This window comes from Phyllostomus discolor, chromosome 5 (genome assembly GCF_004126475.2).
Source record: "Phyllostomus discolor isolate MPI-MPIP mPhyDis1 chromosome 5, mPhyDis1.pri.v3, whole genome shotgun sequence".
Lineage (NCBI taxonomy): Eukaryota > Metazoa > Chordata > Mammalia > Chiroptera > Phyllostomidae > Phyllostomus > Phyllostomus discolor.
Window position 1 is genome coordinate 71,225,356 of NC_040907.2, and position 258,509 is coordinate 71,483,864.

At 38.6% G+C, this 258,509-nt stretch overlaps 3 protein-coding genes, 2 long non-coding RNA genes, 2 other non-coding genes and 2 pseudogenes across 9 annotated transcripts; 4 read left to right on the plus strand and 5 right to left on the minus strand.

Moving 5' to 3' along the window:
* Positions 1-4,791: 4,791 nt before the first annotated feature.
* LOC118500687 lies at positions 4,792-32,431 on the minus strand. The gene is made up of 3 exons (XR_004903263.1): positions 31,980-32,431; positions 6,909-7,086; positions 4,792-5,523 (listed from the first exon to the last, which is right to left on the minus strand). It is a non-coding gene; the product is annotated as an uncharacterized LOC118500687 (long non-coding RNA).
* Positions 32,432-32,458: 27 nt separating this feature from the next.
* On the plus strand, positions 32,459-56,047 carry RPL5 (ribosomal protein L5). Of its 3 annotated transcripts, none has more exons than XM_036026431.1 (8): positions 32,459-32,593; positions 33,254-33,323; positions 33,406-33,521; positions 34,643-34,777; positions 36,042-36,244; positions 37,359-37,536; positions 40,705-40,824; positions 56,036-56,047. In XM_036026431.1, exons 1-7 carry the CDS (start codon positions 32,591-32,593, stop codon positions 40,804-40,806), a joined length of 807 nt encoding a protein of 268 aa, XP_035882324.1. In that variant the 5' UTR covers positions 32,459-32,590; the 3' UTR covers positions 40,807-40,824; positions 56,036-56,047. The 3 variants fall into 3 exon arrangements, with proteins under 3 accessions (XP_035882324.1, XP_028367220.1, XP_035882323.1); XM_028511419.2 differs by lacking the exon at positions 56,036-56,047 and adding an exon at positions 41,254-41,420 and having other exon boundaries at positions 40,705-40,793; XM_036026430.1 differs by lacking the exon at positions 56,036-56,047 and adding an exon at positions 41,254-41,420 and having other exon boundaries at positions 40,708-40,793.
* Positions 37,190-37,285, plus strand: LOC114498280. Its single transcript, XR_003684717.1, has one exon. It is a non-coding gene; the product is annotated as a small nucleolar RNA SNORD21 (small nucleolar RNA).
* On the plus strand, positions 40,872-41,004 carry LOC114498285. The gene has a single exon (XR_003684722.1). It is a non-coding gene; the product is annotated as a small nucleolar RNA SNORA66 (small nucleolar RNA).
* Positions 41,222-165,275, minus strand: DIPK1A (divergent protein kinase domain 1A). Its single transcript, XM_028511416.2, has 5 exons — positions 165,127-165,275; positions 72,270-72,404; positions 52,535-52,642; positions 44,794-44,970; positions 41,222-43,604 (listed from the first exon to the last, which is right to left on the minus strand). Exons 1-5 carry the CDS (start codon positions 165,178-165,180, stop codon positions 42,792-42,794), a joined length of 1,287 nt encoding a protein of 428 aa, XP_028367217.1. The 5' UTR covers positions 165,181-165,275; the 3' UTR covers positions 41,222-42,791.
* On the minus strand, positions 111,090-112,552 carry LOC118500688. Its single transcript, XR_004903264.1, has 2 exons — positions 111,501-112,552; positions 111,090-111,419 (listed from the first exon to the last, which is right to left on the minus strand). It is a non-coding gene; the product is annotated as an uncharacterized LOC118500688 (long non-coding RNA).
* Positions 165,276-170,919: 5,644 nt separating the features above from the next.
* LOC114496223 lies at positions 170,920-172,328 on the minus strand (annotated as a pseudogene).
* A 74,009-nt stretch (positions 172,329-246,337) lies between these two features.
* Positions 246,338-246,695, minus strand: LOC114497880 (60S ribosomal protein L37-like). Its single transcript, XM_036025072.1, has one exon. The coding sequence runs from the start codon at positions 246,674-246,676 to the stop codon at positions 246,383-246,385; it is 294 nt and encodes a 97-aa protein (XP_035880965.1). The 5' UTR covers positions 246,677-246,695; the 3' UTR covers positions 246,338-246,382.
* Positions 246,696-247,613: 918 nt separating this feature from the next.
* Positions 247,614-248,684, plus strand: LOC114496221 (annotated as a pseudogene).
* The last annotated feature ends 9,825 nt before the right edge of the window (positions 248,685-258,509 follow it).

The following is a 258,509-nucleotide window of genomic DNA, read 5'->3' on the forward strand; positions in this document are numbered from 1 at the left end:
CTTCCGGTTGCACATTAGTTGAGGGACTCCCACTTCCTGTGGAAATTCCAGTTGGGTTTAGTTAACTGTTAAGCAGATCCTACTTTTTTTAGAACCTCTCTTGCCCTATCTCCGTCCTTCCACTCTCTCTATTAAATTTTCTAAAACTCTTGTGTTGATCTCTGTCAAGTATACCCTATGTATCAGCCAGGGTTCACCAGAGAAACAGAACAAACAGGATATAAACACAGGCATGCGCACGCACACACTCACAGGCTGGAAACTCAGCCAGGAGATGATGTTGCAGTCTTAAATTTGAAACGTGTAGGATAGACTGGCAAACTAAAAACTCAAGCAGGAATTTATGCTGCATATTTGAAGCAGAATTTCTTCTCCAGGAAACCTCAGTTTTTGCTCTTAAGTCCAGCAACTGATTAGATAAGGCCTACTCACATTATAGAGGGTAATGTTTTCTTAAGGCCAACTGATCCTATATGTTAACGACATCTACAAAATACCTTCATAGCAACACCTACATGAGTATTTGATTACATAATTGGACACCATAGCCTAGCCAAGCCGACACATAAGACAAATCATCATACTCCCACATGAAAATTATTACAAAAATAGCTATATTTTATTGAGCATTTACTATGTGCCAAGAATAATACTAAGTATTCTTCATATGAAATATATTACTTAATACAACCCCATAAGTATTATTAGTCCTAGTTTACAGATGAAGAAACTGAGGTTTAGAGCAATTAAACAATTTGCTTAAATTCACACAATGAGTAAGTCATTGAGTCAGGACTCGAATCTAAGCCTATCTAACTCCAGACAAGTCCGTGTTCCAGGAAATCCCTTTGGTCTCTAACATATCTCCCATGCTTGCTTAGTCCCCATGTCTTAGTGATCACAGAATGACCTCAAAGCTGACAGTCAGAGGTTTGAGAGTGGCTGGCACAGTCACTGTGATCATCAGTTCTAGCTCCCAGTTTTCAAAACCACATGCATTTCCACAGAATTCCAACAGTGTGTTAAGAAACATAAGAATGAGAGGTGCGTAGGCAAGCCTATTCACTCACTCTGGTTTAGAAAATTGGGAATATAAACCATACACTCTCCATGTTAGACAGACATCTAACATCACTCAGATTCATAATCTGCCACAGTTATCAGTATTTTGCAGATGGACTCTCTTAACTAATAACATTTCAATTATGGAATCCTTCCAATTTGTCTTTGGGATGCATCTCTTCTCAGTTTTCTAATTATTTCTTTCTTTTTATGATTATCAGAAGTCCATTGCTCCCATATTTTCTCCTTCATAATCTCATTCAAAACTCTTCCTCTTAGGAAAAGAATGTTTGAAATTATTCACTCCAACATTATCTTTCCCAGTAATATCAATATTTACATTTGAGTGAAATCTTCACATAAATGACTAGATTTGTAATCATGGAACATTAGCCAACAGGTAAGGAGACATGTAGTAGCTCTGGAGCCTTCTAGCTGTGTGTTTCTGAACCACCCCTTGTTGTCACTGGCCTGCCTTGTTTGTGTCTAGCCCTATTCAGGAGAAACTCCCTTTGTGCTCAGGCCCTAACACTTTCCCCGTATCAATTTCTAGAGATAAACCTGAAAACCGAGAAGATCATGGAACAATGTAAGTAAGAATTAGGCTTGTATATATTTCTGCCAATACTGAGAATAAGAATTAACATTGGGCATTTCTTTAATCCTCACAGTAACCCTGGGGGGGCAGGTGTGATTATTCCTGCCATTTCACAGATAAAGAATAGTTAGTGAGTGGTCGAGTCATACTGACATCTAGAACCTAGTCACTGTAAAACCCAGGCCTTAACAAGTACAGCTAAACCTCCATCCCAGAGAGACAGAGTACAAGGAAACGATGTGTGAAAGCTTGTTGCTTAGTGATCAAATCAGCTCTGGGGAGATTTAGCAAAGTTGACTCTTGGGTACATCAAAATCCCAGTCTTAGGTTCCAATTTCTAACAGTTACCTACTTTAAAAAATGAGACACACTTCTGCAAAATCTGGGGTTGGGAGAGGGAGTTTAAAAAAAAACCCCAACCAGTAGATTCTTTAAGGGAATATAAAAAGTCAATTCATATGATAAGGGTTTTAAATTTTCAAATTATGAAGTTAGGCAATCAATAGTTACCTTCCTTTCAAAGCTTGAAGATTTGTGTTAGGCAGTGCTTTAGCTTTCCAAAGGAACTCTTCTTTGAGGACTATTTCAGATGTCAGCTGGGGAACCCCCTTTTCCCACAGGGAACTCATTCCCCAGTTTCTGAGATCTGGACTCTGTTTTTTTTCCTCTTTCACTGATACCTTCCCAGAGCTCAGCGCCTCATGAGTTTTCACAAGAAGTTCAGTTCTACTACCGTCTTGTGAGTTTTAGCAGACTTCACTGAAGGTCCAGGCAGGCATGAAGAGGGCCACATCAGTGACTTCACCCTCCTGTCTTCCCTCCCCCGTTTCTCTCACCCACCCTACCTCCTTTTCAGAAGCAAAGCAAATTCTTCACTTGGCTTTTTGCCAAGCAATTTAGTGAGCTTGATGCTTGAACCCTTCACACCAACACTTCATCCAAGTATTTTCTCCAGCAAATACTGTGCCCTCCCTGAGAGTAATTCTGGTAGGGGGGCGGGGCGGGGGGGAGTATCTACACTATGGCTGAGAAAAGTCTTACTTGGTTCTGGGAAAAAGGAGTTATTGTATGATTTTTTTAAACAACTCTGTCAAGTAATGGTGTCAGCAAAATTTTAAAAGTCTCTTATGTAGAAAGTCATGTTAATTTTATACTTTTGCTGGATGAAAAATTACTGTAATTTGAGTGGTTTTAAAACAAAAAGTCATCTCAAAATAATTTTTTTTGACCTGGGCCTTTACCTATGATTGGGATGACACCATGTTTTAATAATTACTTAGTGATTAAACCACCAAAGAAATCACACACAGTGAACTAAAGGCAAACATTTCAGTTTAGTAGAGAAGTTAGAACTGCACCTATTTGTGCTCATACTAATGCTGACCAGACCCCGTTATTTCACTGTAAACATTCCATCTACACAAGTGAGACTTGAACTTGGGCAAGGTTCAAAGGCTGTCAGTTGTACCTACTCAAAAACTGAAGACAGGACTGCAAGCATCAGCCAAACTGAGAAGCCAATGTTGTGGGTCACGGCAGATAACCAACAGGTGAGGCTGTAGCGTTCCCAATAGCAGAAGCACAGGACAGGCAGATTTCCGAGAGGGAAAGTAGCGTGAGGGAACAAACAGGTCTTGAAACTGCATTTACATAGCACTTTACAGAAATTGAGTAAATACTAATTGTCTGTATCAATGACTGCAGTGCTAATGAAGACTGTGAGGGTACTCAATTCCATTCTCCCTCTTTGATGCTATGCTGTGGCCCTGAGGCCTCAAATGATCTGGAGTATTTCCCATTCGTTGGTTTTGAACTTGAAGCCATCCCAGGATTGATCCAGTCTCATAAGGTCTTCAGAATATACAAATTTACTACTACTGAACCTCAGTACCAGTTATTAATGGCAGCAGACATTAATGGATTAAAGAGAAGGGGAAAAATTAGGAGACTGTGGGATAAGGAGATACAATCAATCCCATTCTGAAGGGAAGGTGTCCATCTGTGTATCACGGAAAAGTGAACTACAAAGGACAGTTGTGCCACACTATAGGTTGTCCCATATTTTAGGGTCAAACTCAGAAGTGCACACAGATTCAGCTATATAACATCCATGAATGCCTGTGCTTACTTCCTAATTTTAGGATAAAAACACTGAATTGTGAAGTCCCTCACTGACGCCTGCTGACTCTGTCATTAACCACGTTCTGTTCCCGAGGCATTTTCCCCACCCTCAGAAGCACACACACAGTGCACAGACACACACTCAAACTGACCTGCTCCTGCGCCTCCGTGACTGGCAACAAGTGACTCTTTACAGACTCCCCCAGCCTTTCACCTGTATCCTCCTCTCCTATTTCCCAATTTTTGGGACAGTAGCCAGTAGCTGCGCCCTTCTTCTGGTACATCTGGATGGAGAGGAGGAGGTCGTTTGTTCAGTTCTCCATTTGCCTTATGCCTCTTGAAATACAGCTTTATCTCCCGGCAGCTTTCTGGCTGTACCCCTCCTCCTGTGCACACAGGCACTGCCAGCGATGCCAAACATGCATGATAAAGCATGAACTCATGTATGTCAAAAATACTGCACAAACATTAAAAGGTGAACAATAACCACGAGGGAAATAGTTAATGTTATTACTACATAAAGAACATTTCCGAGTCAATAAGCGAAGAGACTACTGACAAGCCAATAGAAAACTGACAGGCCCTGTCTGAATAGCTCAGTTGGTGAGGCGTGGTCAGAGCATGTAGGGCTTCATAGAATGTGACGAGGACTTTGGCCATTTGAGAGTTTTGAGGACAGAAGGACGTGATCTGACATATTTTTAAAAGATCAGTCTGGCCGTGGGGGTTTGATTCTTGGTCAGGACACATACAAGAATCAACCAATGAATGGATAAATAAGTGGAACAACAAATCAATGTGTGTGTGTGTCTCAAATCAATAAATAAAAAATAAAATGAAATGAAAATAATTTTTTAAAAAGAGAAATTGATGGATTATAAACAGGTAGTTCTCAAAGTTTGCTCAGGTGGTATTAGCAAAGGCCAGCATTTTAACCCATGTCTATCTAACTCCACAAAAGGAGGAAAATTTGAAAAAGAAGTAAATTAAGAATTAGAACATTTGGGGTATGTGGTCAGAATGCATTTATTGGCTTTCATACTGGTATTTTAAAAATATAATTGTTTTATGATAGAGGGGAAAAAAGCAAAATAAGTCCTGGTTAAAATCCCTTTTGAAAAGCAGTTATGGAAGCTGGAGAAGAGGTGCAGGAGGCAGTGCCAGAGGTAAGGTCCAGAGAGAAACGGATTGTTTTTTTTTCTGAGAGCCTCTAGGCATACCTTTTTAACATGATCCAGGAAAAGTTCAATTATTATGTAGCACAGTTTCATACATACCACTGTATTTGTTGTTATAATTATTGTACAGTTTCTCAAGGATTGGTTTAAATCAGTATAGCAGATTGTATTTTTAAAAGGTGCCTTCAACAACATCTCTCATTCATGTGCTTCTAGAAACATGCCACCCTCCCATTCAGAGGTGAAATCCATGTCTCCCCTCCCTGTGGGTGAGCCTTTGTGACTGCCGTGACCAGTAGAGTGCTGTAGAAATCACAGGTGCCATAATGCATGACTACCTTACTCACCTGAAACACTTGGTCTTAGAACCTCACCACCATTCTGCAGAGAAGAAGCACAAGATATCACAGAGGGAGGCCACAAGCTCCTGCACAACAGCAAGCTTCAACTCACCAGCCATGTGAATGAGCCATCTTAAATGTGGCCCCAGTTCAGCTGCTTTAGCTGATCCAGACAGAGCAGAGATTAGCCATTCAAATGGAGCCCTACACAGATTGCAGATTCCTGAGCAAAACAAATGAGTGCTATTATTTTAAGCCTCCATGTTTTGAGGTAGATTGTGATATACCAATTGATAAATGAAATGATTAGAATAAATCATCAGAGATTATAGGTGTGCCTATCATAATACTGCACTCATTTCATTTACTCATTCAATTTATTTTATACCAAGATCTGTTCTTTGTGCTGGGGATACCACAACGATTGCAAAAGATGATGTCCCCACCCTGCCTTCACGGGGTGCTTGAAGAAGGGAGGGGCGACAGACTATAAACAAATTAACAAATAAATTTATAATTGCTGGGTGGTAGTAAACACTGTGGATAAAAAGCAGGATATGCAGTGTTCCCTTTTTGATGGAGTGTTTAGGAAGAGGTCTTTCTGAAAAGAAGGTATTTTGAATAGAGACGTGAAAGAAGTAAGGCAGCACATCAAATGATCATCAAGGGGATGAGCTGTGAAGACAAAGGGGAGGGTTAGTGCAAAGGCTCTGAGACAGGAGAGGCTTAGAGACCAGTACTTTAGAATACAATGGGGAAAGGATAGAATAGAAGAGATGAGTCAGAGAAACATGGGTGGGGGTGGTCGGAGCATGTAGGGCATTATAGAATGGAGTGAGGACTTTGGCCATTGGAGGGTTTTTAGGACAGAAGGATATGATCTAACGTATATTTTTAAAAGATCAGTCTGGTTGTGTGGAAAATAGATTGTAAGGGGACAAGAGTCAAAGCAGACAGAACTGTTAAGAGTTTAATGCAAGGATCCAAGTAACAGAAGATAGTAGCTTGGACCAAGGCATGAAAAGTGGTCAGATACTTTGTGTATATATATATGGTATATATATCTCCTTTAAATATATATATTGTGTACATATATATAGTGTGTGTATATATACACAGATGTTTTGTGTATATATACACACACATACATATAGTATGTATATACACACACAGAAATATTTTACATATATATACACATATAAATAGTGTGTGTGTGTGTGTGTGTATATATATATATATACATGGATATTTTGTGTGTGTATACACATATAAATATATATATACTATATATGCTTAAAGGATAGCCACTAGGATATGGACATGGAACTTGATGAAAAGAGAAGCATGAAGTACAACTCCAAGGTTTTCAGAGTTATTTGCTTCATAGCAAGTACATTTTATGTACATATGTGTCCTGTTTCCTCTGTTAGAGATCCAGAGTCACTCTGTATATTCAAACACTCATATAACAGGTATGATGTCAGTACCAAGTGCCATTCAAGACACTGTGCCTTTAAGCAGAGACTCTCCAAGATGCTGACCCCACACAGAAATGCAGGAATGATTCAGCCTTGTGACCAGCACTTCAAAGTTGTCTTTAATTACAACTTTTTTATTTGCAATATTCCTTTGAAGAAGTTGACCCAGGAGACAGGGAGAAGCCAGAAGTTGGCTTTACTGTCACGTACCAAGGGGAGAATCAGCCACAATAATTTATGTTGTTTCTCCCAAAAACTTGATGGGTTTTCAGATGTGTATCTCAGGTCCTCCCTATATGCTGAAAGTACTGAAGTGGAAGACATATACTATTAGTGTCATTTAATAAGTGAAACCGCAAAAGGATTTATGGAGTTTATATTTTAAGCAAACAAAAACAAAATACAACCACAGTCACTTTTGATGATTCCAGGGAAGATGGAGAAACATAATTTTAATTCCCAGGTAGTTTTCTTACCACCTAACACATTCTCAGCCAGCTACTTCTTTCCCTTTATGTATTTCAGAACCCCCTCAATGCTGTAGCAAGAAGAGATTTTTTAGGCAAGCAGGGTGGATGATGGTTGCCTTTAAAGCAGAACTGACTTATGAAGTTTAGCAATTCCCTAGACCTTTTTAACGTTTTCTTAATGACTCAATATAAACCTAGTCTCCAGAAAACCATGTAAATATTACTGCATCATTTCAATATTTTCATATATGAACTAGCCATCTGATAAAGGGATGCTGAACTTCCCAGATTTGTCCTAAGACTGCCTTCTTTAGGTTTCAAAGGCTTCCCTCCTATTTCTAGTAATACAGGCTTCATCTGGCAAACAAGACTATGCCCCTTACTTCCACGGATTGGATTTTGTAAGCCTTCATTTTTTGGAAGTTTGTAATGCTTCAGGTTCAGCCTGATGACTTAGGAGATAACAATCCGTTTTCCAACAGCAGTTTCACCTTTATTTCTAAACAAAGTTAATGGTAGCTTAGACAGCCAAAGAATATTTACATCTCAGGCAACCAAAAATAAATAATGGAATATCCAAAGACAAACATGCACACATGAAATGTTTACCGAGTATGAGGTCTCTGCTTTAGCATGGCGAAGGTAGGCCGAGACCTGAAAATTGCACTGACGACAGCCACCTGTGTTCCCCTGCGATCAGTTGTGGCATCCCTCTCTTCACTTGTGAATCAGGGATAGTAATATTATCAGCTAGGGTAGCTTTGAGATTAAATGAGATAATGTAATAAATGCTTAGCATAGACTCTGACATATGGTAAATTCTGAATATTCCCTGTCTCTAATAGAGAGAAATCCTGAAGCCCATTCTCCTTTCCCCACTTACTACCTCCTTGGTCAAGTCTGTGAGATGAGTGCAACAGAGCAGTCCAACAGGAAAGGGGCTTGAATCCTGTGATCTTTGGTAGGCATGAAGTTTCCAGGAAGGACCTCCCTTTGACCCAGGCCAGAAGTGTCCTTGCTCTGACACTGCACTTCATAAAACCCTGCATATCACAAACACACCAAAAAGTAAATTTATTAAAGATGCATGGCTACTGCTACCTCCGTCACTTAGGACCTGGCATTCAGATTTGACCAGAAACCCAAAGCATCCTCCCTGGTAATCAACACCTTTCAGGCCCCAGGGAAATGCTACTCTACATTTCTTGTGCTGTGTTGTTGAAACAAAAGGCAATTGTGTCTAAATGTCATGAAGGTTGTGGTTTTGTGCTGCTGGTGGGTATTTGAAATGGACACTGCTTTGGAGTGCAGGAGGATGGAGAAATGGTATTTTTTTTAGATAAGAAAAAAACACAAATTAACTTGTCAAATTCTTTCTCATAATACGTGAATGTAAAAGATTCTTGAATAATGAAGTTTTATGTCTGAGAAGGGCCAAACTTCCATTTTCTCGCCTATCTTTATGTTCCAGTTCCTTGTTCCAGAGGTATCCATCATGTTAAAACAGATTTGATTTAGACAAGATATGAGAGGCTGCAGAAGAACAAAGTGAAACAACAGGAGGTATTCAAATAAAGAGCACAACAAAATTTGGCAGAAAAAATGAACTCTGAATTTGTGCTATCGAGTTATTTGATATGTGGTATTGCTCACTTTTAATAATGTTAGTACAAGTCTTCAAAATCCAAACAGGTCTAAATTATTAGAGGATTAAAATTTTGAACAAAATTATTTTCTGAATAAAATGAAGCCACGTGAGAAATAGTCAACAAATGTGATGGGTTTTTTTAAAGAATTTATTTATTTATTTTTAGAGAGGGAAGGGAGGGAGAAAGAGAGAGAGAGAGAAACATCAATGTGCAGTTGCTGGGGGTTATGGCCTGCAACCCAGGCATGTGCCCTGACTGGGAATCGCACCTGCAATGCTTTGGTTCGCAGCCCGCACTCAATCCACTGAGCTACTCCAGCCAGGGCCAAATGTGACATTTTAATTAAATATAAGAATATTAGAACAAGGAAATAAAAAAAGTTTGCATGATTGTGAAAAAGAAAATTCACATATAAATAACCCTAAAACTAGGACATCAGCATCATGGTGAAATAAGAAGACCTCTTCGCCTCTCCCCTTAAAGTTACAACAAGTTGAACAGCTATAATTCAACAAGAATTCCCTGCTCAGCAAACATATCTAAGAGATCTGTGCGTTGAGACAGCTGAGGTGGGTGCATCAGAACAAACAAGGGAGGCAGGAAGCAGGGAAGGGCAGAGATGGAGCGGCAGGCAGATGCAAGCCTGTGCTCATTGAGGCCCCAGCCCAAGCAGTGGGGCGTCAGGTTGCCAACCCCCACTCAGCATCCTGAAGAGGGGCAGAGGGCCAGCATTTGTACCTGAGAGTGGCCGTACATACTGAAGCTGAGCCCAGTGACAGGTAGGGTAGGGGCTGCAGTGGAGCAGTTGCCCTAACAAGGGGACAAAACAAAGTTGCTCACATGCAAACCCACCCCTGACATGCTCCTGTGGCCCACCCACCTGGCTACAACTGATGGAATAGCAGTGGAGGTGTCAGATTACAGTCTTCACTCCACAGTCTAGACAAGAAGGCCAGAGGGGCAGAAGCAACATTCCAGCCTGAGTGGCTCCTAACCACTGTAGCTAAACCCAGTGGAAAAAAACAAAGTAGCAAATATACAAAAGCGCCTGTTCCTCCCTCCCCTCACAGCCTATCACAACCAGAGTTCCAATACAGGCAACAGGGACAGCTCAGATAGTACAGTGCAGCTGGCAGCCCCTGGTTGCAGGATAGCAGTGAACTTACAGGCCCAGAGCCCCAACACCCGCCACATCCCCCAGAGGGGTGATGCCCTGAGAGGAGAAGACCCCATCACAGAGGGGATGCTCACCCCCTCAGGGAATATGGGGCATTTTCCACCACAAGGACCCTGCCCCACAGAGATCCCAGAACTCCTAGTAGTGTAAGAGAAAAGAATTTGTACTATACCACCATCTACTGGAAACCAGAAGAAAGGCCTCTAGTAATCAACCTGTTAATGAGTGGTTAAAAGCAAACACCAAGATTTCAATTTCCCAAATGCTTAGGCAGAGAAATAATCCACTGGGTACCATGAATACCACTGTAACAAGGTAGCTCAGAGGCAAAATAACAAGTCTCCAGAAAATAAACTCAAGGGCATAGAAGACTGTGACTTACATGACAGAGAATTACAGATTGCAGTTTTGAAAAAAAAAAGAAAAGATGCAAGAAAACTCAGAAAGGCAATTCAATGACCTCACGAACAAAATCAATGAACAAAAGAGGTACTTTACAAAACAGACTGAAACTGTAAAAAACAACCAAACAGAAATTCTGGAGCAGAAGAACTCAAACTGAGATGAAGAATGAACTAGAGAACTTAGGAAATAAAGCAGACCAGATGGAAGAAAGAATTAGTGATCTTCAAGATAGAAATCTAGAAATGACTAGATAGAAGAAGAAAGAGAACTGAAAGGAGAGAGAAAGAGATAGTGTGGCAGGAAAAGAAAACTCCAAAAGTTTCTTATGCTCAGTAACTGTAACACTTGCAAAATTTCACACAGGACTGTAGAAGCTGACAAGTCGTAACCAAAGCAACGGCCAGTACACAGACTCCCATGATAAGCTCTTGTGCTCTGTAGCTTCTGCAAATTCCTCCTGCGTTTTCCCTTTGTCTCCCATATAAGGTAGCTGGACCTAACTTCCGCATTCAGCTTCTGTAACCTTGCTTCCCCACGTAGGTAGGAAGCCCGGGACTATTTAAACCCCGGGAGAGTGAGGATTGGTGCTCAGAGGATTTGGATGTTAACCACCCCCTCTGGGCCCCCAGGTAATAAAGTTTGTGCTTCGTTATCTCTCCGCGTGTGGATGGATTTTCCACAACAATAGTAGAGATACAGATAGAGATAGATAGATAGATAGATAACGAAAACTATCTGGCGCCATTAGAAGAAACAGTTTAAGAATAATGGGTATACCAGAAGGAGAAGCAAGGAGAAGAGAACAGAGAGCTTATTCAAACAAATAATTGAGGAGTACTCCCTAAACCTATGGAAACAACTGGACTCTCAAATACAAGAAGCAAACTCACCTAATTATGTCATGGCAAAAAGACCTTCTCCAAGGCACATATTAAAACTGTCAAAAGTGAATGACAAAGAAAGAACTCCAAAGGCATCCCATAGGTGGGGAAAAAACTATAATCTACAAAATACAACCCCACTGGATTGTCATTAGATTTTTAAGCAGAAACCATATAAGCTAGGAGAGAAGAGAAGCAAATATTAGAAATATTGAAAGAAAAATCACCAGCTAAAAATAATATATGTAGCAAAGTTATCCCTTAGAAAAAAAGGAAAAACAAAAATTCTTCTGGACAAAGAAGAGCTGAGGTAATTTACCAGCACCAGACCTGCATTACAAGAAATACTGAAAGGAGCTGTTCTACCTGAACTGAAAAGACAAGAACATACAAAACTATTAAGATGACAAACAGACAGACAGACAGAAGCAGGAGACTGCAACTCTTTTTCAGAAGAGAGTATTAAACATAAATGTAATGTCAAAGAAAAAGACTATAGCATCTGCAATTTGGAAATGAACACACAGCATGAAAAGGGGTAATCTAGGACAACAAAAACATAAAAGGGGGAGTGGAAAAGAACTAAACTTGCACAGGTCAATGAAGAAAAGACACAGTCAGAAGAGAGGGGACTATTGTACATATGAAACATTTTTGTATAAACTTAACAGTAACCACACACACACACACAAATCTATAACTAAGACACATAAAATAAAAAAGAGAAACAGAGAAAAAATCATAGAATACCACCAAACTAAAATAGTAGATAGAAATACAAAGGAAAATAAACAATGAAGATACAGACCAATTGGAAAAGAAAAGATGGCTGTAGTGAGTATTAATAAAACAATAATCCCCCTAAATGTAAATAGACTGAACTCACCAATTAAAAGGCACAGACTAGCAGGATGGGTTAAAAAACAAGGCCAGGACTTCTGGCCAAGATGGAGGTGTAGGTAGATACACGTTGCCTCCTTGCACAACCAAAAGAAGGGCAACAGCAAATTAAAAAACAAACAAACAAACAAACAAAAACAGAACTGCCAAAAAATCAAACTGTATGGAAGTCTGACAACCAAGGAGTTAAAGAAGAAACATTCATCCAGACTGGTAGGAGGGGCAGAAATGAAAAGCCTGGCAAGAGAGGACACACAGCAAGGTGGTGACTGGCAGTTCCACATTTGCATGTGGATAAACAGGGAGGAACAACTGGGGAGCAAGACAGACTGCACAACCCAGGGTTCCACTGCAGGGAAATAAAGCCTCAAACCTGTGGCTATAAAAACCTGTAGGGGTTGCAGCAGTGGGAGAAACCTTCAACCTTACAACTGAGTCCATTAGAGACCCACAGAGTGCTAGAACGTACACAAACCCACCCACCCAGGAATCAGCACCAGAAGGGCCCAATTTGATTGTGGGTAGCAGGGGAAGTGAATGAAAGCAGCAGGAGAGCCAAGCAAATGGCATTGTTTCCTGTCTAACCCCTCCCCCACACACAGCACCAAATGCATAGCCACAGGTTGCCCCACCCTGGTGAATACCTAAGGCTCCACCCCTTACAACGTAACAGGTGTGCCTATACAAAGAAATGTTGGCCAAATAAAAGAACAGATAAAAACTCCAAGAACAGAACTAAATGATAGAGATAGCCAACCTATCAGATGCAGAGTTCAAAACACCAGTAATCAGGATGCTCACAGAAATTGTTGAGTATAGTCGCAAAATAGAGGAAAAAGTAAAGGCTATGCAAAGTGAAATAAAGAAAAATATACAGGGAACCAACAGTAAAGGGAAGGAAACTGGGACTCAGATATTTGGAGCAGAAGGAAAAAATAAACATTCAACCAGAACAGAATGAAGAAACAATAATTCAAAAAAGGGAGGAGAGGCTTAGGAACCTTCAGGACAACTTTAAACGTTCCAATATCTGAATCATAGGGGTGCCAAAAGGAGAAGAGGAAGGGCAAGAAATTGAAAACTTATTAGAAAACATAATGAAGGAGAACTTTCCCAATCTGACAAAGGAAGAAGACTTCCAGGAAGTCTAGGAAGCTCAGAGTCCCAAAGAAGTTGGATCCAAGGAAGCACACACCAATAAGGCACATCATCATTACTCAAGATCAAAGATAAGGAGAGAATCTTAAAGCAGCAAAAGAAAAGGAGACAGTTACCTATAAGACTGTCAGCTGATTTCTCAAAAGCAACCTTGCAGGCAGAAAGGGGCTGGAAAGAAGTATTCAAAGTCATGAAAAGCAAGGACCTACATCCAAGATTACTCTCCCCAGGAAAGTTATCATTTAGAATGGAAGGGCAAATAGAGTGCTTCCCCAGTGAGGTAAAGTTAAAGGAGTTCATCATCACCAAGCCCTTATGATATAGAATGTTAAAGGGACTTACCTAAGAAAAAGAAGATCAAAACTATAAACAGTAAAATAACAACAAACTCATAATTATTAACAACTGAACCTAAAAAAAAACAAACAAACTTAGCAAACAAGTAGAACAGGAACAGGATTCCAGAAATGGAGATCAGATGGAGGGTTACCAGTAGGGAGGGGGTGGGAAGAGAATGGGGGAAAAAGTACAGAGAATAAGAAGCAGAAATGGTAGGTACAAAATAGACAGGGGGAGGTTAAGAATAGTATAGGAAATAGTGAAGCTAAGGAACTTACATATATGACCCATGGACATGAACTAAAGTGAGTAATGCTGGTGTGAGGGGGTGCAGGGTCGAGGAGAATAAAGGGAAGAAAAAAAATGGAACAACTGTAATAGTATAATCAATAAAACGTACTTAAAAGAAACAAGACTGAACAATATGTTGCCTTCAGGTGACTCAACCCAGCTATAAACACAAACACAGACTCAAAGTAGAGGGGTAGAAGATGATACTCAAAGGAAATGACATCCAGAAAAAAGCAGGTGCAGCCATACTTATATCAGATAAAATAGATATCAAATGAAAATGTAACAAAATAGATATCAGATGAAAAATGTAACAAAAGACAAAGATGGACAAGACATAACATACCAATATATACGCACCCAACCAGGGAGCACCAAAATATGTAAAAGAATTACTGAGAGACCTAAAAGGAGAAACTGACAAAAACACCATCACAGTAGAGAATATATATATCCCATTAACAGCAATGAATATATCATCCAAACAGAAATATCAATAAGGAAATATTGGCCTTAAATAACACATTTAATCAAATGGCCATAATATTTACAGAGCTTTCCATTCCCAAAATATACATTCTTAAGTGCAAGTGGTACATTCTCAAGGACATACTATATGTTGATGCATAAAACAAGTCTAAGTAAATCTAAGAAGACTGAAATCATACCAAACATATTCTCTAACCACAACTGTATGAAACTATAAATTACAAGAAGAAGAAATCTGGAAAAACCACAAACATGTGTAAATGTGCTACTGAACAAATATTGTGTCAGAAGAAATAAAAGAGATTGAAAGATCCATAGACACAAATGAAAATGACAATATGATACATGAAAAATTTAGGATGCAGCAAAAGCAGTACTAAGAGGCAAATTTATAGCATTACAGGCCTACATCAAGAAACAAGAAAAATCTCAAATGGTCTAACATTTCACCTTAAAGAACTAGAAAAAAACAAAAAAAATAAAAATAAAAAATAAAAAATAAATTAAAAAAAAAGAACTAGAAAAAACCCAAAAAACCCAAAGTCAGTACAAGGAAAGAAATAATAAAAATCAGAGCAGAATTAAATTAAATAGAAAACAAAAACACAATAGAAGAATTAAGGAAACAAAGAGTTGGCTCTTTAAAAAAAATAAATAAAATTGACAAACCTTTGGCTAGAATCACTAAGGCAAAAAAGAGAAAGGAGTAAATAAAATCAGAAATGAAAGAAGAGAAATTACAATGGACAACACAAATACAAATGATTATACAAGAATACTAAGAAAGGTTATATGCAACCAAATTCAATACCCTAGAAGAAGTGGACAAATTTTTTGAGTGCATGTGTGTGTGTGTGTGTGTGTGTGTCCTTCTTAGACTGAGTCATGAAGACTGGAAAACCTAAATAGACCAATCAACAATAAAAAATTTGAAACCCATCAAAAACCACCTCCCCCAAAAAACAAAAGCCCAAGACCAGATGGCTTCACTGGTAAATTCTACCAAATATTCAAAGATTTAATACTTATCCCTCTCAAACTCTTCCTAAAAAATTTAAGAAAAGAGAATACTTCCTAAATCATTTATGAGGCCAGCATTACCCTAATACAAAAACCTGCAAGGACAACACAAAAAAGTTAAATTACAGACCAATATCTCTGATTAACAAAGATGCAAAAAATCCTAAACAAATTACTAACAAATAAAATACAACAATACATTAAAAAGATAATACATCACGATCAAGTGGGGTTCAATCAAGGGACAGAAGGATGGTACAACATATACAAATTAACCAATGTGACATACCACATTAACAAAATAAAAGATAAAATTGTACGATCATATCAGCAGATGCAGAAAAAACACCTGACAAGATACAACATCAATTTATGATTAAAACACTCAAAATAATGTGTATAGAAGAAAAGTACCTCAACATAATAAAGGCTACATATCATAAACCCTCAGTTAACATCATACTCAATGGTGAAAAACTGAAAGCATTTTCTCTAAGATCAGGGACAAGAGAAGGACGCCCAGTCTCACCACTGTTATTCAACACAGTCCTGGAAGTCCTAGCCACAGTGATTAGGCAAGAGAAAGAAATAAAAGGCATCTAAATTGGGAATGAAGTAAAACTGTCACTATTTGCAGGTAACATGACTGACATAATTCTATATATATTTAAAAACCCCCTAAAGACTATACCAGGCAGCTTTACCTGAGCCTCATGCTGTTGGACAAGTCCATTGTTGCATTTTTTCCTTTCTTAAAATAATAAAGCATAGAAGATGGAGGTGTAGGTAAACACAGCTCACCTCCTCACACAACCACAGCAAAAATTACAACAAAATTACAAAACAACTATTGCCCAGAACTGTCAGAAAACCAATCTACATGGAAATCCAACAACCAAGAAATAAGAGTAGTCACACTCATTCAGATGGGTAGGAGGGGTGAAGACATGGAGATGCAGAGATGTGAAACAGGCTGGTCCCACACCCAAATGCGATGGGTAAAAATTGGGGAGGAACCTCTGGAATGAGGGATCCCAGTCCCGCACCAGACCTACCCATCCCAGGTTTCTAGTGCCAGGAAGATAAGCCCACATTAACTTCTGTCTGTAAAAACCAATGGGGCCCTGGCTGGAGTGGCTCAGTGGATTGGGCATCAGCCTATAAATCAAAAGGTTGTTGGTTCAATTCCCAGTCAGCACACATGTCTAGGTGGCAGGCCAGGTCTCCAACTGGGGGGCATTCAAGAGGCAACTAGTTGATATTTCTCTTACAAATCAATGTCTCTAGCTTTCTCCCTCCCTCCCCTCTCTCTAAAAATAAATAAATAAAATATTTTTTAAAAAAATACCAGTGAGGGTTGGGGTGGTGAAAGAAACTTCAGGAATCTCAGGCATCTCCTCTTAAAGGGCCTGAAACAAACTCATAAGGGTGCCAGAGGAGAAGACAGACTCACTCCCTCTGGGCTCCAGCACCAGGGCAGCAGCTTAAGGGCACCAGTCATGTATGGGGAGAAACTGAAGTGTCTGGCATCAGGGCGAGTGTCAGGGTGTAGCTTCCTCCTAGACAAAACTCCAGAGTCCAGGCAGCAGCCATTGTTTCTATTTTAAGTCCTCCTCCACATAGAATCACAGAGCTGTGGCACCTGGATAAAGATTCCGTCAACCTGGTTCACAAGGGTTGTCCAACCCGAGCCATTACCTAAGGTTCTGTCCCATCCAACTTGCGGTGCACTTTTCAACTTTAGGCCATGTTACTGAGACAGAGGGTCAAAGCAGCTCTACCTAATACACAGAAACAAACACAAGGAGGCTGCCAACATAAGGAGACAGATAAACATGGCCCAAATGAAAGAACAGAACCAAACTCCAGAAAAAGAGCCAAACAAAATGGAAATAAGTAACCTATCAGATGCAGAGTTCAGAACACTGGTTTTGAGGATGCTCAAGGAACTCAATGGGTACTTCATCAGCATAAAAAAGACCCAGGCAGAAATGAAAGTTACACTAAGTGAAATAAAGAAAAATTTACAGGGAATCAACAGTGGAATGGATGAAGCTGAGACAATGATTTGGAACATGAAGAAGAAAAAAAACATTCTATTTTCTTGCTACATTCAGAGCAGCAAGAAGAAAAAGGGATAAAAAAAATCAAATATAGGACAAGGAGCCTCTGGGACAACTTCAAACATACCAACAATCGAATCATAAGGGTGCCAGAAGGAGAAGACAGAGAGTGAGAAATTGAAAACATTTAAAAAAATATTGAAAGAAAAGTTCCCTAATTTGGTGAAGGAAAGAGACATACATGCCCAGGAAGCACAGAGAGTCTCAAACAAGATGAATGCAAAGAGGATGACTCCAAGACACATTATCATTAAAATGCCACAAGTTAAAGAGAAAGAATCTTAAAAGGAGCAAGCGAGAAAAAGATAGTTACATGCAAAGGAGTTCCCATAAGACTGTCAGCTGATTTTTCAAAAGAAAACTTTGCAGGCAAGAAAGGACTGACAAGAAGTATTCAAAGTAATGAAAAGCAAGGACCTACAACCTAGATTACTCTATCCAGCAAAGCTATCATTTAGAATGGAAGAGCAGATAAAGTGCTTCCCAGACAAGGTAAAGCTAAAAGAGTTTATCATCACCAAGTGTTATTATATGAAATGTTAAAGTTACTTATTTAAGAAAAATAAGATAAAAACTATGAACATTAAAATGGCAGTAATTTCTCAACTATCAACAATTGAATCTAAAAAACAAACTGGGAAATAAGCAGAACAGAAACAGAATCATAGATATGGAGATCATTTGGAGTGTTATCATCTGGGAGAGGGAAGGGGAAAAATGGAAGGAAAAGGTGCAGGGATTAAGAAGTACAATTGGTAGATACAGAATAGGCAGGGTGGGGAGAGGCTAAGATGGCAGCTTTACTACAGGCAGCGTTTTTCTCGGCTTCTGTGAAGCGGAGAGAAACTCACGGATCGGTGGAGAAACAGAGCAAGTGGACTAGGTTACCGAATCACTTTTGAAAGCAGGACATCAAAAATTATTACAATCACTGGAAAACCAGACAGTAAGAAGTCTGCTACAAGATGGAGGGGGCCTACGGATCAGCGCGGGGTCTAGGGGTGTGCAGACCCCAGGCCCGCCCGGGGTGCTCCGGGGTCTGCCCCAGGGCGCCCGGGAGAGAGAAGCCGCTGCTCCCTCCCCGGAATACTGGGGGTGAGCAACTCCAGGGGAGAACGTTGCTAAAAGGAACAGATTGGACAGTGGACTGGGAAAAAAGAGCCCAGGGACGGTGAACACCCGCCCAGAGGCCTGGGAGGAGTGAGGGACACTAGCCGACAGGACCCGGGGCAGCCTGAAAGGGCGCCTGTAACCCTAGCCCGGTGGAAGTGCAAACTGGTGGAGAGCACAGAGCCGGGCTGCGCTCAGGGCCGCGCTCTCTCCGCTCCACTCGCGCCCCATAGGGAGGCCTGAATCTCGCGCTGCGATCCCGGGAGGAACGTGGCACTTGGTGCGTTTCTACAGTAGTGGTTCAGAGATTTCCAGCCAGCCCGACCGGGGAGCAGGGAAAGGTGCCCACACCCGGACGCAGTGCGGTTTGGCGGGGAACAGGGAGCTGGAAACGGCGCGCGCCCCAACAGGATGACTGACTCTCGCGCGCTCTGATGCCGGAAGGGACTCGGCGAGGCGCTTAGGGCGATCCTAGACCCCAATCTCAAAAGTTTGGGGGAGGGGAGCGCCCTTTTACGATCCCCAGGGAGGGCGCAGTGAATCCAAAAACGTTGCGGGTGCCTCCTGGGATCATAGAACTGGAAACCTGCAGGACCTCGGAGTCGGGAAGAACGTGGGAGTGAGATCCAGAGAGCTGGTGTGTGCGGCAGCGCCCAGGCTTCCTGACAAACCAGCTGAGGTCTGGCTGGGAGAGAGAGAAGGATTTCAAAGGTCCCTTAGCCAGTTGAAGCCAGCAAGATCAGAAAAACTGGTCTGGCCAGTTAGAAACAAGAGGTTTTTTTGTTTATGTTTTTGTGTTTGTTTTTGTTTGTTTCTTTGTCTGGTTTTTTTTTTTTTTTTTGGCTTTGTTAGGTTTCTCTGGCTGGTGTTGGTTGATTGATTTTATCTTGTGTTTTACGTGACATTTTATTTTTCAATTTCTATTATTTTTATCTCGCAATCCCTTATGTTTCTCTTCCATTCATCCTAATATTATTCTTTCCACTCCAAATTTATCTCTCTTGCACTCCATCTCCTGCTTTTCTTTCCTTTTTTTTTAAATCTGGCAAGTTACAGTAAACTTGTATTATCCTTTTCTCACTCTTCCAACATTTTTTATTTCAATAATATTTTGGTATTCTTTTTCTTTCTATATAATCTTCTTTGCTTGGCTGGTTATACTGTCATTTGATAGGTTCCCCCTGGTATCTCAGTCACATGGTGTTGAGAAGTTACTATCCTTCATCTGTGTTCCTTTAATACACCTCTCAAGGTTCTATACTCTTTATTCTTGTTATCTAGACCTCATCGATTCTGCCACAAGACTGTCACTTTACTATTACTACTAGTAAGACCTAGTCTATACAATTGTAATTGCTTCTCAATACCCCTACCTGATCTCAGCCCACTTTGCAATTTTCGGAACTATACTATTGTGGGGGTTGTCTCTATTCTTTTACTCACGACTCATATATACTAATCTTTAGTCCAATCCTACCATAGAATCTGACCTCCCACAGCCTCACAGCTTTCTAGATCCAACTAACAATCCTCCCGTCCCCAGTAAGAGTCTTACCTTCTTTCCATCCTTTCTAAAACGTGGATAGTGGGGTGGAGGAACACGGTTAACACTACAAGGAACCATAGGATAACCCATCTCTTCTCTACTGGCTGCTAAAGTAAATATCATAGTATACTGTCTTGCTGTTTTAAACCATTTTGCCTTACTCCTCCAACTGATCACAAAAAAGAATAGGGGGAAGCTGTGAGCACCAGGATACGTGAAGGAGATTGCACCACTGAATCTCACAAATATTCCACCGCAGAAGTTCACACCATAATTAAAGGGAATTAGAACAGATCAAATTAACAAACAAGAAGAAAAAAGAAGAAACCCATGAACAATGAGGAAGCAAAGAAACAACCCCCAATTGAAGGGAAAGGAGGAAGCCTCAGGAAAAATGCTAAATGAAATAGAGGCAACTCAACTATCAGATAGTGAGTTCAAAACAATGATTACCAGAAAGTTCAATGAACTCACAATGAGCTTTCAGAAATTAGAGGGAAACTACATCAATCTCACTGAAAACTATATAAACATGAAAAAGGAAATAGAAACTCTCAACAAAGGTCAAGAGGAAATGAAGAATACAATTTCTGAACTGAAGAACACAGTAGAAGGAGTGAAAAGCAGGCTTGATGAAGCAGAAGATCGGATTAGCGAGCTGGAGGACAAAGTAGAAAACAGCATCCAGAAAGAGCAAGAAAAGGAAAAGAGGCTCAGAAAGATGAAGAGGGATTAAGAGAAATGCAAGACAATATGAAACGTAATAATATCCGTATAATAGGGATACCAGAAGGAGAAGAAGAAAAACAAGGGATCGAAAACCTAGTTGAACAAGTAATGAAGGAGAACTTCCCTAATTTGATGAGAGAAAAAGTCACACAAATCCAGGAAACACAGAGAGTCCCAATCAAGAGGAACCCAAAGAGACCCACCCCAAGGCACATCATAATTAAAATGACAAAATTTCAAGACAAAGAGAGAATCTTAAAGGCAGCAAGGGAGAAAAAGGAAGTAACATACAAGGGAGCCCCAATAAGACTAACAGCTGACTTCTCAATGGAAACACTTCAAGCCAGAAGAGAATGGCAAGAAATACTCCAGGTAATGAGAACCAGAGGGCTGCAACCAAGGCTACTATATCCAGCAAGGCTCTCGATCAAGATAGAAGGCCAAATAAGAAGCTTCCCAGACAAAAGAAGTCTAAAAGAATACACCTCAACCAAACCAGCTCTGCAAGAGATTCTAAAAGGACTGCTTTAAGGAAGGGAGGGAAAAGAGAGAGAGAGAGAGAGGAACACACATACATAAAAGACAATGAATAAGTACCTATCAATAATAACCTTAAACGTAAATGGATTAAATGCGCCAATCAAAAGACATAGAATAGCTGATTGATAAGAAAAAATGACCCACATATCTGCTGTCTACAAGAGACCCACCTCAGGATAAAAGACCTACACAGGCTGAAAGTGAAGGGCTGGAAACAAATCTTCCAAGCAAATGGACAGGAAAAAAAAGCTGGGGTAGCAATACTCATATCAGACAAAATAGATTTCCAAAAAAAGTCCATAAAGAGAGACCCAGAAGGTCACTTCATAATACTCAAGGGAAGAATACATCAAAAAGACATAAATATTGTAAATATATATGCACCCAGCATAGGAGCACCCAAATACATAAAGAAAATCTTAGAGGACTTCAAGAAAGAAATGGACAGTAACACAATTATAGTGGGAGATTTTAACACCCCACTATCAAAAATGGACAGATCTTCTAAACAAAATATCAACAAAGATATTGTGGCATTGAACAATACCCTTGATGAAATGGACTTTACTGATATATACAGAGCCCTCCATCCAAAAGAAGCTAAATATACATTCTTTTCAAATGTACACAGATACATTTGATAGACCACATGATAGGTCACAAAACAAGCCTCAAGAATTTCAAGAAAATTGAAATCATACCAAGCATTTTCTCAGACCACAAGGGACTGAAGCTAGAAACCAATCCCAAGGAAAAAAACCCAAAAACACTCAAAATCATGGAGATTAAATAGCATGCTATTAAACAATGAATGGGTCAAGAATGATATTAGGGAAGAAATCAAAAGGTTTCTGGAAACAAATGAAAACGAACTCACAACAACCCAAAACTTATGGGACACAGCCAAGGCAGTCCTGAGAGGGAAGTTCATAGCGATACAGGCCCACCTAAAAAGGTTAGAAACATTCCAAACAAACAACCTAACCCTACGTCTACAAGAACTTGAGGAACAAAAACAAAGGCAGCCCAGAGCAAGCAGAAGGAAGGAAATAACCAAGATCAGAGCAGAATTAAATGACATAGAGACTAAAAGCACAATTCTAAGGATCAATGAATCCAAGAGCTGGTTCTTTGAAAAGATAAACAAAATTGACAAGCCTTTAAGCAGACTCATCAAGAAAAAAAGAGAGAAGACCCAAATAAACACAATCAGAAATGAAAGAGGAGAGATTACAACAGATACCACAGAAATACAAAGGATTGTTAGAAATTACTACAAAGAACTGTATGCCAAGAAATTTGAAAACCTAGGTGAAATGGACAACTTTCTAGAAAAATATAATCTTCCAAAACTCAATGAAAAAGAAGCAGAAAGCCTGAACAGACCAATAACAACAAAAGAAATTGAAGCAATAATCAAAAAACTCCCAACACACAAAAGCCCAGGACCAGATGGTTTCACAGGAGAATTCTACAAAGCATTTAAGGAAGAGCTAACCCCTATCCTTCACAGACTATTCCAAAAAATCCAAAAAGATGGGAGTCTCCCAAACTCTTTTTATGAGGCCAACATCATCCTAATTCCAAAACCAGATAAAGACACAACAAAGAAAGAAAACTTCAGGCCAATATCACTGATGAACATTGACACTAAAATCCTCAACAAAATACTGGCAAACCGCATCCAACAACACATTAAAAAGATCATACACCATGACCAAGTGGGATTCATTCCAGGGATGCAAGGATGGTTCAATATTCGCAAGTCAGTAAATGTAATACATCACATAAACAAAAGCAAAGACAAAAACCACATGATCATATCAATTGATGCAGAAAAAGCATTTGACAAGATACAGCACCCATTCATGATAAAAACACTCAGCAAAGTGGGAATAGAGGGAGCATTCCTCAACATAATAAAGGCTATATATGAGAGACCTACAGCCAACATCATACTCAATGGGCAAAAATTAAAATCTTTTCCACTAAGATCAGGAACAAGACAAGGCTGTCCACTTTCAACACTTCTGTTCAATATAGTACTGGAAGTTTTAGCCACAGCAATCAGACAAGAAAAAGAAATAAAAGGCATTCAAATTGGAAAGGAGGAAACAAAACTGTCACTGTTTGCAGATGACATGATAGTATACATAGAAAATCCTATAGACTCTACCAAAAAACTGCTTGACCTAATAAATGAATTTGGCAAAACAGCGGGGTACAAAGTCAATATCCAGAAATCAAAGGCATTTCTGTACACCAACAATGAAACAGCAGAAACAGAGATCAAGGAAAAAATCTCATTCGAAATAGCAAAAAGAAAAATAAAATATCTAGGAATAAACCTAACCAAAGAGGTAAAAGACCTGTATTCAGAAAACTACACAACACTGAAGAAAGAAATCAAGGAAGACACAAACAAATGGAAACATATACCATGTTCATGGATTGGAAGAATTAATATCATTAAAATGTCCATACTACCCAAAGCAATTTACACATTCAATGCAATTCCCATTAAAGTACCAATGGCATATTTCACAGACATAGAACAAACACTTCAAAAATTTATATGGAATTATAAGCGACCCCGAATAGCTGCTGCAATTTTGAGAAAGAAGAGTAAAGTAGGAGGGGTCACAATACCCGACACTAAACTATACTACAAGGCCACTGTAATCAAAACAGCCTGGTACTGGCATAAAAACAGGCACATAGACCAATGGAACAGAACAGAGAGCCCAGAAATAACCCCAAGTCTCTATGGTCAATTAATATTTGACAAAGGAGGCAGCAACATTAAATGGGATAAAAATAGCCTCTTCAATAAATGGTGTTGGGAGAACTGGACAGCCACGTGCAAAAAAATGAAACTTGAGCACCAACTTACACCATATACAAAAATAAATTCAAGGTGGATAAAAGACTTAAATATAAAACGTGACACCATTCAAGTCCTAGAGGAGAACGTAGGTAGGAAAATCTCAGACATTTCACGAAGAAACTTTTTTACTGACGTGTCCCCTAGAGCAAGGGACATAAAGGAAAGAATAAACAAATGGGACCTCATCAAAATTAAAAGCTTCTGCACAGCTAAAGAAAACAGTATCAAAATTAAAAGAGAACCAACTGTATGGGAAAACATATTTGCCAATGATACCTCAGACAAGGGTTTAATCTCCAAAATATATAAAGAACTTACACGACTCCACTCTAAGAAGACAAGGAATCCAATTAAAAAGTGGGCAAAGGACTTGAACAGACACTTCTCCAAGGAGGACATACAGAAAATCCAAAGACACATGAAACGATGTTCAATATCGCTAGCTATCAGAGAGATGCAAATTAAAACCACAATGAGATACCACTTCACACCAGACAGAATGGCCATCATAAACAAAGCAACAAACAACAAGTGTTGGAGAGGTTGTGGAGAAAAGGGGACCCTAGTGCACTGCTGGTGGGACTGCAGACTGGTACAACCACTATGGAAAGCAGTATGGAACTTCCTCAGGAAAATAAAAATGGATCTGCCTTTTGACCCAGCAATTCCACTGCTGGGACTCTATCCTAAGAATACTAAAACACCAATTCAAAAGAACCTATGCATCCCAATGTTCATAGCAGCACAATTTACAATAGCTAGATGCTGGAAGCAACCAAGATGCCCATCAGTAAATGAATGGATCAAAAAACTATGGTACATTGACACAATGGAAATCTATGCAGCAGAAAGAAAGAAGGAGCTCCTACCCTTTGCAACAGCGTGGATGGAGCTGGAAAACATTATGCTTAGCGAAACAAGCCAGGCAATGGAAGACAAATACCATATGATCTCACCTTTAACAAGAACCTAAATAACAAAACAAAGAAGCAAGCAAAATATAACCAAAGACACTGAAATAGAGGATAGGCTCACTGTGACAGGAGGGGAGAGAAGAGGGAATTTAAGGGGTCAGTGGGAAGGGCTCACAGGAACAAACTTAAAGGGCACATGGTCATAAACTAAGGGGAGGGTGGTAATGGGAGGGAAGTGGGGAGGGTGGGAGGGGGAAAAGGATTGGGATTAAAAAGGAGAAAACTGTATTTGAACAATGATTAAAATAAAAAAAAAAGAATAGGCAGGGGGATGTTAAGAACAGTATAGGGAATGGAGTAGCTGAAGATCTTATACACATGCATGGACATGAACTAAGGAGGGGGGATTGCCTGAGGGAGTGGAGTTGCTGCATGGAGGGTGGAATGGGGGAAAAATTGGGACAACTGTAATAGCATAATTGATACAATATATTTAAAGAGAAAAAATAAAGCATAATACACTGGGAAAAAACCCTAAGGACTACACCACAATATTATTAAAAACAATAAACCAATACGTTATAGCTGTAGGATACAAAATCAGCATGCAAAATCCATTGCATTCCTGCATACTAACAATGAAATATCAGAAAAAGGAATGAAGAAAACAATCCCATATGCAATCAAAATAAAAAGAATAAACTACCTAGTGAGAAACTTAACAAGAAAAGTGAAGGACCTATACACTGAAAACTATAATACATACTTAAGAAAAACTGAAGAAGAAGAAGAAAAAAGGAAAGACAGTCTGTAATCAAGGATGGAAGAATCAACATTTAAAATGGCCATATTACCTAAAGTAATATACAGATTTAATGCAATCCCCATCAAAATCCTAATAGCATTTTTCAAAGAATAGTACAAAAAAATCCTCAAACTTTTGTGAAATCATAAAAGACCCCAAAGAGCCAGAGTAATCCTGAGAAAAAAACAACCAAGTAAAAAGTATCACACTGCCTAACTTCAAATTATACCACTGAGCTACAATAATCAAAACAGTATGGTATTGGGAAAAAAGTAGACACACTGAGCAATGGAACATAATTGAAAACTCGGAAATATACTCACATGTGTACAAGGAACTAATTTTTTACAAAGGAGCCAAAAACATGCAATGGAAAAGGAAAGTCTCTTCCATAAATGGTGGTGAGACTATTGGAAAGACACAAGCAAAAGAATAAAACTAGACTATTCTCTGATACCATACACAAAAATTAACTCAAAGTGTTTTAAAGACTTGAACATAATACCCTAAACTTAAAATACATACAAGAAAACATAAGCACTAAACTTATGGACCTTGGTCTCAGAGAGATTTTTTATGAACTTGGCCCCAAAGACAAGGGAAATAAAAGCACAAATAAATCAGTGGGACTGTATCAAACTAAAAAGCTTCTGCACAGAAAAAGAAACCATCGACAACAAAAAAAGGCAACCACCCAATGGAAGAAAGGTATTTGCAAAGGTTATCTCTGTTATCCTCCAATATCTGTAATATCCAAAACATATGAAGAACTCATAATTCAACAACAAAACCAAAAACAATTTAATTAAAAATGGGCACAGGACCTAAACAGACATTTTCTCAAGAAGACATACAGATGTCCTGGCCGGTAGCTCAGTTGGTTAGAGTGTTGTCCCAATATACCAAGGTTGTGGGCTCCATCCCCTGCCAGGGCACATACAAGAAGCATCCAATGAATGCATAATAAGTGTAATAACAAATTAGTATCTCTCTTTTCTCTCTCTCTCTCTCTCTCCCTTCCTGCTCCCCCTTGCTTTCTCTCGCTGAAGTTAATAAAATTTTCTTAAAAAAGAAGGCATGCAGATGGCCAACACATATAGGAAAAGATGCTCAAATTCATTAGCAATAAAGGAAGTGCAAGTCAAAACCACAATAAGATACCACCTCACATCTGTTAGAAGGGCTATTCTCAATGAGACAAGAAATAAATGTTGGAGAGGATGTGGTCAAAGGGGAACCCTTATACACTGCTGGTGGGAATGTAAACTGGTATAGCCACTATGGAAAACAGTATGGACGTTCCTCAAAAAATTACAAACAGAGCTACAAGGTGACCCAGCATTCCCTCTTCTGGGTAACTACCTGAAAAAAATGGAAAATGTTTTTTCATAAGAATATATGTATCCCTATGTTCAGTGCAGCACTATTCACGGTGGCCAGGACGCGGAAACAACTGAAGTGTCCTCCCATAGGTGACTGGATGAAGATGTGGTACAGCCCCGGTCAGGTAACTCAGTTGGTTAGAGCATCGCCCTGATACATCAAGGCTGCAGATTCAATCCTCAGTCAGGGCACATATAAGAATCAATCAATGAATGCAAAAATTTCTCTCCCTCTTCTCTCTCTTTAAAATCAATAAATAAACTTTTTTTAAAAAAGAAGTGGTACATATATAAATGGAATGCTACTCAGCCATCAGGAAAGATGAAACACTTGCCCTGACCAGTGTGGCTCAGTTAGTTGGGTGTCGCACTGCAAAGGGAAGGGTTGCTGGTTCAGTCTCCACTTAGGGCACATGCAAGAGGCAACCTATGGATGATTCTCACATTGATGTTTCTCTCCCTCTCTTTCTCCCTTCCTTCCCCTCTCTCTAAAAGTAAATAAATAAAATCTTTTAAAAAGAGGAAAAGATGAAACACTGCCTTGTGTGACAACATGGATGGATCTTGAGAGTACCATGCTAAGTGAAATACATTAGATGGAAAAACACAAGAACTATATGATTCACTGATAAGTGGGAAATAAACAGAAAGTAACAAATGGAGAACAAACTAATTCATAGACACAGACAACAGTATGCTGGCTACCAGAGGGGGAGGTAGGGGGAAGCGGATGTAGAGGGTGTGTAGGTAGGTCAAATATATGGTGGTGGAAGAAGACCAGATTTTGAAACTGTATGCCTGAAACTTACATAACCAACACCCATTAATAACCAGTGTTACCTCAATAAATTTAATTTAAATAAGTAAATAAATAAACCTAAAATTAATTTCCATAGAGATTGTTTCCTGACCCTGACAGACCATTGCATAGTCTGATAGAAAAGACATTTGAACAAATTGAGCAACATACTGCTCTTTTTGTTTATGTACCATACCCCAGCATTTAACTATTGGAAGAGTAACAAAACCTGCATGGATAGAGATATTATTGTAAGAGAGAAAGAAAATCTCAATGCAACTGACAGTGATTTATATGACAATATCAAATATCTAGTAATAGTGTCTATGAAAACAGTAATTTATTATATGACACTGTCACATTTTTTAAATTTGATATGGAAAAATTATAGTTCATTTCCAAATGTAAGTATTGCTTTGTGAATTTGATTTAAAATTCCAGTTCTCCTTGTTTCAGCACAGCAAAATTTCTCCTAAATGAAATTAATAAAAATTATTTAAGAATTACAATGACCAAAAAGTTTGTTCAATTTGACATTACTATCTGTAGAACATAAATGATGTGGTAGCTTTGTGATAACGTAGAAGTTTTGCTGAAATGAAGATATGAACAAAAACCTTTATGAAAGAAATATATTATAATTTATGAATTGTGTATGCTTTTATCTCATTGGTTGTTCAGACATCAGTAGCCTACGAACAACACTGAGACATACTCAATCATAATTTCATGGGGTTGTCCTTGATATTCAACTCTTGGGCCCATAAAAACCATAGCTTTACACTTTTTGAAAAAAGAAACAAAGATTATTCTTTCACTTAAGGCTATTTTTTTCCCAGATAAAAGGTACAGGTTTAAAATATTTTAAATGTTTCTAAAGGATTAAATTCAATAAAGGGGATTCAGCCATAAAGCAGTCCACCCCATTTGCTACCCTTCGTGAATAATCATAAACTAATGTAAAGCAAAAAGCAACTGCAAAGAAAAACCATTTTGAAATAACAAGATGCTTTTAGAGAATAATCATGAAAGTCAGTGGTTTCAATACAGAACCTGCTGATTAGAGCTATAAGCAGGTTCCTCACAATCATAATATATGGGAACTTCATAGAAATCTTTTCATATTTTGCTGTTAAATAATCACTACCAGAACTAAAAGTCGCTGATTTATATTCTATTTATAATACATTTGACATATTTAATAAAACTGAGTTTACTTTCATTTCAAATAATAAAAGAAATATTTCCCATTCCACCAGGAATCAATGTTTTATTTTTTTACTTTGAAATAATTTCAAAATTACAAATTATTTGTAAGAACAGTACAAAAAATTTCCATATACCCTTCTCCCAGATTCCCCACTGTTAACATTTTAACACAATTGCCTCATTTTTTTCTTTTTACACACACATATGTATCTATATACATATATATGGGATTTTTGTAGTCATTTGCTGAGAGTAAATCACAGAATTAATGCCCATTACTCTAAAAGAGCTCAGAGTACATTTCTTAAAGAGCACTCTCATATACAACCATAGCGTATCTATGAAAATAAAATTTACATTGATTGATTACTACCATCTAATCCACAGACTCCATTCAGACTTCACTGACTGTCCTGAGAATGTCCTCTGTACAAAAGAAATAAAAAGCCTTCCTTTTTCTCATTTTCCTCTCTTGTCTAGGATGCATCTGGGATCACACATTGTATACAGTTGTCATGTTGCTTTGGTCTCTTTCGATCTGGGATATTCCTTTTGTCTTTCCTTATCTATCATGATTTTGTCATTTTTTGAAGAGTACTGAACAGTTACTTTATATAATGTTCCTCAATTTGAGTTTGTATGCAGATTCATCATGTATCAGATTAGAGTTAAATCATGTAACTAGATTAGCTTATATAAATTTGGCACAAAATGTTTCTGTGTTCTTCTCAGTATATAGTATCAGCAGGAACACGAAGTTCACTTGCTCCATTACTAGTGATTTTTAACTTTTTCCTTGAACAAGGTTAGTTGGCCGAGGCTGCCAGATGAGTTTCCCCTGGCTCCCGGTGTCACCACCTGCACAGGCTGAGCCAACCATGCTAGCAGCAAACCCCCAGCTACAACCACAGCAAATAGATATACATATTCCAAATGTTTTTGTTATAAATATTTATTAGGTAGGAAGAAGCAGGTTAAGAAACATAAAACATTTAATTCAACAATGGGCTAGCTTGCTTCAGAACTTCTAAATATTCAGATGAAGGGTATGTAGGTCTTCCCATGTACTATTGCCCTAAAACATGCAAAAGTTAGGGGCAGGCCCATTTCCATATAGCCTTTCCTCCCTGATGCCTGCCCTTCAGTGTAAGCAGGGCCTGACCAAGGCACCTGTCATAGGCTAATAATTAGATGAACCACGAAAATAAAGGCCTTTCAATATTATATAAATACAAATTGCATGTCTCTTTCTTTGTATTTGTAAAAGCCCCTCAACAAAGATAGAACCATACTTGCCTTTGAGGAGTGTTTTAACATTTCTCCTTGACGGCTCTGTTTCCATTGGCCAGAGGGGACTCAATGTACATTTTTCTGGTTTTATGGTGAGTTACAAATTGAAACCAGAGTAAACTAGCATCATAATTCTGACTTGTTCTAGTAGCAGTTTTTTGGAACCACTTAACCTTGTCATCTGGTTTGGCAGATCCTCCTCCCAGCTCTGACAGAGAGCAGTTGACACACTGATTCTTTCCTGCTAAATTAAAATTGTGCATACCCAGCTCACAAGAGCGGGCTTAAATCTTTGGAGGATGAGGTATAGAGTTAATATTCATCGTGAGGATGCCATTATTTTAAATTGCTGTTCTGGTAAGTAATTTGTCTTCTTTTCCTACTATGTAGGTAATCCATTATTGGGCAAAATAGGATTAGTTTTCTACTTTCCTGAGACCTGTTGATTTGAGTAAGACTTAAGCCAAATTTAAAAGGCAGGTTTCCACTCCCCAAGCCAGTGAGGTTGATTCAAAAGAGGTGACATATATTCATAGGTCTGCATTTTAACTAATACCCAAATAATTCCCATGCAGTAGTCCAAATACCACCTTTAAAATAATGTTAGATAAGGGAATACTTTCTCCTGAGGTGCTTTCTTTGTTTGTTTAGTAAGTTGGTTCGTTGGTTGGTTCTCTTCAGTCTCCATGTGGAGAATATGACTTATTAAAATTAGTTTTATTTATTTATTTATTTTTAGAGAGTGGGGAAGGGAGGAGGGAGAAAGAGAGGGAAAGAAACATCAATGTGTGGTTGTCTCTTGCACGCCCCCAAATGGGGACCTGGCCCGCAACCCAGACATGTGCCCTGACTGGGAATTGAACTGACGACCCTTTAGTTCGCAGCCCGCGCTCAACCACTGAGCTAGTGGCCAGGACTATTCGTTTTAAAAGAATGAATTAAAAAAAAGACATAAGCAGAAAAAAAGTTAAGCTGACTAGATATGAAGGAGATATGAAGGATGGAGGGAGGGGAAAGGAATGAGGAGGTCAAGAGTCAGAGAAGGTGATGGAGGTAAAGAGGCAGGAAGGAGAAAGCAGTTCTCTTACCATTTTACAGAATGTCAGCACCGCGCTAGGTGCTGGATATTCAAAGGTTTACAGTTCAGGGCGGACCGAAGCAGGTAGGAAGGCGTTGTAGGAAGGCCGAAGAAGGGCCCCTAACCCAGGCTTGGAGCGCTACGGCAAGGCTTCCTGGGAGGACTCTGTTGCAGACCAGGATGAGAGTAGTTCAGGAGGCAGAGTCCCGGAGGGGGCAAAGAGCTCCAGGGCAAATTCTTTCTATTTAGTTTTTAAACTTTTTTCCTGCTTACAAAAGTAACACACATTATGAAACAATTTCTTAGCCCACAAAAATGAAAGCCTCCTACAGGTAATCGTCCCTATTACTGCTTACCGTCCGTCGCAGTGGGATCATCCTCAGCCAGGAGCATTAAGGATTTGCGGCAAAAAGGCGAAGGCCCGCGTGGGTCCTCCTACCAGCAGGGGGCGGCATGCCGCACGTGTGACGGCAAGAGGATCTCTCTTCTACACGTCGCTAGCGTGATCGCGGGCGCTACATACTGCGCCTGCGCACGGGCTGCGGCCTTTTCCCCCTACCGGAGCACAGCTGGCCTTGTGGGTCTGTGGCAAGCTTCGGACCTGGGTCTTTGATCCGCAGGATGGTAAGTGGGTATCCCGATCTCAGGACTACAGGTGAACGAGGGTTCCCTCACGTTGCCCTAATGCCAACCTACGCTCGGTCTCGCGCGTCCCAGGGGTCGGATGGCATTAGATTGCAGGCTCTGCCCTGGTTGGGCTGCCGCTCCCAGCGTGGCCTTAATGGCTGCCGCCCGGCGCGCAAGCTTGACGGGAAAGGGATTGGGGAAGAGAAAAAGCTGAGGCACGGATTGAGGGTGGGAGTGCGGTGAATTGGGTAGACAAGCTGAGGGAGTAGTGCCAGCTCATCCGAGGGGGGCCCGACAGGCGGCCGCGCTGGGGAGATTGCATTAGTCGGTCTCACACTAGCTGGAGGATGCCCACTGGAGCCGGGCTGCGGCTCCTCGTAGCCCGGCTCCATGCCTGACTGCTTCGTGACTTTTCCGGGAGAGCGGCGGGTGCTTCAGAAAGCCTGTATCGTTGGTCTGAGGAAGTCGCCTATCAGTCTTGACAGATAGAAAGTAGAAAAAGTGATTCTTGACCTTAGATGGTTTGAGATAAGCTGCACTTTACAAAAGTGACAGTTGTCTAGATTTGCTTCTGAAATTCAAGTGTTAGTTTGTTACATCTCAGATGTCAAAAGTATCATAGCCTAAGACATTTAATGATGTTCTTTTTTCTTAAAGGGGTTTGTAAAAGTTGTCAAAAATAAGGCCTACTTCAAGAGATACCAAGTGAAATTTAGAAGACGACGAGGTATGGTTGGGTTTTCATGTTCACAATATTAAAGGAATCTGCTTCGCAATGGAGTAGACTTTTTTTTCTTTTTTTTTTCCAGAGGGTAAAACTGATTACTATGCCCGGAAACGCTTGGTAATTCAGGATAAAAATAAGTACAACACACCCAAATACAGGATGATAGTCCGTGTAACCAACAGAGATATCATCTGTCAGGTAAGTTGCATTCTAGACACAAGCCATGATGGTAAAACCTCCCACCCCCTAACTCAGGGGGCTAGAGAAGTTGTACTTGGGAAATAAAAAGCGGGTGTGTGGATTAGAAGGTCCACCAAGTGTGAGGCCTGGCATGCCAAAAACATTGAGTTAGTTTATTTTTCCTTTTGTGGATCTTAAATTGGAGCCTGAGAAATTGGTTCTTTAAAAAATTACTCTGAAGATCAGCCGTTTTTTGACAATCCTGACCTAGTTTAGCCCCATTTATTTTTTAATTGGGGGAAAAGAGGATTAAAGAAATTTATGGTATTGCCACCATTTTGTGAGGGCGGATAAATTTGATACCAAGTAGAAGGTTCCTGCCCCATCCAACTCCAGGACAGTGATGGGATTTGCTATGGACTGCATCCTGGCGCTTGCAGTCTGGCCTGAGACACCTCATATCCACCATGGGTCATTGCAAAGATGAAATCTCAAGATTGTTCTTATTCCTGCTTACTGTTTGAAGTAGGTTTTAACTGTCATGTATGAAGTTGTCTTACATATCAAAGATCTCCAAAAAGTGGCAGCATGCTCCTAGAAGATCATTTTCTGGAATTTTACCAGGGAAAAGTTTTTTACTTGAGATTTTCTGGGTCTTTGCATGCAGGAGGCAGGCGTGCCAGTTTTCCAGGCAAGGAAATTTGTGGTTGAGAAGGCAGTGTCTTCCTCTGCACCTAGGTACAGACGACTAAACACTAGATGTCTGAAACATTTTTGAGCTTAAAATATGCTTAGTTCAAAAGATGTTTGAAATAATTGGGGATTCTTTTACCTTTTTAAATTGCCTCTAATTCCCAGCTAAGTCTTTTCGGTATTTAGAAGTAAGGAACTACAGTATAATTTATTTCAGAAGCATTTTTATATTCAGTGTCCCTTTGGTGATTTTGGCCTGACATACTGTGACATATTTACAGACTCATAAATGTACCTGCCATAGTGGATCAAACCATAAACTTCTTGGAGTTGAGTGGGTTTAACAAAGATAGATTTTAAGTGGTGATCTTTGTCAAGTTCTTTGAAAACAAAGTCACTTTCGACAGTGAAAGCGCATTACTAACCTGGTTTTTCTCTTATTATAGATTGCTTATGCTCGTATAGAAGGAGATATGATAGTTTGTGCAGCTTATGCTCATGAACTCCCAAAGTATGGTGTGAAGGTCGGCCTGACAAATTATGCTGCAGCATACTGTACTGGCCTGCTGTTGGCCCGAAGGGTATGTACAGGATTACTTTAATTGATGTATTTTGGAATTAGCTCATTGTTTGAAGTTGTCTGATAGATGTTGACACATGGATAAGATAACTTCAGCTGATGGGTCAAGAGAGTTCTTGATAGTGTGGCGTACAAGGGCATCATTAGGAAAGATGATTTTAAAAATACAGGGTTTGAGACAGCAGTGCATTTTCTGATAATTTGGGTAAGCAGTTTTCCTGTTTACTGCCCTGTTAGTTATATCTAGACCAGTAGAATTTTCTGCAGTGATATCTGTAATCTGTGCTGATAATGGTAGCTGCAGTCACATGTGGTTGTTGAGCACTTGGAGTGTGTCTAGTGCTACTGATGAACGGAATTCTTAACTTTGAATAGTCACTTGTGGCTCCTTAGTGGCTACCTTATTGGACAGATGTACTTAGAAATGATCTTGTGACCATAAGCATACATTAAAAATGTAGACTGCTCCAGATTTCAGAATCTGTTTTAATGAGATGTCCAAGTGATTTATATGCATGTTAAAATTTAAGAAGCCATGTCATAAACTTGGGGGGAAGGGGTTGTTTCAATCATCTTTGCCTCTGGGTGGCAGCATTTTCTGTAATATGCATAAAAGATGAAAGTGTGACTTTGCCTTATTTTTTTCTCAGTTACTGACCGTGTTTTGCAGTGGAATTATTAAGCATACGTCATTGTTGGGGACCTACATCTTCATTGGTTATGTGTTTGAGTGGGAGTGGAGAATATTGTCATTCTATAAGAGTGACTTGATGCAAAGGCTCTGCTTGTGAAACCATAGCTAGGTGATGTGTACTGAGAGGAGTTGCCCATATTAACATAGTGTAGTTAGAGATAGAGCCACAAATGATATTTTCATCCCAAGATCCCACTCAGAACTACATGTGATAACATTTAATATTTGGTTGTTGAATTAGTGCCAAAGACGACTGAGTAATAAAATTCTTAAATAAGATTACTTGGTGTTATGTAAGAATCAAATTTATGTGCCTCTTAATTGCTGCATAAATCAAATATGAACATGTGTCAGATTAAGAAGCTGTTGAATAATGTCGATACAGCTGGTGAAATTGAATGAAGTTTCTTTCTGTAGCATTTAAAATGGATATTTAAAAGTAGATTGGGATTAAAGGATAAGTAACTTGGAATTGTTTTTTTTGTTAGAGGTCATTCAAGTTGTGACTTGATGTTATTAGAGCTATTTGAATATATTCGGGCAGGTATTATACTGGCTTCTTTGTTAACAGCTTCTCAATAGGTTTGGCATGGACAAAATATATGAAGGCCAAGTGGAGGTGACTGGAGATGAATACAATGTGGAAAGCATCGATGGTCAGCCAGGTGCCTTCACCTGCTATTTGGATGCAGGGCTTGCCAGAACTACTACTGGAAATAAAGTGTTTGGGGCCCTGAAGGGAGCTGTGGATGGAGGCTTGTCTATTCCCCACAGGTAATGCAGCATTCAAGGCCTCATTGCCTGGACTGCAGTACTTCGCTGTTTCTAACTAGTTGGATTGTGGAGATTACTGAATTAGTTAAAAGTAATAATAGCTATCACTGTGTGCCTACTGTATGCTAGACATTGCAAAAGGAACCTGGCAGGGCAGAAAGGAATTTGTAATGTAATTTTCAAGTGAAGAGACTGGGATTGAGAGGTAAGTGAATTGTCCAAGGTTTTGGAGCCAGTAAGTGGAAGAGCCAGGGTTGGAACCACTATCTTTTAGGTGTAGCTTGGCTTTGGTTAGAAATGAGCAACTTGATTTCACCACCACTTCCTTTTCCCTTTCAATGCATTTTCTTTTTTTCATTCAGAAAGAAAATGGCTTTACTGAGTAATGGAAAAAAGTGGACTCTAGAAAAAGTTTGAGGAAAAAGGCTTAAAACAGATTTCTAAACTTTCAACTGGAAATAAGATTGTAGGCCGTGCTTAGAAGCTAAGTAGGTTTTAATTTGGTTGTTCCTTTAGTTTGAAATAATGATTTTTGTTATTGTGTAGATACATCTTAAAGTGATTTATCAGCTTTTTACGAATAATTTTAGTGGTTGGTGATTTAACCAAAAAAATTCTATCTATATATGTACTTATATTTATACGTTTATAAGCCTATAAAATGTAACCTAACTGGAACATGCTCTTATAATGTGGGGGAGGGGTTTTCATTTGTTTTTGAGGATCTGCAGCCCTTTTGGAGAGGCATCTATGTGACTTTGAATAAATCACTCTTATGTGTTCTGAGACACCACTGAGAAATTGTAGGATTTGGGGGGAGCAGTTTTGAAACTCTTTTTCTATGATAATAAGAACTAACATCATAGTAGTGAAAACCTTGGTTCATTTAATGGTTTTAAAGGTACTTGAGGCATGATTTTCTACTCTGGAATTCAGAGAATAGCTGCTGAATGATGATATCCCACCAACTGAGCAGTCAGTAGTTGGTCCTTTGGTTGCATATGATGCAATTAATTGTTTCAAGACGGGACTGATGGCAGCTACTGAAATGAATTCCTGTTAGTGAAGAGATTTCAATTAGTATATACTAAAATGTGAAAACCTTTTATTTTAGTACCAAACGATTCCCTGGTTATGATTCAGAAAGCAAGGAATTCAATGCGGAAGTGCACCGGAAACACATCATGGGTCAGAATGTGGCAGATTACATGCGCTACCTAATGGAAGAAGACGAAGATGCTTACAAGAAACAATTCTCTCAATACATAAAGAACAATGTGACTCCAGACATGGTAAAAATTTTATATGAAACTGGGTTTACTGTTTGTTTTTTGGTGGATACATTATATAGTTTTATTTTAGGTTCAGTTAAAAGTTGAATGTGGGTATGCGCATAGGTATAGACAGACTCATAAGCTGCCCTTGGCTTAAAATGAAATGGCACAAACCCAGGGTAGATTAAAGGATGAGGTAATAAAATGAGCTAGACTTGCCAGCATGCTTTCAGGAATCTTTTAGATGCTGAATGATGGCAGGTTTTAAGCATCCAAATCCAAAGCTTTTGGTGGCTTTTATGTATTTGGCTGTTCTGTATTTCGAGATTTAATTCCTGCTGTCATAGTTAATTTAATCTACTCTGTCTGCTTTGAGGTGCTAGTTATTAAACTTCATTTTGATACCATGGGGAAGAAAGGTTCTTCATAGCCAACAAGTGCTATGTTCTGGACTTGCTGAATGTCTCAGGCATATACACAGAAAAGGAGATGTAAGGATTCTAACATTAGTTCTGCATGATGCTGAAGAGGTAAAGGGAAACAATATTTGTAAAAGTGACTTTAATATTGGAAAGTTGGTCACCCCTAAAATTGAGTCTCCAGGGCTACCTCTGTGAACAGTTTGTAGTAATTGATGGTGGCACCAGTTTCGAAATTGTAGTGAAAAGTGTAGGAAAATCACACTGATTACTGTAAAGCTATTACAAGTATAAGTGGATGGGTTATGTATTAAGTGTTTTCTGTTAGTGCATGGTTTCTATTTTTGGCATAGCTTTGGTTATGAAGTTATTTTTAAAATAGTTATTGTGAAAAGATTTCTTTGTAATTTGTATGTTTTGTACAGTACATAGTATAGGGCAGGATAAACACCATAGGTTGAGTTTTGAACTAGGAAAAAGGTAGTTTTATATTGCTTATATAGAAGCATCTACTACACAGGAGTATATTCCCTTAGGTTACTGCTGATAACTGTCCTCATTCACCCTGCTAAAAAGGTCTTTTTGACTGATTCTACTTGACCTAACAAAATTTTTCTTCCTAAATGACTTCTTGCTCTGCTCATGGCATATATGCTCAGGACATTCTAAACTCTCACTCTGTGTTTTCAGGTGTCTATTTCCTAATGCTTTCCTGTATAGATTCTGTGCTTTGGCCAGAACACTCTTAGGTTAATGTACTTTGCAGCTAGCTCCTTAATTTTATCTATGGAAGCATCTCTCCTTATGCATGTACACTGAAGTCCTATGCAGACACCTGGTATGTTTCCAACAGGAAGTGTTTTTTACCTAAATTCTTGGTATTATCTACATAACTGATTGTGTTTCTTGCTTGTCTGATCTCTTGGAAGGAATGAACTGGGTTTAGATTAATTTTTTAATGTCTACATGTGATCAGATGGGTTTGTTAAATACAGTGGAGAGCTGTAATAGGGTGCTAAAAGAGGTGCAGAAATTAACTTTCAAAAGGAATTTAGGTAGTTCAGGTCACATGTAGCGAAAATTTTTGTTTTTTTTCCCTAAGCTTTACACAAACGCATGTAGTAATCTCCACATTGAATAATTTTAAAGACCTGGATTACCTGGCTCATTTTTTAGGGGGCTGCAATTCTTACTAGTTTTAATAATGAACACACAGTCATTTTATAGCCATTCTTCATGATGGTCTTGCACAGGATCAAGTCTTTTACAGTTGTCTCTTGAACAGTGTGGGGATTAGAGGCACCAATCCCCTTGTGTGTGCACACACAGTCAGAAGTCCATATAAAACCTTTGACTCCCCCAAAACTTTACTGCAGCTGTCCCCTGTGATCGAAAATAAGTTTTTCGATCCACAGATGGGAAACTCGGATATTGAGAGCCAACTGTATATTGATTGGAAAAAATCTGTATATAAGTGGACCTGCATATTTCAAACCTGTGGTGTTTAAGAGTTGAGGGCAGTAGTTGAAACAATGTAGAGTTGTAACACTGTTTTGTTTTTTGTTTTGATATGTTTTAGAACAAAATTTTCTTTTAAGATAACTAATTGTATGGCCTTTCAGGGTATTCTAGAGACATTTTGACCTTTCTGGTTCCAGAAGCCTAATATTACTGCCAGAAACTAGTGACTCCTAGTAGTCGTTGATATAAGAGGTCCCTGGTATATGATACTAGAAATAGCTTTGAAAGAACTATCAGATATTAATGGAAAATGTAAATCTGGGGAATGTGAGAGGACAAAAAAACTTGGCAATTGCTAATTGGCTTCTTTTTCTCTTTTCTTTTTTTTTTAAGATTTTATTTTCAGAGAGGGGGGAAGGAAGAGAGAAAGGGAAGGTGGAGAAAAAGGGAGAGAAACAATGTGCAAGAGAAACAGCAGTTGGTTGCCTCTCACATGCCCCCAACCCAGGGACCTGGCCCGCAACCTAGGCATGTGCCCTGAGCCTCAAACTGGTGACTTCTTGGTTCATAGGCTGGCGCTCAGTCCACTGAGCCACACCAGCCAGGGCTCATACACTCTTTTTTTAAAAATTGATTTATTTGAGAGAGAACATTGATTTGTTGTTCCACTTACTTATGCATTCATTGGTTGATTCTTTTTTGTGCCCCAACCAGGGATTGAACCTGCAACCTTGGCATATCGGCATGACGCTCTAACCAATTGAGCTACCCAGCCAGGGCAGCCCCATACACTCAAATCTTTTTATTTTTAATTGGAGTGACATTGGTTAATAAAATTATGTGTGTTTGAGGTATATAATTCTACAATACATCATCTGTGTATTTACCATCCCAACACTCAATCTTAACATCTTAAAGACTGTTTTTGGCATATATCCTCCCTTAAATGAAAGAATGTAGGTCAGGCAGCATTTTAAATGAGCATAAAATGTATTTCTACAGAAATCAATTTGCTCTAAGCTTGAAGGACTTAAAAAATACAGCTAAGTCCTCAGAAATGCATTCAAATTTCTCTTCAAGAAAATAATATGAATAATGTCAACTTACATTTCTTATGGTAAAAATTGGGAATTTTTTTAGGAAAAGAAATTTAGAAATTTAAGCAGATACCAGCACTGACCTAGTTGAGTGCCTTTTAAGAATCTGGCTTAGACAAAATTGAGCAAGTAATAGATTACAGTCTGTCAAGTTATTGTTTAGGGCATATGAAATGAAACCAAGTACTGTTTGCTTTGCTTTGTTTCAGATGGAGGACATGTATAAGAAGGCTCATGCTGCTATACGAGAGAATCCAGTCTATGAGAAGAAGCCTAAGAAAGAAGTTAAAAAGAAGAGGTATGCATCTTAACTGTTTTTTTTCAAGAGAGTTAGCAGGGTTCTCCGCCTTGTTTCATCTAACTCAGACTGAGTCAAGTGCAAACTCGATCACTAACTCTGCATGATGTTGCAGAAGTGAAGGGAACCAGGTTTGCTAAAGTAATCGTGGTGATAGAAATGTATTGGCCTCAGAAGCTACTGAGGTGGTCCATTCTATCCTAGAACAGTGTAACTACCAGTTACTGCTAATACTGAATAATTCTAAACATTGTACTAAGATGTTTATTTGATTTTTGGCACTGATAAAAGGACAGTATCACAAAAGTTGGGGTTTGGGAAAGTTAGCTTAAAATCATAAATAAGTACATGTATTAGAAATCTTACTACAAAGTTTCTTTTTTCAATCCAAGTCAGATATTTTCTATCCTCATTAGTTGTGGTTTTTAAACATAACACTCCTGTCTCTTTTGTTTTATAGGTGGAATCGTCCCAAAATGTCTCTTGCACAGAAGAAAGATCGAGTAGCTCAGAAGAAAGCAAGCTTCCTGAGAGCTCAGGAACGAGCTGCTGAGAGCTAATAAACCAAACCACAATTTCCTGTGCAAAGTTTTGAAATAATGATAATAAACTTATTAAACAAGCACCTATTTCGATGTTACGCTCTTGTCAGTAAAACTGTGGGAAATACCCTGAAATTGACAGACCTTTTCTTCAAGAAACAAGTATAACTTTTTCCAGAAAAAGATGTCTTGCATATTGACTCAAAAGTTCACACAGGCTTCTTGGGCTTCTGCTCTCCCTGAAATGAGTTATCCCTCACATTACATGGTGTACAGCTCTCCCTTAAAAGTCTGGCAAACAACATACCAATCTTCCACTAAGAAATATTTCATTTATCATAACCAGATGATTAGTGGGAAGAGTAGTTACCTTTAAATTAAAACTGGTGCTGGTCCATGCCTTTAATTTTTGAGAGCTGTCCAATGAAGGTCACAAAACTAAGATACTTTGATCAGGTGAAATTGTTGAGCAGAAAATAACTGGGTCTTTTCTCTAAAAGGTGTTTTGTTTTATGGAGATGTGGAAAGACACATCCCAGATCTCAACAAACATGAAAATCAGGAGAGGGACTCAAGTCTTCGTACAGCTAGTTTACATGAGAATCGCTGGATAAATTTACATGCCTCTAAAAATAGCCCTTTGTCCAATGGGAAACACTGGTGGTAAATACCAAATTTAAAAAGTTCTGACTTAGAGTATTAATGTGTCACCTCTCTGTAACTCAAAAATTCAAGATACTTGTGTCTGGCCTTAAGATGATCATTTTTGAAGGACTCAATTGGCAGGGTGATAACGGGATGAACCATTTGAATCTAAGGTGGAAAGCTCATCCGTTTTCCAAAAGTAGCAATTACATGTTGCTAAGAACACTTGATTCTGAATTTTTAGAGGCTCAGGAAGAACTTCAACATTCTGAAGCCACATGGTGTGGTGTCTTGAGTTGAAATGTGTTTTAAGTCTAATATAACAAAGCATACTATTAACATGTTTATAAATGAGTCATTTTAATTTACCTGTTTTGCAGATTTCTGTTAATGTGCAAACTTTACCATGCTAAGACATTAGTAAATTTATGTATAAATTTTAAACAGCAGCTTCAATGCAAACAATGTTTCCAGCAGTGGTATTTTGGCTAACATAAATCTACAAAATACTCTCACTGTTGATGTTTATGGAATGAGGCTTCACAGCATTATTTTCAGTCAAAATATTACACAGTGAATGTACTGAGAAATGTACCAGGGCTTCTGAAAGAGCAGGAACAATCTTTTTGGGCCTATTGATCTATACCTCCTGCCATTACTCCAGCAATTGACATTTTAAGATGATGGCTTCTTAGGACCAGGGGAAAGGAATTTTGTGTGACTGGCAAGGATTTGAATCAGAAGCCATTTTTTTAAATGCTTAAAATTTTCTAAGTTAAATTTCCCACAATGGTCATAATGTGAAAATGAACTAAGAGTCATTTGTGTAGGAAATTTTCTTCCACAGTAAAGTTTTTAGGTTATTTAGTATCAAGGAATGTTCCATTTCCATTTGATTTGCTGTGACTTTGAGAGCAATACAAGAATAAAGTTGCTTTTCTAATTCTTCACGAATCTCACTTGGAGCACCACGCAGTAGGTAGTCTTTGAGTAACTGACAGGCCTTTGCCAGGTTTGGTTGTATCACTTCAGAAGTGCACTTCATTGTACTCTGATCACAGCTAGTTCGACAGTCCGTGCCGTAGACACAGTCCAGGTCAGACTCACAGTGACGATCCTTTATAAGCTCTTTCAGGTTTGTCTCTGGCACAATTTTTCTCATGTCCACCATTTTCAAATCATACTTATCGTTATATCCTAGGTTTTTGGCACTAGTATCACACATGAGGAAGTTTCCATAGGGACCATGGAAAACGTCTTCCACAAATTCTAGTAGTCCGATGGCTATTTTAGCTTTTCTGGGCCACGATGGTGTGAACAACTGATCCATGCTTCTTCTGAACCCAGATGGAATGAAAAGTTCGATGACCCATGGAAGGCTTATTCCATAAAGAGAGGTATATTCAACACTTTCCATTACATAGAGATCACCACAGAATCCCATTAATTTGGGGGTATGTTCTTTATCTTGAAGTATCACCATGAGAAGAAACTCATTTAATTGAAGAAGTGCCCATGCTGACTTTGCTTCTCCCAAGGAAACCTGGCCATCTTTGTCTCCATCAGCCACTGTCAAGATGAGATTAACCAGTTCAGAGAGATTTCCCTGGTCACCCAATTTTGCCTGTAAAGATAAGATTTTAGCTAATTAAACAGAAGGAATGAAAAATATACTGATTTCCTTTACGGTGATTGTCATACTAAGTAATAATCTTGCTACTGAATCCCCTAAAGGAACTTTAAATATCTTCAAGTATTTAGGAAGCTTGCTAAATTAGAACTATGCTTTTTTTTTTTCTCCTCACCTGAGGATGTTTGTTGACTTGTGGGGGACTATGGGAGGGGTGGGGAGGGGGAAAGGGGGGAGGAGAGAGAGAAGTATCTATTGGGTGCCTCCTGCACGGCTATACCCCAACTTGGGATCAAACATGCAATCTAGGTGTGTGCCCTGACCATGGATTGAACCTGCAACCTTTTGGTGTATGGGACAATGCTACAACCAGCTGAACACCTGGCCAGGGCAGAACTATATTTTATGTAATTGCAGTAAAACTTGGCTAAGTCTGCTTGCTAAGAAGTGGCCACCCTAACTCACATAGCCCTCTCATTAACTGCATAAATACAGTTAACCAAGACACTATGTGATTATTTTGTCTTATTCATACATTTACTTGCAAAATTGCAGTGTAATATGCTCATATTCAGTTATAAGAAGGGTCAACTGAAAGTTATTTTCTATTTTGTAGTTATCATATTAACATAATTATTTTAAGTTACATTGTTCCAATACTGAAGGTTAAAAAGCATTTCCCTGTGAAGGTTCTCTGGGATAAAACAGTCTGAAAATGTAAACTGTCCAGAGAAAAGAAAGATTATAAGTGAAAATATAAGAGCAGTAACAATGAGAAAAGGGGATTCTTTCTAAAACTGTAATTATCTTCATCTTTTAATATTTCTAGTTAATTTCTGCATGAGTTTTTCTTTAAATTTTTAAAAATAATTTGCAAATCAGGGTGTACTAATTTTATTTCACCTTTAAAAAAATTGTATCAGTTACAATATCAAACTATAAAGCAGCCTATCTATTTAATGAACTCCACTCTCATACCTGGACATTTTTAGTTATTTTAATGTTAAACATCTTCCACACATTTTTTTTCTTTGTTGAATTATTTCTCTCAAGACAGAGTCCCTGATAGAGGTAAAAAAAAAAAAAAAATAGCAACATTTTTGTGGTTTAAAACAAGGTCCTGTCAATTCATCCAGAAGAGTGTACCACTTCACACTGACAACATGTGAATGGATATACTTACTTTAAAGAGACTGTAGACCATTTCTTTGAATTTCTGTACAGTAGTTCCCCTCGTTGGTTTATCAAATAACACTATTTCTTTTCTTGGTTCCAATTCAGTTCCAAAATCAAGATGAAGTGCTTGTTCCATCTGACATTTCACAACCCCTGGTAGATTATCCCAAATCCCTAAATACATCTATGTGAAAGAGAATGGCAGGTTATACTTTAGGCGTAGTAGAAAACTCTACCTCAGTATTTTTAGTGTCCTCCTCTTCTGAAAACACACATAAACAAACAAGCAACAGAGCACTGAGATTGTGACTTTCTTTTTAATAGCAAGCTGAAAACCATACTCTAAAGCTTTTTTCCTTAATTTTTTAAATTACAGAAGTAATATATGCCTAAATATATATATATATATATATATATTTTTTTTTTTTTTACTATAACCATCAATTTTATTTTCCATTTTTGTTATTGTGGTAAAACTACAAAACCATACAATTTGGTATTTTAACCATTTGTAGTGTACAGTTCAGTGGTATGACATCAATGAAGTTTTGCTACCATCACTACCATCCTTTCCAGAAGTTTTTTCATCTTGTAAAACAGAAACTCTATACCCATTAAACAACAACTTCTTGTTAGCCTTTTTCTTCCAGCCCCTGGCATCGCCATTCTACTTTCTGTCTTTATGATTTTGACTACTCATATAAACAGAATCACACAGAATTTGTCTTTTTGTGGCTGCCTTATTTCACTTAGCATTATGTACTCAAGGTTCATCCATGCTATAGCATGTGTTGGAATTTCCTTCCATTTCAAAGTTGAATATTCCATTGTAAATATAATATTTTGCATTTCCATTCATCTGCCAATGGACACTTGGGATGCTTCCATGTTTTAGCTAATGTGAATAACATTGGCATAAACATGGGTGTCAAATATTTCTTCAGGACCCTGCTTTTAATTCTTTTAGGTATATACCCAGAAATGGAACTGCTGGATCATAATGTCATTCTATTTATTTTTTCCCCAGGAACTGCCATACTGTTTTCTGCAATGGCTGCATCATTTTACATTCCCTCCAACAGTGCACAAGGGTTCCAGTTTCTCTACATCCTCGCCACACTTGTTATTTTCTGTTGACAACAGTCCTTTCCCTACTGAATGGTCTCAGCGCCTTTGTCAAAAATCATTTGGTCATATATGAGAGGGCTTTTTCTCTATTCTATTCCATTGGTTTATACGTCAGTCTTGATTCCAATAACACTCTGTTTTAGTTACTGTAGCTTTACAGTAAGATTTGAAATTACGAGTGTGAGTCCTCCAGCTTTGTACTTCTTCTCAATATTGTTTTGGCTATTCAGGGTCCCTTGAGATGCCATATGAATTTTAGGACAAGTTTTTCTATTTCTGCAAATATTGTCATTGGGATTTTGATAGGGACTGCATTACTTTGGAAATCACTTTGGGTAATATTAACAACTTAATATTCAGTATTCCAACTCATGAACATGGGATGTGTTCCATTTGTTTGTCACTAACTTCTTTCAGAGGTTTTCATTGTACAAGATTTTCACTTCCCTGGTTAAGTTAATCGCTGAGTATTCTTTTGGATGCTATGTAAATAGAATGATTTTCTTAATTCCTTTTTTGGATTGTTCATTGTTAGTATATAGAAATGCAACTGAGTTTTGTGTGTTGACTTTGTTTCATGCTACTTTGCAGAATTCACTTATTAGCTCTAACAACTTTTTTGTGTGGAATATTTAGGTTTTTCTACATCAGATCATATCATCTGTCAACAGAGATCATTTTATTTCTTGCTTTCCAATTTGGATGCCTTGTATTGGGTTGGCCAAAAAGTCTGCATGTTTTTTTCCATAAAATAAAAGATATATTCTTTTCATTTTCACCAATAACTTTACTGATTTGGATATTTTAAGTATGTCAGCTATCTCCTGCATGGTATAACTTTGACTGTTCTCAGTTAACTCTCAATTTGATTGCTGTCAACTTCAGCTGGTCTACCTGACCATGGAGCATCATCCAGTGAGAAATCTCTAGCACAAAACCTTGCAAACCACTTTTGACACATTCTATCAGTCACAGCCCCTTCCCCATACACTGCACAAATCTTTTTATGCATTTCAGTTGCATTGTTACCTCTCTTAATATAATAAAGCATAATATGCTGAAAATGTATATTTTCTTCCATCTTCAATATTAAAATGACTACACAAAAATTCACCAATTTAGATTATTTTTTAATGCATGTTGCTTTGGCAGCTGTCAAAATACAATCTAGCAAAATGGTTTCAAATGAAGTTAAAAACAACTAAGTGTAACTAGAGCCAGCTTACAGAAAAAAAAACGAACAAACTTTTTGGCCAACCCATTATTTCTTTTTCTTATCTAGTTGAGCCAGCTAGTAGCTAGAACTTGTAGTATTTTGTTGAATAGAAGTGGCAAAAGTGGGTACCCTAATCTTGTTCCTGATCCTAGAGGAAAAGCTTTCATTCCTTCACCATTGAGTATGATGTTAGGTACGGGTGGATTTTTCATATATGGATTTTACTATGTTAAGGTAGTTCAATTGCCTTTTATTCCTAATTTGTTGATTGTTTTGATCATGAAAGGGTGCTGAATTTTGTTAAATACTTGTTCTATATCAATTAAGATGATCCTTCTTGCCCTGGTTGGTGTGGCTCAGAGGACTGAGTGTTGGCCTTTGAACCAAAAGGTTGCATGGTCAATTTCCAGTCAGAGCACATGCCTGGGTTGCAGGCCAGGTTCCCAGCTAGAGTATGCAAGAGGCAGCCAATTGATGTCACACATTGATCTTTCTCTCCCTCTCTTTCCCCTTCCCTTTCCCTCTAAGAAGTAAATAAATAATTTTTTTTAAAAAAAGATGATCCTTCTCTTTTTCCTTTATTCTATTAAGGTGGTGTATTACATTGATCGATTTTCCTATGTTGAACCATCCTCAAATTCCAAGAATAAACCCCATTTGATCAGGGTGTATGATCCTTTTTAATACACAGCTAAATTTAGTTTCTATTATTTTGCTGAGGATTTCTGCATCACTGTTTGGCAGGGATACTGATATGTTTTCTTGTACTGTCTTTATATGGCTTTGGTATCAGTAATGCTGAGCTTATATGATGAGTTAGAAAGTATTCCTTCCTCTTCGATTTTTAAAATGTTATTTACTAATTTATTCTTAGTGGGGGGACAGGAGGGAGAACAAGAGGGAGAGAAACACTGATGTGAGAAGAAATATCAATCAGTTGCCTCTCTTATGCGCCCTGACTGGAGACCAAACCTGCATGTGCCCTGAGCGAAACCAAACCAGGCCTTTTGCTTTGTGGGGTGATGCCCAACCGAGCCACACCGATCAGGGCATCTTTAATTTTTTTGGAAAAGTGTGAGGTGGATTGGTGTTAGTTCTTTACGTGCCTGGTAGAATTCACCACTGAAGCCAGCAGGTCCAGATTCTTGTTAGAAGAACTTTGCTTACTGATTCAGTATCCTAGTAGGTATATAGTTCTATTCAGATTTTCTATTTCTTGGTAAGCTTTGTGTTTCTAGAAATTTGCCCATTTCATCTAGGTGATCCAATTTGTTGGTGTACAATTGTTCATAGAACTATAGAATCAGTAGTAGCATCCCTCCTTCATTTCTGATTTTAGCAATTTGAGTCTTCTCTTTTTTTCTTAGACCATCTAGCTAAAAGTTTGTTGATATTTTATTTTTAAGTATATTTTATTGATTATGCTAATACAATTGCCCCATTCTTTTTTATCCCCTTTCTCCCCCTCCACCCAGTACCTCCATTCTCTTTAGTATTCCCCACCCCCTTTGTTCATGTCCATGGGTCATACATATAAGTTCTTTGGCTTCTCCATTTCCTATACGATCCTTAAGCTCCCCCTGTCTATTTTGTACTGACCATTTATGCTATTTATTCCCTGTACCTTTTCCGCCATTCTCTCCATTCCCCCTCCCCACCAATATCCCTCCATGTGATCTCTATTTTTGGGATTCTGTTCCTGTGCTAGTTGTTTGCTTAGTTTTTGTTTTTTTTAGGTTCAGTTGTTGACAGTTGTGAGTTTGTTGTCATTTTACTGTTCATAGTTTTGATCATCATCTTTTTCTTAGGTAAGTCCCTTTAACATTTCACATTATAAGGGCTTGGTGATGATGAACTCCTTCAACTTGACTTTATCTGGCAAGCACTTTATCTTCTCTTCCATTCTAAATGATAGCTTTGCTGGATAGAGTGACCTTGGATGTAGGTCCTTGCCTTTCATGACTTGGAATACTTCTTTCCAGCACCTTCTTGCCTGCAAGGTTTCTTTTGAAAAGTCAGCTGACAGTCTTATGGGCACTCCTTTGTAGGTAACTGTCTCCTTTTCTCTTGCTGCTTTTAAGATTCTCTCCTTTCTTTAATCTTGAGTAATTTATAATTATGGTGTGTCTTGGTGTGTTCCTCTTTGGATCCAACTTGTTTGGGACTCTCTGAGCTTGCTGGACTTGTATATCTATTTCCTTTGCCAGATAGGGGAAGTTTCTTTTCATTATTTTTTCAAATAAGTTTTCAATTTCTTGCTCTTCTCTTCGCCTTCTGGCACCCTTATGATTTGGATGTTGGAATGTTTAAAGTTGTCCTGGAGGTTCCTAAGCCTCTCCTCCTTTTTTTCAATTCTTGTTTCTTCATTCTATTCTAGTTGAATGTCTATTTTTTCCTTTTGTTCCAAATTGTTGATTTAAGTCCTGGTTTCCTTCCCTTCAATGTTGGTCCCCTGTATATTTTTATTTCACTTTGTATAGCCTGCAGTTCTTCCTTTATTTTGAGGCCATACTCAGTTATTCTGTGAGCATCCTGATTACCAGTGTTTGGAACTCTGCATCTGACAGGTTGGCTATCTCTCCATCACTCAGTTCTAATTTTGGAGATTTGATCTGTTCTTTCATTTGGACTGTATTTCTTTGTCTTGGTGTATCTATTTATGTTCAAAGGGGTGGAGCCTTAGGTATTTGCCAGGGTGGAACAACCCACGTCACTGCATTGTGGTGCTGTATGTGGGGGAAGGGTCAGAGAGGGAACAATGCCACTTGCTCAGCTCTCATTCCACTTTCAAGAGACTGGCAGTTTCAACCACCACCACAACCCCCACAAGTTATTACAGCCAAAAGTTCTGAGGTTTTGTTTTCCTAGTGCTGGTACTCTGGGTTGTACAGTGTATCTTGTTCCCCAGTTGTTCCTCCCATTTTATCCACACATGAATGTGGGACCACCTGGTCTGCCAGCTGTCATCTCACCTGCCTGGTCCACCAGCTACCACCTTGCTGTTTGTCCTCTCCACCCTGACTGCCTGTCTCTGCCCCTCCTACCAGTTTGGATGAATGTTTCTTCTTTAACTCCTTGGTTGTTGGATTTCCATATAGTTCTATTTTCTGGCAGTTCTAGTTGTTTTTTTGTTTGTGAATTGGTTGTTTCCTTATTTGGTTGTGTGAGGAGGTAAAGCATATCCACCTATGCTTCTATCTTGGCTGAAACTATATCTGGTGATATTTTTAAAAAAACAAACTTTTGGTTTCATTGACTTTCTCCATTGTTTTTCTAGTCTTTATTTCTTTTACCTCTACTATAATCTGTATTATTTCTTTTGTTAGCTTTAGAGTTTAGTTGTTCTTTTCTATTCCGTAGGTTATAAAACAAAGTTGTTTATTTGAGACCTTTCTTGTTTCTTAATGTAAGCATTTACAGCTATAAATACAAATTTTAAAAAGTAAAATTATACAAAAGGATGAAAGGCAAAGTCCTGCTATATCCATTTTCCTAATCCCATTGCCCAGAACTGGTTGCTATCAACTATTTTGCTATTTATCAAACTAACATTATATGGTGCTTACTATGTACTCTGGTCTACTAATTTATTTGATTATTTTACTCCTTGTAACAATGCTATAAAGTAGATACTATTATTATTCTCAAATTCCTGATGGAAAACTGAAGCAGGGAGAGGTGAAGGTAACACTTAGCATGTTGAAGGTAACACAATAGTGGCAAAGCCAGTGTTTGAGCCCAGGCAGTGCCTTCTTGCTTATATATAAAAAACAAGTAGTATTATATTAGTTAGTAATAATATTAATCTAAAAAAAGCAGATTATATCACTGCCCTGCTTCTAATCAAACCCTCTAATACAATTTGAATCAAGTCCAAAAGTCCTTTCCATTTGATGTTAGGCTTCATATGAGCTAGCCTGGCCTTATTCTTTAATCTGATCTTCTACTGAGTATTCCTGAGTCCCTATATTCCAGCTACAGCGGTCTTCTTTCTGTTCCTTGAACCTATCAATCTTATTTCTGTTTCATGACCATGACCTGCTTCATTTGCTCTTGGTTCTGTTTGGAACGAATGCACAGATCTTCACACAGTCAGCTCCTTCACACACCCCGAGTCCCAGCTCAGGTGTTACCATGGACAGGCCTTCCCTAACCACCTATCTAGACTGGGTCCTTCTTCCATCCCAGGTCACTCTCTAACACATTATCCTGTTTCATTTTCTTTACAGCTTTTAGCACTGTCTGAAAATGACCCTATTTATTATCTCTTCTTTCACAAGACACATAAGGCACAGGAGGCCAGAGGCTTTATCTGTCTTGTTCTCCGTGGTCTCTCACAACGCCTTCAGCAGTTCCTATCATGTAGTAGTTATTCACGTGTTAGATTTTGTTTCAGAAATCCTCTTAAACAGTGTTAACATTGTAACTTCAAATATATTTTAAATTTCTATAGTTATAAGAGTAATTATAGAAATTTACATTGGAAATTTAGAAATAATATAAAGAAAAAAGATGCCCTTAAAAATTATGTAATATTCCACTGCCCAAGGATAATTGGTGTTGGTTTGTTACAGTTTCTTCCAGCCCAATAGTATTCTACTGTTCTAATTCATGTTTGATGATAAGTGAGGCAGAACATTTTTTTAAGTTTTTAAAGATTTTTTCATTTTATTTATTTACTTTTAGAGAGGCAGGAAGGAAGAAAGAGGGGGAGAGAAACATCAATGTGTGAAAGATTCAGGGGCCTCTTGCACACACCAACCTGTGACCCAACTGGGACCTGGCCTGCAACGCAGGCATGTGCCTTGACTGTGAATCTAACTGGTAACCTCTTGGGTCACAGGCTGGTGCTCAATCCACTGAGCCACACCAGCCAGGACAGAACATTTTTTCATTATGTTTATCAGTTATTTATAGTTCTTCTTTTGTGACCTAGCTCATCCTGTCTTTTTCCCATGCCTGGAGTTTAATTTTTCATTAATATTATCTTAATAAGGTCTCCCCTGATCACCTCCGCCAAAGCACATCTCCACCATCTGTGCACTGTCCATCAATTTGCCTTGTGTACATCCTTATAAAACATATCATATTTTGTAATTATCTTGCTCATATATTTATCTATAAATGGTTTATATCCCCCGTGCCTCTGGGATAATGTAAGATACATAAGGGAAGCAATCCTATCTATCTTAATCACCATTGTATTCCTAGTAACCGAAACAGTGCCTGGAGTATGGGACAGGGGACTAATAAACATCTGTGGGATGAGTGAATCAAAGCACACAAAATTGAAATATATAAGATGTCCTGAAGCTCTGGTTCAAGAATTCTTTTAATAACCCTTTAATTTAAGTTACATTAGAGTGTACCATCAATCTGGAATGTTTATTCATAATGTCCATACCTGATTGTTGGGCTTGGTAGACAAGCATTTTCCAAAGTAAAGAGTTTCTGTAACACAAAGGCTGTTACATGCAGGCCCATCAATAACGCCAGTCTTGTACTTGTCACACTAAAAACAGGACATAAAGTAATTAATAAAAAAATGTTCACAAGAAGAAACACAATAAAGACACCATAAAGAGACATCTATATTCTCTAAGAGAAGGTTCCACAATAAAAAGGACTCTGGCTTTGGATATGGGCGGGCTTGAATTTTAATCCAAGCCTGCTCCTCACTAGCTATGTGATGGTGAGAGCTCTTGTTGCAAAAGGTATGTGCAGAATTCTCAAACTTCTTTCCATTTAACATGGTCTGAGGTGGTATGGTATCCATTCTCCAAGAATAGGAACACTCTACTTTTTAAAAATGGCTCTGGTTTTAAAATAAATTAAAAAATAAAGTTTAAATTATCAAAAGGCTTTAAAATAGAAAAATAAAATTACCTCTGTCATCCTTGAGAAGATCCAAAAACAAGAAATAATCTGGGGGTGGTAAACTCACGATACAGTGTACAAATGATGTGTGCCGTGCAATTGTGCACCTGAACCTGTACGATTTTGTTAACCAGTGTCACCCCAATAAATTCAGTGAAAAGGAAAAAAGGAATAAAGTATAAAAAAAGAAATTCCAGCTCTATCTTTGATAAAATGAGGTACTAATGGAACCCTAAGACACAATACATGAGAATGGCCTGCCAAGTTCAGTGAAAATTACACCTGCGTCCAGAAGCACACTAAGATTAAATACCTGCCATGACCTCAATTCTCAAAGTTGGCAAAACACTGCATAGGTGGTACATCTGAAGAGAAGAACCATCAGCCTAATTTGCAATGAAGGTTTAAGGGGCACAGCTGTGGGAACTTCCAAGGACTCTATTTGGCATCATGAAGTCTCAGGGCAAGGCAGTGATAAAAATCCTTAAAATGTTACCCATGTTGGAGGTAGTAGTCTGTTAATGAACTACGGGTTACGAAACACTCTATCATGAGCGTCTCTGTAGTTGCTAGGGAGATACACAAGCTGAACCAATCTGTGTGTCTGTCTTTCTGTTTCACCTGTGTTCTTTTGCACACACACAACACAACACACATGTAAACTCTGGACACAGAAGCTTCACTACAAGTTCAATTCATGGTCCCAGCTGCTTCTAAAAATTCTCAGTAATGAGTAAATAATCAAAAGAAAATAAGCATGAGATCTGTACAGCACATTTACAAGAAAATAGAAGAATGGAATAGAAAAAGCAAGTGTCTCATAAATACTTTCCAGGAAAATGCTGCCTCATAACAGAGCAAACATGGCTATGAATTTGAAGGACTTAATGAAACAGTTTCAGACCTCAACAGAAAATAAGTGCTCAGTAACAGCAATGATTGTTTTACATAGCCAAACTTTCCTCCAAGTAAAAGGCATCAAAAGTTTTTGAAATGTAAGGACCAGAAAACACAACACCCAATAATGTCTCTTGAACTATTAGAGAATGAATTTCAGGCAACCAAGATTTGAATGGAGAAACTAAACATGGACACCAGTTGAAAGGGAGGACTGGGATGAAAATCACCCAGGAATCTATTTCTTGACAAATATTAATAGGGTGTCTGATGGTTAATGGATGTTACTATGTGTCAGGCACTGTCCCAGTGCTATACTCTTATTATCATGAAAACAACCGTCATAGCCATAGAATCTATTGTTATATCCACTGTAAAATAAAAAAACAAGTATCTGTTAAATAATTCACTCGAGGTCACAGAGTTACAAAATGACACCAAGATTCCACCCTAGGCAGTCTGGTTCCAGAGCTCATTCTCTTAAGCAATACTGTATATTGTTTAGAATGTTATTATTATAAACTGTACTAGTAAAAGTAATAAAATTAACAAGAATCAAGAAGGGACATGTAAGAAGATGGCATGTGGCAAAAGGATGTTCATTTCCTTATCTTTACCATCCAAGGTCAAAAAATAACATTTACATTTAGTAAATTAAATTATAGAGACAGAAATACATTCAAAAGTATAAAAATGATCACCAGAAGAACTAATAATAATAATACATTGATTACAATTAGGTGGAATAAAGAAGATGGGATGATGTATAATAATTTTATCATTGATTGTAATAGGGAGTAAACAGATATGGTCTAAAGAAATAAAGTACATTTTTATAAGTATAATACGGCCTGGCCTGGTAGTTCCATTGGCTGGAGCATTGTCCTGATACACCAGGGTTGCAGGTTCTATCTCTGGTCAGGGCGCGTACAAGAATCAACCAATGAATGCATACATAAGTGGAACAACAAATTGATGTGTCTGCCCATCTGTCTCTTTCTCTCTTCCTCTCTCTCATCAATATAAAAAGTTATAGTATAAAACTAACCACTGGAAGAGCTAAAAACAGAATACAAACCTTCCTAAATTATCAGAAGGAACATGCATAAAACAACTTAAAGAAATAGACAACCTATAGAAAAAGATAGAAACCAATCTTTAAAAATATAAAGTAGGTCATAAAATGTGATACAGAACTAAGTCATATCTATAAACGTCAATGGGATAAGTTCACCTAAATAAAAATATTCTGAAAAAACAGTATCAAAAAAGTTGAAAATAAAAAATGGTACAGATATATCAGCTCAAAATGGAGATTGGAAGATGAAGATGAGAGGAATTCTCTCAACTACAGGAATATAGCCTTTTATTTTTATTTTACATTGGTTAATTCCTTAATTCTGCTTTCTTTAGATTTTTTCTTATATTTTCAATTTGTAATTCATCCATCTGTTTTGTTGTCATTTACTAATGTAATTAAGACTTCACATTCTTCTCTAAATAGTTCTTCAATTTTATGTTAGCTTTAGTTTCTGATGTATTTTGTTTTATTTTAATTGATTTTAGAGAGAGAGGAAAAGAGAGAGAGAAACATTGCTTTATTGTTCCACTCATTTATGCATTCATTGATTGATTCTTATTTGTGCTCTGACTGGAGATCGAACCTACAACCATGGTGTCTCAGAATGAAGCTCTAACCCACTGAGTTACCTGGCCAGGGCTCTGATGTATTTTTTAAAATGTTATTATTGTTATTTCTTAGATACTTACTTTTTTGATTTTGTACTTTCTCTTTGACGGAATAATTAAAATAATATTTAGAAATTTTCAGACAGATTTTTATCAATCTCAAGTTATGTTGTATTGCGATTGGAAAATATTGTTTCTCCCATTTCCACTAAGTGTAATATATAAAGTTCGTGTCTAATACTTTCCACAGTTTGCTACAAGAATAAAATAGCCTTGCTAGAGATGGAGAGCCCTGTCCATGTGAAGAGTTAAGTGCCGGCACCTAGGAACTGCTGCCCTTCAGTTATCATTAGCAGAGGAGTCCCTACAAGAGCGCTTGACCATGCCTGCCTTCTCCTTCAGACCTGGTTGTAACCACGAATATTAGGTTTCATCTTCATAGGATAGGAAGAGCGGAGCTGCAGAGCGATAGTTCCTAGACTCAAGTTTCAGGGAGACCAGAGAGAGATGCTCAATACTTTTTTCCCAGGTCAGTTTCTGGGGATTTTTAGGAAAATCATCTTTTTGGCATCTTTGCTTGGCAGCAAAGGGCCATCGATTTTATTGGCATGTTTCTTTACTGAGGCAAAAGGTGGTAGGAGTTCTGAGGCCTTATGCAGGAGCTGGTAGGGTTTCCAAGAAATTAAGACTGCATAAACCACATCCCCTGACCACAAAGAAATGAGAAATCAACAAGAAAAATCATGTAAAGATAAATACAGATATGGTTGGAAACTAAAAAACACATTTCTTATCTGTTGTAAGGGGCGGGGGAGGTTAGGGGTGGAGGAATTGAGCACAAAGGAAAAAAGGACTCATGGACATGGACAACAGTGTAGTGATTGCTGGGGGGAGCGGGGTATAAGGGGACTAAATGGTACTGGAAAAAATACAATAATAAAAAAATTAAAAGCACATTGCTAACTAATTTGTGGACTAATGGAGAAATCACAATGGAAATGCAAAATATCTAGAACTGAACATCAACAACGGTATACATAAAACTTGTGGGATGCAGCTAATGCAGTTCTTAGAGGGAAATTTTCCTTTAAACACAATGATGAAAAAAACAGGAGACAGTATAAGTAGTTAGCACTCAAATAAAGAGGCTTAATAACCAAATGATCAATAACATCAAATGCTAGTTCTTCAAAAACTTTAATAAAAGAGATAAACCTTCAGTACGACTGATCATGAGAAAAAGAGAAGGCACAAATAAAGATGACTAGAAAAGAAAGGGTTGTAACCATGAATAATGTTAACAATTCTATGGCAATGCATTTGAAATAAGCATTTTATCCTGAAAAATATAAGTAATAAAAACGATGCAAGAAGAAATAGAAAATCTGAGTACGACTTACAAACATTTTTTTAAAAACCAAATCAGTAGCCCTGGCTGGATGGTTCAGTTGATAGGAGCATCGTCCCACACACCAAAAGATTGCTGGTTCAATTCCCAGTCAGGACACATGCCTGGGTTGCATGTTCAATCCCTGGTTGGGGTGTGTTAGGGAAGCAACCAATGTATGTTTCTTTCTCACATCAATGTCTCTCTCTCTCTGTCTCTCAAATCAATGAGCATATCTTCAGGTGAGGATCAAAAAAATTGAATCAATAACCAAAAATATTAGGTCACAGTACAGTCTAGGAGGACCTCAGAGTGTGATACAGAATTTCTGGAAGAGTGAAAAATAGGTAACAAAAATAGGGACATCTATAACAGTGTCAACAATAAAAATAAAGAAAAAATAAAGTAAAACAACAACAATAAAAAGGCAACAACATAAATCTCCATCAAGCAAATGAATGAATAAATTGTGGTATAGTTGCACAATAAAATACTATTCAGTAATTAAAAGAATTTGGCCTATACATATCAAATGGAAAAATGTTGAAAACTTAATTTCAAATGGAAAAAGGTGCAGAATATATGCAGTTTAGTATCATTTATTAAAGTTTAGGAACATATACAGCAATGCTATGTATTATTTATACTCCCATACACAGAGTGAAATTATAAAAACATGATTTCAAGATGGTGATTACTCCTGGGGAGAAGGAAGGAGACTAGCAGAGAAGACAGAGTTTACCTGTACCATGATGATTTTTAAAAAAATTTTTTTTAATGTTTGAAATTCAAATAACTTTTATTTAAACTGAAAACACAATTCTTTTTCTTTTATTTTTTATTTTATTGATTATGCTATAACAGTTGTCCCATTTCCCCCCTTCACTGCCCTCCACCCTGCACACCCCCTCCCACCCACACTCCTCCCCTTAAGTTCATGTCCATGTGTCATAACTTCTTTAGCTTCTACATTTCCTATACTATTCCTGCCCTCTCCCTGTCTATTTTCTACCTGCCATCTACGCTACTTATTTTCTGTACCTCTTCCCCCTCTTTCCTCCTCCCACTCCCCTGTTGCTAACCCTCCACATGATCTCCATTTCTGTGGTTCTGCTCCTGCTCTAGTTGTTTGCTTAGTTTGCTTTTGCTTTTGTTTTAGGTATGGCTGTTAACAATTGTGAGTTTGCTGTCATTTTACTATACATGATTTTTATCTTCTTTTTCTTAGATAAGTCCCTTTAACATTTCATATAATAAGGGCTTGGTGATGATGAACTCCTTTAACTTGACCTTATCTGGGAAGCACTTTATCTGCCTTTCCATTCTAAATGAAAGCTTTGCTGGATAGAGCAATCTTGGATGTAGGTCCTTGCCTTTCATGACTTGGAACACTTCTCTCCAGCCCCTTCTTGCCTGTAATATTTCTTTTGAGAAATCAGCTGACAGTCTGATGGGAACTCCTTTGTAGGTGACTGTCTCCGTATCTCTTGCTGCTTCTAGAATTCTCTCCTTCATTTTAATCTTGGCTAATGGAATTATGATGAGCCTTGGTGTGTTCCTCCTTGGGTCCAACTTCTTTGGGACTCTCTGAGCTTCCTGGATTTCCTGGAAGTCTATTTCCTTTGCCAGATTGGGGAAGTTCTCCTTTATTATTTTGTTCAAATAACTTTTCCACTTGTTGGAACGTTTAAAAATGTCCTGGAGGTTCCTAAGCCTCTCCTCACTTTCTTTTGAATTATTTCTTCATTCTTTTCTGTTTGGTTTTTTTTTCTTCCTTCTGGTCCACTCTATTGATTTGAGTACCAGTTTTCTTCCCATCACTATTGGTTCCCTGTGCATTTTCCTTCATTTCGCTTAGCATAGCTTTCATTTTTTCATCTAATTTGCAACCAAATTCAACCAATTCTGTGAGCATCCTGATCACCAGTGCTTTGAAGTACTGTGAATCTGATAGGCTGGCTATTGCTTCATTGCTTAAAAGTATTTGCTTCGGGGCTTTGATCTGTTCTTCCATTTGAGCCACTTTTTTTTTTTGGTCTTGTCCCACCTGTTACATATGAGGGGCGGAGCCTTAGGTGTCCACCAGGGTGGGTCAACCAGTCACTGGGTTATGACGCTGTATGTGGGGGCGGGGTCCCAGAGGGAACAACAGCGCTTGCTCCGCTCTCTCTCAGATTTCAGTCCCTTCTGTCACTTCCCAGAAGCAAACTGGGCCCTTCTGGTGCTGATTCCCAGCTACGTGGGCTTGTGTACATTCTAGGTCCCTATGGGTCTCTCCAACGAACTCTCCTGTGAGGCTGGGAGTCTCTCCCTCTGCCTCAACCCCCACAGGTGTTTTTCAATTGGTGTTTTGAGGCTTTATTTCCCGGCGCTGCGACACTGGGTTGCCAGGTCTGTCTTGCTCCCCAGCTTTGCCTGGTTTGTCTGCGAATGAATGTGGGACCACTTGGTCAGCCAGCTGCCCTGTGTGCCTCACTGGGTCTGCCTGCTGCCACCCCACTCCCGGGGTCGTCAGCCACAGCCCTGCACACCAGGGTCCACAAGACACCACTTTTTTTTTTTTTTTTGCTGCTATCCCTCTCTGCCCAGCGCCCAACTCCACCCCTCTACCGGACTGGATGAATGTATCCAACTCCTTGGTTGTCAGACTTCCATACAGTTCAATTTCCTGTCAGTTCTGGGTTTTTTGTTTCTAAATTTTTGTTGTCCTTAATTTGGTTGTGCGAGGAGGCACAGTGTGTCTACCTACACCATCTTGGCCAGAAGTCAATTTTTTTCTTTTTAAAATAGGCAAAGATTGTGAAAGGTTAAGAAATAGTAGGTACCTGGTACTTGTTATGTTGTTTTCTACATGTTAACATTGTTCTAAGAGCTTTTCATGTATATCTCTTTAATCTTTGCAGCCTCTCTATGAAAGAGGTATTACCATTATCTCCATTTTACTGAAAAACGAACTGAGGCAGAAGAGGTTAAGAAAAGGTTAAGAAGCCAAACTGGTTTAGTGGTGCTGCTGAAATCTGACTAACCCAGATATCTGCCTGCAGAGCTCATGCTTTTAACCACGGAGGTAAAAGAACCAGAATTATGTGTCTTGGAGAGAAAAGTGTAGAGCAGGTTCAACACTCGCTGGATCAGATACCCGTCCCCAGTGCTCCTGTAACAGGGTGCAGCCAAGAGGGGGGCCCCAAATAGGAATTTGGAATGGGGTCCAGAACTCAGGGTGTCCAGGAAATATTAGGATGTCCTCACCCCCCCAACAGGTGTGGGCTGGGGGAAGGGACACGTGGAGCAGGGCCATTGAGAGCTGTTTTGCATAGCAACTGCTTTGCAGCTAACCTCTGGTGTGGTCATTTAACATATCTATAACCTTTAACTGGTTACATAGATATGTTAAATAGCTGTGGCCATGCTCTGAGCCAGGGAAATGGAAGTAACTTCCCCACCTAGACGTAACTGGGGGGCAGATCCCCCGAGTTACAGCACTTGCATGTAAGCTTGGAGAAGACTGGCTCCATGATATGGGGCCACACCTGCCCAGACTCACGATGGATACCCAGTAGAGCTGGAAGGATGTGAGAGTGCTGGCAAATGTAGCCAGTTGTGGGAGGAGTAGGAAATGGGGCTGCAGAGGAAGATTGGTGTGGGGATTTAAACGGAGACGCAGCAGCCATTGTGCTGAGAGGACCACACGGCTCTGGACATGTGAGAGAACCACAAGGCTTTGCCAGAGTGGGGACTCCCACGGCCATTGTGCAGAGAGGACCACAGCCAGTGCAGAAGGAGAGAACCACTCGGGCTTCAGCAGAGTGGGGACTCCCTCAGCCCTGTGAGAGAGAATCACCATGCAGCTTTAGCAGAGTGGCGACCCCCCTCTTTGCAGCCATTTTGAGGGGAGAACCACGTGACTTTGCCAGAGTGGGGACTCCCGCAGCCATTGTGCACAGAGGAGCACTTGGCTGTGGCAATAGAAAGGAGAACCACATGACTTTGCCAGAGTGGGGACCCCTGCAGCTTTAGGAGGGGGAACCACTTCCCGGCTTGAGCAGAGATCCCAGCAACACGGCAGATGGTGCTGAGAACCAAGGGAGGCCTACCGGCTGAGACAGGTTACTGGGAAGAACCAGGGGCTGCCTGAGCCAAGGACTTCTATTTCCTTTCCTGAGATATGGTACCCCAGACTGGGCAAAGGAGGCAAGGAAGGACTATGTGTGTTTGTGGGTGTTTTAAGGGACTTTGGGATTTTGATGAAGTCATTAGGTCACTACTAAGTCTGTATAGCATTAAATAAACATTTCCTTTCCTTTTCACAAATCTCTGGCATTGAGAGATGTCTTTCCTATAAGGCGGCGGACATAACGAAACTGGGGGGTTTCTTTCGGTAATAGTATATTGCCCTCGGCTCCCCTTGGCCCCTTGTGTTTTATAACACTCCTACTAAGGGGTTCTGGCCACACTCCTTCCCTCTGTACAAGCAACTCCAAGTAGGGTCAGGACTTTCATCTTTGTTTCCTTAGGACTTCACTCAAATGTCTGACATATAGTCAAATGCATATAAAAAGCACTCTTGCTGAATAGATGAAATGCATTCTGGGTGTCTATCCAGAAATGAGGCACTTTATTATGAACAATTTCTGGGATAGGACTAATATAGCTAACCCCTTCAACTGTCCCAGTGTTTGGCTCCTGAATCCTGAGGAACCCTTTAACCATAAATCTTGCCCAGGTCAAGAATTAAATGTGACCCTTCCCATAATACCCATCTTCCAACAAATAACTATAAGGCTGTGTATTTCCTTCCTGAGCCTATATTCTTCCTCCCTTCTTTCTTTACTGTCCCAAATCTAATATCATTTATAGTATGTTATCTTCCCTGGTAAAAAGTAAGATGATTTGAAGGCAGAGACACTATCATATTCATCTTTGAACTTCCCCCTCCCCTCTAGCAAATAACACAGAATTTACTAAATGTTTACTAAATAACAGGCCCTGGCTGGTGTGGTTCAGTGGATTGAGTGCTGGCCTGAGAACCAAATGGTTGGTTAGATTTCCAGTCAGGGCACAAGCCCGGGTTCCCAGCCAGGTCACCAGTAGGGGGCTCGAGAGAGGCAACCACGTATTGATGTTTCCCCCCCCCCCCCCCAACTCTCTAAAAATAAATAAATGAAATCTTAAAAAAAAAGAACATACCGATTTTTATTTTATGAGCCCAGCTGTGCAACTCTGCTACAGAACAGTAATTTTTATTTTAAAACCTCATTGAGGATAAATGAATAAGTTTCTGTAAAAGAAAAGTTTCTGTAAAATTATACCTTGTCAGTAAGCTGTTAAGCAGTGAAGATAAATCTGGCATTCAGCTAAAAGAATCACATTCTTGTTTTGAGTAAAGGCCTTAAGCCAACCCTGCATCAAAGAGACAGTCACAAAAAACAGGCTCTTCAACTTGTGGCTTCCATCACAAACCAAAAGCCAATCTCCCTCATGCTTGTACAAAAAGAACCGTTAGCCACACACTTATTTTGTTTTTCAGTCAAGGCCATACACAACTATAATCACTGTCAGTAATCTGATCTTCTAACTAAAAACACACAGATTATAAAGAATGTTCACTTTTACAATAGAAAACTCAGCAGAAAACGTCAAAGGTTTTTCCTTCCCTGAGTTATTCTTATTACTATAATGATTTTACTATACACCCTCCTTTGCTTGCACATAGCAAAGTACCAGAAGATGGCGCTCTTTGGCTAAATTTTACAAAACCCACCTAAAATGAAAGAGTAATTTCATAAACAATGACAATTGTGTCACAGGGGCAATGACAATGAACAGATACACAGTACTAGGTTTTAAATAATTTTCTAAGATTAGTGTTCTTAGAAAATTAAAAATTAAAAATGTATTTGAGATCATCTTATCAATGTCTCCTTACTTAGGAAAAAACAGCAGAATTGGGTTCTTAATGCCTGAAAATTCCCCAAGTGTCTAGTCAGCATCCTCTCCCTACATCACCCTTTTAAAATCTTCACTGTTCTCTGCACTATCACTGTATCTTCAACTTCTCATTTTTTCTCCTCTCTCCTGACTTTTTTCTCGGCCATTAACAGTGCTCATTGCATTCTCTCTTTTCATCTCCCACCACATACACACACACACACACACACACACACACACACACCCTCTCCACTCTTTCCTTGCCTCCTGTTACAATGTCTCTAATTTACTTTAAAATACCTCAGCATACACAGTGTGGTGCTGGTGGTGCTGATGGTGCGTGTGCAGGTGAATTTACAGTCCAAGTGTTTCTAATATCCTAATCAGGCTTGTAGAGGTGCTCAGCTAAAGTTTTAATGAGGTAATAAAGAAACCCATGCTCCATATCTTGATCAAGATTAATCCGTTTCTTAGATCTGTTATTAGCAAATTAAGTTTTTATTGGTGAAATATGTGGCCTGTTAAATAGCGTGGCAAATGTCAGAAATGACTATTGGTGCAATGGAAGGTATTGAAGATATGTAAATTGGTTAAAATATGAAATATTCCCTACCTTTCCCGAAGAGGGTATAAGAGCCAGCTGAAGCTATAACCTTTATCTCTAGGGAGGTACCCAGTGCTAATCATTCTACAGCAGAGGTTCTCAGACTTCAGGGAACTTCAGGTCCTTGGGAGGTCTTGTTCAAACACAGACAGCTGAACATCACTCTCAGTGTTTCTGCTTCATTAGGTTTTATGAGGAGCTGAAAATCTGCACCTGCGGCAAGTTGCCAGATGATACCAATGCTGCTGGTCAAAGAGACAACCTTCTGAGAACTACTGGCTCAGAATTTCTAGTTCCCTGATGCTAGTTATAAGGGTAATAATAAGCCTGGAGCATCATTGCTTCTGCCTTGAGTAAATCTTTCATGCAAGTTGACAGAACTGCTAAAATGACCGAGTTAGAACTTAGGAGTTTACAGATTGATGACACAATGTTTTGTGATTACTTGTAAATAAATATGTGCTGAATAAATGCCTGTGTGTGTAGCAGAAATAATTTTCATTATAGCCTAGTAATATGGTTGTGTGGGAGTATTAATACTCGCCTCTATCAAACATTTCATGGAGCAGACCTATGGAGCATGCATGACCAAACTGCATTAGGTTAACTTAAAATAATTTCCCCGCCAAAAGGTAGAAGCAACCCAAGGGTCCATCAATGGATGAATGAACAAACAAAATGTGGCATAAACAAAACATACAATGGAATATTGTTCAGCTTTAAAAAGGAAGGAAATTCTGAAACATGCTACAATATGGATGAAACTTCAGGGTGTTAGGCTAAGTGAAATAAGCTAGTCACACAGAAAAATTACTGTATGGTTCCACTTCTGAGGTCTCTAAGGTAGTTAATCTCATAGAAACAGAAAGGAGAAGGGTGGATGTTAGGTCCTGGGCGTAGGAGGAATGGGAAGTTGTTTAAGGGGAATGGAGTTTCAGTTCTGCAAGATGAAAAAGATATGGAGACTGGTTACACACAATGTGGATATACTTAGCACTACTGAACTGTACACTTAAGAATGATTAAGATTCACTATAGAAGACAGTATGGACATTCCTCAAGAAATTAAAAATAGAACTACCATATGACCCAACAATTCCATTTGTGGGTATTTATCCAAAGAAATGTAAAACACTAACTTGAAAAGATATATGCACTCCCATGTTCGGTGCAGCATTATTTACAATGGCCAAGATGCAGATTTTTGTTTTGTTTTGTTTGTTTGCTTGTTTTTACTAAATCTAGCCACAGCACTTCCAGTCTCAGTCATGTGCTTCTCGTTATTTTTCCATATCCTCTACTAGTCTATAAGCATCTTCGGGGCCAGGATGTGTCTTATCTCTACACCTTCAGATTCTAGCACAGTGCTAGTAGGCACAGAACTAAAATGACATGGTGTTTTATTACTGGCTCGTTCCTTCTGAGCTGGCTTTCACCCCAAGTCTCTTTATGGCTTCCCAGGGATGATGGCGAAGGCTCACAATGACACCACTTGTCTGGGATCACAGTGACCATCACATGACGTGAGCGCAACACAGCGCACGCAGGCCGCCCGGGCTGCTACTGTAATCAGAGCACTAGGACTACCCTTCGAATAACACTTATGTTTGTTAAGATCTGAAATAAACTTGTTCAGTAAATATTTTTCTATAAATTCACAAAGAAAAGATTGGTAACCTAACTCAAGTTGGCACAAAGGAAGACTATGCTTTTCTTCAAAGGAAAAATTAAGCTTGTACTTTAAAAACAGTGTGTACCAAGTAGATTGGTTCTATATATTTTAAAAATATAAGATAATGGAACAAAATGAACCTCTGGAGTCAAATAATAATTAATCCTAAGCAAATACAAAGTTAAATGAAACTGTTCAGCTATCTAACTGAAAACACGGTTATAATAAATACATTAAATTTAGTATATGTTAAGCTAGTTATTTTAAGCAACAGACCATCATCTCTAGAAATTAAATCTTAAAACAGACTATAATAAAATTTAGAGACTCTTTTATCTTATAATGCTTCAATTTTAAAGCACATGCTCTTAAAATAGTCACAAAGGTTCACCAGAATGGCACTGTGATTTCTCACTAGCATCCAGTTAGAACCTCACTCTGATCATAGAGGAACATGCCAGAAATATCAATATTAAACAATGTTGTCCTGAAAATGTATAGAAGAAAAAGTTTACTCCCTCCCTCACCTTTTTGTTTCTTTTTTAAAGAACCCAGCAAACTACAGAGTCAAATTGTGCAAAATTTCTTTATGATTAGGCTCTAAATAGGACTTGCTTAAATAACGAGTGAATCAGTGATTTCTATGATCAGAGAAAATGTGCGATACAATGAGTTAGTTATATTGTATAACATTATCTTTAGGTTGGCGAGCGAGCAGAAGAAAGAGAAGCAAAACTGAGAAGAAAAAAAAAATCCTCCCAACACATCTAATTAGGGTTAGTCAGTGTCAGAGAGCTGCCTTCACACACTTTCCACAGACCAACCTTGGCCTCCCAGAGTGTACCACCCCCACTCCATTTCCCTTCTGGGAAGCTTTAAAAGCCTATTATGCACTTCACTGGAAACTAGTTCTAAGTAACGAATATGACAGTGGGAAGTTTCATACTTTTAGGGAGTAGGGGGGAGAAAACTGTACTTGAACAATGATTAAAATAAAAAAAATTAAAAAAAAACAACTGAAAATAAGAAATTTAAATTCAAATTGTAAATCAATGTACAATGTACAAAATTAATTCCAGTTTTGGCTTCTAGCCGCCTAGAAACTTAGATAAATTAAGAATCCTATTAACCTTATAATATCTTTTTTTTAATTTTAAATTTTTTTAATTAAAAAAAATTTAAATTAACCTTATAATATCTTTTAACAACAATTATCCAGTGATTAGAGAAAACATCTTAGGGAAATTATAGTAATACTCTATAGTGATTTCCAATGTTGAAATGATAATAGACTTGATCACTAAAAAAGACTAATACACAGAGTTCATAATTTATATGAAGTACATACTTGATTTGTTCAACATTTTAAGTTTGTTTTTTAAATTTACGATAAAAGGACAAAAGAGGAAAATATATTAATTTACAGGCAGCCAAACGGTCCAACGACCTAGGCTGTAGTTCAGTGGCTACTAATACATGGTTCTGGGAATTCTCAGATCTAATGTTAATCAGCACTTTTCTCTTTGGGATAAAAGTGCTAAGGAAGCTGGGTTTATAAGTAAAAGGAGAAAGATGCTCCTCAGTGCCTTTCCAAATCCCTTCTATCTTATAAGGCCCTGCAGAAGTTCTATCTCCTCTATGGAGCCTTTCTCTTCTATTCTACCCACAGTGATCTCTCTACTCACTGAAGCCTTCTTCCTGTGATTTTTTGTAGTTCAACTATTTATAGTACTAAATGAATAATTTTAACCTGATGTGATGGTCTTTGGATGTGTCAGCTTGGCTACCATGAAGTCCCCAGTTAATAAAGCAAACGATAATCTAGGTGTTGCTGTAAAGGTTTGTAGAGGTGATTAAAGTCCTTAATTAACTGACTTTAAGAGATTATCCTAGATAGACTGTGTGGGCCTGATTCACTTAGTTGAAAGGTCTTAAGAGAACGGCTGAGGCTCCCCTGATGAAGACATTCTATCTGTGGCTAGCAGCTTCGGCCCATGCCCAGAAGTTCCAGACTGTCCTTCTTGACAGCCTACCCTATAGACTTTGGACTTGACTAGCCAGCCCTCACAATCGAGTAAGCCAATTCCTTGTAATAAGTCTCTCTTTTTTAAAAAAATTGAGATATAATTGACACATAACATTGTATTAGTTTCAGGTGTATAACATAATAATTTGATACTTGTATACACAAATAACTAATTTATGCTCCTTGACTTACAATGGCATTACATCCCAATAAGCCCAATGTAAATTGAAAGTATCATTCAATCAAAAATGTATTTAATACACCTAATCATAGCTTAGCCTTGCCTACCTTAAACGTGCTCAGAACACTTACATTAGCCTAGAGTTGGGGAAAATTAACTAACAAAAAGCCAACAAAGTGTCGAATATCGCATACTTTATGACATGCATTATTTTCACAATCATAATGTTGAAAAATCATAAGTTGAACCATCATAAGTTGGAGGCCACCTATTTTATGAAGTAATCACCACAAGAACTCTAGTTAACATCCATCACCATACAGAGTTACATTTGTTTTCCTTGTGATAACTTTTAAATCTAGCCTTCTGGAAACTTTCAAATATACAACACAGTATTATTAACCTTTTAATACATGAATTCATTTTATCCTTAAAACCATTTGATGAGGCATACAGCACTATTAACCCTCATTTTACAGAAGCTAAATAACACGCCCAAGCTCATACAGCTAAGGAACAGCAAAGGTAGAACTCAAACCTGAAGCTCTTTTATTCCAATGCTTATGCTCTTAACCACTGCAATGGATATGACTCCTCACACACATGTGGGAGGAGAGGGGAAAGAGACAGAGAAGAAGGAAGCTGTGTACGACAAGACAGACTATGATTTTTAAGCACAGTGTAAACTATGTATCACACTCTACTGATCACCTGTCATCCCTAACTCTTAAACAATGATCTCAGCTTGGAGGCAAAGTTCCGAATGGGGCAGTCACAGTAATCCTCTGGTGACTTTAATGTCAATTTAATTGATATGAAATGGAAGAACACAATTCTAGTATAATTTAACACTTATTTGCCTTGAAACTCGAAATGATGAAAACATTTTCTAAGCCTAAAGTACATCTTTCCCCTAAGGCTGGCTTTAAAAAAAAATTGTAGTTTTTCCACATTTGGGAATTATGTTCTTAAAACTTATGAAAACTGGTAGTAAGATCAGTAGTACTAAGACAGTACTAATATTGCATAAGAATTATTTGATTAGAACTAAGAAGTAAGCAGAAAAAATATTTTAAATTACATATTAAAGCTTCAAAGAGCTAACAAGATATTACTTAATTAAGACCTGGGAGAGGATAAGATTCCTCTGAATGAATGAACTTAGAATTTGTGGCTGCAATTGCCTTCAGATGTATGACCTGAAATACACAGCCTTATGGCAGATAAAAATCTAGTTCAGTCCCTGCCCAGGGTGGGATCTTGGTACAGTATGCTTTGGGCTGAGACCCTGAAAGGCTGAACCCCAGGGGTACGGGTGAAGCTAAAAGAACCTCAGAGAAGTAAGCTGACTCACAGCCTCTTTTTTCCTTGGGGATTTTGCTGATGCTGGGCATGAGCTGAGGTCTGAGAACCAGAACTGTAAGCTAGCAGAGAGCTGCTGTGAGGATAAGAAACCAGCAAGCCTTTATAGGAAACTAAGGGAGCCTCAAACATACAGCCAGTTATCCTGTTGGGATATGTGCCAAATCCTGAGGCTTTACAGAATGGGAGGCTAAAAATCTCATCAGAAAGCCTTTGAAAAACGGAGCAGACGTTTTGGCAGTCTCACAAGATACAGAGTAGAGTTATGAACCTGCCAGGGGGAGAAACCCCAATAAATTCCCAGGCTCTCAGTTAAAATCCCTAGAGGGCTATGTTCTTGGAATGAAGATGAGCCAAAAATAGCTTGAGCTTTACTAGAGGTGCAACCCAGCCTCCAGTCCAAACTGTCCATGATTGGGTTAAGATGATCGACTACCATTCTAACTGCCTACTCGAGGGAAGGGAAACTATCTGGAGTCATTATGTAAAACAGGCTGGGCATGCCACAACACAAAGTGACAGGACCAGAAAGGAGATAAACATGGACAACAGAAACAGATCCAGATATTGGAGTCACCCAGAAAGGATTTTAAAATAACTATGTTCATGTTTAAGTAAACAAGAACAAGGTAGAGAAAAATAAATAAAACAATGGATACTTTCAATAGAGAATTGAAATGTATTTGATAGAATTAGGAATACAATATGGCAGTTCCTCAAAAAGTGAAATACAGAATTACCATCTGATTCAGCAGCTCCACTTCTAGGTACAGACCCAAAGGAACTGAAAGCAGGGGCTCAGATACTTGCACACTCATGTCCACAGCAGCATTATTTACAATAGCCAGAAGGTAGAGACTAGCTGTGGTTGACACTTGAACAATACAAATTTAACCTGCACAAAAGTCCACTTATATGTGTTTTTTTTAAAAAATGCTTTCATTGTCATGGTCGGATAGTTCAGTTGGTTAGAGCGTTGTCCCGTGCAGCTCATGGCTGCAGGTTCCATTCCCAGGCAGGGCACATACCTAGGTACTGGGTCCTTTCCCCAGTTGGGGCGCATACAGGATGCAACCAGTCATGTTTCTCTCTCACATCAATGTTTCTCTCTCCCTCTCTCTCTAAAATCAATAAACATATCTTCAGGTGAAGAGTAAAAAAAATATCTCATTTTATACGTTAAAAATATTTTTTTTCCTGCTTGCTTTATAGTTCCAATCAAACAATTCCTATGTAATGTTAGTATGTACTATCTTAGTGCTACTAGTTTTGGTAAGTATTAAAAACATAATTCCCAAATGCAGAGACTACATATTTTTTGTCAGTCTTAGAGAAAAGATATGTTTTGGGCTCAGAAAACTCTTTCAATATTTTCAAGTTTTATTAATATAAGCATTAAATTAGATAGAATTACATTCTACTTCAATTTCTTATCAATTGAAGGAAAATAATGAAGTACTATAATTCAATCATAACAGAATATGTACCAACATATGCTTGCATTTTGACAGTTATTGTATTAATGTAAGATAAAAACATATCTGTTTCATTTGGCTTAATTTGTTAGAACAGTAGTTCTCACATCACCAGATGATATTAATATTTCTTCCTGGGAGGGTTGTGGTGAGGATGGATTCTTTTCCTAATCAAGTACACTTGCTTTCTTTGGAGATGCACAATGCACAACACTGCATTAAAGACCCTGAGAAGTCCTCAGTAAAGTCAGCTGTTTACCTTTGTTTAATCTGCTGTTTTCAAATATATCTGGCCATGGAAATTTTTTTATCTGTGAAATACCTTTTAATGTGCTCCCAGGCTCCTAGTTTGGGAAAGGTGTTCTAGAAGAAGGGAAATAAACATTTCCAATTATTTTGATTATTTATGTTTTTATAGTTGATGGTAAAACTTCTGCTTCTTTCTTGTTCATTCAAGGTGAGTTTTGTAGGGGTTTTTGTTAGCTTTATTAAACTTCAGCTTTCTTTGTCAGTCTTTTCTGACATAGGGTACGAGAGAGAGTATGAGCTTTATATAGAGACAGAATTAGGATCAAATTCTGGTTCCACCATCACAGGCAAATTCTTCTCTCTCTGAGTCACATTTCTGTATTTATAAAATGGGCTTGGGAGGAGGGGCTTTCATAGTATTATGTTAACTATTAGTGGCCATGTAAAGTACCCAGTACATTGCCTGGCCCCGGAGGTTCCCCCTATCTTAAAATTCCTGAAGGATCTAAAATGACCAATTGGAATGGACATAAGATTGATATCTTTGAACCCTGATCTGGACTCTTCTTTGCTAATTAATCCCCCTGTTTCTTATACTTCTTATATTATTTAGCAATTCATCCCTTGCCTAGTTATGAGGCTGTAATACTCCTGTAGGATAATTTTTTTAAAATCCTGACTGATAGAGTACCTAGAGTTAAACTGATTTTTATTTTCTTAGAATTTCTGAAAGCTCAGGTCTCCCTATATTATATTCCTATGACACTTGTTACTGTAATATTTACTTTACCTTACTGTAATTATTCATTTTCTTCCCTCATATAAGTTTGTTAAGGTCAAGATGTCTGGTCCCTTGCTATATGCACACACCTAGCACCACTGGCTTGGGTTAAGAGTAATCACTCAATAATCATAGAATCTTTAATAAGTTATAATAATTGGAATCCCAACAATCATTGTTAGCAAAAATGTAATCTCAGAAGAAATGTTTAAATAGTGTTCACATCAGAATATATTAGCAGGAAACAAGGTGTTAAATTTACTTATCCTCAAACATTTAAAATACAGGGTCCAGCAGAAGCAAGGCCTCCTTGAGTGTGGTTGGTAGGGTAATAATATGAGTGTATAATTTATAGTTTTAATTTGAACATTTCACCTAAAATGTCATATGGTGTGCTTGAGTGTGACATTGTTATGTTACAGAATTACATGCTTATGCTTTTGTAATAAAAGATTTTGTAATAAAAAAGGGGCATTATTGGTACCAGACCCTCTATAAGTGCTATGAAACCAACAATTACTACTAGAAATCTTAGACTGATAGAGTGATCTTCCTAAAACATAGCCAAACATTAGGAGAGAAATTAAATTATAAAAAATGTATGTGCTTTTCAGATAAATTTCTGGTATTTGAGAATGACTCCATCTATTCAAAAGATGTGTTCTGGAAGATTTCCTGTACATAACACTTTCATACTCTACACATTAAAAATCCCATCTGATTAAACTAAATTTAAAATATATTTGAAAAATAAAAATCCCTCTTTGTAATGAAAATGTTCTCACACTAGTCTGTATTATATATTTAGATTTCTGACTATTAGATTTTTTTCAAAGTGAGGAATAGTGCTACTTAGTTGTTCATATCAAAATGTTGAGAAGCACAACTCTAAGGTCAAATTAATTTTTACTATTTAAAATTATTACACACACATAAGTAGTAACTATAATGTTATCAATATGACTTATTAATCTAGGTTTTCCCATATACCAGAAAATATAAAATACTTACTATAATTTTTTTACAGTCCTTTCCTCTGCATAGTTCTGTATAGGTGGAGTACTGCACATAAATAATCCAGCTTCCAACAAAAACTGCCAACCAGGAAAAGAAAAGATATTTCATCCGCACATGTGAGAAGCGAGCCTGTGAGTACAAAAGCACATAATCATTCATTCAGCACCAAATCAACATCCACTGTCCTAGAACACGACTTTCCGCCCCTTCTTGAAGAACTCAATATATATTCTAGGCTTTCATATGGCAATTCTCCTAGAACAAAGTGTACTTTCACTGAGTTCAAACAGTACTGGTCTTAGAAAAGGAAGCTCCTTGGTCCTGCCAAGGAAAAGGGGAACAAAATACCCTTTAAAATGTATAACCTTTCAAATACCACCAGCATTGAAAGCTACTTATTAAGCACAAGCACGTGCACCATGCCACTCCAGACACCCTGTAAGGGTCAGGTAGAGAGATACAATTTCTATTTACTACAAACTTACAGAAGACTGTTTCAACAAGAATCTTGAAGTTCTTTATGGACAATTATGCTAAAAATAACTGTTTTTAAAAAGTAAAAATTAAGAATTTGGCTAGGTGCCACATGCCTCACAGTGAGGTACAACCAGAATAAGAAATCAAACTCCTACTTCACTATTGTATTCACTAATGCCTTATGTTCCTTTCGTTCAACCAACCAAATGATTCACCTGATAGATATTCTGCAAAGCTGAGAATGTTAAACAACTATTAAAGGAGAAATTATTGGAGAAGAAGAGGTTAAGCTATATAAGGAATACTTTACTCCTTGCAAGTCAGCTTGTAAAGCTGCAAAATAGGACCCTCTTTGCATTGTTTTGCTCCCAGTGCTCTATTATACAACTGTAACGGGGGACAATTGGTACCTTTTCTCCATCAACCTGTCAACAAAAGATTGCTGCCACCAATCTAAAGCCAACAGGTGTCCCCATCTGGGGTACAGTAAAAGGAGAAAATTTATTCAGGTGAATAGTTTGCAAACCAGGGAAACATAGCAACCAGTGGAAATCAAAAGTACATGCCCCCTCTCTGAAAAGGGACAGCTGGCTTATATAGAGAATGTGCCTGCCCTGGTCCTGGATTAGTCCATTTTTATGCAAAAGAGAAATCCAAATTTGCAGTTTCATTGGTTCAAATAGCACTGCTCTGACTGCTTGGAATCCCAAGACCAGATTGGTTCTAATGGAGCTGCTGTGATTACTCAGTAAAGATGCAAATGAGGATATAGCTGTGTAGCTCCAATTGGATGGGGCAAGTCTCAGCTCATTAGTCAAAATATGATTCCAGGAAGTCCTTTATGAGGTACAGCTCAGTAGCAAAAAGTCAGTGCAGAGAAGCTGGCAACTCAGTCTGAGGCTTTTCCCTGAATATGCAGTGTGCATAAGAGGCCTCTACAAACAATGGCTGCTAGACTCCAATTACAAATTTGAGTCCCATTAACCACAGGTGTCCTTTTTGACAGGTATTCCTTTTTGGAGTTAACAAACCACCTACCAAACAGTTTAATCTTCAAAAGTGCTAGTCAAGACAATTTAACATTTCTTTTTGAGTCTGGAGAGCCAATGGTCTGATTTTATAAACAGTAGAATTTAGGACTATGGGAAAAACTGGGCAGGAAAAAATTAAAGATATGTAAACAAACAATGAAAAGCTAGTTTTGCTTTTAAAATCACAAGCCAGTTTCTTAGGCAGGGCAACAATAGGATCCTGTGAGTACTGTGAACATACAGTGAGAGCAGAAAGAGACGAAAAAGACATAAAAGTGCACCTGCAGAAGACAATGAGTGCAAAGGAAAGAAGACTCAGGATGTACTGAATTCTGTTAGCCTTACTTACGGTTTAGATATCAGTCTTTGTAAAGCTAACAGATGGTGAATCCCATTACCAAAAGCATAAGGACAACAAATTCGGTTAAATAATAGGTCTTTACGCTTTATTATTTTATTTTATTAGAATAAGTTTATTAGTTTATATAAAAATGCCTTTAATGGAGGGTATTTTTCTATAGTCTAAATGAATCCAGTGAAAAGAAAATTCAGACAATTCCAAATTCAATCACATAAGCAACAATGAGGGTATATACCAAGGGGTTTGTTTGAAAGACATTTGAAATTACTTGGCCCTGAAATAAGCCAGTCAGAGAAAAACAAGTACCATATGATTTCAGTCATATGGGGAATCTAATGAACAAAATGAACTAACAAGCAAAACAGTGACAGACTCAGAGATAGAGAGCAGGTTGACAGCTGTTGGGTAGGAGGGGTGGAGAGACTGAGCAAAAAATAAAAGAGGGCCAGAGAGAGAAACTCACGGACACAGAAAACAGAGTAGTGACTGCTGGGGTTGGGGGGAAGGTTGAGGAAGGAAGACAGAAGAGCTATAGGGGGAATAAATGGTGATCGAAGGAGACTTGGGGTGGTGAATGCACAACACAGCACACAGATGATGTGTTGTAGAACTGTGTACCTGAAACCTGTATAATTTTATTAACCAGTGTCACCCCAATAAATTCAATAGAAAAGAAAAAAGACAGCCCTATAAGAGGTCTGGTCAGCAGATAGAAATGGATATGTAATAGTATTATGAGGCTTAAATATGATTAAATGACATAATACCTAAAGAATATAAGTACATTCCTAGGCACATAGAAAAATACTCAATAAATGTTAGCTAAATCAATATGCAAGGCACTAAGCAAAAAGCCAATAATGCAGCCATTATTCTTTTTTGCACCTGCCAAGAAGAAAACTGAATCTGAATCTGATCAAGCCTTTAGCCCCAACTACCAGTTTACAGGAAATACAGGAGACAGAGGAACCTAAGTGACACTTAAGTAAGTGACACTATTAGGATACAATCAGCAAACTCTAGGCTGTGGGAAACACAGCAACACACACACACAGTTTCTTCAAGAAATAAATTATAAGGAGGAAAAAATAGAGGACAGGGGAAAGCTAATGATTAAAAATATTTAAGAAATAGATAAAATAATTACAATACATGAATTTTTTTTAAATATGCGGATCTTTTTTGAGTCCTGATTCAAGTAAAAATATATGGGAGGGTGATATTTATGAGACAATTGAAAACTTAAAGACGGATATGATACCTGATGATATTAAGGAATTATTATTTTATTCAATAGGTATGCTAAGGATCTGTGGCAATGTTTTTTGTTGGTTTGTTTGTTTTAAAGATTTTATTTATTTATATTTGGAGAGAGGAGGAAAGAGGGAGAAAGAGAGGGAGAGAAACATGGATGTGTGGTTGCCTCTCACGCCCCCTACTAGGGACCTGGACTGCAACCCAGCCATGTGCCTTGATTGGGAATCGAACCAGCTACCCTTTGGTTCACAGGCCAGCACTCAATCCAGTGAGCCAACCAGCCAAAGTGGGTCTGTGGCAATGTTTATAGAAAAGAGCCCTAATCTTTTAAAGATAGATATTGAAATATTTATCAAAGAATTGTTATCTGGAATTTGCTTCCAAATAATATGGGAAAAGTATGGGGAATATGGTTAAAACAAGATTGTCTGTGAGTTGATAATTGTTCAAACTCGGTGATGGGTACATCCCTTCTTTTGTATATTTTTTTCTCTCCTGTTTTAAAAATCTTTATATTGTACAATAAGACAAACTGTCACACTAAGACACCCCCTTCCCACACATTCATTCAGCAACTATTTACTGATTGTCTACTATGTGCCAAGTACTGCCTCAGGCACTTTCAACACATCTCCAGTTAGGGACAAACACATAATAAATCTACCGCACAAGTACCACTAAAACAGTTAAAAGTGTAATGTGAAGGATCATAGCATGACATAATTTTACTTTTAAAGGTCCATTTTATATTAAGTTAATATTTTACATGATTTTCCCCTGGTTTTATAGTATTTTTCTTTGATATGTGTGTGTGTATATATATAAATATATATAAATAAATATATTTATTTTTGATTATTGTTCAAGTACAGTTTTCTCCATTTTATCCCATCATTCCCCCCAACCCCAGCCAATCCCCACTCCCCACCCTTGATCCTACCCCTCTTTGGCTTTATCCAAGTGTCCTTTGTACATGTTCCTGAAAACCCTTCCCCCTTTTCCCCCATTATCCCCTTCCACCTCCCCTCTGGTTTCTGTCAGTATGTTCTTAATTTCAGTGTCTCTGGTTATATTTTGCTTGCTTGTTTGTTTTGTTGATTAGGTTCCACTTATAGGTGAGATCATTTGGTATTTGTCCCTCACCACCTGGCTTATTTCACTTAGCATGATGCTCTCCAGTTCCATCCATGCTGTCAGCAAAGGGTAGGAGCTCCTTCTTTCTTTCTGCTATGTAGTATTCCATTGTATAAATGTACCATAGTTTTTTGATCCATTCATTTACTGATGGGCACTTAAGTTGCTTCCAACACTTGGCTATTGTAAATTGTGCTGCTATAAACATTGGGGTGCACAGGTTCTTTTGAACTGGTGTTTTGGGGTGCTTAGGGTATAATCCCAGCAGTGGAATTGCTGGGTCAAAAGGCAGATCCACTTTTAGTTTTCTGAGGAAATTCCATACTGTTTCCCACAGTGACTGCACCAGTCTGCATTCCCAGTAACACTGCACTAGGGTCCCCTTTTCTCCACATCCTCTCCAACACTTGTTTGCTGATTTGTTTATGATGGCCATTCTTACCAGTGTGAAGTGGTATCTCACTGTGGTTTTACTTTGCATTTCTCTGATGGCTAATGATGCTGAGCATCTTTTCATATGTCTCTGGATCCTCTGTATGTCCTCCCTGGAAAAGTATCTGCTCAAGTCCTTTGCCCATCTTTTAATTGGGTTGTTTGTCTGCCTAGAGTGGAGTTGTATGAGTTCTCTATATGTTTTGGAGATTAAACCCTTGTCTGAGGTATCATTGGCAAATATGCTTTCCTATACAGTTGGTCCTCTTTTCATTTTAATGCTGTTTTCTTTAGCTGTACAGAAGCTTTTTATTTTTATGAGATCCCATTTGTTTATTATTTCCTTTATGTCCCTTTCTCTAGGGGACATATTGGTGAAAATACTGCTGTGTGGGATATCTGAGATTTTTCTGCCTGCCTATGTTCTCCTTTTATTACATGATTTTTTTCTGAGACAAGGTTTTAAAACAAGATTAACCTCAACTCACTTAATAAAAGAATCGGGGACAACTTGACGCTATATTCTTTTCTCCTCTTCTTGCTTTGCTCTACAGCAGGAATAAGTCGCGGAGTAAAGAAAACAACACACTCTCTCCTGGTGAGTAGGGTTCTCAGCTGGTGTTAAAATTTGGTACTAACTTACCTTCCTCTGGATACCCGTCTAAAAAAAGTCTAGTGATGTCAACTGTGCTTCAGAGTCTCCATCAATAATTTTTATTTAGGTTTTTGTACAAATGTTCAATGAAACAACCATAAAATACTTTGTAACGCATAGTAAGTTTAATAGATATTGGAAGCTAAGACTTTTGTTTGAGGGAGTAATATCTCCCTCAAGCATACCCAATTTAATAAATCAAAATCATTTTGCTTTTCTATATAACTCATATAGCTACATTTAAAATTTTTTCTCTGGCATATGTTTAAACTGAAAAACATCCTGTGAATTGGCTTGCACAGTGAGTGCTCGTCATGATGCAGAATGCCAAAAATTTTGGAGAGGAAGTTAGATTGATGACATTCCCAGCAGGGCAACAGAGATCACCTGTTGTAGACATAATGACAAAAGGAGTGAAACACATTTTCAGTCCTGCATGCTATGGAAAATCACTGTGACTCTGCTGTAACATAAAACAGTACAATTGTAGAAGGGTGCAGCCAGAGGGTCCCCAAAAGAAAGATTTGTAATGGGGTCCAGAACTCATGATGTCCAGGAAATATTAGAAAGATATACAGGATGTCCTCACCCTCTACCACAGGTGTGAGCTGGGGGAAGGGACACATGGAGCAGGGCCATTGAGAGCTGTTTTGCATAGCAACTAACCTTTGCAGCTAACCTCTGGCATGGTCATCTAACACATCTATAACCTTTAACTGGTTGCACAGATATGTTAAATAGCTGTGGCCTTGTTCTGAGCCAGGGGGATGGAAGGAACTTCCCCCTAAGATGTAACTGGGATGCAACTCCCCCTAGTTACAGCACCTGCGTGAGAGCTTGGAGATGATTGGCTCCATGACATGGAGCCACCCCTGCGCAGACTCATGATGGAGCCCAGTAAAGCTGGAAGGATATTTAAACCCAGACTTGGTGGCCACTGAGGAGAGAACCATGCAGTTTTGGCTGAGTGAGACTCCTGCAGCCATGTAAGGAGAGGGACCATGCGACTGTAGCAGTGAGGAGAACCATGTGCTTTGGCCAGAGTAGGGGGACCTCCCCGCCCCCGAAACCATGAGAAGAATCACCACGCAGCTTTAGCAGAGAACCACCACACAGCTTTAGCTGGAGATCCCGGCAACACAGCCAATGGTGCTGAGAACCAAGGAAGGCCTACCAGCTGAGCACGGATTACTGGGAAGAACCGGGAGCTGCCTGAGCCATGGACTTCTATTTCTTTCCCTGAGATATGGTACCCCAGACTGGACAAAGGAGGGAAGGAAGGACTGTGTGTGTTTGTGAATATTTTAAGGAACTTTGGGATTTTGACAAAGACATTAAGTCATTACTCTTAAGTCTGTATAACTTGAATAAATAATTCCTTTCCTTTTCACCAATCTCTAACATGGAGAGCTATAATTCTCTGGCGAAGGGAAAGGTGAACCTAGTACAGGGAGACCCCAGGAGAAGGAGTGGTAGCTTTAAAGTAATACAACTACTTGTACATACGCAGTAAAAGCCCACCAAAACTAGCTAGGAAGGACCGCCCTATAAGAATAGAGTCCCTCCAGCCCATAAGGTTAATCTCTGCTTGGAGTTGGCCTGCTCCCATGTTCTCTGCTATAACCTCTGGGTGTTTGGTTCAATTCTTTGTCCCAATCACTAAGAACCTGGTTACCTGTGCCCACCTGTGACACAAGGGCCTTCATGTGTGCTCTAACATCTATAGATCCTGCTGCATCATATTTAAAATAGTGATTGACGAAAAACAGCCATAACTGACATGTGTAGCTATTAACTAATTTTATTGCCCTGTCTGGCACTCACTAAAATGTTTCCAGTTTTTATTTATGTTGACCTATTGAACTATCCAAAATACTGCCTAGCAACATTTCTATTCCACTGATTTTGTGCCTAGCTACTGCTGACACACTGCTGTATTCCAAATTATGATCCTGAAGAGCATGATAAGAACTTTAGTAACTATACTATGACCGTGATTCTCAAGTGGAGTCTGTTTTGCCTCCTAGGGAGCTCTTGGCAATGTCTGGAGATAATGTTTGTTTCACAGCTGGGGAGTGCTACTGGAATCCTGCAGGTATAGGACAGAGATGCTGCTCAACATCCTACAATGCACAGAAAAGTCACCCCCTCAACAACAACAACAACAACACAAAAATTACCTGGCCCAAATGTCAATAGTGCTCAGGTTGAGAAATCCTGTATTATGGTTACATGATACAATGAAAACAAAAAATATGGGGTTGAAAGATTCAAATGTACATGATACTATAATTTTATTTTAAATTTGCCTTTAAAAGATAATACTGCTAATTATAAAAATATAACCTGTCTGGAAATAACAGAAGTTCTTTATAACTACAGTAATTAGTAGTAATATCTTATTATAAATAAAGAAAAATCACTGGAGGTGGAAAAGATATAAATGATAAAACCATAATGGGGTACAGAGAGAGGGCCCCCTGAAAGTTTAAGATACATTGCATAACAATGGCAAGTTAATAGCCATGCCTTCCTGAAGGGAAGAGGGCTGCCGTTTAGGGCAAACTGTGGAATTGTGTACGTAACTGTGAGACCCTGAATTCAGGAACTTGTGACATGGCCAGGATATAGCACCTCCACAACAGGCAGGGGACAAATGCCCACTTTGGAAGTTGCTGGGAACTTTTGCCCTGAGTAAAGATGGCAGCCAAAATGAGGTAAAAGACACTGGGGAACTGGCAAAAAGGGCAGACACTTACACACCACAGGAAGGGCCCAATATGAGATTATGCAGTAAGTTCCTAGGAGCATTTAAATGAGGGTGGTCTGAAAGGGGGTCAGCCACAAGGTTATGGAGGGTCAGCTGTGTAGGTGGTGGTGCTCTGATGTGGTCTGTAGCTGTCCACTGGATATGCAGGCTCTGGGGTATTCTGGGTAGTGAAGACCAAGGTCAGCCCCCACCTGTGTTTTGCTCAGGGCCACCCTGCATGAACTATAAGGCAATCTGAGATGGCTGATACTTGTGCTGGGCTTGGAGATTCCCAGACAAGCCAAGCTATGAATCTAGGCTGGTTGCTGCTAGTGCAGGATCTAGGGCTCACTGAAGCCAGCTGCTGCTTGTTTGATAGAATTTAGGAAGTTGTGAAGCATGAGCCAAGACCAGCTGTTCATATGGAAAAGCAGCTCAGGTTGGCCTGTAAATTGGGAGGGGCAGAGTCTCTGGGAACCTTCAGGCCAGAGCAAACAATGTTAGCTAGGTTGATGGAGTCTCAGAAATGGCACCAGTCTGCCAGTTCTTTGGTTTTGTGGAGGGAAGGATCAGAAAGGGAGAACGGCCTGCCTCTCTGTCTGGGAGAAAGCTGTCCCCCAGCTCTCGCCTTGATGCCAGACACTTCACTTTCTCCTTGTGTGCCACTGGTGCCTTTCAAAGTGGCACTCTGGTGCTAGAGCTCAGAAGGAGTGAGTCTGATTAAGTCTGTGTGTGAGTTCTTTAAGAGGAACTACTTGGGACTTCAACAGTTTCTTTCACTGACTCAATCCTGGCTCATTTTTTCAGCCAGAATTTATGGGGACTTAATCTTCCCGACACTGGAACGCTGGGCTGGGGGGCCTGGTGTGGGGATAGGACTCCTTTTTCTTGAGATAGCTCTCCCAAATTTTTAGTCACCACATGTGGAAGTAGGACCAGCTTGTTCCTCGTCTCTGCCCCTCCTACCAGTCTGGATGGATGTGGTTTCTTTAATTTCATTCAACTTTATTTCTGATGGTTCTGAGTGATGGCTGTTCTCTATTTTAATTGTAATTTTGATGTGGTTGTGTGACTGTGACTGTGTGGTTGTGTGAACTATGCTGCCATCTTTGTCTTTTCTCCTGTTGTATTCTTCTAAAAAAACTTTTTATTTATTGGTTTTTGAGAGAGAAACATCAATTTGTTGTTCCACTTATTAGTGCATTCATTGGTTGATTCTTGTATGTGCCCTGACCCAGGATTGAACCCCCAACCTTAGCATATGGGGGACGATGGTTTAACCAACCGAGCTACCCAGCCAGATCCCCAAACTGTTGTATTTTTAAATTAAAGTTTTTCCCTCTAGGGCTACTGGAAATCTATGGCAGGGGCCCAACCAACAGGAATAGAATCCCCACTCTGACTCTCAGGTCATACAAATAGTAGCTTCTTTTGGATCACACTTCCTGAGCAACCAGTCTTTTCAATGATATAAAGGCAGAATGCTGTTACAAAGAGGTAAACAACATCTCCCACCTCTTCTCTAGCTACCCCAGTATTTGAACATACACATCTGCTTCTCTCTTGTATCAGAATGACTTTTCCTCAAAGTCTTACAAATGAATACAGGGAAAGGAAGCTTCCCAACCCAGCCTCCTTCATTAACCTCTCAGAACAGTAACTAAAATTAATTTCTTTTTTATAATCCTTTTACAACGATCAAGTTTATTCTAAGTTATAATCAGTTAGCCTCTGGATACTCCAAGATTCTAAAGTGTGTTGAAAATTACATTATATTAATTAGGTTGTATAACCTTGTAAGTAGCTATTCCAAATATATTTTGCCCTAAAATATGCTTTAGAATCTGGGGTTTAAAAGGACCATGTTTTTAATCTCCAAATTTAGGTAAAAATGTAGCTAAACTTTTATTTTAGCAAGTGAATTGTTAGTGAATTTAAGCACCAACTAGGATTCCCATGTAAGATTTGCATGTGGCTATTGTATGATTTAGTAAGTTTTAGACCCAATGTGGGGCCACTGGCCAATTAAAAGGAGAAAATGGATACCTAACTTGCCCATTCTTGGTGCCAGAATATTAACTGAAATAATAAGATGATGTGACTCTTAATCAGAAACATACCTATAACCACATCTCAAGTAGTTCTTTTATTTAGGACTTTGTGTGTTTAAGCTAAAGATCAGTCGGCTGTTACTGAGCTTATGATAATAGAATTAGAACTATATGCAGTCAACTTTAAACATATATACAACAACACACTATCAATGGATTTTAATTCCAAGTTCCATTTCTTCCCCAATAAGGAAGAAGGAAGAACCTTTAATCAGAATGACCAAGAAAATTGTCTCTGTTCTGGCTGGGTCCTCCACATTGCTTTTCTCCTCATCCCTAGACCCTGCTTTGCTGATCCTGTCCTACAGTGTTAGCTAGTCTCCAAAGATGACCCCTCAGTGAACCATGCCTCCTGGTACTCATGCCCTGATGTAGTGCCCCTAACTTTCAATCTGAGGTAGCCCTGTGTAAACAAAAGGGTGTGGCAGAAATGATGCAGCTTCCAGCTTGGTCAGTGGGAAGTCAACAGCCCTGTAAGAAGGCTGACTACCCTGAGCACATACTCGGAAGAAGTACGGCTAGCCACATGAAGCTGTTCCAGGCATTCTGGCTGAGAGGCTGAACATGTGAGTGAAGAAGCCATCTTCAGGTCCAACCCAGCCAGCCCTTCATTACATAACTCCAGCCCTAGTCACAAATGCACGCAAAACCTGAAGTAACTGGCCAGCTGAGTGCAGTCAACCCTCAAAACCATGAAAGACATAAATTATTGTTGCAAGCCATTAAGTTTTAGGATAGTTTGTTATATAGCAGTAGAAAATCGGAACACTTAGTTTTCTTAACCCCGTATTTTTACACTGGGATGTTGAAGAATCCAGTGACAGAGTTATTTTCATTTGCTGTTGAGAATGCTAATGTTCCTTTTATGTAGCATGCTAATAGAGGCTACACCTGCCTTCCAGATGCTCTGTAAAATGCTAGCTGTCTGCTTGTTCATTAAAAGCCTTCTGTGTACCTTTTCTTTTAACCCTGGGATGACTTTGATCTGTTTTCTAGGCCTTGTAGCTCTCTTAAACATGTGCCTGGGCCGTGTTGTCTAAAATAGTAGCAAAGAGAGGATTACAGACTTCAACTTTTGGGGAAAAAAATCATTTTATTGGCTAAGAACTAAAGTTGCATACATACCCCCAGGGAATTCTATGACATTTCCCATGTTATGTCTTTACACTTCCTTCCTGAACAACCAACTCAGGGCCAAAGCTGTCTAATCATTCTAAGCCTCATGTCATATCAGCATATGGTTAAACTGTATGTTCTTATTGTCTCTCCCAAACTTCCTGAGTTCATGAGTTCCAGAAACAATGGATGAAATCTGAGACACACAGCGTCTCTCATAGAGTCAGGCATAGACTGTGGCTCTACATGATGTGTTTTTTCCTATAACTTGAAGAGAAATGTATCCATTTTAAAATTTATATATTGATTGTATATAAAATGAAGTAAATTGCTTAATAAAAAAATCAAACAGTGGAATACTCCACAACAAAGAAAATGAACAAACTGTGGCTCTATGTGTCAGTGTGGATAAATCTCAACATAATGCTGAAAGATGCTAGTCAGTAAAATGTATGTTGTATGCCTCTGTTCTGTCAAGTTCAACAGAGCAATGAACATCAAACATTTTAGACAGACATGATCAGGGCTTAAACTACCTCATATTAATAGCACATAAATGATTGTCATAGATGTTTGGAGCATGTTAAAATTAACCCTTTATTGAGGGGTATATGGGGGTCAGTGAAGGTACTAGAAAAACTTTATTTCTTAATCCAAGCTGTACTTATATGGTCACTTGCTTTCTAATTATAATTTAAATTATGCTTATATATTTTAAGTAAGTCTATATGAATATTTCACAGTAAAAAAAATTTAAAGCAATTAGGAGACTTGCAGATCCTAGAGGTATATTTTTAAATAGATATTTTCACCTATATACAAATGTCACTTTTTCTTATTAAAAAAGTAGTACATAGTCATTATAGAATATCTGTATCACAGAGATGAAAAATAGAAATCATCCACAATTACACCATCCTTGACATTTTGAGATAGCTAAATCTCAAAACTGATAGTTTATTTCCTTGCTGTTTCTACTGTTGGCAAATTTTTTTTTAAAGCAAAACTGGGAATATACCATACATGTTGTTTTGAAAGCTGATTTTTTCATTTATTATACATATATACACACAATATATGTATTGAGCATTTTTGCATACTTTGACACCACATGGAAATAGTAGTTACTCTTGAAACTAGCCACAGGCTTAAGGATCACCCCACAAAACTAATTCCCCAGGTGTTCTTGCATTTTTGATGCTGTCAATCTATAAGCATAAGAAATATGAATTGGGATTCTGAGAAAATGGGAAAATGATCTGCTCCATGTTATGATTTTAATTGTACAGTTTCAATAAAATCAAAACAAAGAATATGCTCATGCAAATAAAACCTTTAGAATTTAGATCAGAGATAACTAGGATTCTTCCTAAAAATGTGAAAATTTACCTGTTAAAAAGATGAAGAATGCTAAAAATCTGACTAGTAGACCAATAATGCACTCTGACAAGGAATTCTTCTCTAAAGTTTTGTGATAAAAAAGCATTTTCATGCTTAAGACAAACTGAGGAGTGTGTTCATTTTTATACCATTTACTTTCTTAAAAATTTTTTTATCCTTACCTAAGGACATTTTTTTTTCATTGCTTTTAGAGAAAGAAGAAGGAAGAGGGGAATAGGGGTGGGAAGGGACAGGGAAAGAGAGAAAGAGAGAAAGAAACAGTGATGTGAGAAGAAACCATTGATTGATTGCCTCCCATACAAGCCTAGACGGGATCGTATGAACCCAGGGCAGGGAATCAGAACTGCAACCCTTCAGTTACAGGACGATGCTCCCACCAACTGACCAGGGCAGTGCCAGTGGCCAGGGCATCATTATTTTTAACTTATATAAATTAAGGTTTTCTTCGTTTGGAATGATATACAAGTTCTTTTCTCATTTTTCTTTGATAGTCATAGTTGTCTTTTTATATTTGTGAAAATTATCAGTAGGACAGTTTAAATTTGGTACATTTAGATACTCTTCTTAATGGTTTTCCAATAGCTCCCTAAATGGTAGTTAGGCACTCTTTAATGAACATAGCACCCATTCCAAATAAGGTTTATCTGCATGTGTCATTATAGCAGTATATATTTACCCTATTAAGTGGTTTCTTCATATTTCTGGTTATTTTCCACAGCTAGCACAGTTTTCAAAATTACTATTTAGACATTATTGCTACACATATCTAAAATTTATCTAAAGAAATGGGTAAAGTCATATTTGGGGCTATATGTCAATAACTTTAACTCTAGTTTTTCTGCATCCAGATTACTTCTAAACATGTTGTAAAAGTCAGTAGAAAAAAAGGACAATAATTATATAATTTTATAAGATAAATAACCTGGGAATATAATATACAGCATAGTTAACAATACTGTTTTGAATATCTGAAAGTTGCTAAGACAATAGATCTTAAAAGTTCTCATTACAAGAAAAATATTTATACTATGTGGGTAGATGGATGTTAACTAAACTTATTGCAGTAATAATCTCAAAATATATACATATATCAAATCCTGTAATATTCCTAAAACTAATAAAATGTTATATATCAAGTATATCTCAATTAAAAAACAAAAAAGAATTATGTAAAAAAATAAATGATGCAGTGTGATGTATTTCTTTCCTATTTTTCCCATGTATGTAAATATATAAAATACATTATCTTTTAAGAAAAATACCTGGGGTTATATAAATACCATTTATCTCTTCCACTTAACATACTATAAATATGTTCCTAAGCTAATAAATGGTCTTGATATTTAAAAGTATATATTTAAATGGATGTATAACATTTAACAGTATCGGTGTGCCATAATTCATTTAATCCTGTGTCTATTGTTGGACATTTTTATTATTTCTAATATTGTGCTATAATAATACTACAAAAACCCACTATTAATGAGAGCCAATATTTATAGTACTGCTTGGTACCAATTGTTCTTAACTCTTTCCATATATTAATTTACTTAATCTTCATTTTAAAAATCTATGATCTGGTGCAGTAAATGGGTTAGAGCTGGGAAACTATAAGCCATGCACTAAATCCAGACTGCCACCTGGTTTTGCACATACAGTTTTACTGGAACATAACCACCCTGTTTATTGATATATTGTCTAAAGGTGCTTTCATGCTATAATTGCAGAGTGGAGTGGCTACAACAGAGATTGGATAGTGGGCAAAACCAAAAATATGTTGTGACTTGGATTACAAATATTCATTCCTACCCTCTGTCCAATTTTCCCTGCCTACTGACGTTCGGGTTGGCCATGTGACTTGCTTTGGCCAATGTGTTATTAGATGCAATGCAAAGACAAGTGTGTGACTGGACTTCCAGCCAAGATGGAGGCATGTATAGATACATTTTGCCTCCTCACACAACCAAAAGAAGTACAACAACAAACTTAAAAACAAAAAAATAACCAAAAATGCCAGAAAATCAAACTGTATGGAAGTCCAACAACCAAGGAGTTAAAGAAAAAACATTCATTCAGACTGGTAGGAGGGGCAGAGACAGGCAGCCAGGGAAGAGAAGACAGTTCCACATTTGTGTGGGGGTAAACTGGGAGAACAACTGGGGAGTGAAACAAACTGCAAAACACAGGGTTTCAGCCTGGGGAAATAAAGCCTCAAAACCTCTGGCAGTAAAACCTGGTGGGGGCTGCACTGGCAGGCAAAAAATCCCAGCCTCACAGGAGAGTTTAGTGGAGAGACCTACAGGGTCCTAGAATGTACACAAACCCACCCATCCAGGAATCAGCAGCAGAAGGGCCCAATTTGCTTGTGGGTAGTAGGGGAAGTGAAGGAAAGCCAGCTGAGATCTGAGTAGACAGTATTGCTCCCTCTTGGACCCCTCCCCCACATACAGTACCACAATGCAGTGACATGGGTTGCCCTGCCCTGGAGAACATCTAAAGCTCTGCTCCTTACCATGTAACAGTTGTGTGTGCGCGCACACACACACACACACACACGGCCCTAATAAAAGACCGGGTCAAAGCTCCAAAAACAGAACTAAATGATGAAGAGATAGCCAACCTATCAGATGCGGAGTTCAAAATACTGGTAATCAGGATGGTCACAGAAATGGTTGAGTGTAATTGCAAAATGGAGGAAAAAGTGAAGGCTATGCAAAGTGAAATGAAGAGAAATGTACAGGGAACCAACAGTGAAGGGAAGGAAACTGGGACTCAAATCAACAATTTGGAGCAGAAGGAAGAAATAAACATTCAACCAGAACAGAATTAAGAAACAAGAATTAAAAAAAAATAGGAGGAGAACCTTAGGAACTTCTAGGACAACTTTAAACGTCCCAACACCCGATTCTTGGGGGTGCCAGAAGGAGAACAGCAAGAAATCAAAAACTTGTTTGAAAAAACAATGAAGGAGAACTTTCCCAATCTGGCCAAGGGAATAGATTTCCAGGAAGTCCAGGAAGCTTAGAGTCCCAAAGAAGTTGGATTCAAGGAAGCACACACCAAGGCACATCATAATCACATTAGCCAAGATTAGAGAGAAAAAGAGAATCTTAAAAGCAGCAAGAGGAAAAGAGACAGTTACCTACAAAGGAGTTCCCATAGGACTGTTAGCTGATTTCTCAAAAGAAACCTTGCAGGCAAGAAGGGGCTGGAAAGAAGTATTCCAAGTCACGAAAGGCAAGGACCTACATCCAAGAGTGCTCTATCCAGCAAAGCTTTCATTTAGAATGGAAGGGCAGATAAAGTGCTTGCCAGATAAAGTCAAGTTGAAGGAGTTCATCATCACCAAGCCCTTATAATATGAAATGTTAAAGGGACTTACCTAATAAAAAGATGATGATCAAAACTATGAACAGTAAAATGACACCAAACTCACAACTATCAACAACTGAACCTTAAGAAACAAAAGCAAACTAAGCAAACAACTAGCACAGGAACAGAATCCCAGAAATGGAGATCACATGGAGGGTTATCAGCAGGAATGGTGGGAATAAGAAGCATAAATGGTTAGTACCAAATAGACAAGGGGGGGGGTTAAGAATAGTATAGAAAATGGAGAAGCCAAAGAACTTATATGTATGACCCATGGACATGAACTAAGGATGGAGGGAATGCAAATGAGAGAGGAGGTTCAGGGCAGAGGGAAGTAAAGGGGGTGGGGAATGGGACAACTGTAATGGGTAATCAATTTTATATATATTGCAATTGGAGTTCTTGCACTTTAGACACTGCTTGGGGAAGAATAGATCCCTGGTAGTACACTGATCCCAGGAGAATAAATGACACTGTAGCCCACCTGAACCAAACCCATGGCCTGGAGCCAAGCTTACCCTAGAAAAGCGGAATCCAAACTGACCTATGGATGTATGACTAAGAAGTAAATGTTCATTGTATGTCACTGAGTTTGGGGGCAACTTGTTAAACAGCATTGCTGTGATGGCTAATAGGTACTAGAGGGGATTACTATTATCTCCGTATAAGAAGTCTATGAGTAGGAAACTATTCATTAGTTTGCAGATAGAGAAACTGAAAAACATGCAAAAGTTAAGCAAATCTACACTAGCAGTAAGCATAAGAACCAGGATTTGAATTGAAGCAACCTGGCTTCAAAGTCTGCACTTGCTCTACTCAACTGCCTATTGCAATAAATATGTAAATATTTGCCTGAGTATTTGATTATTTCTTCAAGACAGATTTTAGTCAGTGAAATTTCTAGGTCAAAAGGTACACAGTTTTAAAAGATATATGATACATAATGTTACACTACTTTCCAAAAAGATTGCAACAATTAACATTCACTGGTTTTTCAAATGCACTTTTTTTTTTTACTCTCCCCAGCATCCAATTCTATAATCAATTACAGTTTTAGTTTCATTTCTTTGACAGTGGTCTTGGCTTTTCTTCATACTCTTTGAATTTTTAGCACTAGATTTGGCAAAAGCCCTAGCATACCTAGACCAGTGAAGAACTGAATAGAGCAGGTGAATAATAACCTCAGGATTTCTAAAATGCAGACTTTGATGGATATAGCTAGAAATTTATTTCTAAGTGATTACAGGATGTAGGAGAGCTAGTCAAATTTTAAAGTACTCCCAACACAGGGATGCCCTCTCTCAAATTCAGAGATCTTAAGAGCTGCTGTGTTTGATTACTTTAGGCCTGACCTAGAATAACTAGAAGCACTGAGGAATCTAAGCTTCAGGTTATGTGGGTTTAAGGAATAAGAAATAATGGCCTTATACTGCCCATGTCCATCTCTTAGAGATCAGAGAGGTTTCAGAAGCACTCCTTATTGGAAAAAACATCACCAATGTCTATCTATCCTCTTTTCAGTCTAATGGTTAAATGTTGGTAGTTGCAGCAGTTTTAAATTATTATTTTAGAATAGACTAAAAGTCTGTTTGGAATGGTATGATCCTAATGTGAAAATATTACAAATCATGCAAACCAAATGGCCATCTCTAATTTTGGAAGATAGGTGTTTATCTACATTGTCTTCCTAGTTCTCTTTTAAATTCTAAAGAAAGCTAAAAACAAAACAAAGCCTACAGAAAATGCTTCAGAGGCCAATGACAGCTATTTTGATCACAGCAATTTTTATATAGCAAAAAAAAGGAGCTGATGGAAAGAAAATGCACTGAACTGAGAAGGTCTCTAAATGAAAATGTTTTTGCTGACACTGTGGGGAGAGAGGCACCTACCAAACTGGCAGTTATTTACTGCAACCCAAGTACTTAGAGAAATAATAGGCTTCATCTTGCTGTAGGAGAAAATGCTGAAAAGTAATTACCTACAAATCCTCATGAAAATATTCTAACAGAATTACCTATGGTATTTGATATCATGGCTGCCTTATAACTTACGTTTGAAGTGACTGCTGCTACTGATCTTTTAAATGTAGTAGTACCCCGTACCATTATCTGTGTTCTTGCTTTCTGCTGTTTCACTTCTCTATGGCCAACCATGGTAGGAAACATTAAATGGAAAATTTCTAAAATAAACAACTCACAAGTTTTTAATTGCAACCCATTCTGAGTAGTATGGTATTGTAAACCTTGCACCACCCCACTCTGTCCACATGGGACATGAATCTTGTCCAGCACCTCATGCTGTCCATGCCACCAGCACGTTAGTGATTTGGTGGCCATCTTGGTGATCAGATCAACTGGCATGGCATTGCAGTGCTTGTTGTCAAGTAACCCTTACTTTACTTAAAAATGACCCCAAAGTTTAAGAGTAGTGATGCTGGCAATTTAGATTATGCCAAACAGAAGCTGTAAAGTCCTTCCTTTAGGTAAAAAAGTGAAAGTTCTTGACTTAAGAAAAGAAAAAAATCATACACTTAGGTTGCTACGATCAAGCATTCTTAGGAATCTATCCACGAAATTGCGAAGGAAAATGAAATTTGTGCTAGTTTTGCTGTCATAACTCAAAGTGCAAAAGCTAAGGCCACAGTGCATGGTAAGTGTTTAGTTAACATGGAAAAAAGCATTACATTTGTGAGTGGAAGATATGAACAAAAATGTGGTCCAACTGACAGCAACCTGCTTCTCCAGAAAGCACTGAGCCCATACAAAGATTTCAGCAACGGATCCCCTGAAATGAGTGACACCAAGACATTTAGTACAAGTAAGGGATGGTTACACAGACTCATGAATATGTTTAGACTGAAAAATATAACAATTACTGGAGGGAGAGACAACATTCATATAACTTTTATTAGTGTATTATTATAATTGTTCTATTTTATTATTAGTGGTTGTTAATCTCTCACTGGGCCTAATATATAAATTAAACTTTACTATAGTTTGAATGCATGGGGAAAAATAGAATACACAGGATTGGGTACTATCCAAATTTCAGGCGTCTTTGGGGGGTCTTGGAAATTATCCCCTGCTGACAAGGGGGAACTACTCTGTGCCACACATACCCGTAAGGAGAACAGAGTGTCACTGTATTTTACAGTCATGCCCAAATAACGACATCTAGGTCAGTGATGGACCTATATATACAATGGCGGTTCCATAAAATGATAATGGAGCTGAAGAATTCCTATCACCTAGTGATGTCATAGTTGCCCTAACTTTGTAGCACAAAGTATATCACTCATATAATTGTGGTGATGCTAGTGCAAACAAACCTATCATGTCAGTCATAAAAAATATAGCACACACAATTATATGCAGTACATACTATTTGACAATGATGGCAAGTGTGACTATATTACTGGCTTATGTATTTATTATACTTACACTTTTTACCATTTTTGAGTGCTCTCTCTACTTATTGAAAAAAGAGTTTTCTGTAAAACTGTGTGCCACGTTATGCCAGCAGTAGCCTCATACATCTCATGTCTACTGCATCTCTTGATTACATCCTTTTCTCATGTTTGATTTAACTTCATATTGTTTTGTATAGTACCATGCTGTATAGGATCGCACTGTAGGAGCAGGAGGCTATACCATACAGCCTAGGTGCACAGTAGGCTACACCATGTAGGTCTGTGTAAGTGTACTTTAGGATGTTTGCACAATGACCAAATAGCCTAACAATGCCTTTTCAGAACGTACCCCATCATTAAGTGGCACATGGCTATATACCAAACACTAAAATAATCTGACACTACTTTAAGAATTTATTTTCTCTTACACCACCTACTAATTCCTAAAATTTCTAGTTATTAATAAATGGATTATCACAACACATTGTCTACTAAATATTTAAATCAGAGATTAGATCTTAGGTGAGTAATTAGCAACTGCATAGGAGCACAGGTTGTTTAGAGATAGAAGAACCCTTGCAGACTACAGCTGAAATCTGCAACTTTGTAACTGAGGCCTCAAACGGTCTGGGATTTGTCACATATACCCCAGTTAGTACCTTCTGTGATCTTGGACAAGTTACTAAACTCTCTTGAGCTTTAGTATCTTTATCTATAAAATGCAGATGTGGAAATTAAACAAAATCATGGACAAAAGAAAAATATATCTAAAAGTTCCTACTCATGGGAGTATAATAATGTGTACAATGTTAATAGTGACACATATCAGGCATGTACTCTCAAAAAAATTTCCCCATAGATGCACAATGACAAAAAAGTGCAAAGATCAGTGAAATAGTATGTGGGAACTGGTACTGCTCTTTTCCCCAAAGAAGTGTCGGGTCTAGCACTCTTGCTCTATTCACTATATTATGGGTCTCTATCCAGAATCTTATTACCCCAAAGCAGCCCACCTGTGAAGATAAAGAGCTGAGTTACCTGCATGGAACCTAAATTACCTCTTATCCTCAACTATGGTCCCTCCGGTAGAGGTTTGGGAGTCACAAGGAAGGCTCAGAGGAGTCACAGCAAAAGTACTGTAATAGAAACCATGGGAGTAGATGCTATCACTACAGAAAAAAATGCAGAGGGAGAAAAAGCTTTAGGACTGAGCGCTGGGAATCTTCACTATTTAACAGCTGGTTGAAAAAAGGAAGAACTGGTATAGGAGAGCATGGAGGAGAAAACAGAAAAAAAAAACATAAAAATGTAGTAATGAGGAACTCATGGAAAGAGGATTTCAAGAAGTAAAAAGGGGTCAATGATCATCAAATGCTGCTAAGAGGTGACAAAGTGGGTTGACCTGTTGACCTTGACAAGAACAATGTCATGGGAAACAAACCAGACTGGAGTAGGCTGAAGAGTAGGAGGTGTGAAAATAAAGACAACCAAGTAAACATCTTAAGATAAGTTTGACTAGGAAGAGGAGGAAAGACATAGGGGTATTTTTGTTTTGTTTTGTTTTGTTTTGTTTTGTTTTTTAACTAAGAAACTAGCACATATTCCAGTGTGGACAGGAAATCTGTAGAGGTCGGTTGAAGAGAGTAGGGTGTTGACAGATTAACAGCACAAGGTTCCTGAGAAGGTTAGAGGGAAGGGGATCCAGAGTAGAGATGAAGAGACAGTGACTCCACTGTACCTATAGGGAAAAAAAGAAAGGATGCGTGCACATGTGTGTATCTGAGAGTGGGGAGTTGGGATCATTTCTATCAGATGACTTCTGTTTTCTCTGTCTTTGAGAGTAAAGGGAGAGAGAAACCTGCAGAAAATCACTGTAACCTAGAATATCGTTTTTCCAGTTAATTTTAAATGATAAAACATTTCAACTTCACAGAAAAATACCTGTATAGAGATAATATTAAAAAGTAGCTCTGTATTCACCACTAAATGTAAAGTTATCAACAGTTTGCCATACTGATTTAAAAGTTTTCTAAGAAGAAATAAAATGTTGCAAACAGACCTAAACCCTCTCTCCTTATATTCCTCATTGTCCCCTCAAAGGAAATCATTATATACAAGTCTGTATCTATCATTCCCTTGTATATTTTTCTATTTTTACTACATAAGTAGCAAGTTATGTATAGTACAAAGGGTTTCCCAAAAAATGGAATTTATTTATAAAAAATTGTGCATTTATTCTTACATGTTTAAACTTCAGTCACCTTCAAAGTACTCCCTATTTGATACAATACACCTACAGACATTTTTTCCCTTGCTCAAAACAGTTTTTGAACTCATCGATTTTGATGCCTTTTCGTGCTTCTGCCATTTGTTGTTTCACCTCTTCCTCATTGGCAAAATGTTTCTGTTTGAGGACTTTTTTCAACCAGGGAAATAACAACAAAAAAGGTCGCTTGGGTTGAGATTGGGTGAATAGCGAGGATGGGGCACGAGGGTCATGCCATTTTTGGTCAAAAACTGCTGAATGCTCAGCATGGTCTGGGCAGGTGTGCTTGTAAATCACCCATCATGAAATGGGCAAACACGTTAAGTTAAAAAAATTCACTTAAGCCAAACAGAGCCTCTCACAACAACACCAGCTGGTACACTGATACAGGTGAATTCCTAGAACACTTACCTAGTGGGGAAGACTGCACTACAAAGGACCTGACCTCCAGAAGATAATTCTGGGGGTTTCTGGGGTCCTCCCTCATACATGGTGCTATGTGATTTATACTGTGAGCTACAATGATAAAATAAAAGCTGCATACTAAAGTGAGCTGTCCAAGAAAACACACACATTAAAAGCAAAAAGAGCTAAGCACTGCTGGTTCTCTGACTGCACTCCCAGTCAGATCTGGGGTAAAGAACGAGCTCAGATTTGCAGAAGTTTCACTGGTAAGATGTGTTGTTCTGCTATGACTTCTCTTGAAAGGAAGGGGAAGGATTGATCCCTCCTTGCCTGAAGCTGAGAGTGAACTTTCACAGAACAACTGGCTAGCTCAAAGCATATATATATATATATATATATATATATATATCCATCCATATCCCCAGGAGTTTAGGAAGAGAAGAAACCCTAAGTGAAAATATGCTAATTATTTGCTCTAGGTGGCAGAGCACAGAAAGGTACCTCAGATTTCAACAAGCTGCAAACTAAGCACCCTCAAAAAGTACAATAGGATAATTTCTTTTTCTTTAAATATATTTTATTGATTATACTATTACAGTTGTCCCAATTTTTCTTCCCTTTAGTCCCATCTGCCCTAACCCTGCCTTCTAACAGCATTCCTCCCCACCCTTATTTCACACCCACAGGTCGAACATGTAAATTCTTTGGCTTCTCCATTTCCCATACTATTCTTAACCTCCCCTGTCTATTTTGTACCAGCCATTTATACTTCTTATTCTGTGTACCTTTACCCCCATTCTCCCCGCTTCCCTCTCCACCTTCCCGCTGATAACCCTCCCTGTGACCTTCATTTCTGGTATTCTGTTCTAGCTGTTTGCTTAGTTTGCTTTTGTTTCTTAAGGTTCAGTTGTTGATAGTTGTGAGTTCATTTTACTGTTCATAGTTTTGATCATTACCTCTTCCTTAGGTAAGTCCCTTTAACATTATAAAAAGAGCTTGGTGGTGATGAACTCCTTCAACTTGACTTTATCTGGCAAGCACTTATCTGCCCTTCCATTCTAAATGAAAGCTTTGCTGGATAGAGCACTCTTGGATGTAGGTCCTTGCCTTTCGTGACTTGGAATACTTCTTTCCAGCCCCTTCTTGCCTGCAAGGTTTCTTTTGAGAAATCAGCTAACAGTCCTATGGGAACTCCTTTGTAGGTAACTGTCTCTTTTCCTCTTGCTGCTTTTAAGATTCTCTTTTTCTCTCTAATCTTGGCTAATGTGATTATGATGTGCCTTGGTGTGTGCTTCCTTGGATCCAACTTCTTTGGGACTCTAAGCTTCCTGGACTTCCTGGAAATCTATTCCCTTGGCCAGATTGGGAAAGTTCTCCTTCATTGTTTTTTCAAACAAGTTTTTGATTTCTTGCTGTTCTCCTTCTGGCACCCCCAAGAATCGGGTGTTGGGACGTTTAAAGTTGTCCTAGAAGTTCCTAAGGTTCTCCTCCTATTTTTTTTAAATTCTTGTTTCTTAATTCTGTTCTGGTTGAACGTTTATTTCTTCCTTCTGCTCCAAATTGTTGATTTGAGTCCCAGTTTCCTTCCCTTCACTGTTGGTTCCCTGTACATTTCTCTTCATTTCACTTTGCATAGCCTTCACTTTTTCCCCCATTTTGCAATTACACTCAACCATTTCTGTGACCATCCTGATTACCAGTATTTTGAACTCCGCATCTGATAGGTTGGCTATCTCTTCATCATTTAGTTCTGTTTTTGGAGCTTTGACCCGGTCTTTCATTAGGGCCGTGTGTGTGTGTGTGTGTGTGCGCGCGCGCACAACTGTTACATGGTAAGGAGCAGAGCTTTAGATAGATGTTCTCCAGGGCAGGGCAACCCATGTCACTGCATTGTGGTACTGTATGTGGGGGAGGGGTCCAAGAGGGAGCAATACTGTCTACTCAGATCTCAGCTGGCTTTCCTTCACTTCCCCTACTACCCACAAGCAAATTGGGCCCTTCTGCTGCTGATTCCTGGATGGGTGGGTTTGTGTACATTCTAGGACCCTGTAGGTCTCTCCACTAAACTCTCCTGTGAGGCTGGGATTTTTTGCCTGCCAGTGCAGCCCCCACCAGGTTTTACTGCCAGAGGTTTTGAGGCTTTATTTCCCCAGGCTGAAACCCTGTGTTTTGCAGTTTGTTTCACTCCCCAGTTGTTCTCCCAGTTTACCCCCACACAAATGTGGAACTGTCTTCTCTTCCCTGGCTGCCTGTCTCTGCCCCTCCTACCAGTCTGAATGAATGTTTTTTCTTTAACTCCTTGGTTGTTGGACTTCCATACAGTTTGATTTTCTGGCATTTTTGGTTATTTTTTGTTTTTAAGTTTGTTGTTGTCCTTTTTGTTTGTGAGGATGCAAAGTGTACCTACACCTCCGTCTTGGCTAGAAGTCGGATAATTTCTGTGCATATTTTGTTCAATAACAACCATCATTTTAACTGACTTGACTTCTAGGATTAGGGGAAAAAAATAAGACCAGGTCATACTTTAGTTGAAACCTCATTTACAAAAAATAAGTAAATAATCAGTACATTAGATTCAGAGCTTATAAAGCACTTCAGTCTTTTTGCTTGCGAGTGCTTATCCTAGCAAAGCCTTTTTGCTCATCCTAGCAAAGCATTCCCTTTACACAATCTACATAACTGAAACAGGAATCTTTGCCTTCTTTGTACAAAAAAAAAAATCATGAGTGGTCAGGCAGGCCAAATAGTAAGAAATGGGGCAGTACTCCTTCAACCTGAATAAGAGCCAAAGCCAAGCTCCTTTTTGTTCAAAGTTTTTGTTGATTCGGAGCAAGTACATACTTGGTTTGGTCAAACATTCTTTATTCAACATGTGGGTGTTTGAAAAATTTTATCAGTGCTTTACTCTTAAAATTCTCACCTTACCACAAATCCTGTATGCCACAAAGGAATTTAAAGGGCTCTTGATTTTTTACCATAAAAATTATTTAATATTTCTTGAAGTATAAATCATTGATCTTTTGAATCAGAATCAGCTGATACAATTTTTTAACAGCAGGTTCCCTGGACCAACCTCCAGACCTGCTGAATCAGAATCATTATGGGATGGAGCCTGGGAATATGCAATTTTAAAGTCCCTCATATTATTCATATTAAATTCAGGGAGAAAGAGCTATATATAAATAATAACCGTTCATAAAACCACTGTCTAGTTATATAAAATAAGATTATTTTGAACAACTAGTTCCTGACAATAGGACCAGGACTGGAATACATCATTCAAGGTACCTATCACTCTATTAGTTCATTAAATAATAAATGATTTAATAATAAATAACAAAAACTGCCCTGGCCAGATAGCTCAATTGGTTAGAGCACCATCCCCATATACCAAGGTTGCAAATTTGATCCCCGGTCAGGACACATGCAAGATTCAGCCAACGGATGCATAAATAAGTGGGACAACAAATTGATGTTTCTTTTTCTCTCTTTCTCAAATCAATGAATAAATAAATTTAAAAGTGGATAACACAAAGTATTATTAACAAAAGGAATGCGCTATAGCTCTTTAAAATATTAACCACCACTAATTTAGTTTTTAATATATTTTATTGATTATGCTATTACAGTTATCACAATTTTTGCCCCCTGGCCTCCCTCCACTAGTATCCCCATCCCCTCTAGCAATCCACCACCTCAGTTCACGTCCATGGGTCAGGCACATAGGTTCTTTGGCTTCTCCATTTTCTATACTGTTCTTAATATCCCCCTGGCTGTTTATTATCTACCAATTTGAGCTTCTTAATCACCGAACCTTTTCCCCTATTCTCCCCTTTCCCCCTTCCAACTGAAAAGCCTCCAAATCATCTCCATGCCTATGATTCTGTTCCTGTTCTAGTTGTTTGCTTAGTTTGTTATTTAAATTCAATTATTGATAGCTGTGAATTTATTGCCATTTTACTGTTCATGATTTTTATATATTTTTTACCTATATAATTCCCTTTAGCATTTCATATAATAATGCCTTGGTGATGATGAACTCCTTTAGCTTACCTTGTCTGGGAAGCACTTTATCTCCCCTTCCATTCTAAATGATAGCTTTGCTGGATAGAGTAATCTTGGTTGTAGGTCCTTGCCTTTCATGACTTTGAATACTTCTTCCCAGTCCCTGCTAGCCTGAAAAGATTCTTTTGAGAAATCTGCTGATAGTCTTATGGGAACTCTTTTGTGCATAACTCTCTGCTTTTCTCTTGCTGCTTTTAAGATTTTCTCTTTACCTTTAACCTTTGGCATTTTAATTATGATGTGTCTTGGTGTGGTCCTCTTTGGGTCCATTTTGTTTGAGACTCTCTGTTCTTAGGGACATTTTCTTTCATTATTTTTTCAAGTAAGTTTTCAATTTCTTGCTCTTCCTCTTCTCTTTCTGGTACCCCTATGACTTTGATGTTGGTATGTTTAAAGTTGTCCCAGAATTTCCTATGCCAATGTCATTTTTTAATTCTTTTTTCTTCCTGCTGTTCTTTCTGATTGAATACTTCTGCCTTCCTTGTGCTCCAAATAGTCGAGTTGATTCTCAACTTCATCCTCTGCACTGTTGGCTCCCTGTAGATTTCTCTTTACTTCACATAGTGTAACCTTCATTTCTTCCCCTATATTTTTGCCCTACTCAAAGAATTCTTTGATCATCCTGATCACCAGTGTTTTAAATTCTGCATCTGATAGGTTGCTTATCTCCACTTCATTTAGTTATTTCTCTGGGGTTTTGTTCTGTTCTTTCATTTGGGCCCTATTTGTCTCCACAATTTGGCAGCCTTCCTGTGTGTGTGTTTTTTTCCCCTGTATATTAGTTAGGGCTGCTTTGATTCCCTGTCTTAGAAATGGCACCTGTATATTGTGTGGCGCAGAGCCTTAAGTAATCACCAGGGTGAAGCAACCCGCCACATCTTTGTGGCTTTGTGTGGGGGGAGGTTTCAGAGATGGCACCATGCCCCTGCCTGGCTTCTAGAAGTTTGCCCAGCACTCACTCAGGTTTCAGTCACTTCATCCACTTTCCATATGTGATTAGTGCCATTTCAGCTTTTGCCCTGGTGCTGAATCTCAGAGTGGGTTTGCATATGTTCTGAGTCTGTGCAGGATCTTTAAGCGGACTCTCCTGAAAATCTGGCAATTTCTTCTGCTGGCCCCACCCCCACCGGATTTTACAGCCAGAAGTTATAAGGAGTTATCTTACTAGAACTGGAACCCTGGGCTGGGTGATCTGGCCTGGGGCTAGGATTGCTCATTCCCAAGGTATCCCTCCAGAATTTTATCCACCAAACTTGAGTGTGGGAACACCCATTCCACTGCTACACTCCAACTGCATCTCTGCGCCTCTCCACCCACCACTGCTACTCCACCCCTCCTAACCATCTGAATAAATGTGGCTTCTTTAAATCCTCGGTTGTCAGACTTCCATACAGCCTGATTTTCTGACAATTCTGGTTATTATTTGTTTTGAGATATAGTTGTAATTCTCTCAGTGGTTGCACAAGGAGACAATGCATATCTACCCACACCTCCATCTTGACTGGAAGTCTCCAAACCTTGTTTTATTGCACCTTGTAATTTTTTTCAAATTGAAGGTTTGTGGCAACCCTGCAATGGAGAAGACTTTTGGCACCATTTTTCCAACAGCATTTGCTCACTTTATGTCTCAGCATCACATTTTGGTAATTCTTGTAATAATTCAAATTTTATCATTTTATTATATTTACTACTGTAATCATTTTAGGGTGCTGTGAACCATGCTCATATAAGAGGTAAACTTAATCAGTGAGTATGGTGTGTATTCTGTTTGCTCCACCAGCTACACCACCTGCCCTCAGGCCTCCTTATTCCCTGAAACACAGTAAATTGAGATTAGGCCAATTAATAACCCTAAAATGGCCTCTAAGTGTTCAATGAGAAGAAGTTGCACGGTTTTCACTTTAAATCAAAGCTAGAAATTATTAAACTTAGTGAAGAGGACATGTTGAAAGCCAACATAGGCCAAAGGCTAAGCTTCTTGTGCCAAACAATTAGCAAAGTTATGAATGCAAAGGAAAAGTTGTTGAAAAAAATAAAAAGTGCTACTCCAGTGACCATACAAATGATAAGAAAGTAAAACAGCCTTATTACTGACATGGAGCAAGTATTAGTAGTCTGGATAGAAGATCAAACCAGCCACACATTCTTTTAAGCCAAAGCCTAATCCAGAGCACGGCTCTAACTCTCTTAAATTCTATGAAGGCTGAGAGAGGTGTGCAAATTGCAGAAGAAATGTCTGAAGCTAAGCACAGGTTGGTTTGTGAGGTTTAAGGAAAGAAGTCATCTCCAAACACAGAAGTCCAAGGTAAAGCAGCAGGTGCTGATATAGAAGCTGTAGCAAGTTATCCTGAAGATCTAGCTAAGATAATTAATGAAGGTGGCTACACAAAATGATAGGTTTTCCATACAGACAAAACAGCCTTAGTCTTTTAATTTTGATTTTTTTTTTAGTACAGAGTAAAATTCAATACTGACTCAACATAATACTGTGGTTTACACAATTTATTACAGAGCTACTCATTTTGTATGTGAAATAGGGTTACAGGTGGATGGGGATATTGATCACCTCAACTTCAGGTCAGTCACCTCCAGTTGATAGTAGCCCCGTCTGCCCTAGTGCTTTACAAATTATTGTTCTTTTATACCATGACATGGAACAAAAAAGTGTGTGGAGGGTGGGGGCGGAGGGATACAGGTCTGTTAATTTGTCTCCTTAGTTGGAAAATATTTCTGCTTTGATATTACTACAAGATGACTCTGAGTTAATAAATAAAAGAAAAATATCCAATTTATTCTCCCTATTATCAGTCCCTTTTATATCTACTAGGGTGAAAACGGGGTACTTTACATGTTCCATGATACATTTTTCGGAAAATGCAATTTTAATTTTTTTTTAATTTTATTAATAATGCTATTAGAGTTGCCCCAATTTCTCCACCTTTGCTGCCCTCCACCCAGCACCCCCACACCATTTTTCATGTCCATGAGTCATGTTTATAAATTCTTTTGCTGCTCTATTTCCTATACTGTACTTTACAGTCCCGTGGCTATTCCTTAACTACCCATTTGTATTTCTTAATCCCCTTACCACTTCACTCATTCCCCCACACTGCCCTCCCACCTGACAACCACCAAAACCCTCTCTGTATCCATGATTGTGTCTGTTCTTGTCTGCTTAGTTTGTTTTTCACATTCATTTGTTGATATGTATTCATTGCCATTTTATTGTTCATAATTTGGCCTTTTTCTTAAATAAGTCCCTTTAACATTTCATATAATAGTGGTTTGGTGATAATGAACTCCTTTAGTTTTTTCTTGTTGGGAAGCACTTTATCTGCCCTTCCATTCTAAAGGATATCTTTTCTGGGTAAAGCAATTTTGGTTGTAGGTGCCTGCTTTTCATGATTCTGAATATTTCTTGCCAATCCCCTTCAAGCCTGCAAAGTTTCTTTTGAGAATTCAGCTGACAGTCTTATGGGAACTCCCCTTTTCTCTTGCTGTTTTTAAGATTCTATCTTTATCTTTGATCTTTGGCATTTTTATTATGATTTATCTTGGAGTGGGCCTCTTTGCATCCTTCTTGTTTGGGACTCTCTGTGCTTCCTATTCTTGTATGTCTATTTCCTTCACCAAATTAGGGAAGTTTTCTTTCATTATTTTTTCAAATAGATTTCCAACTTCTTGTTCTTCTTCCTCTTCTGGCACCCCTATGATGCAAATGTTGGAATGTTTAAAGTTGTCTCAAAGTCTGCTTACACTGTCCTCATTTTTTTGTATTCTTTTTTCTTCTTGTTGTTCTGATTGGTTGGTTTTTTACTTCCTTCTTTCCTTGATATGATTCTCAGCTTCATCCACTCTATTGTTGTTTCCCTGTAAATTGTTCTTTATTTCAATTAGAAAATCCCTTGTTTCTGACTGGATCTTTTTTATGCTGTTGAGGTCCTCACAAAGTTCTTTGAGCATTCTTATAAACAGTGTTTTGAACTCTGTACCTGAAAGATTGCTTATCTCCATTTTGTTTAGTTCTTTTTCTAGAGTTTTGACCTGTTCATTCATTTGGGCCTTTCTTTGCTCACTTGGGCAGCCTCCCTGTGTTTATTTCTACATGTTAGGTAGAGCTGCTATGACACCCTATCTTGGTAGTGTGGCCTAAAGTAGTAGGTGTCCTGTAGGGTTCAGTGTCACAGCCTGCCCATCACCCAAGGTGTATATTCAAGGTGTGTCCTTCATGTGGGCTGAGTATACCCTCCTCCTATAATTGAGACTTGACTGCTGTTGGCAGGTCAATGGATAGGATTTACCCAGGACAGTGAATCTGAGCAATTCCGTGTGTGGGTTCTTTTTTTTTTTTTTTTAAGATTTTATTTATTTATTTTCAGAGAGGGAAGGGAGGGAGAAAGAGAGAGAGAGAAACATCAATGTGCGGTTGCTGGGGGCTGTGGCATGCAACCTAGGTATGTGCCCTGACTGGGAATCAAACCTGTGATGCTTTGGTTCACAGTCCGTGCTCAATCCACTGAGCTACACCAGCCAGGGCTTGTGTGCAGGTTCTTTAAGAGGAACTGATTGAGACTCCAAAAATTTCTTCCACTGACTCAATTCCTGCTGATTTTAGTAGCTGGAATTTATGGGGACTTATCTTCCTGACATTGGAACCCTGGGCTGAGGGACTGGTGTAGGGCTAGGATTCCTTGCTCCTGAGATATCCCTTCCAAATTTTTAGCCACTTCATGTGGATATAGGATCATCCCATTCCATGTCTCCACCCCTCCTACCAGTCTGTATAAATGTGGTTTCTTTAATTCTGTAGTAAAATTTCCATTCAACTTGATTTCTGATGGTTCTGCAGATGGTTGTTCTATAGTTTAGTTGTAATTTTGATGTGGTTGTGCAAGGAGGCAAGCTGTGTCTGCCTACGCCATCATCTTGACAGGAATTCTCATGATATGCATTTTGCAAGTGAATTAAATAATCTCTAAAATTTCTTCTGGTTCCATGAGCCAAAACGAAACTCCTTTACTGAGCTGACACATAAGAGCAACATAATGTAATAATACTGTATATAAACTATGATATGACCAGAATCCTCAGCCACATCTCTGACTCATAGCTCCTACTCTGTCTGTTTTTCATTTTGCCCCACTCTGGCAGTCTCCTCAGGTATACAACTATCTTTCTCCTCCTACCAGGACCTCCTTCCCATTTTGTCAGACTCAGAAAATAAATCAATATTGTAATTCTTGAAAAAAAATAAGATAATTAGTAGTAGTTTTTTATTCCAATGCATACACAAATGGAATGTCTCATTATATAAAACCAAGGCATTCAAGCAAAACGTATGACTTTTGAAATCAAAGAAAATCAATGAAATGATTATTAGAATATGAAGAGACTACAATGTACACAAATATTCCATTCTACAATTTCTTTCTCTTATTTGTCTCTCTCTAACTTCCAATCTGGGAATGAAAGGATAAAATAAAAAGTGGAAACAAAAAGCAATGGAGAGCCCCTGGCTGGCATAGCTAAGTGGATTGAGAGCAGGCTGTGAACCAAAGTGTCACAGGTTCGATTCCCAGTCAGGGTACATGCCTGGGTTACAGGCCATGACTCCCAGCAACTGCACATTAATGTTTCTCTCTTTCTCTCTATCTCCCTCCCTTCCCTCTCTAAATAAATAAATAAAATCTTTAAAAAAAAAGCAATGGAGAAGAATAGAAGCAGCTACCTAAAACAGGGCCTGGTATGTACTACATGATCAGTAAGTATCTGTCAAATAACTGGATTAATAAGCATGAAGGAGAAAAAATATATTTCTTTAATCCTCACCAAGGATATGCCTTAGAAAGAGAGGAAGGGGTAAGAGACAGAGAAACAAACATCAATGTGAGAGAGAAATATCAATCATTTGCCCTGCAACCCCCAGAACATGTACTGACTGGGAATTGAACCCACAACCCTGGTATGTGCCCTGTCCAGAATCAAACCTATAACCCTTCAGTGCACAGTATGATGCTCCAACCAAATGAGCCACAGCAAGAAAATATTTTTAAAATGTGACAATGAGAAAAACTATGAAAAGCATTGAATAATGGCTAGAACTAGGTCTTTGTATGGTCAACATTTTAAAAAATTAAATGTACTGGTTAATAAAATGACATAGGTTTCAAGTGTACAATTCTATGATACATCATCTGTATATTGCATTGTGTGCCCACCAGCTAGAGTCAAATCTTCTTCCATCACCATGTATTTGACCCCTTTTACCCTTTTCTACTCCATCTCCCACCCTGTGATAGCCACTATACTGTTGTCTGTGTCTATGAGTTTAATTATTAATCATATATGAAGCTCTTTTATATTAACTTCCCCTTAAAACAGGGATTGGAAGTAAGGGAGGCAGTAAGGGAGTGAGGGAAGAGGAATAGGGCAAAGGAGGTGAGGACTCGAAATAAAGATCACACATTAAGAATGTGAGCACACGCCCCCACACACCCCACTGCACTTCAAACCTTGGTGATCTTGGTGTTCAAGGCTCAGGTCTCTATCTTTCTTTCTCATGCTCCTTTGTTCTGAAAGCCTGCTGTGACATAACAGGCACTGCTGCATCTAACTCTACCACCTCTATTCAAGGCAGCAGGTTAGCTGGTACCCAGGAGGATGAAATGGCATGCCCTGAATATATGAGTACATGTGTTCGCTTAATAGTTACAGGCTTCAAAACCATGTCAAAGTAATTTATTGAAAGGAAGAAATTCACACACACATTTATGATCTCTCTCCCTAAAATATAATTAAGAAAAATATAATATATAGTTATATAAATGTCATTTTGGCTCAAATAAACTCTTATAAAAATTCAAAACAAAAAAGGTAAAATACAGCCTAGTAAAAGAAACATAACAGTAATTTCATTTTACATACAATGTATCCCAGGGCAATTTCCAGTTTTCTCTAATAACAGTGAGGACAATATGAGTAAGAATAATGGCATCTATTCAATGTTTACTAGGTGCCAAGCACTGTATTAAGATCATCAAGGAACTCTCACACATTGCTAGTGGGAGTGTAAAATGGTACAGAAACTTTAGAAACAGTATGGTGGATCCTCAAAATGTTAAGCATAGACTTATCATATAACCCAGAAATTCCACTCTTACATATACAGCCCCCCAAAACCTGTAAACACATGTCCACCTAAAAACTGTTTACACATGTTTATATAACTGTGCTACTTAAAATAGCCCCAAAATTTTGGTGAGGACAACCCAAAAGTCCATCAACTAATGAATGGATAAACAAAGAGTGACATACTACACAATGGAATATTATTCAATCATTCAAAGAAATGAAGTACTGATACATGCTAGAACATGATGAATCTCAAAATCATTACATTAAATGAAAGCAAACAAACACCAGTGTCCACATGTAGATTCCATGTATGACTCTACTTATATGAAATGTCTAGGATAGGTAGATCCATAGAAACAGAAAGTAGATTAGTGGTTGCTAACAGGCTGGTAGGAGAGAGGAATGGGGAGTGGCTGCTAATGGGCACTGTTTTTTAATGTTCTTTTTTTTAATATATTTTATTGATTATGCTATTACAGTTGTCCCATTTCCCCCCTGCACTCCCCTCCACCCTGTACACCCTCTCCCACCCACTTCCCCCCCTTTAGTTCATATCCGTGTGTCATAAGTCCTTTAGCTTCTACATTTCCTATACTGTTCTTGCCCTCCATTTTCTACCTACAATCTATGCTACTTATTCTCTGTACCTTTTCCCCCTCTCTCCTCCTCTCACTCCCCTGTTGCTAACCCTCCATGTGATCTCCATTTCTGTGGTTCTGTTCCTGTTCTGGTTGTTTGCTTAGTTCCTTTTGGTTTTGCTTTAGGTGTGGTTGTTAATAATTTTGAGTTTGCTGTCCTTTTACTATACATGTTTTTTTTAATCTTCTTTTCTTAGATAAGTCCCTTTAACGTTTCATAAAATAAGGGCTTGGTGATGATGAACTCCTTTAACTTGACCTTATCTGAGAAGCACTTGATCTGCCCTTCCATTCTAAATGAAAGCTTTGCTGGATAGAGTAATCTAGGATATAGGTCCTTGTCTTTCATGACTTGGAATACTTCTTTCCAGCCCCTTCTTGCCTGTAAGGTCTCTTCTGAGAAAAAAGCTGACAGTCTGATGGGAACTCCTTTGTAGGTTATTGTCCCCTTATCTCTTGATGCTTCTAGGATTCTCTCCTTCATTTTTACCTTGGCTAATGGAATTATGATGTGCCTTGGTGTGTTTCTTCTTAGGTCCTCTCTGAGCTTCCTGGATTTCCTGGAAATCTATTTCCTTTGCCAGAATGGGGAAGTTCTCCTTTATTGTTTGTTCAAACACATTTTCAATCTGATGCTCTTCCTCTTCTGGTACTCCTATAATTCGGATGTTGGGACATTTAAAGATGTCCTGGAGGTTCCTAAGCTTCTCCTTGGTTTTTTGAATTCTTATTTCTCCATTCTTTCCTGTTTGGTTGTTTCTTTCTTCTGTCTGGTCCACTCTATTGTTTTGAGTCCCATTTTCCTTCCCATCACCATTGGTTCCCTATGCATTTTCCTTCATTTCTTTTATGGTAACCTGCATTTTTTCATCTAATCTGTGACCAAACTCAACCAATTCTGTGAGGTTCCTTAATCACCAGTGTTTTGAACTGTGCATCTGATAGGTTAGCTATTTCTTGGTTGCTCCAAAGGATAAGTCCTGGGGCACTGATTTGTTCTTCTATTTGAGCCATGTCTCTCTCTCTCTCTCTCTCTCTCTCTTTTTTTTTGGTCTGGTCGCTTCTGTTACAGTAAGGGGTGGAGCCTTAGGTGTTCACCATGGCTAGGCACTCCAGTCGCTAAGACGTTGTATATGAGGGCAGGGTCGAGAGGGAACAATGGCCGTAGCTCCGTTCTCTGTGGGACCTCAGTCCCTTCCCTGGGATCCTGGGTTGCACGCTCTGCCCTGCTCTGCAATCGCCCCCTCACTGGGTCTGCCAGCTGCCGCTTGTGTACTTAGGGTCCACCCGCTGCAATCTTACATGCCCCAGATGCCTTACATGCTCCCAGTTGCCTTATGTGCCCAATTCTCCTTGTTCTCCGGGTCGCGACCCGTGCCCAGCTGCTCATCTCCACCCCTCCTACCAGTCTGAATGAACGAGTCTATTTCAACTTTTTGGCTGTCCGACTTCCATTCAGATAAATTCTCTGTCAGTTCTGGGTGTTATTCTGCCTCTAAATTGTTGTTGTTCCAATCTTGGTTGTGCGTGGAGGTACGGTATGCCTCCATCTTGGCCGGAAGTCTAATGTTCTAAAAAGAGATAATAGTTATGGCGATACAAATCTATCACCATATATTAGTTTTAAATAAATTAAAAACTACTGATCATGTGCTTATAAGAGTGAGTTTTATAGTATGTGAATTTTATCTCAATAAAGTGGTTATTAAAAAGTTATCAGACTTAATCCATTTTTGTAATATGAATAAATAAATTATCTACAACCACTTTCTAATTTTGCTTAAAGATTTTTCAGAACCGAATCTACAATCTCCCCCATGGAAGCCATTCTAATATCACATGCCCTGAGAATGTTCCTTTTTACAACTTTCTAAGAAAGTATAGGTTTCCCTACGTACCCCAATGTTCATAAGAATGTTATTTATAATAGCCAAGTGCTGAAAACAGCCTAAGTGCCCATCCATATATGAGTGGATTAAAAAATTGTGGTACATTCACACAATGGAATACTACCCAGCAGAAAGAAAGAAGGAACTCCTACCCTTCACCACAGTGAATAGAACTAGAAAGTATTATGCTAAGTAAAATAATCCAGGCAATGGAAGACAAATACCATATGATCTCCCCTATAAGTAGAACCTAATCAACAAAACAAACAAGTGAGCAAAATAGAACCAGAGACATGGAAATAAAGAACAGACAGACAGTGACCAGAGGGAAAGGGGAAGAGGGTTAACATGGGAGAGAAGGGGAAGAGTCAAGTCAAGGGACATGTATAAAGGATCCATGGACAAGGACAATGGTGGGCAGGGGAGTGGGCGTGGAGGGGGGGGGAGGATTGAATGTGGGAGGAGCATGAGCAGGGCAGGAGAAAGTAATGGGGGAAAAATGGGGACAATTGTAGTTGAACAACAATTTAAAAAATTTTAAATAGAAAGTATATGTTTCCTTCTTTCCAGGGGAATAATTCTTCTGATCAATGAATGACAAGGAACAGGCCTCAGATCCCAGGTCCTTCCTTTTTTTTTTTTTTTTTTTGGCTGCAGGAGTCCCAGAACAATAATCTGAATTAACTGACAATCTGAAACTCTTTAAATTTTTCCAATTTTATTTACTAAAAAGACATTCAATAAAAATTCACTGATAATTTCACTATACCAGGACAATAGCTATTTTTATTATCCACTTTTCCTTCTAGTTGTCCACATGTAATTCATACTACACACAGTTGTATTCGGTGTATATATAATTTTGTATTATTTTTCTTATTATAGTGTAAACATGCTATGTTATTAACAGTTTTTATTACAATCATTTTCAGTGTTTCTGTAATACTCTATCCAGTTGATGAATTATTATTTTCCTAACTTTTCCCATAAGAAACTCCTCTTTCCCCAATGTTTCTTTGTGTAGACAAGCTGTATATAGATTCTTGTCTTTTCCTTGTTTTGAATTACTTCCTTAGGTTGTTCTTCAGAAGTGTAGTTGCTGGGTCATTCATATAGTATAACATTTTTATGGCTCTTGCTTTCTAACTAGTATGAGATTGTCAACACAATTTTGCACTGTGCGGTGTGTGGGTGTGTATAGATGTAGATAGCTTAATTTAACATACCTAAAATGGTACTGAAGGCTCTATTATTGAATTTAATTTTTCAAAGTTAAACCATTTTTACTTTTTAATTATGAAAATAGCAAATACTCACCATCAAATTTAAATTTTTATGAATTATACAAATAGAAAGTTAAAGATTCCTACATTCTTTTTTTGGATTATTAGTTTTTATTATTTTTTAATCATTTTTTAATTAATGTTGGAATACAGTTGTCTCCATTTTCCCACCACCACTTTCCCCCACCCCACCCTCAATCCTACCCCCCTTTGACTTTGTCCATGGGTCCTTTATACATGTTTCTTGAAGACCTTGTCCCTTCTTTCCCCCATTATTTCCCTCCTCACTCCCCTCTGGTTACTGTCAGTTTGTTCTTAGCTTCAATGTCTCTGGTTATATTTTGCTTGCTTGTTTGTTTTGTTGATCACATTCTTCTTTTGGAAAATTAAACCACATCGCCTCCTAAATTTGAGTTTATCGAAATGTGAAGTGTGATTTAATGATCAAAGACTCTAGTTTGGTACACAGAGAAACCCTATGGTGTGACCAAAGTCTACTCTAGCTCCATGAGAGGAAACAATATCCAAGTAGAGGGCTGTGGTGTTGTGAAGACTAATGGGACAAGGAGAAGATCTTGGCTTAATACTTTCTGCAAGGAAAAAGGCAGAGGCTGTGGTTTATTTCTGAGAGTAAAGAGATGAAAGAAGAGGCTAAAATAATCCCAGTGTAGTTTGAACTGAGATTGGCTTGGCAGAAATACAAGGACCCATTCTATATAAACAATGAACAAACTCTAACACAAACTGAATACCTAAAAGTATTAACAAATAAAATTAATGAAAAATAAGTTTTAACTAAAGACTTTAACACTGGTTCATGTCCTTAGTAGCATATAAGAAAACAGACTTATTATAAAGGAAAAATAAAATTAGCTCCTGCTTGTATTATAAAGCTCAAAGATGATTATTTCTTGGGATAGCTAGGTCATTTCTTTACTATAGACTATAAATCATTAAAAATTTCTAATTTACAAGTATATTCCTCCATTTTGCATTTTCCAAGCTCAGCTCTGATGAAAATTGTATTTTTTCATCCAAAAATCAGGTTGTCTCTTTATAACACTACACTTCTCTAACCACTCTTATAACCCAGTGTCAAGATTGTACTTATCCACTATCTTTTCGATTTTAATTTGCACTCTAGTCTCTAGAAACTGCTTGTGTGAATATGCCCATCCTTGATAAAACAATAAACTCCAGAGAGCATCCTCCATTCATTCTTATCCACCCATCCAATGAACACTAAAATGGAGCTAGATGACCACAGAACCCTCCTTAATTCTACAATAGAAAAGGATGGAAAATTGCAATGCATGGCTTCATGCTTGGATTATTAACACCACCAGCTATGTTAAATATCACCATTCTCTTAATTAAGAAGTTGTCCAGAGAGGAAACATCTTAGCATTCAAAATATTACCTACTACCCTAGCTTCATCTCCTACCCCACCCTATTGAACTTTATGCTGCACAGATACCAAAGTATTGTTGTTTCTGGAACACACAGTGCTATTTCACATCTCTAGGCCTTCACACATGCTTTTTCTCCTCTTGGGAGGACCTTTCACCCACCTGAGCATCTGGAGTATCTTTTCATCCTTTATTATGTCACTCATAAGTCACCTCCTCCAGGATCACCCATGTCCACCTTAAGAATGCTATTATGCTGTCTTCTGTGCTATCTCTATGTCTGGAACAAAGTTCTATTGCTGGACTGAGTGTACTATTTGTAATTAAACCCTTTGCATGTTTTGATTCCATCAGACACAATTCCAGGCTCAGTAAAAATTATCCAGATGACAAAGAATTGAGAAATGGGGAAAGGGAAACCCAAGAAAGTTTCTGTGAATCTCCTGTGCAGGGACCATGTCTTATTCATCTCCATAGCTCCAGGGGGTAGGAAAGGATTTTGGACACACAATGTTCATCAAATATTTTATAAATTGACTTGACATGAATCTTAAATGAAAAAGAAGTAAACCACCTTGGCACAAAATTCTGATAGAACAGCTATTGATCAAAACCATGTATTATTTGAACCAAATTAATTGTGGTGCATGCAAGCACATTAGGGGCTCAGCTGGAGAGGCTATGGAACCTTAGTGCCAGAACTAAGCTAGACACTCAGAATTCAAAGATGAGACATAATTCTCCCCCTGGAAAGGCTCATGGTTTTGATGATGAATCAGTTCAGGAAAAGATAATTATCATACAGCATGATAAAAATTATATCTAGAACATGTTCAGAATACCACAGGACAAAGAAAAGATATACATTACCTAGCTGGTAATGGGTGGGGGTATGGGTGGGAATTTAGGAAAGACTTCCCAGAGGAGATGGTCCCTGGGTTCAACCTTAGATGTAAGACATGTCTTAATCTGGTTGGTTGGTCCACAAAGGGGATTACTTGCTCTATGGCTCAAATATTCTCTTAGGAAAGTTTCTAAGGGAAAGTGAATCCTAGTACCTAAGCTATAGTGCAGACAATGGGTCAGTGTTGGAGAGGCAGGCAATACTGTGTCTTGAACTGGACTAGCTGAAGAAACAAATAGAAGAATTGGGTCTCTGAGGACATTAAGCATCAGTGCATAAGAATGGCAGACGACTTTACCATAGTAGCAGAGTATAATAAGAATAAAGAAAGTGTGGGATGTGTGGTGGGAGAGAGGAAAACGTTGATAAAACACAGGCTTGGGGAAATGGCTACCCACAAAGTAGTCCAGAGAACTATATTCCAGGGCAGATTTGAGATATCCTTTGGTACTCTCTGAACTAGCTGGGAAAGAGCTTGGAGGAAGCCAGAGTTCCACAACTGGGGGGCTATTATAGAGCCAGAGAAATATTTACTTGCTATTATGGAGATTTTATTATTTTTAAAAAATACAAGGTTGCTTTGTCCCCTGTTGCATTAAAAATGTATGAGAACACTATTCCAGCCCACAGGAGTTTACAGTTGTGTTCAGAAAGCAATGGTGGTTGAAGATGAAAAAGTTATGAAAGATTCCCAGAAAATGAAGAAATGAAAGTAGAATGCAGACTTCCAGCCGAGATGGAAGTATAGGTAGACACACTGGGCCCCCTTGTACAACCAAAGAAAAAGCAACCAAAACTGCCAGAAAATTGAACTGTAAGGAAGTCCAACAACCAGGAGTTAAAGAAGAAACATTCATCCAGACCGGCAGGAGGGGTGGAGTCAGGCAGCTGGGATGGAGAGGACTCCTGGCAAGGTGGAGGCTGGAAGACGTGGGCAGGCAAGATGGAGGCAGCTGGCAGACCCAGCAAGGCAGTGGCTGGCAGAGCTGACAGTCCCACATTTGAGTGCAGATAAACTGGGAGGAACAACTGGGGAGTGAGACAAAGGGAATGCAACCTAGGGTTCCAGAGCAGGGGAATAAAGCCTCAAAACCTCTGACTGAAAAAGCCTATGGGGTTGTGGTGGTGGAAGAAACTTCCAGTCTCACAGGAGAGTTCCTTGGAGAGACGCACAGGGTCCTAGAACATACACCAACCCACCCACCCAGGAATCAGCACCAGAAGGGCCCAATTTGCTTGTGGGTAGTGGGGGGAGTAACTGAAAACCCACAGAGAGCAGAGCAAGCAACATTGTTCCCTCTCGGACCCCTCCCCCACATACAGCACCACAATGCAGTGACCTGGGTTGCCCTGCCCTGGAGAATACCTAAGGCTCTGCCCCTTGCTACATAACAGGTGATGAGACAAAAAAAAAAAAAAAAATGGCCCAAATGAAAGAACAGATCAAAGCTCCAGAAAAAATGCAACTAAGCAACAGAAGAGATAGCCAACCTATCAGATACACAGTTCAAAACATTCGTGATCAGGATGCTCACAGAAGTGGTTGAGTATGGTCACAAAATAGAGGAAAAAGTGAAGGCTATGAAAAGTGAAATAAAGGAAAACATACAGGCAACCAACAATAAAGGGAGGAAACTGGGACTCAAATCAACAATTTGGAGCAGAAGGAAGAAAGAAACATCCAACCACAACAGAATGAAGAAACAAGAATTCAAAAAAAGAGGAACGGCTTAGGAACCTCCAGGACAACTTTAAACATTCCAACAACCAAATCATAGGGGTACAGAAGCAGAAGAGGAAGAGCAAGAAATCAAAAACTTATATGAAAAAACAGTAAAGGAGAACTTTCCCAATCTGGCCAAGGAAACAGACTTCCAGAAAGTCCAGGAAGCTCAGAGTCCCAAAAAAGTTGGACCCAAGGAAGTACACACCAAGGCACATCATAATTTCACTACCCAAGATTAAAGAGAAGGAGAGAATCTTAAAAGCAGCAAGACAAAAGGAGAGAGTTACCTACAAAGGAGTTTCCATCAGACTGTCAGCTAATTTCTCAAAAGCAATCTTGCAGGCAAAAAGGGGCTGGAAAAAAGTATTCCAAATCATGAAAGGCAAGGACCTATATCCAAGATTACTCTATCCAGCAAAGCTATCATTTAGAATGCAAGGGCAGATAAAGTGCTCCCCAGATAAGGTAAAGTTAAAGGAATTCATCATCACCAAGCCCTTATTATATGAAATGTTAAAGGGCTTTATCTAAGAAAAAGAAGATCAATAATATGAACACTAAAATGATAACAAAGTTACAACTATCAACAACTGAACCTAAAAAAAAAAAAAAAGCAAATAGTACAAAAACAGAACCACAGAAATGGAGATCACATGGAAGGTTATCAGCAAGAAGGGGTAGAGAGGAAAGGGAAAAAGGTACAGGGAATAAGCATAAATGGTAGGTACAAAATATACAGTAGAATTAAGAATAATATAAAAATGTAGAAGCCAAAGAGCTTATATGTACAACTCATGGACATGAACTGAGGAGGGGAATATGGGTGGGAGTGGGGTACAGAGCAGACAGGAATAAAGGAGTGAAGATGAGACAACTGTAATAGTGTAAAATAAAAAGTAATCAGAGTTATTAAAAAACTTGAAGTAAAATAAGGTGGTATATACAGGCTTATTATTGAATAATTAGAGAGAAGAGATTTTAAAAAGAAACAAAAAGACAACTTGCCATATTCTAAGTGCCCCTGAGGAAAGCAGGAGAGTGGAAACTCAGGAACCAGACTTAGATGAGACAGTGGCTGTGGAGCAAAGTCTTGGGCAGGATGTTTCAGGAGTAAAAGCAGTCTGGAAAAGATCAATTCCTCAGGGCTACGGAGTAGCTAAGAACTGGATCCAAGTAAAAGGGCTATAAGATTCTGGTGATTGAATCAGTCAGGGGAGGTGTCTGGAAAGATTTCCTGAGTTCAGAGCAACATATACAGAGAATTCTCCAAGGAATCCTCAAGCAAGAGGTGAGTTGTTAATAGTCCCCAGCTGTTAACACACAGGAACGCTCCCAACAAAAACGCTCAGACTTAATCACCTTGTGCTCCTCTGCCCATTGCTGGAAGGCAGAGAATAAGCATGTGGAACTGTCCAGAGCTGGGAAAGTAGAAGATTTCTGGTTTCTCTCTTCAGATATTTGAGGAAGAGTGATCAGGTGGGCTACTAATTGATAAAGGTGGGGCCCATTAGGTGCAGATGTGGCTAATAATTCAATCTGGTCTCTACTTTGAAGTATGGAACCAGGGTAGTCACTAAAAAGTGCAAGCAAGTCATCTACAGGAGGTACAAGACAAGAGACCAGGAGTTTTTTCCTCAGCCTCTTACCTCTCCAAATCACCTGGTAATCCATCACATTTGAAGTTCATCAGAATGTGGTCTTATTGTTTACCTCTAGTTGGAGGACATTGCACAAGGGTATTAAGACCTCACATTTGTCTTATGGTCTGCTTTTACAATTTAAGAATTTTGAAATTAAAAGAGTTAATGCTTTAAATGTTCCTTTTTACATTATTTTAGCTAATAATATACTTCAGCGATATTTGTATTCTCTCATTTCACTGTTTAATGAAACCATCTTTTTTGGCTTGCTCTTGTTCCACTCCTTCATATGCCTTTTTTGCTTAATAATAGCATTTTTATCCCTTTTTCCCATTTTTATTGAAAATGATACATGCTCATTTCAAAAGATTAAGAATATAAGAAAGTAAAAGACTTAAAAAATCATATACTCTAGCCCTGGGCCGTGTGGCTCTTAGTTGGAGCACTGTGCCATAAACCCAAAGATCACGGGGTCGATTCCTGGTCAGGGCACATTGCCTTGGTTGTGAGTTCATTCCCTGATTGAGACATGTACAAGAGGCCACCAAGTGATGTTTTTCTTTCACATTGATATTTCTCTCCCTTTCTCTCCTTTCCCTTCTCTCTAAAATCAATAAGCATGTCCTCAGGTGAGGATAAAAAAAATCATATAGACCCATAGAAAACATTTATTTATTTAATTAGTATCTCCTTTCAGTCTTTTTTTTTCTGAGAAGCTATTCTTTCCTTTTTCAAAAAACATTGAGTTGTAATCTTATTTAACTGAACTTCTAAATCTTGTGCCTGAGGAACAGGATTTTCCAAATGAGTTGTCTGTGCCCGATTACCCAGTTTTGTCCTAGGAGAATAACAACTCATAAGAAAATTATTTGCTTTTAAATTTAATCCCCAGATGCCACGTATAACTCATTCCCATTCTTGCAGATTCATCAGTTTGATCAGTCCCATCAGTTCAGTTTGCTAAAATGAGGATTCTGCTAAGAACTTGTGATGGCCTTCTATTTAATGGTAGCCCTTCAGGAAGTCTTTCAGGTCTTTCATAATATACAGGTTTCCCAAGCTATCCAAAAGTAGAGCATTCCTATGAAACCTTTTGTAAGACAAAATGGCATAAAGTGAAGAAGCAATTCATTACCTTAGGAGACATCTTGCCAACAGATGCACAAAATAAACAGAGCACAGATGCTCACAGACACAGTTTAAAGATATGGCAGCTTGATGTTGAGATGATTAGTACCCAGGGAAGGAAGGAGCTGATCTGTTTTTCTTTGCAAGACAATTGGCTGGGATTATGATTGGCACTGTATTACAAAAATAGATTAATCTAAAAGAAGTTATGTGTTAACAAAATAGAAGGCTCTAATCCATAAACATTATATACCTCCATGTATTTACATCTAATTTTTCTCTGTGGTATTCTGTACTTTTCAGTGCAGAGAGCTGTCTATGCATGTATTTATTCTTTTTTGTTGATGCTATTGAAATATAATTGGTTTTTAAATCTCATGTAAACATGCAATTAATATTTTTATTGGTCTTGTATTTAAGATTTTGCTAAACTAAATTCACTGACTATAAGAAATTTTTGTTGATTCCTTAGAACTTTCTATATAAATAATCTGCATATAGGAACAATTTTTACTTCTTCCTTTACAACCTTTATTCCTTTGACGTTTCCTTACCTTATTATGTTGGCAAGGGCATTCAGGAAAATGTTGAGTAGAAGTGGTGAGACTGAGCATCTTTGCCTTGTTACTGGTCTTAAGAGCAGTGGTTTACTATTAAAATGATGTTAGCTACAGGTATTTTGTAAATGCCTTTCATTACATTGAGGAAGTACCTTTCTAATTCCAAGATCCATACATCAATTATGGATGCTGAATTTTGTTAAATTATTTTTCTGCATCCATTAAGATAATCATGTTTTCCTTATTTTATTAACATGATAGATTATATTTATTTTCAAATACAAAACCAATCTTACATTCCTGGGATAAAACCCACTTAATCATGCTGTATTAATCCTTTTATAGTATAGTGTTGGGTTCAATTTGTTAATATTTTTCTAAAGAGCTCTATGCCTGCTATAGCCAGCATGGCTCAGATGGCTGGGTGTTGTCTTACAAACCAAAAGGTTGCGGATTTGATTCCTGGTCACAGCACATGCCTCCGTTGCAGGTTTGGTCCCCAGTTGGGGTGCGTGCAAGAGGCAACTGATCGATGCTTTCCTCCAGCATTGATATTTATCTCTTTTTTTTCTCCCTCCCTTCCCTCCGTTCTGGAATCAATAAAAGGGGAAAAAAGAGTTTTATGTCTATGTTCACAATAAATGCTTTTAATTTTATTGTTTTGTAATGTCTTTACTATGTTTTGGTATTAGAATTATACTAGCCTCATAAAATTAGTTGGGAAGTGTTTCTTTATATTCTGAAAGCATTTATAAAATTGTTATAGTTCTTTCCTAATTACCAGTGATAATCTCTGGGTCCTGAGTTTTCTTTATGGGAATTATTTAAAATTATAAATTCAGTTTCTTTGACACACACAAGACAATGCAGATTTTTAATTTCATTCTGTGCAAGTTTTGGCAAGTTGTATTTTTCCAAGAATTTTTCTATTTCACTAAGTTGTCAATTTTATTGGTGTAAGTTGTTCTTAGAATCCCCTTTTCAAGTCCCATATAACTTTTAAAAGTTTATGGATCTATAATGATGCTCCCTCTTTTGTTTCCAATATTGATAACTTGTGTTTTCCTAGGGGTTTTACAATTTTACTGAACTTCTGAAACAACCCATTCTGGTTTTGTTAATTGTCTCTGCTATTTTCTATTTAACTGATGTATGCTGCTTTTTTCCTTCTTGGATTTACCTTGCTTATATTTTTCTAGCTTTGGGAAACTTACACAATAAATTTTAACTCGTCTTCCTTTCTCATATAAACAATTAAAGCTTTAAACTTCCCTCTAAGCAAAGTTTTCACTGTATCTCACAAATGCTGACATGTTTATTTTTCATTATCATCCAGTTGAAAATACTTTCCAATTTTCTTTGTGATTTTCTTTTGATCCATGGGTTTTTCAGAAATATATGGTTTAACTGCTAACTCTTTGGGAATTTTCCAAATATTTTTGTTACTGATTCTAGTTTAAATTAATCGTGATCAGAGATCATCTCTGATTTCACTCTTTTGAAATTTAAGATATGTTTCATGGCCCTGTATATCTTCGTAAAAGTTCCAGACCACCTGAAAAGATTCTATATTCTGTAATTGTTGGGTTCTATAAATATTAATTATGTCAAGGTGGTTCAGATCTTTATCTGTAGATTTCTGACCTACTTTTTCTGTTAATTACTCTGAAATTGGTGTGAAAATCTCCAACTGATTGTGGATGAGTCCTTTTTCCTTGAATTTTGTCTTATATGTCAAGTATTTTGAAGCTACATTTTAGGCACATGCACATTTGTAATTATGTCTTTTCATATATTGAGTCTTCATCATTATAAAATGTCCCAATTTATTTCAGTAACACAACCTGTTTTTAAGTAAATTTTGTTCATTACTAAAATATCAATCCTAACGTGGTATATCTTTTCATTATTTTCCATTCTTTTACTTTCAACATTAATGTCTTTGTTTTAAAAGTAGATGCCTGTAGACAACTTAGAATCTGGTCATGCTTTTCATCCTGTTTGACAATGTATGCCTTATAGTTACAGTGGTTAGTCTAACATTTACATTAGATTTGCCTGGATTTAGACTTGCCATTTTGCTTTTTGTTTTCTATTTGTGTCATCTGTTTGTTTCCTTGTCCCTCCTTTGGGGTTAATAACTAAAAAAAAAGTTTTTAGTATTTTATTTTTATTTCCCCACTGACATTTTTAAAACAGCTTTACTAAAATACAATTCACATACCATACAATTTACCCAGTTAAAGTGAATTGTTTGAAAAAAAACAATTCAATTTTTTTTCAAATATATATATATATATATTCAGAGTTGTACAACCATCACCAAAAGCTAATTTTAGAACAGTTTCATCCCCCTTAAAAGAAACCTCATACCCATTAGGTATCCTTCCCCAGTTCCCTTCATCCACCCAACCCTAATCAACTTCCCCTCTATATAGATTTGCCTATTTTGGACACTTCGTATAAGTGGAATCATACAATATACGGACTTTTCTCACTAGCTTATTTTGCGTGGTATAATGTTCTAATTCAAGGTTTATCCCTGTTGTAGCATGTGTTGGTACTTTGTTTTTTTTTGCTGAACAATATTCCACTGTATGCATACACCACATTTTATTTTTCCATTAATCAGTTGATGGACATGAGTTGTTTCTAGTTTTTGATATTATGAATAATGCTATCATACACATTCTTGTGCATATCTTTTTGTATGGCTGTATATTTTCATTTCCTGGAGGTATATATTGTACTTGAGAGCAGAACTGCTGGGTCATATGTAGCTCTATGTTACACTTGTTGAAGAACTACCAAATTTTTTTCCAAAATAGCTATACCATTTTAGATTCCCACCAACAATGTATGTGAGTTCTTATTTCTCTATATCCTGACCAACACTGGATAGTGTCCACCTTTTCCATTATAGCCATCCTAGTGGGGTGTAAAGTGGTATCTCACTGTGGTCCCACTGACTTTTTAGCTGTAACTTGGCATTTTCTTTTACTGGTTGCTTTAAAGATTAAATATTTAGTTTTAACTTAACACTATATAGAGTTAACATTGTACTACTAAACATTAAACATTATAATCTTATAAAACCACAGTTCTATTTTTCCCAATCATTCATGGTATTGGTATAAACTCCAAAATATAGTGTTATAATTTTTTTAACCACTACTATTTATTTTAAAGAAATTAAGAGAATGAAATAAATAATATATAGTCTTTTATAGTTATGCACATTTTTACCATTTCTATTGATTTTCATTCAGTTCTGAAAATATAAGTAACCCTCTAGTATCATTTTCTGTGAGCCTGAAAAACTTCTTTCAGCATTTCTTAGAGTACAGGTCTGCCAAAAATCAGTTGTAATTTTGTTGGTTCCTTGTATGTAAAGTGTCATTTTTCTCTGGGTGCATTAGTTTGACTAAAATGCACCTGATGTCATTATCTTTGTAATTTATTCTTCTTGGGGTTTGTTGTGTTTCCTAGACCTGTAAGCTCATATTTTTGCCAAATTTACTATTGTTTCTCAATATTTTTGGCCTATTTCTCTTTCTTTTCCTTTACAGACTCCAATTACATGTATGTTGGACTGCCTGATACTGCTGTAGAGGTCTCTCTGGGTCTGTCTAGTTTTTGTGAATCTTTTTTCTTTCTTGCTTTTCCATTTGTAATATATTCCTTTGATCTGTCTCTAAGTTAATTGAGTTTCCTTGACACCCAAATCTGCAATTAAGCCCATCCAGTTTATTCTTCATTTGAGTTACTGTACTTTTCTGTTCTCTAGTTTTCACTAAAAAAAAAAAAATTCTCTTTCTCTGCTGAAATTTCTCATTTGTTTGATCATAACATGCAGATTTTTCTTTGTAGTCCTTAAGCATATTTATAATGACTTTTTTAAAGTCCTTGTCTTCTAGTTTGAACATATGGATCTTCCTGGAGATGGTTTTTTAAAATTGATTTCTTTTTTCTTGAGTATGATCTTTTCTCTTTACAGGTCTAGTGAGTTTTTAGTAGATAAAATCCTCTCCCCTATCATTGCTAATTTACTTGTCACAGAAATGCAATGGAAGAGGGTGTTCTTACTGTACAGAAGTTCACTGAGATGGTATTGAGTTTGGGGCTGGGCAAATGTTTTTATGGCCTCCTTAAACCAGCTTTTGTGATGTTACTGTTGGTGAATCAATTAGAATAAAGTAATTTTCTTCAAAAAATTAAATAATATTAAAAACTCACTGCCAAGCCCAAGTCACCTAGATTTTTTCCTATGTTATTTTTTAGAAGTTTTATAGTTTTGTATTTTACACTTAGGTCTATGATCCATTTTGAGTTCATTTTTGTGGCAGATATAAGGTCAGTGTCTAAATTCACTTTTTTGGACCCTGGTCAGGTAGCTAAGTTGGAGCATCATCCAGATGCATCAAGATTGTGGGTTTGATCCCTGGTCAGGGCACATACCAATGAATATATACATAAGTGGTACAACAAATCAATGTTTCTCTCTCCTGCCCCCTTCTCTCTAAAAATAAAATTTAAAAATTAAAATAAATAAATAAATTTACATTTTTCATATGTATTCCAGTTGTTCTACAACCATCTGTTGAAAAGACTACCCTTTCTCCATTGGAATGCCTCTGCTCCTTTGTCTAGGGTCAGCTGAAAGAGACATATTCTTGAGCACAGTTTTTCAAACTAGAGGTAAAGAAAACAACTTAGTAGACCAAAATGAAAATTTAAAAAGATGAAATAGCCTAGACTACAGAATATCAGAATTCAGTAAAAATAAAGTAGAAAAGGTTAAGTATTGCTACTGAAACTTTTGTTTCGTGTGTGTGTGTGTGTGTGTTGGGTAATGGTCTAAAAAACATATTTCTTACTACATATTGTGGATAGAAAAATTTGAAACTCATTGCTCTAGAAAATGTATTAGAGAACAAAGGACACAGCCATTAGACTGCTGTAATAATTCTGCCATATTTAGAAGTTTTCAGTGTTATATTTCCAAAAGGTATATCTAATGTCATTTTTCTACTTAAAACACTTCAAGATCATTCTGAAAGCAATGGAGAATAATATGTAGTGATATAAGAATAAATGTAGCAAGACCATTTAGAAGACTTTTGTAATGAACTAGGCGAATTATAAAAATAAGGCAGTGGCTTTGGGAACAGAAAGGAGATGGTTCCAAGCCCTGGAGAATGGATATGTAGGGAGAACAGAACAGGATATATTGTAAAAAAGAATGGTAGTGATATACCAATCCAGAAAACACAGGAAGTAGACCAGTTTTACAGTAAAGGAAGGCAAATATGGTTTTGGTTATAATGAATCTGGAATAGTGATAGGCTTTACAAGTGGTAAAGTCCAGGAAGCAGTTAATTATGTAGCTTGAAACTCAGCAAGTAAGTAGTAGTTGAAATATGAATATGAATAAAGTCACCTAGGGTAAGTAAATACAGTAAGAAAATAAAAGATAAATAATTACTCCTGGGAACCATGAACATATAACTGGTGAACAAAAAGTGGCACTCACACACACAAAAAAACTAAGAAATACTTAGAAAGGTAGGAAGAGAACCAAGAGAGTAGAATCATATAAGCTAACAGACACAAAACAAGATCACAGATTTAAACCCAAACAGATTAATAACAACATGAAATATAAATGAACAAAATGAGCCTGTTAAAAAACAAAGATTAATAGCCTGTTAAAAGACAAATATTTTTAAACTAGATAAAAACAAAATCTAAAAATGTGCTATTTGTTAAGAATTACATGTATTTAAGAATACAAAAAGCTTGAAAGTAAAAAAATAGAAAAAATTATACTAAGCAAACACAGACTGAAAGAGACACGGTGTAGCTATAGCTGGTACTATACCTGATAATATAGCTGTATTAGTACCAGCCAAAATAGACTTCAAGGGATACTTCCTAACAATAAAATGTGAAACTATCATAAAGAAACAGCGTTTTTGGATTAATAGGCTCTTAATATATAACCTCAAGATGCATAAAGCAAAAATGACAGGACTACAGGAGAAGAGACAGTCCACAATAATTGTGGGAGATTTTAACACCACTCTCAATAATTGATAGAATAAGTAGACCAAAACATCAGTAAAATTGGAAAAGATCTGAATATCACAATAACATATTTAGGAAACTTTACCTAATATAGAACATTTCACCTAATACTGCTAAACACATTTTATTTTCAAGCATACATGAAACTTTCTCTTTTTTTAATGCTGATATATAAAGAGAGTCTTAACAAAATGCAAAGGGGTTAAATCATACAAACAGGTAAGCAAGTAAAGCATTAACAGGGAAATCTATAGCCTTAAAGGCATAGGTCAGAAAAGAGTTTATAAATTACTGAGTTAAAAGGTCTGAAGACACCTCACCAAAAAAGATATATAAATGGCAAATAAGCATATGAAAAGATTCTCCACATCATATGGCATTAGGGAACAGCAAATCAGAATGAGATACCACTACGCACTTATTAGAATGGCTAAAATGCTAAACATTGGCAATACCAAATACTGGTGGAAAAATGGAACGACAAGAACTCTCATAATGCTGGCAGGAATGCAAAATTGTACAGACACTTTGGAAAAGTTTGGTAGTTTCTTACAAATGAAACATACCCTTATTATACAACCCAACAATCGTGCTCCTTAGTGTTTAACCAAATGAACTAAAAACTTAATGTCTACACAAAAACCTGCACATGGATGTTTATAGCAACTTTATTCACAGTTGCCAAAACTTGGAAGCAAATGAAATATCCTTCAGTAGGTGAACAGATCAACGGTGATATATCCAGACAATGGAATAGTATTTGGTCTTAAAAAGAAATTTGCTAGGACTTCCGGCAAGATGGAGGAATAGGTGGACGCACCATATCTCCTCGTACAACCAAGATTAGAAAAATAATAATTTACAACAATAATTTACTATCAGAATAACACCCAGATCCGGCAGAGGATTTATCTGAATGAAAGTCGGGAAGCCAAGAAGTAGAAGTAGACGCGTTCATCCGGACTGGTAGGAGAAGACGAGCCGGGCAGACAGGCGCTGGGCTGGCTCGGGTTGGCAGCGCGCAGAGGTCAGGGGAAGGTTTGGCGCGAAATCGGCGCGACAGCCATCCGGGGGCGCAAGAACACAGCGGTGATCCCTGAGTACGCAAGCTGCGGCTGGCAGACTCAGAGGGGTAGCGATTGTGGACCAGGGCAGAGCTCGCGGCCCAGAAGCCCAGACAAGGGTCTGAGTCCAGGGGAACGGAACTACCACCATTGTTTTCTCCCGCCCCGCCCCGCCCCCACAGATACCGTCACAATCTAGCGACTGGGGTGCCCAGCCCCATGGAGCACCTAAGGCTCCGCCCCCCACCTTAACGAGAGCAACCAGGCTGAAAAAAAAATTTAAAAAAAGGAGAGACAGGGGAAAAAAATATGTTTTCAACAGAGCAGATCAGTCCCCCAGGACTCATCCTTTTGAGCCACCAAGAATTAGCCAATCTATCAGATGCACAGTTCAAAACACTGGTGATCAGAAAGCTCACGGAACTGGTTGATTTTGGACGACATTTAGATGAAAGGATGCAGGTTACCATAAAAGAGATGCAGGAAGATATGAGGAGGAGAGCCAATAGTGAAAGGAAGGAATATGAGTCTCAAAACAATACAGTGGACCAGAAGGAAGATAGAATCAACCAAGCAGGAAAGCATGATAAAATAAGAATTCAAAAAATTGAGGAAAAGATTAAGAGCATCCAAGACACCTTTAAACGTTCCAATATCCGAATTATAGGGGTACCAGAAGGGGAAGGGGAAAAGCAACAGATTGAGCACGTATTTGAACAAATAATAAAGGAGAACTTCCCCAATCTGGCAAAGGGAACAGTCTTCCAAGAAATCCAAGGAGCGCAGAGAGCCCCAAAGAAGTTGGACCCAAGAAGAAACACACCAAGGCACATCATAATTACATTAGCCAAGGTAAAAATGAAGGAGAGAATCCTAGAAGCAGCAAGAGGTAAGGGGACAGTCACCTACAAAGGCATTCCCATCAGACTGTCAGCTGATTTCTCAAAAGAGACCTTACAGGCAAGAAGGGGCTGGAAAGAAATATTCCAAGTCATGAAAGACAAGGACCTACATCCCAGATTGCTCTATCCAGCAAAGCTCTCATTTAGAATGGAAGGGCAGATAAAGTGCTTCTCAGATAAGGTCAAGTTAAAGGAGTTCATCATCACCAAGCCCTTATTTTATGAAATGCTAAAGGGACTTATCTAAGAAAAGAAGATAAAGAAAAGACATGTATAGTAAAAGGACAGCAAACTCACAAATATTAACAACCACACCTAAAGCAAAACCAAAATAAACTAAGTAAACAACTAGAACAGGAAGAGAACCACAGAAATGGAGGGCACATGGAGGGTTAGCAGCAGGGGGGTGGGAGGAGGAGAGAGGGGGAAAAGGTATAGAGAATAAGTAGCATAGAATGTAGGTTGAAAATAGATAGGGGGAGGGCAAGAATAGTACGGGAAATGTAGAAACTAAAGAACTCATAAGTATGACACATGGACATAAACTAAAGGGGGGAAATGTGGATGGGAGGGGGGTACAGGGGGGAGGGGAGAAAAGGGGGGAAATGGGACAACTGTAATAGCATAATCAATAAAATATATTAAAAAAAAAAAGAAATTTGCTACTGAGTGATGAAAAGCCATGGAGAAACCTTAAATAAATATTAAGTGAAAGAAGCCAATCTGAAAAGGCTACATTCCATTTCAACTATATGACACTCTGGAAAAACGTAAGACAATGGAGAGAGTAAAAAGAACAGTGGGTACCAAGGGCTGGGGGTGGAGCAACGAATAGGTGGAGCACAGGATTTTTAGAGCAGTGAAACTACTTTATATGATACTATAATGGTCGATATATATCACTATGCAGTTATCAAAACCTACAGAGTGTACAATATCAAGAACAAACCCTAATGGAAACTGGACTTCGGGTGATGATGATGTGTCAGCGTGGCTTCATCAGCTGTAACAAATAGACCACTGTGGTACAAGATGTTGACAGCAGGAGAGGCTGTATGCATACAGGGTATATGGGAACTCTCTGTACTTTCTGATCAACTTTGTTGTGAATCTAAAACTGCTCTAAAAATGAAGTCTATTTTTTAAAAATCAAAGAGCTAAACACCATCCAAGAAGTTATAAAAAGAACAGGAAAACAGATAAACAAAATGGGGTAAAAACCAAGGAAGTAGAAGGAAAGGAATAATAAAGACAGAAACTAATAAAATAGACAGTGATCTAAAATGAAGATCAACAAAATGGAAATTTTGTCCCTTAAGAAAAAGTTCCAGGAAGAAATACAGAATATAAATAGTTTCTATACCTAGAAACTAAGGAAATAAAAAGTGTCAAGAAAGCGGGCATGGTCGACAGTACTCAATGCCATAAAAAAAGTACAATTAAGGTTGAAAACTGCCTGATGAATGTGGCAATGAGATCACTAAAAACCTTAGCAAGAACAGTTTTAGTGGAATGGAATGAGGTAGAAAGTTTCTAAATGGGAAAATAATTCTGGGCAAGTTAAAATTAACACTGATATTATACATCTGCAAGAAGCTGGATTTTATTTTTAACTTTGCACAGTGTCTTGCACATAGATGCTGAAAACAATACTCGCTGAATTAATTTGGCTGGGTGGAGAAGAAACGACCACATGTAGAGGGCTTTAGATGTAGTATTGAGAATTGAATTAAGACATTTTAAGATTTCTAAACAGATATATAGCATGAGAAATCTAAAACAACTATAGCAAGATATTTAATAGTACATATCAGAAGTTTTCAATACATGTAAACACACATATAACTCACACAGTTCAAATTCATTTCCAGAGTCAGCATATACTGGGGAAGGTTCCTCACTTTCCTCTTTCATTTCATTTTGGCTCACTTCCACCCTCAAAACATCTTGAAACATAGAGAGTATGGAAACAAATGAACATGAGCTCTCTCCGAGAGCATTTATAATGAAATAGCTCAGCATTCTTTTTCTTTTTCAGTAAACCATGCACTGTACCACAAAATTAAACAGACATCTCTAGGGATACATATTTGCCAAGAGTCTTTCTGGCAAAAATAAAATCTGGCCCTTCTCCAGACTTCTATACATGGACAATAGTGGCTGTTCTACAGATGGAGATTGATCACTGTCTGGCTGGCCTGTGGTTACTCAGTAGTGTCAAGATAAAGAGTATTAGGCACAGATCATTTTCATGACCAAAGACTTCTGACAACAAACTTGCTCTGCCTAACTTCTCGCATTATGTAATGACAATAATTACTGAAGAGAGTACAATTCTGGCCCTATTTCCTTATTCTACAGGCAAGCAAACCAAAGTCCCAAAAGGGTAGGCCTTCGTGTGACATCACACAACTAGCTGGTGACAGTACAGAACACAGGTCTCAAGGCTCCCAGTTCAATAATCTTTCAACTTCCCTATTGAGCAGTACTGCCTGCCTAAATAATATCAAAAACACTATGCTGCTTGTAGCTTAAACTTTTATTATATAAGTCATATCAAAACTTGAAAGTCATAGATAGGCTTTTTCTCAGTCCATTTGCTAGACATGGCAACATATTTTTATTTTATAACTTTGTACATAACAGCTTTTAAAAGGACTGTGTATTTTTTAATTGATTTTAGAAAAAGAAAGAAAGGAGAAAAGGAGAGAGAAAGAGAGATACTGATTTGTTGTTACACTTATCAATGCATTCATTGGCTGATTCTTATATATGCCTTTCCCAGGGATCGAACCCACAACCTTGGCATATCAGGGTGATATCTTAACCAACTGACCTACCCAGCCAGGACAGGACTGTTTATTTTAAGTTCCAGAGTCATCAAAGTAAAACAAGGTTAGAACTGGATTAAAAACTATTAAAACAAAATTAGGAAATTCCAATCTTTAAACTTGGTAAGATTCTTTAAAAATGTATGGCCTAATATATTTACAAGTGGCAGGGCACCAGAGTCAGGATTATAAGACCAGGAATTAAATCTTAGCTCTGTTACTGACTAGCTGTGATTTGAGCCCGTTTCCTCCTTACCTATAAAACAAGCAGGTTGGCTCTGACTGGCATGGCTCAGTGGGTTGTGCATTGTCCAGCAAACCGAAAAGTTTACCAGTTTGATTCCTGATCAGGGCACATGCCTAAGTTGCAGGTCAGGCCAGGTCCCAGGCTGGGGACATACCATGGGCAACCAATTGATATTTCTCTACATTTCTTTTTCCCTCCCTTACCCTCTCTCTAAAATAAATAAATAAAACCTTGGGGGGGAAAAACAGATTGGATCAGAATCACTAAATCTAATTCCACTGTTTATAATACAATTCTAGATAATTGGAGGAAATTATCTTACTATCTTGTAACTTATTCAAATAATAGAGCAAATATATAAATACATCATTCCATACTAGATTAACCAAACAAGTTAAAACACAGATAATATCATCTCTACTATTAAAAAAAAAAACACAGTAGATTTGGTACTAGAGTCAGAACACTACTGTCAGAAAACTGTCGTGCAGAGTTGAAGTGATGGTGATTTAGATCATGTCTTTCTGCATTCATTTAACTAAATAGTAGTAATTTTTTAAAAACCCAAGTCTAGTTTTTCTTCAGGGACAACCAGTGAAAGAGAACATAGAAGCAGCTCAGAGTGGCTGTTTCAGTCCAGTTCTACAAGAACTACCACAGTAAGTACCACACATGTCTGTCAGATATCAAGAACCTTGATCTATTACCTTATTTAATACTGTTATGTATAACCCTGGATGAGTTAACTTTGAGCCTTTTCATGAATAGGTCATTTGGAGCTTTTTAATAAAAAATCTACCATTAGTAGAAACAACTTTAACCTTCACTTTTCTACTGGAGATAATTATTAATTCATACATACTACAGATGTTCATCATACGCAATTCACTGAAGACTACTCTAGGGAAAATTACACACACAGTCCCTTCACCCACCAACCACTAGGAGCTTACAACTGAATAGGATAATACAAATCTGATGACCTCTGAGTTACATTTCTGGAATTAAATTCTTAACAGTTCTTATGTCCACTTTATTACATAATTGTATTTAGGTTCTATGTCCATTTGCTAACAGACATAAAACACAAAGTTCATTTGTAGAGTGCTAGAGAAAGAGATAAAGGCATCATAAAGAGCTAATCCAATTGATGGATGTACAATAAAAAGAAGATAATAGGAAAATACGATATTGTCAAGCACTATGAGCCAAAACCCCTCCAAGCTCCAGCTCATTCGTCAGACCTAAAATATTTAGTTTTGATTAAACACTGAAGCTTTATATCCATTTGAAAGAATAAATCATATTTTGGGGCTGCCTGTATCTCTGGTTCAATTTGCCTACAGCAATCTTGTAAAGATGACTGGATCAGAGAAATACGACTGCTAGGTTATCAGTTTTGTCAAATTATGTATAAAGCTAATTAACTGATCTGAGCTTTTTTCCTCTGTTAAACTGGAAAAGTATCTGTCTTGACAACTGTGCAATGCTAGTTACCATAAGGATCAAAATGAAATAATGTAAATAAAATACTATGTAAACTTTTCTATAAATGTAAGGCAATATTATTAAGCTTATTTTTTACAACCTCTCATATAATGTTCAAAACTAGATATCCTCAGATCTACATCCTTCTCCAGTCACTCCAACTTCCTCATAGAACATTTACTGGTAACTAACCCACCATGAATAATTTACAAGTATTACTGTGCAGCTACTGCATGTCACACTTCTACCTAATTCTAGCAGACACGACTTTCAGCTAATGGGGATCTCAAAAGAAATTCCTACCTGCTTTATTGTGCTGGAAACCAAATGAACCAGGAAAGGGAAAATGGTCTTAAAATGCTCTTTCATTCTCCTTTGGGTTAGGATTAGAACTCATTCTAGCAGTAAATGACCCAACTATTACCAAAGTATTCATACTCCTCAAAAAAATCTCAACATCCAATTTTGACTATCCAATTGGGAAAAAAAGAATCTTAACCTCTAATTATAACATATACAAAAATCAGTTTCTGGTGGGCTACAATTCTAAATGTGAAAGATAAGGTAATAAAGCTTTCAGAGAAAAACATAAAATATCTTTGTCATTGACCTTTGAGTATCTTAAGTATTTGTATCCTCTTATACTGGATATAAAAACTCTGACCATATAGAAAAAAATGATAAATCTAATTACATTAAGAGTTTCTGTTCATCAAGAAACAATATCAATAAAGATGACAATCTACCAAAGTGGAAGAAGATCTAACAATACTGTATCTGAAAAATGACATACAGACATTAAATTGATCATAGGGAGGATAATCAATAAGAAAACATAGAACGCCCAATAGAATTATAAACAAAAAGACTTGAACTTTATGAGTTCCCAAAAGAGGCTATCCAAATGGCAAATAAGCCTGAAAAGATGTCTAATTTCATTAGTTATCAGGGAAATGCAAATTAAAACTACAATGTGAGCCCTGGCTGGCGTAGCTTAGTGGATTGAGCGCAGGCTGTGAACCAAAGTGTCGCAGGTTCGATTCCCAGCCAGGGTATATGCCTGGGTTGCAGGCCATAACCCCAAGCAACTGTACACTGATGTTTCTCTCTCTATCTATCTATCTATCTATCTCCCTCCCTCCCTTCCCTCTCTAAAAATAAATAAATAAAATCTTAAAAAAAACTACAATGTGGTATCATTCTATAACTCTCAGAACATCTTAAATGAAAAAGATATACAATACCAAGTGTCAGTGAGAATATGAAGCAACTAGAATTCTCATAGATTGTGAGTGGTATAAACTCGTACAATTTTTTGGAAAAATGACTGTAATTGTTTGTTTATTAAAACTGAATATTAGACATATCTATGACCCAGCAATTCCAGTCCAACACAAATGCTTATATATGTTCACCAAAAAACAGGTACTAGAATGTCCACAGCTTGCATGTATGTAATAGCTGAAAGCTGGAAGTAACTCAAACACCCATTAACAGAATAGATGAACAAGCTGGGGTATGCTCACACAATAGCATACTACGCAGATTGATTCAAAGAATTAACATCATTGAAATGTCCATACACCCAAAGCAATTTATAGACTCAATGAAATCCCTACTAAAACACCAATGACATATTTCACAGCTATAGAACAAATATTTCAAAAACTTTTTTTAATATATTTTATTCATTATACTATTACAGTTGTCCCATTTCCCCCCTTCACTCCCCTCCACCCTGTACACCCTCTCCCACCCACATCCCCCCCTTTAGTTCATATCCATGTGTCATACTTATAAGTTCTTTAGCTTCTACACTTCCCATACTATTCTTACCCTCCCCCTATTTTCAGCCTACAATCTATGCTACTTATTCTCTGTACCTTTTCCCCCTCTCTCCTCCTCCCACTCCCCTGTTGCTAACCCTCCATGTGATCTCCATTTCTGTGGTTCTGTTCCTGTTCTAGTTGTTTGCTTAGTTTATTTTGGTTTTGCTTTAGGTGTGGTTGTTAATATTTGTGAGTTTGCTGTCCTTTTACTATACATGTTTTTTTAAACCTCTTTTCTTAGATAAGTCCCTTTAACATTTCATAAAATAAGGGCTTGGTGATGATAAACTCCTTTAACTTAACCTTATCTGAGAAGCACTTGATATGCCCTTCCATTCTAAATGAAAGCTTTGCTGGATAGAGCAATCTGGGTTGCAGGTCCTTGCCTTTCATGACTTGGAATACTTCTTTCCAGCCCCTTCTTGCCTGCAAGGTCTGTTTTGAGAAATCAGCTGACAGTCTGATGGGAACTCCTTTGCAGGTGACTGTCCCCTTATCTCTTGCTGCTTCTAGGATTCTCTCCTTCGTTTTTACCTTGGCTAATGTAATTATGATGTGCCTTGGTGTGTTTCTTCTTAGGTCCAACTTCTTTGGGACTCTCTGAGCTTCCTGGATTTCCTGGAAGTCTATTTCCTTTGCCAGAATGGGGAAGTTCTCCTTTATTGTTTGTTCAAATACGTTTTCAATCTGATGCTCTTCCTCTTCCCCTTCTGGTACCCCTATAATTCGGATGTTGGGACATTTAAAGATGTCCTGAAGGTTCCTAAGCTTCTCCTCGTTTTTTTTTAAATTCTTATTTCTCCATTCTTTCCTGTTTGGTTAGTTGTTTCTTCCTTCTGGTCCACTCTATTGTTTTGAGTTCCAGTTTCCTTCCCATCACTATTGGTTCCCTATGCATTTTCCTTCATTTCTTTTATGGTAACCTGCATTTGTTCATCTAATTTGCACCCAAAATCAGCCAATTCTGTGAGCCTCCTGATCACCAGTGTTTTGAACTGTGCATCTGACAGATTGGCTATATCTCGGTTGCTTAAAAGGATGAGTCCTGGGGCATTGATTTATTCTTCTGTTTGAGCTATCTCTCTCTCTCTCTCTCTCTCTCTCTTTTTTTTTTTTTTTTTTGTTTTTTGGTCTGGTTGCTCCTGTTATGGTGAGGGGCAGAGCCTTGGGTGTTCACCAGGGCTGGGCACCCCAGTGGCTAGATTGTGACATTGTATATGGGGGCGGGGGTGGGAGGGAACAATGGCAGTAGCTCCATTCTCTGTGGGACCTCAGTCCCTTCCCTGGGATCCTGGGGTGCGCACTCTACCCTGCTCCACAATCACTGCTTCACTGGGTCTTCCAACTGCTGCTTGCATACTCAGGGTCCACCCACTGCGATCTTGCATGCCCCAGATGCCTTACACACCCCCAGTTGCCTTATGCACCCAACTCCCTCTGCTCTCCATGCCGCAACCCACGCCTGGCTGCTCATCTCTGCCCCTCCTACTGGTCTGGATGAACGGGTCTACTTCAACTTCTTGGCTGTCTGACTTCAATTCAGATAAATTCTGCCAGTTCTGGGTGTTATTCTACCTCTAAATTGTTGTTGTTCCAATCTTGGATGTGCATGGAGGTACGGTGCGTCCACCTATGCCTCCATCCTGGCCGGAAGTTCCTCAAAAATTTATATGGAACCATAAAAGACCCTGGATAGCCACAACAATCTTGTGAAAGAAGAACAAAGTAGGAAGGATCACCATGCCTGACATCAAACTATATTGCAAGGCCACGGTAATCAAAACAGTCTGATACTGGCATAAGAACAGACACATAGATCAATGGAACAGAATAGACAGCCCAGAAACAAGCCATTTCTGTATGGTCAATTAATATTTGACAAAGTAAGCAGGAGCATAAAATGGAGTAAAAATAGCCTCTTCAACAAATGGTGTTGGGACATCTGGATAAATATATACAAAAAAAAATGAAACTTGACCACCAATGTACACCATACACAAAAATAAACTCAAGATGTATAAAAGACTTAAATATAAGTTGTGATACTATAAGAGTCCTAGAGGAGAACATAGGCAGGAAAATCTCAGATATTCCACACAGCAATATTTTCACCAATATGTCCCCTAGAGCAAGGGACATAAAGGAAAGAATTAAAAAATGGGACTTCATCAAAATAAAAAGCTTCTCCACAGCTAAAGAAAACATTAGCAACATGAAAAGGGAACCAACCACATGGGAAAATATATTTCTCAATGATATCTCAGAAAAGGGTTTGATCTCCAAAATATATAAAGAACTCACATGACTCCACATCAGGAAGACAAACAACCCAATTAAAAAATGGGCAAAGGACTTGAACAGACACTTCTCCAAGGAGGACATACCAAAGGCCCAGAGGCATATAAAGGATGCTTAATATCACTAGCCATCAGAGAGATGTAAATTAAAATCACAATGAGATACCACTTCACACAGGTCAAAATGGCTACCATAAATCAATAAACAACAAGTGCTGGCGAGGCTGTGGACAAAAGGGAACCCTAGTACCTTGTTAGTGGGACTGCAGACTGGTGCAGCCACTGTGGAAAACAGTATAGAATTTCCTCAAAAAACTAAAAATGGAATTGCCTTTTGATCTTGCAATTTCACTGCTGGAATTATACCCTAAGAATCCTGAAACTCTAATTCAAAAGAACCTATGCACTCCAATATTCATAGCAGTACAATTTATAATAGCGAAGTGCTAGAAGCAGCCCAAGTGCCCATCAGTAAATGAGTGGATAAAAAAAAAAAATGTGGTACATTTGCACAATGGAATACTACATAGCAGAAAGAAAGAAGGAGCTCCTACCCTTCACAACAGCATAGATGGAACTGGAGAGCATTATGCTCAGTGAAGTAATCCAGGTGGTGAAAGACAAATACCATATAATCTCACCTATAAGTGGAACCTAATTAACAAAGCAAGCAAGCAAGCAAAATATAACCAGAGACACTGAAATTAAGAACAAACTGACAGTAATGAGAGGGGGGAAAGAAGGGAAACAGTCATCAATGAACATGTATAAAGAACCCATGGACAAAGCCAAAGGGGGGTAGGATTGATGGTGGGAGGTGGGGGTGTGTGGGGCAGGGGAAAGTGGTGATGGGAAAATGGAAGCAACTGTATTCAAACATTAATAAAAAATACTATACAGAAATGAGAATAAATACATATAACTACACATGTCAATATGGATGACTCTTATAAATATAATGCTAAGCAAAAGAAGCCAGACCCAAAAGATAAGAGTCCATTCATTAAAAAAAAAAAAAGCAGACAAAACTAATGTATTCCACTAGAAGTCGGTATAGGTAGTATACCATTGCAGGTAACCATTATACTGATAGGAAGAGAACATGAAAGGGGCTTCTGGAATGCTAGAAAGGCTGTCAACAAAAGTTGCTGCCACCAATCCAATCAATACCAACTGGTGTCCCCAATCTGGAGTGCAGTAAAGAAAAACTTTAACTCAAGATAAAACAGTTTGCAAACCAGGATAATGCAGTCTCCACAGGAAACCAAAAATGCATTCCACCAATGGGGAGCCTGGCTTATGTAGAGGAAGCTTGTGTCCTGGCCACTAATTGGTCCACTTTATTGCAAATGAGAACTCCAAGTTTATAGTTTGATTTGTCCTAATTCTTCTATCCATATTGGTCAGAACCTCGGGTTCTGATTGGTCTTAATGGAGCTGCTCTGACTGGTGGGTAAAGACGTGAGTGAGGGTATAGCTTCACAGCTCTTATGGGATGGGGACATCTCAGTTCCTTTGGTATAAATATATTACCAGAGATTCTTTGTAAGGATCCAGCAGAAATGCAGTGCAGGAGGCTTGGAAGCTCAATCTGTGCCTTTTCCCTGATATGCAGTGTGCACAAAAGGCCCCTGTAAGCAATGGCTGTTAGACTCTGGTTGTGAATTTGGGCCCTGCTAACCACAGGAGTCCTTCTTGGCAGTTATTTTCTTTCTCAAGTATTAATAGGTTCTTTTTTTTTTATCATATACATACTTTTCTCTATGCATTTTACACTTCAATGAAAAGTTCAGAAGCAGTACTTTTTCCTACTATCTAATATTACCATTTGGGCCTTTCACATAAAAAAATCAGCCTGCCTTAAATAAACAGCATGGTGTACTTTAAAGGCTCATAAAACTGATTTTAAACTAATGGCAGATTAATCTTTACCAAATTTACGGCTTCACAGAATTACAGATCTACTAACATTTTAATGGTAGAAACTTGCTCCTTTCTCATTTAAAAAAAAACTGAAAGGGCATTAGGAAAAAAAATGATTTGCATCCTCCTCCCCTTACCACTGTTATTATGAGCACACTATATACATTATTTCATCTAATCCTAATTCCATGAACTAAATATTTTTACTATTTTCATAACTTTACAATTAAGAGGATGTAGGTACAGCCAGGATCTAATCCTGGCATGTCCAACTCCAAGCTCATTTTCTTTCTTTCTTTTTTTTTTTTTTTTTTCGAAGCTCTTAAGGAAGATTTTATTTGTGTGTTGGGTCCAAAATATTTTTTTAATATATTTTATTGATTATGCTATTACAGTTGTCCCATTTCCCCCCTTTTCTCCCCTCCCCCCTGTACCCCCCTCCAGCCCACTTTTCCCCCCTTTAGTTCATGTCCATGTGTCATACTTGTGAGTTCTTTAGTTTCTACATTTCCCGTACTATTCTTGCCCTCCCCCTATCTATTTTCAACCTACATTCTGTGCTACTTATTCTCTATACCTTTTCCCCCTCTCTCTTCCTCCCACCCCCCTGCTGCTAACCCTCCATGTGCCCTCCATTTCTGTGGTTCTGTTCCTGTTCTAATTGTTTACTTAGTTTCTATTGGTTTTGCTTTAGGTGTGGTTGTTAATATTTGTGAGTTTGCTGTCCTTTTACTATACATGTCTTTTCTTTATCTTCTTTTCTTAGATAAGTCCCTTTAGCATTTCATAAAATAAGGGCTTGGTGATGATGAACTCCTTTAACTTGACCTTATCTGAGAAGCACTTTATCTGCCCTTCCATTCTAAATGAGAGCTTTGCTGGATAGAGCAATCTGGGATGTAGGTCCTTGTCTTTCATGACTTGGAATATTTCTTTCCAGCCCCTTCTTGCCTGTAAGGTCTCTTTTGAGAAATCAGCTGACAGTCTGATGGGAACGCCTTTGTAGGTGACTGTCCCCTTACCTCTTGCTGCTTCTAGGATTCTCTCCTTCGTTTTTACCTTGGCTAATGTAATTATGATGTGCCTTGGTGTGTTTCTTCTTGGGTCCAACTTCTTTGGGGCTCTCTGAGCTTCTTGGATTTCTTGGAAGACTGTTCCCTTTGCCAGATCAGGGAAGTTCTCCTTTATTATTTGTTCAAATACGTGCTCAATCTGTTGCTTTTCCCCTTCCCCTTCTGGTACCCCTATAATTCGGATATTGGAACATTTAAAGGTGTCTTGGATGCTCTTAATCTTTTACTCAATTTTTTGAATTCTTATTTCATCTTGCTTTCCTGCTTGGTTGATTCTATCTTCCTTCTGGTCCACTGTATTGTTTTGAGACTCATATTCCTTCCTTTCACTATTGGCTCTCCTCCTCGTATCTTCCTGCATCTCTTTTATGGTAACCTGCATCCTTTCATCTAGATTTCGTCCAAAATCTACCAGTTCCGTGAGCTTTCTGATCACCAGTGTTTTGAACTGCGCATCTGATAGATTGGCTAATTCTTGGTCGCTCAAAAGGATGAGTCCTGGGGGACTGATCTGCTCTGTTGAAAACATATTTTTTTCTCCTGGCTCTCCTTTTTTTTTTTTGGTCTGGTTGCTCTTGTTATGGTGGGGGGCGGAGCCTTAGGTGCTCACCAGTCGCTAGATTGTGACGTTATATGTGGGGGCGGGATGGGAGCGGGGACGGGAGAAAACAATGGCGATAGTTCCGTTCTCCTGGACTCAGACCCTTGTCTGGGCTTCCGGGCCGCGAGTTCTGCCCTGGTCCACAATCGCTACCCCTCTGAGTCTGCCAGCCGCAGCTTGCGTACTCAGGGATCACCGCTGCCTTCTTGCGCCCCCGGATGGCTTTTGCGCTGAGTTCGCGCCAAACTTTCCCCCGACCTCCGCGCGCCAACCCGAGCCAGCCCTGCGCCCACCCGGCTCGTCTTCTCCTACCAGTCCGGATGAACGCGTCTACTTCAGCTTCTTGGCTGCCCGACTTCCATTCAGATAAATCCTCTGCCGGATCTGGGTGTTATTCTGATAGTAAATTATTGTTGTAAATTATTGTTTTTCTAATCTTGGTTGTATGAGGAGGTACGGTGCGTCCACCTACTCCTCCATCTTGCTGGAAGTCCCCCCAAGCTCATTTTCTTAACCACCATTTCGTACTGCCGCATTGTCATGCCAGGGCTTTACAGCATGAGGTGATGACAATCTCCTTTGGCTTTTGCCTAATCACATTAGAAGGCCAAATATGAACAGAACATTTTTCCCCCAACCATTTTTATGAAGACTCATAGCAATATTAGACTGTTAGAGGGCGAACACTGGATATTAACAAGTAAAGACAGAAAGCCCCTGCCAGGCACAGGCCTACAATAAAAATGTTTGACAGCTTTTAACAACTGGCTAAATGGGAAATTAATTAGAGGTCCCAAGAGACAGGTCTCACATGAGAAAATAATTCAGAGTGAATGTCTTAGGCTATAATGGAAGAAACAGATCAAGCAATTTTGTCAAAAGTGAAAATCAGTGAGAAGATTCTTTTTTCTTTTTAAGTTTTTTATTTATTGATTGACTTTAGAAGTACAGGAAGAGAGAGAGGGGAAAAGAGAAACATCAGTTTGTTGTTCCACTTATTTATACATTCACTAGTTGATTCTTGTATGTTCCCTGACCGGGGTTGAACCTACAACCTTGGCATATAAGATGCTGCTCTAAGTGAACTACCTGGCCAGGGCAGTGAAAAGGTCCTTGATTGTGCAGAGCTGTCTGCTAGCAACTAGAAGGATGCTCCCAACAGTTACTTTTAAGTTTAAGATTTTCCAAACTAGAATGAGAAAAAGTGTGTCTTTCCTAAGGTACCACATCTGCAACTTGCGAAAGTATCTGCTAAGTGATACTTTCCTGAATACAGAAATACCTGACTAAAGGTAAGAAACTGAGCAACAATTAATAGTCTTGTTGATTGTATTTTTTCTACCAACCAAACTTTACTAAAGCTTTACTAGTATACATATTAAATAAGCAACATTTATTAGTATAATTTTCAGGAATAATATTCTCTAGCAGGGGTGTCCAAACTTTTAGTGTCTCTGGGCCACACTGGAAGAAGAGTTGTCTTGGGCCACACATTAAACACACTATGACACATAATCACACAAAAAAATCTCGCCCTGGCTGGTGTAGCTCAGTGGATTGAGCGCGGGCTGTGAATCAAAGTGTCGCAGGTTCGATTCCCAGCCAGGGTACATGCCTGGGTTGCAGGCCATAACCCCCGGCAACCGCACATTGATGTTTCTCTCTCTCTCTATCTCCCTGCCTTGCCTCTCTAAAAATAAATAATAATTTTTTTAAAAAATCTCACAAATTCCAGCCAAGATGGAGGCATAGGTAGCTACACTTAAAAGCAGCAAGAGAAAAGGAGATAGTTACCTACAAAAGAGTTCCTATAATACTGTCAGCTGATTTCTAATCTTACAGGCAAGAAGGGGCTGGAAAGAAGTATTCAAAGTCATGAAGGGCAAGGACCTACATCCAAGATTGCTCTATCCAGCAAAGCTTTCATTTAGAATGAAAGGGTAGGTAAAGTGCTTCTCAGATAAGGTCAAGTTAAAGTAGTTCATCATCACCAAGCCCTTATTATATGAAATGTTAAGGAACTTATCTAAGAAAAAGATAAAAAATATGAACAGTAAAATAACAACAAACTCACAACTCTCAACAACCAAAACAAGAACAAAAACTAAGCAAACAACTAGAACAGGACAGAAACACAGAATGGAGATCACATGGAGGGTTATCAGCAGGGAGGGAAAGTGGGAAGAAAGGAGGAAAAGGTAGAGAGAATAAGAAGCATAAATGGTAAGTACACAATAGACAGAGGGAGGTAAAGAATAGTATGGAAAAGGGAGAAGCCAAACAACTTATATATATGACATATGAACATGAACTAAAGTGGGGGAAATGATGGTTGGAGGGGGATACAGGGTGGAGGGGAGTAAAAGTAAGAAAAAAATGGGACAACTGTAATAGCATAATCAACAAAATATATTTTTTTAAAAAGAGGGGATATATTATTTTTAATTAATAATTTTTTCACTGTCTCAGGATAAAGTATCCTGTATGATTTTCTTAAAAAAAAAAATCTCACAACGTTTTCAGTAAATTTACGATTTTGTGTTGGTCCACATTCACAGCCATTGTGGGTTGCATGTGGCCTACAGGCTGCAGGTTAGACATCCCTACAACAAGACTTAAAGAAATGCAGACAGCTATGCACAATCAAAAATCTCACTGGCCCTGGCTGATGTAGCTCTGTGGGTTGGGTGTCACCCTGCGAACCAAAAGGTCACCGGTTCCATTCCTAGTCAGGGCTGCAGGCTGGGTTCCCAGCTTGGGGGTGTGACTTCTGGGTGCAGCAATAAACACATTGGCATTTATCTCCCTCTCTTTCTCCCTCCCTTCCCCTCTTTCTAAAAATAAGTAAATAAAATCTTTTTAAAAAATCTCACTGATCTTCACTTCTGACAAAATTGCTTAATAAAGCCAATTGAATATTTAAAAAAATAAGTAACTGTCAGTTTGTATCAAAAGTCCACTTGAGAGTTAAAAATCACACCTTGACCTGAGGACAATTCCATCCTCCTTCATTTATAGAGAATTTCTAAGTTTACTTCTGAACCATTCAACAAAAATGTCATTAAAACTTAAATGCCATTCTTTATTAATACACAAAAAACATACTTGCTTATATTATACAACTATATACTTAATGAGTATGTTAAGTTTTTCATACAAAGTCATAATCAAAACATTAACTAGGATACTCCCCACTTCCATCTCCCCCAACACCAGCAGGTAAAGCAGTCTCCTGGTAGTGCTATAATCCCCACAGCTTCCTATGGAGGCAGCCCAGTGTTTGAATCTAAGCCATACCCAGCAGCATGGATGGAGAGCATCCCATCTAGACAAATATTTACTATTTGCCTCTTCAAATGATTTATAGCTACAGGGGAGAAAACTCACACAGTGCTCTCTTTAGTAAATATAGATAGCATCCATTTATATCTCTATCATGTTATTCTCTCTGGGCCCTTTCCTCAAATAAAAATATAAACTGCTTTCATATTCAAAGTTCTACAACAAATATTAGAAGAATTTTTTTCATAGGGGTATCATATGCCCCTATTTACTTCTTGAAAGTGAAAGTTTTTTTTTAAGAAACCGTCAAACTGTTTTCCAAAGCAGCTCTATCATTTTACATTCCTACCAGTAATGTATGAATGAATGATCCAGTTTTTCTGTGTCCTCACCAGCATTTAGCGTTGTCACTTTTTTTTTTATTTAAGCCAATCTGATGGTATGTCATTGTGGTTTTAATTTCCATTTCCCTAGTGGCTAATGAGGTTGAATATCTTTTCAGGTGCTTATCTGCCATATTATATCCTCTTTGGTGAAATGTCTGTGCATGTCTTTTTCTCATTTTCTAATTGGGTTGTCTGGTTTTTTACAATTGAGTTTTGAAAGTTCTTTATATATTCTAGATACTAGTGCTCTTTCAGATATGTGACTTGCAGATATTTTCTGCCAGTCTGTAGCTTGTCTTTTCATCCCCTTAAAGATTTTTTACAGAGCAGATTTTAATTTTGATAAAATCAAATTTATCAATTTTTCCTTCTAGGAATCAAGATTTTGGTGTCAAATTCAAAATATTTTTGCCTAGTGCTAGACCTTGAAGATTTTCTCCTTTTTTTCCTACAAGTTTTATAGTTTTATGTTTCTATGTCTATGATCCACCTTGAGTTAATTAGTGTATAAGATTTAAGCCAAGTTTCTTTTTTTGCCAACAGATATACAATTGTTCAGCATCACTAAATAAAAAGGCTACCCCTCCTCCATCTGAATTACTCTCAGAGTCTTTGTCAAAAATTACTTACTCCTGTTTTTGTGGCTCTATTTCTGGGTTCCCTATTCTGTTCCATTGATCTACATGTCTATGTTTCTGCCAATACCACATTATCTTGCTTAAGGAAGCTATACAGTATGGCTTTAACATCAAGAAATGTGATTCCTCCCATACAAATTATTTTTAATATAATACATTTTATGTTTGAAAGTCTTTTTATTGGCTACTCTACATTTTCCTCAATAAAAATGTTTATAAATTGAAAATAAATTTCTCTTTATTTTCTGTAATAAAGGGCTCCAGATGTTAAAATAATTTCTTCTGTTGTGAGTCTCCTTATAATAATTATTACCACCCAATCAATTAAAATATAAATATACTGTAAATTTTTATTTTAAAAACTCTTTTTTTAATTTTTAATAAATTATTTATTTATTTTTAGAGAGAGGGAAATGGGTGGAGAAAGAGAGGGAGAGAAACATCAATGTGTAGTTGCCTCTCAAACTTCCCATACTGGGGACCTGGCCCACAACCCAGGCATGTGCTCTGACTGAGAATCGAACCAGCAACCCTTTGGTTCATAGGCCAGTGCTCAATCCACTGAGCCATTCCAGCTAGGACTTAAAAATTCTTAAACATAAGAAAAACCTTTATTAAATATATGAGGGATATTTTTCTACTTCAATTAGTTTGTGTTTTCATACAGTGACTATTATTTATTGCCAGAATGAAACAGAAGGACACAGAGTTCAGCATCAATTCTACCCTTACTTTTTGTTTTCATAAGTTTAAGTAGTAAGAAGCCTTCTTTAAATAAATGAGAAGATGAGAATAGAAGTCTTGTTAGAGCAATTATTTCTTAATTCTTTGAAATCTTTGAAGCTATGTGATAAAAATAACAGTAATCTACCAAAAACATAGTTAATAATCTATTAGTCAATAAGCAAACAACTCAATTAGGTACTCTTTCAGGTTTTTGAGAGCAAAAAATTGGAAACTACTTGAATTGCAAAAAAAAAAAAATGTTATTCAGTCATTCCCTGAGATAGTGTTACTTAGTCATTCACTATCTTAACACAGACACCAAGATTTTCAATTGCCCTTTGTTTAGCACCTGGCAGTTTTTAAATCCAGGGACCTCTGTAAGATCCAAGATGGATGTGCAATATGCCTGTCTTTTACTATAGTGGAAGAAGGACAACTGTGAAAGAGAAGGTGAAAAAGCAGATCCTGCTGCACATTTTCAGACCGAATGTTAAAAAAAGTACATGGGGTATTTAAAGACCTACAAATTGGTTCCCTTAAACTATTCATGCCCCCGGCCTTGTTGGAAAGTGTACGCAACTTAAAGATAAAAGTGAATGTGCATCTGTACATCCGTACATCAGCACAGGGACTACACAGAGTCTGGCAGAAGTAAGCCTTCCTTAGTGTGGCTGGTAGGGTAATAATATGGGTGCAATAATTTATAGTTTTAATTTGAACATTCCACCTAAAATGTCATATGGTGTGTTTGAGTGTGATATTGTTATATTATAGAACTACATATTTATGATTTTGTAAAAAAAGATTTTGTAATAAAAAGGCATTATTTGTACCAGACCCTGTGTATATAAAAGTGAATAGGAAATACTTTTTGATGAGGAAAAGTACAATAGCAAAATGACAAGCACCAAAATAGCAACACAATGTATAAAAAGAAGAACTCCACCTGAAAGCTAAGAATAAGACTGAAGCAAATTAAGTCATTGCTTAAAGCATAATAATTAAGGCCTTTAAATTCACCAACCATTCTGCTATCACAGACTAAAAAGGCTTGTTTATCCCTTCTCTGTCTTAGGGGAATAAATTATCTCGTGAGTCTTTCTATTTCACCAAAGTGCTATTTAAAAGCTGATGAAATGTTTAAGCAATTCATTACATTAATATAAAAGCCTTTTATAGGACAGAAGTATGATCAAAACCAAAGTGTGGGTAGCACTGAATAAAGTGGAAAGGATATGCTCTCTGATGGTAATGTCAAGTCCCCAGTTTTTGCCTGGCTGGCTCCTGCTTATTAGATCTCAGGTAACTATCCCCTCCACGGCAGGGTTCTGCAACCAAATGGCCAACATAGATGTCCTAACACTCATTATCACATCACCTATTTTAATTATTTGTATTGTGCACACAGCTACCTGATATTTTCATGTTTTTTAAAAATTCATTTATTATCAGTGCACCTCCTCCCAAACAACAAGTGCTATGCTATGTGCAAGTGCTATGAAAGCATCTACCACATAACTGCTACAAGTTCAGTATTTCACTGGTACACAGCAGATAATAACCTATAGAAATGAGACACAAAATCGATGCTTATTTAAGACTTTAATTTTTAAATGAATAGTTTTTACTTTTTTTACTAAATTAAAACTGTTGCTATTATACAAGATTTTCTGTATAAAATTGTGCCATTATTATCTTTATGCCTCTGAAATTAATTACTCTAATTCTCTTGTCTCATTTTATTGAAATAATTTATTAATTATGCAACATTTAAACAGATACTGAAGCCATAAAACAGGTTAGGTAGGTAAATATCCAGCAGACAGACAGTTTAAATTCACAACAAGACTTTCAGTTCGAAATGGCAGATTGAAGATATACATGTTTACTAACAGCTTGTAAAACCACACTCAACTAAGAGAGGCAAAATAAGCAATACGTCTAATAGCAAAAGGAAAGGGAAAGTAGGGGGTTCACTAGTGAATCAAAGTTTCAACAAATTTCTAGAATTAAAAAATTGGATGAGCCCTGGCTGGTGTGGTTCAGTGGATTGAGTGCTGGCCTACGAACCAAAGGGTCACTGGTTTGATTCCCAGTCAGAGCACATACCTGGGTTGCAGGCCAGGTTCCTGGTGGGGGGTGCATGAGAGGCAACCACACATTGATATTTCTCTCCCTCTCATTCTCCCTCCCTTTTCCTTTCTCTAAAAATAAATAAATAAAATCTTTTTTAAAAATCAGATGAAATTGTATTGATGGATGAGACAGGCAGAGAAAGCCATAGCCCAGAATGCTCCACAAAGCAACCTGAAAGGAGCTGGAAACCAAACTGCTTTTGGAATGCTGGAAGGAATCTAGAGAGCCAATCTGCCTTGGAACACCTGATGGCTCTGGGCTCTGGCCCAGCAGGTAAAAGGGAGGGCAGAAGTGAGAAGGAGGCTGAAGACAGTGGGGATAATTGAAGGTCTGTACCTGGTACTGTGCTGGTTAGCACTGCCATCTGCTCCCCCCACCCCCACAGAGATCACAGGCAGCCTGGCATTAATTTTCAGCCGAAACAACCAGATAGCTGAAGGAACAAACGACCTGGGGAAAGTCAAGGCTTCTAGTGGGAGTACTGTCTTCCCAACGTAAAGCACTCTGCTGACATAAGGACCCCCAAAGCCTGCACACAGGCTCACCCTAGAGCAAGCCGGCCAGCCTAGGTATCCTGTGTACACAAAAAGCTCAGTGAGCCATCCACTCAGTGATAGATTTAAGGGGGGGAAAGACCAACTTTTAAAATAGCAAAGGAAATCCATACCAGTTCCTCAGAGTTTCTTTCTAAAATATAAATAGACAACCAAGGATTACCAGGCACACAGGGAAATCAGCAGCATGAAAAAGAAGAGCTAAAGAAAACATATAGAAAATGGAGCCCTGAGAGAAGCAAATGTAATTAAGGGACATAAAGAAAACATTTTAAAAACTACCAGAATCCAAAGATTCAAGGGAGCAATGCATTCACAGAAAATGGAAACAGGAATCTACACACACAAAGAAGAACAAATTGAAAATTCTTATAATTTAAAGAGTGATTAGAAAATGAAAGAAAATCAACAGCTGATCTGGAAAACAAAATTGAGCAACTCAGAATGAGAGTACATGGATGAAAAGGTAGAAATGACAGAGAAACTGTAAGAGAAAATCAGCTAATCCAAGAGGTACATACTTACATCTGACTAGTAAGAGCCTGAAAAAGAAGAAGAAACTATTAAATAAATAATAGAATTCAAGAGGGGCAAAGAAGGGAGGCAAGTGTTAAGACTGAAATGGTTCAGTGAATATTCAAAAAAAACCTAACTGAAAAGAACCTCATCTATACATATCCTCATAGAATTCCAAAATATGTATATAAAAAGGACACTCTAAATAGGAAAAATAAGTCACTCACAAATGACTGGTAGTCAAACTGGCTTCTTACCAGCAACAGATGTTAGAAAACAAGGGAACCATGCCTTCACATTTTCTTGGGAAAATTATTTTCAACCCAGTATTCTACACTCAACCTAACTACAAACAAGTAGAATAAAGACCATTTTAGACATGACTAAGAAAGTTTATTTCCCGTACATTTTTCCTAAAGAACTCATTTCAGGATATGCTCCAGTAAAATGATGGCATAAATCAGGAGAGTGAAAGACAGGATCCTGAGAACAGTAATTCCAATCCAAGAGAAGAGAGGAGGAAAATCCTTGGAAAGCAGCTGTCCAGTAGCCTAGAAAAGCATTTGCTCACAAAGGGGGATTCCAACGAATAGAAAATATAACTGAGAGTGTGGAAAAAGTGAGGCCATAACAAAGGCATATTATGCTCCCCCCAAAATAAATAAAAGAACAAAGGCAATTAGAAACTCCCTGAAAATTAAAGAAAAAAACAGACAAATGGCACAAAAAAGCTGCATTTCAAATATGAAGCGAGCTTACATGCATCCTGATTATAAGTAATGAATGGATATAAGAAAAGAGAATCTAGTTGTTATTGATCTTATAATCTTGACAGCCCAGGAGCTGTGACCTTGGCTCTGGAGAGGAGAAAATGTAATCCTAGCACACAAACTGGCTCTGCACTAAGTGTTTATAGAATTATATTTCAGGGGGTACTAAAAATAGAGATGTTCTTCATCTTAGACTAGACCTAACTTTGCTATGTTTGTTCTCAAGACACAAATTTCAGGACCCTAAGAGAAGGCTAGGCCAAAAGTGCTTCACTCTCCTTTTATTTTCTGTAAACATGGCACCAAATGATAGCCAATTCCTACCCTCGATGTTCTCCTTGAGAGCCATTTTCATTATTCAAATTGTCCAGCAACCCAGAACTAGCTCAGTTCACTTGGATTTGGGGGGCAATGACAGAAGAAATACCTGCTCCCTACAGCTGAGCCTAACCAGGTAAGCATTCCAGAAAAAGTGTATTTATTGACTGCTCATGGAAGAAATCGTGGCCCATCATGATCTCAAATCGTAACTCTGTTACTTCATTACAGATCCTGTAGGCTAGGCTTTAAATGATTATTTTTCAGTTGGAATATTAAAAAGCAAGCAAGCATGAATTATAAGCAAAAAGGAACTTTTTTATAGGGGATGTGCAAGCATCACATGTTCTCTTCCCTACTGGAAGAAATACGGTTTAGATTCTGGGAAGGAATCAATCCTTGTAGTATTCTGCGTAATAACAGGAGGCATTTGTACTAGTCTATTAATTCTACCTGCTTTCCTGACATAGGGAAAATACCTTCATGCTGCAATCAGTGGGTCTCAGGTTCATAAGGGACATTTTCCTTTAGGAGAATTAACAAGTAAATGATAATAACAGTACTATTTATAGTTCCCACCTTTTAGATTCAATTTATATGGATCCTTTGTTGTGGCAACAGGACAAAATGTAAAAGTTGACACAAAGTGGGAAAAACAGACAGAAATAGGAGCACATTCCCCTTCTTAAAAAATGGGGACTCAACAAAGATTGTCCAAAGTGGATGAAATGAGGAATAGAGTTGTCATTATCTGAAGTTAACTCAGTTAAGCACAAGAATAAATAACACTAATAATACAATCATCAAACACTAAAAGAAAATATGACTATAGTATAAGAAAGTTAAATACTCATTTTTAAAAGTGGAAAGTCAATAGCTATTATCGAAAGTTGATAAATCAAGAACTAGAGGTAAAGTCTACTATTGAGAGCAGTGGCCCCAATCTTTTTGATTGTGCAACCCCCGTAGGAAAGTATTTTAGAGTACAAATCCTTAACATCTATAAATTTACTTACTTACATTCTATACAAACTTATAACTATACTAATCTGTTATACATATATTCTAACTTACACAAAAACAGAGATTAAAAGTATATAGGAATAATTTTCAATAGATTTTAAGGGGAGAATCCTTAATATAATAATAAGCCAAAAACAAAAAACAAAACAGAAAATCACCAGCTATTCTGAAAAACTAAACATTTTAAGATATAGGCTGTCACTGTCGCAGCCGTTGCAGCTGCAGTCACCAGCCCACCCACTCCCAGCACTTGACTCCAAATCCTGGTCCCAGAGCCGATTTTATTCCAGGTTTCTTCCTCCTCTACCATCCTCCCTCCCCCATGCCTGGCCCTCAGTAGGTGCCCAGAAAGCCTGCTTACCGTTCTTATTGGACCAGTAGTTGTAGGCCACTCAGTGATGTGCGGTGGCCATAACCTCTCTCCGCTCCCCACCATAGCATTTACTCGGGTGGCTGCCACAGGAAGCTTGACAGCAGGGCTGAAGCACTTCCAGGATCACAGAATACTGAACATTGAAGAGACTTAAGATCATCTAATTCACAGCATACAAGAAGGGGTGGGAGTTGTGACTGCTAGTCAGCCAGCTGGAGGGGAGAACACACCAACGAATAAGGCAACAAGCAAAGCCGAATTATAAGAGAGCCCACACAAACTGAATAAAGGGCAACCCTAGAACATCCAGATCAGGAGACCAAAGAGACTCCACCACTGAGTACCACAGAACTCCTACCAGAGAAGTCCACCCCACAAAGGCAGGTAAAGCAGAGTAGTCTGAGATGGAGAAACAAACAAAAAGGATCACCTAAAATGGGGAGAAAAAGACAGAACCCCCAATCAAAAGGAATTGAGGTTCCCCCAGAAAAGAGCTAAATCAAATTGAGGCAAGCAATCTATCAGACATACAATTCAAAGAAATGGATATAAGGATGCTCAAGGAACTCAGTGACAACCACAAGGAACTAAGTGGGAACTACAGCAGCATGAAAAAGGAAATGGAAACTATAAACAAGAACGAGGAAGAAATGAAGAATACAATATCTGAAATGAAAAATACACTAGAAGGAATTAAAAGCAGGCTGGCTGAAGCAGAGGACCAAATCAGTGAGCTGGAAGACAAAATACAAAGAAATACCTACACAGAGCAACAAAATGAAAAAAGAAAAAGAATAAGGATAGCTTAAGGGAACTTCAGGATGTGAAACATAACAACATTCACATCATAGGGTTACCAGAAGGAGAAGAAAAGGAGCAAAGAATAGAAAACCTGTTTGAAAAAACAACAGAAAACTGCCCTAACTTGGTGGGAGGAAAAGTCACACAACTTCAGGAAGCACAGAGGGTCCAAAAATAAAGATCAACCCAAAGAGGCCCACTCCACCACTCCAAAACAAATCATAATTAAAACGCTAAATTTTAAAGACAAAGAGAGAATCTTAAAGGCAGCAAGAGAGAAACAGGAAGTAATATGCAAAGGCACTCCAACAAGGCTACCAGATGATTTCTCAACAGAAACACTACAAGGCAGAAGAGAATGTCAAGAAATATTCCAAATAATGAAAAGCAAAGGCCTGTAACCAAGACTATTCTACTCAGCAAGGTTCTCAATTAAAATGGAAGGTAAAATAAGAAGTTTCCCAGACAAAAGTAGACTGGAATACACCTCCACCCAACCAGCATTGCAAGATATGCTAAAGGGACTGCTTTAAGAAGAAGAAGAAAAAGAGTGACAGAGAGAGAGAGAGAGAGAGAGAGAGAGAGGAACACAGGTACGAAGGGGCAAAATGAGTAAGTACCTACCAATGATAACCTTCAATGTTAATGGATTGAATGCTCCAATCAAAAGACACAGGGTAGCTGAATGGATAAAGAAACATGACCAGCACATAAGTGGCCTATAAGAAACCCACCTCAGAAAAAAAGACCTATACAGACTGAAAGTAAAGAGTTGGGAAAAAATATTCTAGGAAAATGGGCATGAAAAAAAGTGAGCGTAGCAATACTTATATCAGACAAAATAGACTTCAAAACAAAAGCCATAAAAAGAGACCCAAGAGGACACTTCATAATACTCAAGGGAAGAATTTATCAAGATATAAACATTAGAAACATATATGTACCCAACATAGGAGCACCCAAATATATAATAAAAATCTTTGAGGACTTCAAGAAATATATAGATAGCAACACACTTACACTGGGAGATTTTAACACCCTACTATCAAAAATGGATTCATCTTCCAAACAATTATCAACAAGGATATTGCAGCATTGAACAATGTCCTAGATCGAATGGACTTAACTGATATATATATATAGAACCTTTCATCCCAATGAAGCAAAATATACATTCTTTATAAATGCACACGAAACATTTTCAAAGACAGACCACACGATAGGACACAAAACAAGCCTCAACAAATTCAAGAAAACTGAAATCATATCAAGTATTTTCTCAGACCACAAGGGCCTGAAACTAGAAATCAACCTCAAGGAAAAAACACAAAAACACTCATGGAGACTAAAAAGCATGCCATTAAACAACAAATGGGTTAATAATCAGATCAAGGAAGAAAACAAAAAGTTTCTGAAACAAATGAAAATGAACACACAACAGTCCAAAACTTATGGGACACAGTGAAGGCAGTCCAGAGAGGAAGTTCATAATGATACAGGCCTACTTTAAAAAGATAGAAACATTTCAAATAAACAACCTAACCCAACATCTACAAGTACTGAAGGAACAACAAAGCCCAGAGTGAGCAGAAGAAAAGAAGTAATCAAGATCAGAGCAGAATTAAATGACATAGAGACTGAAAGAACAAAGGATCAATAAATCCAGGAGCTGGTTTTTTGAAAAGATAAGCAAAATCAACAAGCCTTTAACCAGACTTATCAAGGAAAAAAGGGAGAAGATCGAAATAAATAAAATCAGAAAGAAAAGAGGAGAAATTACATTCAATACCACAGAAATACAAAGGTTGTAAGAAATTACTACAAACAAGTATATGCCAAGAAATTTGAAAACCTGGACAAAATGGACAAATTTCTAGAACCATATAATCCTCCAAAGCTGAGTCAAGAAGCAGAAAGGCTAAATAGACCAAAAACAGCTAGTGAAATTGAAGCAGTAATCAAAAAGCTCCTGACACAAAAACCCTGGACCAGACAGCTTCACAGAATTTTACCAAACATTTTGGGAAGAGCTAACCCCAATCCTTCTTAAACTATTCCCAAAAAAATCCAAGAAGAGGGAAGACTCTCAAACTCTTTTTGTGAAACCAGCATTATCCTAATCCCAGAACCAGATAAAGACACAACAAAGAAAACTACAGGCCAATATCACTGATGAACAGAGATGCTAAAATCCTGCACAAGATATTAGCAAACCCGATCCAACAATACATTAAAAAGATCATACAACATGAACAAGTGGGATTCATCCCAGGGATGCAAGGATGGTTCAATTTACACAAATCAACAAATGTAATACATCATGTAAACAAAATGAAAGACAAAAACCATGATCATGTCAATAGATGCTAAAAAAGCATTTGATAAAGTACAGCACCCATTTATGATACAAACACTCAATAGTGTGGGAGTATACATCAACATAATAAAGGCCATATGACAGACATAGAGCCAACATCATACTCAGTGGACAAAAACTAAAAACTTTCCCACTAAGATCAGGAACAAGACAAGGGTGTCCACTTTCATCACTTCTGTTCAACATAGTATTGGAAGTTCCAGCCACAGTGACCAGACAAGAAAAAGAAGTACAAGACATATAATTTGGAAAAGAGGAAGTGCAATTGTTATTGTTTGCAGGTGACATGATAGTGTACACAGAAATCCTATAGCCTCCACCAAAAAACTACTTGACCTACTAAATGAATTTTGCAAAACAGCAGTATACAAAGTCAATATTCAGAAATTGAAGGCATTTTTGTACACTGACAGTGAAATATCAGAAACAGAAATCAGGGAAAAAATCCATTTACTATAGCAACAAGAAAAATAAAATATCTAGAAATAAACTTAACCAAGGAGGTAAAAGACCTGTACTCAGAAAACTACAGAACACTGAAAAAAAGCAATTAAGGAAGACACAAATAAATGGAAGCATATACCATATTTATGGATTGGAAGAATTAACATTATTAAAATGTCCATACTACCCAAAGCAATCTATAGATTCAACACAATCTCTATTAAAACACCAATGACATATTTCACAGATATAGAACAAATATTTCAAAAATGTATATGGAACCATAAATGACCCCAAATAGCCACAGCAATTTTGAGAAAGAACAAAGAGGGATCATAATACCTGACATCAAAGTATATGATAAGGCCACTGTAATCAAAACAGCCTGGTACTGGCATAAGAATAGATACATAAAACAATGGAACAGAACAAAGAACCCAGAAATAAACCCGTGCCTCTATGGTCAATTAATATTCAACAAAGGGTGCAGGAGCATAAAATGAAGTAAAAATAGCCTCTTCAACAAATGCTGTTGGGAGATCTGGACAGGTACATGCAAAAAAATGAAACCAGACCACCAACTTACACCATCCACCAAAATAAATTCAAGATGAATAAAAGACTTAAATATAAGTTGTGACACCATAAAAGTCCTAGAGGAGAAAATAGACAAGAAAATTTCAGATATCCCATGCAATAGTTTTACCAATACATCTCCTAGGGCAAGGCATGTAAGGGAAAGAGTAAACAAATGGGACTACGTCAAATTAAAAAGCTTCTGCATGGCTAAAGAAAACATCAATAAAATGAAAAGGGAGCCAACTGTATGGGAAAACATATTTGCCAATAATACCTTGGACAAGGGTTTATCTCCAAAATACATAAAGAACTCACATGACTCCACACTAGGAAGACAAACAATCCAATTAAAAAATGGGCCAAGGACCTAAACAGACATTTATCCAAGGAGGACATACAGAGGGCCCATAGACATATGAAAGAATGCTCAACATCACTAGCCATCAGAGAGATGCAAATTAAAACCACAAGAGACACTACTTCATACCTGTCAGAATGACCATCATTAACAAATCAACAAACAAGTGCTGGTGAGGTTGTGGAGAGAAGGAGCCCTAGTGCAGTTAGTGGAAATGCAGATTGGTGCAGCCACTGTGGAAAACAACATGAAATTTCCTCAAAAAAACAAAAATGGAACAAAAATGTCTCTTGATCCAGTGATTCCACTGCTGGGTGGAATCAGGATACTCATACTCTAAGTATCCTGAAACAGCAATTCAAAAGAACCTGTGTACCCCAATTTTCATAGCAGCACTATTTACAATAGCCAAGTGCTTGAAATAGCCTTAGTGCCCATCAGTAAATGAGTATACCAAAAATCTGTGGTACATTTACACAATGAATACTATGCAGCAGAAAGAAGGAGTTCCTACCCTTTGCTGATAGCATGGATAGAACTGGAGAGCATTAAGCTATGTGAAATAAGCCAGGTGGTGAAAGACAGACACGATATCATCTCACCTATAGGTAGAACCTAATCAACAAAACAAACAAGCAAGCAAAATATAACCAGAGACATGGAAATAAAGAACAAACTGACAGTGACCATAGGGGGAGGGGGAAGGGTAATGGGGGCAAGGGGAGAACAGAAAGGGGCAAGTCAAGGAACATGTATAAAGGACCCATGGGTATGGACAATGGTGAGGGCTGAATATGGGAAGCAGGGGCAGGGCAGGGGAGAGTAATGGAAAAAGTGGGAAAACTGTAATTGAATAATAATAAAGAAGACATAAAAAGTATATGAGAATAAATAAAATTTCAAGCGACAGCTGCCAGTAAGCAAATCAAGCATCTCATGCACCTTCCAGGATGTATAGAGTTCCCTTTAGATACACTGTTCTAGAAGTCAGAGTTGTAGCCACTAGGAAATCAAAAAAGATAAGTGGTTCAAAGAGGCTACCTTTTGGGAGTAAAGCTGGGACTAGGAAAAAGTGGAAGGGGAGATTTTACTATACACATTTTCTTTCACATAATAAGTTAATCTAATTAGCTCCAAAAAGTTTTATGTCTCTACAAGTATGTATGCTGATTTATTTGTTCAACAAATATATTGAGCATCTACTCTGAGACAGGCCCAGGGGATAAAGAGAGGAAACTGCCATGTGGGCGGGCTCTCAAGGAGATCACAGATCAAGGCATGAAAACCACTGATGACAATTCAATTATCACAATGCTATTAAGAGAAATATGTGGTAGATATGATGTACAGAAGCAGTACACCAATATCGTGTTGGATGTTACAGAAGGATTGCTGAAAGGTCACCTTTCCTTTGAGTTGAAACTTAAGGGACAAGTAGAAAACTGAGAATAAACCAGGTGAAGAGGAATGCAGGTATATTTAGTAAGGACATCCTAGGGCAAAAAGAAAATAGGTGGGAGAGACAAATTGACATGTGAGAGACAGCATGTTTTATTTATGAAACTGGAAGGTTTCTTTAAAAATCATTTTATTGTTGCTCAATTACAGCTGTCTGCATTTCCCCCCCACTACTCCCCTCCACCCCAGTCAAACCCACCTCCCTCCCCTGCTTCCACTCCCTCCCTTGGTTTTGTCCATGTGTCCTTTCTAGTAGTTCCTGAAGACCCTTCCCCCCATTATGCCCTCCGACCTCCCCTCTGGTTACTGTAAGATTGTTCTTAATTTCAATGTCTCTGGTTATATTTTGCTTGCCTTTTTCTTTTGTTGATTATGTTCCAGCTAAAGGTGAGATCATGTGGTACTTGTCCCTCACTACCTGGCTAATGAAACTGGAAGTTTTTGAGGATTACTAGAGCAAATGATGCATGAGGTGGTAGTGGCAGGAATGAAATGGCAAGATAGGAAGGGGTGAGAAATGAAGGGTCGTGCTCAGAACTCTGCATAGTCTCCTGAAGGCAATGGACAGCCACTGAAGGATTTCACCAACAGGGAGGGAAACCCAATCAAATTTGTACTTTGGGGAAGATTACTCTGAAAGCAATGTGAAGGATGTATCTAAAGAAAGGGGTAAATGAAGCAGGAAGGACATTCTGGAGACTACTGCAGTGGGCTTAAGAGACAAAAGGAGTGAATCATGGTACCAGCAGAAACAAATGGCTCACCATCACTAATCATCAGGCAAATGCAAGTCATAATCACAGGAAGATATGACCTTAACACTTGTTGGAATGGCTATCATCAAAAAGACCAGAAATAACAAGTGTTGGCAAGTATGTGGAAAAAAGAGAACCCTTGTGCAATGTAGGTGAGAATGTAAATTGATGCAGCCACTATGGGAAACAATATGGAGGTTCTACAAAAAATTAAAAATAGAACTACCACATGATCCAGTATGCCTACTTCTGGGTCAATATCCAAAGGATACAAAAACAAGATATCAAAGAGATATCTGCACGCCGAGGTTCACTGCAGCATTTATCACAATAGCCCAGATACAGAAATGACCCAGGTGCCCAGTAACAGATGAACAGATAAAGTTGTGATACACACACACAATAAAATATTATTCAGCCATGAGAAAAAAGGAAAGTCTGCCATTTGTGACAAAATGGATGGACACTGAGGGCATTAAACTAAATTAAATAAGCCAGACATAAAATGATAAATACTGAATGCTATCACTTATATATGAAACTCACAAAAAAATTCTTTTTGGGGCAAACTCATAGAAACAGATTGTAGAAAAATGGTTGCCAGGGACTAGGGGGTGGGGGAAACAGGAAGAGGTTGGTAAAAGGGTAGAACCTTTGAGTTATAAGATAAATAAAATCTGAAGATCTAATGTATAACATGGTAACTATAGTTGATAAAATGGTATTTAAAAAAGAAAGAAAGAAAGAACAGGCCCTGACTGGTGTGACTCAGTAGGCTGGGCATCATCCCACAAACCGAAAGGTCACCAGTTCCATTCCTGGTCAGGGGACATACCTGGGTTACAAGCCAGGTCCCCATTGGGGGTATGCAAGAGGGAACCAATCATTTCTCAAGAGAGAAACATCAATGTTTATCTCCCTTTCTCCCTCCCTTCCCCCTCTCTAAAAAATAAATTAAATCTTTTTTTTAAAAAAAAAGAGGTGATGCAATCAAATATTATTTAGGAGAGGCACTAGAGGACCTGCTGAGGGATTAAATATGAGGGTAAGGAAAGAGGGAGAGTCTAAAAGGATTTGGATATATTTCTCTCTTGAGTAACTGGAGAATATCACTAACTGAAACAGGAAAAGAAGTTGGGGTGGGTTTAGATTTGGGCATGCTGAATATGAAGCACTAGTGGATATAAAATAAGCAGGTGGAAATGCAAATCTCAAGTTCTGGGTGAAGGTATGGGCTGGTGACACAGAGTTGAGTCCCATTAGTATTGGTTTATAATGGAACCCATGTGAAGAGATGCAATTACCCAAAGAGAATGTAAAGAAGAAGTAAAAAGAAAGAAGAAGAAGAGAAAGAGGAGGGGGGAGGAGGAGGAGGAAGAAGGAAGAAGAAGAAGAAGAAGGCGGTGACTGGAGTCCTGGAGAAATCAGGGCGCAAAGAAAGATGAGACCAAATGGAAATTGTGGGAGTGTCAGGGCAAGAAAGAAAGAAGGTCAGAGAAGGAAGGAGGTGGTAAGTGAGCACAGAAGAGTAGCTGAAATGACAGATCATGGGGTCCTGACTGATAGAAAAAGGAGGGAAGCCAGAGGGGGTCGACAGGACAAGGGAAAACTGGAGTGGCAAGGACCTCAATTATGATGACAATGATAAGGATATGATTGTGATGGTGTTAACACTAAGAGTAAGAATACAAAAGAGAGAAGTGTGTGCTTAGTGTTGAAAATCTTAGAGTGATTACAGAATATTTTTTAATATATGTTAAAATATACGTACTATGCTGCATCATTCTGTACATCCTCAATGTGTATATGCTCAGGATAAAGGACAAGACCAAGGTAGTAAACAGGCTCTACCTTCATTGGGGACAAATTCAGTTCTACTGGATCAGGTGTGATTGATAATGTTGTAAGCTGACTCGTTAAAACAAAACCAAGTATTGTCTTCTTTAAGGGGTAAAGAAAAACAACTTTAATTAATTATAGTAATAAATAGAAATAAATAGGTTACACTTTAAGGAAGCTTTTCTTAGAATTCAAACTTTCACTAGTTTGTGTAAGGGTAGTAAAGATTTAAGAACTGCATCTACATTTGACCCTTCAACAACACAGGGGTTAAGGATGCTGACCCCTCCCCAACCAGAGAAAATCCAAGTATAACTATCGACTAACCCCAAAACTTCATTACTAAATATCCTACTGTTGACTATAAGCCTTAACAACAACATAAACTGTCAGTTAACACATGTTTTGTACATTATATGTATTATATACTGTATTCTTACAATTAAGTAAGCTAGAGAAAACAAAACGTTACTTAGAAAACTGTAAAAAAGGGAAAATACATTTCTGTATTTACTAAATAAAAAATCCATGTATAAGTGGACCTGATAAGTTCAAACCCATGTTGTTCAAGAGTCAAGTGTATTAGATTGTTCAGCAGATATTTGCATTTTCTTTCCTTCTAATAAATACCCAAAATTCCTCTCACAGAAACTGCAGGCATGATAAATACAATAACTCTCTTATAAAATTTCTTATATGGCAACATCTTTAAACATAATAGTAATGGGAAAAAAACAAATAAAATATTTTAGAAAATGATTGATTTTTTTAAATGTCAGAATTCATTTACATTCTTTCTGTGATAGGCAGAATTCTAAAGATGTCTCCCTCTTGATTCCCAACCCCTGATTATTTAATCAAACACTAATCTAGGTATTGCTGTGAAGGAGCTTTGCAGTTGAAACTAAGGTCACTAAATCAGCTGACTTTTAATATAGAAATACTATCCTGGATTATCCTGGTGTACCCAAAGTAATCATATAAGCCCTTGAAACAGAACAGGAAGACAGAAGAGTCAGAGAGATGAGACAGAAAGGGAAGTCAGAGACATTCAAAGCACGCAAAAGACTCCAACCACTATTGCTGGATTTCAAGATAGAGAAAGGGAGCCATGAACAACAGGATTTAGGCAGCCTCTAGAAGCTGAGAACCACCACCAGCCAACAGCCACCAGGTAATGGAGACCTCAGTTCTACAGCTGAACAGAACTGAATTGTGACTGTATCCTGAAAGAGCCTGGGAAGTCAATTCATTCTCAGAGCTCCAGAAAGAAACTCAACCCTAGCAAAGTCTTGATTTGCAACCTGGTGAAACCTAGAGCAGAGAACTAGCTGGGCTACACTGTGCCTAGACTTCTAACCTACAGAACTGTAAGAGGAAAAAGGAACACTCTCCAAACAATGACTGACAAGCTCATGAAAAGATGATCAAGGCATGCAAAAGACTCCAAACACTGATCATGGGGGAAATGCAAATCAAAACCACAATGAGATATCACCTCCCACCTGTTAAAAAGGTGGCTATCGCCCTGCCTGGTGTTGCTCAAGTGCATTAAGCACCAGCCTGAGAACCGAAGAGTAGCTGGTTTGATTCCCAGTCAGGGCACATGCCTAGGTTGCAGGCCAGGTCCCCAGTAGGGGGCACGAAAGAGGCAACCACACACTGATGTTTCCCTCTCTTTCTCCCTCCCTTCCCCTCTCTAAAAAATAAAATCTTTTTTTTAAAAGGTGGCTATCAAAAACAAAACAAAAACAGAAAATAAATGCTGGTGGGGATGTACAGAAATTGGAACCCTTGTACATTGTAGGTTGAAATGTAAAACAGTACAGCCACGATGGAAAACAGTATGGAGGTTCATCAAAACATTAAAAATAGAATTACGCTATGATCCAGTAATCCCACTTCAAGATATTTATGTACTGAAAGCAGGATCTCAAAGAGATATCAGCACTCCCATGTTCACTGCATTATTCATAATATTTTTGGGAGAAAGAAAGAAAGAAAGTAAGTAAGTTAGTTAGTTCTGCCATTTGGAACAACATGGATGAACCTGGAGGGTATTATGCTAAGTGAAATAAGCCAGTGACAAAAAACACATGGCCTAATTCTACTAATATGCAGTATCTAAAGAAGTCAGATTCAGAGAAACATAAAGTGTAATGTATAATAGTTACCAGAGATTGGAGGCGGGGGTGGCAAAATGGGGAGTCAGTTGTTCAATAGGCAGAGTTTCAGTTTTATAAGACGAAGAAGTTCTAGAGATCCATTGCCAACAATGTGTATATGGTTAACACTACTTTACCATACACTTAAAAACTGTAAAGATGGTGAACTTGATGTGTTTTGCAGCACAATAAGAAAAAAACAAAAGAGAAAAACATAACCACAATAACATGATCATATCTAAAAAAGATAATTACTTAATTTCATTACATACTCAACCAAAAAATAAAAAAGAACGACTTACTTCAGAAGGAAAACACATCCACTAATATTTTGGGTTTTTAAAACATGTTCATATTACAATATCCTGATTTTTCTAAATTCCTATACTTTGTAGATTAAAAGGTTTGAAGGGGGAAAGTATTCACAAGTTATTTGAATGTCTAGAAATAGGTATGTTAAAAAGGTGAGACATTTATCTTTTCAATCAGACAATATAAAAAGTTAGTATTTACCAGAGTGGTACAGTATGGTTTTTAGGGTCAACTTCAGGAAATGAAAGCATTAAAATAGACCTAACTGCTAAAAGAAAGGAAAAGAAGAGGGGGGGGGGGAGGGGGAGGGAGAGGGAGAGAGGGAGGGAGAGGGAGAGAAGAAAGAAAAGAAAGAAAGAAAAGAAAAGAAAAGAAAAGAAAGAAAAGAAAGAAAAGAAAGAAAAAAGAAAAAGAAAGAAAGAGAGAAAGGGAGGAAGGGACGGAGGGAGATAAAAAGAGAAAGGGAGGGAGGGAGAGAAAAAGAGAAAGGAGAAAGAAAAGAAAGCTTCTACAGAGAATGCAGAACAACACAATAGCCATCAAGTTGAAAAACTGGGGCACTGGGGAGATGACAATGAAGAAGCACTTTTACCACGTGCTCCAGCCGGAAAGTGTGGTAAAGATGAAATCTGCCTGAGAATTCACCGAGTTTCCAACAGGGGTGTAAAAGTAACTAATGGTAATATCAAATGGTTGCATTATAATCCTATGCTTGAATTTAAGACATTATGGGATGCATATGCTCTCTGCATACATACCAATCTCAGAAGATTTAGATTCAGAATTAATCTGAAGATTTAGTTTCAGGCAAAGGCAAAAGGTTAGCTAAAGCCTATGAGAATCACACCACCTGTGGTCCTTCTCCCTCTAAAGCCTTGGGGGAATGGGGAACAACCACCAGCTCTAATTATCCTTAGAATTAAAATAATCCTGGAGGCTGAAAATGAGCAAGAAGCCATATTACTTTTACTATGGTATTTGTCAACATTGTCACTATTACCAGTTAATCTGCATCAGTAACCCTGACACTAAATCCCACAAAATAGCCACATTAAGTCATAAAGAACCAAACCATTTACAGCAGTCATGTTTGAAAAATAGTACATACAAGCCAAAGAGCCAAGTATCAGAAATGAGTGCTAACACCCTAATTAGAACGTGCCATCTACCCACTCATTCATGACAGCCTTATTGGATACATAATGACACTGCTAGAGTAGTTATGTTTAAGAGGATGATGCCTCAAGAAATTTAAAACTTTTGCCATCCCAAAGGGTTTAAAACCTTCAGAAGTACCCAAGTATTTGATATTTCAAATTTCATTAGAATTTTGCTAGTTTTTTATGTGCAACAGGGCATGCAGGCAGAATGACTGGAATGGAAAATGTGTATAACTTAAGCATAGAGAATTACCCTTAATTGTTTCAAGTTTCATTCTTCAGGACTTAAATGACAGTGAGAAGAAAGAAGGTATTCAAAACCAAAACCAACAAATTATAGGCCTGCTATGTTATCAGCCCCATTCAGACTATGAGTAAATGCTAAACAAAGTAGATCCTAATTTGTAGAAAACACACTGCTAAAAACAGACAAATGCAGGTGTCCCAGTCACCACACCAAGTAAGCCAAAAGCAGTATCACCATACAGGGAGCGGAAGAAAAAAAAAGTCTAAAAATGGTCTAAACTGGTTAACACATCCAATTTCTGATCTCAGAGGCAGGATTCTACTCTGTTCCGTGTATACTTAGTCAAACTAGGAAATACTATTTCCCAGGTAAGGTTTCTTCAAAATTGCTGGAAAGGAGGCAAGTGTAAGTTAGTGTGCTCTGGGAAAGATGCCCTGCCATGAGAAGCTGGCTGTGCAGGGTACAGGCCCTCCTGGCTCACAGAGAGGCCACACAGGCAAACTGTGCCTGCACCACTCCTCTGGAAGAAGTGCTCCCTGCACCAAAAAGCTAGCATTGGTAGAATGCAACAAGAGGTAGAGAGAAGGACCACATCACAATGGTATAAACTCAGTTCCTTATTTTTCACAGCTTTATTGAACTATAACTCATATACTATACAATGTATTCATTTAAAGTATACACCTCAGTGGTTCTAGTATACTGTCAGAGTTGTGCAACTGTAACCAGTATCAATTTTGGAACATTTCCATTACCTCAAAAAGATACTTCATACCCATTCCCCCCGCCCCCCGTCCTCCCAGCCCCAAGCAACAACTATCTATTTTCTGTCTCCATAGATTTGCCTGCTCTTGATACTTCATATAATTGGAACCACATAATTATGTGGTCTCTTATGACCGGTTTCTTTCATATACTTAATGTTTACAAGGTTCATCTATGTTACAGCATCTATCAGTTCTTCACTCTTTATTGCTGAATAATATACCACTCTATGGATATACCACATCAGTTGTTTTCTTCACAAGCAGAATCTCTTTTACTATATGAACGAAGCCATAAAGCCATGATTAGGCCCCACATTAGTCCATAAATGCCTATTTAATCCATATTATAGCTGAAAACATATCGCTAACTGCATAATACTAAAATTCTCTAGAAGCATTATCAATTACCCCAGTGATACCTGGATTAATGAAGACATTGGGAATGAAGCTCCTTTATATTTAAGGCAATTGTTAAAAAAAGTTTTTTCCCTGTAATTTGTAGGAAGAAGGGAGAGGCAATTAATTTCAAGCCCTAAGGGCTGAACACCTCAGGACACAAATGTTTTTTGATCCCACCCAGCTGAAGACAAACTGCAAAACTGCCAAGTATACAACACTCATCTCTATAACCTCCTCCTCTTCTTGCTGTGCCCTCCATTTCTTCTGCGTATCTTTGAAATCCAGTTTCTTCTGTACTCTTCACCCCTTTCCCTACCCCCAAACAAAACAAGATATTTTATACCTGTTGACTAATTACAGCCTCACTTTGAATTAAAATAATACATTTTCTAAAAATGTCACTTAAAGGAGACATTTATTCTCTGAGACATCTATATCCCAAGACATGAAATGAGAATTAGTTTCCCTCAAATGAAGAATTTCCAGTAGGAACAAGCTGGTTAGGGGAGAGTTTTTGTTTTGTTTTTTGCCAAGAGAACCTCTCAAATCACAGGAAATCCACTCCATGGCAAATCGAATTTACTCAGTCCTCTTAGGGTAACGTGTTCTAGGAGGATGAAAAAAATATGGAATTGTTATTAATTTCTTAGGCATGATAATGGTAAAGTATGATTATGTCTAAAAATATCCTTACCTGTTAGAAATGCATACTGAGATATTTGGATAAAATGATGTGATATCTCATATTTACTTGAAAATACTTTAGGTAGTTGGAAGAACTATATAAGGGAGGGGAAATGAAACAAAATACTGATAATTGTGGAAGGCAACTGATAGGTAGGTGCACGAGAGTTCATTATTCTTTTCTGCTTTTTGTGCATATAAAATGTTTCATAGCAAAATACTTTTAGAGGAGAGAGATACTGTTCTCTTCCTCTCAGATATTCTTTATTCCTTTCTTTCATAGGACTTAGTGTTGTCAATACATATTTCTGAGATTATTTGATTAATATTTGTCTCCCTGACTCAACTATAAGGTGTTTACTTAGCTCCTACAGAACACCTACCACCTCACAAAGTTTCTGGCACATAACAAATATTTATTAAGTAAGCGACTGAGTCAATAAAATAAGTAATATCATGTACTCAGGTCAGTAAGTGCTCAATATATAAAGGAAAGGAGGGAGTGGAAAGCCAGGGACCTTCGGCTGAAGGAATTCAACATATTTACTTATATGTATTTACAATTTAAGTTCATGTGCTTTTCTATTTAAAATGAAGTCAAGTCATAACAAAACAGATTTAAATTCATCTGGCTTATCCTCACTACATTCATGTGATACATTCAGCTAAGAACTACAATTGCAACTTTATGATATGGAAACTATGAAGCCAAAAAGTTATAAAACTTTTTCAAAGCCATAATGAAATAGATGTGCAAATGAACAAAACTCAGCTCTTCATCATGATTCATGTTTTTTCTAAAAGAACATGATTTTATTCTCAAGAAAAATAAAATAAAATAAAAATAAGAAAGGAAAGTAATACTGTATATATTAATTCAACCTTCAGTTGTTGAGAAACTGAGTAGCTGTATAATAGACTCAGTTGAAAATATTTTATTTTGATTTGTGCAAACCAATTTCAAGATTAAAGCACCTACTGATAGAGGAAGCATAAAAAACAGAAGGTGAGGCATTCAGGCAACAGATAATGAAGGAAGATATGACTGTTGAGTAATCTGAAGGCCTTTTTTTTAAACTGGTTAAACTGACAACGAGAAAGTTTGTACAAAGAATAAATACAAATACTAAGACAATGTTTAAAACACCAATTCCCTGGGTTCCCAAGTTTTAAATTTGTCTCAAATAATGCCATAATCAGTAAAGTTTCTGTTTAATCATTATTTTATGTAGAAATAGCCTACTAAAAATCACTCTTCCCAAAATCCTTTTGAAATGCTTAAAGTCTGTGTTCACCTTAATTTGGTAACAGATAATGATGTGCACAATTAGAAAGGCAAAATACCAAATGTATGCTGTTAATGGAGACATAAATATCTGTAAAACCTAATCGTAATCAATCTGAAAGCTCTTGTGCTATAGTGCCAAAAAGTGTCACAGCCATATATGCAGAGAACCTTTAGAGGCAAGCAAATTAAAGTCTAAAACTAAGACTGCCACAAAATCTAAAAATTTCAAAATAAATAGCTAAATAGTTTTAGTGAAAAGAAAAGTTTTAAATAGCTCAATAAACTTATTCTGGGGATAGTCTGGAAAGGCATTATGTGGCTCACATAAAGGTACCACCTTGCCTGGACTGAATTCTAGACTGGGTTGCTGCACAGTTACTACTGGTGGAGCCTGAGACAAAGACCCATCATTTCATGGGTTGTCAACCCATGCTTCCAATCTGCAGCACATCACTCATGGCAGGGTAATGATTTACACATGCAGTTTCCAAACAAAAACGAAAGATTTACTTGCTTCATGATGATTTTTTCTAAACTTTTTAAACAATTTATAAGAACACCAGCTGAGCAGGAATTCCTACCCTAAAATTATCTATCAATTCCTTTTAAGTCTTTTCATGTAAGAGGTAAAAGAATACTGTCCTCTGAATGCAGACAATACCGCTGACCCATGCCAGGCATTGATTTGTAGTTGTTTTTCCAAAGGAGTGATGGATTTGCGCTCAGCTACTAACGATGTCTACTAGGTCCCCCTAGTGACCAAGTAAGTACATGAAGGCAATAGTAGGGTTCGAAGACTGACCGGCAGCGGAACAGAGGGTGGAACGGAAATCATGAAAAATTAACACGCGAACAGTACACATGACATGACTGAGAATAACGTTTGCACCGCTGGGGTGTCTGAGATCGCCACCAGACACTGTCCCCTTCCCTTTTAAAAAGCAAACACCCATCCGACTCGCTCTGGCTTAGGAGCCCTATCTCCCATTTAAACCACCGATGATGGAAAGACCGAACCAAGGGGCTCAGCACGAGGCACACGCCGCTTCTTGGGGGGGGGGGGGGGGGGGGGGGGGTTCCGGGAAACACCGATGTGACAAATTGCCATAATTTTCTAAGATATGGAAGAATGACACACCACCTTACCTACCACGGACTGAAAACCCAGGACACAGCATCGAAAACAGCCGATCTGAGGGGCCCACCAGGAAAGGGGAGGGAGCGCACCAAGACCTAGGAGAAGACCGAGGCACGTCCGGAGCCCAGACTGCCGAGCCCTGACTGCTAGGGCTATAGGGTCGCACCCGAATCACGTCTCGGGGCTCCTGGGAAGCGAGGGGTGCGAGGGCGAGACCGGGCCGGATGACCTGGGTCCCAGAGCCTTGCCCGTCCGGGCGCGGGAGGTGCAAGGGCAACGGTTGGGGGGCGCGGGCAGTGCTGCCTTAGGGGCTGCGGCGCCCGGGCGGCGGGGAGGGCGCGTCGCCAGGTGCCGACAGCAGGGGGCAGCGGGGTTCGGGCGGGCGCCGACCAGGGGAAGAAGAGGGAAGCAGACAAGTACCGCGCGCCGAAGGGGGCGCGCGACGGGCTCGCCACCGGCCTACCTGGAGGTAATAGGGTTTCCTTAGCCAGGCCCCCGGACAGAGACTCCTCGCCATGGTAATCACACATCGCCCCGCCGCGCCGCAGTCAGTGGCAGACCGGAGCGCTGGCGGCCCGGCTCCCCGCCTTCCCCCACCTCCCCGCCCCCGGCGCTGCCGAGCCCGCCCACTCCTCCGCCCCCGCCCCCGCCCCTGCGAGCGCCGTGCTCCTCGCAGCTCCGCTGCGGTGACGGTGGCCAGCTGCCCGAGGCCCGGCCTCCTGTTCAGCTCGCGCGGCCGTCGTGGCTGTCAGAGCCACTGCAGCCGACGCCGCCATAAAAGGGAGTCGCTCGTCGCCTGAGCCGACACAAATCCAACTGTGCCTCGCGCTTAAAGGGGAGGCGTGCAGAGGAGGGAGGGGGCGCCGCCGACGCTCTGGTGTAGCACGCTCCGCGCAGGGAGGGCCGGACGCGGCGAGGGCCTGTGTCGCACGCGGGTCCGAGGCTGAGGCTCCGGCTCCGGGCTCCCTTGGCTACGCCTGCCTTGCGCGCAGCGGTACTGACGCTCCCTTTGGATTCTGCTCCTGCAGCGTGGACGTGTCTGGGCTGGTTGCATGGAAATTCAAGAAAGCTTGGGGCTCCTTCTTTGGGGACGGGCTTGTTCTGCCTCGCACACAGTGGCGGGTGCCGCTCAAGGAGGGAGCGTCTGTCGCAGACCGAAACGCCGACGGGAGCGTCCCCTGAGGGCTCGCTCGGCTCTTCGCCTGCTGCCTCTCCCGACGCGGACAGGCTCCTCTGTTGCCAAGCTCACCGTGACCCCCAAATCCACTTTGCCTCTAAGGGCCTTAAACTATTTTTAAAACGTACTTTTTAAAATTCCGAGCTTTTTAGTTTGTATTGTTTTCAAACAGCTTCAGAGTTTTCCCGGCCCCACCCAGAAACGCTGATTCAAAGAAAAATATTACTGAATTAAATACAGTCCTGAAGACAGGAGACCTGGGATGGCGTAGCTACTCAGTTAAGGCTACATAATGCAGGGTGTGGTGTTTTTTGACAGTGAAGTGCAAATAAGGGAAAACGGAGACACCCTAGTGAAAGAACAGCTGTTGATTTGAGTGAGTTGGAGGAAGATGCGTTTTTGCTTCCTTTCACCAAAGTCCACCTTTCACATGATGCCGACAAAGTTTAAGCGGCCATTTAGAACTCATTCGGGCCTGTGGCTCTGAGAAATGGTTTCCCCAGAAGCAAACCTTAACACTCTCACTGTGGCTTATGTCTAAGCCTTGTCCTGGTGCTTTCCATTTCTGAAGATACCTTCTTGCCTGCCCCTCCCCCAACCCATGCACAGACACAGGTTTTAAACCTGAGCAGAATTTTGTTGCTGGCAGATAAACCCATTTTTCATTGATTTTTAGTTTGGGTTAAGAGATTTCAGTATTTTTTTAAATTTTATTTTAATTGCTGTTGCAGTACAATTTTCCTTATTTTCAGAGAGGGAAGGGAGGGAGAAAGAGAGAGAGAAACATCAATGTGTGGTTGCTGGAGTGGGGTCATGGCCTGCAACCTAGGCATGTACCCTGACTGGGAATCAAACCTGCGACACTTTGGTTCGCAGCCCGCGCTCAATCCATTGAGCTACGCCAGCCAAGGCTAGATTTCAGTAATTTCTGAAGTAAGCTAAGAATAGATCCTATTGGTTTAATTCATTCTTTTATTCATTCAATAAATAAATATTAACAGAGCACCCAGACATTGTTTTAGTTCATTGGGTTATGTGTGAGCAAAACAGACAAAAACCCCAGCCCTTGTAGATATTACATTTTGGAGGTGGGTTAACAGGCAATAAATAACATATGTAAATACAAAAATTAAATGGGATAATAAAGCTGATAGGGAGTATGAAAAAATAAAACAATTCAATAGAGATGAGAAAGATACAGGTAGAGTAGGTTTGAAAAGAAAGGTCAGGGGTTCAGTTTTGGACACTTAAGTTTGAGATATTCATTAGAAATCCAAGCAGAGGTCTAGAGTCGGCAGTGGTATATATGACTCTGGAGTTAAGGAGAATGGTCCAAGCTAGGGATAAAGAAAGATGTCAGCATTTACACAATATTTAAATATCGTGTAAATGATACCAGGAGACTAGACAATATCACCAAGAGAGTGTGTAAACAGAAGAGAACCAAGGATGAAGTCTTGTAACAGCAAGGTGGGAGAAGTGAATGAGCCAGCAAAGGAGCCTGAGAAGGAGCAGCCAATGGAATAGGAGAACCAAACGTAAGTGCCTAGAGGCCAAATGAAGGTAGTGTACCAAGGAGGTGTGAGTGCTCATATGTGAGTGGAAACAGAATTGACCATTGGATCTGTTACCATGGATGCCATTGGTAACATCAGTAGAGCAAGGGGGAGGCACAGCTGGAGGGGTTTGATTGAGTTTACAAAAAAATGGGAGGAGAGGAATTGGAGATGGCTAACATTACGGGCCATTCTTTTGAGAAGTTCTGCAAAGGAGAGCCCTGAAATGAGAAAACAACTGTTAGTGGAAGTGAAATCAAAAGTAGGTTGACAAGTAAATTGGGAGAAATATTTGTTTCTGATGCAAATGGTCTGGAAGAGAAGGAAACATTTATGTAGGTGCAAGAGGAGAGAAATTTTGGTGAGGTATCCTTGAGAAGGAAAGAGAATTTGGAACCCAGAACACAAGTGAAAAGATAATGCGCAGACAGGAGCACAAACTGTTCGTCTATGGAAATAGGCAGGCAGGTAGGTGGATAGGAGTGGTTATGGGAATCTGTGGAAGTTCTCTTTTGATTGTTTTAATTTTCTCAGACAGGAAGTAAGGTCATCAGTGGAGAGGAGATGCGGAAGAGTAGTGGAGGCTTGAGGACAGAAATAAAGGTGTGAATAGTCATCTAGTAGAATGGAAAGATGAATGGACTAGGAAAAAAAAACATGTTTGCTGAGTGTCTTAAAAGGCCCATTTGAGTTCACAGTCATGAATTTCAGTGGGACAAGTCAGTGTGATTGTGCTTTTTTTTTTCCTCCAACAATAATCAGCTGCCAGAGTAGAGGCTCAGTGTAGACTTATAATTCTATTTAATCAGGTTTTACCAAGGAAATAAGAGCGAGGAGAGAGCAGCAAGGAAGCTGAGGATGTAAAGGAATGATTATGATTCACCATGGACTTTAAGATGAGGAACAAGTGGATATGGAGAAATTAAGGACAGAAAAAAATTGTTAGGATTGATGAATTACAAGTCTTTGTGGAGTTGAGGGACAATAGGAGTCCAAACAAGAGGAAATGATCTGGAAAAATAGGAGGTGTATAATAAAGAATCTGGATCCATTTTTTATATTTGCTGGCAGCTTTCAAGCCCCACCACTTACTCCTGTTTTTCCTATGCCAACACCTGGGAAAACTGATAAGAAAGCCTGGGTGCTCATTCCTTTGGTGTCAGTGGAAAGTTCAAACCATGCAAGACCCAGACCATGTGAGGGAAACTTCACCCTGGTCCCAACCCTATGCCAACCACCATAAAACCCTAAGATGTCTTCTTTCTCTGTCTCCTAAAGCCATATTTGTACCAGCCTGAAGCCTGCCCTGCTCTTCCCAGAAAGCTTCCTTGTGAGTGATAAACCTTTTCATGCTGTCTGGGTACGTGTGTGGCATCAACAGTTTTAAAATCCAAACCAAATTTTAGGAGGAGTCCACCTCACTTCTGCAAGAGTTACCACAACAATATGGTGAATTAGAGTGGGATGCATGAAATTAAGATTATGGAGATGTGATGAAATCCAGGGTGAAATGTGACAATGGCAGTCAAATAGCTGAGGAATGTGGAATATGGTATTGGAAGAGTCAAGATGATAGTGTCATAAGGATTACCTATTTTGCAGCAAGACTTAGGACAGGAGAGGTGCTGGAAAGGGTTCCAGTAGACCAAAGCTGAAGTGCTTGAGAAATAAGGCAGAATGATCTATGAGTGAGTAGGTGACAACCACAATGAATTGAGTGGCAACATCAGAGGACATAAGTTAAAAAAACAAATGTTGGCCAGGGGAAGGAATTAGAGAGGAAAGAGGGAAAATAGCCTGAAAGAAGCAATGAAGAGCAAGGAGAATCCCTCTTCTGCTTCCAAGTCAGAGGATGAGCCAGGTTTGCTTTAGAGCAAGAAGGCAAAGGAAACATTCAGAAGGAGAGATTGAGGATGCAGAAGGTTTTGCTGATGATGGCCTGTGAATTTCAGAGAACAGAGTGGAAGAGTCTCAGAAATTGGGTAGTGGTGAGAAAGGTTTCAAAATAGGTGATATGAAGAGCCTTGAGTGAGTGGAGATAAAGGGTGTCTGGGATTTCTTATGGTAAGGGCTATAAACAGGGATAATAAGGACAAAGCCTCAACCAAATAAGAAGAAATGATTGTTCAGTTCCCATTTAGAGTCAACAAAGATTGAATGTAGTTAAAATTTTCTTATTTGAAAGGGGAAAATTAGATCATTTTCATTTCAAATTTGTTTGAAATGAACAAATTTCAAACAAATGTTTCCCTTGTTATCACATCTCCTAGGGGCCTGAGAGAAAAACCTGGGGCTGGAGCAGCACCCCAGGGTCCAGGCCAAGAACCTCCTTATAGGTGGGTTTGATGAGTTCTCATACTACTAGGCTTGCATTTTTGGTTTTAAATCCACCTGTATGAGTCTCAAGAAGTATCCAAACAGGTTGGCTGTGACAAAGTTAGGTAAGAAACTTCCTACCTCTTGATCTGGCCGTTCTTCACACTCTTGTTACAGTGGCCCTGTGATTCTTGATGTCGTACACTGGACCTACCTTACAAACATTCAAATTTACCTGGCACTCACTCTTATGAGGCTTAAAAGTTTCTGTTTTTCTAAGTAAAAGTCAACTGACCCAAAATTAACCCAATGTGATTGTGTTCAGAGGTGGTAATTTGTGGCTTCTTAGTCACCACATGAAATGTAACTTTGACTTTCCAGAGACAGACGAGTAACTCCATTGGTTTCAAAGGTATGAAAATCAAGATCAGTGGTCTTCAAGCATTTTTGTTTACACAATACCAAAAGAAGTTTGAAAAGTACATGTATCCCTTCCCTATTTTTATACCAACATCCAAATTTTTTCTCATGAAATTAAACAGTTTTAAATGAAGTGATTTCCAGTGTTCCATTGTAAATACGGGCATTTTTACAAATAAAATGGTCACACAAATCTTAAGTATTCAATAAGAGTGGAATATTAAGTGCCATGGTGATTTGATACCATTTAAAGAGTAAACAAAAAATTGTTTCCACCCTGGTCAGTGTGGCTCAGTTGGTTAGGTGTCGTCACACAGAGCAAAACGTCACTGGTTTGATCCCTGGTGAGGGCACATGCCTGGGGTGTGGGTTCGGTCCCTGGCTGGTCAGGGCACATAGGAGAAGCAACCAGTCGATGTTTCTCCCTAACACTGATGTTTCTCTCCCTCTCTTCCCCTCTCTCTAAAATTAAATAAATAAAATCTTTTAAAATTTTTCTTAAAAATTGTTTCTTAGCTATCATTGTTCCTTTTTCTTCTTGAACTTTAAGAAAAATTATTATCTTTCAGTTACATTTGATGTACAATACATTAGTTTCAGGTGTACAACCCCATGATCAGACATTTAAATAACTTACGAAATAATCACTCCAATAAATTCAGCACCCATCTGATGCCACATAGTATCTAGTAGATATTACAATATTATTGACCATATTCCATATGCTATATTTTACATCCCCATAACTATTTTGTAACTACCAATTTTCTTGAACTTTTGTAATTCCACTTCTGTTATAGAATTTTATCCTGTTACACATTTTATGCATTTTAATCTGTTTTCAACCTACCATACTCTGCAGTAAAAAATAAATTGACTCATTTTTTCCTCACTGCCTCTTTGATCAGGTTTTTATTCAAAATTAGCAGACCAAAGTGATCTGACCTTTACAAAGCAAACAAATTTCAGTTTATACTGCAGGCTTCTTCTGTGGTGGGTTTCTTTTCTGCGGTCTTCTTAGCTGCTAGGTGTTTAGCTGCAGCCTTTTTTTTTTTAACCACCAAAGCCTTCTGCTTCATAATGCCAACAGCCTTCTTTCTTACTTCCTTACCACAGCCTTCTTGCCTGGAATCCCCTTATCATCTAATTTGGCTTCTAGCACTGCTGCTGCTTTATCCACCTGGAGCTTGTATTTCTTGGCCTGATGAAGAATGGTGTTCCAGAGCCTGGTCTTTGCATACGGATTCAGCTTCAACATGACTCTCAGGTATTTCACTGGATTCTTCAGGACTCTATGATAATCTTCTTGCATGGTGCTCAGAGAGCTCTTTGTATCTCTGGGCTTTTCAAGATTCGGCTAAGGTCTGTACTAAGTATCTTGTGCATGCAAAAGTTGTAGTTACTCTTGAGGGAGGCAGCTTTATGCCAGGTGCCATACAGACCATTTAACTTGGTGGAAAGCATTTTCAGTCCAAATGCAGAAATGGCCTACATGCCCACCAGGAGCAGGTTTCAAAATGTTCAGTTTGTTTACATTAAGCAGGTAATTCCAGCGATGTTCCTGATGGCTTTGATGATACCATTGTCCTCATTATAGATGATGCAAGGTCCCCTGCACTGGATACAATGGTTTCTCATTTTGCCCTTGCCAACTCTCATTTGCTGAGAGGCATAGACCTTTTTGATATCATTCCAGGCCATAAGTTTCTTAAGAAGCAAAACAGCTTCACTGGTCTTTTGGCCTTCAGCTTTATCTTCAACACCAAAAGAAATTCAGGAATTTCCTCAATATAATGACCAGTGCTCTTAAAGTCCAGGCAGCCAGGGTAGAGCAGATTGCATATCTCTTCTGTGTTATATTTATCCTGAGGTTCCAACAGCACCAGGTTTTAGCTGGTGCAAACATCTGGCTCCCACAGCAAAAGCACACTGGCCAGAACCATGAGTTTCACCACCTTGAACTCTGGGAATTTGAGCCACAGCTCTGCCAGTACCCCAAGATTCAGCACTGGTTTGATGACCTGCCAATTCACTGACAGCATAGGGCTGTCTATTGTTTTTGTATGAGTTGGTGTACAAAGTTTACAGTATCGACAAAGTGACACTTTTGCCAGATGACTTTCTCTTTTTGGAATACACAGATGTCAATGGATGAGCACATGCCATGCTGAGGAGGGGAGAAGTCCATGTTCCTCTCAACCCCACAGGACAAGCATAACTTGACATTTTAATGCTTTTTACTTTCATTTTTAAATTTTATTTTAACTTTTGAATATGTAATACTCTCACCTGGTTCAAAAGTAAAAACTAAATAAAAAAATGTACATTGAGAAGTCTTATTCCCACACTTATGCCCTTTTTTTATTTTTTAAGATTGTATTTACTTATTTTTAGAGAAGGGGAAGAGAGGGAGAAAGGAGAGAAACATCAATGTGCAAGAGAAACATCAATCAGTTGCCTCTTGCATTCTCTCAACCAGGGACCTAGCCCACAACCTAACCGTGTTTTCTGACTGGGAATCCAACCAGTGACCTTTGAGTTGCAGGACAATGTCCAACCTGCTGAGTCACACCAGTCAGGGATGCCTTTCTACCTTGTCCCTACTTTGCATTGATAACTATTTTTGTTAACTTTGAATGCACTTTCCCAGTACTGGTATTCCTTATATATATAAATAAAAGCAAAATTGAATATGATTTTTTAATCAAATATATATTCTATCCCCCTTTTCTTACATAAAAAATGAATCACTTTATTACATTTAAAAAAAAACTACAGAGTAACAATCTACTGGTTAGACTAATGAAAATGTACTAATTAGACCAATACCAAATTACACTCCTGATAAGAACCCTTCCTTTCCCTTTCCCTTGGTAGTGAAGTTGGACCACAGAACTCACATTCTTCAAGGACATTTCAGAAATCTATGGTGCTTTTATAATAGTTATTTGGATTCAATATCAATGAAAACAGAGATTGCAACTGGTAGCCCTGGGCAGACCTGTTTTGTTTGGTCCACCATTTACAGGTTGGGACATTTTACAAAAAGATCAAAATTTCCGATTCGTTTGAAAATCAGATGATCCACTGACCGAGCCTTTCGTTCACTCAACAACAATGAGCTGGCACTGAGTGCCACGTCCTCCTCATGGGGGGCTTGTGCTCTGCAGTTTGTCATAGTCCCCCTTATTCCCTAATTTTCCTGCTCCAGCCCCCAGAATGTATGTATCTTTCGAGGCTGATCCTTGCAGGCATTTTGATTTTGTGACCTCTGAGTTAACCTCACAGCGAGTGATTTGGGAAAGTAGACTTAATCAGGAACTTCTTTGAGGTTTCAAAATGGGAAGCAAGAAACAGACTAGTGAAGAGAATAAAAAAGAGGATATTAGGCCCTGAGTTAATATTCAGTTAAAAAGATCCCATATTTTACATTAAATTTCCCTGAAAACAGAATAGACAAAAAGAATTTTACGCTATTTAGCCTACATCCACTAGATGGTATAGGGTATTGGTAAGGCAAGGTGGTAACTGAAACTGTACCCCAGGAAAAATGGAGTCTGTTGTGAGAAAAATCACAAGAACATAAACTAAAGTGAGAAACAGGGCTCTCTTTAATCTTCTATTAAAAGGCAAATTGTATATTGAACAAAAAACTACAATGGTCCTCTAATTTTCCACTAACACAACCTCTGAGCATTATGAATCTATCATGTCCAAAATGTTACAAAATTATATTAAGAGTGTAGAACACAAGGAATTTAATATGAAGTTGGGTGAGTATTTTCTGTATCTGGTTTTAATATGAAATGCTTGGAAGGGAATGATTAGAATTTGAGGGCAAATTCTAAGTCATTGTATATCCCTAATACTTAGCACAGCACCTGGAATATAGAAAGTAATACACAAATGTATGATGAAAGAATAAAAGAATGAGTAAATGGGGCTGCCAGAAGGATAAAAAGTGTAAAAAATAAAATAGGCTTTGCCCTGGTCGCAGAGCTCGGTTGGTTAGAGCGTTGTCCCCATCAGCAAGGTTGTGAGTTCGATCCCCAGTCAGAGCACACATAAGAGTGAATCAATGAATGCTTGGATGGGTATAACAACAAGTCAGTATTTCTGTCTCTCTCTCTAAAGTCAATTTATAAAAAGAATCCATTTTAACAATGTTTTTTAATTTGAAAGTAATATTCAAAATCTGAAACAGAATCATGAATGACAATCATTTTCCATTCCTTATTCTTATTGGTACTGAAGAACTATTGTTTTCTTTTAATAGTTCCTTAAGAAAAAGAACAGCCTATGATAATTTGGTGCTAGGATTTTTGTCTGACTTGAGGCATAACAGTATAATTCTGGAAATTGAAATTCTTTTTAATGAAAATATTGTACTAAAAGACTTATATTGAGAATTCACAATGACTGTAGCAAGTGTGTCAAAAAAAATCATACAAAGCCTTCCACATGAGAGCTATCGAAGGGATTACCTTATTATAGTGGGTTATGAACAGGCGATAAACAGCAAGTTATGGAACTTGTCTTGAGATTGTCTAAGAATATTTGCAGCCTCTGGCAATAGTCTCAGGGTTTTGAATAGATAAACTCATTGTCATAATATTCAAACAGCATTCCACAATATGATTTTACTACCCTCTTAATTTTGTCAGTCTTCTTGTGGAGCACATTCCTGATCTTCCCTGAGGCCTTTTCTCTTTTTCAGTGTTTTTTGTTTCCGTGTAGTAATTAGTAGCTATCCTGAGACAAAATCTGTTTGTCTGGTTCTGCCACTTTCTAGCTGTGTGACCTCAGATTTTACTTAAAATCTCTATGTGTCAGTTTCCTCTTTAATAGCAGGTTGATAAATATGTGTGTGGTTTAAATGAGGCATGTGTTATAAAATTCTTGCATAATGCCTAGCACAGAGTAATCACTATCCGCACGTGGATGTATAAAATGTCATCCTGGAAGGCCATGTATGGTGATTTTTTTTTTTTTTTAGTTCAAAGGTGTAACTGGATAAGTAGATTTTGGTTTATAGTCATTCTTGTGAAATTTGTTACTGAACAAATTAATGGGGAGCCAGAATCTTCAACAAATCTTCCCCAAAAGCTTTAGGTAAAAACTCATTTTTGAGTTTGAGGGGAATGAGCTTTTCTACACAAATTTGTTTTCTTAGTAAACAATACTAGTCCCTTTAAGTACCAACCTTGTAAAACTTGACTATTACATTAATAGAGATCTTTTTGGGGCTATGTCACCCATGTTCCTGTCTCATTAAATAGAATATAATCAACATAGTATAACACTTTGTTGCTGCTATAGGATCATACAATACAGAATCATTCATCTGGTACTCAGTTGGGTATGGCCTACTAACACCAGAGAGGAGAAGAAAACTAGTGTTGAACATAGCCACTGGGAGAGGATCAGAGCCTGGGAATACTGAAATGCCAACAGGTACTCAAACTATTTCAAGGTATCAGGCCATAGTTCACAGAAAGTAGTTATCAGTGCATGGCCCAAGGCAGCAGTTGAACATGGAGCCAAGTTGGCACAAAATCAAGTAGCTCACAGGGAGGGAGTACTCTGGGACTCAAACAGACAGGTTGGAAGTGGTAACTGGAAGGTCTGTCCAAAGATTGTCGGGGTCTATAACCACCATGTGTGTGAAGGGCAGGGCTCTAAACCCACCGGTGATCTACTATGCTAGACAGGAAACTGGAAGATAAATTTCAGAATAGAGACAAAGGCCAAGGTCTAATTATAAGAGTAGGGATGCATGGAGAGAGCTAAAGCTGAGAATATTAACTAGGTGAAACCAGTGTCAAAGATGACTTGGCCTCAGGTCACAGACTGGGGTTGGAGTTGTTTAAAAATCTTTCTCAGGTGAGAAGAGGTTTAGGAATTTGCCCAAGGTCCTTCTGTGAAGCTGCACAGTCAGAATTTTTATCACAGCCTGACTCACAGTCTGACAAATCTTTATCACAGTCTGACATATTTCTGCTGCTCTACTCCATTTGCTTTAAAATAAAACAAAGGTTATACATTATAGCAAAAAATAAAGCTTTACACCAGTTTTCTACTATATCATCTTTTTCAAACCTAAAAAAATATACCCCATTAAATGCTTCTGTTCCTGAAGAAGGGCATGGATTTTTGAAACCCAGTTGCAGTTCCATGGATTTGGTGCTTCTCCCCCACCCAACCTTATGTTGGAAAAAGAACTTGAGTCTTGAGTGTCCTAGTTCCCCTCATCTCCTTTAGGTTTGTCCTGTTGAAGGTGCTGATGAAGAGGAAATGAAGAAGCCAAAGAGTGGGTAGGGAGAAACTAAAGAAAGGATGATTATTTTTTTAAAAAGGGTAAAAGTACTGTATAATGAAACCCAGTGATCTATTCCATGACTTGCACCCATTGCATTTTCAGAGACTTGAAGTTACGGTGCAATGTGAATTTGGGTTAACAATAGGAAAGCATATTGGAACATTTATGTACAACTCTGGAAAATAGAGAAATTACTGATTTTGTTCTTCTGATTTCAAGGAAAATTATAACTGTACAATTCCAGAGTTACATAATTCACAAATTTTTAAGGGACAAGTGTTACATATTTGTTTATAAGAAAAATATATTGTTGATACAGAACAGCTAGCTATCTGTGTACCTTAAGAATTAACTCTCTTGACCTGGCTGGTGTTTCTTAGTGGGGTTGAGCTCTAGACTGCCAACCAAAACATTGTCAGTTTCATTCCTAGTCAGGGCACATGCCTGGGTTGCAGGCCAGGTCCCCTCTTGGGAGCGTGTGAGCGACAACCAATCATGTTTCTTTCACACATTGATGTTTCCTTCCCTCTTTCTCCCTCCCTTCTCCTCTCTCTAAAAAATAAGTAAAATCTTTAAAGAAATAATTTAAAAGAATCAACTCTTTTGCCCTGGCTGGTGTGGCTCAGTGGATTGAGCACTGGCCTATGAACCAAAGGGTGGATGGTTCAGTTCCCAGTCAGGGCACATGCCTGGGTTGCAGGCCAGGTCCCCAGTAGGGGGCAGGTGAGAGGCAACCACACACTGATGTTTCTCTCCCTCTCTTTCTCCTTCCCTTCCCCTCTGCCTAAAAGTAAAATAAAATATTTTTAAAAATAAAAGAACTCTCTTAAATTCCTACAACCTTTCAAAAAAGAGCCAGTATGTCCCTATGAACATCGTACAATTCAATTAGATTAATTAATGCTGTCTTCAAACTTGGGACACTAAAAATAAATTCTCTATTTTAAGTGTTTGTAAATGTTAAAATACTTTACCCATTTAAAAATCTAAATTCACATGTCTAGAATTTGATAATAAGTTAAAAACACTTATTTCAAAGGAACAAATTTTCCTTTCTTTTTAATTTTTTATTTTAATTATTTTATGGTTTAAGTATAGTTATCTGCATTTATCCCACACCACTCCTGGGACAAATTTTTCTCTTTTTTCTTTTTTTTAAGATTTTATTTATTCATTTTTAGAGAGGGAAGGGAGGGAGAAAGAGAGAGAGAGAGAAACATCAATGTGCGGTTGCTAGGGGCTGTGGCCTGAGACCCAGGTATGTGCCCTTACTGGGAATTGAACCTGCGACATTTTGGTTTGCAGCCCGCACTCAATCCACTGAGCTACACCAGCCAGGCCAAATTTTTCTTTATATGAAAAATAGAAAGTTAAGAATTGGTGATCTATCAGGGTGATTACTTTAAATTCTTTGTTGATGATTATTTTATTACTGTGTTACCAACAATAAACAGCTTTCTATTTGAATTCAGGTCTTTTAAACTGTCTTCTGCTTTTGCCTTCCTGAGATTCACATCTAAAGAAGGCTAAACAACCCTCACTTCAGTCTGCGTTTCTTCTTTCCAAAAGGGTATTTCCTCTTGATTGTTCCACCTTAAGCTCTAAAAAATGTCAGTTCTGGGACTGTGAACAATGGTGGTGCTTTGCAAAAACAATTTTTTTTAAGTCAAACAGGTAAGGGAAGCTGGCAGTGGATATCTGCTAGGCAGTAGGCCATTGAGTGTAGAAAAACAGAAGTCTAGAAGTACACAAGAACCAAAGGACAGGAAAGATCAGTGATTCAGAAGCCAAAGGCAGGCAGAATTGAGAATATTCCAGAAACTAGGCAAGCAGACAGCAACCAAGATGAACAGAAATCCCAAAGAAATGTATTAGAAGACCAGGAATGCAAAAAGCTGGTAAGATGGTTAAGAACCCAGTGAGCAGAAGAGTGGCCTGGGGGCAAGAGCACAACCTCTCCAAGAGGTCTAGACAGCAGAAGTCAAGCACCCAGGCAAAGAAGTCTTTCAGGAAACCTTGATGTTCAGACCAAATGGCATCCAACTTGGGACTGTCAGGAGAAGTAGAAAAAAGGAAACCTTAGTTGCCCAGGGAATATGGAGTTGGGCCAGCCAGAGCAGGCCCTCCCTTTTCCTTCTGTTAACAAAAGATTTGACTAGATTCTTTGCTAATTTCTTTACTTTTGGACACTTTTATCCAGGTAAGAGTTCACAGCACTCTGTTGCTCTCTTCCTAGGTAATGTGGAATTCTTAATTGGTTTCCTCGGATGCCACCACTGATTCAGCTTGGCAAGAGACAGCATCTCAGGACAAGTTGAGAACTGAAAATAGACCCTGCCCACTGACTCCACAGGATTGGAGAACTTGCTTCTTAATAATCTCATGCAAGTTAGAGCTTGCTGCTTCTCTAGGACATCTTATTCCATCCATTGTGGGTCTGATTTTGTTCCAAAGGTGGTTTTCTTATGAAAACAGAAGTATTGATAGCTGGTGCCTTGTCTATATTCTCCATCTTTACAGAATGCCAATAAAATTCTACAGATATGAAAGTCTGGTGACGTTTTCCTTCTCTTTATAAAGGACAGGTCTCCCGGAACCCACACCCTGTTAAGACCATCTGTGGAAACACAGAACTTTCTCTCTATAGGCAGAATGATATGTCTGTTTCACTTTCTTCTTTTAAGCTGGAGGACCATCTCATGTAGTTACTCTGGTAGATAGATGATTTTCTGCTCACAACTTACTTGACTGGGTTGATAGCAGAAGTTGAGGGCATTTCCTTAGAAGATAAGATTTTTTTTTCCCATTGGATTCATGGGATGAGAACTGGTAGATCCCATTTTTCCATGGCCCCCTCATCTTCACAGTCACTACAAGGTCTAACAGGAAATTCTGGGCCACAATCAGCCTTGTTCAGACCCTTGTGGTGAGTGTTATTTTTATGGATTTGGATCAGATTACCTGAGTTTGAATCCCTGCTCTGTAATGTTCTAGCTGTGGGCCTTGAATAAGTTACCTAATTTCTCTGGTCCCCAGTTTTCTCATCTCTGAAAAATAAAAAAATATGTAAGTCATAGGCTTGTTGTGTGGATTAAATATATCTGAAAGTAATTTGCATATTGTAAGTTTTCTGCAGATGTTAACAAAACTGTCAAGTAAAAGCCTGGGTACCTGAAGGGGAAGGCATCAGTTCCTCCAGGTTACCCATCACAAGATTATTTATATCTGGGACTTTTTTTCATGTTGCATAATTTGATTTTCAAAAGAAAACCCAAAATCCCCAAGAGCCTTTTTCCATAGATAGCTATCTCTTGAGTAAATAGAAATTTTCAGTGTGCTGGTCCCTAAAGAAAGTTTAGCTTATATCCTCTTGTAACTTGAATGGGAAAGTTACAAGTAACTTGTAACTTGGCATAACCATGTACTTAAGGATCAGAGTTTTACACCCAAGGAAAGAGGCTTAGAAAGTTTGGATCATTTATCATAGCTCACGTGGTTAGTCAATATTTAAAATGGTGCATTGGCTTAGTGGCATTCCACCTATCTCTTGCTGTCGCCTCAGTGGGCACTACTGTCCCTCAAATGTCTGCAGTTAGCCAGGGCTCTTCTTTTAGTTCCTCCTTTGCTCTGTACTCCGCCCTGCCACACGGCCTTTGCACATTCTGTCACCACTTTCCCAAATGCTTCTTCGTACTATTCTTTCCCCGACTCCTACTTATCCTTCAGTTCTCAATTCAAACACGTCTTTCCGGACTTCCAAGACAAGTTCTGATTCCACACTGTATGCTCTCAGAACCTATTTGTGACCTGTAATTTTACATTTGTGGGATTATTTGATTATTGTCTTTCTTTACTTCTATATTACAAATTCTACGAAGGCACAGGCCATGTCTGTTTTTTGTTTACCACTATCCGCAGAACCTACCTGCATGCTTGGTACATAGTAAGCTAGTAATAAATATTTAAATAAATGAATAAATTAACTGGGTCTAGACTACAAGTCTCTTTTAATTTTAATTTATTGGGGTGACAGTGGTTAATAAAATTATATAGGTTTCAAGTATACAATTCTATAATACATCATCTGTATATTGTATTTTGTGGTCACTACTCAAAGTCAAATCTCCTTCTGTTATTTATCTCCCCTTTACCTTCTTCTACCTCCCCTACCCACTTTTCCCTCTGGTAATCACCATGCTATTGTCTGTATCTAAGTGTTTTTTTTTCCTTAATCCCTTTACCTTTTTACCTAGCCCCTCAAACCCCTCCCCCTCTGACAGCTGTCAGCCTGTTCTCTGTACCTCTGAGTGTCTTTCTATTTTGTTTGTTTATTTTGTTCATTAGATTCCACATATAAACGAAAGTATATGGTTTTGTCTCAATCTATGTTACTTAGCATAATAGAGAATTCCAAGTCTTACGACTTTTTTTCACTAACCAAACACACAATAGCTTGAGCTAGACAATGTTGACTTTACATAGGTCTGTAATTCTCATGGTCACTCTAGAGCTGTGACAAAAGGGTTCATTGCTGAGGATGCTGGTGTTAATGTGGTATAATCAGAAACCTTGTAGAACTCTTTGGAATCTGGGTTTGAATTATGTGAGGTTTAACAAAGCACATGCTCCAAAGATAAAGTGGATCTCTTACTACCTTTTATTTAAAAAAAATATTGAGGTCATTTATACAAATACACAAGATATAACAATAAACATGTACTAGTATAAATGAGGAAAAGGGGCAAAGGGAAAGTAAAAAGGCAGAAAAATATAATACCTAGGCATAAAATTTTAATATAATATCTTAGCACTATGCATTCATCCATGAACTTCTATAGAAACACTGACAACCACAGAAGTTTGGCTCTGAGTCTAGTGCCCAAGGAAAACAAAGCTGCTACAGGATTCACACTGTCCTTTAGGAAAAAGAGAACCAGATCCTCAGGAAGAAACATAGTTTTTGCTATATTGTTTGTGACACCTAGATAATGTTCTCAACAGCAGTCCTACAGCATATATCACAGTGTTGTAATGTGGCTGTTTCTTAAACACTTTTCACTGTAGGCCCAAGGCCAAGTGCCAAAATGTAGGTCAGAAAAGCGCCATGTCAAGAGGGAGAAGGAAGTGGAGACAACATGGCCCAAAAAACCTCTCCAAGGACAGGATCTATCTCCAAACCTGACGGAATTGAGAATGACAAGAGAATGAGTCCATTCCCATCAGGCAGTTCTCCCTGAACATGTTTTTACAACTAAACTTTTGCTAATCATTCAATACCAGATAATTCAAGGTTACCTTTTTTTAGAATAATCTGAAATGTAGAAGTTCTACAGTGTAATTAAGGATGATCAAGCTAACATAGATACCCTTTATGAAAGGGAATTACCTAACCAGTATGCATAACTAAATACTTTAAATAGAGCCACCCAACTTCCTCCTGGAGGGACACTGGAAAACACAAGGCCAAGATGTTTCTCAGATTTTTTTTTGCAGAGGGGGGGCGGGGGGGGGGGCGGGCAGGGACGCCACCCATTTCAACACACACATACAGTGGGCATACAGCATGAATTATCAGCAAGAAAAAGTTTTAATTGCAAAGATAATAAAAACTTGTAAAATATTTAAAACACACAGAAAGCCTTCCGACATCCATCTTCTCTATTCTTGCTGCCTCTGGGTAACCACCAAAGATGGGTTTTTGTGTTTTCATTCAGACCTTTATCTATGCACAACCTTAAGGAAATCACCTCGGGGGAAGGGAGTCGCAGGGGATAGAGTACTGGCAGGAAGCCTGATGCCCGTAACATAATGATTCTCTTTTTCTCATGGAGAGCAAATCAAATGAACAGATTGTATAGTTACAGTCTGTTTTTCTTAAGCAAGGTGCACTAAGATCTGTGTGGTCATTCCAGGAAGATAGAACTTATATCTGCAATACAGAAGAATTTAAGGAGCATCCATAAATAACCTGCTTTAAGCGTCTTTGTATAAAAGCAATGCTTGCTTTTTGTGTTTCTACAAAAGATGGGGGAGAAACCTATCCTTCCAAGTCTCAAGTAAAAGACCAAGATTGGCCATATCATGGGGTCACAATTTATACTCTGAAAAAATGAGTAGAGAACATCGGAACATTTTCCATGCTTTGGGACTTTTGCTCACTTGGTTTGACAAAGGTTCGACAGAGGGAGAGGACGTCCTTCCTGTTGTTGATGCTCATTGCTTACTAAGCAGAGCTCACTCTGGAGCCCGGTCCCTTTCAGATCATCAAGCAAGATCACCTTCTGCCAGACAGGCAGGGGCAATGTGGTAGGTGTCAGGACAATGCCTGGTAGGGCTACAAAAGAACACACATACCTCGTCCACAATAAAACAAAACAAACCTCTTTTACAAGTCTCTATCTTGTTATCTTTTGATTTTTTTGTCTCATTGTGATTTATTTTAAAAGCAAAAATAGGGTCCTAGTCAGAGAAGTAAGGAATTCCTAATTTTGACAGGCCCTCTATATATCTTTTAAACAAATGAGGTTGTATTTTACATACTGTTCTGTAATTTGCTCTTTTCATTTAATAGTATATAACCTACATGCTACCACCTAAATTCATTATATTCTTTGTGATAGTTATATATATATTCACACACACTAGGGCCACAGTTATAAATGATGTTGTTATAAAATGTGCCATCGTGTGAATGTATCATAATTTATTAAAACTTTTTTATTAATAAATATTTCACTTTGATTCCAATTTTTCTTCTTCAAATAATGCTTTAATAAATATCATTATGCATAGTTTGATGTAATGCATATCTTTATGCATAGTTTTCTGAAGTGCAGTTTCCTAAAAGTAAATTTTCTGGTCAAAGTAATGCTCATGCATTTTACATTGTGGTCAGTATTGGAAAAAATTTTTCTATAAATATGGTACCGATTTACATTTTCCTAATAGTATATTAAAATGTCTATTTCCTCACAGAGATTGGATATTATCCAGTTTTTCAAACTTTGTCAATCTGCTAGGCAAACAAAAATGTATCCTCCTTTGTTTTAACAATTATTTCCCTAATTAGGAGCAAGATTGTGCCTCTTTTTTACATGCTTACTAGCCATTTATATTTCTTACATTAATTCTTTAGAGAAACTGTCCCCTTAGGAAGCCTGCTCAAGGGCCAAAAGTGGTCCCTTAGTGTTTTCTTTGGTTGACATTTGAGCTGTAGAAAGTACATTGTCTCAGATACCAAAAACGAGGGGTGAGTAATGCAGCCAAGCAGGCCTCAGGGGTAACTGGAGCAGGGATTTGAACACCTTCAGAACTCTTCTTTCATTCTTCACTGCCCTCTGCACACTGGCTTTCCTGAGGATGGTCCCATGACTTCCAGGTGCTCCCAAGTTCCCACCTCTCTTCTTTATCACACTCATTGGCCCATTTGGGTCATGTGCCCATTTCTGTGACTAGTAAGGTATTAAGATGATTGGCAGTCTTCAATAGAAATACATGCTTTGTAGGAGAACAGAAGGTGTTCCCCCAAAAGAAATATATATGGCAAAGACTAATTAGATGCTTCTTAATTGTCTTATTCTCCCCTTTCCTGTGACTTTTATCTGGACACATGGAAGCACAGAATGAAGACAGGATTTCCAAGTTCTCCCTGCCTGAGTGTGGTTATGGGACTAAGTTCTAGACAATGGGATATAAGCAGAAGAGTGTGTGCAACTTCTAGGAAAAATCCTAAATAACAGGGGCATGTCCCTTTCCTCCTTCCTACTGCCTGGAGCAGAAATGTTTTGCTGGGCCTAGAATAGCCAGTATCACAAAACAAAAGTTGTAGCAACAAATTAGAAGGAATCTAGGTCACAGAAGGCACTATCATACCAGAAGAGAAAGTTGCTGGGTAAAAAACAAAAATCCACTGTCAAGATTTGGTTAATTTTTAATAATCTCCCATTAGTTATCCACAAAGCTAACTTTCTTACTTCCTTCAAGACCTTGCTAAACTATCGGTTTTAGAATTTTTAAGTGCCTTTGTTGAGGTATAATTGATATGCAGTAATCTGCATATATTTGAAGTGTACAGTTTGGTAAGTTTTGGTGCATGTATCCACCTGTGAAACAATCACAGGTGGGTTTTTTTGCCCATAATCAACATAGGCAATGTATTCATCATCCACATAAGTTTTCGTGTACCCCTGTACCCTGCCAGCCACTCCCCACAGGTAACCACTAATCTATTTCCTATCACTATTGATTAGTTCTTATTTTCTAGAGTTTTGTGTTAATGGAATAACACAGTATGTACTTTTTTTTGGTCTGGATTCTTTCACTCAGCATAATTATTTTGAGATTTGTTCATGCTGTTCTGTGTTTCAGTAGTTCTTTTCTTTTTTTTTTTTTGGCCCTGACCGGTATGACTCAGTTGGGCATTGTCCCATAGAGCAAAAGATTGCTGGTTCAATTCCTGGTCAGGGCACATGCTGAGCTGTGTGTTTGGTCTCCAGTCGGGGTGCATACAAGAGGCAACCAATTGATGTTGACATTTCTCTCCCTCTCTTTCTCCCTCCATTCCCCTCTTGCTAAAAATATATAAATAAAATTTTTTTAAATAGTGCATTTTTTTATTCTGTGTAGGGTACCATCGTATGGCTATATAACAATTTCTTTATCCATCCACCCACTAATAGACATTGGGTTGCTTCTAGTTTGGGGCTATTACAAATAAAGCTGCTATGAACATTCTTACCCAAGTATTTCTATAAACATATGCCTACTTTCCTCTTGAATAAATATCTAGGGGATGGCTGAATCATGTGATGGATGTGCATTTTATATGTAACTTTTTAAAAGACTTCCAGAATGGTTGGGAGTGTTTCACATTCCCATTGGCAGTGTACAAATTTCCAGTTTCTTCATGTCTTTACTAACACTGTATATTGTCTATCCTTTTCTATTATAGTGGCTCTACAGTGGTATCTCATTGTGGTTTTAATTTGAATTTCCCTAATGACTAATAATGAACATCTTTACATGTGCTTATTTGCTATCTGTATATCTTCTTTGATGAAGCTACTCAAATCTTTCACCCATGTTTTATTTTAATTGGATTGTTTGTCTTCTTACTGAGTTGTAAAAGTTTTTTATGTATGTTGAATCCAAGTCATTTATAAGATATATGCTTAAAAAATGCTTACTCCTACTCAGTGGCTTGCCTTTTCAGTCTCTTAACAATACCTTTTCAAAAGCACAAGGTTTTTATTTTCAATGAAGTCCACTTTATTAATCTTCTTTTATGAATTGTGCTTTTGGTCTATAAAATTAGCACAAAAATTATACCCTTTCTTTTTTTCAAAAGTGTCATAGTTTTAGATTTTACATTTAGGTTATGATCCATTTTGAGTTAATTTTTACAAATGGTATGAAGTGTGGATTGAAGTTCATTGTTTTGCATCTGGTTATACAATTGTTTCAACAGCAATTTTTAAAAAGACTGTCTTTGTTCCACTGGATATAGTTTATACATTTGTTGAAAATCAGTTGTCTATAGTATGGAGTTTTTTCTTCAAAATTTCTATGCTATTGACTTGCTCTATTGTCCACATTTACCCCAATAGCATACAGTCTTGAATACTGTAGCTTTATAACAAGTCTTGAAATCAGGTAGAGTTTGCTTTCCAACTTGGTTATCCTTTTTCTTTTTTCAAAATTATTTTGGCTATTAAAGGATTTTTGCATTTCTACACGAGTTCCTATGAAAATGCCTATGGGATTTTTATTGTAGTTACATTGAATCTTTAGAACAAATTGGGGAGAATTGTTGTCTTACCAATATTTAGTCTTCTGACCCATGTACAAAGTATAGCTTTCCACTTATTTAGTTACTCTTTCATTTCTTTCAACAATGTTTTATAGTTTTCAGTGTATGGGCCTTTCACATCTTATGTCAGATTTATCCCTAAGTATTTTATATTTTGACACTATTATTATTTAAAATTTTCCATTTCTAATTGTTTCTTCTATATACATAGGAATGCAATAAATTTTTGTGTCTTGAGACCTTACTAAACTCATTTATTAGTTCTAGTAGATTTTGGAAGTTCTGTCAGATTTTGTGCATAGATAATTATTTCATCTGTGACTAAAAACAAACTTACTCTTTCTTTCTAATGTAGTTGTCTTTTATTTCTTTCTCTTAATGTTTTGCTCTGGCTAAAACCTCTAGTACGATGGTGAATAGAAATGATAAGAATGAATATCATTGACTTGTTTCTAATCTTAAATGGAAAGTGTCCTATCTTTCACCATTAAGTATGATGTTAACATAGGTTTTTGATATATTTCACCATCAAGTTGAGGACATTTCCTTCTAATCTTATTTTGCTTAGAGTTTTAAGTCAGCAAAGGATGTTGGATTTTGTTGAATGCTTTTTCTCCATCTATTGAGATAATTATATGGCTTTCTTTTTCCAGTTTATTAATATGGTCCATTTCAGTTATTGATTTTTTTATGTTAAACCAACCTTGCATTACTAGGATAAGCCCTATTTGGCTATGATGTATTTTTCCTTTTATATATTGCTAAATTTGACTTACTAAAAATATTTTTAGAATATTTGCACTATATTCACAAGGCACATAGGTCTATAGTTTCCCTTCCTTCTCCTATCTCTAAAAATAAACAAATAGCCCTGGCTGGCGTAGCTCAGTGGATTGAGCGCAGGCTGGGAACTAAAGTGTCCCAGGTTCGATTCCCAGCCAGGGTACATTCCTGGGTTGCAGGCCATAACCTCCAGCAACCGCACATTGATGTTTCTCTCTCGCTCTCACTCTCCCTTCCCTCTCTAAAAATAAATAAATAAAAATAAAAAAATTAAAAAAATAAAAATAAACAAATAAAATATTTTAAAAGTATATTTATTTATTGCTATAGCTGGTATAGTTCAGTTGGTTGGAGCACTGTCCCATAGACTGAAAGGTCACAGATTCCATTCCCAGTCAGGGTGTGTACAAGAAGGCAACCAGTCAATGTTTCTCTCTCACATCAATGTTTCTCTCGCTCTCTCTAAAAGCAATGAAAAAATGTCCTCAGGTGAGGATAATATATATATGTATATATATTTATTTATGTATTTATTTTTTAGAAAGAAGGAAAGGGAGGGAGAAATAGAGGGAGAGAAATATCAATATGAGAGAGAAACATTGATCAGTTGCCTCTCATATATGCCCCAACTGGACTGAACATGCACCCAGGCATGTGCCTTGACAAAGAACCTGCAACCCAGGCATGTGCCCTGAATGGGAGTAGAACCAACAACCTTAGCTTTGTGGAATGATGCCCAACCAACTGAGCCACATAGGTCAGGGCTCTTATTATCTTCTTAATAGCTGTGGAATCTTTAGTTGAAGTCACCACTCTCATTTTCTTTTTTTTAATTTTACTTTAATTGTTGTTCAAGTACAATTTTCTATCTTTTACTCCCATCTCAGCCCACTCATTCTTGATATTGGTAATTTGCATATTCTTCTTTTTCCCTAGAAATGTATTAATTTATCAATTTTATTGATCTTCTCGAAGAATCAGCTTTTGGTTTCATTACTTTTTTATTGCTTTCCATTTCACTTATTTTTATCTTTATTCTTTCCTTTCTGTTTACTCTGGGCTTAATTTGCTCTTTTTTCTAGTTTCTTAAAGTTATTTCTTAAGCTTCAAAGGCATTTTGTCTGTGTTGTATTATTGTTTCTGGTATAAGAGTAAATCTAGTTCTTGTATCCTATCATGCCTGGGAACAGAACTTAAATTTAGTTCATCAAACTTTTAGTGATCATGGAGCTCAGATTTGTTTCTCCCATACTTTTTAGGCCTATAGATTACAAGTCTACCATTTGATACCATTACATGAAACTTCTGTGAATTCTTTCTTTCTTTCTCTCTTTCTTTTTTGTTTCTTTGCTTTTGGTTTTTCATTTATTTCTTTGGACAATATTTGAATAAAATTAGTCATTCTTTCTAAGTAAAAAGCCACTCCTTTTTGTAGTCTATGGTCTTTCTTGGTATTTTTGTGACCTTAGAGCTCAACATATTTGTGGGGGGTTGAGGAAAATAACAGCATACTTGGCAATCTAAAAGAAATTGTGCTTTAAAATTTTTTAAGAATCTAATGACACCCTAGGGTTTATCCACATATGCTCAGGAGGAGTAAACGTTGACTTCCATAGCTCAATGGGATAATAATTCATGATATGCAGGTCTCTGAAGACCCAGTTTGGGCTGAACTCTGCAATTTGGGGCTATTCCCTGGAGACAGACAGCTTCAGGATTCAGAGGAAACTAATGGGGTGGATGATCTTGCTATATCTGGAAGTCTTTCTAAAGTTAGACTCTGTGATAGTTTTAAAATATGTTCACAAATTCTTTGATATTCTCCCCTTCAAGAGTCTTACCTTCAACTTCTGGCCAAGATGGAGGTGTAGGTAGACACACTGTGCCTCCTCACACAACCAAAAGAAGGACAACAATAATTTAAAAACAAAAAACAACCAGAACTGACAGAAAATAAAACTGTATGGAAGTCCAACAACCAAGGAGTTAAAGAAGAAATATTCGTCCAGACTGGTAGTAGGGGTGGAGATGGGCATCCAGGGCAGAGATGAAGGCAGCAGCTGTCGGACCCAGTGAAGCAGCGAATTGCAGAGTGCACAAGGCTGCAGTTGGCAGGCAAGGCAGCAGCAGTTGGACTGGCAAGGTGGCAGATTGCTGACTGGGCGGTCCCACATTCATGTGCAGATAAACTGGGAGAAACCACTAGGGAGAGGGATGGACTATGCAATGCAGGGCCCCAGCATGGGGAAATAAAGCCTCAAACCACTGATTGAAAACATCTGTGTGGTTGAGGTAGCGGGAGAAATTCCCAGCCTCACAGGAGAGTTTGTTGGAGAGATCCACAGGGTCCTATAATGTACACAAGCCCACCCACCCGGGAATCAGCACCAGAAGGGCCCAGTTTGCTTGGGGGAAGTGGCGGAGGGGACTGAAATCCAGCAGAGAGTGGAGCAAACGCCATTGTCCCCTCTCGGACCCCTGCTCCACATACAGTGTCACAACACAGCAACGTGGGTTGCCCTGCCCTGGTGAATACCTAAGGCTCCGCCCCTGATATGTAATAGGCACAACAAGACAAAAAAAAATGGCCCAAACAAAAGAACAGATCAAAGCTCCAGAAAAAATACAACTAAGCAATGAAGAGATAGCCAACCTATCAGATGCACAGTTCAAAACACTGGTAATCAGGATGCCCACAGAATTGGTTGAATTTGGTAGCAAATTAGATGAAAAAATGAAAGCTACGCTAAGTAAAATGAAGGAGAATGTACAGGGAACCAACAGTGATGGGAAGGAAACTGGGACTCAAATCAACAGTGTGGACCAGAAGGAAGAAAGAAACATCCAACCACAAAAGAATGAAGAAATAAGAATTCAAAAAAGTGAGGAAAGGCTTAGGAACTTCCAGGACATCTTTAAACGTTCCAACACCTGAATTATAGGGGTACCAGAAGGGGAAGAGGAAGAGCAACAAGTGGAAAACTTATTTGAACAAGTAATGAAGGAGAACTTCCCCAATCCGGCAAAGGAAATAGACTTCCAGGAAGTCCAGGAAGCTCAGAGAGCCCCAAAGAAGTTGGACCCAAGGAAACACACACCAAGACACATCATAATTCCATTAGCCAAGATTAAAATGAAGGAGAGGATCCTAGAAGCAGCAAGAGTTAAGGAGACAGTCACCTACAAAGGAGTTCCCATCAGACTGTCAGCTGATTTCTCAAAAGAGACCTTGCAGGCAAGAAGGGGCTGGAAAGAAGTATTCCAAGTCATGAAAGGCAAGAACCTACATCCAAGATTGCTCTATCCAGCAAAGCTTTCATTTAGAATGGAAGGGCAGATAAAGTGCTTCTCAGATAAGGTCAAACTAAAGGAGTTCATCGTCACCCAGCCCTTATTATATGAAATGTTAAATGGATTTATCAAAGAAAAATATGAACAGTAAAATGACGGCAAACTCACAATCATTAACAACCACACCTAAAACAAAAACAAAAGCAAACTAAGCAAACTAGAACAGGAACAGAAACACAGAAATGGAGATCACATGGAAGGTTATCAACAGGGGAGTGGGAGGAAGAGAGAGGGGGAAAAGGTGCAGAGAATAAGTAGCATAGATGGTAAGTAGAAAATAGACAGGGGGAGGGTAAGAATAGTATAGGAAATGTAGAAGCCAAAGAACTTATATGTATGACCCATGAACATGAACTAAAGGGGGGAATGTGGGTGGGAGGGTATGTGCAGGGTGGAAGGCAGTGAAGGGGGGAAAATGGGACAATTGTAATAGCATAATCAATAAAATATATTTTTTAAAAAAAGATTCTTACCTTCCCTTAAGTGTGGACTAGACTCAGTGCATTGCTTCTAACAAATTGAATATAACATAATTGACATGTCAATTCCAAGACAAGGCCATAAAGGACATTGCAACTGCAGCTTCTGTCTAGGTTACCCTCTCTTGGATCACTCATTCTGAGGAAAACCAGCCACCATGTTGTGGGGCAAGGTCTAGTCTACAAGGAATTGAGCCAACAGCTATGGAAGTAAGCACTCTGAAAGCAGATCCTCAGCTCCATTCAAGGCTTCAGATGACACCTCGTTGGGGAACGTCATAGGAGACACTAAGCCAGACCCACCCTGCTGAGCTATTTTTGGATTCTGACCTTCCAAAATGATGTGAGATAATAAATGTTGCTTTAACTGCAAACTTAGGGGTTATTATGCAGCAATAGATAACTAACAAAGATTCACTATGAAGTAGGAGTTTCTAGGCTTTGAGATAAATCATAGCAAGTTTCTAAAACTCAGAAGGTACCAAGATAAATTTCTTTGCTAGATTCTATAAGAAGCTCTCAGAACATTGATGGAAAAATGACAGGCTCAGAGGGTCCAGGGTTAATAGGGGACAAGACCTTCAGTGATGCAGATTTCTTCAGTAAGTGGTTACAGGGAAATGGCTCTTTGGTTCTAGGGAAATGCTAGAGTTGTTTGTGTGTTTTTTTAATGGTGACAGAGAGCCACCTAGATTGTAGAGAGTTTAAGAAAGAAAGGGCAAAGATAATAGAGCTTAGAAGTTAGAGGACTATTTTCTGAAGTAATGAAAAAGAGGAGTTTTCTTTACTTTTTTCCCTTCAATTTAACACAGATTCAGAAACCGTCGAAAATACAGATAGGCAAAAAGAAGAAAATAAAAATCACTCTATAGAAATAATCACTGTTTGCACTTTTGGTATATTAAATAAGTAGATAGATAGATAGATAGATAGATAGACAGACAAGCAGACAGATTTAGTTGGTACTTCAGTTTCCTTTTTAGAAGGTCATTTGGACATTCTTTCAACCTGGCTGCATCTGGATGGTGTGGTCCATGATATGACCAGTGGAACCCATGCTCACAGGCCCATCCCTGCCCCTTTGCTCTAAGGCAGGTCCCCTGATCAGATATTATGCTGAGTGGGTAGGATTCAATGCCTGTGGATCAAGCAGTTCACATGCACTGGACTGTAGTCCTGGCTGAGGCTCTGTGGGCAGGAAAGACAAACTCAAACCTGGAATAGGTATTATCCTTTTGAGAAGGAATCAGTAGCCTTTTCAGAAGAGGAGAGTCCCAATGTTTATGATTTCCTAGAGAAATATTATGTTGAATCGGCTTAGCGTTGGTCTCTTGCTGACAAGTTAGACATTCACAGACATCAGTAACTAGATTGGTCTTTTTAAACAGGAGTCCATACTGTTGGGCCCACAGGTGACTTCCATCTCTGCCACATGATCATCTCCATTATGTCAGCTCTAGGACTGCTGTGTGGAAGTCTGGTCAAAGTCAATTGGCTGAGCTATTTTGTTTACTTGCTTGTTTAGAACCTGGTGGATGCTTTCTGGTGGGGGTTAACATCTGATATAAAAATCTTCACACTGTGTTTTGGCTAAAAAGTCCTTATGGGTTTTTTTTCTGTAATATAAAGGACACATTTTTTATTTTCACCAATAACTTTATTGACTTGAATGTTTTGAGAATGTCAGCTGTCTCCAGCTATTGGCTTCAAGTGCACAGAGGCCAGTGGTGCTGCTAAGTATCTTCCAATGCATAAGACCACTACACAACAAAGAATTATTTGGCAAAAATGTCAATAGTACCAAGAAATTTCACAAACCACTTTTGACACATTTGATCAGTCACAGCACCTTCTCCATACATTGAACAAATCTTTTATTGTGTTTCAGTTGTGTTTTCACTTTTCTTGAAATGATAAAGCATAATACACCAAAAATGTTCCGTATCTTCTTCCATTTCAATATTAAAATGGCTGCACAAAAATTCACCAATTTTAATAAGTTTTTTTACTTGCGTGTTGATATGATAACTGTCACAATACAACCTAACAAAATTGTTTTGAATGAAGTTAAAGAAAACTACGCATTACTATAGCCATCTAATAGAAAAAATGTAATGGACTTTTGGGCCAACCCTACACTTATTCCCACACTGCTGTACACATTCCTCTACCCAGACTTCTTTATCCCTGGTCCTCCTGTCCTTTTCATTCCAAGTGGCCAACAAGACAGACAAGCTGTTGCCCATGACCCAGGAATCTAGATGTACTCTTCACCCAGGCCATTTCTCTTTCCACCAAAACAGACGACTAGGTCCTCTGTCCTTCACTCTGTCCTTTGAGAAGAATTTCCCTCTCCACAGTCTTCTAGGACCACCTCTGAATGTGGCTATAATGTAGTCATCCATTTGTAGCCTGTATATACTTAATGAATTGACCCACCTATGGACCAATCTTGGGCTTTTCCTTCCACTTCAATGGGTCGTAGGAATGCTTCATGAGGCACAGTAAAAGCCACGAGAGGGAGACTAATGTAACTATCTATGATGGGTGAAATGAGGGCCTGAACTATTTGCTCATACAACCTACTCTTTCCCCCGGCCTTGCTTGAAGTTGATCCTGGATGTATAATTTCCATCTTGTGAAAGATTACTACTGGGCCTATCCAACTTTTTGACTTGGTGGAATCAACGAACGTAGCTTATAATGGCAAGTTCTGGATGTGGTCACTTTAGGTTTCATAGTCAAGAACTCAGCCTCTAACAAGAGTAACTTGCCAAGAACTGGTTTTCAAATGATATGTAATTTTCTGCTGTGAATGGTACAATCTTTCTCCAAAATCTCAGAAGCCAGCCTTGTGATTCTCCCACTAGGGTTCTCCAGGTAGGCCCTCACTGCCTTTTTGTTTGTTTGTTTTTGTTTTTGCCATCACTGACACCTTCAACACCATAGGGCCTGCTGGATCATATGACCCAAGTGGCAGGATTGATTGCATCTCATTTGGGACTTGCTGGAGTGCCTTTTCCTGCTCTAAGCTCCCTTACAGCTGACAGGTTTGCATGTCACCCAGTATATGGCAGGAGAAATCATCCTAAGTGTAGAATAGGCTGCCTCCAGAACCCAAAGAGACTTTCAGGCTCTGCCCTTCTTTTTTTATGGTGAGGGTAAAAGATACAGCAATTTGTATTTCACTTTGAAGCAGTTATCTTGGCAAACTTCTGACACTGAACTCCTAAAAGCCACACTAAAGTAGCTGTTCTCCGAATCTTCGTGAGGTTTCTCTACCGACCCTGGAATGCATGTGTCTTACCAAGGTGTCCAGCCACCCCGACCTGCCCACAGGACACCCAATATTATGTGACTTGCTTATCTTAAGTGGTGGTTGTCTGAGCCACCAAATCATAAATTTGGTGAGTCAAGCATTCTATCATCAAGGGGAAATGGCATATATAACAACAGGTTTAAGTAAATCCTGAAGACCCAAGAAGTTTCATGAGCAGGTGTCTCTCATAGCATGCCTACACCTTTCACACAGTTCCCTATGGTCAACTAACAAAGGAAAAAGAAATTCAAGCCTGGATTGCAGATGACTATCCATGATATGATATCACCAGTCAAAACTGAAGAGCTATGGTAGTCCAACTTAGGACAGTAAAGAATAGAAATTCTCCCAGTGAGCATAACTATGACCAGTCCATCTTACAGTCCATTTGCCAAGTAAGAGAGGTAAACTTAAATGTAGACTGTATCAATTTGGGTGTAGAAGTTAAGGGTTTCATCACATGTTCAGAGACTCTAAAGGAAGAACAGTACCAGGGGATGGGCAGCTGGAGCTTTAGGGAGGAAGTATGTGAATGAATACCTTGGAATGACCCCAGAAAGTGAAAAAATGTGTGTCCCTTGTGAATGCGCAACAAATAGCCTTTGCAGTAGAAGATACTTTAAATAATCAGGTGAACACGGTTACCTATTTTGCGACTCAGGTTCTTTCCCCCAAACCTTCAGTACCTGCACAATGGTCTCATGGAGAGACTAATGATGCAGGGATGGAGATTATGCATGGATTATGCATGTTGAAAGGCGGTTCCTTTCAACAAAGCTGATCTGTCTACTACCACTGCTGAATAAGAAGAACCTGGCCTTAAACCCTCAATTCCACCCAGCATGAGTTCTCAATTCTTTACAATACTTATTGAGAAAACACTGCCACCTGGTGGTAGGTTGGTTACATTGTCCCCATTCTATTACTATAACTAGGGAATAGTAATTTGATAATTTGCCCTCACTGGAATATTCCTTATTTTATATTCTGGATAAACAGTGTTTTTTGCCCACTGTCATCTTCCAGAAATATCATACATACTTACTTAATGACTCATTCACCATTATGGTATACCATACAACATTGCTTCTAATCAAGAACCTTATTTTACAGTTAAAAACAAAAGGTAAGCCTGTATTTACTAGGTTTACTGGTCTTAACATGTATCCCATCCCTGAAAATTCTAAGCAGAGTAGTGTCATTCAAGATAATCTATTCAAAATTGATGGGGGAGTAACGAGAACATTGCCCAGAGGGGCCCAGCTTCTAAGAAATGAGATAGCAGGAGTGAGATGGGAAAGCAGGACCTTAGCTTTTAGCTGGGCCCCAGGGTAGACGTCTCCCGCACTGCCCGAGCAAGGATGGAGAAGCCTTGAGGCCCAGGATGCTGAAGGCAGTCCGGTTCTTTTCACCAGGACCTCCAGGGGGTTGATTTTCAGAGTGTCATTGTAACATTGAGGGGTGCTCTCAATGGGAGAGCACCTAAGGCCATTTTTATTTTTATTTTTTTAATTTTTTACTGTTGTTCAAGTACAGTTGTCTCCATCCCCCCCATCACTCCCCCCCACAACCTAAAACCATTTTTTTAAACCTTAATGGGTCGGTCCGTGGGCAAGAATGGCTCAACCTATGAAACCTAGATGCTTCTGCAAATAGGACCTTAATTTTTCTGGAGGAACGGAGAAGATGTATTTGGAAGAGAGAGGGAAGAAGTAAGGGACTTAAGAGTTAATAGCATCTCTCTTCTCAGCTGCCTGCCTCTGGGCTCTCTCTGCTAGAATCTCCACACCTGCACTTTCTGCCTCACCATTAACATTGCCTAATAAAGAAAGATAACTAAAAAAACAAACTGCAGAATAGGCAGGAAAGTAAGCTTCAATTTTCCTGAAGTGAAAATACACTCTTTCCTGCCTGTGGTCTTCAGTACCATGACAAAGCAAATACTTTGGTGAGTAATGCCCAAACTCTGAGTTTGGTTTTAGGCCATTCCTAAGGGCATAGGCTCAAATTTTTCAGGCCTGAGTCGTCTGCTGTCACTTGGAACAGTACAGTTCTGACCCCTTCCCTAGCCCTGTGGTATTCTGGGAGGCTAGGCTGGATGCCTAAACAATTACACCATGGGTTAAAACCAGTTCAGGTGAAACAGAAACCTGAGGCAAACCAAAACCCATGATCCTCTCTGAGGCAAACAGACTCGGATTTTGCACAATTTCTTGACCCTGCTTCATCAGGAGTTTGTGTTTTTAACTTGGTCAGCCACTTGTGGGGTTGAGGCAGATGCAGGGTGTCGGAAAGCACCCTAGGATTGTGAGAAAGGGAGGTGGGGCAGGTTGGCTTCATTATTCCAAATCCCAGACACTCTGGAAGGATCTGGCTGAGTCCAGGATATTAGCAAGCATGGCCTAGTTATGCCTGGAGTCATAGCTTTGCACAGGAGAGCTGGAGAGATGTCAGGCTGTCCAGATGCCTCTTTTACAGCATGTGCCTCCCCGCCCTCCCCAGGTACTCATTGTCCAGCAGATCTGTCCATATATCATGGGATTATTTGCACAGCTTAAATCACTGAGTGTTTTTCCTTAGTCAGGACTCATTTAGAATGGCCACTTATTTTCTTTAATGTCAGTGCCCTGATTGTTCTTATTATTTATTATTTTGCCTGCAGTTCTCTTTACTTCCTGGTTTATAGTCTATGAAACAGGTGTCTTAACCATGTTTATTCCAATTAATTATCATTTTTTCTGCCATCACCTTTATTGCTTAAAAAAAAAGAGTCCTGGCTGGTGTGGCTCAATGGATTGAGCACCTGCCTGTGAACCAAAGTGTCACTAGTTCGATTCCCGGTCAGGGCACAAGCCTGGGTTGTGGACCAGGTCCCCAGTTGGGGGTGTGCAGGAGGCAACCACACATTGATGTTTCTCTCCCTTTCTTTCTCTCTCCTCCTTTCCCCTCTGTCTAAAAATAAATAAATAAATATCTTTTAAAAAAGATAATTTTTAGAGACACATTGTACCAAACTTTTTTTCACTGTTTTAGAATTCTTTTGCTTTATGACAGAGAATTTTTAATGGATTGATTTTATCAGACTCTTTTAATTCTGTTTACTATTTTTAAGAATGGGAACTGATTAATATTCAGAGTTTTCCTTTTGCTAAGACCCTTTCTAAAAATTAAGCCAGGATAGTTTGCCAATCAATAAAAGAAAAAACCTACAGCAAAAAAAATCACTATTGAGATTTGATTGACATATTCCAAGATATAATGCCGTTGACACCGAAGACACCAGCACTTTTCTTGTGGTGGTGATCATGATGATGATGATGGTGATGATAATGATTAGAGAAGGGACAAGGGAGGGAAAAAGAGAGGAAGAGAAACATTGATTGGTTGCCTCTGGTATCCACCCTGACCGAGGTGTCTCTCATCTCTCATGCACACCAACCAGGGACCTAACCTGCAACTCAGGCATGTGCCCTGACTGGGAATCAAACTGGTGACCATTCATTTTGCTGGCCAATGTTAAACCAACTGAGCCACATGGGTCAGGGCCTTATCTTGTGATTCTTAATGTCAGGATTAAGAGTAGGAGACTGATCTGTTACCGGAAACTTTAATTATCAGAATGCTCATACACTCTTCGTGGTGAGATATAAAACAGAACTTTAAACACTCATAAAAATCATAGCTTCTCTCCTTGCTTGTTTCCCATACTGGATTGGTTGAAAAGAAAGGACAAGTAAAGTATCCATCTGCCAGTTATGCTATTTGTTTTGTATACAAAACCTCAAATAATCCTCACAATGACCCCATTGCCATATTTGACAAATAATAAAATTTAAGCTCAGAGTATTTAGGTAACTTAACCAAAATCACACAGCTGGTAAATTGGCAGCATCAGATCCAAACTCACATCTGCCTAAAGCTTGGGCTAGTAAGTAGACCCACTGCTCAGAAAAAGACAAGGATCACTTATTAAAGTGGACGGTGAATCAGCATTAAATGTTTTATTCAGGTGTCCACAAATATTAGAGGCCAATGCAAAGCAAGGAATTATTCATTATAAGCCAGGCCAACAGAAGTTAGGGTGATGTAGGCTTCAGAGTTCAGATTAGAAACTAAGCAGGCCCTGGGAGTGTGGAAATGGGTCTGTAACTCGGCTGGAGAGGAGGGGGTGGGCCCAGAATGAGGGCCTCTCAGGATAAACCTGGAGGACAGTGTGAAGTGAAATAAGCCATACAGAGAAAGACAAAATACTATAGTATCTCACTTATATGTGAAATCAAAAAAGGAAAACATCTGAACTCATAGAAGCAGAGAGTGCAAGAGAGGTAACTGGTGGCTGGGGAGAGGGTGAATAGGAATAGGTTTGGGTCAAGGGATACAAAATCAATAGTTACGTAGCATGAGTAAGCCTGGAGATCTAATGCGCGGGCATGATGACTGTACTTAGTGATTCTGTGTTGAGCACCAGACATCTGCTGGGCACAGACTTTGTGCAGTCACTGCGCAAAGAAAACAGTCACTGAGGGGCACACTGGCGTGTCAACTACTGATTGTGGTGGTCATTTGCTGTGTGTACGAAACCATCGTGTCGTGCACCTTAAACACATTTTCATTTAATTTTTTATTGTAAATTATTTGATTCAAAAATACTAAAAATTAATTGTTAAAGGAAAATGTAAGCTATATTTAAGGAATTATAAATTTAAATTTTTCAATGCTAAAATGGTATTAATATTTTAACACTCAATGAACACATTAAATCTGAGCTTCTCAGGAATTTCACAATCGTTGAAGTCGTTTATTTCTCCCTTTGCCTCTTTATTCTCCTGTCTTTCTCTAACATCTCTCACCCTTAAATGATTATACTTTAGAGCTGGGTTATTTAAATTAATCATTTTTGTTAAATAAAATTGCCTGCTCCCAGCTTTAATTTGTAAAACTAAAGGCAAAATTAAGTTGCCTTTAGCTTCTAAGGCTTTTGATCAAAAATTTTTGGCTGTTATTGAACATTGATATTTAAAGTGTTCAGAAACCAAGCTTCCCCAAGTTTTTTATGCAGCCTTCCCTTCCGCCGCCTCTCGTTCCTGTCTTTCTCTAGGGAAGGACTGTTCCAGGTGGGGAAGGGGCGGCAGAGACTGGGCTGGAGGAGGAAGAGTAAGGGAGAGCGAGATAGCTTTCCACTTCCTTTGTAAGCATCTCTCAACCTGCTGTTGACCACTCTACATTACTAATCTTAGGCTGCAGTTCTAGCTCAAGGCAATATTGGCTAACCAAAGTTCTAAGCAGAGAAAAACATAATCTTCATTTCTTTTAACTTGGAAACAAATATTCTACTTAAGAAAACAGGTCAACATTTATACTGACTTGAAAATCCAGTGACATTTTTGGGAATTGCTGGGCTCAAGTAGCTCTCTGGAGCTAGGAAACCTAAGAACCTGCCAGAGGACATTTTTACTCAAGGGAAAGGGGTGTATAAAAGAGAAGCAAATTTGGATTCACAGCTTAATGTCTGGCTTAGATGTTAAACCTCTCTGGCTGAAAATGTGCTTTCTTGCTTCTGTTTTTTGGTGCAATGCCAAGGGAACTGTCAGACCACAAATAATCATTGTTAACTTGCAGTGGAAACCGGAGCCATTAAGACAAATATTAGAAGTCTGTTCCAGGATCATAACAATCTGGAGGGCAAGGAAATAAGATACTCGGCTTACCTTTTTCACTAGGTCATAGATGGAAAATGTGCTGAGCAGCTGAAGTTTAAGCAAGAATGATGACTTTGCCATGATTTGTCATAAACTTTAAAAGGACAATGTGCTTAGAAAAACAAATTTGCGGTAACTTGGGTAATAGGGAAAACAAAGGCAGAAAGCCTGGGCAGCTCAGATTCATGATGCCGCAGAATAATTTTGTTATCCAGCCAGTATTCCCTGGTCCCGATACCTTTAAACTCCAAGCGTTGCCTAGGTTGCAGAAAACAACCCACACACTTGAGCAGGATGCAAAATGAATTCCTTTGAACTTCACTATAAAACTCTTTACTCCTCAAACTGTATTTTAGAAGACCTTGCTAAAAGATTTGCAAAAGCTGCAGATCCCAAAGATTATTTTCACCAGAATTTACAACTAAATATCCTGAATAATAGATAACGCTGGGTGGGGGCACCTCCTCCAGCAGTTGAAAACATTTCACTTCTTCCATTTTTGTTTCCCATTTAAAATGTTTAAAATCTTTTTTCAACGCAGACTAAGGGGTGAGAATTTGAATTGTCAATTTGATTGGCTGAGTTCCAGCAAGGACTTTTGTTTGCCCCTCCAGGTCCACTCTCTCAGTCCTTCACCTTGCACTGCCCTTCACCTTGCACTGCCCAGGAGCCTGACCTGAACACTCTACAGCCTTTCCAGGCCCTCTGGCTTCTGGTCAGGGTTGACCAAAGGGGATCCCAGGTAGTGGACAGATGAGAGGGAGGAAAGTGAGTCAGGGAGAATTTCTACTCCCTCGACTTCTGCCCTGTCCAAATCCCTTGACCAAAGATTATATGACTTCCTCCTTCTGGATCTGGTGAAGGCTCTCTCCCCTTATTACCTCTAGTTGGGGCCTAAGGCTACCCTTTGTGGCTCCCTTACACTCTGCCCACGTCTTTATAAGTAACCCTTTGTAAAGAAGCTCACTTAGAAGTATCCTAAGTAAGCGATCTGTTTTCTGCTAATCCTTCTGTAAGCTTTATCACAGTCCTCTAACTACACTCTAAAATATTAACAGGATAAGAAGCAGGGGACTATGTAGGTGTGCCTTGGGATCTAATAAAATGTTCCAACCTTTTGCTGACCCCCATCAGCCAATGCCTATTGTGCAGTGCCCAATCTCTGAGCCTCTCCCACACCCCTGCTCCCCCGAACCTGCCCATCTCCACATCATCCACCTACCTCCCTCTATGCCCACTGCCACCTCCACAGTTCAAACCACCACCATCCCCCACTCTTTACTTCAGAAGCCCACCCACTATTCCTCTGCATTCACTCTTACCACCTCTTACTCACTTTCCATATTGCAATCAAATATTTTTTCTAAACTATGAATTTCATGTAGGTAACAGTCACAGAGATGATGCTTGATAAATACATGTTAAATGAGGGAACAAGTAATGTTCCTCTGAGGCTTAAAATTCCTTTACAGCTTCCTAGTGCTCAACAGTTTTTATAAGTCATATAAGGCTGAGAAGACCCTCTAAGATCTGCCTCCTGCTGACCTCACCAGCTTCGTCTCACATAACTGCTCCTCATTCCCTACTCCAGCCACACCGGCCTTCTTTAGGTCCCTGCAGTGAGCTGTGCTCTGCCTAGCCTCAGAGCCTTCCCACCTGTGTCCCTCTCCCTCTTCACGCATCCTTCCAGTCCCAGCTTGACGTCATTTGCTCAAAAAAAGAAAAAGTTATTAGACAGCTCTCTCACCTCCCAGACCACACACCGAGTTGCCTTTTCATCTCTCTTGTACAGCGAATCCCAATTACATTAATTGTGTAAATAGTGACTTAATGTCTGGTTAATCTAACACATCTCACTCCCTTGCCTGCTATCACCATGGCCCCGGCCACGAGCATCGTTTGCCTACATGACTGAAATAACCTCTTAAATGGTTTCCAGACTTTCATTCTTGCCGGCTCTTCAAGTTCATCCTCCACACGGCTGCCAGAGTGATCTTGTGAAAACATAAACGGGTCGTGGCACTTCTGCCACACTGAGAAGGAAACCCAGCTCTGCCGCCCGATCCCCCTCACTGTCTTCATCTCCACGCGCTCTCGCCACACTCACACTGGCCTTCCTTCTGCCCCTCCAACCCCCTCTGCACCTCAACATAGTACCTAGCGTTTTCTCCTTTATGATTCTAAGTTGTTGGGTTTTTTTTCCTGAAATGTCTAATGCAATCGAATAGTTGACAATGTGTTCATGGGCTACCATGAGGACACTACCGGTTTCATTTCCCCGTGACCTCACCCCACTTCCACTCTGGTCTAATGCTTCCTCCCCACCACCCCAGGGGGCTTGAGACCCACGTCTGATCAGTCCAGTCTCCCCTTTCATGCTGTTTTATTATACATGTTATCAGAGGCTCTCAATTGGAGATAAAGTAAACCAAATCTTAAATTAAGCAATACATATGGTAAGTAAGGATTTTTAAATGCTTCAGATCCATTTATTTATTCAACATTTACTGAGCACCTTCTATGCTTCCTAACTATTGTGCTAGGAACTAGGGGAACGTATAACAATAAACAAGGCAGACATAATCCTTGCCCTGGATAATTCTGTAACTCAGACAGTATCAGCCACGTGGTTGCTGGAATTCCGAGTTCTGAAAAGGGGTGCCAAGCATCTGTTGGAACCAGCAAAGACTTGTGATCAAATGAGTTTTACCACAGACTTTGTGGATATTAAAAATGCAAGATAGTAATAGAAAGATACATTAAAGTTCTATTTTTTCAAAGAACTGAATCACTTTGTTGGTTAGAGATAATATGTAATCAGTTCTGAATCTAAAATGACTCTTAGATTTTGGGCAAGTAGAGACATGCCCAAAAACACACTCACAACTTTCTGCAGATTTTCAGAACATCTGAACTACATTTAAAAAGAAAATGGGCCCTGGCATAGCTCAGTGGATTGAGCGAGGGTTGTGAACCAAAGTGTCGCAGGTTCGATTCCCAGTCAGGGTACATGCCTGGGTTGCAGGCCATGACCCCCAGCAACCGCATATTGATGTTTCTCTCTCTCTCTCTCTCTCTCTCTCTATCTCCCTCCCTTCCCTCTCTAGAAATAAATAAATAAAATCTTAAAAAAAGAAAGGAAGGAAATGGTTAAAAAAGAAAAAAGAGATAAATCCTAAGCCTAGGAACTAAAAATGTGAGAATGCGAGTTTGGCATTGCAGAAAATAGTGGCTAAACAATTCCATCAGTTTATTTCAGTAAAAGCCTTATTAGCAATAGTTTAATTCTTCCATTTTTATGATGAATTCTGTTTTATATGTTTTATTTAGTGAGGATGAGTTGAAAATTAATAAAAGAATAAAAAGGAAAATAATCAGCCACATTTCTACCATTCAAAAATCATTGCTTTCAGCCTTTCCTCATGTTTAGACTATTTTAAAACATGTTTCTCTCTGTTTCTGTCTCTAATATGTGTATATATTTAAAATATATATACATATTCAAAGTATTTTATTTTAAAGATATTTATTTATTTATTAGAGAAAGGGGAAATAAAGTAAGAGGGAGAAAGAGAGGGAGAGAGAAACACCGATCAGTTGCCTCTTGCACGCCCCCAACTGGGGACCTGGTCCACAACCCAGGCATGTGCCCTGACGGGGAATTGAACTGACAACCTTTCCTTTTGTGGGACAACGCCCAACCCACTGAGCCACACCAGTCAGGGCCGTATTCAAAGTATTATAAATTAAAGCTAAACTCCCTTTTGAATGTTATCCCTCCTGGTTCCCAGAGGTAACCACTATTTTGAATTTGATGAGTATCGCTCTGTATATATGACCAAAACTCGGTCAACCAGAATATTTTATGCCCTGGCCAGACTTTTTCATAGCCTAGTCAGGTGAACTAGCATCCCTGCTCAGGGATTTTTGGCTTGGAGTTTAGGGAGAAAATCAGTTTTTGTCTATCAGCAAAGCTATGAGAGCTTAGGATGGGGAGTTTTTTTTTTAAGATGAGTTCTAATGCAAATGCCTTTCCCTACATTGCCCTAAGTTCTAAAATTATGCTTTCCCCAACCCCTGCTTCCTAAATAAAATTCCCCTCCAAGGTGCCAGAAGAAAATAATCTGATTTGTTACTGGAAGCAATTCACATTGAGACATGGACAATTTAAAAGCTTCCCCCTGTTGACAAGGATGGGGGCTATGCATGTGTGAGGACAAGAGGTGTAAAGAGAAATCACTGTGTGAAAAATCATTAGTTTTGCTTTGAATCTAAGACTGCTCTAAAAAATATATAAAGTCTATTTAAAAAAAGAAAGCTTCCCTTGAGGCTTGACCTTAAGTGCAACCCTTTTTTTTATAGCTAAGCAATTCTATTCCTGGGTATATAACCAAGAAAATTGAAAAACTATGTCCACGCTAAAACTTGGACACAAATGTTCATAGCAGCATTATTCATAAAAACCATAAAGTGGAAGCACTCAGGATGTGAGGGCGATCTGGCTGCGACCTGTCACCCCATTGATCACCAGGGTTGATGCGGCTGATCCGGCTGATCCGGCTGACTAGGCGGTGTCCCCTTCCTCCCTCACCGATCCACGTGTGTCCCTCCCGAAGCTGCTGCAACCAGTGGAAGAGGACGACCTTCCCAACAAGAGGAGAGGACCGGCCTTCAGTCAAGGATGTAGGAGTAGCTGCGCTCCCTGCCTAAAACTTCCAAACAAGCTCTCAAGGTCCGTAAAGTGGAAGCAACTCAAATACCCATCACCTGATGAATGGATTTTAAAATTTGGTATATCCACATATCAGGATGTTATTTGGCCATGAAAAAGTAATGAAGTACTGATAAATGCTACAACATGGATGAATCTTAAAGCATAATGCTAACTGAAGGGTGCCAGTCCCAGAAGACCACATATTGTACAATTCCGTTTAAATCAACTGTCCAGAAATAAGCAAACCCATAGTTGGTTAAAATAGATTAGGGCCTGAGGGGAGGGGAAAGTACAGGGGCTGATAATGGTTCAGGGTTTCTTTTTGAGGTGCTGAAACTAGCAATAGCTGTGCAACCTTGTAAATATACTAAAAAGCCACTGAATTGCACATTTTTGAACAGCGAATATTATGATACATGAATTATATCTAAATTGCTTTTAAGAAACTGAATGTTGACTTCCTGGTAGGATTTAATGGGGGGATACTTTTGAGCAGGGGTGGCTTCCTTGCATTCCTCTCTTCTCGGCACCAGTGCCCTCACCGCACTGCAGCAAACCGGAGCCGAGGGTACCGTGGTCTGACTCCCACACGGGTTCTGACACTGGCGCTGGCCCTGGGGTCTCAAAGCACCTACCATCAAGAGTGAAAATGAAAAAGAATGCATCTTTTTCAATCACAGAAAAGAAGTCAGTGGGTATAATGTTTCTCAATTTTCTTCTGGGAGAATGGAAGGGTTTACAGGAACAAATATAAAGGACACATGGACAAGAACTGGGGGAGGAATGGGAGTGAGGTGGGGAGGGATGGGTGGGTGGGCTGGAATGGGAGTAAAGGGCAGAAAACTGTATTTGAACAATGATTAAAGTAAAATTAAAAAAAAAAGATTTTCTTCCATAATTTCCTGAAAAGTTTGGTGACACTTCTGCTTATCTATTAGTAAGTGCCCATGTAATGCCTGATACACACAGGTACGTGTCTCATTAAGGCAGAATACTGGAAGTACGACAGTAAAGACCTATTACAAACCCCAATTTGAACATTATAGGTGGAGCTGCCATTAGACAAAATTATGAGGCAGGTGAAGTTTGTCTTCAGAGTCTTTCATCTTCTCTTTCTGCCCTTTTCTCCAGGTGTCAGTGTCTCTCACACACACTCTTCATCTCCCCAGGAATCTGAGATACCTGTCAGTTGGTGACTTGTTCTTGAAATTAGTTTATTACCCCGATTTGAAACTTCAGTCTGTAGAAATAGTCACATACCACTTTGTATTGTAGTTTATTTGTGTGAATGAATGCTTCCCCACTGGAAGGAAAGCCTTTTGTAGGTAGGAACCTCATAACAAATACCAAGCACGGGGCTTTGTGTATAATAAGTGTTCAATTAATATTTAATGCACTTGGGCAAAACTGTTTTTTGAGAAACAAAAGTAGTTACTATGATCTAATTACTGTGAGAAACACATGTCTATATGTTACATAGATGTGGAACTATAGATAGGGGTTTATTTCCACAGTAGCATCATCCCAGAGCCAACAGAGCCAGTCTGAGGTTCACATGAGCCAACTGATGCGCACAGTACCTAGCAGCCCCAGCAGCTCCGTTGACTCTCTCTTCCTCTCTGTCCCTCAGACTGCCTCTCCTGCTGGTGATAATTTGACCTTCACACTGTAAGGAAAGCTGGCACCTGGAAGAGTCAGAAGGTTACCTCAGTTCAAACGGCAAGTCAACTGTGGAATCAAGAATAGATCTGTCCTCTCAGCCGCCCTGGCGTGGCCCTGCTGCACAAGCCCTGACCCTGGGAACGTGGGGATGATTCCGCACATTTAGTTTGCAGATGATGTACATCAAAAGGAGAAGCTGCTTGTGAATTTCATCCCTCTCCCCATTTTGGAATGGGAGGGGCCTTCTCTATCTGATATTAGGACCTCAATATATGTTTCATGTACCACACTCTCATTAATGGCTTGTGAACGTGTCACAGTCTCAGCCTTAGGCAGGGCACAAGTATCTTTGTGTTGTGGGAAGAACTTTGAGGTATAAGCTATTTACTATTCTGGGAACAATTTGTAGGTACTCAGCTTAGTCACAAAGTCTGCTTAATGATGCTGACCATGAAAGTCTGGATTGTCTGTTTCAGAGCTGTTATCCAGGTTGGCAAAATGATCCATATTACCTCTGGCCTGAATTCCAAGAGTAACTGGGGTTTGGGATTCAACCCAGGGAACCATAGTCAGCTCGACCAGGGTTTCTTCCAACACTGTCAACATTTTGGGCCATATAATTCTTTGCTATAGGGGCTGTGCTATGCACAGTAGAATTTTTAGCAGCATCCATGGCATCTACACACTAGATGCGCACAGCATCACCCTCCCTCGACCAGTTGTAACAGCCAAAAACGTCTCCAGACATTGCCAACGTTCCCCAGTTACAGAACAGACAGGGAGGTGGGGGAAGGGGATGGGGGTGCAGGGAATGATATACTGTTACCAAATGGACCCACCCCTGTGTTGCAGGGGTCCCCCACCCCATACTAGGTTTGCCTTGCCAGGGAAAGAATGTCTCTCAATGCCAGAGACTGGTGAAAAGGAAAGGGATTATTTATTTAAAGAGTTATACAAACTTAAGAGTAATAATTTAATGTCTTCACTGAGATCCCAAAGTCTTTTAGAATACCCACAAACACACAGTCCTTCCTTCCCCCTCTGCCCAGTCCAGGGTACCGTATCTCAGAAAAAAGGAAATAGAATCCTGTGGTTCTCTGCCCAAGCCACGTGGTCCCAAAAGGACACTGCATGGCTGCCACGCCTAGGTTTAAATCCCAGCGCCAATCTTCCTCTGCAGCACCATTTCCAACTCCTCCCACAATTGGACACAGCTGCCAACATTCCCATATTCTTCCAGCTTTCCCAAGCTGCCATAGAAAGTCCGGGCAGGTGTGGCCCTGTGGTATGGAGCCAATCTTCTCCAAGCTCTCACCCAGGCTTTGTAACCAGGGGGGGTTGCCTCCTAGTTACATCCTCGGTTGAAGTCACTCCTGTCCCCCTGGCTCAAACCTTGGCCACAGCTCTTTAACATATCTGTGCAACCAGTTAAAGGTTATAGATATGTTAAATGACCACACCAGAGGTTAGCTGCAAAGCTGTTGCTATTCAAAACAACTCTCAGTGGCCCTGCTCCATGTGTCCCATCCCCCAGATCAGACTTGTGAGGGTGAGAACATCCTGTATATATTTTTTTTTCTAATATTTCCTGGACACCAAGTTCTGGACCCCATTCCAAATCACTATTTGCCGCCCCCTTGGCTGCACCTTGTTACACCACAAGGAGCAAAATTGCCTCCAGTTGAGAACCTCTGACATAGACCTTGACTTATGTGCTCATTACCCTCCAGGCAAGAGACAGATGTTCCTAAAATCCTCTTACCTCCATGTGCCCCAGCCTAAGTCAAGTCTTCTTTCACCAAGCCTTAGCTTCAACTCGTTCTTCCTTATTTGTCTGGCAATTGCTAGTCTCCAGGTTGCCTGAGCTCCTTGATATCATTTTCTGCTGACTTGGGATAACCTCATTGTTTTCCTGTTTCTACCCATGCACTTCTTAGCCAACAAAAATAAAGCATATCTCAATATTTGCAATATTTATTCAATAAACTTGCATTATTCTATAATCTGCTCCAAAGAGATTTTAGTATTCATTGATTAGAGTTATGTTCCATTGCAAGTGACAGTGTCTTGAACAAGATAGTTTATCCTACATAAAAGTCCAGGGTGAGGCAGGCCAGAACCAGAGTGGTGGTTTTGCTCCATGAAGTGGCTCTGCCAGGCCTGGACTCTCTTCTAAGAGCAGCTCTTAGCTGTTCGCCTCTGGTCATCAGACCCTCCAACAAGCCAGCAGGAAGAAGGAGGGAACAGAGAGGAAAGCTATATTAAAGAAGGTCCCTGGAGGCTGCTGTATAATGCTTATGCTTGCATATCATTTGTCTGAAATTAGCTCCTGGACAGCACCTGTCTGTAAGGCAGGCTGAGGAAATGTGGGTTTTATTCTGAGTGGCTGCATAACCCACCTGAACCTGGGGGGTGCAGTACCGGGGCTGTTGGAGGATGACTGGAAGCCCCAGCTGCATGAGGGGTATGAGGACACTCGAAACACACACCTGCTCTCAGGATGCTTCAGTCCAGCAGCAGAACTGGCTGTATACACAACTACTTCCAGCTTAACCTGACTAAAATAACTTTTTAACTAAGGGAGAGGTATGATTACAATACTGATAAAATTACAAGGACCATAATCTAGATGCTACCTAACCAAATGTAGATCAGGACATATGTTTATATTTGTGCAACTGTGACTACCCATAACTCTTTAGATCTTGACATTTTATTCTACAAGAAATTTGAGTTTAGTTTTTGGAAACATTTATGTCTTAGGAAATAAACACAGGAAACTCAATTACCAGAATTTGAAATGTTGGAAATAATAATTATGAGTCACTAGGTAGGTTCCCTTTTTGTCATCTAGTGGTGGGTGTCAAATGAACCACTGCTTTATTTTTAGCTGTGTGATACGCTCCCCAGCCGATTGCATTGGCTGAAACATGAAAAAGATCCGCAGTATCAATAGGGTTGCCAAGTCTTCGTCAAAGACTATCTGTAACTGGTCATTTGTTTTTTGGTACAAATTGGCATGCCATCTGCCAGTGCCAAAAGTCACGGTGATCAAAGAGAGAACTGAGACAGCTCTTACTCTTCCAGTTCCGCATTTCTGTAGCTCTTCACCGTAGAGAACTCTATCCCAGAACAGTGCCGTTCTGTTGGCCTCCATGGAGTGTTGGCCCAATCTCAAGGCCTTACCAAATATTATAGCCAACACGAGGGAGGAGAGTTTCGTTCCAAACTCTTTGAGCAGGAAGCAAGCAGCCTAAATACGGATCAACAGATTTGCCTTGATTGTATTTAGGAAAAAGCAGCGACTTTTTCTTAAAAGAGTCAAGAGAAACTTGACCTCATTTTGCAACTTCCATAAAAACAAAGCTTGGTGTCCTCCAGTTCCGATCCAAGTTTCTGGCATTGTTTGGGTGAATACGGAGTCTTAGAGGTGAGCAAGAAAATGAGCTGCTCCTGAAGCTTCATCCCTGGGTAAGACAGAGGAGGTGGCCATGCCCATGGGTGCCTCGACTGGTAATGAGACAGCTTAAAAAAAAAGACTTGAGGCTGGAGAAGATGAGCTGGGGTGAGGAAGGGGTGAAAGTGGCAAGCTGCAGCTAGACCTTAAAGCGCAGTCTTTCTTTACACATGTAAGACAATGTCCCTGAGGTCACCCCCACACACGTAAATAGCAATCACCATCAGCAGCATCAGCTTCCAACAGGAAAAGTGATGGATCCTTTCATATCTTTGCATGTGTGTGTCTCACACACAAGAGTCCGTTTCTGTGAGAGCAAAGTAGGTACAAGTGCATAGCGCTGCCTGGCGTGTGGTAGTGGGTGCTGAATAAGTGGGAGCCGTTGTTATTGCTATTATCCACGTGAAGAGGCACCACAGAACCTCTTCCTCCAGACCTGCAAATCCAATGCTGACATTAGGTATACAGATTAGAAAAATATATTTGTCCCTCAACTTCTTACAATTCTTGTTGGCAGATTCATTTCTATCTATCATCTTCCTTTTTCTTTCTTACTCTCAAAAGCCTACTTTTTTTTCAAGGCCCAAGACAAGTGCCAACTTTCCTCTGTACCTACACCTCATCACATTCCCGCATAGACATTCATTTTCTTCGATGGGTGCCCACAGCACTTTGATTATACATGTAATATAGTTGTTATCATGCTGTAATTTATTTATGTGCTACCAACTCCAATGACAGTAAACTTTTCTCAGGTGAGGATGACTTCTCTGCCTCTGTGTGTTCAATTATTAAAGAATTGCCTGACTGGACATATTGTACATCCTTTGAATGGGTATTATTCATAGATAAAAAGAAATGAACTACCAAACCATGAAAAGACATGGAAGAATCTTAAATGCATATATCTAAGTGAAATAAGCCAGTCTGAAATGGCTACATGACTCGTGACTTCAATTATATGATATTTGGGGAAAAGCAACACTACGAGAGACAATAAAAACAGTGGTTGCCAGGGTAGAGGGGTGGAGGGATGGGAAGGTGAAGTACAGTTGTCATTTAAAGAGGTGAAACTATTACTGGCTGGCGTAGCTCAGTGGATTGAGCACAGGCTGCAAACCAAAGCATCACAGGTTCAATTCCCAGTCAGAGCACAAGCCTGGGTTGCAGGCCACGGCCCCCAGCAACCATACATTGATGTTTCTCTCTCTCTCTTTCTCCCTCCCTTCCCTCTCTAAAAATAAATAAATAAAATCTTTAAAAAAATACTTTCGAACTGAAAGCAAATACCTACAGCTTTATTAAAATTTTAAAAAATATATTAAAAAAAGAGGTGAAACTATTCTGTATAATACTTTAATGATACATGGCATCATGCATTTATCAAAACCTACAGACCTATACAACACAGAGAGTGAACCTTAATATATAAAAATTAAAATAAAATCATTTCAGAGGTCAGAGAATTCCAGGAAGGAAAAGCAGACCATGACAGAAATATCTAACTGTATTAAAAATGTATGAAACAACCTCCCTGAAGAGTGTAGGGGGAAAAGGTGTTGATCTTAAGCAAAACTGGAAGTGAGCAGAATCTGTAAGTCTGACTAAAAGACAAAAGAAATTTCATAGAAGAACTCTAGTTTATAAAGCTGTCTCTTGGAGGTTTGGCTTATCAGTGATGATACTGCTCTCCATGTGCACTGGAACTGAACAATTGAGTACAGGGATGGAGGATGGTGGGAGCTGCGTGTCTCACTGTTAGAGTGAGGATTTTCATACAGATAAGGAAGGGGAGGAGGCTACACTGATCCATGACGTCATGAATTCAGGTTGGAGACATCAGTAAGAACTCTTGTTTAGCTTTATATAGATACACTGTTACATGGAGAAATACTTATAGATGATGTATCTATATACAGATTAGTATACACCTACATATTTCTGAGTGTATATATCCATATATTTCTAGATATTTCTGTTACTCAGAGGTCCTAAAAGAAGTGTCACCCCTAGCATGAACACACCTAGTGCCCAGATCTTGGTTCCTAATATCATTCTTCAATAAAAGGCACTAGGGCTTTTTGAAGAAATGGCTGATTCTAGGACTGGGGCAAAAAATATATAAGATAAGCCTGGATAATCTTGGAAAAATATGATTAAACAATTATATTGATGGGTATATGAAAAAAGAAAAGGTGGGACAATTTGGACAAAAATAATAAAAATAAAAGTAATACTTGATAATGATCCAAAGCACAAAAATAAATATCTATGAGTCAATACCTACTTAAGTGAATCATTGAATAAATTAGTAAATGTAGAAGAAGAGACAAATTGTCTGTGCAGGAGAACTGTAGATAATTTATAAAGATACTCTGACTCAAGGAGAGGAAGCATAAATCCCCACTCTCCTAGTGACTTCCCTCCAAATATGACGGAAAGGGGGAAAATGGAATAATGTTACACTGAAGAAACCTGACAAAAACTACATCAGCCAGGTCATTAAGATCAATATCAACTGTCATAAATGATGATAATATAGGATCAAAATGGCACCTTACCTCTGGAATCTTCCTCTTCCAAAAAAGTAAGCCAAATCTCATCAGGTGGAAAACATCAGATTCCAGTTGAAGGACATTCTGCAAAATACTTGATCAGTATTCCTCAAAAGTGTCAAAGTCTTGTCCAAAATAAGGCAAGCCTGAGGAACTGCCAGTCAAGAGGAGCCTAAGAGGCATGAACCCTGAGTGTAATGTGGCATCCTGGATGGGATTCTGGAATAGCAGAAGGACATTAGGTAAAAACTAGGGAAATCAGAATAAACAATGAACTGTTAATAATAACATATCAATATTTGTTCATAGACTATAACAAATGTACCATTCTAATGTAAGATGGTAATAATAGGAGAAAGTGGGTGTGGGCTACCTGAGAATTCTATGTACCATCTTCTCAATTTTTCTGTAAATCTAAAACTGTTCTAAAAAATAAAGTCACACCTGACTGAAGAAGATGTGCAGATGAAAAGATGCACCCTGGCTGGTGTGGCTCAGTGGACTGAGCACCGTCCTGTGAACCAAAAAGCTGCTGGTTCAATTTCCAGTCAAGGCACATGCCTGGGTCTCCAGCCATGTCACCAGTCGGGGGTGTGAGAGAAGCAACCATGTATCTCTTGCACATTGTTGTTTCTCTCCCTGTTTCTCTCTTTTCCTCCCCATCTCTCTAAAAATAAGTAAGTAAGTAAATAAATAAATAAATAAAAATTTTAATATAAAGTGCTTTAAAAAAGGAAAAGATGCTCCACATCATATTTTATCAGGGAAATGCAAATTAAAACAACCATGAAATAACACACACATGTTAGAATGGCCAAAACCAGGAACATTGACAACCCCAAATGCTGACAAGGATGTAGAACAACAGGAACTCTTATTTTTTGCTGGTGAGGATATAAAATGGTACAGCCACTTTGGAAGACAGCTGAAGTTTTCTTATAAAATGAAACATACTCTTACAGGATCCAACTATCACAGCCCTTGGTATTCAGCCAAAGGAGTTAAAACTGTGTCCACACAAACACACACATATGGGTTTTTATAGCAGCTTCATTTATTATTGACAAAACCTAGAAGCAACCATGATGTCATTCAACGGGGGAATGAATAAACTGTGGCTTATGAAATATTCTAGAATATTTCATAAATCATATGAAATATAAAATATCTCATAACATTATTTGAAATATTATTTGTTGTTAAAAAGAAATGAAATGAGCTGCCTAGCCATAAAAGATATGGAAGAACCTTAAATGCTTATTAGTAAACGAAAGAAGCCAGTCTTAAAAGGCTATATACTATATGATTCCAACTCTATGATGTTCTGGAAAGGACAAAACTATGGAGGCCATCAAAAGATCGGTGGTTGCCAGGGGTCTGTGGGAGGGAGGAGATGAACAGGTGGAGCACAGGGGACTTTTAGGGCAGTGAAAATACTCTGTGTGATAGTGTAATAATGGACACATGTCATCACATGTTTGTCCAAACTGATAGAGTGTACAACAGCAAGAGTGAGCCATGTGTAAACTATGAGTTTGGGGTACTGATGGCGAGTCAAGAAGCTCATCAGCTGAAAACATGTTCTATGTGTGGGGAACGTTGGTGGGGGGCAGGCTATGCATGTGCAGAGGCAGGAGGTGTGAGGGAAATCCCTGTGCCTTCCTGTCAGTCTGCTGTGAACTTAAAAGTGCTCTTAAAAAAGCAGGGTTTTTTTCCTTTTTCTAGAGAAAGGGGAAGGGAAGGAGAAAAAGGAGGAGAGAAACAGATGTGAGAGGGAAATATCGATTAGTTGCCTCTGGCACACAGCTGGACTGGGGATGGAACCCACAGCCCGGGCATGTGCCCTGACGGGGAATGGAACCTCTCATTTTGCAGGATGATGCCCAGCCAACTGAGCCACACCAGTAAAGGCTGAAAGAAAAGTCTTAATAAAATAAATAAATAAATAGTCTATTTTTAAAATCTCCTGACACATAATTATTTATTATTAAATAAACTTACACCCAGAGAAGGTAAATAATTTTCCCATTTTTGCAGAAATATTAAAAAAATGTAAAAATAAGGATATCTTATAGTGATTTGTTATAATTTATTTTATTTTATTTATTTTATTTTACTTTTTGAAATTCTAGACATTTTTATTTTTTCTTTTCTTTTTTTATTATTGTGTTTTTTTCTATTACCATTTAGTTCCCTTATACCCTCCTCACCCCGCCCCCAATCACCACACTGTTGTTCATGTCCATGAGTCCTTTTTCCTTTCTGCTCAATCCCTCCATCCCCTCACCTCCCTCCCACCACTAGCTGTCATCCTGCTCTCCATCTATGAATCTGTCCCCATTCTCCATATTAGTTCAGTTCATTCATTAGATTCCACACATGAGTGAAATCATATGGTCTTTGTCTTTCTCTGACTGGCTTATTTCACTTAGCATAATGTTCTCCAGGTCCATCCACTCTGTCATAAAGGGTAAAACTTCCTTCTTTTTTACAGCCAGGTAGTATTCCATTGTGTAAATGTCCCATAGTTGTTTCATCCACTCATCTATTGATGGACACTTGGGCTGCTTCCATATCTCAGCGATTGTAAATAATGTTGCTGTGAACATAGCGGTGCTTATGTTCTTTTGAATTCATGTGTTTTGGGGGACGTTTCTTCTGATATATTCCCAGAAGTGGGACCATTGGATCAAAAGGCAGACCCATTTTTAATTTTCAGAGGGATCTCCATACTACTTTCCACAGTGGCTGCACCCAGGCTGCATTCCCGTCAACAGTGCAAAAGCGTTCCCCTTTCTCCACATCCTCGCCAGCACTGTTGTGTTATAATTTAACAAACATTTATTATTATGCTTACTATGTGAATGACACTATTCTAAGTGCTCTTATAATAACATATCTGTTAATCCTCATAATAATATCATGAAGAGGACACTATTTTATTCCCATTTTACAGACAGGGAACTGAGACATGGAAGGATTAATTGGCCCTTATCCACCCTCAAACAACCAGTAAATGGCAAAGCTGGTACTTGGATTGAGGCAGTCTAGCTCCAGAGATTGTGTGTTAGCCACTGCACTACATGGCCTCTATTACTTAAAGAAAACATTGAAAAATAGTTTTGAATTACAGTCTTTTTCATTGTTTTTGTCAAAGTTATTGCAGGATAGTAAATGCAGACGGACAATACTACTATGATTGGCCACTAGAGGGCATTAAAACCTTTGCAAACCTGCCAAATGACTAGTATTTTTAAAGGAGTAAAGGACAAAGTTTCTCATTTGTACTGCTTTTAACCTGTTTCCATTTGCTAGCCCAAGAATAAACAGAAAGTCACACAAATAAGATTAGTATATTCACCTTCAAAAGAAGTATCTTAAAGAAGAAAAAAAGTTGAAGAGAAGGACTGCCTGTGAGAGCAAATAAGAAGAGCTGTTTAAGAGAACAGGGATTTGGGTTAGTGATTATCCATTTGTTACAGCATAGCCAAAGGTACAGAGAACCTCATTTAGATTGTGTACACTCAAGTTTTCTAGATGCCAGTTTGTCATTTTAAATGATAAAATATTTTTATTTTAATCATTTCGAATAAAAACAATTCCAAAGAAAAAGATTAGTAAAGAAATATTTAAGTCTTACAAACTTTTCACTTGATTTTTTTTCTTTATTATCCATACCCTACAAATTTTCCATACTGTACGCTTAACAATTCATTGTATACTGTATTTGCCTCTTGCTCACAACTAAGATGCTACCTTTTTGTCAGTAGGGAACAAGGTTTATATAGTACTTATTATTATTGAAAATCATAGAGCACCTGGCACAATGTTAGGTACTTTCTAAACAGTTGCTAGTGTTTATAAACAATTAGCTGAATGCATAAATATCTTAATTTACATAACAGATATGTTCTTGAGGCTAGCATAAGCCAACTTTAAAATTCAGTAGGGGGGCCCAGGCTGGCATGGCTCAGTGGATTGTGTGACCACCTGCAAACCAAAAGTTGCCACTTCCATTCCCAGTCAGGGCACATGCCTGGGTTGTGGGCCAAGTCTCCAGTTGGGAGTATATGAGAGGCCTCTGATCGTTGTTTCTCTCCCTCAACTTCTTCCTCCTTTCCTCTCTCTCTAAAAGTAAATAAATAAAATCTTTTTAAAAATAAAATAAAATTCAGTAGGGTACCTATATATTTAAAAGTATCCAGTAGTGGACCCTTTGAAATTAAGTCAAGAAGCACTCTGTATATAAAACGTAGCCTAGTTTAAATCTCTATTTTCATATGTGGTTTGGCTTAAAGCAGAAAGTGCCTGGATATCATTGGTTGAGAAAAATCCTTCTCTGTATCTTGTGCAAAGATTTTAAAAAGGCCTATTTATATTCTTCCCTTTTCCTGCTGCAGTTGGTGGCAACAAACTGAAGGACAAGAGAGGATGAGTGGTCAGCTGGCCAAGGTGTTGCCCAAGGAGGCAAGGGCCTGCCCTCTGTCACTCACCAGGTGGGCAAACCACTTGAACTTTCTGGGGCTCAGTGTCCTCATCCATAAAACAATGAAGCTGAACGAGATGAGTTCTTTCAAAATCAATATTCACTATGCTAGGTAAGGGAGAAGGTAGACAGACTTGTCCCTGCCTAGTACCTACCGAGAAGGGGGAAGCCTCCACAGACTCTCCCACCAGACTACGGCACTTATACCACCTGTGTTCTTTGCCTTCGATGCCCATTGACACAGGAAGATTGTGTAATGATACAGTCATTGTGCACAAAGTATTTACATTTCCTTGATCCTCCCTGGCCATCCTGGACTCTCCATAAATTTAAAGGGAGGTCACATCCTTGTGTTCCAGTTTCAAAAAGGATGTTAAGGGACTAGCAAGATACCTGGCAATGAACATCTGTTTACTTCTCTCCAAAACTAACTCTGAAAAAACACTCAGGTGTTTTTTTTCCTAATAAATACTTATAAACGTTATAAAAGTATAAGATTATTCTGATATTTCACTTTCTACCAAGGGACACTATGATTTACTATAGGTAAAGAGGTTCGGGAACCATTAGGAAAGGGTTTATAAGCTGTATACTGAGTTCACTGAGAGCAATTAAGCATTTAAATTACAGCAATGTGTAAATTTAACAGCTGCTAAGTGTTGTCAATTGCGAGCTATAGACCACCTGCTTGGCAGAATGTGCCTATAAACAAGAAAATAGATTGTATAGTGGCGAGTAGAATCTGGATTTGGTAATTTGAAGCATAAATTCAGGTTATACATACAGCTAGAGTATCTTAAAAATTAATCTAGAAGTACAGCATCTCCTCCAGGAATGCATGACTGGACACAGATTTGTTAGGCTATTTAAAATGTGCTTCAGTTACAGTTTAATTACTCTCATAGTTAATAGCTTGGGATTGTTTCAAAAGAATCTGACCTTGAAGACTAATGTCTATTTATCTTATAATCCTTTTTTGGTACTAAAGAGAACAGTTATAATAAAGACCTAGAAGCTTCTATTTATACACATGATATTTATAAACTTTATTAAAACAACCTTTTCACCATGTTCCCAGGATCCTCCCTTAAAATTTGCCGAGGGGGAAAAGAGGGAGTTCCTGAGACATTGGTTTTCCAGCCTTCTATAACTGAGCAACTTCTCAGTTAAGTACATCTTTAAATCCTCTGTAATGAAGTGTTGATAATTGTTGAAGGGAAAAAGATCAGGGGATTTGGCTTTATACTTGGTCTGACCTGCACTTACTTCTCCTCTTTTTCATATCCAAACCAATCCATCCTAGATCTGTTGTTCTCTTAACTTCCTTTAAGGGAGCACCTTTGGTAATTTCTGATAAATCCTGGAAGGATGCCCCCCATGTTCTATTAATTTTAAAAGGGAAAGTTTTGAAAAATTTGAAGAATGTCTTAGGGCTGCTATCACTTTTTTTGGTTCCTTTTCTTTCTTAATTTTATCTTAAATTTTTATTTATTTATTTTTAGAGAGAGAGGAGGGGAGGGAGAAAGAGAGAGAAATATCAATGTGTAGTTGCCTGTCACACCCCGCCAACTGGGGACCTGGTCCACAACCCAAGCATGTGCCCTGACTAGGAATCAAACCAGAGACTCTTTGGTTTACAGGCTGGCACTCAATCCACTGAGCCACACCAGCCAGGGCTGGTTCCTTTCTTAATCTTCTTACCTTTGTCTTAGAGTAGATGAGATCCTGAAACACATGCTGAGTTTTTTATGTATGCATTAGCTTATTCAACAAATATGTATTGAGTCCTTACCATGTGCCAGGCAGTGTTGGAGGTTAATGATACAAAGGTGAGTGAGACTGTTCCTGGCCCTGGAGGAACCCCATGGTCAAGTAGGGGAGACAGAAACAGAAATAATCACATCATAATAATCATAGCCTTAAGGTTTTGACCACCTACTCAGTGTCAGGCACTTTACTAGATGACTTACACATAATGCACATGTAACCTGACCACCGGCCCTACAGGTAGGTGTGCATCTCCCCATTTTCGGAGGAGGACACCAAGGCTTAGAGAGTTACTGTGTCATTCTCTCACTCTCCTTTGCACATTTAATTCCTCTGCCTAAAATTTTCTATTTGCATGTAATTCCTGTTTGTCCAAAAAGCCTTCTTTTCCTGGCCAGTGTGGCTCAGTTGGGTGTTATCCAGCAAAGTGAAAGGTCGCTGGTTCGATTCCTGATCAGTCCACATGCCTGGGTTGAGGGCCAGCCTCCAGTAGGGGTGCATGCAAGGGGCAACCGATTGATGTTTCTCTCACACATCAAATTTGTCTTCCTCTCTTTCTTCTTCCCTTTCCCTTTCTCTAAAAATAAATTAATAAAATCTTTTTAAAAGTGTCTTCTTTGACCTAGAGAAGGGTCAGTGCCTTGCCTAATGTTCCTTGCACATCTCTAGCAGTGCACTTATCTCTCTAAATTTTAATTTACTATTTGTCTGAATCCTCAACTAATTGCATTAGGATCGAATTTCTCTCAGAGTGAGCACAGCTTTGTCATCTTTGTATTCCTGGAACATGGCTCAGTGTATTTCATATAACTTACACTCAGTAAAAGCTATTTAATTGAATGGAGTGTGGCCGTCAGGATCTGACCCTGTGTCTGCCTGGCTCCCAAACCCCAGCTGTTTCACTCCGCTAATTTGCTTACAATTGTGTGAGGTAAGTGCAATTGTAGAAATGAAACCTATTCAAAATATGGGGCACAGAGGAGAGAAAGTCATGGTAGGGTTCACAGAGAAGGTGCTATTTAAGCTGGGTTTGAAGCTTGTGCAGTAATTTGAAAGGAGTGAAACAGTTCACAAACAGCATGAGAGAGCAAGGTGTATTTGACCCAAGGAGAGTGGGGAGGGATTCCCCACTTGATAAAGCATGGGCTGAAGAGGGTGAATGGGAGTGGATGGGAAGGAAAACTAAGGCACTGCAGAATGAGAGGGATGTTGTATGCCATCCTAAGTAAAGAAATTCAGCCACTGACAATTTTTAAACGTAGAAGGTCCCACTTGATAGAGAGGAGTTGGAGTCCAAATACTTGGGTTTAAGACCTAATTTTGTCACTTACTATGGGATCTTAGGGATTCCCATGTGCTCAATTTCCTAACTAAAGATTATAACACCCTATCAACCACCTCACAGAGTTATACATTCAATTAAAGTATGTAACCTAAAGAGCTTTGTAAATGGTAAAATTAAACACTACAGGCATACCTCATTTCATTGCACTTCACAGATGTTTTATTTTTTACAAATTAAAGGCAAGACCCTCCACCAGCAAAAGGATTATGACTGACTTTATGGCGATTCTTGCTTTGTTGTGGTGGTCTGGAACCAAACTGACTGAATCTCCAACACGTGCCTGTGTAAATGTTAGTTATTATTAGCGTGTGAGTTAGTTCATTAGGGCCATCATAACAAATACCACAGACTGAGTGGCTCAAATGACAGAAATTTATCTTCTCACAGTTCTGGAAGCTGGAAGTCCCAGATCAAGGTTTTGGCAGGGTTGATTTTCCCCTGAAGTCTCTCTCCTGGGCTTGTGGATGCCATCTGCCCTCTGTGTCTTCACGCGGCCTTTTCTCTGTGCATGTCTGTGCTCTGATCTCTTCTTATAAGGACACCAGTCACTGGATTAGGGTCACCCTGATGACCTTATTTACCTTCAGGCACACTCTCCAAGTGCAGTCACATTCAGAGGTGTTATTTTAACATATGAATTTTGCAAGTGGTACAGTTCAGGTAATAACAATGTATATAATAGAAAAAATGTAACAATTCCACAGTGACTACTCAGGTAATGCCAAATGAAAAATTGAAAGCCCAAGTTGTTTTCTGACCACACCACTCAAACCAGAAATGGAGTAATGCCCCCATTCCCACAACTTCTTCCCTATGGAGTGAATGCCCTGGACAGAGGCAATGTTGAGTGGGATTTCATATCTGCAGATCAACGCCACCCCCCCCCGCCCCCCGCCCCAAGGCAGTGCTGGCTGTGGCTCTATGAGCAGGAAAGGCAATCCGGTACCTGGTATCCATCCCTTAAAGGATGGGAAGGACCTTTAAACTGATCTCTTTAAGGAATCGTTCCATAAGAAGGCCACAGTGTTGGTCTATGTTGCTGACAATTTGGACGCTCTGAGGCAGCAATAGCTCAACTGGCCATGGGAAGCAGAAGTCCATGATTTGGGTCAATACATAGTCTTTACTTCTGCCACGATAGCCAGTCTGTTCATGAACCCATCATGCCTGTTCCAGGGTTGACAAAGGCTGGCTAAGATCAACTAGCTGAGAACTTTTGTCTGCTTTGTTCAGCACTTCTGTGGTAGATGCTGCTGGCAGCCATAAACAAAGGATACAAAAATCCTCACCCTCAGTGCCTACTCACTATGTCCTCCCACATGTCTGTGCTCCTTCTCTCTAGTCTCCCAATCCTTTTCTTTCATGCCTTTGACCAGACAGTCAGGCCATTCATTGGCTGCTGCCAGGAGTCTGTGTATATTTTTGCCTCAGACCATTTCACCTTCCGTACCACCATGCGGCAGGCGGAGCAAATCACCTCGTTGGAGACTTTGGAAGAAGATGAGCATCTTCCTTCCTGTTTCTCCACCTGTGAGAGTGTGGGTCAGTCTGCCCAGTTCTACTGTGAACCTACATCCTCTGAACTAGGCTTTGTCAGTAACTAAGGTGATATTTTGATCTCTAACTCTCTGACTCCTTCCTCTTCCTCTTAACTAGTTCCAAGCTCTAGAAGTGTTACTGATTTGGGGGCTGAAACCCAGACAGAAAGTATCAAAGTTGAGGCTTCAGCAAGCAAAAGGTTGTGCTTCCCTGCTCTATGGTTTCCCCACAGAGGCAGGCACTTGCCTGGGCCTGTGGATGTACAGAGTATTTGATGTTGAGGTAGACACAGGAGCTGAAGCCGCTTTAAAGAACATTATCCCTTGACAGAAAGTTCTGAGTGACAACCAGGTCTAGACTGCACAGAGGTAGCTGCGGCCTGGTTGCTTCATCTCTTGGTCTTCTGCAGGGCTCCTTCTCCTAAGGCCCGGCGTGATGAGAGCCAGAACCCAGCTCTTGCAGCAACTCATATGCCTAGAATTCATAGTTCATTTGGACTGTATCGTGCAGAGAACTTTGGAAGTAACAAAGTGAAAATACTTTAATTCTCTTTGAAAACACATATTTTTCTTTTCTTTTTTAATGCTCACCTGAGGATATATTTATTGATTTTTTAGAGAGAGAGAGGAAGGAAGGGAGAGAGAGGAAGAGAGAAAGGGGTGTGCAGAGGTGGGGGGAGAGAAATTTATGTGAGAAACATTGATCAGGACTTCTGGCCAAGATGGAGGCATAGGCAGACACACTGTCTCTCCTTGCACAACCAAAATAAGGACAACAAAAATTTAGAAACAAAATAACAACCAGAACTGACAGAATATTGAACTGTATGGAAGTCAGACAACCAAGGAGTTAAAAAAGACACCTTCATCCAAACCAGTAGGAAGGGTGGAATTGGCAGCCAGAAGGAGGGGGGTCGAGGCACAAAAAGTGGTGGCACTAGGCGCGTAAGGCATCCCGGGCTCTCAAGACCACAGCGGGCGGACTCTGGGCATGCAGTGGGAGCTGGCAGACTGCAGGCACCGGGTGGCAACAGGCAGACCCAGCAAGGCAGCAATTGTGAAGCAAGGTACTGCGCGCAAGATGGCTGGCTGACCGGGCGGTCCCACATTCACGGGCAGACAAACCAGGCAAAACTGGGGAACAAGACAGACCGTGCAACCCACGGTCCCAACACCGGGACATAAAGCCTCAAAACACTGACTGAAAACACCTGTGGGGGTTGAGGTACAGGGAGAGACTCCCAGCCTCACAGGAGAGCTCCTTGAAGAGACCCACAGGGTCCTAGAACATGCACAAACCCACCCATCCGGGAATTAGCACCAGAAAGGCCCAGTTTGCTTGGGGGAAATGGCGGAAGGGACTGAAGTCCTATGGAAAGTGGAGCAAGCACCATTGTTCCCTCTTGCACCCCACCCCCACATACAGTGACACAACCCAGCAACTGGATTGCTATGCCCTGGTGAACACTTAAGGCTCCACCCCTCAGATATAACAGGCACGATAAGTTAAAAAAAATGACCCAAATGAAAAACAGATCAAAACTCCACAGCAAGTACAACTAAGCGGCAAAGAGATAGCCAACCTATCAGATGTACAGTTCAAAACACTGGTGATCAGGATGCTCACAGAATTGGTTGAATTTGGTCGCAAACTAGATGAAAAAAACAAAGGCTACGCTAAGTGAAATGAAGGAAAATGCACAGGGAACCAATAGTGATAGAAAGGAAACTGGGATTCAAATCAATGGAGTGGACCAGAAGGAAGAAAGAAGTAATCAAACAGAAAAGAATGAAGAAAAAAGAATTTTAAAAATGAGGAGAATGAACAATGATTAAAATAAAATTAAAAAAAAATGAGGAGAGGCTTAGGAACCTCCAGGACATCGTGAAATGTTCCAACATCCAAATTATAGGGGTACCAGAAGGGGAAGAAGAAGAGCAACAAATGGAAAAGTTATCTGAACAAATACTAAAGGAGAACTTCCCCAATTTGGCAATGGAAATAGACTTCCAGGAAGTACAGGAAGCTCAGAGAGTCCCAAAGAAGTTGGACCCAAGGAAACATACACCAAGGCACATCATAATTCCATTAGCCAAGATTAAAATGAAGGAGAGAATTCTAGAAGCAGCAAGAGATAAGGAGACAGTCACCTACAAAGGAGTTCCCATCAGACTGTCAGCTGATTTCTCAAAAGAGACTTTACAGGCAAGAAGGGGCTGGAAAGAAGTATTCCAAGTCATGAAAGGCAAGAACCTACATTCAAGATTGCTCTATCCAGCAAAGCTTTCATTTATAATGGAAGGGCAGATAAAATGCTTCTGAGATAAGGTCAAGTTAAAGGAGTTCATCATTACCAAGCCTTTATTTTATGAAATGTTAAAAGGACTTATCTAAGAAAAAGAAGATAAAAGACATGTATAGTAAAATGACAGCAAACTCATAGTTATTAAGAACCACACCTAAAACAAAAACAAACCAAGCAAACAACTAGAACAGGAACACAACCACAGAAACAGAGCACATGGAAGGTTAGCAACACAGGAGTGGGAGGGAGAGAGAGGGGGAAAAGGTACAGAGACTAAGTAGCATAGATGGTAGGTAGAAAATAGACAGGGAGAGGGCAAGAATAGTATGGGAGATGTAGAAGCTAAAGAAGTTATGACACATGAACGTGAACTAAAGGGGGGAAGGTGGGTGGGAGAGGGTGTGCAGAGTGGAAGGGAATGAAGGGGGGAATAGGACAACTGTAATAACATAATCAATAAAATATATTTTAAAAAAGAAAAGAAACATTGATCAGTTGCCTCCCAAATGTGCCTTGATGGGGGATCAAATCCACATCCTAGGTTTCTGCTTTGACAGGAATCAAATCCTCAATCGTTTGGTGTTACTGGACGACATCCACCCAACTGAGCAACCTGGTCAAGGCACATATTTTTTTCTTTCTTTCCTCCCTCCCTTCCTCCCTCCTGTCTCTCTCTCTCTCTCTCTCCCTCTCTCTCTCTCTCTCTCTCTCTCTCTCTCTCTCTCCTGCTGCTGTGATCTTTATTCCACTAAGGGACCTCACAACTAAGAAGCAGAAACATACTTTTAATATACTAATAGCATAATCTCATCCTATTGCATTTTTAAAAAGTATATTAAATCATAAAGCCATTTATAAAGGGTATAGAATAAAGTACTTTTAACAGGTCATTTTTAAAAAATTTATTGATTTTAGAAAGAGAAAGGAAAAGGAAGAGAGAGAGAGACAGAGAGAGAGAGAAACATCGGTTAGTTATTTCTCTTATTCATGTATTCATTGGCTGATTCTTGTATGTGCCCTGACCTGGGGTTGAACCTGCCACCTTGGCATATCAGGAGGACAGTCTAACCAACTGAGTTATCTGGCTGGCCAGGGCAACCACCTGTTTTTCTTTATATGCGTTTTTATTGATCGTTGTAGAAAGATTCTTTCCATACATTGAATTCTACATGAATATTAATTGCCTACTGTATTTAAGGTGTTTATTATGAATGTGTATGTGTGGGGGGAAAAAGCAGTTCTCACATTTCTTACAAATATTTTGTTAGTGACTACATGCCAGCATGGAATAAACAACTTTTTTCTTTTCAAAGCAATGTTGAAACACTTGAGCTCAAACTAGTCAATTAGTAGGAAGGAAGAAGTATGGGAACTAGAGCGTTTAATTTTACCTCATGAGATAAAAATCTTGTGTTTTCGTCCTAAATAAAAGAAACAGAATATATTTGATGTTCACTCAGTTTTCACCGTGCCAACAGTTTCCCCACATCTGTCGTTCTGGTGGCCACACCTGGAGCATCACAAAACGGAAAACAGATGTGTGGCCTCCTAGAAAGCAGAAGTAACTGTCAGATTCAATCAGAGAAGCAGTGGGAACATCATAGGGTAAAGCCTGTGTTTAACCACAAGGTGCCAAATTTGATCAAGGGTTGGTGCTGACAAAGAGAAGCCACGGATGAGTAGCTGGGAAAGGAAGAGAGGCAGAAGGAGAAAAGAGATGGAGGAAAGAAGTTGGAAAGCAGACACAGATCGACTCAGTGTGATTGACTGGATGGTGTATTTGGGGTTTAGGCTGCTTTGAGTGCGGCTAGTGACACTTGTATCCCTCTCACCTCTCTGCACTGCCCAACATTTGACACCTGTAACATACACACTCTAATAGAAGGCCAATAACATGGCAGTTAAAGCCTGGGCTTTGAAGTCAGGAAACCTGTCAAGGCCCAGCATCATTATTTATCACTGTATAATCATTCATTAACTTAGCAATCCACTTACTAACTCTGGCTTTTAGTTTCCTTATCTGTAAAATGGAATGAGTTAGGGATTCTTTCTCATAGAAAGCTGCAGTGATGATTAAATGAGAGATAGACTCTAGAGTTCTTAGCACAGTGCCTGGCACATGGTGAGTCCCAGCAAAAGTTAGCTAGCACTGTTAACCTGGTCAGCAGTGCTCTGAGCTCCGGAAGACCTACAGGTGTGTGGAAGTGTCTTTGTTTACTCCCCACCTTATTGCATGTATTTGTCTTCTGTGAAGCTTTTACTTGAGTAAAGCTTTGCTATAAAAAAAAACCCTTCAAAATCATGATCTAAATCACTGATATAAATCTTGAATTGGGCAAGCCCAAGATCTTATTCAGAACACTTTATCAGAAAATTCTCTCCAGACTAGTTTAATAGCCTTTGGGTACAATGTCCCATCAGCTGTGAAGACACTTGTAATGCCATCTGCCTGCCTAGTCTTTAACATTTTTTAAAAAGATTTTATTCATCTATTTCAGACAGAGGGGAAGGGAGGGAGGAAAGAGAGGGAGAGAAACACCAGTGTTTGGTTGTCCCCCATGTGCCCCACACTGGGCACCCGACCTAGTCCACAACCCAGGCATGTGCCCTGACCAGGAATCTAACTGGTGACCCCTTGGCTCGCAGGCCGACACTCAATCCACTGAGCTAAACCAGCCAGGGCTCTTTTAACATCTTATTCATAAGGAAACAATGGGGATTTTTTTTGTCAATTGCCCTGATCTAATTAGGAAACATTGCAACCATGGCATTCCCCCAATCTACCAGTTGGGGTGATAAAGAAAAAAAAATTGTTTTTCTTTGGCGTCATTGTTTCCACTGCAGCTTCTCCAGTAACAGATGATTGATGCTGGCAATGATCACTTGTACGTTCTTAGATTAGCAGCATAGATTTACTTCTTTTGGATAAAGGATCTCTTAGGTAAAGCTTGGATTACTGTCATCCATGATAAACTTGTTGTTCCCTGGATACAGAGTCCAATACCTTGGAAATTCACATAAGTCAAATAAAGGGAAGGGAGAGTAGGCATAGGAAAAGCTTTGATTTCTACAATTTTATGTCCAGGAAATATAATTGAGTCCAAAGTTTTTTTTTAAATCTCATTTTGGCATTAGTTCTATAGTTAAATGTTTAAATGGTTTTAAGAAATAAAGCTAGATGCATCATCATTTTAAAAGGTAAGCTTAGTGCATCTTTTCATGCACTGAGTGTCCTTTAACATTAGCAGGTCCCAGGTGGGCTCTCCAATTGTTCTACGCTTGAACAATGCCATGAAAATGGGTCTGAGATTGTATTTCCCAAAACCCCACCCCCTTTTACCGAACTGCAGTATGTTTTCCATCTGCACAGGGATAAAATTCACACTTGCATCATACAGTTCCCAAAGGTGCACACTGTTTTGATAGACGAGCTTGTGGTGCCAGAAGGCAACGAAGTGAATTTCATAGCCTTAGAGGGGCAAGGATCTGGAAAAATTAAAAAATTCACTACATTTATTTGACAATGAAAAAACATTTTTTAAAGAGTAGAAATGTGTTTTTAATGATATATAGAAAAGTTTAGAAATCTTAACCTAGAAACCAAATAAAACCTTTGCTTCTTTGAGTAGTATATGTGGCCAGGGAATAGGATGTATTGATAATCAAACACCATGTGTGCACCATAAATACAATGCTGTGGGGATTAAAACTTCGAAGCACTGAAATACGATGTTACCAAAATAAAAATTAAATGTAATGACACCATTTTAAATTTTTAAATTACTACATGAGGCCCAGGGTTATATATGAAACCCTATAATTGTTATGTAGTACAAAGTTAAAAAGAGAAATGTCAGTTAACACCTTTTTCTTACAAACAGAATAATGGATAGTAGAATTCATTGCATTCAATAATATCTAGCGGCCCATTACCCCAGCTTGAACTGCTTTTCTTCAAAATTAGATTCTTTCATCTCATTCTATATTCAGTAAGTATTTTTTATTGCCTATTACTGTAACAGTTATAAAATTACAGAAGCATTCTATGCTTTAGCTACATGAACCCTAAAGAAAGTATTTTTTTTCTGGTTAAATGGTAAGTAATATAAATAATTCATTATTTGAATATTTTTCTTAGGCAATCTGTATAGATGACTTTTATTTATTAAGGCCATTAAATTAGCAGTAGATAAAAAGCTATTTAAAATTTATTATTGAGAACCTGCAATTGTAATTTACAACCTTTTGACTCATTTACTCTGGGAGAGGGTTGGGAGGCTGGAGAGCTTTATCTCAGGCTTCTCCCAGTTTATCTGATGCAAATCCAGGCCAGATGCATTGCAACCTCGCCCAGCCATGCTCCTCACAGGCTCCAACTGCTCCGTCCCTCCCCCCTTCCCTCAGTCAACCACAGTGCCTCTTGGGGGTAGAAATCTTCTGAACAGGACGATGCATTCCCCAGTTAGACTCATGCCTAGATATTCAGGTGATTATGGAACGTATTTTCACTGAACTTCTCTTTAAACTGAATCTGGATTTGTTGAGCAAAATGTAATTCGCTCTTGTAGATTTTTCTACAAGAATTACACAGATGTAATTTGCTCTTGTAGGCCAGGTCAGTATAAGGGAAAGATGAAAACATCCAATTAAAGCATGAGAGCCTAAGAATAAAACATCATTGACTCACAGTCACTCAGGTGGAGAAAAGACTAGAGCTTGCACCCTAAAAACCGGCCCACAGACGGTTTATACTCTGCTGTCTCCATTTGGAAATTCTGAAAAATTTGTCTTAAAAGTATACAAGTATTTTGTAAGTGAAGTCTGATAGGACAATAAAACCTGCATATGAGCAAAGGAGGTATAAACATCCTCCCCTTTTTGGGGGGCTGTAAAATTTCCATTAGTTCTCTAGATTTGCCCCCAGAGACAGAATTCCAGTGTAGACCCACAATGCCTGAGAGTTCAGTAATACTCAAAGCAAGTACAAGGTAGGCATGTTGTGTCCAAAACCAAGCGGGTCCCTAATGGCCCTGAGAGGCCAAGCTTTCCATTCAAACCAGAACTTGCTTTGAAAGCAGAAAGCAAGCAATGGCATCCTAACAACACAAATGAGTGAGGAACTGGATCATAGCCTTATTCACTTATGTCACTTCCTTGTATTAGACAACCTCTCACCCTGAGTATGATACACAGAAGGGAAGGAAAACATAGCAACCCATAGTTCTTTCCCTTTCAGTTCTACCTTACTCATCAGTAAGCTAGAGTTAGTGCTGGTAGAATGTGTGCATCTTAAGAAGTGAAATAAAAACAGTTGAGTTAGTTTTGTGCAACTTTTCCACTGTCCTTCCGAGAATGAAATTCACGTGCATGCATGAGCTACAATACGAGGGTGGGCAAAAGTAGGTTTGAGGTTGTGAGTATGTAACACAGAGTTTATTCTTTTATTGTTATCTATTAGTTATTGTATTGTTTATTTGTATTACCTCTGTAAACCTACTTTTGCCCACCCCTATATATGAACTGTATAATTTTGGTAATTCTGCATGAATTAAATGCTCTTACATTGGCACTTAAAACTGGCATTGCGTAATACAAAGATGAACATTAAAATTCATGTTAATAATTTAAATTAAATTTTTTCTTTACTTAGAACAACATTAAATACCCAATTAAAAACACCATTGCAAGTCCAGGAGACTTCAAAAGAAAGGAAAAAACTTCATATGTTACTACCTTTTTTAAAAATAGCTTTAAAACATTTTTTAATAATGTATTTTATTTAACCCAATATATCTAATAGTATCATTTTAATATGTAATAAATACAAAAGTATTCATAAAACATTTTATACTAAATCTCGGAAAGCTAGTATGTATTTTATACTTAAAGTATATTTCAATTTGGAGGCTAAAATTTTATCTGAAATATTTGATCTGTATTTCACAAAGTGTACAGTTGAAGAATTAGATTTACATGCCCAAGCTGTTCCAAAGATATTATTCTGATAACTAAATTGGGTTTCAGTTTTTAATAATTTTTTAAATTTTAAAAATAAGTTTTATTGATTATGCTATTACAGTTATCTCATTTTCCCCCATTTACTCCCCTCTGCCCTGCAACCTCCTCCCACTTGAATCCTTGCCCCTTAGTTCATGTCCATGGGTCACACATGTAAGTTCTTTGGCTTCTTTATTTCCTATACTATTCTTAACCTCCCCCTGTCTATTTTGTACCTACAGTTTATGCTTCTTATTCCCTGTACCTTTCCCCCAATCTTCCTCTGTTCCCCTCCCTGCTGATAACCTTCCACATGATCTCCATTTCTGTGATTCTATTCCTGTTCTAGTTGTTGGCTTAGTTTGTTTTTGTTTTTGTTTTTTAGGTTCAGTTGTTGAGAGTTGTGAGTTTGTTGTCATTCTAGTGTTCATATTATTGATCTTCTTTTTCTTAGGTAAGTGCCTTTAACATTTCATTCAATAAGGGCTTGGTGATGATGAACTCCTTTAACTTGACCTTATCTGGGAAGCACTTTATCTGCCCTTCCATTTTAAATGAAAGGTTTGCTGGATAGAGTAATCTTGGATGTAGGTTCTTGCCTTTCATGACTTGGAATATGTCTTTCCAGCCCCATCTTACCTGCAAGGTCTCTTTTGAGAAATCAGCTGACAGTCTGATTGGAACTCCTTTGTAGGTACCTGTCTCCTTTTCTCTTGCTGCTTTTAAGATTCTCTCTTTCATTTTAATCTTGGCTAATGTAATTATGATGTGCCTTGGTGTGTTTCTTCTTGGGTCCAACTTCTTTGGGGCTCTCTGAGCTTCCTGGACTTCCTGGAAGTCTATTTTCATTGCCAGATTGGGGAAGTTCTTCTTCATTATTTGTTCAAATAAGTTTTCAATTTCTTGCTCTTCCTCTCCTTCTGGTACCCTTATGATTTGGATGTTGGAATGTTTAAAGTTGACCCAGAGGTTCCTAAGCCTCTTCTTTCTTTTGAATTCTTGTTTCTTAATTCTGTTCTGGTTGAATGGTTATTTCTTTCTACTGGTCCACTCCATTGATTTGAGTTCCAGTTTCCTTTCCTTCGTTGTTGGTTCCCTGTACATTTCTCCTCATTTCACCTTGTATAGCCTTCACTTTTTCCTCCATTTTGTGGCCATACTCAACCATTTCTGTGAGCATCCTGATTACCAGTGTTTTGAACTGTGCATCTGATAGTTTGGCCCTCTCATTGTGGCTTAGTTCTGTTTTTGGAGCTTTGTTCTGTTCTTTCATTTGGGCCATATTGTTTTGTTCCAGCACAGCTGTTGCATTGTAAGGGGTGGAGCTAGGGCGGGGCAACTCACATTGCTGAGTTGTGGTGGTGTATTTAAGGGGTGGGGAGTTTGAGAGGCAACAAAGCAGCTTGTTTGGCTCTCTGCTGACTTTTAGTCACTTCTCCCGCTACCCTCAAGCGAATTGGTCCCTTATGGTGCTGATTTTAAGGTAAGTAGTTTTGTGTATGTTCTAGGACCCTGTGGGTCTCTCCAGTGCACTCTCCTGTCAAGCTGGGAGTTCCTCCCACCACTGCAACCCCCACAGATTTTTGCCACTAGAGGTTTTGAGACTTTATTTCCCCATGCTAGAACCCTGGGTTGCACCATCTGTCTTGCTCCCTAGTTGTTTTTTCTGGTTATCTGCACGCAAACGTGGGACCACCTGGTCCGCGAGCTGCCGCCTTGCCAATAGTCTTCTCCACCCTGGCTGCCCATTTCCACCCATCCTACTGGGCTGAATAAATGTTTCTTTAACCCCTTGGTTGTCAGACTTCCATACAGTTTGATGTTCTGGCAGTTCTGGTTAATTTTTGTTTTTAAATTAGTAGTTGTCCTTTTGGTTGTGCAAATATATCTACCTATGCCTCCATCTTGGCTGGAAGACCTAAAAATAGCTTTATTAAGCCATGGCTGGTGTGGCTCAATGGATTGAATACCAGCCTTTGAATATAAGGTTTGATTCCCAGTCAGGGCATATGCTTGGGTTTCAAGCCCCCATTGGGGGCTTGAGAGAGGCAACCAATCAATGCATCTCTCACATATCAGATGATTCTCTCCCTCTTTTTCTCTCTCCTTTCCCCTCTGTCTAAAAATAAATAAATAAAATCTTTTTAAAAAAAGCTTTATTAAGATACAGTTCACATACCATACACTTCTTCCACTAGAAGTGTATAATCAGTGATCAATTTCCGCAGTTAATTCTAGAATGTTTTCATCACCTCAAAAAGCCAAGCTTCCTCTTACTACTGCAGTTCCCTCTGCCCTGCCCAGCCCTAGGCAACCACTCGTCTGTTTTCCTTCTCTATAGATTTCTGTTATGGATGTTCTGTAGAAATGGAATAATATAAACGTGGGTTTTTTTGTGTGTGACTGGCTTCTTTTACTTAGCATATTGCTTTCAAGGTTCATTGATGTTGTAGCATGTATCAGTACCTCCTTACTTTTTATGGCTGAATGATATTCCATTAGATGGAATACCACTTTTGTTTATCCATTTGTCAGTTGATGGACATTTGAATTGTTTCTACTTTTTGGCTACTATGAATAATGTTGATATAAACATTACATTTTAGTACTTTTTATGGTAGTTCTTTCCTGCTTTTTGAACAAGGGAATCTGTATTTTTGTTTTCTCTTTCCCCATATGGTTTGTAAGTTGTGTACCTAACCCCAGTTTCAACTCACTTGATTCGAGAAGTATTTGTTACATGTCTTTTCTGCTCAAGGTATTATAGTTGATAGTTTCTGCCCTTAAGTGGTCTATGGTGTGGTAAGCAAGTATCAAATGCATGCCATATTTACATCATTAATTTCAATAAAATTAGAATATTTAAATGTACTCAGCACTAAAACACCTCAATACATAGGGTACAGTTAGACCTAAACAGGGAGTTATCCATGGAAGAGTGTGCTCCAACTTCTGGGATCAGCGGTGGTGAACTTCATAAGAATAATGACTCTCTGAGTGCTTATCCACAGAGTGCCTTTCCCCTAAAATATTTAGGAAACAGCAGAGATGCTGATAAAAACCTGGGAAATCCAGCCTCTAAAGCTTCCTGGTACCTGTATCTACTGAAGATAGGAGAGAAAAGATTTAATTTTTGGTAAAAGCCATTATAGTGACTTTATTTGATTTTGTCTTTCTACTTTGACTAGTGTTTTCCATTACAGTAAATCATTGTTGACTGGTGAATAGTCCAGATGGAAAGAAGAGTAGGATATCAGTCTGAATCAAAAAGTAGCTCTACGACTTAAGAGTAAGAACAAGCCTGAAGCTTGTTTAATGCTTCAGAATTGAACAGAATGAGTGGAAATTCAGGAAACATGGTCTGCAGGACACCCTGGGTTCTCTGTGGTTATAGAAGTGGGAAAGGAAAAAAATCTTATGAGAAAGAAACATGTAACAAAAAATCCACATTGAGGTTTTAAAAAATACTTTTATGGGTATATGTAGCCTAACACTAATGGGAAAGCATGGGCAAAAAAAAAAAAAATGCTGTTTTAAAAAGAGAAGAATAAAAGAAATGTTCATCTAATTGTTGATTCATTACTTATTTATATTGTGAGCATGCTCTACAATAGAACAAATAGGGAGGAGACATAGTCCTTCCTTTTCAAGGAGCACAGACTAAAAAAAAAATAAGTTATTCGTTATCTAAATAAATCAATGTGAATGAGTGAAACATGGAAATGTGAACAAAGTGAAGCACAGAAGGAGCTTTTAATTCTGGTACTAATGAGACTAAGATTTAGAACATCTGAACCAGCATTTGAAGAATGAGGAGCTCACCATGTGAACAAGGAAAGGAAGTTCACTCCAGCATGGCAGAAGACCTAGGGCTATGGAAGAACGTTCTGTTTGGGAAATGTGGCTGGACTAGTAGGCTAGAAAGTGGGGTGTATATTAGGGAGGCACAGGAAAGGAATGTTCTGATAGACCTCAGGCTAAGGGCTTAGGAATGTTGCCTATACCCTGTGGAATGAGTGGTGTTTAATAAAAAGAATGATATAAGATGTGTGCTTTATACAGAGAACTCTGGGCTGCATAGAGGAAGAAACATTGAAGGCAGAAGAAGAAAATGAAGGTTCAGAGATTTACTTAGGTAACACAGGAAGAAATGATGCAAGTTGTGTTATGGCTGTAGCAATAGGGAAGGAAAGCAAGAAAGAGATCTGAGAGGCATTTCAAGGTAGAATAAAAAAGCTTTAGTGGTTAGCTGTGTAAGTCAAATTCAGGATGAAAGCTATATTGTAAAACCTATCTGGAAGTTCTCACCCATAAGAAATTTACAACCCATCAGAGAAAGTCAGACAATTACACATGTACCCACAATCCAGCAAACAAACAATAGCCTCAGTAGTAAACAACACAAGCAAGAGTCATTTATTTTGATTGGTACAAAATAGATGCTTAATCTTTGATAAGTGAATGAGTGATACAGTTAACAAATGCTATAAGAGTTCAGAGGAATATAGTGTTACACCATTTGACACAGTGTTTACGAGTGCGGGCTTTGGAACCAGGCCTTTTTTCAAATCTCCATACCACTTAGCAGGTGGAAGAACTTGAACAAGTTATTTAATGTTTTTTGAATCGTTTTTTTATTTTTCAATTGCAGTCAACATACTATATTATATTAGTTTCAGGTATACAACCCAGTGATTAGACACTATATAACTTACTAAGTGACCATTCTGATAAATGTCATATCCATGTGACACCATACATAGTTATTAGAATATTATTGACTACATCTCTTTTACGGTACTTTACATCCCCATGACTATTCTGTAACAACCAATTTGTATGGTACTTCTTAATCCCTTTGCCTTTTTAACCTGTCCTCCCAAGCCCCCTCCCACCTGGCAACTATCAAATGTTCTCTATGAATCTGTTTCTGTTTTGCTTGTTCATTTATTTTGTTTTTTAGAAACAGTTGTGGATAGATATATATTTATTGTCATTTTGCTGTTCATATTTTAAATCCTTTTTGGTTCTCTTTAAACATTTTATTTATTTATTTTAGATAAAGAAAGGGAGAGAAGAGAGAAAGAGAAGGTGGGGGGAGAGAGGGGAGAGGGAGAGATCGAGATCGAGATCGGTTGTTTCCACTAGATTCCCCAACCAGGTAGTGAACCCAAAACCAGCAACCTAGTACGTGCCCTGAGCAGGGAAGAAATCAGCAACCTTTTTTGGTGTAAGGAGTGATGCTGCAACCAAGTCGCCTGGCCAGGGCAATGATAACATCTTTTTATATGTTTAAGGGCCATTTGAATTTCATTTTTCTGTTGCCTGAGTGTGAGATTCAGTTGTCTACATATTGCAAAGGGTTTTCAGAGGGAGGATTTTGGATAACTGTTGGGAACCACCCTGCCTGGTATCAGAAGCTGTAACCCCCACTAAGGCTGAGGGAACGACCTTGAACTGTAAGCCACCAAGGAGACAGGCTTATCTCCCTGGCAGGAGCACCGCTTCTGCTCCTCTTACTTCATCTATAACTGGCCCCCAATACTTGGTCAGTTAGCCAATGACAGGTAAGATTCCCCAAGGGAGGAATGATCTAAGACAGGCACGATCATGTGGGAAGTCCCAAGGAAGGACTTTGGGGGCTACAGCAAAAGGGGGTGATGGACCCTCGCCCCTCAGCTTTGACAAAGCCTGACTCCTCATTGTCTGTGAGAAAATCTCCTAATCTCTTGGCTGCCTTACTTCTCTTGCTCCACCTAAGCCTGAAACAATGATGGAGGGTGGTGTAGCCCTGTGCAGGAAAGGGCGGGTTCCCTGGGGTGATCAGGCCTCAGAAAAAATATGTAAAATCCTGTGAAACCTGCTTTGTTTAGAATGCTCTCCATTGAATGATAAGGATCCAAGGAAGAAGTAAGTTTGTTCCTTAAAGTTTTTATTACAGCTCTTTGAACCTGACTCAAAATAGGCCCTCAGACTTCCTTGTTACCTATTGTTTGATCCTTACTTCCTGGCAATGAGTAATGAGCTTTACCTGAATTCTTATGCAAACGAACCCAATAAAAAACCTGCTCGGGCGGGGGAATGGAATGCTCTCCCCTAGGGAAGGTGGCCATGGCACTCCCCACTCAAGAGAGTGGCCATTTCATCCCTATTTCTCCACAGGACTCAGTTGTCTCTGTGTATGTTTTTCTTGTGTTTTGATGAGCCATCTGCAGCGTTCCACAATCACTGCCGGTTGGTGGCCGCGTCAGATAACTACCTTCTCTACTGTGTCATGCAAGAAACCACCAGGGTGGAGGGTAGAGACAGGGGACTTTGTTCTGTTATGTAGAAAAGAATCAAAGCTTCTATTTTAATTGAACTATCAAGATGGGAAAGTCACCAAAGATTGATCTTTTAGGACTCTTCCTGTTGTTGGGTTATTACAACTAAGGACTTACCTTCCTTGATACTGGAATTTCTAGAGAGATCCATGAGAATGCAAAAATGTGTTTGTTCATTGATGTATCCCCAGAATCTAGAATAGCTCTTGGTACATAACAAGTGCTCAAAAAATAGTTGTTGGGATGAATAGATAATCTGCAAATTGTGTTATAAAGATGTGGTAATGGGAATGAGAAAAAAATAACAGGCAAGAGGCCTAGACAAAAAAATCTACTGAATTTGTTGGCTGGGACTGGGGGTGTTAAAGGAAATGAAGAAATAAAGAGGACCTGGTGGATTAGCAAACTGGTGACTAGGACGTACAGTCCCGCTGACATTGACATAAGTAGGGAAGTCAGGAGGGTGTCAGAGAAGTTACTTTGTGAGCATGTTACATTAGAGGAAGTGACAGGAAATAGAAATGATCAAAAGGCAGAGAAGAGACAGAGTTGGAAGTGTTGATTTGGAAGGCATTTATTAAGAGTGTTGATATTTTAATATTGCCTGAGATTTTTGAAGAGAACATTGAAAGAGATGTTTGCTAGGCAGAAGTTAATTTTTAAAGATTAGTTTGAAAAATAGTTGAGCTCAGCCTATTATTAAAAGGCCTTGTTCCATCAACTATCCTCAATTCCTTGTATTTACAAGTTGTCTATCTCTGTTGGCACCTCTCCCTCAATCAGTAAATGCACTCAAATATCTCCAGGACTGATAAAACCCATGCTCACCGTCCTGATGAGTTGCCTATCTCCTCTTCAAGCCCACAGGGTCTCACATCTCTGAAGTTGCAAAGATTTTCCGAAACAAAGAGGAGTTCTGGTACCAGGCGGTAACATTTTGACCTTTTATTACGAAAAATTTCAAACATATACAAAAGTAGAGAGAATAGAATAAAGAATTTCTATCACTCTGATTCAATAATGATCAACTCATGGACAATGTGTTTTAATCTATTGCACCCTATGGATCTTATCATTTCTCTCTTTTTAAAATATATTTTATTGATTATGTTATTACAGTTTTCCCAATTTTTCCTCCTTTATGCGCCCTCCACCCTGCACCTCTTAACCCTCTAGCTTCACCCCCCCACCTTAGTTCATGTGCATGGGTTATACGTTCTTTGAGTTCTCTGTTTCCTATACCATTTTGGACCTCTCCTATTTATTTAATTCCTGCCAATTATGCTTCTTCTTCTCTGTACCTTCCCCCCCATTCCTCCCCTCCCCTTCCCACTGAAAACCCTCCATGTGATGTCCATTTCTCTGATTCGGTTCTTGTTCTGGTTGTCTGCTTAGTTTTTGTTTTCATTGTTTCTTTTTTATTTTTTTTAGGTTCATTTGTTGATAGTTGTGTTTGTTGTCATTTTACTGTTCATATTTTTTATCTTCTTTTTCTTAGATAAGTCCCTTTAATGATTCATGTAATAATGGCTTGGTGATGATGAACTCCTTTAACTTGACCTTATCTGGGAAGCACTTTATCTGCCCTTCCATTCTAAATGAGAGCTTTGCTGGATAGAGTATTCTTGGATGTAGGTCCTTGCCTTTCATGACTTCAAATACTCCTTTCCAGCTCCTTCTTGCCTGTAAGTTTTCTTCTGAGAAGTCAGCTAACAGCCCTATGGGCACTCCTTTGTAAGTAACTCTGTCCTTTCCTCTAGCTGCTTTTAAGATTCCCTCCTTATCTTTAATCTTGGGTAACTTAATGATGATATGCCTTGGTGTGTTCCTCTTTGGGTCCAACTTCTTTGGGATTCTCTGGCCTTCCTAGACTTCCTGGAAGCCTATTTCCTTCACCAGATTGGGAAAGTTTTCCTTCATTACTTGTTCAAATAAGTTTTCAGTTTCTTGCTCTTCCTCTTCTCCTTCTGGCACCCCTATGATTCGGATATTGGAATGTTTCAAGTTGTCAAAGATGTTCAAAAGTCTCTTCGTTTTTTTGAATTTTTATTTCTTCATTTTGTTCTGGTGGATATTTATTTCTTCCTTTTGCTCCAAATTGTTGATTTGAGTCCTAGTTTCCTTCCTGTCACTTTTGGTTCCCTGAATATTTTGCTTTATTTCGTTTTGGGTATCTTTCATTTTTTGACCAAGCTCAATCAGCTCTGTGAGCACTTTGATGACCAGAGCTTTAAATTCTCCATCAGATAGGTTGGCTATCTCCTTATTGTTTAGCTGTCTTTCTGAAGCTTTGCTTTGTTCTTTAGTTTTGGCCCTATTTCTTTGCTCAGGGTCCCTGATAAGTTGTAAGGGGGTGGGGCCTTTAGTATTCACCTGGGCAGGGCAACCCTCCTTGCTGTGCTGCTTGTGGGGGAGAGGCCAGAGAGGGAACAATGCAGATCACCTGTTCCTCTCTAGCCCACTTTTCAATGGACTCTTGTGTGAGACTGGGAGTGGCTCCCACTGAGGCAACCACTGTAGTCTATAGCCACCTCTGAAACTCAGTTTCCCCTTGAGTCAGCCCCATCCATGCAGCCTGCTGCCTCGCCACACCCAGCCCACTGGAAGGGCTGCTGCCTCACTGCAGTTTCTCTCCATCTGTCGCCTTACTGATCTGGTTGGTCTTTTTGACTATTTCTTTGATTTCATGGTTGTCAGATTTCCATGCAGTTTGATTTTCTGGCACTTCTGGTTGTTTATTGATTTTAGATTGGTTGTTATCCTCTTTTTGGCTGTGCAAGGAAGTGAAGGGTTTCTACCTATGCCTCCATGTTGGTCAGAACTCTTGCCAAGTTTTCTTAAAAGTATGACATATTTTCCTGGGGAGAGGCCCTTGTTTATCCAAACATTTTCAAAGGAGTCCTTGTCTTAGTTTCAATCTTATCCTTTCATAGGAGCAAATTCCAGACTTCATATGGTTTACTCTATAAATATTTCAGTGTGTACTTCTAAAAGATATGGACTTTTACAAAAACATAATCACAAAATTATCATTACATGTAAAAAAAATGAACAATTTCTTAATGCCATCAAATATTCAGTATTCAAATGTCCTTGATTATCTCACAAAGTTTGTTTTTTTACAGTATTTGGATCCGGATCCAAAAAGTTTTCATGTATTGCAATTGGTTGCTATTGTCCTTTAAGTCTTTTTTAATCTATAGGTTTCCTCCCTCTCTCTCAACTGGACATTTATTTGTTGAAGGACCCATTTTTTTGTCCTACGTTTTCCATAGTCTGAGTTTTGCCTAGTTATCCCCATGATATTGTTTAATATACTATTTTGCCCTCTGTCTTTCCTGTAAATTGGTAGTTTAGTTTTAAGTTAGGCTTGATTAAATTTAAGCTGTGTCTAAAAAAATTTTTTTTAAAGACTACTTCATATACTTTGAGGGGGCTCCACCCACAGAGCCCCCCTGCCTACCACAGATGAGAGTAAGTCTACCAAGACATGATCTGCTTGAAGAGGAGGGGTGGCCAGTCTCTCAGAGGAGAAGGGTCAGGAGCCTGTTCCTCAATGGGCTTTTACTGGATTCAGTCTGAACAGGAATACAGGTAAAGCTCATCAATCACTGTCAGGCAGTAAGGGCCAACCAGTGATAACATTCAGAGAACTAAGAGGGCTTATTCTGAGTCAGGGTCAGTTAGCTAAAGGGCCATAAAACTTGGGGAAACAAACTCATTTCCTGCTTGGACCCTTATCAGAAAATTGAGGGCATTCTTAGCAAAGCAGGTTTCACAGGATTTTATGCATTCTTTCTTAGGCCTGCTCTCCCCAGGGAACTGTTTGTTCCTGCCCAGGGCTGCACCACCCTCCAGCATTGTTTCAGGCTTAAGTCAGGCAGGGGAAGTAAGGCAGCCAAGAGATTAGGAGACTTCTTGCAGACAGAATGAGGACTCAGGCTATGTCAAAGCCTTGGGGTGAGGGTCCATCACCCCCTTTTCCTGTAGCCCCCCAAGTCTTTCCCTGAGGGCCCCTTCATGACTGTGCCTGTCTTAGGTCATCCCTCCCTTGAGGAATCTTACCCATCATTGGGTAACCAGTCATCCACCTGGGGCCAGGCAGGATGAGGTAAAGTGGGCAGAGGCGGCACTTCAGTTTGGAAGATAAGCTTTGTCTCCTTAGTGGTTTATAGTCCCAAGGTCCTTTACTCAGCCTTAGCCATGGAGGGTTATAGCTTCTAAACCAGGCAGGATGGTTCCCAACAATATGCGGTGTTAGGCACTTACATCAAAAAACACACAATGTTTAGTTATCTCTCTTTTTGTAATGTTAGCAGTCACTGATGATCAAGGTCTACAACCATTAATGCATAATGAATGTAAAATGATAACATTCTATCAGTCTTCTTTTTTATCGTAGGATGTTTTCTTTCAGCAACTATTTGGTAGAGTTCATATAGGGAAGGCAGAATAAATGCTTGATTCTTACATATTGGTTTTCAGAAGAAAGTGTTGGTACCCCAGCATTCTCTAAATGTGAATAGTTTTTTTCTAATCATTATGAATTCATGGGTTTAAATAAAGTTTGTTTTTTAACCTATTGTAATTAATTTCTTTATTAATAACTCATTAAAACAAACTATTCCAAATTGGCCAGTTGGCTTCTGAATTCTTTTGACATGACCCCAGTAATCTTTGGTGCCTTCTTGATTTCTGGCATTACAAAATATTTGAAGCTTTTCTTTTATATTTTCTGCCTTAGATAGAATAAATTGTAGATGCCTTAGATAAATAAATTGTAGTCTACCAAAACACTTTTCTCCATCTTAGGTGGAATACTTAGATGGAATCAGTCATTTCTCTTAGGACTTCTTTTAGTGGGAAGTGCTGCAAACTGGGCACTGCAGTTGCTCATTACTTTTGGTTTGTCATTGTTTACAGATCACTTCAGAGGGTAGAGATAGGAAATATATACTTAAAGAAAAAACCACTATGAGTGCATACTGATATTGCCAATTCAGATTCAGCATTGTGAATTCACATTTATGTCTCCTTTCTCCCAGGCAAAAATCCTAGTTCTCAATAATGCTAATGTCATTGCTTATTGGCTTTAACCAACAATACACTCACAATAATTTCAGGATAACACCAGCACCTCCATCAACAATATGAACACAAGAAAAGTTTTTTATTTTTGACTGTCTTTTGTTTCAATTCTTTTTTTCTTAGAGTATAGACCAGTAAGAATGTACATTCAAATTCCTGTATTTTAAAATCACTTGGAATAGTTCCTGTCTTTGTGATTATGCCACCAACTGAATATGCACGTAAATCTGTTTCATTTTGCTTTCAATTTTTAGAGATTCAAAAAATTTCATTTTGTGGTATAATTATATTAAATATTTACATAGTTCCAGAGTCTAAACTAAAAAAAATAAGGAATAATTAAACACATTTTTTATCCCTATTTCCCCCCTGCCCTACTCCTTTCTCCTACAAGTAACCATTTGAAAAATTGTGTGATTTATCATTTCATTTTTTAAACCTGTATAAGCAAATGTATACGCATTCATTCTTCCTATTCCTGCTTAGATAAATTGTAGTCTACCAAAACACTTTTCTCCATCTCGTTTTTTTCACTTAATAGAATATTCTGGTGGTCATGCCATTCTAATACATAAAGATTTTTCTCATTTCTCTTTATAGCTTTGTAGTTCTGCAGTTCATACATGTATCACAACTTATTCAGCTATTCCCCTATTGATGGACTATTGGTTTTTTCCAGTCTTTTGGTAATATGAAGAATGTAGTTATGAATAGGTCCATGCAAACTTTTTTTCTTATTTTTGTCTGTATGTTTGGGAGAAATTCCTAGAAGTGGGATTTCTGAGTGGAATACACGTGTAATTTTGCCAGATATTGCCAGTTTCCCTGCCATTAACACTTGCACATTTTGCACTCCTACAAGCAATATATGGAAGTGTACACTTCCCAACACCCTCACTGAAAGAGTGTTGTCAAACTTTTGAATTTTCACCACTCCTATACTAAGAAATCATATCTTACTTGTAATTTTTTAAAAATGTTTACCTAAGGATATGTTAATTGATTTGAGGAAAGGAGAGGAGGCAGGGGGAAGAAAGAGAAGAAAGAATCCGCTATGAGAGACAAGCATCAATTGGTTGCCTCCTGCACATGCCCTGACCAGGGATCAAACCCGCAACTGTTTGGTGTATGGGACAAAGCTCCAACCAACTGAGGCACTCGGCCAGGGCTCACTGTAGTTTTGACTTGCACGGTTCTTATGAGGGAGACTGTGTGCAATCTCTTTTGACATGGTGAGATTTTTGCTTTGTGTGTGTGTTAACTTCTGACTATATCTCAATTCAGTTTTTCCATGGGATTTTTTTTGTCTTTTATACTTTAGATTTTTTTTTTTATATCCTAGGGATATTAATCCCTTCTTTATAACAGATGATGCAGAATTTTTCCAAGTTTGGAATTTTCCTTTTCATTTTGTTCACTCTGTTTTTTTATTGTGTAACTTAAACTTTTTGTGAAATCAAAATAGTTTTCCTTTTTGCTTCTGGAGAGGAAAGTTTTATTTATTCCTAAATTGTAGAAAAGTTCGCTAATTTCTTCTTTTTACACTAAAGACTCTAATTCCATTAGGATTTATTCCAGTATAAATTATAAGAAATGAGTTCAAGTGTATCTATTTCCATATGATTACCTACTTATTCCACTATTGTTTGTTTAAAAAGCCACATTTTACCCACTAATTCATAGTGCTGTCTTTATCAGTTACTGTATTTTGTTATATATCAGTGTTTATTTCTTGACTTTCTATTGTATTCTTTGTCCATCTGCTTATTCTTGTGCCGGTACCACTTGGTTTTAATGATGGAGGCTTTGTAAAATGTTCATTTATCTGATATGGATAGCCCCATTTCTCATTGCTTCTTTTTAAAAGATTTTTCAGATTATTCTTTTTTTATTTTATTTTAATCATTGTTCAAATACAGTTTTCTCCTTTTTACTCCCAGTCCAGCCCCTCAGATTATTCTTGTTATTCCAAATAAACATTATAATCAATGTCTGGTTCCAGTTTCTTAAAAAACTAAGATATTTTTATTGGTGTTGAATTAAATTTATTCAATAACTTAGAATTGACATTTTTGTGATATTCAGTTTTTGTACCTGAAACCATGATATATCTTTCTATTTGTCCAAGTTTATTTCTTTATCTTTCAATAGTATTTTATGGTTTATATAAGTTTTGGACATTTCTTGTTCACTCTTAGGTATTTTCTTTTTTTCTTTTTTAATTACCCCTTTATAAAGGGATCTTCTATTATAGCTTCTAAGTGGTTTTGTCTATATACAAAAAAGCTAGTGATTTTTGTGTGCTAATTTTATCACCTGAGGTTTTACCAATTTCTTTTATCATCTGTAGTAATTCTTCTATTGGAGAATAACATATTTAAACTCATACTAAAATGAACACATGGTTCTGCCATCAAGAAATGGAAAAAAAATTGTCTTTAATTCATTATCTGTACAAATGGGTACTGAACCTCTTTTATTTTTTCAGACTACTTCCACTTGGAAGCCAACCAGAGTAGGATTAGGAAAGGAAGAAAGAAAGTTGAGGCATTTATCTGGTTTGAGCCTACATTGGAAGATTCTGGAGATTCTCACACCTTTTGTTATTCCTTGATGCTCCCCCCATGTGGACCTTAGCTTCCAAAACTCTAGTGGTAGATCAGAGGATGAAGGAACCTCCTGGCATATGCCCATCTTCACAACAGTAACAGACTAATGAGAGGTTTTAAGTTTCTCAGGACCTTGCTTTTAAGGTGTAAACTTTCCTTTGCCTGCCGATGGAAACTTATAAACTTATATACCTCTATTCCCACACAAACTCCTTGTTCCAATAAGACAGGCCTAGTCACTTTTCACTCCACACTACTCTTTTAGAGGTGCAGTCCTTGAATGTCATCTATCACCTCACATTTTTGTGTCATTGGAAGAAGAATTCCTCCTCACCCCCCACACATTAATTTCACTTTCTTCCAGCCCTTTTCCTATGCAACCTTAAGAGCTTTTCTGCCTCACAGAACTTTTATTCTATTATAAGATCTAATTTGTATTACTTTGTTTATTTACGTTTTTCTTCACTTAAAGTACGGGTAAGATTCATAAAGGCTTTTTAATTTCTATATGTCAGCCCTGGCTGGCATAGCTCAGTGGATTGAGTGCGGGCTGCGAACCAAAGTGTCACAGGTTTGATTCCCAGGTCAGGGTACATGCCTGGGTTGCAGGCCATGACCCCCAGCAACCGCACATTGATGTTTCTCTCTCTCTCTCTGTCCCCCTCCCTTCCCTCTCTAAAAATAAATAAAAATAAAATCTTAAAAAAAATTTCTATATGTCCTGCATCCAGCTCAGTGCCTGACACATAATAAACACTAAATTAACTTTTATTCCAGGAAGGATGAAGGAAGAGAGGGAAGCATTTGTGTTAGCTCCTGACCATGTTCTGTCTTTTCCCATCTGTGTATCCAGTGCTGATCTTGAAGTCCGGCCACAGGCCACTTCTATACTTTTTTGCATTTTAAGTAATGGGTTTTGTACTCTATGTTGTAACATTTTCCATCTCCACTTCCAAATATGCTAATTAACTCTGATTGTTAAAATGTTTATATTCTTCTAATCTAAATTAATAAATATACTTGGCTAATCATTGCTACAGCATATTCAGTTCTATTTTGTGTGTTTGTTATTGAGCAGAAACTCAGGGTGTAATGAGAGTCTTATTCTTGGAAAACAAAACAAACTCATATGATATCCCTCTTCCATGTTCTTTGTGAATATTTGATATCTCACGTAAGACTGTGACTCTCATGCCAAGTGAGATACTCTTTTATAAATGTGTATTATATTTTAAACTGGATGCTTCTTGATAACTTAGCAGGAAATACATTACCTTCGACACTAATAGACTATTAGCATTAAACTGTAAAAGTTAGTATTTCAGAAATATTTGTTGCAGACAAACAATTCCATCAATGTTTCTGCTGACTTCAATAAGTATCTTGTGAGAAGCAGTATAGTGAGAGTTTGCTCAAAGCCTGATAATTATAAATTAAAGTACTTACTATTATCTATGCTCCTAGTACATTCTCAGTAACAGAGCAATGCAAAGTTGAGTAATACTTATTTCCTACCTCCCAGGAAGTCACAGATTCATGAAGAAAATAAGCAAAATTTACAACTAATGAGAATATAAACCAGACTATGTGGTACCCCCCCCCCCCCTTTTAAAGCCCCAGTTGTGATTATAAGCAAATGCTAAATTAATGTGAAGGTTGAGTTAGGACTGACTTCACAAAACTAGTGACATTTGCTGTGGGCCTTAAAAGAAGAATAATATACAGAAAGATGAGAAAGAGGGCCTAAGCAGAGGAAAGAGCAGGAAACAAAGGCAGAGCAGTAAGTAAAAACATCACACATCTTATGTGCCCAAAACAGTAAGTGGAAATGGAGTAGAAAACAGCAGACACAGAGCCAAGATAGGAACACAGGGAGAGTGGGTATTTTTAGTGGGAGAAGTGGAGGAAATAATGAGAGATAATAAGTAACAGCTGAAGGTATGGAAGTGGATGAACTAGCTTAGGAAGAGTCTAGAAAATTGAAAGGAAAAGAACTGAGGAAGCAGTGTCCTGGTTTTTATTTAAGGGCTCAGCAAGGGAAGAGGAATCAGCAATCGTGTGGATGGAAAATCCATCGAGAAAAGTATTGAGATTTGAAAATTCATATTATTTTTTAAAAAATAATGGATTTTATTTTTTAGAGCAGTTTAAGGTTTACAGAAAAATTGAGTACAAAGAGTTCTTATATACTCCCTCCCTGCCTCAGTTTCCCCTATTAGTATCACATTGGTGTGGCACATGTGTTGAAATTGATAAGTCAACATTGATACATTATTATTTACTGAAGTCCATAGTTACATTAGGGTTCACTCTATGGGTTGTACAATTCTACTTTTTCTTTTATTGTGCTTCTCGAAGTTCTTCCTCACTTTAGAGAAACAGCTTGATGAGTTTATTCATATTCTATTGTTCTTTATGGTAATATTTTATAGTCATATTAAAATTTTTTTAAAATCAAGTAACTTTTCTTGAGGATGTCTTCAATTGTAGTTTCATGGAGCTATTTAACATTAGTCTCCAAAATGGGTACAAGAAAATAAAAAGTTGACATATACATCTAGTTACACTTCTAGTATGTATGTATGTATGTATGTATGTATTTTTGAACACGAGAACATTTATCGTGGGTCTAATCAGTGAAATCCTTAAGATGAACTGGACACTGCAACAGCTGCCCTCTTGGGTTTAGGTGTTGTTCCTTCGTGGAATCCATGCCTGAATCTGCAGTACACAATTTTTAGGTGCCTCATGTGACCAGTCCCCGTAGTGTTTTGTTGTTTAGCCTTGGCGCTCCAGTTATACTTCCTCTTCTGCTTGGCGGGGTAGCTGCACCTGCCACAGGCGGACTTCTGCAGGTGGCAGGCCTTGGAGCCACAGCGGCGGCACAGTGTGCGCATCCTGTTGCGGTGCTTGCCGAACGATGACGTCCCTTTCGTCATCTCGCTTCTGCCGCCGATACCAAAGTATGTAGTATTTTCTATTTCCAGTTTAAATATGACCCATGGATGTCACATTTCTATCTTCTTTTTAGAAGTGGTTTATGGATCTACTTGAAACCTTAAAAAAAGAAGTGGTTTTTATAGGAATATGGACACCAAAATATTATTGGTATTTACCTATACATGGATTATGAGTAATTTTATTTTATGCTTTATACTTTTTATATTTCTCTAGAAATAACACCAATATGCTTTTTAATTGGAAAAAAAATATCTGTTAGAGACAAGTATTGAGTTGTACCATTTTTTTTTTTGCTTTTGCAAAAATATGGAGGAAATATCTGTTATACCACAATGAAAATATGTGTTAACAAAAGAACCCCTTACAGGAGTCTTTAGAAACAAAAAAAGGAAAACTAAGGCCAAACAAAAAGTCATATCCTGGCTTAAAAGCATTTTAGTTCCAAGGATACAAAATCTATTAACTTAAACAGTAAGACTATTGTCTGTTATAGTACCAAATATATTCCAAATGGATAGAAGCCTCCAGCTGTAAATTGATGGACTTTTGTGATCTAAAAGCAACTGAGGGTTTCTACCCTTTAAGAAACCATTTCTCATGTTACAGCAATTGAGATTGTGAACAATGTATAGAACAGATTATGTTTCACTTTCTTTATTTGCATGGCTTGTTGAAAGTACATTAATGCTGTGGGAATCCTTATTCCATTCACAACTCTGAATATGTACTTATGGTATTTATACATCTAGAGTTTAATCAATCACTCTGGTCACCATCTGTACACGGATAGTTTTTACCCAAGAGCTATTCATTCCAGTGTATTGTTTTGACATTGTACACTATAGTTGATTCAAACAGAAGTAAATACCAGTCTCAGGTTTCATGCTGCAGGGTAGACTGTATTTGTGACTATATATTGTTCACTATATTGTGGAGTTTGACTATGATGCTGCTGCTGATGAATTAACTATTTGAGTTGGGAAATCATCAGGAATGTGAAAAAACTACAGGAGGAAGGATGGCTAGAAAGAAAACTAAAATGGGAGAAGAAGGTTTCCTGACAATTTTGAGAGAGACAGAATCCATGGATGATAGTTTTCTCATCAAACGGGAAAGGCATGGGAATGTAGCAAGTCTTATACAATGAATAAGCACCTATAGGTGCACAGCTGGAGGAAGTCAGTCATATTCACAAACTAAAAACGTTAGGAAAACTAAGAAGTGTCAGTGTAAAGTTCTCTTTGAGTACATTCCACAGAATGATGATGAACTGGAGCTGAAAGTGGGAGATGTTACTGATATTTATGAACAGGAGGAGTGGAACCCTGAACAACAAGTTGGGACTGTTTCTCTCATACTTTGTGAAAGAATTAGAGGTAACAGATGATGATTTAACTCATGAAGCCCAGGAGGATTCAGAAGCTGTTGGGACTGGGCCTACCTTATCTTCCCCCTCTCTGGGGAATGGGAATGAAACTGTACCTGGATCAGTTACACAGCCAAAGAAAATTCAAGAAAATGGATCTGGAGATATTTTTAAAGAAGTCTCTGTGAAGCTTAAGACAAGAATATCCAGTGAAACAGAAGAAGGAAAAAAAAAACACACACACACACAGAAAAGACCTTAATCAAATATTTGCTAGAACTCAGAGCATGGAGATAATAAAAGCAGACACTGAAAGCAAAATTAAAGCTGAGGACTACTGTAAATGTTATTTACCTATGACAGTACTAATGAGGATGAACTTAATATTTTAAGAGGGAGAGCTGACACATTTGATAAACAAGGAGACTAGAGACGCTGGCTGGTGGAAAGGTAAAATGAATCACAAAGGAGTATTTCCAGACAATTTTGCTATTCAAATGAATGAGCTGGGTAAAGACCTTCCAAAACCAAAGAAACCACCACCTCCTTTTAAGGGTAGAGCCCCAAAGCCTGAGCTGGTATCTGCACAGAAAAAGTATTTTCCTGTAAAATCTGAAGAAAAAGATGTCCCTTATTTTTCCACTTTTAGAAAAAAAATTTTTTCCACTTTTCTTTTGTTGTCATTCTGAAGAAAAACATCTCTCCACAATGAGTTATTTACACTGTTATTTAACAAGTGTTCCATATTTACTTTGCAATGCTTCATGTTTTCTGGGAGGAAGTACTTTGTTAAGATCCATAGGAAATTAAGACTACTCAAACTGATACCAACTTACATTCATTAAAATGTTAAACCATTTCCTTAGTAAGGATGTAGTATTTATTCATAGTTATTTCAAATAATGTAAAGAAAACTAAGCATAAATAGTTATGCTTTTACTATTTCTAATAGTGTCCTACTTGAAGTAAATTTTTAAAAATTTTGAGAAGAAGCCCTGGCTGGCATAGCTCAGTGGACTGAGCACAGGCTGTGAACCAAAGGGTCACAGGTTCAATTCCCAGTCTGGGCACATGCCTGGGTTGTGGGCCAGGTCTCCAGTGGGGGCCACATGAGAGGCAACCACACATTGATGTTTCTCTCCCTCCTTCTCCCTCCCTTCCCTTCTCTAAAAATAAATAAATAAAATCTTTAAAAATTTTTAAGAAAACACAAATAACACAATTGGTGCTCTAAAACAAAATTCAGCCCAATATTTTTGACATTTTAAAAATGAAATCTAATATACTTATCACTCACCTTGAGTTTATTACATAGTCAAAATGAAAGCTCAGGAAAGTAAGAATGAGAGATTTGGGTAGAAATTAGCACCACTTACTTTACCAAATATCTTAAATGAAATTAATTGAGACTAAAGAGTTCAACTTAAGAAAGTTACATAGACTTAGAATTCCCAAAATGTATCAACCATGGTTGTTGACTAATATTTATGGCCTCCCTTTCCATTTCTATTTTGTTGTTTCTTTTCAGTCATGGTATAGTATAACTTGTTTAATGTTTTTTCAGGGATTGAAGATTCAAAAACAAACTAAACAATTTAAAAAGAAAACTTCTTTGGATTATAGATGCAACCTAGAAATATGAGCATATGATATGGAAAATCTTTACAGTTTTAACTTTTTTTAATCTTTGCCTGAAAATGTGTTCATTGATTGCAGAGAGAGAGGAAGGGAAAGAGAAACATCCATTGGTTGCCTCCTGTGTGCCCCACAAATTGGGATCAAACCAAACGTATGTGCCTAACTGAGGATTAAGCCTGCAACCTTTTGGTGTACAGATGATGTTCCAACCAACTGAGCAAACTGGCCAGGGCTGAAAACTCATTTTAAAAAGTTTGACAAACAGCCTCCCCATAATCATAACACTCTTCACCAGATTTAAAAAAAAAGCAGAATGTATTTAATTTTCCTCCATGTCTTTTCATTGTTTCATACCTCATGTCTTTTTATCTTTGAATAATATGCCATTGTCTGGATGTACCACAGTTTGTCCATTTGCCTATTTTTTAAATTTTATTTATTTATTTTTATAGACAGAGAGGTCAAGGGGGAGGGGGAGAGAGAGAGAAACAGTGATTTGTTGTTCCACTTATTTATGCATTCATTGGTTGCTTCTTGTTTGAGCCCTGGTTGGGGATTGAACCTGTAACCCAGGTGTACCAGAACAATGCTCCAACCAACTGAACTACCCTGCTGGAACTGTCCATTCACCTATTGAAGGACATGTTGGTTCCCTCTAGTATGGCTGCAAACATATATAACATATATAAACATTCATATGAGAATTTTCATGTGGACATATTTATTGGGGTAAACACCTAAAAGAGTGTAATTGCTGGATTATATGTTAAAGCCATATCTAGCTTTCTAAGAAACTACTGAACTGTCTTCCAAATGGCATCATTCTCCAGCAATGATGAGAGTTCTTGTTGCACTATATCTTCACCAGCTATTGATATTGTCAGTATTTTGGATTGTAGCCATTGTAATAGATGTGTAGTAGTGTCTCATTGTTTTAATTTTCAATTCCTTAATGACAGGATGTTGAGAATCCTTTGATATTCTTTATTTACTATCTGTGTATCTTCTTTGGTGAGGTAGGTGCCTGTTCAAGTCTTTTGCCCATTTTAAATCAGGCTGGTTGTTTTCCTATTGTTGAGCTTTAAGATTTCTTTGTGTATTTTGGTTATGTCCTTTACTGGATGTGTGTTTTGCAAATATTTGTCCCTGGGCTTTCTTTTCATTCTCTTATTGCTGTCTTTCACAGAGCAAAATTAATTTGCATAAAGTTCAATTTATCAATTTTTTAAGTCACAGAGCATGGTGTTGGTGTTGCATCTAAAAACTAATTGCCAAACCCAAGTCATATAGATTTTCTTCTGTGTCATCTTCTGGAAATTTTACATTTTACATTTTTTTCTATATTTAGTATTATTTGTTAAATAAGTTAATAAAGGCTAATGGTAATAGAAATGGAATGGATGGGTTTGGGTGGGAAGAAAATTACTGGCTCTATAGATTTTGAAAGCACAAGCATAAAGTTAACAGTTAAAGCCTGTTAGGGACTAATCCAAAGAACTAAATTGCCAGTTAAGACATAGTTGAGACAGTCAGCTGATTGGAAGGGCATGATGCAAGGTAAACCAAGGGCAAATAGGTCAAAAGAGAGACACAAGGATCTAGTTCATTGATGAGAATTTCAGGAAAGGCAGTCCAGTACCCTGGAGAGCTCCCCCAAAGAGCCCATGTTTTGAGAGCCTGTAAACTTTCAAACGCCTCTACCTGACATCATCTAAATTTTCTCATGGGTCACTGGACCAGAAACCTATATCACTGCACTAAATGAGTTTTAAATAATCCTTTATCTATTACAAGGATAGAAAAATTAGGAAAAAGAGGAGAACAGACAGAAGAAAAAATCTTACCATGTAGAGATAATCATTAACTATACTAATTATTAACTGATGACAATGGTGAAACGAGATCCATAAATCGACCCTGTTCATTTATTCCTAACTTCCTTTGTCAGCAATCCTTAAATTACTCCAGTTTAATGTGCAAATTTTGTGAAATTAAGTTTTGATACTTAAGACTATGTAATTAAGTATATTCTGCTTCATTTATAATGACTATTTATGCCAAACTCTTGTGTCTGATGTGGAAGAGTCAGGAAAGAGCACTGGTGAAGCGAACTGGACTGGAGTACTCAGGCTTGGTTGGATCGGCAGCTTTTCACTCAATAGCAGCCCTCTGCTTCCTTGAGCTCCAGATGCATTTTCAGTGGCTTACTAGACACACTCATTTTAATATCCCATGGGCACCTTAAATTCAACTTGTCCAGGACTTATTTGATTAGTTTTTCACTCAAATTGTTCCACATCTTTTTTCTATCCTGGTTAATTCAATGCAAGCCACCTCCAATCTTTGCTCAAATGAAGAAGGGAAGAAAGAAAGGAAAGAGGAAAGAAGAAACACAGGCATTATCTCTCATCTTACTAAAGCTACGAACCTCAAAGATTATCCTTAAATCAATTCACTCCTTCACCTATTTCTCCCAGTGACTGCTAAGTTTGTTGATATCTCCTTTCAACCATCTCTGGAGTCTCTTTCCTCTTGGTTCAGGCTTTTGTCCATTATTCACCTGCACAGTTGCAGTGGCCTCTTTATTTGTAGTTCTCCCCCCTCTTGAATTAAATTTCCACACCACTACAAGAGAGATATTTCTAAAGTATGGATTTATTTTAAAGCGTCTGATGGTCCTTCTATTTCTATACAGGACAGTAGTTAAAGGGTAGTCTCCAGAGTCAAACAAAATTGAATTAAAATGTACACTTATTTTTGTGTGACTCTGGACAATTTGCTTATCTTCTCTTTACATCAGTCACTCTATCTGTAACATAGGAATAATTTCTTCATAAGGTTAAAGAAAATAACATTTGTAAAGTATTTTCACACAGCTTGGTAGAGGGCAAACATTCAATGAATGTGGTGGTGGTGGTGGTGGTGGTGGTGATGATGATGATGGAAGTCCAAACATCACTGCGTGTTAGTGGATTCAAAGTATTTTGGCAGTCCAGAATAGCAACCCCTTTCTCTAGGAAAACACACTCTTTCCAACTCCAATTATGTACTTCTTATGGTGGCAGCTAATAAAATACTCCATTTCTTTGGCCACAGGGTTGAGCATTGATCTAATTACTGTTGAACATAATACCTCATCTTCTTGCTTGTAACATCTGGTTCAAGTTGGGTATGTGACCCATCAGAATATTTCCCTTGGATTTATTTATGTTACAATTCTAACAGTGGGGAGTAGGGATGAGGGAAGGAGGTAGAGGAGAAAAATTCCCTTTTATTAACTATTGGTTCATAGATAAAAATGTAACTTTATTGAAAGCCATTTTCCCGCTAAATAGAAAAGGCCATATGCAAAAGGAGGGAATGAAAACACCATCCAGAGACGGCAGAAACAAGAGAAAGATGGGGTGGGGAGACAGAGACAGAGAGAAAGAGGGGGAAATATGGAAAATCCTGATATCTTTCTAGTCCCTGTTTCCAGGCAACACCAGGTAAGGGTCCCTGCCCTTCCGTGGCTTGTTTAGGTTGCAATTGTGAACTCTGTAATAAAAAAATGTCTTGCCTGTATTACTTGTCATATGAGGCCTCTTACAGTTCAATTTTTCTGTGCCTCTTTTTATCCTCCACCTTAGGTTCTATTAAATATTTCTCTCATTCTAGGATACATTACACCCTTTCACACCTCTGTACATTTGTATTGTATTTTAGTTACTTGATAATGTCACTGTCTCCAGACTCTGAGGCCTCCTGGCCCACTTTGTGGATATGGCGTATTAATGCTTATATCCTGTCCTGAATACAACACACCTCTTTACATATAGAAAACATATTTAACATTGTTAATAAATCTCCATTTTAAAATTTAATTATGTAAGGGCTGTTTTGTGGTCCAGGTGTGTTTCCAGAAACAGGGATATAAAGAAGAGTTATCCCCTTCTACCTTCAAGGAGCTTACAGTTGAATTGAGGGAGTAACGCATGTAATAATTGCTGTGAGAGAAAAATAAAGCACTTTTACACATTATTTCATTAAGTCTGTATGATAAAACTTTAATGTTGATATTCTTATCCTTCCCATGGAGCCCACAAAGCTCAGGCTGTGAGAGCTGAGGAAACTTGTCCAAGATCACTCAGTTAATGGAGACAGAGATCGGCCAGCAACTGAGGTCCACTGTCCTCCAGGGTTCCTACTTCTGTTATTCTGCCTCTCTTACCTTGTCTACATCTTTGAATGCTCAGTGGACAAATTAGCTATGTGAAGAAAATGAGGTTTATCTTTCATATTGTTGGATAATTCATTTTCATTCTCTCTTTCCCCCACTCCCTTCCCTCCCCACATCCACTGAATTTTGGTGATTTAATCTTCAAAAGCTTGTGTCATAAGCACAGTATATGGAGATGAAAATTGGAACCTAGATCTTCTGATTTTTAGTTGAGTGGTCAGTTTTGAATGCACACATACTTTTCATTCATTCACTGTGGGGGGCACTCCACCCACAGAGCTCCCCTGGCCACCACAGATGGGAATAAGCCTACCAAGACCTGATCTACCTGGGGAGGAGAGGTGGCCAATCTCTCAGAGGAGAAGGGCCAGGAGCCTGTTCCTCAATGGGCTTTTACTGGATTCAGTCTGAACAGGAATACAGGTAAAGCTCATCAATCACTGTCAGGCAGTAAGGACCAACCAGTGATAACATTCAGAGAACTAAGAGGGCTTATTCTGAGTCAGGGTCAGTTAGCTAAAGGGCCATAAAACTTGGGGAAACAAACTCATTTCCTGCTTGGACCCTTATCAGAAAATTGAGGGCATTCTTAGCAAAGCAGGTTTCACAGGATTTTATGCATTCTTTCTTAGGCCTGCTCTCCCCAGGGAACTGTTTGTTCCTGCCCAGGGCTGCACCACCCTCCAGCATTGTTTCAGGCTTAAGTCAGGCAGGGGAAGTAAGGCAGCCAAGAGATTAGGAGACTTCTTGCAGACAGAATGAGGACTCAGGCTATGTCAAAGCCTTGGGGTGAGGGTCCATCACCCCCTTTTCCTGTAGCCCCCCAAGTCTTTCCCTGAGGGCCCCTTCATGACTGTGCCTGTCTTAGGTCATCCCTCCCTTGAGGAATCTTTCCCATCATTGGGTAACCAGTCATCCACCTGGGGCTAAACAGGGTGAAGTTGAAGGGGGCAGAGGCAGTGCCTCTGCCAGTGAGATAAGCTTTGTCTCCTGAGTGGCTTATGGTCCCAAGGTCCTTTACTCAGCCTTAGCCATAAGGGTTTACAGCTTCTCAAACCAGGCAGGGTGTTTCCCAATAACTCACCTTAATTTTCTGACTATTAAGACAGCATAAATATCACTTGATAGCAGCACGTTCAAAGTTTTCTGGGGTTGGTCTATTGAGATCATTTGACAAGCCTGAGGAAGGTGGATGTGCCGCAGGATCCCAGCTCTGGGGAAGCTATGCATACTGAAGGAGGCTGCTGAGAGAGCACTTTGGAACCAGGGAGGAAAACCACTTTATATTACATGGTCCCTCCACTGACAAAGCTTAATTTTCTGTCAGCTCGGAAAGGAAAAAAATTAAAGGGCCATATCCATTTTCACAAAGCAAGTAATGAAGGGTAGATTTGGAAGTGATAGGTAATAAATTAATAATGGGCACCTATATTTTAAGGTGTATTATACAAAGAGCACAAATTTAGTATCTATACTTTTTACAACAAATAACTGGGTTTAAAAGCAGTGTTCATATTATATATGGATTCTTAAGCTTTGAATAAAAAGGAAAGGAATTTTAACAAATCCTTTTCACTTGATTATTATGGAAACATCCATTTCTTTAAATGTTTCAGATCTATTTCTTTTTTCAGACCAATAAAAGCAAATTCTGTAAGGATACAGAATGTCTTTCTTTGATTTCTCTGACTTATCTGATTATTTGCGTTTCTGTCTCTGAACAATGAACAGTAAAGGTCTTCTAGCCCTTTTGGACAGGAGAGTAATAGCTAATAATTGAGAGCTTGTAGGTTCATAAATACAATATTTTGTATTATTCCCTGTGACTTTTGAATGATAAAATTTGAGAATTACCTAACGTTTTGAATGTTCTGATCAAATTTTCCTATTTTTCAATTTTGTTTCTGATTACAGAAGAGTTTTCAATACTATTTCTGAGTTCTGTTACACATCAGCATATCTAGATTGGATCAGTCAGAGGAGACTGACATGCTGGGTGGCAGACAACTCCAAACTGCAGTGGCTTAACACAACAAAAATTTATTTCTCCAGTTGAATATCCACATGCAAAAAGATGAATATAGACCCATGAACTCAAAATGGATCATACCCTTAAATGTGAGAGCTAAGCCTATAAAACTTCTGGAAGAAAACAAAATAGAAAATCTCTGATCTTGAGTCAAGCCCAGACTTCTTAGGTATAAGATCAAAAGCATATGCCATTAAAAGACAAATTGCATTTCATCAAAATTAAAAATCTTTTGTGCTTCAACAGATACCATTAAGAAAGTGAAAAGCCATTGACTGGGAGAAAATATTTGCAAATCATGTATCTGATAAAGGACTTATTTCCAGAATATGTAAAGATCTCTTATAACTTGGTAATAAGACAAACAGCCCAGTTAAAATAAATGAGTAAAAGATTTTAATATATGTTTTACCAAAGATGATCTAAGAAGAGTTAATGAGCACATGAAAAAGTGCTCAACATCATTAGCCATTAGGAAACTATGTATTGAAATCACAATGAAAACCACTTCCCACTCACTAGAATGAGTAAAATAAAAGAGACAGACACCTATAAGAATTGGTAAGGATGTTGACAAATCAGAATCCTCAAACATTGCTCACATTTTGGAAAAACAGTTCAGTAGTATCTTAAAAAGTTAATCATAAACTTACCATACAATATAGCAATTCCACTTCTAGAAATCTACACAAGCAAAAAAGAAACAAATATCTACACAAAGACTTGTATGTAAATGTTCATAAGGAGCATTATTTATAATAGTCCCCCAAATTAGAAACAATCCAAATATGCATCAACTGGTGAATGGATAAGCAAAATATGGTACAGTCATACAATAGAGTATTATTCAGCAATATATAGGAAAGAACTGACACATGGCACAACACAGATGAACCACAAAAATACTGTATTAGGTGAAAGAAGCCAGAACAAAAGACTATATATTGTATGAGTCCATTTACATAAAATGGCCAGAAAAGGCAAATGTATAGAAACAGTAGGTTACTTGGGGTTGTTAGTGGGCACAGGACTGACTGAAAATGAGCATAGTGACTATTTTTGGAGTGGTGGAAATGTTCTAAAACTGGATTGTGGTGATGTTTGCACAATTCTAGTCTCTGCTTATTTTCACTTAGGGACCCAAAGTGACAAATATTCTATGTCAACACATGCCTCCATGATCACCACTGCAATGGGGAGGGGACTGTGCCTCTGCCTCTTAAAGATTTTCCTAGGAAGTGGTATCACTTCCTCTCTCATTTTATTGGTAGAACCAAGTTGCATGGCCATGCCTAACTTCAAGGGTTCAAGAGAGTACAAGGGAGGGGAGGAAAAGAATTTCTGTGACCCATAATGACTTTCACAGAAATAAATAACGACAGCAATAAAGGGAACAGTGTACTCTGACTGAAGTTATTTTGCTTTGTACTTCTGAAGAACTTGACATTTGTTCCTTCTTATAGTCCTAATCCTTTGCATGCTCCTTAGAGATTTCTAAGACAAGGGTAACAGGGATTCTTTGTGTATTAATTACTGTGACTCCCTCAATGTCCTTGATTCCCTGAGTACCTAGTTTTCTTAAATTAGAGGTTTGCACTTTTGCAGTCATATGTTTACAAAGAAAAACAAGCTTTTTAAAAAATAGGGATCACTGACTTCTCTAACGTTTAAGGGATTAGAACACTTTTGTGTGGCTAAAGAGGCCAAAATTATAACAATAAACAGAAATTATAGGAAGGCAGATTGTGCATCTATATAAGGGAGAATTTTCTAATTATTAGTGTTTCTGAAATTAAAACAACTGTCTCTGAGGTGCTGAACCACTGAAGATGTTTAAGTTGAGAAACATGGAGAACTTAGACCAAATATTCTCCAAAATTGGTGTTCTATGATTAGGCTTAGTTTCACAGCTAACCAAGCTGTTTGTGTAATATCTTTATCTACTTTTTGATTGCATCTACATTTTTTTAAAAGTTGAAATTTTCCTACTAAAAGTGTGAAAGGAATTGATGCCGAATTTATGAAAAAATATGTTACAACAAAATTCAGAGAAAGTGAACCTTGAAAGGTAGCAAATAGGTTAAGGCTGTAATAAGCAGACTTAAAACCTAATTAGGACTATTAGTCTGGAGAAGCAAAAGACTGGAAGGATGTAACTAAAATATTTAATAGTGTGGATAATATGAATGTTTACTTGCCAAATTCAGAGATCAGAGGCTGAGAGAATCTGTTGAAATATGAGAAATATGAGCAAAGTGAGTTTAGGCCACAAAAGGCATTTTTGCAGAGAAAAAAGGCATGGTATTAATTATCGCTGTAATGTAATATGAGACAAAAACATAAAATATTTTGAAAATATTTTGACACATTTATAAACAAAGGTACCACACGTGGCTGCTAATAGGAAGTGGGTTGTATCTAAGTCAGAGAGACAAGCTTGCACTCTCAAGTTTGTCGCTTGGGTCTTCTGACCGCAGTAGTGGGTTGGCAAGTCTGCCCTAGTATCAAACAGTTTGTGTTCCTAAAATAAACTACTTTGCACAGGATTATTCTCAGATT

Coding starts and splice junctions, on each gene's coding strand:
- RPL5 (XM_028511419.2), top strand. Junction 33,522..34,642: donor ACAGAGATATCATCTGTCAG/GTAAGTTGCATT, acceptor CTCTTATTATAG/ATTGCTTATGCTCGTATAGA. Junction 40,794..41,253: donor AAAGAAGTTAAAAAGAAGAG/GTATGCATCTTA, acceptor TTTGTTTTATAG/GTGGAATCGTCCCAAAATGT.
- DIPK1A (XM_028511416.2), bottom strand. CDS start 165,180: ATGGCGAGGAGTCTCTGTCCGGGGGCCTGGCTAAGGAAACCCTATTAC. Junction 52,643..72,269: donor AGGACTGTAAAAAAATTATA/GTAAGTATTTTA, acceptor TCCTGTTTTTAG/TGTGACAAGTACAAGACTGG. Junction 44,971..52,534: donor CTACCAAGCCCAACAATCAG/GTATGGACATTA, acceptor TCTTTCACATAG/ATGTATTTAGGGATTTGGGA.
- LOC114497880 (XM_036025072.1), bottom strand. CDS start 246,676: ATGACGAAAGGGACGTCATCGTTCGGCAAGCACCGCAACAGGATGCGC.